This window comes from Embiotoca jacksoni, unplaced genomic scaffold (assembly GCF_022577435.1).
Source record: "Embiotoca jacksoni isolate LCO1_2020_lvr unplaced genomic scaffold, fEmbJac1.0.p SCAF_6, whole genome shotgun sequence".
Lineage (NCBI taxonomy): Eukaryota > Metazoa > Chordata > Actinopteri > Embiotocidae > Embiotoca > Embiotoca jacksoni.
In genome coordinates this window covers 14499011-14787368 of record NW_027185414.1, presented here as the reverse complement: position 1 = coordinate 14787368, position 288358 = coordinate 14499011, and the positions used below count along the sequence as shown (strand labels likewise).

General features: G+C 40.5%; 9 protein-coding genes across 28 annotated transcripts; 3 read left to right on the top strand and 6 right to left on the bottom strand.

Moving 5' to 3' along the window:
- Positions 1-97618: 97618 nt before the first annotated feature.
- On the top strand, positions 97619-108826 carry hnf4b (hepatic nuclear factor 4, beta). Its single transcript, XM_069173916.1, has 9 exons — positions 97619-97724; positions 99179-99350; positions 101122-101216; positions 102677-102783; positions 103420-103575; positions 103698-103785; positions 103891-104043; positions 105849-106100; positions 108141-108826. Exons 1-9 carry the CDS (start codon positions 97619-97621, stop codon positions 108236-108238), a joined length of 1227 nt encoding a protein of 408 aa, XP_069030017.1. The 3' UTR covers positions 108239-108826.
- Positions 108827-127313: 18487 nt separating this feature from the next.
- Positions 127314-142547, bottom strand: crispld2 (cysteine-rich secretory protein LCCL domain containing 2). The gene is made up of 15 exons (XM_069174440.1): positions 142113-142547; positions 139348-139708; positions 138160-138278; positions 136488-136620; positions 134778-134893; positions 134218-134318; positions 133948-134139; positions 133803-133863; positions 133601-133667; positions 133384-133514; positions 133233-133276; positions 133066-133138; positions 132593-132668; positions 131548-131678; positions 127314-129096 (listed from the first exon to the last, which is right to left on the bottom strand). Exons 2-15 carry the CDS (start codon positions 139615-139617, stop codon positions 129045-129047), a joined length of 1566 nt encoding a protein of 521 aa, XP_069030541.1. The 5' UTR covers positions 139618-139708; positions 142113-142547; the 3' UTR covers positions 127314-129044.
- A 4598-nt stretch (positions 142548-147145) lies between these two features.
- Positions 147146-169707, bottom strand: usp10 (ubiquitin specific peptidase 10). Of its 4 annotated transcripts, none has more exons than XM_069173768.1 (15): positions 169461-169707; positions 163373-163441; positions 162884-162929; positions 162413-162472; positions 159434-160672; positions 156418-156509; positions 155342-155451; positions 155195-155253; positions 155009-155112; positions 154494-154593; positions 153847-154027; positions 152655-152820; positions 151738-151882; positions 150878-150943; positions 147146-150333 (listed from the first exon to the last, which is right to left on the bottom strand). In XM_069173768.1, exons 1-15 carry the CDS (start codon positions 169479-169481, stop codon positions 150146-150148), a joined length of 2646 nt encoding a protein of 881 aa, XP_069029869.1. In that variant the 5' UTR covers positions 169482-169707; the 3' UTR covers positions 147146-150145. The 4 variants fall into 4 exon arrangements, with proteins under 4 accessions (XP_069029869.1, XP_069029871.1, XP_069029872.1 ...); XM_069173770.1 differs by having other exon boundaries at positions 159434-160669; XM_069173771.1 differs by lacking the exon at positions 162413-162472.
- Positions 169708-171230: 1523 nt separating this feature from the next.
- Positions 171231-174283, top strand: marveld3 (MARVEL domain containing 3). Its single transcript, XM_069174079.1, has 4 exons — positions 171231-171311; positions 171726-171988; positions 172168-172265; positions 172951-174283. Exons 2-4 carry the CDS (start codon positions 171732-171734, stop codon positions 173559-173561), a joined length of 966 nt encoding a protein of 321 aa, XP_069030180.1. The 5' UTR covers positions 171231-171311; positions 171726-171731; the 3' UTR covers positions 173562-174283.
- Positions 174284-175570: 1287 nt separating this feature from the next.
- phlpp2 (PH domain and leucine rich repeat protein phosphatase 2) lies at positions 175571-211040 on the bottom strand. 5 transcript variants are annotated; one of them, XM_069173655.1, is made up of 20 exons: positions 210582-211040; positions 207813-208096; positions 203835-203968; positions 195254-195444; positions 193961-194086; positions 190410-190564; positions 189786-189848; positions 189260-189406; positions 188799-189029; positions 187496-187698; positions 187229-187289; positions 186537-186632; positions 185710-185865; positions 183999-184199; positions 183414-183576; positions 183187-183317; positions 182901-183014; positions 181949-182143; positions 181594-181825; positions 175571-181449 (listed from the first exon to the last, which is right to left on the bottom strand). In XM_069173655.1, the coding sequence occupies exons 1-20, from the start codon at positions 210792-210794 to the stop codon at positions 180163-180165; spliced, it is 4383 nt and encodes a 1460-aa protein (XP_069029756.1). In that variant the 5' UTR covers positions 210795-211040; the 3' UTR covers positions 175571-180162. The 5 variants fall into 5 exon arrangements, with proteins under 5 accessions (XP_069029756.1, XP_069029757.1, XP_069029761.1 ...); XM_069173656.1 differs by having other exon boundaries at positions 207813-208093; XM_069173660.1 differs by lacking the exon at positions 186537-186632.
- Positions 211041-212157: 1117 nt separating this feature from the next.
- On the bottom strand, positions 212158-234394 carry ap1g1 (adaptor related protein complex 1 subunit gamma 1). Of its 5 annotated transcripts, none has more exons than XM_069173869.1 (23): positions 234122-234394; positions 226901-227104; positions 226652-226776; positions 226280-226421; positions 226027-226123; positions 224693-224769; positions 222822-222917; positions 222281-222361; positions 222094-222192; positions 221954-222009; positions 221741-221854; positions 221501-221641; positions 220953-221007; positions 220632-220754; positions 220408-220497; positions 220119-220243; positions 219501-219605; positions 219239-219380; positions 218792-218918; positions 218369-218473; positions 218056-218216; positions 216959-217057; positions 212158-216809 (listed from the first exon to the last, which is right to left on the bottom strand). In XM_069173869.1, the coding sequence occupies exons 1-23, from the start codon at positions 234143-234145 to the stop codon at positions 216708-216710; spliced, it is 2490 nt and encodes an 829-aa protein (XP_069029970.1). In that variant the 5' UTR covers positions 234146-234394; the 3' UTR covers positions 212158-216707. The 5 variants fall into 5 exon arrangements, with proteins under 5 accessions (XP_069029970.1, XP_069029969.1, XP_069029972.1 ...); XM_069173868.1 differs by lacking the exon at positions 234122-234394 and adding an exon at positions 233759-233843; XM_069173871.1 differs by lacking the exon at positions 234122-234394 and adding an exon at positions 233269-233361.
- Positions 233806-251897, top strand: znf821 (zinc finger protein 821). Of its 6 annotated transcripts, none has more exons than XM_069173873.1 (6): positions 233806-234052; positions 243216-243347; positions 243508-243623; positions 245058-245156; positions 246044-246210; positions 247668-251897. In XM_069173873.1, exons 1-6 carry the CDS (start codon positions 233806-233808, stop codon positions 248626-248628), a joined length of 1722 nt encoding a protein of 573 aa, XP_069029974.1. In that variant the 3' UTR covers positions 248629-251897. The 6 variants fall into 6 exon arrangements, with proteins under 6 accessions (XP_069029974.1, XP_069029973.1, XP_069029975.1 ...); XM_069173872.1 differs by having other exon boundaries at positions 243505-243623; XM_069173874.1 differs by lacking the exon at positions 233806-234052 and adding an exon at positions 237112-237254 and having other exon boundaries at positions 243505-243623.
- A 926-nt stretch (positions 251898-252823) lies between these two features.
- atxn1l (ataxin 1-like) lies at positions 252824-263432 on the bottom strand. Its single transcript, XM_069173879.1, has 4 exons — positions 263346-263432; positions 261878-262147; positions 260919-261844; positions 252824-259878 (listed from the first exon to the last, which is right to left on the bottom strand). The coding sequence occupies exons 2-4, from the start codon at positions 262023-262025 to the stop codon at positions 258427-258429; spliced, it is 2526 nt and encodes an 841-aa protein (XP_069029980.1). The 5' UTR covers positions 262026-262147; positions 263346-263432; the 3' UTR covers positions 252824-258426.
- Positions 263433-267219: 3787 nt separating this feature from the next.
- Positions 267220-284879, bottom strand: mtmr10 (myotubularin related protein 10). 4 transcript variants are annotated; one of them, XM_069173993.1, is made up of 17 exons: positions 284463-284879; positions 284094-284385; positions 282504-282564; positions 279204-279340; positions 278626-278698; positions 277281-277423; positions 274691-274784; positions 274410-274557; positions 273635-273722; positions 273285-273373; positions 272907-273037; positions 272699-272768; positions 272140-272210; positions 271730-271902; positions 271474-271644; positions 270957-271139; positions 267220-270307 (listed from the first exon to the last, which is right to left on the bottom strand). In XM_069173993.1, exons 2-17 carry the CDS (start codon positions 284148-284150, stop codon positions 269693-269695), a joined length of 2304 nt encoding a protein of 767 aa, XP_069030094.1. In that variant the 5' UTR covers positions 284151-284385; positions 284463-284879; the 3' UTR covers positions 267220-269692. The 4 variants fall into 4 exon arrangements, with proteins under 4 accessions (XP_069030094.1, XP_069030095.1, XP_069030093.1 ...); XM_069173994.1 differs by having other exon boundaries at positions 284535-284879; XM_069173992.1 differs by having other exon boundaries at positions 284094-284879.
- Positions 284880-288358: the final 3479 nt, after the last annotated feature.

Below are 288358 nucleotides of genomic sequence, written 5' to 3'. Positions count from 1 at the left end.
AATTCTGACTTTGTTCAGGAGTCTAAGCAATTTTTATTAAAAAAAAAATTATAAATTAACAATGTTCTTGCCATTATCCTGGGTCAGGTGTTTCTGAATGGTGGATTCATGGCTGAGAGCTTGAGAATTTCTTTAATGATAGTCTGCCTGTATCAAAGAGACTGGCCTTAACCTGTGATATGAGCTCTTTCTATTTCTCATTTTACCTCAAAATGCCTTACCTACGAGTTTAAATTGTATTAATTTATTAGGAATAAAAATACAAGACTGGAAGCACATAGACTTTTCATTAAAGGTACAACAGTAGCAACTTCACTCACACAATATAAGCCACAATTCTGTGAGTCACGAAAATGTTTCAATTGACAAAGCTGTCGCAAAGAATAAGATTGCTAAGTGCTGTTCAAAGTAAAGCATTTCTCTTGTGCAACTATGGAAGCTATTTAACCTTGTGGTCCATTTCAGTTTAACAGTACAGCATCTGACTTCACCAATTAATTAAACCAGAGATATAGAGAACACACAGCTATTTGACTGTCATAAAATGTACATCAAAAGTATAATGAAATCAGTGAGTCCAGTGTTTCATTTAAAAGAAAAATGTTCATATTTTGATATGAATTGTATCTTGGTCAAGGTTTGCTTCAAAGAAGCATGCGGATTTTCATAATTCTGCCTATTCAATTTCCCTCCTGAAGCCCACAATGGACATATTGAAGCCGAAGACCATCATTCAGGGGTATGACTTGTGTCTGACTTGCGAGTATGGTCTCTTCTCTGATGGGCCATCATAACCAGAGCATAAGAGCAAAGGTCATGAAGCCCCAGAGGAGCCATTGGGATCCAGGAAATAATCCAAGCGCTCCATAGAGGGCACTCGGTGTTGGCTAGTGAACAAGTCAGACTAGAGGACAGAGTTAGCTGCATCAGAGTGGGCAGCTGAAACAATGTGAGGAGCTCACGTACAGTCTGTAATCTCAGGCCTACTATTTAGGATGCAGATGTGATACAGGGAGCTCAACAATGTGGTCATACATCCTGAGTAGTGTGTGTTTAAATGTGCTCTTAATAAAATATTTCTGGGGCTGCGCAGAGTCGTGGTCCCTGTGCTCATTAGAGGTCTCTGACCAGCTTGATAAGTGCGTCTCTGCTCCATAATGATTTATTAAGGCTGGGGGTGGGGGAGGCTGGTGGGTCCAAACTGCCTCAGGACACTCCAACCACAGAGACATTTAAGGGTAAAGGCTTGGAATAGAGGGTGCCTCTGAACAGATTTACATCATCCAAGATGCATTTCAAAATGAATTATGTAAGACGAAATGAAATACATATGGGTTTTCACAATCTTCGCTGCCTTTTTCCCCCAGCTCTTTTTCCTACTCTTCCTTGCTTTCTGAAGCTCTTGTCTGCATCGCCTTGAGGTAAATTCATGGCCATTTGCTTTATACAGCAAAGCACTAATGGACATGCGGGGACGAAAGAAATAGTGTTTAAAAATGAATGGAGGAGAGATGGTCAGATGTGAGCAAACAAACAAGCCTGACTAATTCGTAGGTCTAGACTGAGCCCTGTTGGGCTGGCCTGGGACCGACTATGGATGCAGCACTGATGAGTTCGACTAACTACTTTTCAGCTGGAGGGAATGGGGGATCAGGGACTTTGTAGTATTGCTGCTTGGTCTGTCACAGCTGTGCAAAGTTAACGCTCATATGCAAAATACTCATTTCAAATTGTTAACAGGTGCTTTTAGTGAATATGATCTGAACACACATTGACACTTGGAAAACGATTTGGACTTGCTAGAAGTCAGTAAGCAGAAAGACAAACATTTTTAAAATGGTGCAAATGAATTGCTTAAACATGTCATCTCTGTTTGAGATGTGTTTTTATAGTTTTGGAAGCTGTGCATACACTAAAGATTGAGTACTTACAAACCAATCAGAGAGCTTGCATACATATGCATGCTATACTTTTTTTTTAAATATATTACTACAGTGCAAGTGTAGTATTAGGTTGTTAATTGCTCTACTTATAAACTACTGATATAAAAGAAAAAAAAGAAAAAGAAAAAAGCATATCCTGTCTGATGTATTTTTCGTTCTCTCAGTGCCTGACATCAAAATAATTACCCGTACAGTTGTAAACACAAGGTAATGTAGTGTTGAGGACCACATAAGGAGGAAAGATGTTGAACGAACCAGACCTATGGAGCAGGGTGTGAACAGGTGTGGGCTTGAGCTGGTCAGCAGACATTATGAGAGCTGAGAGACAGGAGAGCTTGAGAGACTAGCGAGTCACGGAGGCATCTCTACAGAGAAAAGCTTGGTATCTTCCAACGGAGGAAACAGGCTTAGTGGTTGGAGGATAGATCTTTTTTTTTCCTTGCCACAGTTAATTTTCAAATCTCCAACATCCTATGGCTGTCTGTTTTTCTTCTTCTTCTTTCTGTTTTTTCTGCTTTCATTCTTTTCTTTTAAAATGAAACTGGAGCTGGGGCGGTGATAGTGATAGATGGCTCAGCGCTCTAACACTTTATCCAATCCGGCGCAGATTTCATCCAATAAAGAATCACTTGTGCACTCTCAAACTAAATGGAAGTCAGGCAGCGGAGAGAAAGGGGCTGCCGTGTGTTTCTGAGCTGCGAAAATCAAATTTTCTTAAAGCTGCCGCAGCAGTGGCTGGCGGAAAAGGCAGCAACAGCCATGACTGGCCAGGGCCACAACGTCTGCACACACAATTTAATCCATCACAGAGCGCCTGACACCATATCAATCAACCTTTCATCAGTATGCCCCCCACCCCCGAAAAAAGGGAAAAAAAACAATATTTCTATTCAATCACCTCTGACTGAACCAGGCCTGCAACCCAATGACCAACGGGGAGGACCTGAAAAGTCCAGGTCTCTTTTCACATGAACACAAGCATAAACTAGAACACATGCACTCTGCATGCAGTCCTTTAGGTGCTGATTGCTTCAGATGTGAATATTTTGAGATATTTTCTAATGTTAGACAATGACGCCATCAAATTGTGTGCCCTTCTTTAACTTTTCCTGTATGACACGAAGCCATCACCTCTCCACCTCACCCCCTCCCATTGCTGTCCTTTGTTCCGGGAATATAGTCCCTCTTTACCCCCTCTGTATCCCACAGGCTGTGGCTCCAGTGGCCTATGATTTATAATTCATAGGGGCCGCTTTTATACGGGACCTCAGTCTACCTGATACTCTGCCACTGGGCCTGTCCTGGGACAGTGGGAGGGGGGCTCTTCATTACGCCTGGCACCAGAACACTAACATGACACCCTCCTCTTTGAAGCACTAGTACTGTATGTAAATTGGACATAATAATATATTTTTCCCCGTCAGTGTTCCAGTCATATTCCCGAAACAGATGCTGCTTTTTTTTTTCCTCCCCCGTCAGCCATTTTGTTTTTGTCAACCTTCCGTCGTTTACCTATTCATCCTCTCTTTTGCTCTCCATCTTCCCAACAAACATTGGCTCAGAACTTTTCTTTGCTGAAAATGTAACTGAACTTTCATTTTCCCATTCGAGCACAGTCTTTTTCATGAACGTCTGTGATGGCCCTCTTTCTTCCTCCAGGACCTGTAAAGCTAAGGTCTCAGGGTGTCCACATTACTTCCTCTCTGTTTCGCTCTCTGCTCTGACCTCCCTGCATACCAGAAAGGTCTCCAACCTAGGCTGTGCTCCGTACTCGGTGCTCTTGGCCTAGGGCTCTGCTTGGCCTCCATGCTCCACTGGCTGCCTAAACCCTGGTGAGACTCCAAAAGGCCAAACACTGTAGTTGTTGTGGATGCCCCACCACCCACCAGTGTCTCTGGGGCAGCAATTGGAGGGAGGGGGGGGGGGCTTGTCAGATTGCCAGGAGCAGCTCAAATGACAAAGAGAAAGCAGCTCAGCCTGGATCAGACGTGTGTATTATTGTTGTTGTTACTAAGTGCTCCTGACTAATTATTCCTCCCTCATTTGCAAACTGGGCTGCTGCTCATTTACATATCAATGGGGCGAGAGGAGGGTATGATGTCAAGGAGTGCGGGTTAAGCGTGTGGCTAAGCTTGGGGAGCACAGAGGCCATCAACCCTACAACAAACAGAACCCCCCCCCCCCCCACCCCCACCCCCTCTGTGCCTCCAGAGCCCACAACACTAGCATGACACCCCCTGCTGTGTTAGTCTAATAAACAGACGAAACAGAATGGAAGATAGGCTGTTGTTTGGGAGAGTGGGGAGACTGACATAGCGAAGAGCTCTCTGTCAAATCAGCGGGTTGCCCCTGGATTAGTTCAGTTGTAACACAACCCCACGCTCCATGGAGATCATTTAGGCAATTATCAAGAACAAGGCCGGCTGCAGTGTTGAACAGCTCACTTCAAAGGCCTACACCAGATGAACAGTTACAGCACACTGGTCAATTTCCATATAAGCCACCCCCTCCCTCCCCACTCCTTTCACTCACTCCTCTTCTGCTTATGCCTCCAGGCATTTTGACTGTGCTAATGAACATAACACCCCCGACCCACCCCAAACACACACTCATAGCTACTGTATGATGAGAAGTTCATGATGCGCTCTCTACTGTCCCTCTGAAACACAAAGAGAAGCAGTGAAGGACAAAAGTGCCTGCTAGACGCTCGTCTTGTATTTGCCTCTATTGAGTGTGAGAATCTGAAAGGTTTCGGGTTTTGATCATGCTGAATATTCCTCCGCAATTTGTAAAACTGATGGGCTGCTGGCGTGGAGAAAAAAAAAAAAGCAGCACTTTATGTTAAAACTCAGTATCCTTACAGATGTTGAGTAAAGATTGAGGCTTCAGACTGTGTCTGACTCATATGAAAAATAACCACAAATTGTTGGTACAGATGCACATTTCAAATAAAGATAATGGCCTAAAGTTTTCATTTTCCCTGTGAGCTCAATTTCTTTTATTTTTCACTGGTGGCACCGTGTTGAGTAAGTGTGCTACTGCAAGATCAACTTTGATAAGTTGTTGAAATAAACTGTGGGACAAAAACTAAAAAACAAAAGACTACTGAATGAATATATTAGTCTATAAAGAAGCATGTATTCAACAGTAACCGGTACCTATTTAAAAGAGTAATACTATGCTACTTATTTGTCAAACCATTATAAACATTTTCATGAGGTTCTAATGTTCATATTTCTAAAGACAAAATCATTGTAATCGTCAGTATGACTGTCTGTGATTCATTCAGTCATACAGAATTTCTCCTCTACTGTTTGGCATTTCCTGTGACTATATTTAAGGCTAAGATGTCTCGGTGACAGTGTTACATCGTCAGTTTCCTCCTCCCGGGTTTCTCTGTTAAGAACATGGAGGGAAAGTCTAATCAAAATGACTCTTATAATTCACTCATCCAGAGCCACATCAGAACAAAGTTAAACCCCATATCCAAGTCTTCTCTCCCTGCTTCTTACACACATACACGCACCCAACAAGCTCGGTGGCACCTGACTTTCTAATCAGACTGGGTCATGTTTTATTGTAAAGATCCAAGACAAACATACAAGCAACCAGATCCTCCACTCAGGATAGAGTTTCTAATCATGCACTATAAATTATTCAGCCTAGAAAAATCTGCCCTCCCCAAATGTTTATTGATGCAGGACGGACAGTGTCAGACTGGTGACATGGATATGGATGCTGCCATCAAAGTTCAGAAGGAGCCACAGAGTGAGGCGGGGGTTGGCCCAGGTCAGAAAGCCAAGGATAGATACCTAACGCATCAGATGAAAGCAAGAACCTCAGCCGTAGAGATAATCGATTGACTTTGAGGATGCAGAGGAGCAGAGACATAAGAGCCGACGACAGAACGAGACAGAGAAATGAAATGTAGTAATTGTGGAAGATGAAACAACGGTGCACAAAGTTGATCGACAGAGTTCAAGACAAAAAATAGATGATGGCATGTGGGATGCCACTGAGGATATAGCAGACTGGCACTTTACATGATAGCAGCATTATACATATATTATTAATTCTTACATGCACACATTTTATTGAGATAAGTGATGCCTATAGTCATCTGTTCAATAGTAACATTTTGTGAATTTTAAGAGCAGAGTGAATTCCCATAACCTCCCTTCTGACAAGTCATTTTCAACCAAGTGTAACATGTCCCCTTAGAACTGGTAACTTAAAATAATGTTTTCTTTAAATGTATACATTTCACATGTGGAAATATAATACACCATTACAATGTCACTTTCTCCTTCCAGCTCCCACTCCTCTCTCGTTAATATCTTGCCCATTAGATCAGACTCCGTCAGAGAAAATGGTTAATTTATATTTTTCTTTCTGCGGTGTAAACTTGTTGAAATCTTTAATAAAACAAGGATGAAATATCAGACATCAGCTGCAGAGCATGAAGGACAACGTTTTTATATCGCGTCATTTTGAAGCCAGGGAGATTGCGCGCACGCGCGTGTGTGTGTGTGTGTGTGTGTGTGGGTGTGGGTGTGTGTGTGTGTGTGTGCCCTTTAAGTTTGCAAATGGTTTCATGGTGTTATTATTTTTGAAATATTTACCTCCTCTTTCTGAATCTTCAGCACTGGCATCAGACACTGCATTAATCCACAACCCCCTGGCAGCAATTTCTCAAACATTTCACAAATGTGCTTCATATATCTTAACGGGTTATTGGCTTCATTTCTAAATAATGTTAGATTTTGAATGGAGCTGTTGTTGCACGATGGCAGATCACTTAACAGGAAGGGGATAAAAAAAAAAAATGGTCAGCTCAGCTCGTGAATGAGATTGTTCTTTTTGTTTAAAGGTATTATGCAAGTATCATCACTGCATATCTGTGGGTGGATGAGTGATTTAATAAGATGGAGATTCTGTCTCCTGTGGGTGCTTATTGGAACACTTTCAAAAAAATGTCTGCTTCTCAGCTTGCTTGAATACAGCTTATATTACTCCTGGAATAAGTTATGTTGTGCACTAAAAGGTAAGTCGGTGGGTCAGGAAAAAAACAAAACAGTATCCAATCATTTCTCAATACTCCGACTTTCTAATAAGCAATCCAAGTATGTATGCACACACAAACTAACAAAGCACTTTTAGTCTGCATGTAATTCTTTTTGTATATCAGGGTGATGGACAGCTGGAGAGGCAGGTGACCCTCGAGTCTTTTATGTTGTGTGTTTTAGCTGAATCCATGTCAGTAATTCTGTGTGTATTTGTGCGTGTGAATATGTGTGGATGGGGCACTGGGAGGACTTCTGGTCTGTTCAGCCTTCCTCTCTCTGCTCCTGTTGGGCTTTGATTTGAGCAATGATAAGAGCAATGCTACAGCATGACACCCCAAAGAAAAGACAGGTCCGTTACCAAGAAATACTTGGTGAATGCTGACTGAGTGTTTAATATGGTGGAGGAGGTGGCAGTTCAGCAGCCATAGGAAGAAAGAAAAAAGACTACATTGCATTCCTCTACAACAGCTGCACATGCTAACAGAAACCAGGAAAATCAAAATAACCCCAAATCCCTTGATAGGATTTTGAAACATGGAGGTTATACCCCATGTGTTTCGCAGTATTTAAGTCATAGTTATATTATTTATTCAGCTCTCATGATATAAGACAGGCAGGGAGTAATCTGTTCCAACAGAACCCAAACGTTCACATCAAATGCACCTTGTTTCCCCAGACTTGCATCAACCATGAAGCAGTTTCTGTTTCAACAGTGCAGAAATAATGACCACCCATCAAACCCACGTTATAGAATAGTGCTTTCCATTTAAAGTTATGGACACGGTTACGAAAATCTATATTACATACTTGCAAGAACTTGTTTGGCCTATCTGTTCATTATTATTAAAAAAAAATTTAACCAACTACTCACATACTGCTTTTCTCTTTTCCAAGGCTCTCAGCAGGTGTCAGCTGACTAGTACGAATACCAAAATGTATTCTGTTACAGATATATATAAAATGTATTTGAATCAAAGTACATGTACCTCAAAACTGAGCACATGCACCTCTTTCTATCACTAAACTCTGCTACCACTAAATGAGGGTCACTATCCAGATCACAGCTGATCTTTAGCTCGACATCACTAACTGTATTCATCATTTGGCCTCTAAACTCTAATGTGCAGTTGTGTTATTGCTTGATCTGTCAAAGGCACAACATGAGCAGCTGGAGGAGTTAAAGCATGACATTCCCGTGTGCTGCCTCGTCCTTTAAAGCGATCAGAGCTGGCACCTCTCTTCACAGACGAGGCCCGGGTCAATCATGCAGTCGGAGCAGCGGAGACTGCCTCCATCCCCACAGGAGCACTCTGACCCTCTCATCTAAATATTGCATGAATTACAAGTGCTGGGTTTCCTTGTACCGAGTTAACCACCACTGATAAAGACAGATGTTCCTCTTCTGCACAGGGACCTGCTAAATTTAGCCCCCAGATGATCATAGTCTTTACTCCCTGTCAGGTCTTACATTGGTTCAGATTCATATAGTCTGGAGACTAATGCAAGACATGCTAGCAGGTTACGGGATATAATCTCATGTTTTTGACTGTGGTCCATATGACATGCTGTGACATTAGGAGTTGATGTCAAATAATAACAACACTATTTATTCCATCTCTTGTGTCACTCTACTCTATACAGTGCAATAAAGATGAAATACAGTATCAAATGCCAGTATCAAATATTGTGCAGTTATAAAAACTCTGGCATCACCTCAACTTGAAGTCAGCTTCCACCATGACAGAAGACGCAGTCACTCACTTGTACAGTGTTTGTCAGGCTTACGGCTGGCTGAGAGACAATAATTATCAGCTATTCTAAGTCTTGTAGAAATAGTGGCAGAGTGTTATATAAATACTGTCATGTAGATATCAACAAAGTCCATATGATCAAAATGCATTAGATTTATTGCCTGGAAGCAAGCTCCAGATTATGAAGTTTAATCCTCCTGATCTATATCAGTAATTGTGGTGCATTCCTTCTAATTATGGCAGCAGCACTGATAATCCTGTTAATACCAATCAGATAGGCAGTGGAATCACAGTTAGGGAGGGCAAGCAGGAGGAGGAAGAGCAGAAGAAGAAGAGGGAGAATACAATCGCACTTTAAAAAGCACCACTTCATTCAAATGCCATAGTTACTCCTGTTTTTTTATTTTTAAAGCAAATTTTTGAGAAAGTGCTATTTGCCATTTATTGTTCATGTTGTACATCATTTAGTCACAGATTTACTCACGTTGGCAATGTCAGTTTGTCAGTCAGTGAAGCTGGATGGATTGCCATGAAATATTGAGAAGACATTAATGGTGTCCAGAGCATGAATCATCCGGATGTTCTCCTCATGCTACCGTGGACTGATATTTGTTGTTGGTAGTTTTAACTATAGAATGTAAACAAAAATGGACATGGTGTCTAAGTGAAGCCAAAATGGAAGTGGCTAACTTGCAATACCATTGACGGTCACTAGGGGCATGCTCCCAAAAAACATCATGGCTCCAATAAACTGATTTAAAAAGCACCAAATTCTCTCAGGAAATAGTGAGCCAATTACTTCTTTCCACAAGTCATTACGGTCTCATTTGCTAAATCCAGTCCTTCTGATGAGTGTTATGGTGGTCCTTCTGAAAATAATTGCATTATTAATTAGATATTAGGCCTCAAAGAGAAGTATGTCTGGGGTCATGTGTGGTTTGATTGGCAGGCCTGGGGGGCAGTCAGGTTTTCAGTGTAGGTGGGCAGGTGTAGTGTCCTTGGGTTCTCAGTTAGCTTCACCTTCTCATCCAAATATGGTCACTTCTGGCTCCCAAAAACTTGAGGCTTCAAAACGACAGATCACAAACCACGGGTGACATCACGGTGGGGTGCCACTTGGCACTTGGTTATAACCTCTTTAAAGCCCCTGGATTAAGTGTCATTAAATAAATTTCAGACGGACACGGTTCTCAAATGATGAATCCTAATGACGTGAATGATAACCAGACTTTCCCACCATGAATTTGACATTTGTGTTTAAGACTGAAATGTCTTGATAGCTATTGGAAGGATTTCAGGGAAATTTGGTTCAGACGTTCATGATGCTCTGTGGATGAATTTTAATAACTTTAGTGATCCCCTAATTTTTATATAATGCCACGATGAGATAAAAAAAAAAAAATAATAATAATTCTTATGACCTAATACCTGCCAAACTAATGGCATCATCTTCAGCTGTACTTTGTTTATTGGTAATTAGTGAATCTTATTATGCTAACATTCAATGCTAAGATGGTGAACGTGAACATTACAACTGTTATATATCAGCATGTTAGCATTGTCATTGAGAGCATGCTGACTTTAGCAGTAAAATCAAAGCACAGCTGTCTCTAAGCATAGCCTCTAAGGCATTAGCATAGGTCTTATTGACCTCTGCTGGCATAAGTATTTTTCTAAGGCTGCCTTGATGACACTAAAAGTCTGGACTGAGCCAACCTTTCATGATTTTGATTGTAAATAATTTTTTTGTATTGATTGTGGTCAATTCTGGTTGTTTAGAAACAGAGTCTTAGTTACAAGGATGGCATGAAACGTCAATCAGTCAATTTGTTTCCCTTGTCCAACAACAGTCCTGTCCCCTCATTTCCCCTACGCTCTTCCAATCTATTAAATGCTCAGCCCCCATCTGCCCCTGCCCAGCATGGAGATGCTGCAAAAAACTGATTATTTTAAAAAATGAGGCTGGATGGGATCAGATGAAAAGATGGTGATGAAAAAAGGCAACACGGAAAATGGATGAAAGGCAGAGAAAATAGATGCAGATCAGCTGTGGAGGCAAATCCCTCCTGTGTCCATCTATATAAGTCCAAAGGGGACCAAACAAAATTGCTCCTTCCTGCCCATTTACAATTCAAGTAGCCCTGTCACACAGCATGTTATCTAAAGTCTTAAATTTTAGAAATATCCAGCATTATGTCAATAATGCTTCATTAGCCTCCTTAAAGGAAGCAGTGCGAGACATGACAATCATGAGAGAAATAAGTGAATGAAGAGAGGAAGTGTCTAAAAGAAAAAGTTAACTTTCTCTTATTTTGTCTTTGTTTGCCTGAGGAAGGATGTTAGTGGAAGAGAGAGGAAAACTCAGGCAATGCTTGAGCTCCTTCATCCTGCTTATTACAGTGCCGCCCCGGCTCTCTGTCCTCAAGCCTTTCTGCGCCTCACTATTTTAACTACACCTGTCATTTGCGGTCCAGTCATTTTACCTCTATGCTCGGCTTTCTTTCCCCGCTTACAGGGACTGTTAACTGGGCCTGTCTGTCATGCTGGCTGGGGCTGGATCTCGGGCTGAGGCTGGGGGCAGATTTAGGCTCGGGTGAACGGTGGGAGTGGGGCAGCGAGGGCGGGAGTGATTTTGGAGGGGAAGGTTGTAATGAGCTTGCGGCAATGCGGGGCTATAGGAACACTGCGTGGTTCTTCCCTCCACTGTGAGGCATCCATCTTAACAGCTGCAGAGATGTAGGAAGAGGAGAGAAGGGAATGAGAGGAAAGGATGCGGCGACACAAAACAGATGTAGTGAATTCCATATTTCTTTCTACCTCATTGTCTTTTAAATCTTTCCTGTCTGTTTCTCTCGCATTCACTTTCCTCCTCTTTCGTTCATTTAAGGTATCTTGTGTGTCATGAAAAAACTGTGAATTTAAGCAGCACTTTACATTAATCCATCAAGTTGCCTGCCTGATGGAGTGAGTTGTATTCTGACTTTATAATCCCAATATGGTGAGAATCAGGATGCTCAAGAACAAACCTCACTGACATAGACATTCAATATAGTTGTGTAGCAGGATTGGTTTGCCGTGCAGAATACCAGCCGGCCAACATCAATGTATCTATTTATTTTGTGGGGCCAAAACGGTTATCAATGTGGGCTATTTCTATTTAGCATTTTTCATGTTTGAGAGTCAGCTATTTCGTAAGTATTCTGAGAGTTTTTAATTACTTGCACTTTAAGGGTCCCTACAGAGAGACTTTAATTAATCAACAGAGAATTACCATGCACAACAATAAACATAACCCCTGAGCAAAATGCAGCAGGGTAAATATAGAATAATACAGACATCAGCACAAAGCCAAGGAACAAATATTTAATCTGTCACTGCATGTGTTTTGTGTCTACATCCAGGTTTGTTAAAAGACACCACTTAAGATAAACAACTACATTTGGATGATGGTATACAGTAAACATCGTATCTATATACACATTACATAATTTTTTCCACAAATCATTTATAGAACTTGCGAAAACACCAACGGCAATCCAAGCAAAACACACACACACACACACGTTATACAAATAAAAATAAAACTATAAAAGGACTCTATTGACCGAAATGCACTGGCATCCACTATACTAACTTCCACTCCATAGCAGACCACAGCAAGAGAAATGGAAAAAGAGACAGAGAGCCACTCATCAGCTTCCAACCTTCCCCCATCGCTGAAGAATGGATAAACAGACAGCCAAGTTGCGGCGCGTCTGTTTCTTCATTGCTAGCTATACCTTGCTGGTGTTGCTTTATTATTTCATTAAGTGTAAATCCTGTCAGTGCCATTCCACCCCCAGTCTGGTCCAGTCCTGCCACTCCACCCGGAGCAGGTTAAATTATAATTTAATTACCAAGCCTTAGCTACATAAGCTGCTTGGGAGCACTGGCCCCCCAGAATAATTTGAAAAGATGGCGTCTGCCCTCATCTCTGTGCTCCTGATCCATCAGACCTGAGCCCCCTGGAGGCCCACCTCAATATCCCACCTAATTATCTACCTCAAATCAGGCACCTATTACAGAGAAATATCAGTAATTAAGTTGGAAGGGAGAAAAAAAATAAAAACTTATTGTTTGAAAGTTCTTTATAGGACTGGTTGGGAGCTGTAGGTGTGCCCGAAGGAGATGATTCTTTAAGCTATCACAGACCTTACTGTATCTGCAGTGGAGCTTTATCAGTGCTGTCCAACCACACTTTAACATCCGTTGACTTTGAGGCTGACTACCGGTCAGCTGTGCCCCACGTGACAGGAAATTGAAATCAATCAGTTTTACTGTGCACACATTTTGGCTAAAGAAGTTAAAGGTTATCTGAAATCAATATTAATATTGCCTAGTCTGCGTTTTACAACACATTTTAATTACAAGAGGTTTCGTTCATTATGAACTGCAACAATTGTAGTTTATGTGTTGTACAAAAGCCATGATATCTTTAATTAACGTTCCAAACTTCCAAAAAGAAATACAAAATATGAATTGGACTGATAAGTTATTATTAATGATCTGCTTTAATCATATCATTAGGCATGATATTCACAGCTGTTGAGCTCTGTAATTAGCACTGAACAACTGGAGTTTACACTGACGCAGCAGTGCAAAATACGCAGTTTTCTCACCCGACTATCAAAGAGAAACATGGTTTCTACATGTACAGTAAAATGATGTGAAAAAAAATGCTGTGTGAATCTGCAGTGCTGATGTTGTGTCAAACTCTCACTGTAGATACAAGAAAAACAAATCTGTAAATCAGCTTTGACAGTCATTGAGATGGACAATGACAACTCTGTTTTATTGTGTGGCAAACACAGAAGAAATATCTTTTCATATGAACTTCCTTTGTCTGCATTTATTTGAATGTAAATACGACACAGCTACTACTGGTTTATTATTCCTTGTCAGATGATCTCTCACCAAGAATGAATCATTTATGAGGGGATTTAGTTTCAAAGACAAATAAAATCAAACTCGTATGGTGCAGGTTGTAAAAACACCATATCATTTATTTTCTGTCCCAGAATAATGTTGTAATTTTCTTTGCACTAATTTGACACCACAAAATTGGGAATTTCATCCAAAAGAAGGCATTATATGAGACTGCAGGAAGATGTAATTTGAAGAAATCAGAGATCTAATACAGTTTATAATACCATTGAAAAGCAGAAACTACTAATTTGCTATTCATACTGCTTTCATAACATAGCTTCAGTTTAGTTTAACTCAACCATGTCAGAGCATAAAGCTCTGTTAAAAAACCCTCCCCACATAAAAGGGCTCCTTTTAACACAGATTTTTTTTTACTTGTGAGACAAAGATAAGTAAATACAGAGGAGATAATGAATAGACTGGAAAATGAGTGTTGCCGCACTGCACTGTTCAATCTTAGGGACAATTGCAGCGTTTTGGGTAAAATTGCTTGCAACCCCACCATCACCACCCAGCCACCCCCATGCCCATCGCACACAGATATACACACTGACGTACACACTTCTAACACACACATGTAAACACACACCCACACATGTACACACACACATACGTGTACACACACACACCCACACCCACACACACACACACACACACACACACACTCATCTCACCCCCTCTCATCCTATAATCCTTTGGCAAAGCCCTCTCTGTCCATGCGGACCCCCCACCCAGAGGGACCCTGCCAAGGCAAATTAGGGAGGGGGGGGCTTTTGTTTCGCAGCACTCTATGAAAAGAAAAAAAAAAAAAAATCAAAATTATTTCTTGAGCTGGAGCAATTTGACATGCTGTGATAACTGCTCTGTCAGAAACTTCTTTGACATCTCTGAAAGAGAAGATTTTCTATCACAAAACCAGGGCTCCATTAAAAACAGTCTTCAAAAGAGCCACAAACTCATTAGGCTGTTTAATTACGCCCTGTTCGCGTTTCTCTCCGTCTATCTCTCATCTCTGTCAAAACAGAGGCAAAAACAAACTGGCCCCATCAGAAGTAGTCCAGGCTCTCATCAGAGCTTTCTAGTTTACTCTTTTTTTCCACACATCCTCCTCTTGGCACAATCTGCCTTTTACTTTGTCCCTTCCATTTTGTACCTGGCCGTATTTTGTGCCTCAAAGAACAATCTCTCCTCTGCTTCCCTTTGCTCAATCTATCATTCTCCCCTTTGTATTTTCCTCCAAACCAATAAGTTGGGTTGTTTTCTTGCTGTTATCGTCAGCCCTTTGTATAGATGACCCACTTGTGTTCTTAGGGAAGTGATGTTGTTTGACCACAGCTCACTTGCTGCCTTTCCCCTGCTTGCCTAAAGTTACATCAAGAGCCAGAGCCAGCCAGTATTGGATGTACAATCACAGAGCAACAGCACGTAAGCAATCAGATTCAGTGGCAGAAAGAAAATGTCCTGTTTGTCTCTTGGAGTGTTTTGGCAGATGAGGAAAAGGCATTCTACCTGCAAATAAGAACCAGATTTGTGGTCATGTTTTCACAGGCACACATGTAAAGGTAAATACATTCAGAAGAGATGTAATGGTAGAAAACGAGTCATGTGAAAGATATTTAAGTAAATCAGAGTCTAGAGACTTTTTATTTTCTTGACCCACAATATGATGTGCACATTACATAACCCTGCTCAAAATACAGTCTTTAATTCTGATGTCTTGTTGTGTCTTTTTTTTTTTTACCTTCGTTCCCTATTTCAGTTTCTTAGCTCGCGGTGAGGATGTCATATAGGCTTATAACAAACAGTCAACACCAAAAAAAAAAAAGGAGACACTGACACATTCTTAAACAATTGCAGAATTGTGAAACTTTTAGCAACTACATTTTTTATAACCTGAACATGATGTATATATATAAAAAAAAAAAACTTACAAGCCCAGCAACAGTATGCAGAAATTATATGAATTTGCTAATTTCCTGTCAAAATAATGTCTGTAACGTGTGGATCTATGATCTACATAACAATAACATAATCTTTTAACATTATTAACTTCAATTCTCTGTTTGGTAAATACTAAGATAAAAGCTAAAATATTCTTATGCTTCCAATAACTGTAAACACATTAGAGCTTGACTGATTCATCGGACGATATTGGTCTATCTCAGATATATCTGCAATTGGTGTATGCTGTCCGATATCCACAGGTATGAAAACTTTCTTCATAGAACCTAATGCAGAAAATGACACTTAAGTGTATTTTCAAATTGTTCTATGTGTGTTTAATTCTATTTCATAGCAATCTATATAATTATTACATATCCAGTGAAGTTCACAGCGCACAGATGTCATTTTGGACAATTAAGTGTATTGTGAAATTTTGAAATATCCTGCCTCCGTTACATAGCTTTGTAACCAATCTTTAATGGCCACATTTGGGAAAATATATCTTTATTGAATAATTCTTTACTTCCCAATATCAGCATCAGTCAGGATCTGATACACACATATATAAATCTAGTTTCCATTTGATCACTTGTACCATCTAATGCAATGCAAGACAACCGTTCTGCCATAAAGTCCACTTTTATGATGCAAATGTTTCATTTTTGTCAATACTGTCAATATTCTGCTCCCCCCATGTTTGTGAATGGGAAGGGGGAAAAAAAGCTGACGATGTTGCAGTCCAATGCAACAGCAACCGTTACGATCACTGCAGTATGACTGAATCCAAAAGCAAAAGCACCTTTTAAAGCAAATGTAGTCTGTTTTTTGCTTTGAAGTATTAGTAACTGGAAATTGTCTTTCCTCTTCCTCGGACTGCTGAGGAAAATGCATATTTTCTTTGGGTCTGCCATGGCTTCCATGAAAGAAAACAGTCCTTGTGGTCAAACGTCACCAACCTTTAAAAAGAACACACTCTGTCATTGTTTCAAGACTTAAGGACTAAACAGGAAATTTGACTTTTACAGATTCAATTACGGCAGCACTGTCTCACCTCTTGCTGATGTACCATGCAGCAAACCATGCAAACAGAGCTCTACGTCTCCCTCTGCCCCTGTTCAAACAGGGATGTCGATGATTATCCTTATCTGAAGGAGATTCACTCTCTCAAAACAGAAAATCTCAAAAGATATTCCTTATACGGTTTTCTCAATAACCTCTTCAGCTTCACTTGTGTTTTTGAAACACTCAATACCAAAATCAAATTGTGCCACTCAATAAATTTTTCCCACCCTTTGAGATCAATGTATTTTACATTCTTCATCCATGTCTGCCAATATCAATGACGGAAGAATATCAATAATGACAGCTACATTGTATCCGTATCATTTCAGCAGTAGGATCTATTCCTCTCCTGCCCTCTTCTCCCTCTTCACCCGCCAGCAGCTACACAGCTCATGTTCAGCCAGGCGCGCACAGGATATTAGCTTCTCTACCAGCAAATTTGCTTTTCACATCTATTTCTTTCTTCTTCTAACCAGTTCTTGGATGGCTTGTTATTGAGCTTAGTGTCCACAAATGCCATTGATCCAAGCCACAACTGAGATCCATACTCGGGCACTTTAACACTCTCTCAGCGTGTTAGTAATACTAATCCTGCTCCACCGGCAGGCCCATTGATTTTATAGATTTCCCCGAAAGTTGTGATAATGATATATCATTGTTAAATTTGGTAGAACAAACTGCTTTGCCAATCTATCAATGCGTGCAGAGGCTCTGATTCTCGGATGGGCTACAAGTCCAGCATCATACAGTTTACACTTTCGATTTCACTGTCAAACTTCCTGTCTAACACCTGCAGTGATTTTCATACTTATGTATGAACATCAGTGTAAAGTGTCATGTACACAAACACACAGACACAACTGTATATTAGGTTTAGGATCCTGTAGCATTTTATCAAATCAGAAAAACAGTATCAAATCCACTTATGAAAAACCAATTCCTTGGATCAAATTCCTTTCTTCCAAATAAAAGGTTGGATCGTGGGCCATACTGAGGGTGGACATGACATGAGCTTGTGACATCATAAACGTACAAAAATCCAAACGTCACAGTTTCTGAATACAGGTTGTATTTGTCCACGGACTGAGAGTTTTGACACTTTCATTGTATTTATAAAGCACCAAGACCTACTTTATGACCAAAAAAGAAAAGGAAATCTTTTCAATATGGGACCTTTAATTAAACTGGCGCAAGTAAATTTTAAAACTTATAGCTCCAACAGAAGATATGAAATGTCGATTTGATATTGGCAGCTCTGACACACTGAAATAACAGCTAAAACAGACTTTTACAGGAGATTTTCCATAAACTGCTTGATCCAAATAAATTAGGTCATGAATTCAGAGGTATGAGTTTAATGAGCTTAAAATATTGATTTGATGCATAAAACTTTCACTGGGATTCTAATGTGCTGAGATCAGCGAAACCATTTCCCAAGAGAACAAACACCACTCTGTTGAACAAACACACAGATCATGTCATAGAGCGATGTTACAGTGACGTTTTTTTTTTTCTCACTCAAACAGTCTGTCAGAGCGCAGGCAGCTGGCTTAGAGAGGGCACATCAATAACAAACTGAAGTTGCCGTGGAGTTGTTGCAGAAGTAGCATTAATTAGCTCAAGCTAGATTAATCTATGGTAAGTCACATTGGTCATTTTAAACAGAAAAAGGGACAATTAGTACCGGCTATAAATAAGAAGCCTGATAATGTTACCTGCTTGTTTTTTAACATTGACCTTTGCTCAACAAGCGATTCATTAGCACTTCACAAATTTGGATATTTTGCCGCCAAAGAGCCAGATCCAAAATATAAGGAGCCCGACCTTACACCATATACATATAAATCTCACACCAGCTATGTAGGAGGGAGTCATGCACCCCAAACACAGGCTTTATCAGAGATATGTCCTGTAGGGGGCAAGATGTGTGGTGGCTCGTGGCCATAAGTACCTCCAAAACACACAAATTACCTCGACAGGACCAGACCTGCAGAGGGGAACTGCAGAGAAAAATGTGAAGAAAAATGTTTACTGTGAAAGCGTGCCCATATTATAGCTGATGAAACATTGGGGAGTGGGGAGCAGGGAGCAGAGCAGGCAGAGGTGAAAGATAGGGCTGGGAAGGCTGTGGGGGTGGGGGTGGGGGTGAGGTGGCAGAGGGATGAGCACGGGGAATAGTGAGGTCTGGAGAGAGAACTAATGGGCAACACAGCAACAGTTCAAACCGGAGGCGCAGCGAGGCAGCAGTGGCCTGACACAGCTGAAGGCCTCAGAGGAGTGCCAGGCCTATTAGAGCAAGATAAGGGCCTGTTTGGAGAAAGCATCCTCTCAATGGTGCAACGGGCAACACACAGGCATGGGCATCAATTAAAGAGAAAAAATATGACATAGAAGTAGGAGCGCATTAAATAAAAACAACAAACTACCAGTGCTACTGCCCTCCCCTCTGAAGGACTGGGAATGGGCAGGGAGCATCAGTGCTGAAATATGGTCGATTTATTCTCCACAGCATTGTCGATGTGGGGGGAGTTTATGATGAGGTGCAATGTAAAGGGTAGAAAAGAAATGAGTCTATATGCCTTCTGGACACAGAGCTGCACACACAGATGAAAGATGAGAGACACGGAGACTCGCCTAAAAAAAAAACCTCAACAATCTTTGCAAGAAAAAAAATATCTCGCCGGTAGATGACTGCTATGATAACTAATTTAGCTTTAACTCACCTTCCTCTTTAAGCCTACAGGCAGGATGTAATGTGCCAGACTGCAGTGGCCTAGATTCTTTATGGTCATGGAAAACAGCCATCAGATCATTTGACTTGTTTGAAAAACCAAACTAAATTAGAGAAATGATGCATTCATTGGAAACAAATCTTGTAAGTGATCCTGTCCCGATCACAAAACTGCTATTTGTTGTCTGAAAAGGTCAGGCCCTGGCATCACCCACAGGGTGTTTTACATCTTCAACCCAGCAGTGTCCTTGCAAGGTGCCTGTCGACTGCCCTCTGGAAGGAGGTGTGGGTGGCAGACGGCCTTCATGAAACACCAGTAAACAACAATGAGCTGAACTGACACATGCTGCTGATGAAGGGGGAAAACAGTGAGCCTCTCCTGTTTTTGTTTAGAATATAGTGCAAGAGAATGTGGGCTTTTCTTTTGGTTCGAGTTGGGTTAATGTGATTTCCGTTCCGCCTGTCGGTTCCAGAGACCCAGCTTTGTGAGCAGTGGTCAGGTGAAGCCTGGACTCAGCCCCCTATGGCCATTAGTGTGGAAAGGAGACAACCCAATAAACAGAGAAAAGCTTGATGTGCACAGGTCACTGCACAACCAGCAGTCAAAAAGCATCTTACCCCAGAGACTATTAAAGCGATAACATGCAGTGGGAATCTGAGGCCCTTAATTACTGGTCACTCTCTGACTGAGGAGATGGTACAGAGATTCTGGGTGAATCTGTGCTGGCAACACAGTTTTAAGCATGCCCAGAGTAGAAGTTAAAGTTGTAAACTTATTTTGGCCAAGCCGGGGGAAAAAAAGAAAAAAAAAAAAAAAGACCTGTAGATAAAGGGGGGCAGGGAGATGGATTGTCATCTTCTGGTTAAATATTATCCAATAACTATTATTTGGTGCATCATTTTCTGTTTACTACCCCCACCCTAGCCTTCCTCACTATTTCCGTTGCATGCTATCTTGCGCTTTAAAAAAAGCACAGAGTGGAGCTGGCAGTAAATCTTTAAGGATTTGACTTGCAAAAAGCACCTCATATATTGTTTATGAAAAAAAGCAAAGGTTCCTCTCCCTTCACCTGCCTCCAAGCATGTTAGTTTTATTTACTTATTTTTAGACTTGCACTAGTTAGGCAGAGGCACACTTGTCTGACTACATCTTTACAAACAAAGATAGACTGTGTCCTCATCTGTCATATCTCATAAAGGAGAGTCAAAACTATTCTATTCACGTTAAAGATTCTTGGGTGACATCTTCAATTGAGTCAAGGAAGCAGTATTTTGTACTTTTCCCCTAGAGAAAGAGCTCCAAAAGGGGGTAGGATTTAATAAAAATGCAGGAAGTGCCATCATAACATTGAAATATTATTGGGAAAAAAAGATGTAAAAAAGAATCTGTCACCATGTGTCAACTTGATCCACCCTGCACAAACCTCCTTTTGTTAGGAGCACATGGAAGAAAAGGGCAGAGTAGGAAAATTACCCTCCATAATTGGCATCCTGATCAAGGACGGCCATGGCAGCCGAACAATACAACCTTTAATTTATCAGAACTCATTATGAGCTACTGCTATAATGCCAGAAGATATTAGAATAAACAGTGACAGAGCAGGGGACTCAAACAATCTGCTGTTGAATGCTTTTGTTGACTGCGTGAACAACTCAGGAGAGTGACAGAGGAGTTGGTGCAAGTACCTATAGCTTATGAAGGACGAGAGGGGGTGTTACATGCCTCTGTGTGTGTGTGTGTGTGTGTGTGTGTGTGTGTGTGTGTGTGTGTGTGTGTGTGTGTGTGTGTGTGTGTGTGAGAGAGAGAGAGAGCATATGTGATCACAGTTCATTCTAATCACGACCTTGACAGATAAACATGACATTGAGCAGAGGAGGATATAAATATATAGGGTAGCCTCCTGCCTTTGACTCTGACTATCAAGGGCACAGGGAGAGGTGAGTTGTCAGATGCGCCGAGGGACACCATTCCATGCTTTAACATGTGTGGCCCCTACGGGATAAGCCTGTTCCTCCAGTGTCCACAGCGGATAATGGACACCTTACAGCTGAGTCGTCAACTTTGCCGTTTGGAGTTGATGGCGTGGAGCGACGGGAGAAAGCCTCTTTGGCTCTATTATTTATCTGGGTGGAGGCGCTTTTTGAGAGTCAGCAACATGCAATGCACTGACCAGAGGAGCAGCCATCTCTACACAATGTGTGTGTATTTGTGTGCAAAAGAGATGAGCGCTGTGTGTGTGTGTGTGTGTGTGTGTGTGTGTGTGTGTGTGTGTGTGTGTGTGTCTTTGGGTGGAGTGTGGTGAGGGATGAACAAGGGTTACGTCACTGTCTCAATATGAAAATCTTAGTGTCAGAACACAAAGACAAACATATGACATAAATGCATAACAAATACCAAAACATTAGACTTTTTGATACCTAGTTGAAGTGGCATAAGTATTAATATTAACCCTTTATTTTTCTGCCCTTAATGCATTATTGTTAAGTCAAGGTCTGCACCTAAACGAAACATCAAAACATATCTGACAAAACATAAGCATAAGAATATATGCAAGTATTCAATGCTAACTTCCAGTAGTTGTCAGTTAATTTTTCCAAATTTGTAAACTTTACTGTAATATAGTGTGCAAGTATACTATAATATCAGGATATTACACTTAATCTGACTATAATAATCTACTACAATCCTGGCACCAATGTTTCATATTTATTCATTTTGAAATCCCATTAACTGGACAGTGTCAAAAACATATTAACTCTAGCTTTCTTCAGCTCATCCATTATTTACCTACAACCTCCGAGTAAACAGACACCGGGTGAACCGACTGTGGCCACTTTTAAAAAGTGCGTGACAGTGCTTGTCCTCCCCAGACCAGGCCGGTTCTGATTAGTTCCCTCACCGACACAGCACCTCTGTTTAATCTGCCCCGTTTCATTTTCCCCCTGCAGACAGTGAAGAAAGCTCCTTCACAGCCAGGCAAAGTCTCTTTACTCCTAATCTCCTGAAACACCAGCGCAACCCAAAAAAATTTTCTTCTGAGCTTCTGTGAAATATCTGTGAAATTAGTGAGAAGGGCTCACGTCGCTGCGCAGAACCTCTTCTCACCTGGAAAATGAGCCTATGCTTTTACCGTCTACCTTGATACAGGTAAAATGGACACCACATGGACACGGCAGCTGAAGTAGTAATATACTTCTTGTAAGGGATCAAATTGTCCTCAACACCCCTCCCCTCTTTATTACCCAGGCTACTCCACTGGTGGCGCTGAGTGGCTTCATTGTGAAGCTGATAGTTCATCTCTCATTAGCTGCCAGTGTGTGGAGCAGAGTGGGGCCAAGACAGGTTTTTATGGCTAATCTGATATATGGTGCTGATACTGTCTGTATCCTGGTCTGGGGTCAGACTGCAGAGTTCGCAGGGGTCCGGGTCATAGAAATTACATACACATAAATATACACAAACAGCACATGCAGTGATTGCATTGAGTGGTATACTGTATGATTAAACAGATCATAATCTTTGTAATATTGATAAAAATGTCAATTTGAAATATATACAACAGAGATATCATCCATTTGATCTCATTTAACAATTTAGCTTAAAAAAAAAAAAAATCACATTTACCAGCTCATAACACGAGTAGAGGCTATTTAAAGGTGCAGAGGTCACTAATCACCCATTGGGGCCTAATGCTGTCATTTGCACCTCCACACAGGGCCTCTCCAATTATGCCACCAAAACCAACCCTGTGCAAACCCACACACCCTCGCACATTACAAGGACAGGGTACAGTGGTGACTGACACTCAGCACAGGAGCTCATTATCACCTTCCACTGGCTGTGAATGGCTTCCTGTCCTGGGCACAATGCAGGACCCTGGCTGTGGGCTTCTGCGGCCCGTTCTCAGAGCAGGAAGGTGTGTGTGGTGTAGGTGTGTGTGTGTGTGTGTGTGTGTGTGTGTGTGTGTGTGTGTGTGTGTGTGTGTGCGTGTGTGTGTGTGTGTGCTTCCTCTGGTTTATCTGGCTGTGGGCCTCAGCACCAGCCTCCTCAACACCATGCGAGCTGCTCTCTAGCATGAAGACATGATCCGAGAAGAGGGCAAGTCTACCAGTCAAAGCTGGCAGGTATAATTGCACTGAAAATCACTCTCAATATGCTCCTAAAGGATCCTAGGGCATGGGAGATGTCAGCCCCAGTCCCATGCAGTGAAATACGTTAAGAGTGGAGTCAAGCTCTCTTTTGGTCTGGCATGCACAAATACACACTGCTCATACTCCCCCATATTCGATTACACACTCACTCACACACTCGCGGGCAGCACATGTGTACAGTGCGTGTGTGCGTAGATACAGTGGATATACACACGCACATTTACCAGACAGAGGACAGATGAAGCTGTTGAGCTGATTCTGCAGGTTTTCCTCCTGGCATCAAGTCCACTCAACTGCAAAGACATTTGCTCATTAGCCAACCTCAGCTTTAGACAGCTGTGGGGCTCAGAGAGTGTTCATAACTGTATATGTGAAGGTGTGCACAGCAAGTGTGTGTGTGTGTGTGTGTGTGTGTGTGTGTGTGTGTGTGTGTGTGTGTGTGTGTGAGTGAGTGAGTGAGTGTGTGTGCGCGTGCGTGTGTCTGTGTGAGACCAATGATCACAGCAGACTGTAAATGTTAGTGTGTGCTAAAGAATGAAGGCAAGAAGAAAGAGGCCCACCGTTTCTCAAAAGGAGTAGAAAACAAAAACAACCAAATCACATTAGAATGGATTTTTAGCGGGTGCACTCCCGCATTCGTCAGAGTTCTGCCAGCTTGACCCTGCATCTGTGACCTATCATCTGTGCGTTGCTAACCCTGCCTGCAGAGGTGCTGGGCTGCGTGTCCTGTGCTTCCCATCCCAGGCTATGCTATGTTCCTGAGCCAGTCAGTCAAAGCAGGGGCCAGAGCTCCAAGTGAGGTGCTACATGTTTCAGCCTGCCCTGGCCCACCGCAGAGCAAGAGAGATGAGGGGATATGTGAGAGATAAATCACTAAGTGCCTCACCTTGGGTCACCGATCACACCAAAGGCCACCGGCAATCTCTATTTGAAGCACTGCATTTGCTGCTTCAGGGCTTTGCTCTCTGGCCTTGCTATAAATCAGCATACACCATCTAACCCCATCTCTCTATACCCCCCTTCACTAAAGGTCCAATATTACATTAAAATTGTAAAACTGGGTTGGCCTGTGAAACACTGCAAAATAAAACAAGATAAAAAAAAAAAAGCCAAAGTTAAGATAAAAAAAACAACCAAAAAACATTTTATTTAAATCATTAAAATTCAATAATTTCAGATTTCATTAAATCTATTATCTGAAAAAGCAAATACATGCATTACAATTCCCATCTCCCTTGACTGCAGCAATTATTTAAAATAGTAAAACAAAAAACAAAATGGACTCTGTGCTAATGATGCTGTGTTAAGTGCCAAGATGAATTAAATTCTAAAATATAGTAAAAGCACTAATCCCAGTGGTCGCTGACACCTAAATTGCACTGTGTCACTTCATTGTTAATGACACACTCAGTGAAGTTCATGGCAAATCTCTACAATACTAAATGGACTCGAGCGAGAAAAAGCCACACACAAGTTCTACTTTGCCAAGAACCCAAAACTCTCAACAGTCTTTGCATATTTTTTTTATTTTTATTTTACTCTATTAATCCCCGAGGGGAAATTATTTTGCTACAGCAGCATCCTGAGGGGGAGCTGCTGCAACAGGCTGCCATGACCGCGGCGCCAACCAACCTGAAGTGCATGTTTTTGGGTGATGGGAGGAAGCAGGAGAACCCGGAGAGAACCCACGTAAGCACAGGGAGAACATGCAAACTCCGCACAGAAAGGCCCAGGACCAGATTCGAACCCGGAACCTTTTTGCTGTGAGGCGACAATGCTAACCACTGCACCACCGTGCTGCCCAAATAGCTATATCGTAGATGAAAGGCACCATGGGAAGTCAAATATGGGCTGCAAACCCACCTTTCATTGTTAAAAATTGGGTCAATTTTTTTGGTCCATTTTCTTTTTTGATAACTAGACAGGTTATAGAGGATGCATGATGCCAGCACTCCTGTCAAGCTTATTTTTGCCCTTCTTTCTGCTGTATAATTTTCTATTCTTAATATGACAGAGTAACTTCTGTGGAAAGTCATTGAGAGGAAGAGAGAAAGACTGAATGCTCGGTTTGATGATTTTCTGTATCTTCAAGTGTGTGTTCCAGCTTCACTGCAAATTTGTAAAATATTTATAATATAGTAAAATATATAAAGTAGAGCATCTTTAAGAGCCCATATCAGCCCATGGGCCTTTGAAATCTGCTGAACCTTTCACCCCTATTTGACGCATTTATTAGTCATCATATTCAAAACGAATGTTTATGAATCATTTTTGATAGACTACAACTAATCTCAAAAAACACATCTAACTCAATTACATGACTTAAAGTTACAACTTAATAGAGTGTGGTTGATTTACCATGACGCTAGCCAGGGGAAAAAAAAAAAAAAAAAATGAGTGCAAACTAGCTGAAACCAGTATCTTTTAACAAATGCTCTCACAAAACACCTAAAAAAAACAAAAAACATTTACTCAACCATTTCTGGTAAGAATTTGAATGTTGCTGAGAGCTCATTTTGATAGTTTTCAAACCTGACAAAGTCAAAAATTAAGCAACCAAAAGCCCAAGTCTGAACATTATTAGCTTTCACCACACATCTCCCTCGATTTATCTGAAGAACTATGTGAGACTTAAGTCAGCAAACTCTAAGACAGATCTTTATTGTGAAAAGGAGTGCTATAAAAAGGGGGGCAATTCTACTTAGGAAGCTGGCTGCCCAGAAACTCTCTTTGTCCCCAGCCTGTCCAAAAGACAGTCTGTCAGGCTTGTACTGCCTTAAGTGTGACTGTTCTCCCTCTTTTCTCTTCCCTTCGCCTCTCCTCAGGTGTCATAATGGCAGCAGACCAGGCCTTGATGGAGGTGAGATGGGAGTAATAAAGAGTGATCCACAGGGAGCAATGCGGGGGTGTCACATGTATGGCATTGCTGTATCACTATGGAACAGCAGGCCTCAGTGCTGCAGGAGACGGCTTTTACACTGAAGGAATGCTGCAGGTGATACATACAATTACATGACATCTAGAACCCTGACAGGCTGACACCCACAGACTGCAGCCATATTTGTACGTGTGTGGGTATATGCGTGTATAAGTGTAGATTAGCCAGCTATAGCAAACAAAAAACAACGGCGTACTAAATGAAAATGGACACGCTACTGTTAAAAAAATGTTTTTTTAAAAAAGTGATGGGAAAATGAGGATCCAGATTTATTGCCCAGAAAAACGAACATCCTATTAGGACTGGAAAATCAGTCGTCTCACTCTCAAAAGGATCTGCATCAGCCATTCAGGATGAATCCTCATAATAATCAGAACACTTGGGGAGGCAGAATAAAGATTTTTAAGGAGGAGAAAAAAAAAACCTATGGCACAGTTTGGCTTCAAATGTGCTCATGATTGAGGAAAAAAAAGAAAGCGTCGAAGAGAGGGAGAGAAGAGTAAGTAAGAGTAATTTTACTTCTTCTATTAACCTGATGTGATTACAATAGCCTGATGGGCTGCCTTATTTCCTGGAATATTAAATTCAAATGTGGCTCAAAGGAAGGACAGTGCAGAAGAGGAGGAAGGGACACAATATCCTTTCACTGACACCTCAGCAAGCTGGTACTGACCGGCAGGCCTTCACTGCTCGAGCAAACAAACAGTCTCTCGTTACATCTGTTTTGTGTAGCTGCAAAGTTTCTGCAGTGTGTGCGTAGCCATATTTCATATATGTATATCCACAATGAAAAAAAAATTATTTATAAGATTCACTCCAAGGAAATCACTTCAAGGAAACTGAAAGTCTTCAAGAAAACTTCACTGAGGTCACATCGCTTGTCTGGAGTTTCAATGAACACGGACAGAACACAAAAGTAACTGCATCAAAATTTAATAAAACTAATCCTTCGATTTTTCTATGTAAACTAAAAAAAAATGTATATAGCAAGACATTTGATTTGCTGTGAATATCAGATTACAAACACTAAAACTAATTGTTTTATTGGTGGTCATAATATTTGCACTAATTGAAGATTTTGTTTTTTTAAATTGTTTATCATTAACACATGTAGTCCCGAGGTAAAACAATAAAAAAAAAAAAAAAAAAAAAAAAAAAAAAAAATCTTTAAAAGAAAAACTGTTTCAGATTTATCGAACTCCTTCACAACAGGCCAGTTATGTTAACTGTCGGATTTCAGAGAGGCAATTGATTTTTCAGGCATAAGGTCAATGTTTATGGAAGGCTGGTTAGAAGCTGCAGTGAAAATAGTTGTTCCACTTTAGTAACTACAGGTAGGCATGTGATCAACACATTTCATGGCGAGTGGCTTTACCTTGGACCATAGTATTTAGTGTAACACACCTCACCTTTTTCCTCATGTTGCCATTTTGTTTGGTTTCTTCTGTGTCCCTGTGTAGCATTTAAACGTTGCCATGGCTACATTGCATTACATTACTGTGCAGGATGTCATTTTATACTTGCAGCCCGTCCGAAAGTGCATTTTAGACGTTAAAACAGTTAGCCTATTAAAACACAATGAAAGAGATTTCCAAAGTTACAGACACAAGAGATATGAATTGAATGCATGTGCTTCATTTTGTTCAATATGATTCAGATCAAATGCAAACATTCGGTAATAATAAAATCCACTGAAGCAGCAGCTGCCACCCGTCGAAATAACAGCGTGATAATGAAAGTTCTATGCAAGCATCGAGAAATTAATCCAAACAAGCTGAGTCGTAAAGACTGAGCAGTGCAGCTTCTAAAACTCACTGAAGCATCGGGACAAAAATGCAAGTCGAGTGTGTTTAAATTGTTTAGACAAAACTACAGTTTAACAGCTTCATACTGACTTTAAAATTATTATATGAAAGAACAACTAAATACAATATTCAGATTGTTTATTGACATCTAGTATGTACCAGTAGAGCTCACGTAGCGCACTTAACACACAAAAAAGACCTAATTACTATGTTAGGTATATTAAAATGTCTTTAAATGTGAATAACAGAGTGTATTACAGATTTATAAGATGTGCATTTATATGTGTTACCCAACACATGCCTGGGAGGAAAACTCTGCCTCCACTTGGTTGTATTTAATGCATAGCAGGCCTGTTCTATGGCACACACTTTTACAAGAACATATTATACTGTATGATACTGCTTTACCAGCCGCTTTACCAGCTGCTTTTAAAGTATGAAAGAGGGTCAAGAAGTCTAAATCAATGACTTTGTTCTGATTTACAGATTAGACAGTACATCAATTTTAAAGTAAACTATGTCCATATTTGTAATAGTTTCTGGAACTATTTCATTCATGAAGAGATCAAAATCTAAATGAGTCAAACGATAGCCTTTGAAGATGCCTAAATATCAGGGTGATCTTTATCTAGCAACCTGCACGGCATAAGATTTTGAAGCACTCTTAAGTCAATTTCTTGAGTTCATTTTCATCAGATTTGTCAGAAATCTTTTGTTATTAATGCTACAAAACATGTAATAATCATTGCCACTGAAGACTACAAAATTACTAATGCAATATGCAGATTGACAGCCTCTATTATATACATTTCCTGTGTTGTTTTTTTTCATTGCAGGCAAAATTTACCATTTACTGGTCAATAGTGACTTCATGGTAGCATAATATCAAGGCCCAGTTGGAAACCAAGGACTCAAGCTGTCACTAGCAGTGCCATATCTGTATGAGCGTACTAAGTGCAGGAAGTGGAAGAACAAGAAGAGGGAGAAGAAAAGACACAAATACTCTGCATTACGTTCAACAGCTTACTTTAAAGAATTCATTCCATCTCCTGGAAAAGCTGGACTTGTGATGCCTCATTTCACCAATGTACCTCAGACACTTCGTCCATTGTTTTATAACACTTCATCACTGAGAAAAACACAGCTGCTCTGTAATGTTGAGAGGAAATGAAGTTCGAAGGCAAACTCATCATTAGTCTTCAGATGAAATCAGATGAGAGTGAGTGTTCAAGCATCGTTATCCAGACTGGGCTTTTATGAGCAAACACTGTGCCTTCATATGGGATGCATAATAAGCACCTCTACCCTCTGGGAGAGTGCAGCCATCAATGCAGCTGTGCTGTGTTGTGATAAACCTCCTCTATCAGCGTGTATCTACATTAGCTATCAGCTCTCTGGGTGTAATAACAGAATAGGACACCACCTCACCTGCATCAGAAGAAAACCCTCAAGAGCAATAATAATGAAAAAAAAAAACTATCGCTGTTCCAGCTTGGCAACTACATGCATTCCACATTATAGCAATCTTTTCATGAAAATGTCAGAGCAATCATTTTTAATACAGTGGTAAAGACATAAGGGGGATTACACCTCACCGAAGACACATGAAGATATACTGCACGCATCAGAAGAAATGCAGATCTCACATTCCCAAGTGTACAACTAGGTAGGGCTGCAGGGAGGAGCAGTGAGTGGGGGGACCACCCTTTAACTGAACTGAAAGATCGTAATACAGCATCCATTGTCAGACAGCATGTGAGCTGCTGCTGTGCGTTTCATCCACATACCAAATGCCTACCAGCCTCAGTGGTGCTGTTCTGTATCTGTTCCCCATGTGTGACTCCTACAAGGTACGTTTAAAAAGTTCAGAGACTCTGCAAACTGAACGCAAGACAGTGATGCACATGGAGCAGGGGAAAGCAATGACTAAATTGCATCACTTCATCAACATCAGCATGAGATACACACTTTTTTTTGTGACTACTGTCCAACCATTTGCAATTTTATTATGGACCTGAAACTTGAGCAGAGAGCACACGTCAAATTTGGTGTCAAACTTTTGGAGAACAGGCAGAAGTCGCAGGGAGCCAAATCCAGTAGTGGTGGGGAGTTACGACTGGGTTGGTGCAAGAGACAAATTTGCACATTTTCAGCTGGGTTGTTATGTTGGAGAACGCTCGTGACATCGGGCCACAGCTCAGGGCATTTGTGACAAATGTTTTCCCCCAGATGCCTCAAAGTCACAGCAGAACTCGGCAATGACGGGACAAATTCATGGTGCACAAAGCCCACAAATGTAATAAAAAAAAAAAAAAATCAGGGTTATTCCCATTTCACCTATGTATGTGAATTAAAGGCTGATGATACAGTTCTATTTTTACATTTAGATCTAGCCAACGATTGTGTTACACTGATACTAGTCCTGCAGTTAGAATATCTACATAAAGAACAAAGAAAAAAAGTGCAAATAGACTACAGCCTAACTTTTCCTATTCAAAGTATAACTGTCACAAGTTCTTCCTGTCTTTGGCACCACTCTGAACACCAACTTCAACTCCATGGTAAGTGGCCCCAGTGCTCCAGAGAGAAGTGACTGAGAAGGGCGATGGGAGTGAGAAAAAGAAAACGGATTGACATGAACCCGGACACCTTTTAGCTTCTCCGGCTCATTTTTTTTTGCCGCCTTCTCTATGTTGCCCTTCAAATGACCTCCCCCTTCATGCAGTAGCACACAAAAAATTAACTTTCAATTTTCACAACAACACAGTTTGGACTAGATGTTAGCCAGGAGACCATGACAAGAATAACCTGGTGTATGTAAATCTTGAATTGGCTATAGAAAAGAGCAGGGAGCTAATGTCACACATGTAAATGTCCTGAATATTTCACCCACTGTGTTTAGGGTTTCAAAGACTAACCTGTGGCCCTATTCAAGTACATAATTTACAAACATTATTTCGTTCAGATTTTTTTTTTTTCTAACTTCCAAAAAACTCTGAAGAAATCTGCAAATTGACTCTCCGGCTTGAAATCAACACGTGGTTGTGTTGTAAGGAGGAAAGGAGCGGAGGAGAGGGTGGAGAGAAACACCACATACGGGGTGTTTACAGATCTCTCCAGGCTCACCACATGTGATTACAGTCTAATGTTTAACAGAGCAATTAAGGTTTTTATTGAACATGGGGCCTTTGCTGCAGGAGGGCTGGCACAGCGCTCCTCTCGTCTCTCAGTGTTTGTGGGTTTGGCACTTAACAAACACTTTCATTCTAAACTCGTAACCACATTCCTGATAGGGTGCAGAGAAATCCAGGTATTGAACAGAACACAACCAGCTACCGACAGAGGCAGAGGACAAAGAAGTTTAAGTGAACCACAGAGAACCCTCTATATTAAGTGACTGACAGACTTCAGAGACATTTTTTTGCAGCACTATAAAAGTGAGAATAAAAGCTACAAGTACTTAGAAACTATAAGAGATTTGCTCGTAAGGCATAGGTTGTTAGGGCTACGAGGTAGAGTGCTGCTTCAGAGGGCAGAAAAGCCCACCCACAAGAGCTACCAGCAGAGAGGATCACTCCTACGTTAAGAACACAGGCCTACACTCTGCTTCTCCCCACTGGCAGACCTAATCCCCTTGGTGGAGGCATGAAACATGGGGGCTGTTACCACACAGAACCACAGGAAGAGCAGCTTGGCCCTCCTGTGTCACAGCCTCTCTGGCAAGCTGGCTCAGCCTGAGGTTTCAGCAGGCTACGCCAAGGACGCCTCTACAGACTTCACATCATGCTGTCGTTACTCAAGAATCACAAGCACTCAGTGTTTTTGCACAGCCACTTCAAATATTTATTTTAAATCTAATTTGATCATACACACGACTTATCTTGAACTTATATGAGTGCACATCATGTTTCTGTCTTTTTCTTTCAACATATATCTTCAAGACATCATTTTTATATACTTACATTCGCAACAGCAACACATTTTGAGAGAAATTAATAATGCTGTAATGTTTTTCATGAATATATCTGACAGGTTGCAAAATGTCCACACAGAACTTTTTTGGTGAAATATTGCCTGCCTGGCAATGTATTTGTTTTTCCTTTAGTGTTTGCTTTAGCAATGCAATACCCACTTAGAGCAGCTGAAGCATGACTGAATATTTTTATGGTTGCATTTAGCCACTAAAGGCTTCTAAAAACCTCACTTAGCTTCTCAAACTTTTGTAAACATGTTTGCACAAAACAAAGATCTGAGATTTTGTCCCCCACCACTTCAAAGTACATTTGGAAGGGATTGTTAACAGCTAGTATGAAGAATAAGAGTGATTATAGAAAGCAAATCGAGCCTCAGTTTTTATGTAAGCAGCAGATTATTGTTTTAAGAAAGACTTCCAAAATTATGAGCCTATCATTTCAGGTTCGGAAAAGAGTGTGGTCTTGGCTAAATACTGAAAAAGTCATAAATGACCCAAAGCACAAAAAATGTTTACTTTACTAATATCCAACTGAAACCTGTAGTAAAATGCTTGTGTTATCTAAACATAGGCATACATCACATCAGGAGGTGAACTTTCCTGTGTTGAAGTTATTCACTCTGCATGTAATTTCTAGTTGGAAGGGTTGTTTTATTGCTTCCAGAATGACCTACAGGTATAGGGAGAGAGTATGCTTTTACTTTAGTATTTACAAGGCTGCTGTTTAATGTGATATATTAATTGTGGTTATACTTTCAACAGCACTCCATTTAGATATACTGTATGTACCACGGAATTTTCTGCACTGGCTGTAAAGCCATACCCTTTTAAAACACACTAGGAAAAGGCCAAACAAATATAATTTCACTGTGATGCTGGTGGCCAGTCTAGTCATTTTGTTTAAATACCACCATAGGTGTGATCGAGTAAGATTTACGGTTTGAAGGGTCTGTGCTGTGGAATATTCTTCCTGACATTTAGAAATGACAGCATTTATACGAGCTCAGCGCAAATGTGACGCTTAGAGGACTATAAATAAAATAAAAATTAAAAATAAAATGATATATATATGTGTATATACACATACACACACACACACACACATATATATATATATATATATATATACACATGTGTGTGTGTATGTGTGCGTGTGTTATGTGTGAGTTTTTCACCACAAAGATAAAGAAGGAGGGTATGATGTTTGCACCAGGGCCAAGAAGCAGGTGAAGACAGCGTATGCTGTTAAGCAGAGCTGCTGGTCTCTTTCTCTGTGTCTGTGCTTGCAAGGCGAGGAGTGTCGTTGTGTTCCATCTCTCGCTGCTCCTCCGCTCCATGGTCTGTTATCAACCCAGATGATGTTGGGAGATACACCTGTGTGTGTCAGTGTATGTGCATGTGAGTGTGTGTTGTTTGGGGTTTAACTCTAGTCTGGATGCTGTGTCCTATTCCTCTTGCAGACTCTGACCTATCACACCTCTTCATTCCAAATCCAGCTGTCTGGAACAATTTGCTGGCTAAAAAAAGAATCTTGGCCTAATGTGGCTACGATTTCGATTTATTGACAAAAATGCCAGAGGTTGCCAATCTAACAGCGACAAGTTGTTTCCCTTCTTTGACCCCGTTCTTTTATTTCGCTTTAAATTTCATCATCTGTCTTAAATTGTTTGTACGTTATGCCTATCTCTGCCACTTCAACTTTTATATCGATCTATCTGAATTTTACCTGCCGTTCACCTTGGCGGGGTTTATATTGCCTGGACAGACAGCTGTCAGTGTTTTCTCTTTGACTCTGTAACTGGCCACTGGTCCTACAAATCTCTTTGGAGTACAGTACATTACTGGTGAGGTCTCCAGCTGGTAAGTCTCACTCATGGGCTCTCCTATGACTGTGGGTTTCATTTAAAATGTAAGCTACACCCTAATTGGTGTGTTCATTTTGGAAACACACTATTCCATAATGTGCAGTGAAATTGCAGGGATTGGCAAAAATTGCAAGTTGAGAAATACAAGACATTTTCTTAATAAAGACAGAGTCATATGTAAACACTTCCTATGTTAATACCCACACCATTTCTATGCCACTGTGGAGTTTCTCAGTGTTCTTCAAGCAATGGTTATTAAAATTGATTTTGTGTTAAGTACTAAATTCATGCAGACCAACAGAAACTATTGCACCAGTACTCAAACAGCATTGATGTTTGATACTCCACCTACCAATCGACTCCTCTATATGGGAAAAGGCTAACAGTCATTGCAGTTACTTATTTTATTCTTACTTTGTAAGTGACTATGAAGAGAACATGTAAGACTACACAAAGTACCATTTCAAATAGCTGTGGAAAAAAAAAAAGTGATAAAAGGCAATATTATGGTAGACAGAGGATGTTTAGAACGACTTGGGCCTCAACAAATTTGATCTCCTCACAATTAAATCTCAACAAAAAGGAGAATGACTGCTGTCATCTAGTATTACCTATAGGATGACATGCATCATCTAATTTAATCGACACCCAAAGTGACATTAGCCCATGTAGAGCAGCTGTACGAGCTCCAATGCTGCGGCCACCAGACATTCACCTGTTTTCAGGCAACGACATCTGTATACTCAATCAAATGTTCATCATTTTCTTAGTAAGGACATCCATTTAACCAATATTCACCTTTTTACACAACTCAATAAAGACCAGGCATGAAAGTGTAGCAGAGCCCCAGAGCTCCACTGGATATGACAATAGTCTAGCCTGTCAAGGTACAAAACAAAAACCTCTGCTCCCAAATTAGACCCACCGCAGAGCCCACTGACAATAGGATACAGAGATGCAATTACCATAAAAGCAAGTACCCCCATCCCGTCTCATCCCACCCCCTTTAGTAACACCTCTCTATATACATCCCACAGCACCCATGACCTCCATCTACCCCTCCAAAAAAATCTTCACCTCTTTCCTCTTCCACTATTTCCCTCAAATAGTTCAATTGTGTCCTGCACTTTTAGAGCTCCATAGGGAGCAGGGATCCTTGAATATAAATATATTTGATGAAACCAAATGTGAGTGAGTGTGGGCTCGCGTGTCTATATGTGTGTTAGCTGTGTTAAGAGCACCATGTGTTTCCATTCATCCTGTATAGGCCTGTGTGAGACATGGTTGATCTCAGCCAAGTCAGGATGCCCGTGTCCCTTTAAGCCCAAATTCTACTGGGCTGAGACCTTGGTGATTTAGCACCTTTTTCTCCCCTTCTAGCTCTCCATCTCTCTTTTACTCGCTCATTATTATAGTTTTATTTTTTTTATTCACGTCTGATTCCATCATCCCTTGATCTGTTGGATGCTGCAGTTACACTAAAGGTTGTGCTGGAAAAGGGGAAGATAATAGGAAACAAAGTGAACACGTTGGTGGGAGCATAAAGGTGTTGACGTGAGGGAGAAAGAAAACACCACTCAGAAGTAACCTTTAAGCAACATGGTCATTAACACCTCCATTACAAACCATTCTGTAGGAGCAGCTCTATTAGTCATTCAGAGCCCACGCTTCTCTTCAAGACAGCCATAAATTTTTTTTGAACAAGACAGCAGGGTAGTAGAAAAGGCCTCTTTGTTTTCTTTTAAACAACAATCAGTCATCATCATCGCTACCACCAGCTGTTAGTACGGCTCCTGCATTAAACTGATCTGCCTGAACACATTTGCAGAGTTGACTATGAACTGCTATGATATGGCAGGTCAAAACTGAACAGGTGTCCTCAAAAGATGAATGAATTCTTTGTATGCAATAATTGCGTCACTTGCTGGACATATAATCAAAGAAAATGGCTAAGACACGGTCCTTTAACAGCTGTTGTCAAAATGTTGCAGTAAGAAAGAAAATTCTCCCTGAATTAAAAATGTCACCATGTTCAAAACAGCATCTAGAAATGAGATGGTATAATACAAAAAAACAACATCAAGCCCAAACAAAATATGAACTCTGGTGATTCCATTTGGCCATCCTCAAGTGGAAACATGAAGGCTGTCTAAATTTAAAGTACTCAAACTAACTAGCGTTATCTGGAGTATATTATTACTTCCTGGATTCACCTGTTTTGCAATTAATCTCAGCTTCACTAATGATCAGCTGACCTCCTAACCCCCATTTCTGTTTAAATTAAAGATTAAGTTCAAATTTTCAATGTTTCCCCATTATATCAAGTTTTAACAAAAAGCACTTTTTTTCCCCCTTTGATTGAGGCTAAAGATGGTCTTTCTCTGTGAAAGCTATTTAAATTAGATACACTTTTTTTTTAACACATGCCTACTTGAAAATCACCTATTAACTGTACTTCAAATGATACAGCTGTTTCATAATTCAAATGGCAAAATCAAAAAGACAAGGAGTCATTAACACCTTTACCAGGTGTAATGGAAAAAGTGATTCGTTAGAGGTCTGAAAATACATCCTCTTTCCCATCTTATAATTATAGCTTTGAAACATATTATCTTACAGGTATGGCTTCAAAAGTGTCTTCGGCATAGTGCTAACAAGGCCTACTGAAACTCCAAAGGAGCAGGCAGAAGCCTTAATTACATAGGTGCATATATTACTACCCATCAACCCCTGCTGCTCCAATATTAATTATATTGTACAGTACCATTACATTTGCCATTTACAAAGTTAACTTTCTCTCGATTTAATTCTGAGCAATGTATAGCATAATTCTAATTTCTCCAATTATGGCATAAATACCAGACAATTCAGAGTGGAAATAACTTGACACTAGATGAAAAATAGAGGCAAAATAAAAATGTGTTTGCATGCAACATTTTTACAACATGGTTATGTGGTTAATTTTAAACTTTGTCCTCTCAGAGGACTCTAATTAGAGAATTAGTCCAACATATACATCTTCTCGTGGATTACATTTGTCCCACTCATCCCTGATGATGATAAAATATGAAACTGACATCACTGCCACAAGACCAGATACCTAATTCAGGTTGCGAGGAAAGCTAATACATACCTGTTAACAAAACACAACTATTTTCTGACCAGCACAGAAAAGTGTTTTACATCTGTGGAAGCAATACTGCATATGCAATATCAGCATTATGTTTTTGTCATCTTGGATTTTTTTTTGAATTATAGAGACATTATCGTGTACTTCTTTAAAATTCCACACAATAAACACACTTAGAAAAAACAATAATAAATCTAAAACTTACATTATTAACATTTACTCAAAAGTCAAATTCACTTTATTCTCCCTTAATAAATTTCCTCCAGGTGTAATCAATCCCAAACAAACAAAAGATATAGATATGTGATTTCTATAAAGTGCAAGATTTGTGGTGTGTAAATTGAAGCACAAACAACGACCACACAAATCTGTGCGCCACACCTAAACATCTTGAGCAAATATGAGCAAAGTCAATTTCAGCCGAGGTCGTGCATGGTGATGCTCTCTCTGATATTGTAGTGGTCACGGTCGGTGTGTATGTGCTGTGGACGTGAGTGGATCCAGCCAGGGGAGTTAGTGCAGGGGTGGAGTTGGGATGGAGAGCTGCTGGATGGGCTGAGGGTTTCTTTGAAGTCTGGATTCCAATTAAACCCCTGACTGAGTTCTAAGCGCACAAGAAAAATGACTGAGGTACATGACATGGCCAGGTCCCCTCGTCCAGCCAAGCCTTTCCATTTTAGCCTCTTTGTCTCCCTGCAGCTCCTAATATTTATGATCACCCCTCCTGACATAACCCCCACATCAGGCCTGCACCCCCCACCATCCAATAGAAAAAAGAAAAAAAAAAAAAAAAAAAAAAAAAACCTAGATGGGACTTAAAAACAAGGCTGGCAGAGAGGAGAGTCAGAGTCAGACCCTAAGGTTTCACTGCTCAATGCAACATCGAGAATATTTGAGAAACATCCACACAGAAAGGAGCAGGAAGATGAGGTCAAAGAGGAAGAGCAAGCAGATGAGGAAGAAGAAAGAAGAAGACAAGGACAGAGACCATGGAAATTTTGTCAAATAGGAGGAGTATCCATGAAGGATGAAACACTGGTGAGGCAAATGTAAATCTAAAGACTCATATGCTGTACTACTTTCATGGACACGGATTCCTTTCCCTTTATCAAAATATTGGTATGATTTTGTTTCTGCCATTTAACACATTCCTGTAAGCACCTGCTTCCATTTACCCAACTGGAAAAATGTGAGTAAGAGTCTAAAAATAAATGGATCAAACACAGTATGGTCTAGTCTGTACAACAGATGTGGACAAGCCTATTAGAAGACACACTTAATGTCAATAACAACAAATTCTTTGTCAAAAACACAGCATCTCTATTCTTCTCCTACAAGGAAAATGTAGCTCGCTCTTCTTTTGATAAGTATTTCCTAGAAAAACACAACTACCGCATTTGATGAAACATTATCATTTTATGTGACAAAGCAGTACAAAAGCAGTCATTTGCAATCATTCTGATCTCACCAGCTAGCCCCTCAGTGAAAAGAGATGTATGGAGTGGGACTGCAGCACAATACCAATTTACCTTAGAAAGCACCGCGATACATCTTTACAAAACCCAGTATCTGGCTGCTACTCCTCACAGTTTTGTTTTCTCTTGAAAAAGTGGTGGTAAAACAGTGAAGGTGCACCTTAGCTGGGGGACATGTTTTTGTTGAAAGCGAATGGAGAGAAATGGTGGATTTCAGAGGTATCAGTCCTGCAAGGCAACCGCAGGCAATTCATACAGTGCCTGACACAATGTCTAAAACACACCGCAGTGTTTCTGTTTTTATTTCTGCACCTTTCGCACATGAATTCCACTCCCTCACACACTCTGAACAACACACAGCAGGTAAGTATACATACTCCATAATTCATTCAGCATTACATTTCATTTCCTTCTCTTTTTTAATACAGTGTACACACCCTCACTCTGTACCACACAGCCATACAAAGTGCAAGAGTACAAGCATGTATTGTTTCTCTTCGAACTGAGTAGTCAAACATGTAACAACTCGAATACACAAACTAAACCCACAAACATGCTCTGGAATAAAATATTGAAAAGTGTCACAGACACCTGGTCAAATGCTATGATTCCCAAAGGAACCCCCCTGAATAAACTACTTCCTGCGGGAGAGGAAAAAACATGGAGGCAGCAGATTTGAGCAGAAAGATGAGGTTTATATGATGTCTGTGCCAAGCACAGATGGAGCTGGAGATGGGATGAAGCAAGAAGGGGTTAAGACTGGGAGCCAGCAACCTTTTATCACACTGGAGGGAGACAGGGAGCTGCGAGGCGCCGAATGGTAAATATTTCAAGATGATAGGTGACATAAACAAAAGGTTTACTCTCATTCCCACTTTTTAAGTTGCAAAATTTGGGGCTGGTAATTCATAACAGCAGTCCTCGCTGACACACTAATATGGCACTGAAGAATAGGCCCCTGCAGCTAAAAAAAACAACAAAAAAAACACCCTCAAGTAAATATGTTTCCTCTAAAACTCGGCAATCCTGATCACAAAAGCATGACGGTTATTTGTTTATCTGAGAAATTAGCATAATCAAACTGATCGCCAAACTTCAGATTTACAGTTTTAATATTAATATGGACAAAAATAACGAGAAAGTCAGTAAAGCGAGAGTGTAGTAGGTAAAATTTGCACCTGGGAAAACCGATACGGTGTTTTTTGTGTCTTTATCATTCCGACATCATTCAACTTTCATGGCATTTCTCTGACTTTATCACGTCTTTTACTGATTTGATTTTTTTTTTGTTCTCTTCTCTTAATGTTTAAACTTTTTGAAAGATTTTTTTTCAGTTCAGATGAATGAATCTCTGTCCCGTCTCCAAAGCTCGGCCTCTTCCCCGTCAGAGACATGACTCTTGGCCTCTGCTCCATGTCAGAGAGCAGTCTGTCTGTGTGTCTGTGAAAGCCAGATAACCCTTTGATGGAGAGTACCAGTGGTTATTGTTGTCTGTACCCTCCACCTTCCCTCCAACACATATGAAGATTTATTGAAGGAGAGGGCTGAGCAGCGGGAGCCTGCACAAACATGGCAGGCCACGATGGCAACAGGAAAGGAGGCAGGAAGAACAGAGGCAGGAGGGAGACACACCAGGGGGTGATGGCAACTCCTCTGACCTGCCTGTGGAGGACACAATGCTCAGGTAGAGCTGACCGTGATTATCCGGCTGTTGAGGACAAAAAAAAAAAAAAAAAAATCACGGGACGACTCGTCTTCCTCTAACAAAGGATGGGCAAGAAAGACGAAATGAGGCATCCTGGAAATCATAAAAAAAAATAAAAGATTTTTTTTTTTTTTTTTTTTTTTTTTTATACTGTTCAGGAAGAAAAAAGTGCATTTGTCTAGTGTGGTCAGATTTCTATAAAATACAAAATCCTATGAACAAAACTTGTTAGAATACAAAGTATGTATTTTTTCTAACATATATAGAATCATAAATTTTGATTTTCTACTCTAAACTAGCAGCATTCATCAGTCAAATATTGTACCATGTGGGTTAAAGGTTGAACAGACATCATGAGAGTAGTCTGTCTAGAAAACCACGATGTGATGTGTTTGGAGGACTTTATCACAAGTAAATAATATCATTTAACTCATTAAATGTTTTATTGAAAAAAATTAAAGAAATTGGTGTCAGCTCAATATATAATGTGAACATGTGGGCATACGTATGTACTCTGTGAAGCTATAAACTGATACCATGACATCAAGTAGCATAATTTAATCTACTATGAATCATTTTCACTTTCCACCTGTGTTTTACAGCATGTGTTCTGAACATGATCTTATATATGCTCCATTCCTAACATAAATTCATGTAGCTTATGGCTTTGAACTACACATATATGGCAAATTGTTACAAAAAACGGAGGGAAGCAAAGCAAAGTGAGATGAGCTAGACACAGAAAGAAAGAAAGAAAGAAAGAAAGAAAGAAAGAAAGAAAGAAAGAAAGAAAGAAAGAAAGAAAGAAAGAAAGAAAGAAAGAGAGGGACAGAGAATGCACATCAGCGACTCATAGTGCCCTCTTCTGCTCGCAAGCTGTATGATGCAGACAGATTTCTTTCCTTTTGATCATCAAAAAAAAAATCACAAGTGCAAAGCACCTGATACAGGACAAAAGTCCTTACTTTTCTGCATATACAATTTATACCCTTATTTATACACATAATTAACAGTTTCTCATGGAGCTGTCCAGCTAATGCACACCTCCAAACATCACTTCGATCACACACCAGAAATAATGATTTCAAGCCTGGAAAACAGGTACTCTATATGCTGTGGGACTGGAACTGTGTTTGAGCCAGCAATAAGGCATGCATGACTAGTAGGTCAAATACAAAACTGGACACAATTAAACCATTGCAAAAAAATAAATAAATAAATAAATAAAAAAAAAAAAAAGGAAATTACTCAATCATGATTTCAGCTTCCAAATTCAGCAACAACAAAAAGAAAAGTCCTCCACAATCATCTCTATCCTGGAAACCCCGAGCTTCATCCCAATCCATCTGCAGCTTGTCATGTGGTCCAGCAGGTTTGGACTATTTACTCACCATAGGCTTGATTAGGAAATTATAAACACTGAAAACTGGTCTGAATTATCTGATAGGACACAACAACAATGACATTTTAACGTAACTTCTGATGTTCATTAGTGTTCTGCTCATGTAAAACAAATAAACACTGTCAATGGGAACTGCGCAAAGGAATGGAAAATTGTAGCGATACTGAAGTTCTTAAGAGTGAATAGCATGCATTGTGTTAGTGAACCTTCATTGTGTGTGCATTCAAAGAGACAATGTATTGGTGCACTCACAGAGTGTTTACAGTATACTGTGTATATGTGCGATCTTCTTCCCTGAAATGTTAAATGTGTGTACAAGAAACTGATGGCGACCAGACTTCTGTGGGGCTGTGAAATGATGACCCAATTTTAAACCCATATTTGATTACCTGGTTTTATTAAAATTGGATCCAAAGAGACCCGTTCCCCATTTGAATTTAATGAAGGCTGTGTGGCTGACAGGAGGCTTTTGATTTATACACTGTTATTAAATCCGACAAGAGACCCAGCCAGGTAAGCAGGCAGGAGGAGGTGGGGAGGGGAGAGAGAGAGAGAGAGAGAGCAGGACCCAGAATCCGGGCCCTGCACCAGGCACAGCGAGACTCCCAAGTCCAACAACCCTCCTCTTCCTTTAGCCCACCCCCCCACCTGCTCCACACTGAGGAGTGCAGGAGCAGAGAACAGCCAAGGACACATGCTGTGTGGCACCCCTCTCTCACATCCCTCTTCCTCCTCTGATACCTCTTCCATTATTCATATTAAAATACAGACTGATGTAAAGATGAATAATAAATGCAGTCAACACAAAACAAAAGCTGGCAGACCAATGCTGTCAACGTGGTCACAAATGAAAATTTATTGTGTCTGTTCATCTTAATAATGGGGGATTTTTGAGACAGAACAAATTAAACAAATTAAAGTTGCATCACTCTTGATATCCCTTTTGTTTAAATTCATTTGAATTTAAAAAATATATATATATAATAAATGAATCGTATAAGAAAATAAAAAGTGACTAAACATGTTTTGGGGAAGAAACGTGATACCTCTCGGAGCCTTTTAGTGTTTCCTTGTTGGACTTCAAAGCCAAAGAGGCTGTCTAAAATACATCAGTACATTTACTGCAGGACATCCTCACACTTACAGTTCCAGGCTGTGGGAGCACCACAAACCATTCATCTAAACTAAGACATGGGCCACAACCTCATATGACAAAGAAAGTGGCTGCGGCTTTCTGTGTTTTTTCTTCCGGGGTCCAGAGATGATCGCGTGGAAGCACAAAGAATCGCTGTTTGAAACAGACATGCTTACTAGCAACATTTTCCTGGAGGTTAGCATCCAGTGGAAAGGATAGATACTAGCCAGACACCCTGGCTAGACTTTTACTCAACATGGAGAGTGATACAGTATCTCCACACAAAAAAAAAGACTACTACCAATCCTAAGAATGAGACAAAAACATTCAAGGAAAAAGTCTATCAGATTTCAGCCCAGTGTACCTCTTTTAAGAAGATTAGATAAGTGCCTTTATCTTTAAATGTGTTTTTCCTAAATGCTGTCATTTATTTCAAGCACTTCAGACAGCATGAATCAAAATGTCCTTGATGTTTGCTTAGTGATTAATATTGTGAAAATTCGTCATGCAGCGATTCACAATTAATAGGGGTCCAACACACTGAATGTCTGCCTGAATATCTCATAAAAAGCAAAATGGGTGAGGATTGCATTTTGTTTTTAATGTTTTGCTCAAGCGGAGCACTGCTGTCATGCCTGCTTTTTTCAGGATGTCAGACAAAAAGAGAGGAGAGATGAAGAGGGAGGGATCCTGCAGGATGGGGGGAGGAAAGGAGGAGAGATGGAGGAGCTGCTGACATGCACTTGTCTCCAATCTCTTCGAATCCATTGCACAATTCATCTGCTTTGTCTCTACTGCCACGGCTGAGGACAATCAGACCAGACGCCCATTAGATTCCTCATACTGCCCCCCTATGTACCCCCACACCCCCCAACACCTTTTTTTCATGTGACATGCTGACTGAAGGAGAGGCAAGACAATTCACAAGCCTCCCCAAACGGGGAAATGTCAGTAAGGGAACCCACATCAAAACCATGTTGTCATGGAGATACAGTACAGTCCAGAAATTACAGACTAACACATAGGCACTCAGGATATACAGTACACACACGCTAGCTGTTATGCACACCTGGATAAATACATTTGCTTTGTGGATTTTTTTTTGTTTGTTTGTTTTTTAAACAAACAATATACAGTATAAACAATATACAGTGTGTGTGTGTGTGTGTATATATATATATATATATATATATATATATACACATATATATATATATGGGGAGAAAAGAGAAAAAAGCTTTGTCTCACTAGACAAAATTTCCCTCCACAGCTCAATATTTTTAGGTGAATATATTTGAATAAAAACAGAAAAAGAGAGCTAAGATTTATCAAAGAATACCAAGAATATTTTTTTTCTTAAAAACCTAGGGATGTTATTTTTTTAACATCATTTTGTTTTAAATTAGTTACAGAAAATAAAGCTTTGCATTTACATTTATTGTAAATAAAAATTAAAAATAAAAACACCATTTTAAAATTTCGGAGGAAACCTTTTTTTTAGTTGTAGCAACAAATAACAGTAATACAAATTCCATATTGGAAATATTGGAATTGACGGAAAAACTGTGTTCTCAATGACAGAAAAAAATGAATTTTATCTGTATATTCATTGACAGTGAAATCAACTCTGGTGCTTAACATGGATGTGTAAATGCTTCCGCTTCAGGGAAATTCTACAGCAAGGTCATGTGACCACTGTGCCCATCTACAGTAGCCATTCCTCAGCCAATAGTGTTATCAGACAAACCGCGTTCCTGGAACGTTTGGCATTTCGATGATCTCCTCGCACAAAAAAAGGCAGGAAGAAAGAGTGACAGGAGAAAGAAGATAAAAAATGTGCTCCTTCACCCCACTTGTTTAGGAGGCTGCCAGCACTTAGCTTCAGCTTTTGAGCAGAACTAGACCGGCTCTGCCCTAGTGCAACAGGATCCTCCATCCCAACAACCACATTCAAACACCAGCAGGCCTCACTGGGGTCACTTTATTGAGGTTACTCTGCTCTGCACTACATTAAAAAAAAAAAAAAAAAGAGGAGATTGAGGGATATTAATGGTAAATGTGGCATAGTTACTGCTGTAAAACCCCTTCTTTGCCCTCCCTTTTTTCTTTGTTTGGCCAGAGGAGCTGAAGGCTTAGGGATAAAGGTACTGCTCAAATCATGAGACGGGGATAAAGCCAGGAAGAGATAGCGAGCTCTGACCCAACGACAGAGCAGAGGATAATTAAAACACCCAGGGCCCCTGAACTGCCCTCATCCATCTCTCCTTTCTTTTTCTCTCTTTTTCTTCCTTCACTCACAGACTAAGCCTCTCCCTCCACCCCAGAAAACTCACATGCTTACATCCACAGACAACAAAACATACAAGATGACACAAATGCATATTGAGATGATGTTCAATTTCTACCAGTGAGATCCACCAATGAATGGCCCTCTGGGTAAAATCCACAGAACGGGGGAAGCACACGTCGCTCCCACTGGCTCTGTGTGCGATCTGTTTATTTTTCATTTGTACATTTTTAAGGATCATGAATGATTCCTGTTTTTATCTGATTACTCCCAGACAGTCTGCCTCCACTGCCTCATAAAAACACAAAGGATTGGAACAAAATGGCACACAACCATGTAGTCCCTTTAATTTAACAAATGTCCCTCTGCTTTTGCGTCTAATAATATTCCAAAGGAAGAGTATTATTTATAAGATGCAGTACATAAATGGTTGGTCTTTTCAACTACAATATATGCAATCTGTTTAGAAAAAACATAAATTAAAGATGAAATGAGAAGAAATTAACCATAACCTAAAAGAAAGGCATGAATGGCAGTTTCTCCACACCACCATGAAGAAAGAAAAAAGGACAGCCATGTGGTATATAATACATGTATATAACAAGCAAGCAAAAGACAGGGCGTGCGTGCGTAAGTGCGTGCGTGCCTGCCTGCCTGTCTGCTTATGTCAGGTGATCACAATGCTCTAACCATGAACTACTGCAGCTGCTAGCCATGCTCTTGGGCAGGCCACACTGCCCTCTCTTGGTGGCTCCACAACAATGCTGCAGAGACTCAACAAAACGGCTATTATATCATCTGTTCGATTCTTTTCTTTCTTGCTTTGTTTTTATGCAATTTAACAAGGACTAAAAAAAACTTTGTGTCACATACACTGGTTCATGCTACCAACTGATGATTACTCTTACAAATATTTCCTTTGCTTTTACATTTGATGAAGTGTGACTAACCTAAAGGGCCAGTGTAAAACAGAGCTGGCTCCATATGTCATTTGTGTGGTCGCTGACCTAGCACTGGTAGAGCTGCGCAGCGTCCTTCGGTTCGCCTGTGAATGAGGATGTGTGAAAGCAGTGCTGTGGCTTGGGAATAGCAGCTCAAAAGGACCACCACACATTGCCCAGACTGAAGTCGTTACCGGCGAGCCTTTGATTTTCACATGCAAAACCTCAGGTTGAGGACCAATGTGTTGCTCCCCTGGAGCACAGTTTCTACTGCGGTATGGCTGTCTGACCACGCAGAACCTCTGCGGAAAGAGCGAGGGCAAAGTGCTAGCACTGATGAATTTTGAATGTGTTGAAGATGATTTATTAGAGCACTTAAAAGATCTGTAGGATGTCCTTCACACCCAGCTCACCCTCTAATAGACCACGGGGTGAAATGACACCGTCTTCACTAACCATGGCACTGTTTACAAAGTCAGACCCATTTTTCTTTCACTTTTATAAAGTATATTCCTAAATATACTATTTGTGTCCATACTGTATTTGTCAATTAGTGTGGGAGGTGACTGCTTTCTGTAGGATTTTGTTGGGCTGCAGCTAAAGAGGCCAGGAAAGGAGTCAAGGGGCGTGAGAAAAAAATCACCTGCTGTTCACTGACCCGCTTGGTCAACTGCAAGGTTTGTCTGGCTTGCTTCTTGTGTGTATGTGTGTGGACACGCACACACCAAAAAAATATGACAGAAAAACATACCCCATCCAGCTTCGCTACTTTCTGTTCCTCAAATTTACATCTTCCCCTCCAAGCACTGAGCCACACTTTAGGGATACCAAGCTTTTGTAAAGTATTGTCCTCCTGAGCATCTCATATCTATTCAGATCATGTTTAATTCTTACACACATTCACCGTAAACTATACATCACCCTCCTCTTTAAGCAGAGTTCCCAAACACAAGGTTAGTCAGTATACAAATTATGTTCTATTAACATTAAAATATATAAAATGAAGAGAGGTTTAAAGCTGAAGCAGTTTAAAGCCACGTGGCCAGCTAACCTACAGCCAAAGAAAATCAACATTTGCATATAGAATAAAAGAGAACCATAAGAAAGATGTAAATATAAACTACACATTGGAGGTAGGCTAAAATTACAATGTATGAGAAAAAGCAAATGAGGTATGAAAGAATGAGACATATGGGCACATATATGCATCATTTTTTTAGACTTGTATAATTCAGAATGACACCAGTGAACTGGAGGTATCTGTAAAGTGAATGGGAGGTAGTACCCTGCACACCTGACTCCAGCAGAGAGGGTTAAAGTCAGCGACAACGGATCTAGCAGCTTTAGTCCCCAGAACAGCCAGCTTACACAGATAAGTGGGCCAGGCTGGATAAGCCTCACTGAAGTATTCTATTACAGTGCCAATTACCCCCTGGTAAATAATATGGGGATGTAGAGGAAGCTACTGACAGGAAGTGGAATGTGTGCAGAGTCTAAAAAAAAAAATCTTATTTTCTTTCGTTTCCCTAAATAACATTTTAAGTTGCAGACATTTGAATGCTAAATATGGGGAAGAGAAAGAAACAGTTTATTGCATATTCAGCTGTGTATACCCCGGGATTTCAAGCAGGTGATCACAAGCCAGCAAGTGTTTCATCAAGTGCAGCCAAGCCCAGTGTGGTCAGGCCCAAACTAGGCCCTGGCTGGCTGCTCTCCAGTGAGGCCTGAGCAGCCTCTCACAGCAGACACCCAGAAACTGGGTTCTCTAATAGGGACAAATTGGCAATGTCTGTGCGGGCCGGTGCTGTGTGCTAGGAGCTGTGAATTGATAGTGATGCCTAATGATCCCCCTGGGTAGATCAATACCAATAATCCTCTTTCCCGCCTATCCTCCTCATTGACTATAGAGAACCTGGAAGAGCTGGGGAAAACTGCAGCCCCAGAGTGACAGGGGCAGGAGTTCAAGGCGAGGGCTCCAACTCTCACACATGCAATCAAACTTTTACTTTACACACACACACACACACACACACACACACACACACACACACACACAGTATTGTTATCAAAAGCTAATCATAGGCATTGCATCACCTTTTACAGACACTAACATGATATCTAAAGACCACAAAAAACCCAAGCTGAAGATGACTGCTGCAAATTTGCAGACAAAATAAATACACATACACCACCAATGCTCACATGTAACAAATATACCGCAAACAGAAAGAATCAAATCAAAGCTATCTTATTCTCATGTACTCGGTGATCAATATTTATTTTCCCTTTATGCATTTATTAGTGTGTTCAATTTCACTGGCCAGGAGGGCCTACTTTATATCAATTATTTCCAAAGGACTGTAGCCACAGGCTCCAAAAACTTCAATTGAGATGTGGTTTGTAACAAAGCAAATCTGTTTAGTAATGCAATTACACAACACCACCACAAGAAATATATGATGCCACATTATTCATTTTCTTCTGCAATATTGGAAAAGCATTTGTTTAAAATACCACATATTCAATAATTTGCTGGCTGTGCTGTTTAACAACCAAATACTCAATCCTAATTCACAACATACAGCTTTATTTATCTGCATCACAGCCGTGTACAAATTAAAATAGTGATTCATTTTTTTGTTTATTTTCCTAGTATTTTTTCTGATAATCAAATTATGTATGACTAAGCAAAAATTAAAAAAAATCCTGACTTTCATGGGGCACTGGTAGCAAATGATGAAAATATATTTTAACTGAAGGCAAAAAAGAGATGCTTGCTGTGAAGCTCAGGATATGTTCAGCAGTACAAGGGTGAGGTGAAGCATACAGTCCCAACGGACCTCTGTGTGCGCGTGTGCGCTCTGCAGTCATAAAGCCTCACATCACCCTCTTGCACCCCGTGGTCGGCAGCTGATTACTCCCACCAAACACATCCATACACTTTATCCCAGCTGTCACAGTGCATACTCATTACCCCCCTGCACCAGCCAGCTGACTCCACGCGGCCACACCCACCTGGACACAGTTCCAGGGCCACACTGAGGATGGCTTGAAATCATGAACTAGAAAAATCGCATTTAAAAATGTTCTCTTCTCTGTCTAAATTTACCAGTAAGCGTTACAATGTTGGTCCTTATATCATCGAAGATATAATTGCCAGAGCAGCTGTGAATACATTTATATATCAAGCAAATATTTTACACTTAAAATCTATATCAACCTTATATTATTTTAACAATAACTTAATTTAGACTTTCTTTAGATACATCTATCAATTGTATAAATATTCGACCCGTCATGATGTCTCGAATAAGTACTGATCCTGGCGTTGATGCAGTCAATTCTTCCACCGAGAACCAAATCATGAACAAATACAACAGCCAAGCAAAACTGAATCTGTGTAGCACATCTCGAATCGATAAGAGTGGAGACAAGAAAGGTAGTGTGAATAATACAAAGTTTAGAGAGATGAGGGACATGCAGTATCTATCTCCTCAACAAGCCCCCATACTGCCCTTGCCCTCATTGAGGCTACTATCCCGATTGTTACAGGTGACTGCGGTGGCTATAAATGTGTGTGTCAGGGGGTTTCTATCAATGCTGTGGTGGGAGATGACAAGAGTGACACACTCCAGCTTCTGTCCCACAGTAGGTGTTTCTCCATAGAGACCCAGGTGTCGTGTCTCAGATCTTTTCGGCTTTATAAAAACACTGCTTCAGCCAGTGCATCAATCGATGATATACTCCATATGCCTTTACTGTCGCCACACACTATCATTTTAGTGCTCTCTATTTAAGGCCATGACAATTTACAACAGGACTTAGTAAATAAAAAGAAAAAAAAAAAAGTACCATATAGTATAGTTTATTTTTTTTAGCAAAACCTTAAACCTGAAAATCTTGTAATCTTAACCATGAAAAAAATAGGTGGAAGAGAGAAAGTGAGCAGAGAGATGAAGGTGCAGCTATCAGCCATGTGTGATCCTCTCACTTTCAAGCCAAAATGTGAACCGATTATTATTATTTATTTTTTTTGCAACTCTTCAAACAGGGAGCTCCAAAATACAGAACTGCTACTTAGAAGGAAAGGCTAAGAATGTTTGAAAAATTTATTTTATTAATATGAAAAAATTAATTTACTGTTTACTTCCACTGAAAACTACAAAATGGAAAAAAAATGGGTTACGTATTTGAATTGATTTACTAGAATAATTAATCCTAAAAGTGCCAAAGATTAGAGTTACTACAATATAATGCCTAATTTATCACGTCAATGGTAAATATTGAATTTTTATAGCACAATTCATAAGATGCTTACAGCCTGTAAGTATCAGTGAAGATGATAACAGTCAAAGGTATAAATGCAGCTAAAATATGTAGACGTAATTAAGCTTCCTGCAAACTCAGAAGTAGATGTAATCAAATCAAGCAGAACATGATATTTCAATCAGCCTCCCTAAAATGAGTCGTAAAAGAGAACTTGCCAGTGTCTCAGCCTTACTTATTCCTCTCTTATTTGTCCCTTATCCCACTGTCATTTCCTCCCACTAAAGCAAAGTGCCGGGCTTAAACAGGAGCATTTAATTCATTACATCATTATGTCATCTCATACTAATCTGCGCAGTGGCCTCCACTGCTTTGACATGCAAATGGATTAGAAAAACGTCTGGGGAGGTAAAGGGGAGGAGGGAGGGGGCAAAACAGCAATCATCATGTCTTGTCAATGGGGTGAAAATATGCCCTGAAGCTGCACCACCATTTTTTTTCCTCTTTCTCTTTAACTGTATTTTTCTGTATTTTTTTTTTTGTTGTTGTTGTTTTTTTTTGCCACCCCGCCTGTCCTCTTTTTCCCCTTATATCTTTGTCAGTGAATGCCCCAAACAAAGCAGCGGCAAGATCACACCAAACGTTGGCAATCTGTTGAGGATCAGGCTCCCTATGGAGAACATATAAACAGAAAAGCGTGTGGCACACGCTCACGTCGAGCCTCCTCCCATTTACACATGCCCCTCATCTGCATATTCACAAGAAAAGGCCCCTCTGGCTCTCCCTCATCAGCAAACCCCTCCCCATGGCCTCATCAGCACACGTCGGTTTGACTGAGGAAAAGCGGGCGGGCTGGCAGCGTGTGCTGGCTGGGACCACACATGCACACCGAGATGATACACAAATACACACAAATGCACAAAATCTATTTTTGCACATGCTGTATACAAATGTGCAACGGCAGAGTAAACAGAAATCAGAAAGAGAGTTAGTGAGATCTGGTGATGTGAGCACTGGCCATGCTCATCTAATTTCCACCCCTCCTTCCTTCCCTCCCTCCCCTTCTCCTCCTCTCCTCTCGTCTCTCTCTCCTCTCATCATCAGGTAGCTGGTGACGAGCGGCCCGTGATAATCCACAGCCTCTAACCAATCAATCAGCAGCATCGTAATCAGCAGCGTAGAGAGGGAGAGAAAGAAAAAAAAGCCCATAACTTACCCTGGGTCGCCTCCAGTCTGCTCAGCACAAGTAGAGGTCTGGTCAGGGCTTTGGCAGCAGCTATGTGGACTACTTCACCAGAAATATGAGAAATGCTATGATTCTATCCTTATTTTTTTTTTAAAATCTAAATTGATATATTTCTCTGCATCATAAACATGAAACCAACATATAAAGCTCTCCCCCTCCCTTTTCCTATTTCAGTCTGATTCTCACTCTACCTCTCTCTCTTCCTCCCTCACTCCCGTCCTGTCACTCTCTCTCCCTATTTCCCTCTCTCCTCCCTCAGTGTCTGCCTGTTGCAACAGTGTGGACATATACACACTATACAGTGAAGATATATATTAAGAAGCATGCATCTCTGTGCAGAAGATAGAAAAGGCTCGCTGGTGTGATATCCTGCAGATCTGCTGGACCCTGTGTGTCTGTGTGTGTATGAGTGGGGGGGTGGGGGTGGTGGTGGTGGTGGTGGTGGTGGGAGGGAGTAGAGAAAGCAAGGGAGGGTCAAAGCTAAATGTTCTACAAAGAACAGGGGGACCGAATTGACTTTTTTTTTTTTTCTTTGAATCAAACACATATTCCCCCCCCCCACCCACACCCCTCCTCCTTTTTCCCTTTTAGTCACCCTCCCACCCCACTCCCTTAACCCAATCTTACCCCCACCCCGTACAAAACCTCCCTCCTTCTTCCCAATTTCTGCTCATAGGCATTCCCTCTCCAGACATCAGCATCCTTTGAGGGGGTTAGCTGTCTCTAGGAAGAGGAAGAGGAAGAGGTAACGCCGCCTAGCAGCCTTGTACATTTTGCCTTGAGGGTGAGATAGCGGAAAAGCCATGTGCTATCATCATTTTTTAGGTGTGCAGGAAAAGTAAAGACAAGAAAAACATACTGGTTTTACACAGCTCCCCAAAAGATCTGATGCTGAATTTAGCATAGGATTACACAAAACCTCTCCTCTGAACCTCTGAGCAGAACCCCCATTTCTACAGACTCTGTGATTCCTCTCCTCCCCCACACCAAAGAACGAGGTGTAGAAACTCCACACAACCTGCAGCTATTGCATGGTGCCTAAGTTTAGTTCTACAATACAGCTCAACCAAAAAGGCTCACAGAATGAAATGTAGCAACATTGTAGCTGTTCAAGGAGACTCTCCGTGGAGATATTCCTGAAAGAGCACACATGCGCTGTGTATTTTTGTATCCCTGTACGTGCAAAGAGCTGTGTCTGACTGTCCTGTTGTATCAGGAGAAAATACTTGAGGATCCAGACAGCCCGGAGAGCACAGTGAGGAGGAACCTTGTAAACTTGGAAGGCCTTGCTGGCCTCAAGCAGATAGGAGCAGGGTGCTGGCTAAGTACTGTTGTATAGCGCTCAGAGGGAAAACAAAGCCCCAAAAGAAATATAACGATGCCCCCCACCCCACCCCCAAGGACTCGTGGGGATCCATGTCTTGGTTATATTAAGGTAATGGTGGAAGAGTGAAGGGAGGGGTGGAGGGAAAAGGGAGGGGAGAGACGGTCTGTTGGTACCCTCAGAGTCCTATCCTGGCCACAGTCTTGTTTTATTAATCTTGTGTATTTCTGCGGCTGCAGCCCGCAAACCCCTCAACTGTGAGTCTCCTCTGCCCTCTTGACCCGCAGGCCACACCCCTCCACCCCTGTCCTCTTTGTCAGTCCAAATAAACACAAACATGTAACCTCACGAACATACCCGCAAATCGCATTGTTTCAGGCCAACCTGAGCATATTACACTGCATGGTTTCCCAATAAGAGCGCAGGACGGTGGGCACAGGTGAGTTCACTACAATGCTGGACTGCCACTCAGCCCAGAAGGGAAAATATACACACACACCAAAGACAAAAGACAACACCATAACACCATCAAAATGGATGACTGGCCTACACAGTGTGAATGTCCCCATGAAACTCCATAAATGAAACAACAGAGGAGTCGAGAACCTAAAGTGCACTGGTGTACTGTGCTAGATGAGAAGCCTCCATGTTCTCAATGAGGAGAGACAGAGAATTTACGCAACATGGCAGCGCAGTGTTGTAATGCATCAAGCCTACTGAGAGCAGCACTGTCACTACCACTCTTCTTCATCAGCAGGAGCAAAACACCAGCCATGCATTGTCTTTGGGGCAAAAAATGTGTGTGAATGTGCAGGCATGCAGGAGTACATTTATGTCCGTGTGCTTTTGTGTGCGTGCATGTACTGTATTTGCGTGTGGGAATGTGTGTATACGCGTCCGCCTGCACGGCATCCATATTAAACAGTTTTGGAGGTGACTGTGCTTCCCTGGATGTCATGAATATAAGAGAAAGCATCCATCTTCGTGGAATACAATTTCACAGGTAGTGACAGTAAAACTGACTCTACCCTCTGACTGCAGACACAGAGAGGAAGACACAGAGGGTGGAGAAGGGAAAGTTACAGAGGCACAGACAAAGACAGACGAGGCTGCTAGACAGTTTCTGATTTTCAGCACACAGTTAGATTTTCTAGCTGCATTCCATATCAAACTTAGTTATGTTCCCAATGGTTAAATTCCACGAAAGGCTAACCATGCTGATTGATTCAGCTGTATTCAACGCATGCCGACCTTATATAAGCTACAGTTTCTATGAAGCGGGCCTAATATCTGGTCCAAACTCATCAGGGAGATAGATATTAGGTCACTTCTCAAACCCCCGTCCAATGCTTAGTAGGTAATTACAATTTAAGAGATGCAAAGTCCAATCAGAGCAAAGCTATCTGAAAAATGTCTGAAGCTGGGAAAAAAAAAAAAAAAAAAAAAAAAAAACTGGTTAAAAGATTTTTCTTCTCATCAAATCCTGAGGCTGAGAAATGTTACCATTGATTGACCTCCATCTAACAGAACAATTTGTAAAAGAAAAAGTCTCACACGACACAGTAGCAACTTCTTTCAGTTAAATAGTGCTAAAGAACAAATTACAGACATAAATTACCCACATTTCACATTTAAACTGTGTGAGCAGTCATTTTAATTAATTACCTGATAAAAACACATGCATGTCTTCATTTACAGGGATTTTTCATTAATGGTGTGAAAGTGGAATTGCAGGTGGGAATTTGCACAATTATACCTGGTTGTATCACTGCGTATAATTAATCTCATTAACTAATCAAGGGGAATTCTTCCTGTCTTACAGGGAAAAAAAAGTCACAGTATTTAACACCAAGCTAATTATCTTAATCATGTACAAGATAATTAAGTAATTAGGGTAATTAAATCACAATTAACGCCTAAAGAATAAGTAATTATTCTATTCATAAGAGACATTTATGGGTTTACGCAAAAGGACATAAAATGTGCTCCATTTTACCTGTAAAAATAAAAAGACAAAAAACAGCATGGGCAAAGCAAAAAGCATTATGAAATAAAATTAGCTGAGGAGACCGGGGTATGACTAATGGTAAATGACAGCTGTCTGAGAGGCCATCACTCTTTTTTGAGGATGGAGGGAGATACCCCTTTTGTCACAGCCAATCACTCCAGCCTTGAACATAAGCAGGGAAAACAATGTCAAGTTCAGGTTGAAAGAACAAAGAATCTAGAAGGCAGAAAAAATTGCACCAAAAGAAACATGGCTCACATATGAAAACAACTACAGCGGAGCTGACAAGCAGCAGAGCCCAGATGCAGAGGGGGAAACCAGTGATAGTAACTGGCTCCTGCCATCTGAGAATCGAACCAGGAGGAAACATTACAGTACACACTCCAACTCGCTTGTTTTCTGCTCTCTTTATCAGCATTCACAAGAAAACACGGTTTTCCTCCTACCAAATTCTTGCACGTTGCACAAAACATTTTGCCAGGAAGAAAAAAAAAAAAAAGTCCGTGCAAAAACGTGTTTTTGTCAAGTGTACATAGTGTTCCAGTTTTTATCTGTTCAGTCAATTCATATCAAAAAGATGCACATGTAATTCACAGACATGCAGACATTTTACTGCCATGTTTTATTTCAAAACTCGGGGTCTGTTGTTGCTTTTGTACGCTTGTACACGTCTTTAGCTTGATCTTATGGAGACAATGACATTGCGTGTGTTTGTGTTATTTTCTAGCTTGGTTTGTGACTCTCTCTCTCTCTCTGACCATTGCATTCGCTTCAGCGGCCATCTCCAGGAGTCGCCACACGCTCCATGGACATGAGTTGATGAAAAACATGAGTGACAAGATTCATGGCTATCAGAGCAGCTGATGAAAATGGTAAGGCGAGAGGAGAACTAAAAAAAATGAACCCTTCTCTTTTTTTTGATTTCTATTCAAAGAGGAGAAAGAAGATGAGGAATACAGATATGTCAGGAGACGCAGAGAGGGAGGATAAAAAAATAAAAATAAACACACCACCCCCTCCTTCGGTCCCTACAACCTAAATACCCCACTCGTGTCAGGGCGAAACGTGAGCAAAAATAAAACAGATTTTATCTTGGACGATAAAAAAATAATAATAATAATAATAATAATTTAAACAAATAATACTATATTTAAATATACAGAATATGTATTTAAAAAATATCCCATAACACTATGATCATACAATTTATTAACTGCAAAAATTGAGAATTATATTCAATTTTAATTTGAAAGTTAATTTAATCACTTTTATTTTGGGAAAATTAGGGAGAAAACCCAAATAAATAAGATGCAATAAAACAAGAATGCAAAAAACAGTAATGCAAAAAGATCCCTGATTTCTGCATGAAAATATAGTCAAAAAAATATAGTGCCATTATATGCAAGTATTTATGGTCATTTTTGACATTATGTAAATTTTCCAAAGAGAGACAACACTGAAATATTGTTGGATTATTTTTGGTGGTTTTCACCGTTTGGTGCAGCACGGCAATGACTCCATCACGGTTGACTTTGCAGACACGCCAGGGATTTAGTCTGATCGGGCTGTGACTTTTGCAGTTCGGCCAGTGCTAAAGCATAACAGCCTCTTTCACTTTCAGCTCCCTCAGCGGGGTCAACTGATTCCTACCAGATGCATCTGTACATAAAATATAGTATTAGACTCAGCGAGGGGAAATCGCTCAGCTAGGTTTAAAAAAACAGTAAAAAAATGTAAAAATAATAATAGAAGGCAACTAAAATGTTATAACTTAATCAATTTTTTTATTTTTGAATACAAAAATTTCAAACTAAATATTTAGTCGTAAATTGTAGGCCTTGTATGCAAATATTATTCTAGTATATTTTTTCATAAGAATTTTTTTGAAAATATACAAATTACATTTTATTGCTTTGAATGCTTTAAAATAATTCATGACAGGTTTTTAAACTTTAGATTCCAAATACACAGTATTACAACAACAAAAATCCTAAATCTTCTTTGCAGACACTTTTATTCCTCAATCAATCCAATTGGAGAAAGTGTTCTATAAACGCATATATTGTATAAATTAAATAATAATAAATACAACTTTTTTGTTTTACTACATTGTAAAATGGGGTAAAAAATGCCACACGTCACAACACCTGTGCTTCAGCCGCCCGAATCGGTGCTTCAGCAAAGGGGTGAGGGGCTCCAGGGACAGAGGGAGGAAATGGCTGCTGTGTTTGTTTGAGAGGAGGTTAGCAGAGGGGCAGGTTGGATTCTGCTGTGGCCCAGATTTTCTCCAATCCCTTTTGTCCGTTCACTCCCTGTTTGAGTGGCTTTATAGAGAAATTGCTTTTATTGTGTCCACTCAGGAAAACCAAAAGCAAAAACACCTCCAGCATTCAGTCTGAAGACAATGTTCACAAAAGCGTTGAGGAAATGACTTCCCAACCAGGATCGGAGTTTCAGCAGTGTGTTGTAGTTTTGCTGTGCTGTTGTAAATGACATCTTACTCTTAATGACTGAATATCGCACCACATGTTGCTCCTTCAAAGAAAACTGTTGATACGTGATGCACCTTTCTAAACATGAATATCTGGATGGTCCCAGGGTAAGTAGTGCTCAGTGTCACTATCCCTCAGTGCCTTCCTGGTCTACTGTGTGGAATGGGGTCACAGGTGAAGTGAGAAGCACCTCAATAATATTCACAGGCCCAATAGCTTGACAAAATGAAGAAGGCAAAGTGCAAGCACCAGAGAGGTGCTTATGTCTTAACTTGTCTACTAAACTAAATAACTCAGTGTTACTTAAAAGTATTTTCCTTGTTAATAATTTGTTGGTTTTTCGATTGTCAGTCTTGCCTGATGTAAAAAAAATATCCTGTGTCTGTCTCATTTTAATTTCCGGAGATGGGCATTTACTTACATTTTTCAAAATCTTGAAATATCTTAATAACCACTTAGGCCGCAAATAATTTTAAAACAAATCAGAATATAAAACGGTGATCATTGTGAGCAACAGTTTTAGTCAATACATCCAACTGGTGAATATGTATAAACATATTCTACACTACACTGACACAGCTCTCCTAAATTGAAAGGACATGTACACATTTGAATAACAGTAAAGGCACAGATAACAAAAAAACATCCAAGCAGTGGTCCTACTGACTTTTAGCAGACGCTGCATATACAAGCAGGTTCCATTACTTTTAGATAACTATATGCAGGGTTCTCAGATGGAAATCTACCAAAAGAACATCTTGCAGAAAATTAAAAAAAAGCTGGGTACTGCAGGTGAAGCTACATTCACTGTGTAATTCTTTAAAGTGGGAGGGAGACAAAAAAAAAAAAAAAGAAGAGAATATTGTCATTCCTGTATGCATTCCATTTTGTAAATTGTGAAATCATTGTGAAATCTAGGTTCAGGCTCTGAGAATGCACACATACAGACAAAATAGGGGCATAAAACTGAAGCATTACCGTTCACGTTATTATACACAATGTATCCTATTCCCTTCTCTTGGATGAGCAATTTCAATGGCTCTTCTTCCATGCCAGGAGCATTTGTGAACATAAATGATAACACGGGCTTTTACAATTTCTGTGCACTTCCTTGTTTTCTGGCTTTAAGAAAACCATAAAGCCCTGCATCTGTATGTGTTAAATGAAGTGTGCAGCAGCCACATGAGTGTATGTGCACGCATACTTACATGCATATGTGTGTGCCCGTGTGCGGTCACTTGCACATGTTTGAATATGTGCTGAGGAAGCGACAGACTAAAACTGCAAGATGGGGGAGGACACTGTGTTTTTTTTGTGTTTTTTTTCCATGATCCTGTATATTTTCTGGTGGAGTGACCTGACGCCATTTCATCACGGACATCACAGGACCCAAGAAGACAGCTCGAGAGCGATGCAAGAAGCAGAAGGATAGCAACTGCACCACAGAATGAAATGAGAAATCAGGGAGGTGCAGACAGAATGAAGAATGAAGACAGGAGGGAACGAAAGGATGGGAACTTGACAGAGAAACAGAAAATGATGCAGGGGTGCTCTCCTATTAATGCCAGTCCGCCAGTCAATGAATCGAAAAAAAACTCAGTGGTGTTGGAGTGCCTACGTCATCCACCTGTCCCGTGTCATTTTCAGAAAGGACATGAACGCACACTGGAAGGTTAGATGCACACTTCTCCTTGTCTGCAACTAAACAGACATCTACATCCTGTTAATTTGCAATTCACTGACTCTCTAATGTCCTTGTTCAAAAATCAGCTTGAAAACAATTCACGGCTAGTTGGCCAGTTGTTGCTATCGTCATTTTCTGTTGATGTTTTCTTGTGCATCTTTTAATGTCTGAAGGATGTCAGGGTAAAGATGTCGACTGAGCACAGGGTTATCCTTGGGCTTATCATGTCAAGCAATACAAATTCATTTCATATTCATCAGAATGGTTGTTCTCTGTAGGGGGTTCATGGCGCTACCTATCCCACTCCCCCTTTTTCTCTTTGATTTGGCTCATTTGAGCAGTGCGGTCCCCGGCAGCTTGTTAGAACTGCCACCTCGGTGACTCTGCCCCCTGGATGGAGAAAGAGGGGGGGGTGAGATGGGGGGAGATGGCAGAGATGGAAGGGGTGCTCAGGGGGGTGTTGAGGGGGGTGCAGGATGATAGGTTAGGGAGGCCTACCCCAGAGCGCTTTCACAAGTCACGGGTGAGCAAGCAAGGTTCAGTGAGTGGAAACTGAGAAAAGCTGAACAAGGCACACCATCTACTGGCAAGGCAAAGGTACTGCTGTCTGCTGAGGGGAGAGGTTGGAGAGGTTGGAGAGACCCAGCCGTCACCAAAAGGTCAATAACATAGTCTGTCTACCAGTAAAACTGCTTTCAGTGCGCTACTGTCCACATCTTCTGAAATATTTGTCTGATTTAAATTTCTTGACTGTTGCCAAATTTGGCAGAAAATCTATTATTTTGCACATTCAAGACACTTTGTTAGAGAAGCCATAAACAGATATAGGGATGCATGGATACGAAATGACTGAAAATCAAACCATTCAGAAAACCAAAGAGGCGATGTTCAGAAGGGAGCTGGTCCTTTTTGATTACTACTGACAAGGTGCAGAAATAATACCTTTAGGTCAAGGGACAAGAGACTTAACTGCCCAAATTACCCATAATGGCTCACATATGTCATCTGTACCTCAATTTCGCTTCAATATATTTCAAATGCTCAAAAGCAAACTTTATTAGCCATGGATGAGAGTGACATGTACGCTACCTCTCTACCTGCTCAACACAGGCTACGTAGGAGAAAATGAATGCATAAAAAGTGGGATCATTGTTCTTCAACCTTTCTATTTTCCAAGGTCATGTTCATTTATCACAGCGCTGTGTGCAGTAGAGACTTGAATATGTAATGGCAGGAATAGAAAAAAATAGTATAGGGTTTGAGGATGAGGGGCACAACATATTCAGCATCAAGACTTGGCCTGATTAGATGTCCAGACATGATATAACCTTGGGGATCTGCCAGGGAAAAAAAGGAGAGCAGGAGGAGGGGTTAAATGCAGACAGACAGAGAGGTGCAGACAGAAATATACACACACACACACACACACACACACACACACACACACACACACACACACACACACACACACACACACACAGCAAAAAAAAAATGCATGGAGAAAACCTATTGAGAAAACACATTTTCATTTTCTTCCATTTGTATATACTGTGTATAAAATACAGTGAGGTGCTATTACTGCACCCTGTAACTGCCCTCCATCTTCCCTCTCTTCACCCCATGAAAAAAAATAAATCTAATTTTCCCATCCCTGCCACAGAACACCCCCTCACCCAACACACACATACATACACAGCAGCCCCAGTAGCCCCACCCACCAATGATCCTGGCCCACATTCAGACTCCCACAGCCCCTCCCATCTCCACACTCAGTGATGCACCATTTCTTTCTGTAAGCAAGGCTCCATTTTGTAATAAGTTCTGATCAGTGTTTTAACCAATTTGCATTCAATTGTGAGAAAATGGTGGGGACAGAGGAGCAGAGAGAAGCACAGGGGAATAACTGAATAATCAACTACCCAGCAGGGATTAGTGGGAATTTAGAGTTGCATGATACTTAAAGTTGTGTGTGGTTGTCTTACATGTCTGTGGCTGTCTCTCACTATTTTCAATGTATAGTGTTTCAAGTATGAACGCTTGACTGGCCTTTTATACTTGGACTTTAAAACTTTCTTAATACTAAAGAGACAGGTGACAATGTGAATATACTGGCATGCTCAACTTGAGGATATTCAGGAGGAGGTAGAGAGCAGTTTGTTTTCCGCATCAACCGTGATAATGAGTGGGGTAAATAAACGTGACCTTTTACCCTTTGGACAGGCCACCAAAACCACATTATCATAAACGTTATGCTATAAAAAAAAAAAATAGAGGACAGATTCAACACATCCTAATTCTATGTACACATCCATTGATAAAGAGCTAAGAGGGCCATGGCTTTAAATATGAATACTAATGCACAAGGAATACATCCCAGTTAAAGAGCTACACACTAACCAGTTGCTGTAATTTTTAACTTTAGTGGAAATGTGGCTTGGCAAAAGGTGAAGACGGCTGTTCTCCACAGTCATTTGTGTCACATTGAGATGGCATTAGCTATTAGCTGCTGATACACACTGTGGCAGGCAATGAATGTGACCATCTATGGACATGGTACAAATAAATGTGACCACACGGGCAAATAATGCGAAACTATTACTAAAATACAATACAAGAGTTCAATCAAACAGGATATCATCTAGACTGTTTCAGATACTCGTATATTGATAACTTCACTCATGATATACAACGAAAGAGTAGCAGTGATGTGATAGTATACATGTTATATCAAACCACTCCAGACAGCTATTCCAAATGTGCATATCATTTTTTCCTCAATGAAGGACCGGATCTTCAGACATGTGAACAGGAAGTAGAATGGAGGGCAGAACTTCCTAAGGTCCTTAACTAGCCATGACCTGAGTGTTAGCGGCCAGCTTTTGGAGGAATGTTAATGGGTGGTTCAAATCACGTTAAGGGCTGGAGAGATAGCCAAGTTAATTACAACATTGCTAAAGTCAGTTTTTTTCCCCCCTGAATCTGAATAAGTTTTTCATTAATGGTGTCACAGAGATCAGCAGTTATCAGTACCTCCGGAGGGATAGCAGTGGGGGGAAAACAATCACTGATTCTTTCACACAATTTCACCATCTAATTTCCGACCATGTATTTTGGAACAAAATTAATTTCCTTGGCTATCTCATGAATCAGAAACAAGTGATTGCTGTTGGTGCCAATCCAGGCAGGCACAATGAGATCTCGCCGCGCAGTTCTCACAGAATGAAATGCGCGTCTCTGCTGATGCTGAGACACGTCATGCAGACTCGGCTGCAAGTCCGTGTGGGATCTCCCTCTTCAGCCATTTCCTCACCATCACACTCACTGCCGCTCTCATTCACACAAAGGGTTCACTCATCCTTTCATTAGAAACAAAGTGTATCCAATAGTGCTATATTCTGATAGATATCTGGAGCCATCCTCCATCATCCCACAACTTTCTCGTTAGCCCACGTCTTTTATGATCACTCCTATCAATATCACTGGTTCAGAGAGAAATTACCCACTCTCTGTGCAAAGAGGTGAACCAAATTAGGGTTATATTATTCAGTGGTTTATATGATCTGCTCTATGCTACATTATACATGCAGCATGTTGTAAGGTTCAATGCGTGTTTTCCACATGGCTTCCCTCTGAAACAACTGGGGGGTTTTGAAGATAGGCTATATGCTAAAATGCCTCAGGCTATCTTTACAAGGTTATAGAGCATTAAGAGTTGGAATGCACACCCAGGGAGCCGAGGGGGTGAACCCCGCACACACACAGATACATAAACTAGGATACTACCACCGTCACTACACGCTGCACCTCAACTCTCGGGGCTGTCCCTCGGTAGAGCCTTCAGAGGTTGGGGGCAGGGTGGAGTGGGTAGGAAGGGTTAAACGATGGTGTTGTAAAACATTTATCTGCTTCAGATAGAGCGTTAGATAGGTTGAACCTCATCCCCTGCCATTACAGAATTACCCTAACTGCTACCATAGTGTGCCTGAGTATAGACACTGTGCCCAATCCCTCTCGCCATCCTATTGATTTTCACACCCCGAGACAGTGTGCTCCCAAAGGGCAGTAAATTATAGGGCTTTTTACAGGGAATTACACCTGCACCGGAAACTTTACAGGGATACGGGTGTCACAACCCACTCCTCCACAGACTACTGTGAGAAACTGGACATGGAGGGCTCTATTCAGGCATTTCAAATCACACACAATGAAGCATGCACTCGCACAACCACATAAACAGAGGTTCCCCCCCCCCCCCCCCCCCCAGCACAAAAGAAACATATATACCAACCGCTGTGACATTCAAAAGGAAAAGAGGTCTATAAGAAACACTTTATAATATGGCATTTCACTTCACCTTCACTAGTGGCAGTGGATTGACAGGAAGCACCATAACACAAGTAATATAACTCCCTGGATGGATTTGAAACAAAGACATTTCAGAAACATTGCTATAGACTGCTAAGCTTCCACAACAGTTTCACTTTAAACCTCTATTAAAAATCAAGTTAAGCTGCAATAAACATATACAGAGTTAAAATATCATGAGAATGGGCTTAAGATGCCTACACTCTAATTCAAACTCTTTATCAACACATTTATGACAAACCTTAGTAAAAACAAAATTCACATGTAAGAACAAGGGATAGTGTAGTTAGACTTCCAAAAAAAGATCGATCATGATTTTTGTATTTTCAGAGTCATTACATCATAAAAAATTGTATATACGCAACTATATTTTCACAAATTTAGCAGCCCATTGTGGTACCACTTAACTTCAGCCAGACGGTGGTGACAATGCACCTAAAAGCTGTTTACCAACTGGCATTAAGCTCCAAAAGAAAGTGGCGAATAACATGTTACTACCAGGCTCCGGTAAAATGTGCATGGCACTGAGTTTAGATGCTACGGTACAAACAGCAGAAAGATGCAAAGACGACAACAGTCATCAAAAAGTTCTGTGCTGAACTCCAAAAAATAAACATGAAGGTAGTTCGGTGAAAGCTCTGCCAGGTCAAACTTGCATAAGTCAATGCGAGAGTCATTTGAGCAAAGCTGTAAGCAGTGGGTCCATCCACAGATCGACAATCAATGACTAGCTTTGTCACCGCATAAAGCAAGTTTGCTGTTAGACATGTAGAACAAACAAAGACCCTCATCTCATGGCCAACTGCTTTTCTAGAAGGCGAGGGTTTTGTACGTCTGATGGCATTTTCAGAGCCAGAGTTTACGGTGCGAGTCTCTATTTCTCTCTCTGCGTGGCATTGCTTTGCCAGCGCTTAATAGTCAAATAGTTCCCAGTGAATATTGAACCATATTTTGGCTGAAAATACTTACCCCTACTTCCAAATATGTGCCAGGTTGTGTATATTTTCATCGTTTTTCTGTTTGTATTTGTGCGCGTAAGAAAATTTGCAGCACAGAGGCATCATTTTTGATTGTCCATATTGATTAAAAAACAATTGAGAATAGAGGATGTTAATACTCCACAGCGGATTCAACAAAAAACACACATTCTCCCATAAATGCTTTAAATTAGATTGAAATTGTAGCTTGACAAAAAGACAAGACTATAATTTATGTACCGTACTGCTTATAATTCCAAAGGCAGCACACAGACTACGATCCATCTTCTTGCTTAAAAGACATGCATGTAATAGACACGAAAAGTATAATGCCAAGGAGGTATTCTCTGTCGTTTTGGAAGAAGGAATCACGGAAGGAATTGCAACTAATAAAAGTTCCTTAACTCTGCAACACCTGGATATATATGGTTTCTTTTCATTTCTTCTTCAGCTCCACTCGCTCCTAGTAAAACTAGCTCTCAACACCAGCACTTACTGACCTCAGGATAGCCCCGCAAACATGAAAGACCCTTTATCTGTTCCAGGTGTGGGCTGACTCACGCTGTGAGGGTGTGCGTCGGCGAGAAAGTGAGTGAGAGAGATTCAGATGTTTATGTACATGAACAGATTCAAGATCCACAGGCAATTTACAAAACTGAAACAGTAAAGTAATACAAACTCTCCATTAAGTTCCTAACATGTGAAAGCAATAGGACGGCCTTGTAGACAGGCTGTGCTCAGGCCTAGTACTATGTATCCAGATAGACTTTGTGTCTATAAAAAGTTGAGACAGATTGCAGTTCACACGTAGCATCATCTCATATATATCTCCCCTAACCAGTCTGATTAGATTTTGCTTCCTGCATGGCTCCTATTTGATTTAATCTGCGACTAAATAGAAAACATTGCCATAAAGAGGAGCACTGCAGCAGGTACAGCTCTGTGAGCACAGATTTTACTTAGCACTGGCAAATTATCTCAAAATGTGTTGTGCAGTATGTCCTCAATGAGCTGCGGTTGTAAAAACAAATCGCTAAACAAATACTCAAACAACAGTACGCAACAGAAAGAGCTGCACACGAAAAATACAAACATGCAGAATGATGCTGAACAGAATGCTGTGACCTCAGCCCTCCTCCGCTCCCCCACACTCTGTCTGGTTTCAGGTTAAACTTGACCCCTCACACTTGACCTTTGGGGCTTGGCTCAGTGCTGGTTGAGCGGAGAGAGGCGAGGGCACAGCTGTGAGAGAGGGTCCATGGCAGGACAGACTCCCCTCTGACAAAGGGAGAAATTCAATTGAAGCATATTAGTGTCCAAGTAGTTGAATATCACTCATTCCAGCTAACTGGAAACATCTTTCCTTCTGCGCTCAAGGCAGCTCCCATTAACCTCTAAAACAGTGGGAGGGCTGGGGTTGGGTGGGTCACACAGAAAAGCTCTCAGCTTCAACTTTGCCAGCACTTCTCTGCAGCGCTCTATTTTTAACCTCTGATACATATTGCTCCGGTCATTATTTTCAATGTTTCTGTCCTGCACTGTCAAACGCCTTGCAGGTTTGATGTATGAATGGTGGTCCATCACTTACATTGTTCCCCAGGACAACCAATGAGTGTGTGGTTCCCTGCAGTGGGCCAGACAAAGACAGATAGATGGGCCTGGCTCAGGCCATAGGTACCAAGGGACACTTCTCAGGACAGCTTACAAATAGGACTGAGAGGGAAGGGATGAAGCTGAATAAAAGCTGATACTCCACAGAGCTGCTCAACCCATAACTGTCACCTCTGCAGATTGGACAGCCATCCTAAATGAAGATAAACTATCGATCCACAGAGTAATATCTGGTGTTTCGTAAGTCTACAAAGAGACGAAGAGTTGCCAGAGAAAATATTCTCTTCCGATTTGAATATTGATCTCAATAGTGACACAGACTTTACAACCATGAAACAGCAAAGGGTTGAAGAGCTGGATCCAACTTCACTCTGTAAGCTGCTTTATAACAAATTAAAAACAAGAGGAAAATCATACTGAAATTGGGTCCCATCTAGCTGCAACAACCCTCCACCCCTACGCCATTTCCCCCCTGCCATCCCCAATGTCTCTTTTCTCCACAATCAGTGTCAGAAGAAGCAGTGAGGAACGGTTTGTGAGAAACACTTATCTAGCACAGCGGCAGAGCCCTGTTCCTACACCCTTTATCTCACCAGGAGATGGAATTCAATATACAAAAACCCCATCATGCAGCAGCATCACGCCTGTGCTGGGGATAAGGGCAGGGTTGCCAGGTAATTGGTTGGTGGTGGACGAACACAAGGTTTGAGACTACCCGTGGAGGAGTGGAGATTACAGGAAGGGGTGGAGGGACTGGGTAACTGGGAGTCAGAAGGAGGGGTGGGGGGGTTCTTGACAATCTTTTTCCACATCCCCCTTTCTCCTCCATCCACCCATCCCTACCCCACCTACTCATGTAATCTACAGCCCCACAAATGTACACGTGCTCGTTGGTTGGTTGGTTGGTTGGTTGGTTGGGGTGTGTGTGTGTGTGTGTGTGTGTGTGTGTGTGTGTGTATAGCGAATAACAAAGCATGTCGAGTTTATTTGTTTCGCTCCTATGTCACAACGCAACCCCCGAAGCCCCTTTCAAAAAGAGAAAAATGACAATACTTTCTTTCTATTATACAAGTTTGCATTTTGCACACATTAATTAAGAAAACCCCTCACATCCATGACATTTAAATTAAAATTAAAGCTGATAATGTCATAAGAACTGAATATCATTATGGAACAATAATAATTTCTTTCCTTTGAGATAATGTAAAAGGGGATTGGAGGGTGATGATCCTGCACATGCAGTAAGAGCAGAGACAGAGGGAAGGCACACAGGAAATCCACCAGCACACCATTTCCCGTTTTCCAGCGACTCCTCGAGATAACAGACGTAGTGGAGGGAGAGATAAAGGAACATGTGAGCGAAAGAGAAAGAAAAAGTCATTTCTCTGATTTATTTATGATGCAATGAAGGTATGCTGAACGCATCAGAACATGCAGCAGTGGTCATACTGTCAGGGAAGATGAAGTGTCTTCATAGTCGACTGAGCGAAGAGCAAGGAAAAGAAAGAGGGCGAGAGAGAAAATTAGAGGGAGAGAAAGGAGGGTGGCTCTACTGCAGAAGGGTGTTAACCATCTCATCTCTACCGCACCACCGCACTCGCCACAAAATGGCTACTTCGTTCCTTCTGACAGCCGGCACCAGGAGGGGGGCCATCTGAACCACCGCTATCTCATCTCCCACCTCCGTAGCCTATTCTTCAGCCTCAACTATTTCTCGTATTTATGGACTGTTTTCATACAACACTGCTGAGTGGCTTTTTACCTGCGCAATCTTATGCCAAATGGAATCTGTTAAATCCTAATTTTCTAAAGCTCAGTTTAATGTTCTGGTAAATTACAAAATTATATTGTATTTTATCCTATGATTTGTCTACATGGTGGCAGAGCAAAATTTCCATGTGCAGATCTTGTACTCGGAATACCAAGAACAATACAATTCAGTGAGTGTAGATTCACAGCATGTTAATATGCCGCTGAATGAGTGATCTTAAAGAGCACTTTAGAGGGAAAACAGCACCAAAATACCAAGATACAAGAGTTTTCATAATCTCAAGAAATGCCTTAGAATTGCATGCAAAAACATCAAGCAGATATGCGGCTGGGAGCAGTGCAGGTAGTGAGCGTACTGCTGCCTAAAACACAGGACAGGAGCTCATGTCCAGGACAACATCCCCCTCTGCAGGCAAAAGGAACACAATCACTCCCCACAAAAAAAAAAAAAAAAAAAAAAAAACACTTATGAACTAAGATGGAACCTTGGAGGACATTTCCTTCATTACTTTACATCTATTTTGTGGTTTTCTGTTCCGAGGCGAAGACCACTTCAAATAGTCCACTTTATAACAAAGAAACATGTTGCTCGGACACGCAAAAGAGAGACAATTATTTTTACTGTCAAAGGGTAGAAAGGACTGTACATGTGCAAACCTGCACACAGAGGTTGCATTAGAGGTAGCCCTAATTGAACATATTGATGAACATGAAAGGGAAAATAAAATCTATTTATTTCCTCCAATTCCAGGTTCAGTCTATTCATTCTGCCCTTATATATATATATATATATATATATATATAAAATCATGGAAGCAAGGCAATTTCCAGTTGAAATCACATTGAACTAACTACTATGTAACTAGTGCCCTCCACCATGTATTGCACCAGGGAACATGTATTTTCAGGTTTGACCTATCATGAATGAGTGGTAATTTTATATTAATTCAATGGGTGACAGAGAGACAATAATTAAAATTCTCCAGTCTGAAAACTAATATGGCTGCACTTTTTTTTAATATTGCCAGCATTGCAGATGGATGTGAATGTAATGGAAGTGTACTTCTACATTTTCAGACTTGCTGTGAATCTTCAACTAGAAGGTAATAAAAATAGAAAGTCTGCAGTTTCAATTCAAATACACTTGACAAGTGAACCATGTTCATCTTAAAGCTACAAAGAGGGAGAAGGTTCGAACTGGTGAGTGGAGAGGAGAGGATCTGGATGTCAGGATGACCATGCCAAGTCTCACAAAAGTACTTATTTTTACTGTTCACTGTATTAAACAAAACTAAAATCCTTTATCACACCATAATACACAGAAAAACTAATATTTGTATTACTCTTCTGACATCAGTGTCAAACCGTCTAATTTAATCCACAGCTGTCAAAAGTCATTTTGGTTATTGCTTTACATCAACTATTTTAAAAGTTAACAATAAACCAGTTGATGTTTCTACATTATCATTCTGCTCAGAAAATTAAAAAGCTATAAGCCTGATGAAAAAAAAAATCTCCTGTGCTTATGTGGTACCATTTTTGCAACAATTTATCCAGCGATTGACCTGGCACTTTTCCCTCTGTGTTATGGACGACTTTACAGCTGAGCCTTTGAATCAACTGATGCTTTAGGACAAGCCCTCAACTCCAATGTTATTTCTTCAGGATTTCCTGTAAATTCTTTAAAGAAGAGCTGGCATTTGGAATACATATTATACATAAAAACTCAGTCAAATAAACTAACAAAAGTTAGGAGATCAGCAGCATCAAAGCATTCCTGGGCTGGCTCCAACCACATGATGAGCCTTGTGTCTTTGTGAGCAGGCGCTGGTAGATGTTCAGCACATTTTAGAGCCTGGCTTTAGATTTTTTCACAAGATTATCTTTTGGTCTTTGAAGCCCAGAACCCACCTGCTTCAATCCCAACAGCGATACTCCTCCGGTTTCCAGGCTGCGGTTCCATTGGTCAACATAAACAGCACCTATGAGCCTTACCCTCAGGGGAATTCCTATTTATTACTGACCAAAGTCTGTGCAGAAGCCCTGCAGAGATCTTCAAAAAAAGCACTGGAAAATATGCCCCCTATGAAATATGAATCACTTGGGAGAGTTGCTGGAAATCTGAAATAATTCTATGTGTTGGATAAGTCAACATGTATCCTTGATATACTCCTGTGGGTTTTAACTTTAAAAGAATCACAGCTCAGCCGATACAAATTAGAGTCAAATGAAAAGTGACAGTGTTGATACCCTAAATTTAAAAAAAAAGTAAACACTTATTCTTAAACACAGGTACAGATTAAGACATTTAAATTGAATAAAATCTACATTGTGGTACCATTATAGTATACTGCACATACTATATCACACCTAAGCTTCTCCCTTTATGCAGACAGTGCCAGCTGTTGAACAAATAAAAAAATGTATGCTTCAGGAAGTATAACTGGACCCGAAATATTCATATTATAGCTATTTGTTCTGACACATTAAAAAATACATTTTATTGGACCCTCTGACGCTCATCAGAAACCCACACGCTTTGATTTATAGTATATTTGAAGAGCAGCAAAGAGACATAACCACAAACCTAGGGTGTATAAAAGTCTTATTTCAACACAGACAAAAATAAACAAAAATATGTAAACAAAACCAAACCATACTTCCATAGCAGCTGAAATGGAGCAAAAATGTCAGTGGAGCCACACAGGCCCACAGTTTATGAGAGCAGGAGTTAGCAGGCAGAGGCCTGAATGAAAAGGGGTCATCTTGCATGCTACCTTGGAGGTAGAATGAATAATAAATGGGCTAGCAATGGACACAGAGAGGTGTTATCAATATTTTAATACTTTCACCTCTAATTTCAGACTTACTCTTCCAGACTGCCACCAGTGTCCCCACACCTTTACTTAGCAATAAGCTGATTGCACACACGCAAAATCCGTATCACCATACTTAGCAGGAAGCGTGACAGAATTTGACCAGCTTTGGGGTTGAGTGGAATAACACAGTAGAGGTATTTTCAGGTGAATCTCAACAATGACTTTGAATGAGCCATAAGAAGACGAACTTATTACTATTGTTTCAGAGTAATCAAAATTGTAAAAAGCATGTAGCCAAGAAAGTTGATTACATTTTTCGGCAATCCTGTTTACAAACCAAATGAAAAGAATTGAAATAATGAGTCCATCGGCATCTGAATAGTCTGATGCAAATGTACGCAAAAAATTAGCCTGAACTTAATGTACTCAAACTTAATTCCTTTCAACTTTAGCGCTTATGTACTCAGGTTCAAACTCTGGAGGCAAACGAGATATATTCCTCTGTCAGGCTTTGTGAGTAAATCCATTTGTCGTCCCCTCTCATAAAGTGTCGCTGTCCTGATTACCCTGCAGTGCAGTGGAGAAGCAAATGGGTGAGCAGCGACGGGAGGGAGCGGGGTGGGATGTATGCGAATGAGATGCTCACTGACCCTGCCACCATCACAAACCACCAGTCTGATCTAATATCCTGACTGGCTGAATGAGTGGGTGGCTCGGTACATAGCAGGCCAGTTCTGCCCAGCTGCAGCTCTCGTTTAAGCATCAACCGCTCTCTATTAAACCCAATCACTGGGCATCCACCACAAAATTACAATAACTACTATTGTAGTTGGTAAAGGTTGTTGTCTCTGCTCTGACGAGGTCTGAAATAACAGAAAAAGCACTTCAATATTGCAACTCTCATCTTTGGATCAGTCTTTACATGTGGACAAACACACACTACTACACACGCCGAATCTTCCCGTACATCTGTTAAATTCATATAATTCTGCAGTCTGCACTTGATGGAGGCACTATGAAGGTTAACAAATCAACATTCAAGACGCTTGTCATTTATTAACACAGGTGATCTGGTTGGATAGTGATGGCTGTGCAGACATCCAGACACAGTTCTGTGGAAACAGGCCATTAGGCATTGTAGAGACCACAAAGTAGAGAAAGGGACTGTAATTGAGAGCATGATTAGTTGTCTGTAGCGCAGTCACCTCAAATATCACAATGCTCCTCTCAACAGCAAAGCCTGTCAGTCAGATTTGTGTCTATGTACCACTGTCTAAGCTGTTCTCAATTTTAGTGCTCAGTTTCAATCAACCAACAACTGAGATGAACTTAATTTTTTAATTCAGCACACTTGTGGAAAGTTTGTTCCATACCCGCTCCCTCCTCTCAACCGCACATGCCAAGACCAAGTTGTATATGTACTGACTAATGGATTTGTTCAGCCAAGTCGCAGAGATGCCGGCACCACAGCCCACAGACAGGCCTATGCACTGCTGCTCAGAAATCAGCAAAACGGACAGTAGCACCAGGGACCGACTGCATCCCACGTCTGTTCAGATTAAATGAGAGGCTGACGATGTTAATTAGGCAGAGTAAATTTACATCAACAAATTATGTAAGTAGCTACAAGAGTAACAAAGCGTGATACCAGTTAAGTCACAGTTTGGCAAGCACTGCCCTGCCACTTCATGCTGATGTGGCCATGGTCGATCAAGCAGAGAAGCCTCAAATGCCAATTAGACATGAGTGGGTAATTGTGTCGGGGGGGCTGGTGGCACAAGGGAGTTTGTTACAATGTCCTGAGGCACTCTGTGTTTCCATCCTTCCCCAACATAGCAAGTGACACATCTGAGTTCACTGATAGGGAATGCACACACAAAGAATGGATGTGGCCATTACAAAAAGAGGCGCTACATTTATAAGCGTTTTTGCAAAAGGATTTCTGACATCTATTTATGAAAATGACATTAGAGGGAGACAGTCTCACCTAATAAATATAACAATATAGTGGAAAGCATTGTTTGTCAAATAGGTGATTTATTAAAAAAAATGCTAATAAAAAACATTTAACTTAGTGGTACTCCAATCAAAGTCTTTTGAACATCAGACCATCAGCTTCTGTAGGCCTAAAAGGTGACTTAAAAAGTATTTCCATCCCTGAAGCTGTGGTCAGCTTGAATAAATTTTGATTATGATAGATTTTAAAAATATGGCAGTTTTGACAACAGAAACTTCTCCTTACTTTCCTGCAGCCTAATCAACTTTCTCATAAGGCATCTCATGGATGCATTGGTTCGTGTATAATAAGACTGCCTTCTTGCTTTCTTCATTGAGAAAGTAACTGTTTGGTCGACACCCTTGAGTACCAATCGTGAAAATACAGTAGAAATTTAAGCCACCATACATGCTGCAAATTAATTACCAGGAGGGAGGCACTCGTATATTCACATCTCTCACCAGCTCAGTGTCAATGAGGTAGAAAAGGATGGAGCAGTGTATTTTAAGCCAAGTAGCCCAGGTGGTAGAGCAGGTCATCCACACCACTGAAGGCTTGGTGGTTAGATCTCCAGCTCCTCCACATATCAAAGTGTCTTTGACCAAGAAACAGATGTGTATGTAATTAAGCAAAGAAAAGTCACAAGGCCTATTTTTCCTCCTGCTGTGTAAATATTGTCATCAACTGTTACTGCTGTGAATCCATGCTGAAGAACACCAGACACCTTTCAATTCTACAATGTTTGATATGCATTATATAGATGGTTAAATATCACTAAAAATTTCCATAGGTCAATATCTTACAAACTAGCTATAATTTACAGATGTCCCCTATTACCTCACATGCAGACTATCAAGGCTACAATTTAAATATTTCCCCTAAGTAGACTACATGGACGGTTCAGTTTACAGATGTTTTCATCTGATGCTATAGCATGGCAGTTGTGCAGAGATGCCTCCAGTCACACAACTCAGACAGGTTGTTTTTAAGAGTGAAATAAGATTTACTTCAGCTGAAACCATGTGATTTCACAGTATCTATGTGGGCGTGCCGCCTTAGTAGAGCCTATGTGTTTTGAAATTAAAAAAAAGTCTAAATGTGAATGTTGCCAAGGTATCACAATTTGTCATTTTTCAGTACTAGATAGCATCAGAGCAATACTGTCAGGGCAATAGGGATATCAAAGATCGTCACCCAGCTCTAGTAAAGCAAAGGTTCTAGTCAGTGTCTCCATCTCCTTTTTGTAGCACCTCTGGTTTCCATCAAGCCCCGGCTGTGAAGACTTCTCTATCTCCCTCTCACTGGCCGTCACAACATGACTTGGTAGCCCAGGATGCCCACCCACACCTCGGCTCAGATGGCTCAGATCAGTCTTATGCCTCTGTAATCCCTGCATGTTAAAACTTCCATTGTAACATTCTCTCAGCTAATGGCCGCACCGCAAGAGGCATTTTCAACCACATTACCTTTTATTGAGTTACGGAGTCCCATCGTTCCAAATAAGACAAATTTAATTGATCCAGTCTATAAAAATCTCTGTGCCACTGTGAAAGACCGGTTTCTCGGGTTTATTTATTTATTTTTTCACTCACTTTTCCCACCTTGGAGAGTGAAGCTCTGCATGAGGCCAAAGAAAATTAGTTTTATTCCATTCCTTACAAAAAAAAAAAAAAAATGGAAGGATGCAGAGGAGAAATACAAAGACTTAGATTAGATCAATGGTCTCAACAATCAATCAAAGGCCGGGTTCCTCAGGTGTCAGCCTTGGTTGTAAGTTCAAAATGAACCTTCAAAACAGCAGGTACAGAGTCCACTCTTAAGTGAACCATGCAGGGGGACCGGAGCTGTGGAACAAGCTAATAAAAAAACATAAGCACAGAAAAACAGGCACAGCGAAGAGTTTATATTACATCTATCATATTGTTTTGTCTTTTCTGACATACTCTATCCATATTCAGTAAGGTACTTGTATGCCAGACAGAGCTTGGGAAATTGAGAGACTAGAACCATCAGCCAAGGGTGTTTTAAAGTAAAAATTTACTTTGGAAACTTTTTCATGCAGTATATATAAAAGTGTGTTTGTGCCCTGACTTTCACCCATCATACACATTATCCTGTTACCAACTACTAAAGATATTGAGCTCACTATGATACTTAAGTGATTAACCAAAATAAATATTATATCCAGAGTAAAAGCTAGGGATTGAATAGTGCTGAACATTAAAACACTGGCCTTAAACTGGCCTGTTGAGAAAAAAATGTGATAATCAGGAGAGAAACGGTGGGCGAATACTGAGGTAATCCTACCAACAGAGTGCTTCCCCGTGAAGGATTTAACTATTCCCAGCAACTAGATAAACCAGATATTATATTGCAGAGCAGAATATGTGTTGGTGTATGAGCGTATGCAGTTTTGCAGTACAGGTAAGATGTATGTGTGCAAGAGGGAGCATAACCTCTGTGTGCTGTTAGAAATGCTGTGATGAACATTGTGAAGTCTGTAATTTGCAGAGTAAGATTTTTTGCACTTCACCATATTTTGAAAGCAGCTGAATTAACTTTCTGTTCATTAAATCCTGTTTCAGGATATATAACTCGTGGTTTTTTTATTCCCCTTTCTCAACCTTTGAGAAAAATTTCTATCAATCTCATTTTACGCGTGATTACAGTTTTAATGAGTGATGGTCAGTGTTATTGCTGGGGTTAATCTCAGCTTTCTCTTCTTAAATGCTGGTTAACAGGGTTAAACACTGTGGATAAAGCTCAAGGCGAGGGACTGAGAAAAAGACCTCAAAAAAGCAATTTGCTTTCTCTTAAAAGCATTCTTACATTATTAACATATTTGGTAATACCATCATATGAATCAGAAAAATGTAACAATTAATTGCCTATTACATCCTCTGATTTATCAAAGGCTCAGATCAAATCCCCGTGATGGATTTCATTAAATGTTAAATCAATTCATGATTGATCATAAAATTCTTCTTAAACCTCTTATCAAAACAGTCAAGTTACAATACAAGCAGTACAGAAATAGTGTCTCAGCTTGTGCTTGATCTAGCCTCATGTAGTCAGCCATTTAAAAAAAAGAATTATTAGATGCATATTTGGGATTATTACAGGTATGTTTCTGGTGCCAAACTCCTTCTCTGATTTCTTTATTTAGTACTATTGATTATAATTCTTCCAAAGTCTGAGAGCCAAATCCAGAAGCCTGCTGCTTGAAAAATAGCATCATCCAATTAACAGCAGTTCCATCAGACTCAGGTAATTCTCACAATTTCAACAGGACAGAGAAAATCCCTAAAAAGCGTTCACATTGCTCAATCTTATCACCGGGTGGTGTCAGGCCTCTCTGTCTCTTCAGCCCATATTCCTTCTCCAACACTGCATATCTTAATTTATCTTGTTACTCTCTAAAACTTAGAGCTTTTTAATAACTCATAAATTAATCAGCCCAGTCAATTACTGATCTCATCACTTAAGATAAAGTGGCTTTAAGTGCAACGTCTGAAATAAGAGGAAACATTTTGGAAGGGAGCTAATAAAAATCTATTTCTACATACACAAGTTAAGAAAAGAATTTGAAGTTCAGTAAAGTAAAACATCCTTGAAATCGATATTCAAATGCTCGTGCAAGATGAATGCTAATGAACTTAAGAGAAGGGACGGCTGGAAGAAACTGGGAATGGGGCAATTAAAGAATGCCTGCAGCAACTTAACCGAGGACAAAGCATCCAGTCTTTCTAATTAAATTCTGTGGCAGACACCTGGCCTTTCACCTCCTCCTCCATTTCCCTATGCTCCCAAGTGGCAGCCATGAAGAAGGGTGTCTCACAAGCTTCATACTCCTCCTCTTCACTTGGGCTGCAGGAAAAGTCAGTCCCATTCATGTACAAATGCTCCCAACAGATCTAATCAGTGGTGGTGGACCGGGGTCCTGGAATAGATAGATATGACTATTTGCGGCACATCCCTGACTTGCACAGGATTATCTCAGCACAATATATCTGACTCAAAAGTTTGGGGCTAGCGACAATTCAAACTAGGCTGAGGCGGGTTTTGAACTTTTGAGAGGACCTTACTTGTGTTTTTCTTAGTACAGCTGATCAGAAATCCACAGGGGGTAAACTATTTTGGCTGCATACCTGTAGACATCATGGAGGTCCATGTAAGTGCGATCACGTGTAAATTCTGCGATAAACACCACACACTTTTGGCAGAAGGCTGGAGAGGGTTGAGGCACAATGCTTGGCAATTAAAGGAAACACAGAGTACAGGATAAGTGAGGTTTCACAACCTTGCTCTCGTGGGGATCTCTTAGAAGTACAAGACAGTGAGGAGGAACAACTGTCAAAGGGAAGCTCTCTGGTAATGGTGCGGAAGTTAATAAAATGAAGGCAGGTAATGGAAATTGGTTTTAAACCACTGACCACATTTCTCCTGAGATAGAGATGGCTTGGGCTAATGAACCCCGACAGCCTATTCCACAGCAGTTCCACACTTACAGCACATTCACCTCCAACAGCGTCTCCTCCCACCACCAGGACAAACCAAGGTAGAGAGGATAAAGTTACAACTTCACACCAATAAACTACTCCCTGTTTTGTAGTTATTTAACACCCAATCGAACTTGAACGTGTCCAGTAACAGCAAGGTTCCTCTCACATCAAACGCACTGAAAATTCCCTCATTCTGCACAATTAAGTAAGTTTGGCCAAATGACAGCCCTTACTTAGTATTAAATAAAGCACTAAAAGGAAAGAGATCTCAGCAATCAGCCAAAAGAAACTTAACACTGAAGACAGTTGAGATGGTTGTGGAGTGAAAGAAAAAACCCAGCGGACCCCATCACCCCCCAGCACACCCCAGCGAACCCCATCACACCCCAGTCGACACTGTGGACTCCTACAGCCTCCTGGGCACCAACATCATCCAAGGACCTCAAGTAGGAGCAGAATCAGCTCTCTCACAAAGAAGGCACAAGAGTGGATGCACTTCCTGCTGCAGTCGAGGAAGTTCAACTTGCCTAAGACGATGATGGTGCACGTCTACGCTGCCATCGATGAGTCCATCCTCACTTCCTCCATCTCTATCTGGTCCCCTACTACCACTGCCAAGGACAAGGGCAGAATGCAGCGCATCATTCGTTCTGTTCAGAGGGTGATTAGCTGCAACCTGCCTCCCCTCCAGGACACTGAGGCGAGCAAGAAAGTTTATGACCGACCCCTTCCACCCCCGGACATAAACTTTTTCAATCACTCCCCTCAGGCAAGAGACTGAGGTCTATCTCGACCAAATCCTCATGCCACAAGAACAGTTTCTTCCTGACTGCAGCTGGCCTCATCAGTAAGGTCCAGGACCCCCACTGACATCGCCTCTATCCCACTCACAGACACTGCACATCACAACGTGAAATCTACAATCTTATATCGCACATCTGTGACCTCATCACATCTAACACGGCGCGTTACATTTACGCATTGATTAGTATTACACTTGCACATTACACATACTGTCTAGACTGTGAATATGTGCAGTAGTGCTTATTTTTTTTAGTTTTTCTTACTTATTCTTTATGGTGAAATTTTATCCACATACCGCCAACTTTTTGTTAGCTGTATTTTGCTGACTTTGTGTGGTTACATATTTTTCTTTAACTTTTCAGTTTTCGATTGGTATGCAAAATTACCAGCAGACAAATTCCTTGTATGTGAGAACTTACTTGGCGATAAATCAAAAAAATCCCATTCTGATTCTGATCTGTACAGCAGAAGTTTTTGTATTTTTCTATTTTTTTGTAACTACCTACTCTAATAACTTTCCTGCAGTACGAGAGGATGAATGTTACCCAAACACTGACTTGTAGTTTCCACTGTGGACTGTTGTTAGAGGTGATGCACTGATCAGATCCAGTGGATGTATGTTGTCAGCCTTATCAAATGGATGAAAGTATCAGCCAGACTTGACTGATTCATATTAATTACAGTTTCTTCATGATATGTAAGTGTATTTAAAAAATAATAATAATAAATAGATTTTACAAACCTCTCCTGCTCTTGGCTCCGAAAGGTGAGGTCAACAGAATGAAAAAAAAAAAAAAATGAAAAGAAAACAGTATACAAAGTACAAATTTAGTATCAAATAATGCCCCAAGTTTGGGCATCAAAATCAGTGTCAGTACAGTTAAACTGACAAGAAAATAAATAATTTTGCACAATATACATATGATCAATGTCATCGACAGTCATTTTGGTACTAGGTTAGAATTTCTACACACTATTCGTTAGTGATTAGTTCAGACCTTAGGTGATCTATTTACCACGGAGATTACTATTTTTAGACAATTAACACTTGGGGCTTACCTAATATTTTAATGAACATTCTTAGGGTTAATTGCGTTGGTGCTGTAGTGTGATAGAATAAGGGCAACCATGTCGAGGAGGAGGAAAAGTCCTGACGTGAATACGAAGTTGTACAATGTCTTTGAGGGTTGTGGTATTGGAATGGGATTATGGATTATGTCCTCCAAATTAAACAACAAAATCCCTTGGTTGTCCGTGTGTGCTTTCTGATCTAATATTCAAAGCAGCTGGAAAATATCATTCGTCTTTGCCTTCAAAATAACACTGTTGAAAATCTGTGTTTTTATGATTATCATAAAAACTTTCCCCCAGATCAAGTTTAGGTTAAGGTTAGGCTTGCATGAATAGAAAATGGTAAGCAGAGGAAAAGAAGGGAGGGATAGATGAGGTGCAGTTAATCAACATCATATGGCAAAAGAGTGCCAGAAAACGATGGAGGACAAAGAGAAACAGAGAGAGAGAGAGAGAGAGAGAGAGAGGTGCTTGAGCAGACTCAAATGAAATGTCACTGCCCACTAATACTCTCCAGCTTTCCTCCTGCTGTGGACTTCCCCTAACCTCTCTTCTTCTTTCTTCTGTTTCTGAGCCAAGTCAATGTGGAACTAATGCGTTGTTTATTTCCCCCAAACGATAGGTGTTCTGCTCACGCAACCTGACTTTTTCTTGTAGACACCTAGACCCAGGAGTGATGTGAGAAAGGGTTCGGTGGGGCAGGGTCTATGAAGGAACACTTCAAAAAGTTTCACAAATTTGAAAGACCTTTTCTCCCCACTTTTGCTGTGTATCATTTAACATGTAACCCTATAAGCATATTTACTTGTTGCAAAACATTGAATTTAATGGCAAAAATAATTACTCCGTTTTTACTTTAAAAATGGGATGATTTTTATCTCAAAACCTAGTTTAAAAAAAAAAAAATAGTTTAAAATAACAAAAGACTAAAAAATAAAACAACGTATTGCTTCTCTCCCCCCCCCCCCCCCCCAATGGTAACAAAAAGGTACTAAGTCAATACACATTGTGACAAAGTAATGGAATTAACATCAGTAATCACCAGTCCTTCTGTTTCGCAGTGTATCCTGTAGCAGATATTGGCTGTGCCTTTGTCTAAGTTGATGGAGAGAAGAAATGATGAACATTTTGGAGATAAGCCCAGTCGGTTGCTCTAAGAACAGACAGGTTCTTTCGGAGGACGTAATGCATGCTCTTTCATGATTCTCTTGGTGATAAGACGTAATCTAAGATTCCATACACTGATAAAAGGTCCTCCTGCACACCCTAGTGGAAACACACAGGCCATCTTTGAAGTGAGGACATACCAGTCCCCGGTTACTCAAAGCATCAGACAGAGAGAGAAATATAATCTAGTCCCAACTCCCCTGAACATTCATAAATAAAATATCAAGTAAGTGAGACCCAAAAACAATCCCCACCATGCCACAGTGGCAGGAGAAGCAAGCATGGCTGATCACGAGGAGGGCAGCCAGGGGAGAGTTTAAATCCCAGCGGTGTTTGATAGTTACATTTAATGAACTGGAAGCAGGCGCAGTTTTCCTGGGTCCCTGTGCCCCAGGTTGGCCCACACTCGACCAGACTCAGCCTTCAGAGAAAGGTGCTCTGTCTAATCTGGCTTCATTTTATGCCTCTTTAACCATGACCAATGTATTTAAATGGCTGTTTCTTTGACAGATGCTCGGTTCAAATTATTCCTAACTGGAAATTTGTAGGAGTGATATTAGATATCCTTCAGGCCAGGGTGCCTAAAGAGAACATAGGAACATCAAAAGGCCAAACACTTCAAAAACTAAAACTAATGATCCTAGCCCACCTCCAGGGAAAAGGAGGGTTTCAACTTTGTCCAACACCCCCCTGGCCACAAAAAAACATCACTTCTTTAAATAGGGATTTGACCATTTACCCAACCCTACTACTACTACTACTACTGCATTTAAAAGTGATTTAACATGAAATACATAATGTATATCTTCCTATCACTGAATCCAATTGGGAGCAGTTGAGGTGAATATGCACCATTTCATCTGACACATCTAGCCTCATCTTTGCAAATAAAATCTTTACTATAAGCCAACAAAATGAGAAACTGCAGCCTTTTCTCCCTTTCATCTGTACTGTAGTATGGTAGACTTTTTTTTTTCTTCTTCTTTTTTTTTTTTTTTTTTTTTTTTTAAGAGGATTTTTAAAAACTTGTTTGCTAGGTTCCCAGTACTTGCCACAGAAGAAACTTCACCACCACCATGAGGCCACTGTACAGAAAGTAAGAAAAGAACAGTCAGAAACAGAGAAACAATGACAGCAGGAAAACAGCTGGCAACACTCATCCTAAACCTTGATGGGAGCCGACGGCAGCGATTAAGTAATAATAAACTGCCCAACCTGTGGCTGTGACACACCTGGTCAGACAGGGCAGAGGTATCATGGGTTTGAGAGGTAAAGGGTCGGTTAAAGCTGACACGAGTATAACACACATAACTGATTATTTAAACTTAACATGAGGCAGAAGCCTGAAAAGTAAATGTAAGTACTTAATCACTTTTGCATTAACAATCATACAAGTATTAAATTCCCACATCAGATCTTAAATCTAGCCTTAAAAGTTTTTTCAAAGAAAAAAGTCTTCCTCTGTCTAATGAATACTTTGCACACAACGATAGAGAAGTATTAATTTAAAAATGAAGAAGTATAAAGATAATATCTTGTAATTGGTAAATGTTCATTCTCACATTTTTCTACCCACACGATATAATAAACATCAGAGTCTCCTTGGCCCATTCCAAAGACACATTACATACTGTAGTACAAACAGAAAAACTGAAGCATGGCTATAAATAATAACTGCTGCACATTAGTGCCATTTTGAAATATTAGTGACATGAACATGCATGTGTTTTCTTTCCCAATGAAAAGGAACGTTTTATTTGTAAAGGGTACAGCACTAAACAGAAAGCAAATGTTAAACTTAATTCCTGTGACGTCTGACTTTGAAAAGCAAAACCTTTACTCTCCAGCCGGAAAATCACCCACCGCTTCATGAGTCACGATGAATACCTGCACAGATTAGTACAAATAATTTATGAAACAACTATTTTAAACACTGCTGACATGTTTCCCCTGCAACAGCCAAAGAGCCGAGAGAGTGTCTGACAGTAAAATTTCAGGCAGCTTCTTTGAATAAACAGAGTACAGTTGTTTCATTGAAAGCTGGTGCAGGAAGTACCACACTCATGCTGACCAGCCAGTGTACTAATATTTAGTCAAGGGATGCCACACAGAGACAGACTTAACACAATGTATTCCACGGGGGAAACCCCAGCCAGTTTTTCTTTCAAAGGCCTCAAACATAAATACATGAGAATATGTCTCACTTTAAAGAGAGTTGAGACTGTGATACAAAAGAGGACAAAAAAAAAAAAAATCTACAGAGTTTGTATTGAATTTTTCAAACTGCTAACAAGTTTAGATGCCAAAGAACACGAATCTTCCACAAAGTTATTTCATATTTCCAATAAAGATCCTTCTATATCATTTTGTATGCAGGTTACAAAAAAAAGCCAGTTTTATTATGTAATACTAAAGTTTTACACTTCTGTATGCATCTCCACACTGCTACTTAGGTTGTTGTTGTTGATTTTTAGTTTGTATACTACGACACAAAACAACCTACCAAGCCCGGCCATTGCACAGCACTGAAAACTTTGCAAGCACTAGCTGAGGGCACACACACAAAGCCACAGGAGAGCATCAAGTTCTTTCTGTCAATCATCTATAATTCGGGTCTTTTGAGCAATTTAAAGCAGAACCAGTTGGCACTCATAGATTAAAGTATTTGTGCCCGAAAGAATCGGAGCTCTCTGGGGCCGAGAGTTTGGTTTCATCGAACCACTTAAAGTCAATCAATTCAAAAGAAATTGTTGTAAACTCTTGACAAATTTTAAGGAATCACACTTGATATGTGTACTCCTGCAAACAACGGTAGGAGAGCACAGATATGCACCAAAAGTCAGTTTCCCCTCAAGTAAATCCATTTAAAAAAAAAAAAAAATCTTAGCAGTGACTGGCTGGATGTAAACCTGTAACCCGGAACAGCTGTCCTCTAGCCCTCAAGAACTCCAGGCTCCACCATCGGAAGAATAAGCCCACAGTCCTGTTAGCCACATGCCGCATGTATTTAATTTTCAACATCTGCTGGCTTCATGCTTCTATGCTTTCCATTCCCACTGCACATTCTTCACAAATTCAGTAGCTTCCTTCTTCTGCATTTGTAAATGTTGTTGATTGTGGAAACCGTCCATGTTTACTTTGAATCCCAGGCCATTTCTGGGCCAGCTCTAATTACCTGCAGCTGTTCCCTTTGCTGCTTTGGTTGGCTATATTCTTTGAACACACGATTGCTATATTCACTATAAATTATAGATTTCTAATACGCTGAATAAATAAAGTCTGTTACAACATTCATAAGATGCAACATAGTTCTAATCATAATATTTTCATACAACTTCATAATTATCACAATTGGCTCACATCCACAAATGACAAAATGTTTTTGTGCCATAAATGTTTGTCTTTTTTTTCTGCACAAAGCTTAAGACACTTGTTTGACCTCCTTCTCTTTCAGAAATCAGTATAATGACAGAGAACGAACACGCTGTCACTTTCGATATACAGCACTTACACTACACATGCTTTCTTTGCTTGCCACCATCCCTGTTCTCTGTAAAGCACTACCCTGGAGACATCATCTGTGCAAAAACTTCTGTATTTTACTTTGAATGTCGAGCTCTTGAATAACATGTTTATTTATCCTCTCATGCCTCTAATGTCTGACTGCTAAAAGGGAAGAGAGAGGGAAAAGAGGGAGAGAGAGCTAAACTCTAAAGGAGCAGTCAACTGCTCTTTGCCTGAGGACCTTGTCTGCTCTCACCTGCTCTGTTTGGCGGCAGTGTAACAACAAATTTTACACCGTCTGGGACACAAATTGGCATCCTGAACTCTGCTTCTTCCTTCAGTGTAATCTAATTAAAAGACACTGCCAGTGGGTTAGAAATCAGAGTATTATAAAGTTTGATAGACAGACAGACATAAAAGTGTTTCCAATTTCACAAGATACTGGGCACTAGTGTAAAACTTCAGAGCCTTGGCGGTAAGAGGTTTGGTCTAACTGAATTAGCCCAACTACACGCTCTGCAGTGACTATAAGCACAATATTAGGTAGTGAAAGAAGATTTACCATATTTCCAGCTTTGAAGTCTGGCCAAAGATTTTGGGACTGACGTTAAATGTCATGCTAAGAAAGCATGAGTGAACTGCTGTGTCCACCGAACATGTTTTTATTTTCATCAAAAGCACGGCTAAGTATAAGGTTTCCTGGTCACATTCCAGTTCTTACATTTGTGAGTAAAGGAACAATTGAAAACCAAAAGGGGATTGCACAACATGGAAAGCTAAAGGCTGCAAACACATGTCGGGTCAACTTAAGAGATCATCTTTTGAAAATCTGCTGCTTTACGGAGTGGCTCATTTTGTGGGTTGATATTGGCCTATCACAGATGTATCCTGTTGGTGTATATGTTGTCCGATATGAAATTTTCTTTTGAAAAACATAATGCAGAAAACGATACCTATTCTATTGGTTTTCTTTTTTAATTCATATAAAATTATTACATTCCCAGTGAAGGTCAGTGTTTCAATGCACTGATATAATTTTTGGATATGAAAGATTACTATTAAACTGTAAAATAGCCTGCCTCCTTTACAAGTGTACAACACATTTCAGTTGATATATCAAAATTGGAAATCAATTAATTCAACTTAATATCAGCATCGACATCAGCCCCAAATATCCTGTATTAGTCAGGCTCTAGAAATTGGAGCACACATTCATGGACAGAAACAGGTTTAAAATTGAAGCTCATTCATTACAGTAAGGTACCAGCCACATGATATGCAATATGTAAAGACAAATAGTCCAAATAAAACCTTTATACACTCAACCCAGATTCACTGGATGTGTACTGCTGAGACGACCTCCCAGTGACAAACTCTGATTCTGTTACCATCCACTGTCTGTTGTGGTGTCCTTTTCAATTTTCAAGGAAACAAAATCAATAAGTGGGCAAACGAGCTAGCAAGCTTAATGCTAATTGCAAAACAACATTTTAGAAAATGTAACATTTTATAACGACAAGAAAAGTATCTATGGTATGAGCCATGGAAAAACCTCCCCGAACATATTTTTTCATCTCAGAAAAATAGAATAAATCAACTGAATTAGTTGACATAATATCACCCTGAATCTGTTGAATAAAAAGCTGTAAAATGTTTATACAGTATAATGGCCATCAGTGTTGTCAGAACCACAAAGTACTTTTTTTTATCCCATCAGATTGCTGACATGTGTAACTAGAATCAATCCAACCACTCCTCAGAGACTCTTGGCTTGGCACCCCTCGGTTTGGCTCTCACTGCAAAGGCTTTCAAACGGTTTTAACGAAAAAGTTTGTTTTACCATCCGATATAACGTATCTGGTCACACAAGAGATCTAAAGTATCATGGATGGAGAAATCTAATCTGAAGCATCATTAAAGCAACCCAACTTTCCAACTAACCTGCCCTTGCAGCAACATCACCAAAACTCATCAAACAGTGTGCCGCAGAAGTCAAAGGGGCCAAAAAAGGAAAACTCAAAAGACCAGAAACCCAGAGTGTTTTAAAGAGTTTCACCAAAGTTGTTTACTCTAAAATTATAGAGTAAATTCATGTTTCCCTCAAACTCTCAATCAGATAAATCTTTGAGAATAACAACTGTGAAAGTAAAAACACAGACCGATAGTGAGACAATATATTATAGCATTAGCCCACAGCACAATGTGGGACCTCTTAAAGGACTATAAATAATCATAAGGCTCTCCAAAATGTCAAGGACAGCTGTGCAAAATGTTAAAGGCAATAGTGAAACAAGGCAAGTAGGCCAAAGACATTTTCTATAGTGAATAAAACAACTTCACAGAGCAGGATATAGTAAATCGTACTTATCGGGAGGCATAAGACAAAAGCTGTCAACATCAAGAGGAAATACTCTCGTATTTTACCATAAGAGACCAATAATGTACATTTAATGACAATAACATCACTGCTCTAATTCACTACAAACAAGCTGACAGAGAGGTTGTTTAATCTAAGAGTTAACTTTGGAGGACATTTAACCTATTATATATATATACGCATACACACACACTAATCTGCATACTATTCCCATAAACATGAGGTTTGTAATGGTTAAAGACGCCTCAATGACGTGAAGTGCGGCCAAAAAGAAGACGCAATAATAATAGTAAGTCTAAAAGTCAATTATGACAAATGGTAATATTTTGAAGTTTGAGTGAAAGGGACATTTTTTGTAATGTGACGTATTTCCAATTGAAACATAAGTTTAGTTACAATTAGTTGAAAGTCGACGGTGAGCAGAAAATACAGCAACACATGGAGCTAAGGAGCGGCAGAGGACCAGGTGTAAGCCTGGACACACACCCTCACCTGTGCTGGTAGAGCTGAAGAGGAGGATAACAAGAATTAATCCCACCTCAAGCACATTGTTTTCAGTTTTACAAGATGAAATTCAAACACACACTTCCTACAAAGACTCTGCTCTGCTGGCTACCCACTCGCTCACGGGCAAGCGTGGCTTCACATTTTGCGCCGAGTCTAAAAGTGACCCCAAATTGGATGAATTTAAGTAATCACTCTTAAGTGCAGGATGAATAATCCATTTCTGTTTTTACAAGAAAAGTAACAAATGGCATTTTGATAAACGGAAAAAAAAAAATCACGACTGAATGGTAATGACAGCAGCCAAATAACATTATGAGAAGCAAACCAGCTCATGGGATGAGCTACTGTTACGTTAGCCTGAACGAGGTAACTGTGGCCTGTGTGAACACTGTGTTGTGAGCAGATGCCATCTGTCACAATTAAAAAAACAATAACAGCAAAATTAAAGGATGTTAACATTTTGGCATGTTGTTAATATATAGATAAAAACTGAAACTCGCTCATCATGAATTCTTGCAGAAGCTTGGTTACAGGTTTAATGCAGCATTTTCTCTCACTTGGGATCTTTAAAATGAAGACCTAAACCTACTGGTAATAAGCAATTACAGTTTGTGCCATTTATAAACCCTTCAAAAGCAGAAACCGATCATTATAAAGACAGTTGTTAAAAAAATAAAATAAAAAAAAGTCCAATTAGTTGTCCCAAAAAAAGTTGGGACTGATGAGGGAATAAAATGTCAATGTACCTCAACTGCCTTGATCCTGTTCCTTTGAACCCACAAGTAGTTTTCTAGGCCAAATTTCCAATTTAGGAAGCCAGAAGGTCTATAAAAAAAAAAACACTTCCTCTCCTGGAAATCACTGGCCTACAGCTACAGGAGGAGAAGGTAAACTAAATGTGATGGGTGCTCTTCTCTTTGTCCAGAAAAGAACCGCTTCAGTTGAACACTTACCATAAGAGTGCTGGAGATTCCTCATCTGTCCATATACTGACGGATTTGGGTTTAAACGTGAAAAATATTTGTCTATATTGAGGACTATTAAATCAGTAATGATGGCAAAAGAAAATAGCAAATATACAAGTTGGTCAATGTTAATAATTCAGTTTGAAAAGGTTACAAGCAATATCATTTTAACATATGGCTTAATCTGGTATATATACAGCAAGTGCCGAGTTGACAGAGACAAAGAGTACGTAACAGTGCATGAAAACCGAGCCATGCATTTGAGGATTAAGACGTTCTTGCATGAAGCTGCACACAAGTTCTTAAAGCTTTAAGTTGAAAAAGTTGAAGGAGTAACCTGTCCCTGCTCTGCACTGTCTGTATCAGCTCTGATGGATGTCAATGGAATTTGCATTCTCAAGAGTTTTGAGCTTAACCAAAGCTGCCAAAGCTTAACCAAAAGCAATCAGATCTCTTTTCTGTGAAAGAGCAGCAACAAAAAGTCTATTTAATTTCTGTGTATGCTGTGCATGAATACAAGGAAAAAAAAAAAAAGAATGTAATTGTGTCTCCATTTACCATCCATCAATATCTTGCAGACATTGTATCCCTTTCTTCTTTTCATAATTTTACATGGTAAATTTCCTGAGACCCTAATGAGAGAGAATAAAAGAAAAGCGAAGCATGAAATGGCTGCCGGGTTTTGTCTCCTTCCCATTCTCCTCAGTCTATTTTATTATTTAATTTTATTTAATTATCCCACAAAGCTCTTTTTTTTCACGGGTCCATATCTGCCCGTGTTCTACTCCCAGTGTGTGAGTTTGTAATTTAATAAAGCTTCATTTAAGAGAGAAGTTGATTAAAAAAATTAAGCTCCAGTGATCACCACAGCCCTCCCCATTTTATGAAAAGATCCGATATTTCATATTATGAACATGTCGGGTAGAAATTATCACCGCAGGACAAGTTCATGCTTTCCACGCAATCATATGACAATGACAGCAAACCCCACTACAGAAAATGTCCCACTAAAACGTAGAAAATGACAGGAGTTGAAACACTTTCACTGCTTTATTGTAGGTCAGGCCTTTTTCTCTTTTCCCTGCTGCCTGCCTATCATTCAAGTGTTAATTTTTTCACTCATAATTCATATTTCATGCGTCTTCTGACAGCAGGTGACAGCCAAAACATGTCTTACACAGCTGTAAAGGAGATTTCTTATATTTCTTCCTCTTTAGAGTGAATGATGACACTGTACTGCAATACTGGATGGAGGAGAGAGAAATTCCAGCCTACTGCCCTCTGCTTGGTTTCACTGCAGAAAATTGCACCAACAGCCTAATTACTTATCGTCATACAGACTCTTTGAAATACAATCTTCTTAAGTTATCCCATCTGTGCAGCAAAGGGTACAGATGCACACAAATCCAGTGATTTAGAAAATGTGCAGGATGTCAATTCCCATTGTAAAAAAAAAAAAAGATAAATGTAATATCTACACAGCAGCTTAAAGCTAAATACCTTCTCACTGCTGGAGAAACATAATCCACGCAATTAATGCTGGAAAATTATAGCCTGGATCTAGTGGCAGTTTTGAACCATAAGTTATTGATTTGGAAATGAAAACCTGTACTCTTCAAGGTTAAATCCAGTCCACCCTCATTACGGCTCTGTCCTTGAGAGGCCCGCACCAGGGCTGCTGCAAGGAGTAGAGAGGACTGCTTTAATGAAGGTGAATTTAATGGGATTTAATGTAGCTGGGGGCAATGGAGCAGCAGAGATATGGTTTTAACAAAGAGCAAGGGACCAAGGGTACAGCCAGGAGAGCAGCCATTTTCCTTTCTTTTTATTTATTTCACATTTGGCTGAGCAGAGTAAAAGCATACCACATTTTCGTCTGACTCAGCCCCAAGAGTCAGTGGTTACATTTCTACAGTCAGGACAATGCAGGCCTCTACTATCCATTGTAACGGTTGCAGAAATATTGGATAACATAATATCATTTGACAGAATCAGTGGTTATCCATGACATTTAAATGTCACCATTTTTTGCATGAGGCTATTGTTGTTGTTTTATATTTGACTTTTAGACTCTCAATACTGTTTTCAGCATCAAGATGCTTGTGCTGGAGTACTTTATCCTTCAGGAAGAAAAAGAGCAATACTATTGACTACCGTGTACCGACAGTAATGTGATTCGAGATAATGTGATGATGCAGGCAGTATTTCACATTCACAACCATCCGTAAAACATTTTGAGAGAGCCCAGCAGGGATGAGAGTTAAATTTTTGATCATTTCTACATACAACTTCGTAAGGTCTATTCTCGCTCTCTCCTCTTACTCAATTGGGTGTTTTGATAGACTAAGTAGTTGCATGACAACATGTCTCCAGTTCGTTCTGCTTTAGGCTCCTTAACACAACGCTTTAGCACAAATAAGGTTGCTACATTTAGTTATTTTCATAACCCGGTCCTTTTATTAATTGTGCAGAGCTCAGTTTGGCCCTTCAGCGGCGAGGTCATGAGCACATGGCTGTGCCTTCAGCTTTCGTAAGCTTGATGTGAACAATGTGTGCTTTCTGCAAATAACATTATACGGCCCCCTCCTAAGGTAATACCCCATAAACATGCCAAAATCTTGAAAAGCAAAAAAATTACTTTCATACCTGGTTTAGAAACCCTCGCACAGTCATTTCTCTTCTTTTTCTCTCCCTTTCTTCTCTCTTCCCTCTCTGAAAATCTGCTGGAGAGCCGACAGGGTGCTAATTCACAAACAGAAACAGAGGGGGAAAGTAAAGATGTGATTGCAAACGCCAGTGCTATGATATAATTCAAAACAGTATGTGTTGTTATCAGTAACAATCCTAATAATCATAGTGGGCCAACGGCCAAACTCATTACTGATCATTGCCTTCCCTCCCCCCAGGTCTAGATGCAATATTAAAATGAACAGCTCTTCCATCCTTCACGTCTTTCACAGTCTCTCATCAGGACCCGAGCAAAACAAATGTTTTTATCTTGAATAATGCTCTTCACTGCATTTGAAATGCTGAATCACTCTGCTGATCCACCACTGTCGGTGGTAGGATTAAAAAAGAAACCTCTCTGAAAGATCAAATAAGTAGTGCATATTTAAAGACATATACCTAAGGCACATGCACCACCTAATTAAACCATGACTTTCAAAAACACTAACTCTCTGCCAGGTCCACCATGTGTGGATATGATAGTTGAGCAGAGGGCACGAGGAAATGAGGAAGGGGCAGAGGCTATACAGTCTGCAGTTTTTTTTTCGGTCCTGAGACATTTGAGAACATCTGAGGAAGAAGCTTGAATGACAGGGGTGCTAACCCCGCATCAAGGGTCGCCAACGATGCACAGTGCATAGAGACAAGCTAAAGAATATTAAACCTGATAGGAAAGTCATTATTATTGATGGTTGTATCTCTCATGAAAGTTATGCACTAACCAGATGAGCAAATCAAAGTGATGCTTAGTATCCTCTGCCTTTGATCATAATAACTCTTTATATAAAGCGTCATTTTGTGTATATTTTGTTCCCACTTAATGGTCACAAAAGACGATCATGCCATCTTCCATTATAATAAAGTTAATACAAAGTCATTTATGAAATAGATTATCCATAGCCAACTGTTTTATTGGGCCGCAGTGCTGATACTGTGATTGAAAAGGATATAATGTATTCTGAGAAATCTTCCAACCTCCTTGAAGAGCTCCCCTGCTGACCAACCAAGAAACCCCTTCCAGATTTCTCTTTTTCAGAAGAATGTCATCTTTATTTTTAAGTGGACTTTGGGGAACCTTGTCAATGCCAGTTAATTTTTCAAAATTACTGAAAAGCTGTGATGGCTATAAAACAAGCCATGCTGTTCACACATCTGCATTTTCCATTTAATCTTTGACTTTCATTGGTGCAGTCTGTAATCCCTCAAATGTGACTAATGGGAAACATTAAGTACAGGTTTGGGAACAAGTGGTTTTAATTAAAATGCTGGTTCACAGAGGACCTTAGAAGAAGGAGGTTTTTTTTTTTTTAATCATTCTTCACAGTGCCCCCTATGTTTTTTTATATTTGCAGTTGGACACAAAACAAAAACCAAAAAGAACTGAAAGCAGTAAAAGAAAAGATCCAGATTTATTCAATTAAGTCATCATGTGACATTTTCTCCACTGACACTTAAGAAACAGCAAATACACAAAGATACAACTTCAAACTGTTCATAACCCCGTCACAAAAAGCCCCAACACTTTTAAGGATGTCGGTTTTCCTTTTTACAAAACAAGAAAAAGTCCCTAAAACAGATGGGTGGCATATGAAACCATCTTTCGAAGGCCACACAAAGACCATACAAAGACTTGCTTTATTAATTCTGACAAGGAAAGAGGCCGAGGCTGTTCTCCACTTAAACCATTCTTTAACTTCTGTTAGCCGAAGTCTGTTCGACCCACATCTTAACTCACTTAATCAACAGCACTTCAAGACACTCACAATCTCAAAGTCGTAGCGACACCAAAACCTTTGAAGGATATCGTGTAAGGGCATAATCACCATGACAGCCCCGACTGGAAGAGCTGGTAGACTGAAACAATAAGCTTTGATGTCTCCAACCTGTTTCATTGACGTCAACGAGTGTCAAACAGTAACTTAATGTTCAGTGTATTTATTTATTGTATATACAAGGCAAAATTTAGTCTACAAGACAAAAAATGAAGAATTTTAGATGGAGACTGACTTCAAAACACAAAGGTTAAAGAAAAACTGTGGAGGGGGCCCATAACTGCTCCATGGTACTGGGTCTGACTTTAAAGGAATAGTTTGACATTTCAGGAAAAATGCTTATTGGATTTCTTGCCAAGAGCACATTTAGGAAATAGATACCACTCTCATGCGTGTACAATGAAGCTACAGCCAAGGTCTCGTTTTACAGGAAGTTATGTGCTGGCGTTTTTGACTTTCGACTATGTTCATTGGTGACTATTAGCTCAGTGTGTTGATGGTTGCTTCGAGTTACAAAGGCCGTTGTGTCGCTGTCCTCATGAATGCTGCTTTGTCTATTTTTCCATCTAACTACAGTTATCCGAGTAGTCTTTTGAGTCTACAAGCATTCATTACCATTGGGAAAAACAATTCAAGTCATGATATCAATCAAGTGCACCACAACGGCTACAAGTGCATATTTCATGTCATACAGCCACCTCTTAAATAAATTAAGAGCCAGATCAATTTGTAACCACACTGCCCGTGTATTTAAGACAGTGTGGCCATTTCAATGCATACCTGCCAAATTTGCCCCTACCACATACTATATGGCCAATTATGTGGACACACTTGAAGCTCGTGGGTTTTGGAATTAGATTGTTTTATATCTAGCCTTTTTATATCAATATAATACATTCACATTTACAGGTTTGTGTTCGCAGACACAAGACAAATAGATCGTTGTTCTCAGAGGCCAGTTTGTGTTTGCTTTGGAGAGAAAATGGAGATGCCCAAATTATCTTAATGCATGAACACAGTGAACTGTGGAGTGGACAGTGATGGAAGGTTGTATGCTGCTTGTATTTTATGTCCAACTAATTGTAAACCAGTTAGTGGTGCTTCACTGGGTTAGCGTGTTTTCAGCAGCTGTCCTAAGAACAAGCAGCAACCAGCTGACAGTCACAGTTAACAAAGCCACTAGTAAATCCCAAGTCAGGGCTGTTTCTTGGCAGGATGGAGGGATTTCAATAATTGCAATTAATTACAAATAATAACAGCCTGCAATTTTCCTTCACGAGAGAGACCTAAACTGATTATTTGCATGCCCCCTCCATCATGTATGTGAATAATGTAGTTATGATGCGCAGCAACAAGTTAGCAAGAAATGAACTGCCTAATTATCCAACAGCGTGCAACATTAACAGTCATAAACTGATAAAATGATTCCATTTTGGAAACATGTCATTCTGGCTAAACACAAGTTAACTGTAAATATCTATAATGTGCTTCCCACTGAAAGAATGTGTTCCAGCTGGACAGCTGTGACCTTAAATCTTTAGTACAAAGACGTGACACCGATCACACTGGCTTGATATATACCCAAAACAAAAATATGTGAAATTCATGAAAGATAAACAAACTCAGACTTACTGTGATAGTTTTGCTGCTGTGATTCTTGTTAGATAACTCGGCAAAAATAATTGGTGACACTCTGAGTGCGGCGACTACAAAGTTTAGTTTGACACACAGAAGTGTGAAGGTGTTAACAGGAACTGCTGGTGTTTAACTGAGCTTTACATTGCCCTGTGAGGTCTCATTAATGAAAATGTGAGTTTAACTTTCAATAAAAGATTTGATTAAAATTGACTTATTTTTGGTGTTTTGTTCTTTGTTACTCGGTCTTTGGTGGCTTATAGATTGTGGATCTGTTTTTTTTCAAATCCATTTGTAATTCACTGCAATGTTTTCATTATATTCCCTAATATTGTTACAGTGAAGTTACCTCTAAGTTCGAACCTCGACTTTTCAGTAAACAACATCCATCCCAAACTCTGCTGTGACAACGGAGTTTTAGAGCAGCAAAGACAAAGACGTTTGTCACCCATCTGAGGTCTGTATGTGTCCATCTGGAAAAGACATTGGAACAAACAGGTTGTAGGGGCAACTGGAGGCTCTTTCTCTCTGTCGAAATGCCTCCCAGACCTGCTGGTGTCTGTGACAGACTCTCTCCCGGTGAGCTAGCCTCCATGATGAATGGCTACCTTTCCACTCTTTATCGCCCCACTAAATCATGGGCTTACCATGCTTTTATGACCAATTTTTGCTGCTTTGTTTTACTTTCCCCCCATTTTATTTTGAATGAAACTCCAAAGGCTGCGGTTTCATATTTCGTGCTGTACACTGTCTTAATCTTTGAGGGTTTATCATAGCATTGGTATTCAGCTGGAGATTTGAGCGCTGGCTACATTAATCAAATTCACCAAGACAAATGTGTCAGACTTTGTTTGGACTGGAGAAAATGCTCTTATCTAAAGAGCAAATATTACCAGAATATTTTATTTCATTCATTTAGTGTTTTCCAACCTGTACTGTATCTGTTATGCAGCACTCCTGTGTTTTATTTCTGCTGTAATGCAGGAAAAGTATAAATTATTCATGTGAATGAGGGTCAAACTTGGCGTTGGTCAGAGCTCAGAGATTGACAGGCAGACAGTATGTCAGGCAGTGGGGAGAGCCTGAGAAGAGACCCAGTTCTTTTCATTTGAGATGTGATGAATTACTTGACAGTGGAGTTTGCGTATGACTGTCCTAGTCTTTTTGTGCATTGCGTCTGTTTTCTTAAACCTCCATTCTGTGATGAGTCCATGCTGTTTACACACAAAAACAAAATAAAGATAGAATTATATTTTGGCTTCTGTTTGTGGCAGTAATAATGTAAATTTGTATTACCAATTTTGTTAATATAGATCCTAATATTTACGTATCTACATAATTCTTTTTTGTTGAAGCTGTTGTGGAGTTTTCTGTAAGACCACACTGGCAACACTCCATGAGCTAAGTCATATTAATACTTAAGTTACCTTCTGTAGCCGCTGCATTTCAACTAACTTGTATAAGGGACAGTAGGTTTTGGGATAGCAGTAGATGAAAATCATCACCAAGGTTAGTTTTTGTTGTTTTAATTTGAGAAAGGACTTCTTCATTTAACATTCATGCATCAAAGATTTGAATAACTATTTAACACTATTTTACTTGAGTCAAATAAATAAAAACAGCAGGACGTGCTGTGAGGGCAGTTTATAACCTCAGCACATTTCATTTTGGACAAGGAATCATGATTGTATCAACACATCTTTGTATTTAATCAATTCAATAATGCGTCAACTAATGTTACCAACAGAATGCCGGCATTTATTTAAAATACATAGTTGACACTCTTAATGATGTATTACACTACCACAGCAAAAAACAGATGTTGTTTAGGGGACACACATGAATATCGAGTGGATTATACAGTGTTTTGCAAGTATATTTGAAGGTTTTATAACTAACTTGATAGTGCAGTGCTTTAGCAAGCTTGGACTTCTGCAGATTAGAGCTGAGGCAGGTTAGAGCAGATGTCGTGTACTATGTCTCCCCCTAGTGGACACAGAGCACTCTGTCTTGTCAGCTTTCCTGACTGATTTTCTGTATGTCTGACTTCTTTTACACGGAATAATATCTGTAGTTCACATGATATTGTTCACGGTATAACATTTTTATTTGATATTTTTAGATGTAAAAGATAGACTATCAATATTCATGGTAATTTTTTTTAACCCTTTCCATATAGAATCTCTTAGACCAGAGAAACTATTCTGAAGTCATCTTACGACTTGGAGGTTTTTCTGATCTATCAATCACCTAAACAAAGCCGGAGTGCGTGAGCCTCTGCCAGGGGAGGTCTGACCTGCGGCCTAGCATGACATTGAAGGAAGGAGTGCTACTCACCCAGGAAATCCCATTATACCAAAGTATGATAGATATCAGTACTGGGGAAGCTCATATGTGGTCTGACATATAATTTGTTATAATTTGTAAAGAATTTATCCCCGTCTTTCAGTTTTTGAGAAGTCTGTGCCTATAATACCGTGTTCATCTATTTTGTATATGTATTTGAGATCATTTTGAAAATTCAAAGATAATGTACCAGTGAAATATCCAAAAAAGGGATTTCAAAATGCTTGAGTCTTACAAAGAAGCTATTCCTGCATACTTGCATCTGGAAATTTACCTCAGTATATTTTTTATTCCCAAAAAAAAAAAAAAAAAATGTTTTTTGGTGCCATTGAATTTACTCAAGTTACTACACAGAAAATGAATACAACCCAATTCAAATTTTACCATGAATAATTCATGATTTCATAGAGGTGAATTATCTCATTTGGGGAATGTCATTTCTACATGCCCTGTTACAGTTTGTAATGACATTTCTAAAGTTTCAATAGTGACTGAACAGACAGCCAAATTATCCTGCATACGTGTGTGTGTGTGTTATCTGAATCAAAGAAGTATAGATTAGCTTTATATGCAGTACGACTCCGGTGTTGATCAATAACACTAGCGATATGATGGCATGCTTACGTGCAAAGGTGAACAAAAGAGGGACGTCTGTATCCATCATGCAACTAAAATCAACCCCAAGGAGACAAAAGAAAAAACGGCTATCCTCCGTAAACAAATGTCACCTGGCCCCCCTGCAGTGAGGCATGGTAGTGTATCACTTATTTCAAAACTAAAACAAAAGGTCAATCAGGCACCGTCCTCTTCTCAACAGTCTCCCACTCTGTTTGTTTGTGCTACATCACTTTTCTGTGTCTTATTGATTGCCAAAGGTAAGAGACTACCATGGAAATTTGCAGCAAAAATTCAATAAAAGGCATCTCAGCATGGCACCTTTGGACTTTTCTTGATCACATTTATCTTTCTAATAAAATGTAAAAAACGAGTCAGGTTGGCACATGAAACTAACAGGGCAGTCTCGGGTCTTATCTATCTGTGGTCCTCACAGTGAGTCATGTTTATCTGTCTGAACTCTCCCCTATATATGCTTTAGCGATAAGAAAAAAAAGTAAACAGACAGTGGGCCAAATTACCGTGCTGAGACATCACTGAAGTGGGCCATTGCAGAGTAAGCTTTTCAGTGCTAGAAGTGACATTTTAAAGAAGATTAACACCCGTAGAGCAGCTCAGGACGACAAAAACAAAAGCTGCCAAAAACTGTGAAGGCGGCGAGGGATTGGACCCACACATGGGAGACTTGTGACAAAGAGGAACTGAGCTGAATGCACGATCCAGAAGTTGATATTTGGTGGAGCTTTGCATATCAACCAGTCTCAAAACTCTTTGTAAATACAAAGCCTCGTCTGAACCATGAAGATGACGGGGACTATTCTTAAAGTGGACTACTCTCATTGCAGCACAGACACTGAACATTTAAAGAACATGATGCTGATACCACGACAAACAAGTACAACAGGTATGATGATGACAACTTCACCTCAATAACTTGCCTGAGGCTTGGTGAGTGCTATCAGCTGTCACTCCAAAAATGCACAAGTCATTTTTCTAGCAACTAATCTACTGGGCCACAACTAACAATTATTTTTTATTATTATTGATCAATTATACTGATTATTTTCTAAACTATCTGATTTAAATAATGTCCACCTGTGGCTCGCCACAATTTCAGTGCCAGTCTACAGTTCAAAATCCAACACGTTTCACAATGTAACAAAACAGAGCAAAACATGAAACCATTGCAAGTGAGAAGCTGGAAACTGGCTATTGTTTAGCATTCATGCTTAAGAAAAGTTTGTGGGACACATACATTATCAAAGTAGTCGCAAATTAATTTGATTAACAAAGTTTAACACAAAGTTCAGGTCTGCATCAGTTTACATTCTGATTAAATGTCCTTCATTATCTCACGCTAGGTCATCGCTCTAATTAGGCCTCTGTTGAACTGAAGCAGGCCCTTTCCTTCCCAGTTTAAATGAAAAAGATTTACCACAAGGCTGTTCTTCAAATCCAGATAACTGCAAAGCAAATGTATTCTAATCTCTTAATTCAATCGAACTGATCTTTGACCACAGAAAGCATTTTCCTTGTTAAATCATAATCCCTAGCTGCTTCATTTGCCGAAAGTAAGTGTGCAATTTACAGACATTTTAGCCCCAGGTCTGTGCAGTATGTGCATCGAAGCAGGAACACAACACCAAGAAGGCAGGTCAGTGCTATTTAAGAGACAATCCTGCAGAAGTCTGATACTGGCAAGATGCTGTTTAGAGCAACATGGAGGGAGGCCAAGTACCAAGTGTAAAATTAGTCAGAAGACAGAAGTGGACTTCGGTTCACCAGCGACCTCTAACTGCTTTAATTAAATGGGGAATTTCCTCTTCCTCTTGAGTAATAACTAGCAGTGCTCCTCAGAGGTACACTGCATTCACATAGAGGAGTGATATCTCTACGTATAACCCTGCTTATATTCTCATCACATTGCTCCTGACAGACCTGTGAAACAGTGTCCAGATGATTCTGAAGAGGCCACAAATTCATAATAAACACCTTTCTGCAATAGTTGTGCCCATGTTAAGGTTATTTTTTTCTCACATAGGTGGAATAAGATTCATTGTGTGCCTTTGTTCATGAAAAGGATCATGAATGATCATCTTTGTCACGGCGGCTGTCTGCTCTTTCCAAAGCTCATGTTCTTTCAGTTATGTGACCTGTCTCAGATGCTTGTGGGGCTTATTAGAGATATTTACTTATTCATTAGCAATCAAATATAAGGGTCATAAAGAATCCCACTCTCTTACGATGCTGATGTCTGAAACTAGTCTATCTGTTCTTTGGAAATGTTCACAGCACAGTATACTGTACTTTATCTGACTTCTGGGAATATTTTTTTATCATCTACCTTTTAATTGACAGATTCACCAGTGTCGGCATCCACCTCGTCACTATCACAGCCTGGTAGAAGTAGCACTCAGTGTTCCATATGTGCCGACAGAGCGACAGGTAAACATTATGGTGCATCCAGCTGTGACGGCTGCAAGGGCTTCTTCAGGAGGAGCATTCGCAACAATCACACTTACAACTGCAGGTGAGTTATATTACAAGGCGCTTTCAGACCAAACAGTTCAGGGTACTGTCACTAGGGAGTTCCCCGAGAACTACGTACCTTTAAGGACTTGTTCTCTGTTTGCACTAGCACCACCAATAGAAACGGTAGAATTATGTGAGCCATCCGGCAGTTGGCAACATCTCCTCTGCACGACATAAAACAGCAGCAGTCCATTCGTCCGTGTTTTGTTCAGGCTTTTACGGTTAACGATAAAGGAGTATTTTGGACTGTTTGAAGTGAGGTTGCATGGGGTATTTATCCCGAGTCGGTGTGTTAAATGTAGTAGATGGGGGTCGGCACGTCCCCAGTTTGCAGAAGCGTGCAGTTGCACTGAAACAGAAGATAAGCTGTGCACTGCTGTGGACAGTCAGCAACAACACATAGTTTAGCCACCAAAGAAAGCCCCACCTAAAAATAAATAAATCCCTATCTTTGTTTTAAGCGTACACCAATTAAGAATATTTTGCGGTCAGACAGCGTTTTCTGACAGTGAGCGGTTTTATCTGTCTCTTCAAAGCTACCAGTCCCTCTTGACTAAAACAGTAAGTTTACCTCAGAACAGGCACGTTGTTGGTCTACCACTGCATTGATCAGTTTGGTTGTTTGTGTTGTGACTAGTGTAACAAAATAAATGGAGACAGCAGTAGACCACCTACTCCCATGTTCTGTTAGGTTAAATTACTGTTTTTGTCAAGGGAGACTGATGGCTTTAAAAAAGAGCGATATAACGTTTCCAGTTGCCCCCTGGAAAAGGCTGTGACGGCAAGGTAAAGAAAGGAACCAATCACCGTCATTGCAGTTCCTCTTGTGTTGGGAAAGTAACTAACCTGAAGTAGGAGCTAAAAAAGCTCCCCAGAACAGAGTTTTAAGAACTATGATGGTTCTTCGTTCCTGCGGTGTTTTACAACCATGGAAAAGTTCCTCAGGTCTGGAAGCACCTCCAGATCCTCCTCAGTACAAGGTTGAGACTAGTCTAGGCATGGGAACAATAACACATATTTACTGACAGGATGAGGACTGAGTGAAGAGATATAGCTGTAGGGTCTGTTTACTTTCCCATGAGAGCAGCAGATTGAGCAATCATGCTTTGCATAAAACTGTCAAGTCTAAACTTGAACCGAGTGCAAAGTTAGACAATCAATTCCTAAACCTCAGAATATTCAACAAATGTTCAAGGGGAGCTTCACAAATTTTACTTATTATTTCTGCATGTAATAAAAGCTGTATAAACTATTTTGTGGCTCCAGTGGGAAATGAGAGAAGTCCCATAAATTGCCACAAGTTATGTCACTTGAGTCAGCGATTGTTGGATCAGAAGACTACAAATTTGAAAATGAAAATTGCTTTACTAGAAATTTAAATAAAGAGGTGTGTGAGAAACAAGGGAGCTGTCCAGACTTCTGCAGCCTGCTCCTCACCTCTGCTAGTGTCTAGCCATCCAAGGCTATATTAGCCGTTACTAGCATAACACACCTGAATCTCCGACCGAATTATCCAGTTGAATTATGAGTGATGTAGGCACCAAATTTCAAGAATGACAGAAGGATGGATGAAAAATGCGCGGAATAAAAATGACGATATCTCTGGTATTACAAGATCAAATTTAATTTTTTTTTTCAAATCGAGTTACACAATGTTCCAGAGGTGTATTGCCAAATCAGAGAATTTTCTTTACCAACTGCACAACTATCTTAAATAAAATGTACAGTAGATACATCTGTGCTTATACATAATAATAATAATTTTTCAGGTTCAACAGGCAATGTATTGTGGACAAGGACAAAAGGAACCATTGTCGGTACTGCAGACTACGAAAATGTTTCAAAGCTGGAATGCGGAAAGAAGGTCAGAGCAAATATTTCCTATTTCTATTTAATAGTTTCTCTTCGGTGTTTATTTTCAAAATTAAAAAAAATTATTCAACCACTTGAATAAATATTTTAGAAAATATTGAAAGCTTCAAATTTTGCTTTTTGCTACTTGTATTTTTAAAAATGTCATAACTACTTCTCAGAAGAAAACGAGGGGATGAATGAAAGAAACATTTTTCTTTTAAGCGAAACAATGAGTACATCAATTTTTATTTCCATTTTATGTGGTTATGTACACTGTCTACACAGTTGGCCATATCTTTCATTGAGTCCCACAGAGAAGCAGGGAGAAAGAGATGCAATCAGAAGAGCTTAGTATCCACACATGAATAATTAACATACCTGAGCATAGGCAAATGTTTGCGCTACATTTTTCTGGAAAGAAGTTGCTCACCAGCCCCTGAAGGGAAGGCCAGGGGTACAAATTTAAAGGTTTACTGCACTAATTTGCCTAATTACATGCTGTAATATCACTTTCAAATTAGTAAAGCATTAAACAAGACTCCAGCATCTGGTCATTTCATACTTGACCTCTGAGCACTCGCCCTCTAAATGTTTACTCCGAAAACAGACTTAACTGATGTTCCACAGAGGATTCATTTGTGACATTGTCATGCAGAACCATGTCAGTGAAGCACAGACAGATCCTGCTGCTCCTTCTCCTCCTCTATTTTGATTAATGTGCTCCTGATTGGTGGCTGAGAGGACGCCTCTGATGACTGATTGCTCCGACACTCGATCGTGTTGTCTGACTTTGTAGACCCATATTGGAATTAGTCCGAGGCCAGATTGCTTTGTTTAAAATAACTCTTGCAAACGGGTTATCAACATGGGATGACGACATCTCTCAAACATAATCAACACAAGCAGGCATCCACATGTACTTTCACTGCCAGAGGCAAATATAAGAAGTTGTCAAATCAAAATATATCAAAACAAGACAAGTCTAAACAACTGGATTAAAACATTCCTTTCAAAAACTTTGGTTATTTATACCACATATGTCAGAGTGTATCAAATATTTTTCAATATTTCATATCTTCAGTAGCACTTTTTTTTTTATCAGGGATAAAACCTTATTTCATTTCAGAAATGTGACATCTAATCAAACAAAACTGATTTACATCCTGAAAAAGATACAATGAAATATGCAAAGAGAAAGATTTCTGGGGACTCCTGTAAAATAAAATATTTGTATACAATTTCTGCCATATTTCCTAAGTAGGCACATTTGGCATGGCTAATACTGGCATGAACAGCAAGCTCAATGTTACGGAGTACAGAGAGACTTTGTGGAGGCAAAGAGTGGGTTGTTTCTTTCAGAACGGGTTTGCTGCCGTGGTGAGTAAAAAGAAAAAATAGCAGAGGGCTGGACTGATGTCTGGAGAAGCCAAGAAAATTCTCTGATGGTTCTTTCCTCTCTTTAACCTCCAGCTATTCAGAATGAGAAAGACTGCATCAACACTCACCGAGCCAAGGGACAGACAGTAGGCACTCTGTGCATCAGTGTGCTGCTGCGGGCAGAGGCCAGTGTGCAACAGGTAACAAGCTGCTGCTGAACATCTCCAATACAAAGTTCTGTGAGTGAAATCGACACTTCTCATATGTGCCAGCCAAACGAATCCTTCTCTGTTTCTCAAAATCGAGGTCAGAGATGGAAATGACAGACTCCTTGTAGGCTGAATTCAGTTACTCCTTAGAAATGACAAAATTGCTGATGGGCCTCATCTAATTATGGCCCATTTAATGGACTAGTAATTCTTGGATTGTGCCCTGTTATTTTAAAATATATAATACAATGCATGTCCTGACATGTAAAAGGAAGGCACAACAATAAATAAAAGAGCTACAACAGTATATGCTGCGGGAGAGTGTTTTCAAATGGGTGTCGTAGGCCCTCCATCCCGGACTGTTTACAACTAATCTATAAAGAAAAAATAATAATGAAACACATTTAAAAAAAAAAAAAAAAAAAACAATCCTCTACTTGTCTCGTCTTCCTTTAACTTTCACAGCTCTCCAAGTGTCAAAGCACTCATACACCTAGCAGCATCATCACCTTCCTCATCCCCCATTTATCTCCCTCGCCACATACACACTTTATCCAAAGGTTCATTTCCACGTAGCCGCAACACCTGAGCTCACTGTGAACTCGCATTACACTTTGTTGCTCTCAGTTCCCAGCGCTGCTCTCACCTCGGAGTCATGACATCAACACCAAGAAGACAGCCTGCGTGGGAGACGTGTTTGAGTCCATGAAGCAGCAACTCCTCCTGCTGGTAGAATGGGCCAAACACATCCCAGAGTTTTGCAGCCTCCCGATAGAAGACAGGGTATGATGAACGGGACTGAATACCTTGAAAACCTTTCATACTAAACAGCTACGTTGATGCTTTGGATAACAATCAGTTTGCAGCTGTGTATAACATCGAAGCCTCTTTATGTCTGTTAACAGATAACGCTGCTACGAACCCACTCTGCAGAACATCTTATTCTCGGGGCAGCGAGACGCTCACTACCTTACAACAATCTCATTCTTCTAGGTAGGGAAAATAAAACTGCTTTTGTTTATTTCAAGTGTCTCTGCAGTAATCTTCACACTAAACAACTTGCATATGAATGCAAAAATGTTTATGTTTATTGAGCAGGTAATGACTTTGTGATCCCCCTGAGTGGTGCCGAGGTAGAGGTGACCAGAGTGGCCTTCAGAACACACGAGGAGCTGGTTAAACCTCTCCGAGAGCTGGACATCACAGACAAAGAGTTCGCCTGCCTCAGAACGGTCGTCTTCTTTGCCCCAGGTCAGTGCAGCCACGCCGTGAGAGGGGGATTGTTGCCTGTCATTTCTGATCTGCTACTTCCCCTCATCTTTTGTACTAGACAAAGAATAACTTTTTTTGATGTTCTCTCTTGGATCTGTTTATTATTTTTCATCTGTAGTTTAGTCTGAGGGGTCTGGCTTAGGTGTGATTCAGGGAGATTTTCAGGATGTGATTAAATTCTTGGCAGTCGGGCAGAGGTAGCTGCCCGCTCAACTTAATGGCCCAGTTACCCGGGGCAATTGCAGTAGAGGCAGACTGGGGGACAAAAGGACCAGAGGACTGAACTGGCAAACTGATTCTACTCTGCCCAGCAAAGAAAACTACCATAACCTCAGCTCCAGATTATCACAAAACTTGCTGTGTAAGTCATCCCCTTACACAGCTTTTACTTTACTCTTACTGCATAAAATACTTTTTCTAAGTATCTTGCCAATTATGCTCTCCACTGTGAGAAAATCGGTCTACACATAAATAATCCTATCTGTCAGACACAATGTATCTGACATGGTCAATGCATTGTTCCCTTATGGTGCAACAAGCCAGTTTACGACATATGTTACAAAGAAGACATGGAGAAGAAGTTCTCCGTGGAGAAAGGGGAACTGTTCTGACGGCTTTGCTCGGGCTTGCCCCTGAGGCTGTGCTAACTTGGGACAGTCACCCGGCCAAGCTGGCCTCCCAGCTGCTCGGGAACCGTCGGGGAAAAAGTAGGAGCGACGCTGGTTTGTCTCACACCAGCTTCCTAGTGCTGGCTCTCTATAGCGGCTGATGGTAGGGGTTTTCATGCGCCTCAACTTCATCATGGCCAATAAACTACGCTAATAACGTGAGCACTTTTCAATAAAGGAGGCAGAGGAAAAACTAAACATAAGATATACGGAGCAGGAGAGAGAGAAGCCATCGCTAACTGCAAGGCTAAAGTCACTAGCCGATCTAAACGGCTTGAAAACAACTGGGATTAGTGAGAAAGTCGCTAAAACAAGGCGAGAGCTGTGAGTGCTTGAGCAGAACTAGATTAAGTTGAAATGTACTGCTGCTGTAATTAACTGCTGAAGAATATATAGTAAACTAACTGGATTGAGAGAGCAGCAAAACCACTACCAATACCACAGAAACACCAGCAAGCAGAAATGAGACGATGCATGTCAGTCCGTTATTGATGCTTAGAACAACTGAAGGAGCATTTTCAGAAATATGCCATTTTTCATTTATATCGTGTATTTTTATAAATATATATATTATATATATATATATATATATATATATATAAATTTCTTTTTCTACATGTTTTGCAGTAGTTATTATGAAACCGAGAAGGAAACCTTTTTGTATTTTATTTTGATCACTTTGTAGAAAATACCGAGATATATATTGTGCTTTGCCATTCAGCCGAAAAATACTTAGATGTGATTTTTGGTCCATACATTTATATATTGCAAAGTGTTCATCTCTTGTATTAAAGAGTTATATCTTATTATATTAAGTAAAACTTAGTATTGCTGCCTTCACCAAAAATAGTCCAACAACATAATAAAATGATAAATTATATACCTACTTTTTGGTCTTGAAATATAATACACTACAATCAAACCTTATCTCTTTATCAATATTATTATTAATTATCAAATCATATTCTTACATATCTTACCAACATGGATAACGTCCAACCCTTCTTTCACTCATTATTAATGTTAACAACTGACTGATAGCATTCATTGGCTTTTGTTTTGAGTGCACTCCCTTTGCTTGTAATTACAATATGGCATCTTACCTTTGTTTGGCAGACTGTCTTGGGCTGCAGAGTCGTCAGGTGGTTCGACATCTGCGTTTCCAGGCCCATCTTCTACTAGAGGAGGCGATCTGTGCGCAGCGGGGAAGGTTTGGGGAGCTCCTGCTGATCCTGCCTCCCCTGCAGAGTGTGGCCTGGCAGATGGTAGAGACGCTCCACTTGGCACAGCTGCTGGGTGAAGCCAGACTGGACAGCCTGCTGCAGGAGATGCTGCTGGGGGAGGGAACCGAATCAGGATTATGTACAGGTAGAAACCGCTGCAGTACCAAGTTACCAGAAATTTGCAAGAAGGCTTAAATTACACTTTGACCTATGTGGCACAGAAGTGAGCTTGTTCTAGCATCATAATCGTAACATATCCGGTATGTAGTTGTATATTCACACCGAGCTCGGCTACAGCTTTGCCAATGAACTGTAACTATGTCTTATACTGGAAGTGCTTCAAAGCCGATTAAATCGTTATACCTACACCACAGTTTTCAGCAACCTTGCAAGTGAAAGTCAAATGTTTAAACCTTGTTTAAAACACCACATGAACAATGTGGTGTTTTGGTACAATACATGGGCAAAATAAGCAGTCCGTACTGTTGCGGAGTGCCTTCACTTTGCATGTAGTGACCGTCACACGGTCTAAAAACATGGATTCAGCCAGCCAGGGTTTCATAAGTCATAAACCTGAGGAGCCAATCCCGCCAATTTGCCAGCAGTTGGAATCTCAGTTAATGTCTTTTATTAAAAACATGCAGATCGTTTGTAGTTATTTCATTGGGTGATTTCACACCTGCTTTATTTGATCCAGACCTTCAGACTTCCTAGTTTAGTCCGAACTAAAAAATACCAGGTGTGAAAGGTGACTTGGATCACGGTCTCCACTAAGGGACCAAAACCTGGTCCAACCAAAAGAGGATCAAACTGAACCATGGTTCGTTTCGTTTGCGGTGTAAAATAACTTTTTGGATGGTTCAGACTTTCTGACCAATTATAGGAAATTGCCTGTTATTGAGCAGAGCTGCGTTCAGTTTAAGCAAGAGGAGAAAAAGAAAACACACTTACCAGAGATTCATCAAAACACGTCATATCCAGGTCCTCCGTTAGCTTCCTTGTGAACAGCAAAATACCGAAACACTGCACCTCCGTCTTAATAAGTTTAACATGTTTAACAGTGTTTGTTTTCTACTTCCGCGTTTGTCTCTCCCTCTTTTTTTTTTTTTTTTTTTTTTCGCCTTTGACCTCTTCCAGACCATTTTAGCGTCCACTGCAGTGTTTCTTAAAGGCTGCAGCATTAAACCTTCAGTTGACCGTTTACTGATGGACCTGCTGGGGCCTCTCAGTTTGCGTGTTCCCCCCAGATGTTCTCCCAGAGACATGCGCGTTAGGTTAATTAGTGATTCGGACTTGGCAGCAGGTGTGCAGGTGTGTGCAGGTGAGCATCTCTGGCTTTCTCTGTCGGCCTGTTTGGCTGGCGACCTGTTCGATAGTACCCGCCTTCGGCCAAAGTCAGCTTGGTATTGGCTCCAGCCCCCCACGTGATCAGTGGAAGGCGGAAGTATTCTTTACTTAAATAAAAGTACCAGTACAACTATGTAAAAAAAAATATTTAAAAAAAAAATACGCCATTGTAAGTAGCCTAATAGTCTTACATGAAAAATCCTACTTAAGTAAAAGTGCGTAAGTTGTAGCATCAAAATGTTGGTAAAGTATTAAAAGAACTGGTTTGGTTCTTCTGACTGATTGCACCGATACCAAATGAATATGAGGGGTAGTCAGATGATGATTGGAAGGGGAAAGAAGACTCAACTCAGTTCAATTTCAGTTTTTGGACTTTTTCTCTAATCTTTAGTTTTTGGTGAGATATCGGATCATTTGAACATTTATTAAGATGAAACCACGGGAGAAGTTTAGAGGGAAAAATCCCTTTTTGGTGGAGCTGTTAACAACTCATAGACACGCTGCTGTTTGTAAGACGCCAGAAGCAAAACGGTTGGAAACCACTGCTTTCATCTTTAACAATGTGTTTTATTTTAAAAGCTTGTTATATTATCCATTGTGTCAAATCTTCATCTGAAAAGTGGTTAAAGCTCTTTAGTAGGTGTGGTGTAGTAAAAAGTACAATATTCTCCTCCGAAATGTGGAGTAAAAGTAATATAGTAGCATCAAATGGAAATTCTTTAGGATAAAGAGGGTATGGCTATAGTAAATGGATGGATGTTGACTGTTGGATTTATGAGACTTACAGGACTTTCTATGTTTACGTCATTCATCAGCTCTCACTCTCAATGTGTTCCAGTTTCTACTCTTCCTCCAGGCGATGACCTGAGTCAAGACCAGCAAAGTGACCTCAGAGCTTCACCTCCGAACTTCACCTTTTTGATCGCTCAGGTTTAAACTTCTGAGTATCCACAGATCACCCCATCACAACACTTTTCAACTGGTGTCTTTTGTAAAACAGTGTATATTTTAGCAATCTTAACTTTTTAATGAGTAACTGTCTCAATAGTTTTATTTGTATATCCATAAAAAGGTTCTTATTACGTCCACTGTTCTATCATCAAAATAAGAACTAATAATAATAATAATAATAATAAGTATTTAGTAGGTGTCACCTGACATTTGTTTTCAGGAAATTGAAATGGATTGACAGACACTGAACCCTCATGTGTTAAATGCCACAGCTGATGCTTGTCTGTCTCACAAAGCTCTTGAAAGTGGCTTTCCTGCTGCCCACACAGACTGGCACTGAGGTGAACAGACATGGAGAAGATGCCAGTGTGCCCACGACATACCAGAAGCACCAAGAAACACCTCAGGAAGCAGCAAACTAGGAGTAGAGGGGTGTTATGAGTGTGAGCCAGTGTACACATATACACACCCAGGCACATATGGTATATACTGTATATTTATAGCTACTCACAACTATGAAACAAATGTTTTGTTTTCTTGAACCCTCAAAAGCGATGTTACAGTCATGCTTTATTTAATTGTGCAGCTTTTATCTGATATTTGTAATTTGTCTGAGATAGGACATTAATAAAATGTTTGATTTTATTTTATACAGGCCCACATGAATTGTTTTCTATCCATTCATGGATGGTTGGATGGACAAATAACAGTGAGCGCATTGCAAAGATGTAGAGTGACAAAAAGAAACAAATCTAGAAAGAGTACAAACAAAAGCTGCTGACATATGCAGATAGTATAACATGGCACTGAGGTAAAACTAAGCATAAATCACTCTTTGATGACACATTACAGAAAGTCTGAATTGTACTTAAAGCTACATTGCAACTCCCAGTGTTAGACAGCAGAGGGCACAAAAAGCCTGTTCTGAGACACAAATTGGGTGTCGTTGTAAGGCGAGCTTTGCACTGAAAATAAAAACCTTCCCTCATGTGGTCAAAAATCTGTCATTCAAACAGCACCGCCAAGTGAACTTTATAATCCCATGGGTCAGCCCATCAGAAAAGAAGTAAAAAATTTAAAAAAAACAGATCAAAGTGAATGTTGGATAGCATTTTTGGAGCTTTTGCAAAGGAGATTCAAATAAAATCAATCAACATCATCTCACACCTGCAGCAGTTTCAACAAGAACACTTGATGTTATTATTGTAATGTTGTGATGTGATGATGGATGAGGGATCTCAGCAGCACAGAAGCTGAGAGGTCACAGAAACATCAAATCCTTTTTCCTCTTTCTAGCTGTTTGTTTTCATATCTTAATAACTGAATCCCTACAAAAACAGAACCTTCTAAAGATTGAGAACACAGGCTTTCCCAAAAACTACTGACGCACCACAGAAATTAGGTTACCTAAACAGTGATGTGTTTTCTTTCCATTTGAGACTGTCTGTGACACTGACTAATCAGTGGAGGAATCCCCGATGTTGAAATAAGTTATATAAAACATTATATAATCTCTTAAAGCTATGTGGTTCAACGTAACTAGACTTCTTCTGCACAGACATTGGACATCTTCTGAAAGTTTACATTGCCCTGACAGCATGTGCTTGGCTTGCACTCTTATTAGCCACACACGGTACATATATATAGATATATATCTATATATATAGAGATATATACGGCTCATATACAACAGTCACACTTACTGCTGTAGCAATGGGACAGTGGAGGACAGCATGTAGTAGATCTGGTGACCTGGCTGAATTGGACAGCTATGGTCATTTTAAAGTAAATATACACCTAAAATTATGAACATATTTCCTGGGACAACAGTTCACTCTCTCACACACAAAACAAACAAACAAACAAACATATTTTGACTTGTCAGTATGTATTTATTTAAATATTCTGCCTACGATTGTTTTGGCCTCTTTACATGTTCTCTGGTTTACTCATACAATAAAATAACATGAAATTCAGAGAGAGAGTTTATATAACCCAAATGGCAGGTACTGTAAAAACATGCCGTGCCCCTAATTTACCCTTACAGTACTTCTCTTGTCACATGATCAGTGAATGCTAATTTCCAAACCACGGATTATGATGAATAAATGTTGTAACAATAAACAAGAACCACACAGGGAAAAGTAAATTCACAATGGGCCAACAAATTGATCAATTAAAACTGACCCTTTTCTGGCTTAAATTAATCCATTTTTCCACCACTTTATTTGTTTGGCATAAAACATTATAATGTTTTATGTGTTGCGTATGTAACAATTAATTCAAGGTTATTTTCTACTAAATGGTTGACATATGATGCTGACTAATGAAGAAAAGCTACTCAGCTACAAAGTTATAGAGATTGTCTAGCTGCATCCTCCTCTGCTGCCATTAACTAATACGATATACAACCGTTAAACCGTATTGCTGTGTGCTACAAAAATTTCGCTTCATAAAAAAAAAAACAATGAACCTAACCCTGTAGAAATTTAGATTTTCAACTTGTCCGTTTCGCTGAGATTTGTCTGCGTTGACCTGAATCCACTATCAGCAGGAGTGGCAGGACTGAGAGGTAAATTATTTTATCCTGCAGGAGGAAACTTGGAAACAAAAATATGACTGGAAAAGTGCACAAATGGGCATTCCTTCTGTAAACGCTCCATGAAATCACTCTTTTTCACACCACAAAAAGTACAGCATGAAATGACATCTCAAGCCAGACCAAGGTTTCCTTTTTTAAGAGATACTGTATATGCCAATAAGACTACCTCACTGCATGTAGTATAAATAGATACATAAACACAGGTTCAACTTCAGACCGATCCTGACAATGTATTCATTTTGACAGGCAGGTTAGGGAGTTTAATTACTCGATCCTATCTATCGGAATCTGTCAAATATTTGGTATTGAATTGTTAATGATGGGAAAAGGTTTGGTTTTGAACAAATATTTTAAAAAAATTTGGCATCATGTCAAAGATGTTAATGCAACCAGCTCACGAAACATTCCTCAGATCACGAGAGAACGTGCTTTCTCACCCAGCACTCAAACACTTAATTAGGCGTTTAAACAGGAACATGAGATAACTGAAAATGGGGTCCTTGTAATACTCAGGTTTCACTGTTTGTCGCTGTTCGGAGGTTCAACACTGGCACTGCTGTGATGTCAGTTTCCTTCCCAAGGGCCTCCTGTGAGGCAGTCTATTGATCTGTCAAGCTCAGCAGAGATCACAGCGATCTGTGTTAAAAGCTGAACACTGCACCCCAGCTGTCAATGTCCTCATCCACATCCAGAGTGGAGGGAGTCCAGAGGCTAATGTTGTTCTTTTACACAACAACATGCAAACGCTTTATCTTAGTTTCTCTTTCTGCATCACAGAGCAGCTGTGTGTTGTGTTCCAGTCGGGAGACTGCCAAGTATCTTGCAGCTTTTTGGATTTCTGCTGGAGTATAAATATTGTCTGGCCACAGACCTCCTTGATTGTCTCTACTGAAGGGCATGAAGAGCTTAACTATGCCACAGTGTTATTTGATTATACTAGTGTGGAAAGGCAGTGGGGAAAGAGTGGGGAAACACTGACATCATCAAATCAAAGCTTGTTAAAATCAAATTATCATTTGTCCAAGTTTCAAAAATCAAATTAAAGCCGATAATGTGCACCACATGAATCAAGAGGACAGTACACAGTATACGGAGTACTGATTAACCATCTTTCCAAACATACTGTTAATAAAACAGAATAAAGAATATGAGACTGTTGTGCTCCCTCACATCTTTAAAACAGTATTGTGACGACACACGCCCACAGCTTACAAAACCAATTAAAATATTTTACAGACATTAGTTGAGTACAACTTGTTGCTATTCTCAAAAGTTTAAAACGCTGCACAGCAAAGCTGTAAAACTTACTTTCCACCTCGTGGTTGATTTTCCTTTTTAAGAACTATATTAAATCCTGAAAATCACATGGCATGTTGAAATTGGTCTGGTAAGTCAACAGGGATATTCAGTATTTTTTCAAGTGGAAACATTTTTGCTTTCGTTATATTTGTGAAAAAAAACAAAAGAAGTGAGAAATAGCCCTTTTGGCTAATTTTCATCGGTTGTCCCTGGCTAATTCTTAAAATGGCTAAACAATTTCAATCTAAATAGTAAAGTTTAGATCAATATACGTAATGTAGAGACCATAAAGGGAGGAAGAAGAGACTGAACCGATTAAAGAGAAGGTTTCAGTATAGGACTGAAACCGTTATAGGTCCAGTATGAGTTAGATGAGTTTTGTTCATGTTCTTGTCTCGTGCCCACAAAGGCAGATGATATATTGAACATCTACCGCTGCCCGATATTTTAATTTCCTTTCCGCTGTTGAACTGATGTGTCATTGCCTTATTTGAAATGTACACCGGAGTGCTTATTTTGCAGCAGGGCTTCAGAGCTTTTTACTATTTCTGATGCAAGCAAATCAACTGTGCTACAACTAACATTACCTTTCACATGATCTTCTAAATCGTAATGAAGTTTGCATCATCAAGAATCATCATCCAATAATAAATACTTCTGTTTGCTGATAAGTCTTTCTATCCGGTCAGGCCAGTGAAGTCCGCCATCCAGATGTTTTCATGCCCTCTCAGGTAGCAGAGACAGACAGCAGTCTTCTTTGTGTTATGAATTTATAACTAGAAACCGCTCCACCTAAATATAGCTGTGCAGAGAGCTGCTCTCGCCGTGTTATAAATTTGAACCAGGGGATCCTGTAAGGAGAGGTAGCACTTCAAGTTTAAACTTGTATGTTCAACTATGGGCAAAAGAGTTGAGTTATTCTAAAAGAAAAAGACTCTTTGGAAAAGAAGTTGCTTTTTAAAGTACAAGTAATTGCGTCTGTGGCAGAAAAATTGGGCAAGATAAGATCTGCTGTCAACCTTCACAAATGTGAAAATGTAGTTATTTCTTTACTCTTTGTTGCTGAAAGTACATCCAAACAAAAGAAAGGTGCATTCAACCCTGGAGTCAGTCCATATTGTTTGCAGGCTTGTAGACTTATCCAGAACAAAAAGACTGTCTGTTTCAAGAACTCTGAAATGTACTGTTCTATCCAATAAACTTTATACCACTTAACTGATGGAGACAGACTAAAACTGGGATGTTACTACAGTACATCACTCATAGATCAGGGAACTATAAAGTGTAACTTTAAAGTGATTCTCTCTAAAGCCACACAAGCTCTGTGGTCCAAATACAATTTATAAATAGGCATCAAAGCTCCATGAATATACTATCTCAGCAAACTTTCAAACACCCTTTCATGTGATTCCTGGGTTTGTGCTTTTGGTGTATAAAGTTTCACAGGGTTCTTGTAAGTGCATAAGACATGCCAGTCTACATCTTACAATAAAACAGACAAAAGGAACATGGACTTTCTGTTCCAGTGACACCACACTACAAGGGGCGATCAAAAAGTTCCAAGACTGTTCCTGTTGTACTTGAAGAGAGTGCAGCACCGTGACATGCAAGGAGCGACTCATGACCCTCATGAGTAAGCGTTTCAAGTTACGTTGTTTGATCAACATCAACACCTGTGTAACACACTTTTTAAGTGACCGCTAGTCCATACGCATTTGTAATTTCGCCATAGACATGAAACTTAAGCAGAGAGCACACATCAAATTTGGCAAATATTTGCAGAACAGAAACAAGTCGCAGGCAGTCAAATCTAGTGAGTAGGGGTGGTAGGGAGTTACGATTGTGTTGTTGTGGGTACCTGGTTGTGTTCCTGACATCGTGCGGCTTCTTCAGTCTTGAACAGTGATGTTTTTCTCCTTCTGAAAGGTGAAGACTGCTCATAATACTTCTCCGGGCTCATTGCTTCAAGGCTGTGGATTTTCTGAAGCATTTTAAGGGTCTTTGTTGCCAATTTTCCCAAGTTTGACATTAAATTTGACGTATATATGGAACACGGGTGCTGGTGTTAATCAAGCGACGTAACTTACAATACTTACTCCCGAAGATTATAGAATCCCCCTGCTCCGTGCACGTCACCATGCTGCGCATGCATTCTTGGACCCTATTGATTGCCCCTCATCCTTCTGGTTTGAAGAGAGATGACAAGTCTGTAATATCATTACTATTAGAAGTTGTAGAGTTTAGGCCACAACATGTTTTACATGAAGCTATATTTATGTTGCTGTGATAACCCAAGAAAAGATCATTTTACATAACCTCTCATGGCAAAGGTCCTGATCTAATCTTCCTGACCCATGACCTTCTAGATTGTCACCTAAGGCTAAATGTTAAATAATAACATGATGGAGTCTCAGTTTTGGCCTTCTGGCTGAGAAAATCCATTCGGTACAAAAGGCAGTTCATTATATCATAAAGAGCATCAGATGATGCTGGAAAGACAGATGATGACATAACATAAAGATTTCATTCTCGACTTGAATATGATTTTTAGGATTGTTAAAGTGACTTCCATCAGCTCCTGACATTTTTTTTTCCAAGTGTAAGAAGGAAGAATTTCCCTTTTGACTAATTGTAAAGCATTTCTTTTGAAACGGAGGGTATATTTCTGTTGGTGTCAAATGTCCCCAGTGTGGATAGTGGGCATATATGTGAGAAAAATCAAGCAACTTGTAGCTATGTAGTATATGATTTTCATCTATCTGAAATGAGTTGTTTGTGTGTGTGTGTGTGTGTGTGTGTGTGTGTGTGTGTGTGTGTGTGTGTGTGTGTGTGTGTGTGTGTGTGTGTGTGTGTGTGTTTGCCTCCAAATACTTAGATTTTCTCCTCCTCATAATTGTTTCCATAACTGTTGCTGAGGTATTACATAAAACAGTAATTGAACTCATAAACAACCACATTTGTAACCCATTACAGTAAAGTCAGGAGGAAATTATTCATTCTGCTCTCGATAGTAAACTGCATAGACAATAGGTGTTTATAGGCCATGAATTTGACATGACATTGGTACCCCAATAAAAACATATCAGACACATAGCTCACAGAAGGCAGCATAAACTGGCCACTTCTTCCGTGTTGACCCACATGGTTTGTTTGGCAAAGGGAATTCTGGCCGAAGGCGTGCAGACAGAAAGGGGTGACGTGGGGACGAAGGAACAGCTGTGTTTGCTAGGACAAGGCAGACATGTGTGTCGAGTTTCTTCTCTGTTTACCTTCGTAGCTTCACAATACGGAATTTTAGCCAGACTCCACTTGAGTGAGTTTTACAACCAAAGTAGGGCAAGCCACAAAAACATCACACAGAAATGTGTTGCAGTTGTGTGACAGAGTTTAACATGTTGGGTAAGAGGTAGCTGACCTTTAAGTCTGTTGGCCACCATGACACTGGGGAGCCCTGAAAGCACCTGCTTAGAGAGATAGATATACTCAAGTGGGATCAAACCTCAACACAACCACTCACAGTTCAAGTTTTTCTGTTGCACTGTGAACCAATTTTGGCACAACCAAGGCAGCAATTAGGGAGGACAGAGATCTGACAGTTCATATGATGTGCCCTTTGCTGCGTAACATCTTCCACCAGTTTCCCCAAATCAATGCATCATGTAAATTTATATTTGGGTTTCAGAAGCCTTCCAGTCTGGTCACTGGCAGTGGATCTCTTCGATGTCAGATGTGACAGAGCGAGGATTAAAATGTTGCAGTCTGGGCTCATCGGGAACACAGATGGAGAACAGACATGGAGTTGAACAAGCAGTTCTTGGTGTTTTCATCACACTGAAACAGAGTATTAGAGATAGTCTATGGAGAGATAAACCACATGTGAACATCTTCCTAACAGTCGTCCTTCTAGAGCCAGTTTTAACATTTTAATACTGCCGCTCAAAGTCTTTAAATGTCAGTAAAAGCACACACAAAATTGGCAATCCATGCTAATGGTGAAAAAAATTGCATAGCAATTAAAGTCAAATGCTTACTGATGTCTTGTTTGACCATGCTAAAATATCTGTAAACCTTTCTTGGCCTCAGCAAATACACACAACCTACATTACTTTGGGATCTGGCTCATCTCTGATAACTGTACCTAAACAAACATACACCGTGTACAACCTTATTTGAATACCCGACTCCTTTCAACACTAACCAATGCCAAACTTACGTGGTTACCCATGATTCTTGGACACTTAACAAGAGAAATAGAGGAAAATCCAGGCTTCATACACAACAGCGCACTTCACTTTAATCCTATCTGGCACTTTTCTGAACTTGGAGCTACATCTGGACAAAATCTGGAACCATGTGTCTGACCTTTTGCAAGAAAGTGATTGTCATATTCTACATTTATCTTTGCTGATTAAACTGCTTCAGTGAAAGGAGTCATTTTATATGGTTTAAACTTTTGTTAAAGACTGATGAAAAATAAAAAAAAAATAAAATGCTGTCTGTACATCAGTTGTCTTTTTCAAGCTGTTGTGTATAGACGACATTATATCTCCAGAGTGGAACAAAACTATCCACGAAGCCCGATCTTTGTCAATCAGACATTTTTTCATGCAGGCCTCAAAACAAGGGACCATCCAGAAGCTTAGCACTGTCAGAATGAGTCACCGTCCATCTTCAAACAGATTTTATGGTTTTATGTGGTGAAATAATTTTCGTTTAATGACAACTGTAATAGTATTGGATATTTTATTACTTTTTAATTTTGTTTTTAATTCATGTCTGCCTTTTAACTGTGTTTGTGACCGCACATTAACTTCTTTATTGTCTTATCTGGGTATAAATGTCCTAGTTATAATTGAGGCAGTAGCATCAAAACTGTTTTTAATGGAGGTAGTAATAGAAGCACCAGTTGAAGTTGTAGTGGTTATTTGTAGTGCAGGTAAACAGCACAAAAATATGCAGCGTCACTTAATTCTTGGCATAAAAATAAAATCTAATTTTGGGGGGAATAGAACATGTTATTTGGACCCAAGTCACAATCAAAATTGTACTGCCTTCATTGCTGTGTTACATAATCACTTCAGAGGTGGGGAGGTGTGTGTGTCGTGATAGATTATTCTGTGATAGAGCACAGTCAGTACAGCAAAATCCACAAAAGTACTAGAGCTGCCATTGCTGCATAAAAGTTATGCTGTTTTTCCTGGAAAGGACGTACAGCTGCGGCAGAAGGGATAGACGACTGCAGGAAGGCAATGATAGATGTTGAAAAACAGACAGTGTGACAACATGGTGTTCATCATCTGTGTGTCAAATTAGCATGTGCAGTGGTAACTGATTTTACTATATTAAAGATTTTTTTCTGTTGCATTTGGTGTGTCTCATTAAAGTTCATGAGGCTGGAAAGAAATTCAAGCACAAATGTTGCTTCTACAGACAGAGATCAGTTATTAAATTACATTATAGACAACTTGAATTGACCTAAACTGGAAAAAAAAAAAAAAGGCCTTCTTTTTCTGTTGTCAAATTTACATCCAATTGAAGAGCTGCCTATGGGGGCAGGTTCCTGACATTCCAGATGTGACAAGATTCATATCTCTGTTTTCCCTAAGCCTCCTTTGGTCCAGGGCCATTGGTCATGTCACCCACAATGTCTGATTTCTGTCTCTAGACCTCCCAAGTATTGTCCTCCAGGGTCTCCTCCGTGTCTTGTCCTGTAGCAAGACTTCAGCCTGGTCTTCTCCATGTAGCATCCTACCACTCGACCTATACGTTGATTAATTTATTCTCTGCTTCACAGTTTTTATACTCTTTATGGTCGCAAGACCAGCGCCAAAAAGGAGTCTATTGAAGAGGGGTTTGAAGTACAACTCTTTGATACCCTGCCTTTTCCAGCTGAAACCCAGTGTTGTGTTTTTTGAGAAGAGGGACAGAAGCTTCTGGGCATGTAAAGACCTGACAGCACAGCATATATATATATATATATATATATATATATATATATATATATATATATATATATATATATATATCAGTTATGGCAGGCATAACTGCTTGGGAACATACGACTCTCGTACTGGCTCTGGTCAAAGTCTTAAGGCACATACTCACCAACTTCAAGTTTGTTGATCTGGACTGTCAGTATTTCCCAAATCCTGGAAAGAGCATGCTTCGCAGGCAGGGCACATCTTACAGTATATACTGTACGGCAGGCAGTGGTGTCCAAATGTCTGCACCTAACTGTACAAATGGGGATCAGATGTTTTCTGGGCTTTGATAGACTCTGTCAATAATTCTTCAGCTATTTCAGCTCCTCAACATCTCTCACCTCCTCACACCAGGCTCTTTTTATTTCTAAACTCATATTTCTTCGCAGACCGGTTGCCGTCTTTCTTGCCATGAAGTTCATGTCCACCTCCAGATACAGGAGGTTCACCAGCATGCATTCATTTCATTCCATGTCAGCGAACAGGACTTTAACATGGAATAACTGGCTGTGGAGAATTAAAAACACTGAATGGGTTATATTTTCTTCCCCTGAAATGGTCAGCCACTAAGACGGTGGGCAATTTGTTGAAGAACAAAACATATTGGATGGACCCCGCCACAGTGACAGCATGTTTTAGGACCTGTTTGTTAGTCAGACACAACTGATGAGTTCCCAGAAAGCATCGTGGCTTAAGCAGCATCCACTGGTCTGGGTGAAGTGGATGTGCGTCAGCATGTCTGTCAGGATGCCTTCAAGCTCAGCAGTTTTATCTCCTGTTACTGTTTACCACTCACTCCAAAAGAGACAACGCCACAAGGAGTGAGTAAGATGGTTTGCTTAGACGTCAAAGTCCAACCACCACTCCCAAAACATAATTCATGGTTCGTAGAGAGACAGAAACAATATTTTTTTCATTATTTCCCCCTTTTAGACTGGGTGTCTGAACATGATTTTAAATATAGCTCCACTTGCAAACACAGCCATCCAACCGCTATCATAATTAGTGACTATAAGTTACAGAATGGAAAAAAGAAACACTTCTGGTTTGTGTTTTATACCATGATAACATATTGGAAGGCTTTCTTAACAAGAAACAGTGCATGTCAAATAAAGTCCAGATACAGCTAGAGAAACATTCCTATAGAGTGAAAGCTGTTCATACAAAATCTTGCACAATTATACAGACAAAAGCAAATACAACTTACAATACATTCATCACAGCTGTCTGAACCAAATGTGTAAACCAAAGTGCAATGTTAATATGAGCCTAAAAATAGAACAACTGATATTCAACTGAATCACAAACCAGCGAGCTCTGGAGATCAAATCTGGAAATTGTTAAGTACATTGTTAATAAAAATGAGAACAGTTTCGTCGCAGCCCCGGCCAATCAGTTGTTCAAACTTTCAAGGAAAAGGCCATAAACACTCAACGTTGCCTTCTATGTCTGGGAACCAAACCTTTCCCAGAGCTCCGATGGTACCACTGCCTAGAAAGGCAGCTTACAAGGGATTTTTACAGTCTACTATAATAAACTCATCACCACAAGCTGGGACATGGGCGGTGAGGCCCAGGCTGACATTTGTCTTGGCATGAGTACTCAGTGCCAACGTTAGTGCAGATTGCCCACTGACATCAGTAACATGGGAAAAGTGGCCTAAGGACATCCTTTGAGATGCTCATGATTCAATTTGGCTCTATGAGAACCCGTATTGGTGACATGGGACTGGCAATGGATTTTATTTACAACATTGCAGCTGAGGAGGATTTGTGTAAAATGATAGCATTTTACTTACATCATGACTGGCAGACTTCATTAGCAAATACTGCTCCTAATAAAGGATACTACATGAAACATAAAAACAAGTAAATTCTTCATAAAATATAAAACAGATTCTGAGGGTCTGTGTATAAACATGTATGTTTGGTGTCAGGAGTTTGGTCATAATTGTGTCTAAACATCCAGAACCACTTTTTGAAGGGCACAGACAGTTTTGAGGCTTTGCCAATTTCTACTTTTTTCACCAAACACTCAACTCCATGCTGTTGCAAATGTTGGCTGTCCACACACATGTTTCAAATGGTGGCGCAGTTAATTGAGGATCATCATGAAAAAGATGTCCCTCACCAAATTGGCTCTGAGCGGTGTAAAAGGTGTGATTTTCTAATGGGACTTCACCAACAACATAATCCAGACTTAACGGTGTATCATGCATGTATGCTGTGTTCCAAAGGACATGCTTTCCTTAGTACACTAACAAACAGTGCTCTTACATGTTAGGACTCTAACTTTTACAGTGCAGGAATATCTACAGGGTAGTGTTGTTTCAAACCACGCACTGCTGTTCTGGACTGACTGGAAATAACCCAGTTCAGATCATATCTGGAGTGGTTTATTTAAAATGTATGACCAGATTTGAAAACAATATCATGGACATCTATTTGTCTATCGTAAGAGAGTAAATCAATAGACTGTGTGCACAGCTGTTATATCATCTGCCCAAACTTCATCACTTAGAATTCTGCTTTTCTGAGTGGGATGGATGCATCACATCTGCACTATGTGCTCTATTGAGTGCCCCATAATTAATGGCTGCTGCATTAAGTTGAGGTTAGTAGGTTGAGGTAGAGAATCCATTTTTCTTAGAATTGCAAAAGGTTAAATGATTCTGGTGATAGTTTCCATCCTTAGAGGAGACAGCGCCACTGCAGCTCCTCAAAGTGTTTTTGTCTTCCACTGTTGAAAACAGCCCGACAGAGACGAGGGGTACCAGAGGGAGGATTTATCACTTCATTTAACACGTATTATACACAGCAGTATGTGACATACAGAGTGGGAGGAAGAGGAGTTATATAAGATGAAGGAAACAAAACAGGTTTACTGCCAACATAGTGTAAAAGCACCAGTTTTAAATGTGTTAAACATGTTACCCTGTGAATAAAATACATTCCACTTTATGTGCTACTTTGTAAAGCACGTGTTTAATTTCCTTCCTTAAGTTTATTTTGATTTAAACATTTTTATGCTAAATTACCTATTTCTATTCACAGGAATACAGTCATGGCACAGTGGCGCCGAACTTTAACACTGGTTTAAATGAAAAATAAAAAATAGAAAAAATAAACTAGTCCTGCTGATGCTCTCAATGGCAGCCTTGCTGCTGATGATGATGAAGAAGAAGAAAAACATAGGAAAAAAAAAAAAAAAAAGAACATTGTCATTTTGTGGGTGCAATTCATTTCACAGAGCAGGCCGAATCTTGTTACTGCCTGGCGTTGCCACTGTTACAAAGATTATGCAGCACAGTTGTCGTAGCCATAGACTTTATACAAAAAGGTTGCACCCTGTCTAACACCTTTTTCCACTGGAAAATAAACATTTATGCATTGATTTAATCATCGCTCTTATGACAGACTGAGCAAACTAAGAGCTCCGAGAAGACCAAGGTATATTTCATCCAAATTCTCAGAGCTTTTCATGTAGAGAGAAAACTTCAGACTAGAGGTTCACTAAAGCATCTAATTCCTTCTTCTTCTGTGGTTCACTGATTGTGTTCTTGCACAAATCCTCTGAGGAGAGAGCTATTTAAAACAGACAATAACATTGGCCCTCAACTTGTTTACTTCAGCTTAACTTTCCACTCGTCTTACTGTTTTACTCAGAACAAAGTGCCGAAAAACTCTTTTGCTACTCATTGAATTTATATGTTCACCAAGCTGGGCAATAACCAACAGAAGCAGTACAAAAGAAGCAGCCATCCATTCCTGGCATGTGATTATGTGTCGGCTCCTCTGTGATGTTGGACAACAAAACTGGGCCATGAGTGAGCCCTTTGTCATAACATCAGTATAACAAGGCTATCTTTAGATTGCTTTACTGACAGCAGTTTATGTAATAGTTTCATGAACCCGTCATTAGACAACTATTGGACGGATGGGAATCCTTTGAATAAAGTCAGGAGGAGGAAAGAATAAGGTCTTTTACCAGGCCTCAACATTTGTGAATGTGAAGGCAAAAGTGGAAAATGTTAAACTTCCAGTGCATTTTTGAGGAAAAAAAAAAAAAGATTTCCACATGCTTCAATTTTATGTATTTTTACATACTATACATGTATAACCATGGAACTCGCAAGCAGTGTTATTCAAATTACATATTTAAATATAAATAGCAGTACAATTGCTTACAAAAATTAAAAAAAATTAAAAAAAAACCCGCTCCCACTGTATTTGATGTGCATGCATATTCTGTACAACATGTGTACTACAATTTTAAACAATACTGGAATCATTACAGATCAGTGATTTGTTGGTCAGATCGGCACTTAAGTATCAAAACAGCCATGGGTTGGCATAAAATTCACGGTCATCTGTGGTTCCTAATTATCTTAACACTTGATTCCTCGTCTTTTACAATACAGACACTATGAGGTTGACATGTTTGGGTTTGAAGTATAATGTCATCATTCTAAATTTATGATTCCTACATTTTTCATTTTCCAAAACCAGCAGGTGAGGGTTTTTTTTTGCGTGCCAACATACTAATCCAAGATTAACATTGCAAACATACCTGATAAAAATCAGCATATAAACATCACTGTGAGCATGTCATCATGCTGATACATTTATTGTAGCTTCAAACATTTCTGTACATTAGTACAGCCTCACAGAGACACTACCATAGCTTAATATTATCATGTATCAAAAATGATCTCATAAACTGATACTTATAAAAAAAAACTCATCTCTATTTGTCCAACATGTGATTGTAAAGCAGAAGATTAAAGTTTAATTTCTAATCTTAACTGTAAATTCAGCCGTGAAATGTAAAATACAAAAGAAGAACTGAATAATCCTTCAGATCAATATTGGGCCAAACGTCACTGATCTAATTATGAAAACTTGCTTGTGTGCCCCAAGACTCATTGATGAGGACCCTCTGTTGGAAAGAAGTTTGATTTTTAAAAGTCCCAAAGCAAGACATGTTGGGTTGACGCTTACTAACAGGAACACATCAAGATGATTTTTCCTGAATCATCATACATAAATACGTTAATCATCGAAGATGGAGAAGAGCATGTCATCAAGACAACATGGATTATGGTTTATAACACAAAACACTGTGTCGAGTGAGGCATATGTGCGCACACTCATTTCGATCAGTGGGCTCTGAATCTTCAGCCCAGGCTTCCCAGAATCAAAATGCGTCATGAGGGAGAAAGAAAAACTTGTCTGTGCGACTGTCAACACAGAGATCACTGTGGTCCGATCATTTCAAGCTAATACATGGACCCTGTAGATCTACTTGGATAGTGAGCATTTAACTGTTCCAGTCCGCATTGGTTGACTACACACCATCACCACAGATTCCTCATCATCTCTCTGACAAACAGCCTTTGTTCTCTTGCTTGGGGTTGCCTCTTTCTAGGCCAGAATTCAAACCAAATCCCCAGCGAAACCAGCCAGGGATTCACTGCGGTGGCTCTCATGCTGAGAAAAAACAATGAAGACCAAACCAAATAAAACAGCTTTGGGGATCCATTACTTAGTAGAGCGTCATTCCATGAATTTCCCTCGAGTGGTTTGGCAGCATCAGTGCAGGATGTTGTCACTTAAAAATCTGTGTTTTATGGCTTTGCAATAGTCAAACCTTGAGCTTGACCTGACAGAAGATTTTCTTTCATTACCCAGTGCAGAATGGAGGGCTCCAGTATGTATGAAGTGATTCACCTCCCCCAAGTTGTGAACATCACATGGGAGGAAGGTTGTGAAGAATCACGAGCTGAAAGTCACCAAGTATCAACTGGTTGATATGTGCGAGGACAAAGGTTGTCATGCTATTCCCAGCTGAGGTTGGATGCAGCTCAGCACAATGGATGTGCAAGATGCTCACACCCTTGGAAATATCAGGAAAGCAGAAGAAAACAGCAGCTCCAGCCTCTTGCTGGTTATAGCACTGAATAGAGGCGATGAGGCGGAGGCCATCACTGCCGATCTGCTGACTGGAGGGAGGTGTGGTCAAGCCAAAAGCACCTAATGAAAGCAAGGCATCATCTGGAAAAAATCAGCACCTGACCGAAGCCTATAGTCATGCAAAACAATTGGTTATTAGGGTGCATCTACTGTTGCGTGACAGGGAAAATTCATTGTCAGAAATCTAGCCTTAAGATCACAATAAATGTTAAATTATGTTAGAAGACATTTTAATCAGTCAGTGTCAAACACATTCCAAATGTTACCTTTAGATAAATGACTTTACTAAAGCCTTTATCCTCCATTTGTATCTACAAATCTTGCAGCACTCTCATGATGAACAGGCAGGCCAGACACAATCCTGTCATAACATCCGCTACATCCCTACCTCATCTCTTTTGGAACATGATGCATTTTATTTCAGTCTACCTAAATCTAAAATTCCTCCACGTAAGCTGGCCTGTCCCAAATGGCATTCTTAAAACCATTTGCTGCAAGTCCTCTCTGACCAGAAAAATATAATCAGAATCATATAATTTGGGCTTTATAGCATATTTTTCTCCAGTGATCAAGATCCTGGAGGTCCCGTCTGATATGCAAGAACTACACTGCAATAAGCCATCATCCGACCTTCCAAAACCCCAATGATAAAATTGCTAATATTCAGTTTTGGTAATAATACCGTTAGCATGGCCACACACATGGCTGTAGACCTCTTGGTGGGTTTGAGTGCCATATGCAACTCTGACTCATCCATCTTATGCAAATCCATTTCACACTCAGCATATTTTAATCTTTCAGTGGTTAAAAAATCAAGTTATTGTGAAACAATGCATAATTTAATGACTGTCAGCTCATTTCAGTATTACGTCGCTATTTGGCTGGAGACAGCTATTCATGCAAAACCACAAATGTCAATCCGCTTTCAAGAAAAGTCATGACATCGTCAAAATCATTAGACTTCATCAGGGACCATGAACGCCTGCATGAAGTTTTGATCCAAACCATCAAGTAGATTTAAAGAGTGAGTCTAAAAAACATAATTGTTAAGTTGCTGCTTGAGGAAAAGTCTATTGATTACTACTGTCACAAGACTTTATCTTCTGGGTACCTTGGACATCTGCACCAAACTTTAAGGCAGTCTACCCCTTAGTTGTTGAGATATTTCAATACCAATACAATCATCTTCATATTAATGCAAGACGAACATGTAAGAAGATAAACAAGGTCATCAGGGTTCATTTTCTGGAAAACATGAATGTTTTTACCAAATATAATGGCAACCTGGTGTCCAGCAAACAGAGAGCATTACTCACAACAAATTGTTGCAAAAACACAAAGGTCAGGAAGGTGACCATGAGGAAAAGCAGAGTCCAAAGTCCAGGCAGGATCCAAAGCTGACAAGCTTGGCAAGGAAACACAACTGAAGGAAAACTATCTCTCAGCGACAAAAACGTATGATCTGTCAAACTAGGAGTGGCAGAGCAGCAGTATAATTATTGAGTGGGCTGATTGGAAAGCAGGTGGGCCAGATTGAGGAGCAGGTGAGGTGGGCGTGGCAGGCAGGAGACTGGACATAGAGACAGGGAGAGAGACTGGGGACCTCTAATGGGTGGAGCAAGTGATACAGGGAATATACTAAATGACTGTATGACAGAAAGACCAAAACCGTGACAGCAAACCCGTCCACCGTCTTTTTGGACAACACAGATGCTGAGGGAGCACTTTCATTTCATCAACCTAGTGGCGGAGCTTCAGTGACTGGATCAATGGAAACGATTACGTCAGTGTCCTTTATGTTTTGGTTGATAGTTGGGAACACGTGGTGATTTCTTCACATTCAGTTCATTTCTTGTGATTGACCTGCAATGGTTATAGACTTGTAAGTCATGTTAGAAAATGTTTCAAATAAGGGAGGAAGTTCATCTGTTCAGTCCTGTTTTTTTAATGACTTGTTGACAACATAGTGCATGGTGGGACAGGCAGACATTGTTATCCAGTGGCCGTAAATGTGAATCAGGAAAATATTAGTGAGTTTTAAGACTTCATAGGCTATATTTTTCCGCTATTAACCTGAGTCCAACTTGTATGTGATGCAGTTGTTACAACTAATACATTCTTTTGTGCAAAGTACATTTAAGGACAAGAGAACCTAAAATTGGACTGAATCTCTGAACTTTTTCTCAAAGCAGTTTGGGGATTTACAGGGTGAGTACAAATCTTTATCTCCACTGACAATGGGAGTAAAACAGTCACCACACAAGCCAGTTGCAGCTGTTTATCAGTCAGATGGCCAGAGCCCTGTCCAACCAGGGCTTAAGTGAAACTGAACATCTGCCCCGGAGGTATGGAGAGTTATTAGTGCTTACAAGGTTGCGATGGACTTTCTCCCTCCTCTTTTCAACCATCCATACCACACATCCTCCTCAGAGTTGAAGTAAATGAGGCATTCATTAATGGTATATACATAGTGACTTCATCATCACAGAGTTAGTTGATAAATAAGAACCTTGGCCTGTAGTGTTAAATGGAAAATTACACAGTAATGCAATTTTAGCACAGTCCATGAATTCCTTTCTTTCTTCCATCCTCCACAAGCTAAAGCCTCATTGGCAGATTATGTATGTGGGCCTTGAGAAGCAATCGCTACTGTTTGTTGTTGCACTTCACTCGACATGTGTGTGTCCACAAGAAGCAGAGCCAGGTTATGAATATGGTCAGTGATATTCTTCCAAAGATAACGGACAAAGCCTGGGTGGCCTGGGTCTGAATTTCATTCATAATTCACGTCACACACATTTGAGCCTGATGATCTGGTCAAAGTATTCAATGGTTATAAGATCTTGTTACAAAGGCCATTTAAGTTTTGTTCCTCCGAGCTCTGAATATGCGGTAATCTTCATGAGCATTTGTGTTAATTACGTGATTGTTCCGTAGACGGGAATGAAAGCCGGACTTTTGACCTCTTTATGGTCATGAAGTCACGACCTCATGTAGGTGAGAGTAAAACTGTGGGTATTGTGGTTAGTTTACTTTACTGGCTGCACTGTGCTATTCATAACAGGACAGCTCCTTCTCAACCTACTGTGAAGTGGTACAAAGTGGCCAAAACCTTTGTACAAAAACCTGGAATCAGCAGGTTCTGGAAACAATCTGGAAACATCAACGATACATTTCCTAATTACCATGTACTCACTTGGCAAGACTTTTAATGAAAAACAAACATGTACATTGGCATTTGTAGGACATACTTTATTTTCAAACTGTGCAAAAAAATATAGAACCTCATCCTACACCAGTATAAAAACAATACAGCTAAGACAACAGAAACAATTTCACACATATGAATTATAATTTTACTGCATAAAGGATGTTCAGAAACAAAAATTATAGTATTTACAGTTCCCATTAACTTTACAAAATCTTTAGCATTTCCCATAAAAATTCTCATATAGAAAAGACCTAAATGCTTAGCATAGCGATAGGACTGAGGTAGAATAAAGAGATAGCAAGTCGGAATATGCTTAAAGGAAAACATTTGAAGTTAATCTTTTTGTTCTTGGCTTCCACATGTTTTTTTTTTTTTTAACATGTTCTGTATCCTCACAAAAACCAACAGGTAGAGCAACGAGGCTCAACAGCCATCTGGACACAGACACAAAACAGACTTTACATTTGTTTCATTAGTTTCCATGAGTGTTGCAAGGAAGTATTTTTTTTCCTGGGCAAGTGACAATTCAGAGAAAAAAATATTATTCAGGGCTGTACCAAATAGCAACAGTGCCTCAATCCAGTATAGTGATAGACATTACAGGTTTCTCGTGTGTACCGCATTGTGTCAATTTTTCCAAATTGCATAAGTTGCATATTGATGATACAAATATCTAACACATTCAATCCCTTCACAATGTGGTGTAGTCTCTATAGAAGAACAACTCTTTCTGTACCTGAAACATGCAACACATTCAACTGTCTAAGGTGGAGAGGAGGCAAATTTTGCATTTATATATATATATAGAACAGAGACAAGAGGAATTAAGAAATGAGGAAAGCACTTAGCAAAAATAAATATAAAATGGAATATTAGTGTTTGTTGCTATAAACATATCTGCTGGCTGTGATTGTTATGGAATAAATCCACAATACTGACACCATTCTGAAGGCCCATCTCCACCATCTCCACCAACTCTTTTACACTTGATCACCTCCACGTGCCTGGCACTGAAGCTACGCCAGTTTTCTTAAGGGAAACATTATTCCTCTACAGCAGGGCCTGCTGCCTGTATACACTTTCATTTACCACACTGTTTCCTCTCCTTTTGTGTCTGCCTGATGATTTCTGGTCTATCCAACCAACAAAAACCTCCTCACTGAAAATAAGCACACCGCCTAACTTACAAAAACAATTTAGACTTAGATTTGGCTTCACAGTCTAACTGAAGGAGGAGAAAAGTAAATATCATCCAGGTGAGCAGAAGAAGGCTATAAAATAAAAAAAAAAATCTGAATAAAACCTAAACAAATATCATAAATTCTGTACACAATGATTAAATACAGTGTGGTCAGTATACATTCCTGTGTATGAAAAACAACTTATATTTGTAAGAAGAACATCAATGTAAACATAATACTTTCAGTAAAACATGTCTAACTCAAAACTTCCAGCACCAGCTGTTCAATGCATCATCATACAGTATATAAAAACATTCTGTATTCACATATTATGTATAGTTAAGAAAAGACGAGAAAAAATAAAAGTCCATCAAAATATGGGATGATTTTTACTGTGAGACTTCTGTCAATGTGCTGGGACGTTGTGATTCCACTGAAGGCACAGAGACAGATGAACAGCCTTGGTTTCCAGCCTGCGGGCACTTCCTGCTCTTCTAGGGCAGCTGAGGCGACTCTGCTGGGCCTCAGACCTCTGAAGGGAAGTCTCACACCCTCACAGTAAAGAGTCGGAAGGAGTCTCCTTCTGTGTTGCTTTTGCTGCAAACACAAATGACAGAAAACATGTTACTTTCACTACTACAGATGCAACCGCTGCCTACTAAATATGTTGAAGGGATACTCCCGCAATTCAGTGTGTTACTTTCAGGGGAACTGAAGCGGCGGTGGGAGAGTTATCCTGTTATTATCTTTAAGTCAAATGAAAACATCTTTTAGTCAACTACTTTGCTTTTTGTGATACTTTGAAGTCCTTCCATCAAAAAGCAAGAAATCATGATGTTCACAATATCTTTGGAAAAAAAAACTCCATGAAATAACATGTTGGCAGAATGACTCATTGTTGCCGTATTTCTTTTCCAGCTACCACATGTGTTAAACTTGATGACTGTAATTAGTTCATTAGTGGACAGACCTTGAAGCTCTGCCATGATCAATAACCGTGATAGGCCAGTGTGATTGGTATCCGATCACAGATAATTGTCGGTGTAGGAAAGCACTGACTAAGTGGCTGACAGCATTTCCATTCTTGAGAAACCAGAGAGGCTGTGATTACTTCCCCAGCAACAGAGTGCAATCCATACTGCCCACCCTGCCATGATGTTGGCACATGGCACGGACTCTCTCTCAGCCATTTATTGACCGAATGCCCTGAGTGAGAACTTCGCAGCTCGCATTAGATTTCATAGAATCAGACTTGAATTGTTTTTGGCCATTCAGCACTTTGCTCACTCAATTGAAATGCCTGGGTAAAGTAAGCAAAGATCCCATGTGTGGCCCATCCACACATCAAACCACACCATTACTCTTACAACCCCATATGCCAGCAGAACAGGCCACAAGGGCTTCCTTGCCTAAGCTTAGTCCACTGGAGCCGGCCACAGACATGAGCGTGATTTGAGAAACATAGTGTGCATGCAGGGAAGCCACTATATGCAGAATTACAGGAGACATAAATCAAGTTAGGATGTAGTGAATAAAAGCACCTTTCTCAGGAATATTTTAGATTCTCTTCTCAAATGTACTCGGATAATTTTACTACAAGCTCAATGTTTTCATTTTAGTTCGGTCTCAAGGTTTTCTTTACCACACTCCCACTGGTCAGACATATAAGCCTGAGCTGAGTATATTGCTGAAGACAAATAATATTCTGTATATCCACATTATATAACCGCCAACATAAAATTCAGTTTTAGACTGACTTCAATTCGATTTTCTTCTCAAAGTTTTGAATATCCCTTTTGCGAGTGACCAAATGAGCTTGTTTATTGGGGATTTTAGTTTTATGTCACATCTTTACAGCTGACAGTATCTTGAACTATTTTAAGGGACATTTCTCTGCACTTGGTTCCAGACTTCTCTGATCTGCCAACCGCATCTCATATTTGATCTGCATTTTTAAATTGGTTGAATGTTTTGCCCACTAACAGATGTTTTCCCCAGTCAGGGAACATCAACAGATAGTACGAAGGTTTTAAGAGTGGGGGCGTCATCCTCTTGCATAGCTAACTGCTTTACACATTAGAAATACTGACGCAGCAGTACAGACTGTTGCAAGTCAACATACAGAAAGAACGACTCCTGAATGATTGTAAAACAATGACATTTCCTGACCGAAGAAAAATATACTGGATTAGATGCTAGTAGTAATAGTAATTGTTACGGCAGCTTTTGTGTCAAAAGACACAAAACTGTAAGCCTGAATATCCCACTTTTAAAATAAAAACAAAATGGTAATTCAGCCCGGTTGTAAGGCAGGATTTCTAGTTAGAGCTCCAAACACACCATCGGGTCACACAGGCATGAGTTTTTTGACCTCACAAAAATCACAACATAATTCTAATGTGCCAGAAAAATTTAGAACACCTGCAAGGATTTTAAGGGCTTTTGCATTCCCTCTGTGTGAGAGATTTTCCTCCATTCACTGCAAACATCTTGTGGCTGGTGGTTCTGGGAAAAGATTATATTATCCAGGAACCCAAACTACCAAATTATACTTTAGAGCTTTGTACATCAAACATATCTGACTCCTCTGAGGCTGAATAATGTTACAGGTTGGGCTCCAAAGCCACTGAGGACCTTTTTAGATGATGTGTTGGTATTTTCCCAATGAAGCAGATTAGGGAACAGTTGTTACTTTTGTGCTAACACATGTTTCTGTGGAGCATATTCCCTTAACACTTACTGTGAGCTTACATAACAACTATGGAGGTTTGGAAGTTTCACAGCTGCCAAAGAAATGGTTGCTTGGAAGTTGTCACACACCATGTTTAAACCTGCAAGTTTTTATTTTCTGCAAAACTTCAGGGAGCCAAATCTAAAACCACAGATGTCTGGAATTCAGAAAATCTTTAATGTCCCACTGTTAACTTGTAACTATTTGACATGTTGTTTGATCTATCTATCTTTATAGATTTGGTTATTGTGCAACAATCCTGGTCTGGAAAACATAATTACAGTAAAAACAGCTGACCACAAATACATGAGAAGTACCTTTCAGATTGAATGCCATTTTTCAGGACTCCGATGTAGCTCTTTCTCTTGTCCAACGGGAGAACATCGACTAAACCACCGTCTGCTTTGATTACCCCTGCATGGATGGCTGCTTTACAAATGCTGGAGCTCTGGGAAGAGAGAATGTGGCAAAAACAAGATGGAAAACCACTTTTACACTACATGAATATTGTTGCAATTCTCTTATTATCAAATACAGAACAGAAATATTTCAGTAACACACTGTCTGGGCTTGAAGTCTGGCTCCAGCACAACAGACCATAAGCTGTTATCAACAGTTTGGACTAGAGTCATTCATTCATCTAGTCCAAACACAGATCAGACTGTCCGTACACCCCCCCAACGATTCTAACCAGACGGTTTGTGTCTCATGTTTAACCAACATCCAGCTTCTACACCACTGTAGAAACAAATTTGGGTGCTTGAGATTGCAAAACATTCCTTGGCACATTTGTTATGAGCCAGCGTGCTTGTTTCAGGGCCCCTGGAGAACTGTAATCTGCGCCCAGCTGGACGTCATTAAGGGTCAGTTTTATCTGAAGTAGAGCTCCATTAAACCCAACATCGACCACATGTTAATGTGCCGACTGGTAACTCCAAATTCTCGCTGAACGACACTTTACAATAACTAATCCACTGTGATTTAGGTGACTTTGGAAAGATGATCTAAGCAAGTGCTCATGAAGCTTTTTCTTTCTATGTCTTCCACGTCTAAGACACAGGCACTGAGGCTGAGATAATGCCTGAGTGAGCCTCTGAGTGGTCAGGCCCCGTGCAAGGTGGCAGTCTGTGGCATGCCTCACCATTACTCCCATTCTCCATGAGACATTTTCACACAATGATTCAACTGCTTTCCATAGCTACCATGCAACCAAAGCATGCAGCAGATTCAGATATCTTTTCCTTTCTGTCTGACCTAATAGCACATAAATAAATCGTATTAAAAAAGCACAGAACTGATGGGGCTGAAGAGTGATTTATGATCACAATGTAATAGTGAATTCCAAAAATATGCATTGCTTACATCTGTGTAGACGTTGTTTCCAGTGACGGGTGACCAGTATGAAGGCTGAGTCTTGCAGTTGTCTGGACAGATGACTCTGACAAAAATTGGACATTAGTATATTTTTGCAGCCACAAATAAAAGTCATATGAATAGACATTAATAGACACATTAATTCAGCATTTACTGTATGATACTACATCATTATTTTTTTTTTAAACACGATTGCAACTGTGAATATATTGTCATTCATTAACAGTTGTTAACAAAGACATTAAACATGTATACTTGCTTCCAACTACATTATAGTGTGTTATATACCATTTATTAAATATCTGTAAACAGTTTATGAATGCGATATGGGGGTTAACTTAAAGTGTTAATATATTATATCATAACTGAACACTTTAGATCTGGTATGACAATACTATGAAGCAAACATTTACTGTAATAGGAAAACATTTTATGCTAAAATGTTGGACGTGTGAAGGCACCTTGGACAGTGTGAGTAGGGTCTTTTGAAAGGGCAGATTTCAGCCACTGTGGTGTAGCAATCCACAGTAATTTCTGTCACAGAAAGAAGAGAAAAACATGTTATATTCCCAGTGTATGTTGGCTATGTGAACCAATTATACTTCTGGAAAACCAGCGCTTTACTCACCTTCTACTTTGGCCACCACAAAAGCATTGCTGGGTTTATATTTACTGTAAAAGACATCATAGTGCTTAAAAATCAGGGGAAAAAATGGTTCTGTAGAAAAAGTATTGCCTCAGCAAATGAGATTTCAATCTATTTGAGAAAGAGCAGATACCTGAGAGACTCGATGCCATTTTTTGTGGCTCTGACAAAGAAGGGAAGCTTGTCCGTCCTTGTGATATCAACCACCCCTCCGTTGTTGTCAATTGCGCCAGAATGGATGGCGGCTCGGCAAATACTTGATTGCTAAAACAAAAAAATGTTGAACATTCAAATAAGCACTTACATTATAATTTGATGCAAAGTCCTTGTTTTATGTTGGACACACTCACCACATCATAAGAGACCGTTCCCCAAACTTTCCCTTTCTTATTCAGACAATTTGCAGGACAATTATATCTGCAGGGTCAAAAAATGAGTTGGAGACTCAAGTGATTGGTACTGAAGTGTATTATAAATGAGAATGAATATGACATATTTCATGCAGGTCCAAAAATATTTTCACATTAAAATTCATTAAAGAAAAACCCTGACCTGTTGCAGGTTGCTCCTCTACACTTATCACGCAGTCTAGTCTCACACTTGATGTTGTGAACTGCAAGAATAAGACAACAAATCAATAAAAAGCACAAAACATGAAAGGTTAAGGTTATTTTTTTTTTGTCATTATTTTAGCTACCGAGAAAGGTACTGCTGGGAGTTTTTGAAGCTGTTGTCCTGGGTGTGAGGGGCTTTGGAGTGGAGGGCTTGGACACTGGCTTCTTCAGAGCAGGTTTAGGTTTGGGAGCTGGTCTGGTGGTGGTACGAGGTGGCAGTGGAACCTGAGGCTTCTCCACCTCATTCATGTCTTCTGTCTCTGAGCGTTGAAAGTCTGTAAATGGAGAGTAAACGTAAATGAAGTTGGTGACATGTTAAAATGAATGAATGAAAACCTTGTGGGTTTGCTCACCTTTGTAGCACAGATTATTTCTGCACCCTCCTCCATAGCTGGGAGGACAATGGGAACAAGGGCGGCCATGTTGGTACGGGGCCTCTCCAATCCAGTTGCCCCTGCAGAAGTCACGCACAATGGATAGCTTGACTCAGGTGGAAATTAATCATCAGTCAACTGGGTTCATGGCCTTGTAATTACTTCAGCACTCTTTGCCCATGGTCAACAGTCCTAATAGTCATTAGTCCCACAAACTAATAAAAACACCCCTCGTTGTCTCTCAGTCACTTACATCCTGTGGGCTGTCTGGAAAACAAACGCCCACTCGGCTCTTATTTTCTCTCCCAACGATTCATTGTTACTTTTTTATTCTGACTTCTGGAGGAAATTGAATGGCACCAATATGTCATGCAAATGTCTGGGACAACATACAGTACTAGTGCTACTTATCTGCAGTGCAATTATATTAGGAACACACGCTGCAGCGTTTATCAGCCCAAATAAATAGGAATGTAAACAAGAGTCCGGAGACCAGAGGTGTCAATGAACAGTGGAACATGGGGGAGTATTGCTCTTACTTTGGGGAATAGTTGCACACAAGGTAGACCGAGTTCTCCCATAATTCTCCCCACACGTTCATCCTTGGACACACGTGCACAGCACAGCCCACTCGGCTAGTGGTTGCCCAGACCAGCTGTAAAGAGGGAAATAAATAAAGCTCAGTTTGCACATACAATTTCTGAATGAGCACATAGCAGAGTAAACTATTGAAATTGTAGCCTGGATTTCTAGCCTCGCTTTTCTCACAGCTCATGGTCATTCCAGAGGAAGCACTTAAATTGGCAGTTATAATTAATGGGGCCATTGGGACTTTCAGGAGTGCCTGGACTGTTTTTCTGCCCCAGTCAGATGCTCTTCATGTGAACCCAGTTTGCCCTTTGTGATACAACCATGAGCATTTTCATCATCTGGTTAGGAGTGGGGGGAAAAAAAGAAGCCCTTTTTAATATCTCAACTCGAAAAAACAGGAGTCAGTGTGGACCCAAAACTGTCCGAGGTAAAATAAAACGGCTTATTAAACGGAAAGCTGCAGCAGTGGTGTTACAGATGAATGATGTGCCATTTGACAGGGAATACAACACAGCATATTCCAAAACTTCTCCACACTTTCCTCCCAAACGTGCTCTCTCCCTCCTCAGGAATGTTGGTCTTTTTTTTTGAGACGCCACTGGAAGCAGTGAGTCAGCACATAGACTGATGGGTGCTGAGAGCTGGTAGTCGAGCACATTGCAATTAAAGATAGTTTGACTGCCTGGACTGCAGAAAATCAGCATTTAAAATAGATGAAAGACAGAGACAAGGTGATGATGCTCAGATTTGGCACTGTCCCCTCTCTGCAGCATCTTCAAAACAATCCAGGTCAAGCAGTGAGGGACATCTGGAGTGTCTGGAAATGTCTGCCAGATGACAGCGATCAGGTTTCAGGGTGAGCGCACAGGGAGTGGTCTGGATGTTTCTGTAAACTCATCGCAACAGCTACAAAGTAAAGTCTTGGGGAAGAGGAGGCCAACTCACCGGTTTCTGTTTCCTTTTTATTGATTTCTTAATTTTCTCATCCATTTTTCAACTTCTCTTTCTATCCCCACACTCTCCTCCACTCTATTACTTGCATCAAACGGCCACACTTCTCAGCTTCTTGTAATCAAGTTAAGAATATGCTGATAACTCGCTGCCGAGTGCTTGAAAGGGTACGCCATCAATTTAGTATGAAACTCCTATAACATTGTCCGATTCACAACAGGCAGTGCAGCAGATGGTGAAATGGAACCAGAGATTGTTTTTTTTCATGCGTTTTTCTTCTTCGTCAAAGCATGGCCTACTTTACCCATAATGCAACTCGATCGGTGAGAGTTAAATTGGAGATTGATGGGGAATTATGTTTTTTTTTTGCAGCCAAAAGTGACCATATTTGGACGAGTTGGTGAGGGAACTGGGAACCCGAAGACACTCTATCTGCCCACCTATACCGGAAACCTGCCTGCACCCAAGGCCTGTCAATCAAACCAGGTGAACCCCTAGACATAGCTCTCTTTGACACCATAATTACTTGAGGAAAAAAAATATTGACTTTGAAGTTGATGTTCTCTGAATGGGAGTCCAATGGAGGCAGAGGATTTTTAGAGTCTTCACTGCTCTCAGTGGTATTGCACTTTGAAACACTTTCGCATTGGCTTCACTTTACAGAATTGGAGTCTACATTCATTTTTATAAACAGTCTATGGTCTTACCTGGGTGTAATGAGTGCACATGGGCCCGGAGCAGCGGTCTGGACACCAGGGATTGCACTCCTGAGGATAGGGATAGGTGTATTCCTTCACCTCATCGTACCAGGCCTGGACATGGAAGGCAGGTGAGCGGTATCTGTAAAACACACACACACAGTCTCACACACACACGCACACACACACACACACACACACACACACACACACACACACACACGCACGCACACACACACACACACACGCACACACGCACGCACGCACACGCACACACGCACACACACACACACACACGCACACACACACACACGCACACACACACACACACACAGTCTCACACACACACACACACACACACACACAGCCACACAGTCACACACACACACACACACACACACACACACACACACACACACACACACACAGTCGGCTCAGTCACAGGCCATCCAGGTACCATGGGGTAAAAGGGAAATATCTGAGGGAGCTGCCAGGTGTGTTGGCGAGACTTGAGAAACACTGCATGAACCTCTCCCTTCAGCCCTCAAATGATGAGTCTGAATTCAACCTGGCAGACAGAACGCCCGTCTGTTCCCTCCATAACAGGGGAAATCAAATCAGTTTAAAAAAAAAAAAAAAAAAGAATCAGCGCAAACCTAAACATGGCTCCACAGCCTAACAAATCAGTTTTGGCTCTTATTGTAAACATCTCTTTTTAAGGTATTGAAAAGTGCTGAGCTTATAAATGGAGAGTAGAGGGGGAGTGGAAAAAAATGACTCTACATCAGGGTTTGCTGGCACAAGAAGAAAAGAAGGGGAACAGGGAGGGGTGGGGGTTGTGAGAATGAGAGCAGATTCCTGAAAGGGCACCTGCTGTGATAGCCATACGCTGTTATACACAGAGGGCTACTGTGTCTGGTGTCCTCTCAGAGACACACACACTCATACAAACATCACCCCTTTGTGTAGCACTGCTTATGCTTCATGCATGTGGACCCCAATTATTCTACAGGAGCAGTTCAATTAAAAGTGATGGACACTAAAGTGATGACTTTAGCTTACAGTAAATAACTTCCTCTTGCAACATAGACAGATAACAGAATACTTATACTAATGGGAAAAAAAGAGTTCCAATGACTTTTTTGATAGAATATCTCCAAACCACTGTTTGGGCTGCTCTGGCCTGCATATTGAAGCACAATGGAATTTTTTTTTTTTTTTTTTTGTTTTTTTTTTTTTTTTTTACCAACCAAAATGTATGTAGCATCATTGATCATAAACTATAAGCTACAAAAAGTTGTAATTCAGATATAGGTCAGATTTGTAGCCTTTGTCGGGGAAGTCAATGGATCACCAAAATTATTCAAATTAATCCTGAAGGGAACATGAATGATGGTACAACACGTCATGATATTCCCTGTAATGATTTGTGTGGGGTGGCCCAGTGATGCAGTGGTTAGCTGTAGGATGTACTCTGCCTTCAGCCAAAGTCAGCTGGGATGGCTCCAGCCCCCCTCTGACCAAAGGGGTATAGATAATGAATGGATGGTTGATTTCTGTAGATTATTCACCCATTATTAATGATTATATAAACACAAACAAATTCTCAAATATTTAAGTGTAACCCATTACATACCCAGCACCCAGACTATGTCATTGAAACTATTCTTTTGGATCTCACCTGCCCCAGTGAACTGCCAGGTTTTGTCCAATAGACATGAGCAGGTCTTGAGGTCCATGGTCCCACTGGCACTCCTCTGACCACTGAGTGGCAGACCGCTCCAACTCGTCATCCCAAACCTGAACGCAAAAAGTAAAACAAGTTTGTCAAAAGGAGTTCACTGATCTCAGAAGAGTCACCTGTTATACATCCAGAATAATCTACATCATGTTCTGACTCAGTAAATAACAAACTGCAGCCTGTTCAAGGCTTCTGCTCTTTCACTTCCTTCCCTCCCTGCGAGCTGAAACTGAGCTGCATACAAGTACAATATTAGCCGTAGATGGTGACATTGGAGCGCAGCTGCTGGCGCCTGGCCCTGCTCCACTACAAATCTCCAGCAATCACAGCTGAATTATCCACATTTCCTGAGCGGAGAGGAGAGTGGAAAGCGGAGAAGACACCTGACTCCTACTGTGGAGAAGGTGCTATGAAGGGACTGCACAGCGTGGCCCCTCAAAGTACATCCCCTCAGTAAATTTCCAGCCTTTTGGTGGTCGCTAAAACATGCTCACACAGACACCACTGTAACCCCAAACACCCATACACTTACACAAACACACACGCTGTCTGTTCACTGGAATTTCAGAGAGCGGAGTGAAACTACAGACACTTTCCTCCACGCTATAACCGCACTCCAGAAACACACAGGCCACCACTGCTTCTTTCAAATTTATGGATCACGTGGTTTTCAGTAACCCTGTGTGTGTCTCGATAATAATCCCTCTCCTACTTTACCCATTAATGTGCCACGCATTTATTTCCTTCCTAGCCTCATTCTCTGTGTCCTCCATTGACCCAGCCCTCCTTCCCTCTCCTGTGTTCTCCAGTGCTGAGCTGTTTGCAGGTAGGACAGAGTCAGCATTATTATCCTCCCTATAAAAGAGTGGCACAGCAGGCTGGCAACAGCTCACCATCATGACTGCATGTTTCCAGCAGAGAGAAAAGATTGTTTTTATTAAAGCAGAACCACATTTCAAGGGGAATAAAACCTTAAACCCTAATTACCAGCCTCACTTCAATACTCTTTCTGGCTGACACGGTAAAATTAAGTTCTCTCTTAGGTGGAGTCAAAGATTAAAGTATGTAACTTTGATTATCTTTGTTGACTAATGAAACAGGTGTTTGGGGCAAAGGGCCACGTCTCACCATGTACTCCATGTTTGAGGCAGTGGGGTAAACGCCGCCCCTCAGCTTGTTGTGCAGCTGGAGGATCTCCTCACGGTCCGACCAGCGAATGGCTCGTCGGCTCCTGTTGAAAGCTGTGTTGCTGGTGTCGTTCTCGTCTGCTTCCTCCTCGTAGCGGCTCAGCAGCTGCCTGAGGTCCTCGGAATAAGGAATGGGGAGGGAAGCCGAGTCCCTGCTGCACAACAGCACGAGGGAGAGGATGAGGAGCCAGGTCACGGCGGTGCAGGTCATTGTGACACTTCAGCTGTCTGGGTTATACTTTCAGACCACAGTAGACAGCAGCTCTGGTGTGAACGCCGCCCTTCAGAGTCCCAGACACAACCTGCAGGGAGGAAATATTTCATGAGTCTTTCCCTACTGTGAGCCAAGAAAGAGGAGTACAGATTACAAAATACGGGCACACGTAACTAAATGAATGCAAGAGACACTTCCTCTGGCAAAGTTCTCAATTCAGAGCACACATGCACACACACACACACACACACACACACACACACACACACACACACACACACACACACAGACACACACAGTAACATGGTAATATGTTCCTTTCCTGCCTAACGGCACATCGGCTGTGATGGAGAGGAGTAAACTGAAGCAGTGTACTGACTCAAACTGTGGACTTTTTACTCTGAGCTGTTCGGCTTTCTGTCAGCTCAGCCTTTTGCCAGTTTATTAGTTACACAAATAAAATCTGATGCAATCCAATACAACTGCACTCCAATACGCTTGTAATAAGAGAGGCTCTGAATATTCTGTTTTATTTACAGTAAGGTGATTTTTGAGGCTGTATGGTGGTGTTGAATTAGAGTGCATTGTAGTGAGAGGTGTTTGTAATATTCTGCCCTCACCTTGTGAAACCCCTCTTACAGTCTCAATACATAATCTCTCTGATAAGGTGCGAACAGCAGATCATCTTAAACTTGCATTTGATTGCACAAGTTTATTAACTGGTGACTCTGCATATAACAGTATGTAATTAAATCAAGCTTTTTCTGTAAATTCATTATTTTCATTTAAGGTATGTTTTCCTTTTCGGATACTGTGATGCATGTATGATTGTTTTTAATATGCTCTGCATCACAGAACTGGGGAGACCATGATACAGACATTATTTTGCACAACATATTATGACAGTATAATGTTATATTGCTATCCTGAGTTACACTCTGATTACCTTTGATATGCCCTCGTCTTATTTAAAACAGATTCAATTATTTTCCCATGAACACAAATATAAAATGAGCTGTAGCACAACTACGCAACTAGGTAAACGTCTGCATCCAAAAGATAAACTGTGTCTAAATGAGTTTGGGGCAATAGCATAATTTTATAGAACATTATAGCCAGTAATATTTGAGCTTTAATAATAAATTGAGCTTCATCAGTAAATTTAACACTCACTTTGTTTTGGACTTATTGCCCTCGAGTTATACACAGTATATTGAGAAGTAATATATACCTCTTCATCCTCATCTTCTGACTCTCTGATTATTTTCTAACCAAACTGAGAGGCAGGGTCAGACACTGAGGAGGGAGACCCGAGTTCAGGTTGACAAGCATTCACCTAGCTGAACTGTCTTTGGGCAAAACACTGCATTCCTGACACATCCAGGAGCAATATTGTGTAACTGACTCTGTATCTGACCTCCCTCTGAAAGGCAACAAGCAAGAGGGAAGACGTCCAAGATTAAAGCTAAACCAAATATTACGAAGTCACCAACTTTTATAAAGAGAGAAGAGTCAGTGTGATCACAGTAGAAAGAAAAAATAAACCTAGCTCTAGCTTGCACTGGTTGCTCTTATCCTTGAATCCCTTCACCTCTTTCCCTTTGGCTGAAAAGGCAGCTTGAGGTCTGGCTCCGGCTCTGTGTCAACATGCTGTGCCAGCTCTGGGCACTGTGAGCCAGCGGGCAGCGCCGGCACCACACCCTTCTCCGTTCCCTGTGCCCTGTCTTCACACTGCACCTCTACCAGCTTCTCTGTCTGGGCCCTTCTCATGCCGGTCATGAATTTTATACCAGAGTGACAGACAGAGCAGAAGACTCAGACACACGTTCATATCCACATCTCGTCTATGGGAACTGGATCCTCTCTGCTACTGCTGGGTTTCTATATGATCCAAACGGGGACTGACCTCTTCTCCGCCTCACCACGAGGTTGAATGTAAACAACTCATTCCACAATGCAGATTTATATACATTTTTAGAGACGTTCTTTTTTTTTAAAAAAGCAAAATAGTATTTGAGGCTGGCAATGGGCCAGCTATACTTTTTAATTATTTGCCTCTATAACTTTTAAATGTATGTTTCTTTAGATGAAATAAGGCTTTTATATCATGCAAGTAATTTACAATGTAGCATTACATTTCAAAATATTTTGTTTATAATGTTACATCCTACAGATAGTATTTTCCATCATGATACTCCTGCTCTAATATTTCCACACTGAAGCTGCAGACAATGAGAGGCAGTGTCTGGCCAGCAGCCTCTTATAACGTGTTTGTAATCCACAACTACATAATCTGAGTTGTATAGTGTCAAAAGTTCCTACCAGACAGAAGATATATCGTCTGCAAATCTGACCAGATACACTTGCCGTTTTGCGCAGTGATGTGCAATATAAAATACAGGTTATTTAAAACCCGTTTTACAACAGCGTACCTGAAAGCTACACTACAACTCGTTGCGGAATAAATTAGAGTAATGTCTCAACTTGCTCACCTTTTGCTTCGTCAGTTGGTATCCAGTCGCTTGAATACTTCAGAGCAGCTTCCCCTGCGCGCTGGATAGCAGTTTTTATTCCCTTAAGAGAGGAGCGGGCTGCTGCTGCTGCTGCTGCTTGTTGGCCGTGTTCCTGAAGCACATAGGAGCTGTGTGACTCCGAAGCAACTCCGAGTGCCTTATATAGAGGAGACCCCTCAGGAGCAGGGGAAAAAATGACTGTCTCTCCTCACTCCCCCACTGGCCAGCCTCCCTGAAGCAGGCTATGTTCTTGGCTCACGGCGCGGTGCGCGCAAACTAATGTCAGGGGGAAAACTACAAATATCGTAAATCAGCATGCGGTCAAACGAGTCAGCAGCAAGCACTTACATCATTCTCTCTTAATCACGTTTGGTTGGAAGTCATTAGTCCACCCAGATAAGATTCTTCATTGCTAAACGGGGGAGGCAGTGAACGCGAAAATGCCCGCTTAAACAAAAGATAATGGTCATCACATTGGACTCCGTGTGAAGTTATCATTATAACTCAAAACCACACTCAATATTTGGATACCACGATCTGAACAAGTACAATTTATAGTAGTAGCCTAAGTCATGGCTTAATTCACGGTTCAATGGTTTCTATCCTGTAATAATGCAGGTGATAAAATATGAAAATAAACTACGATAGTAATCTTGACCTTTAATCAGCCAATTTAATCCTAATGTATTCATCCTTGAGTCCAAGTGAACTTTGTGCCAAATGTGAAGACCTTTCCTCAAGATTTAAGTGTTCTTGAAAATGGGAGGGAAGGATGGGATGGATGTGAGCTCACACTGACCTTTGACCACCAAAATCAAAACAGTTCACGCTTGAGCCCAAGTGGACATTTGTACCAAAATTGAAGAAATTCTTCTGACATATCACATTCACAAGAATAGGACAATGTAAAGTTACTGTAACCTTTAACCCCCAAAATCGAATCAGTTCATCTTGGAGCCCGAGTGAATGTTTGCGTTAATTTTGAAGAAATTCCCTCGAGGTATATATAAGATATTGAGTTTAGAAAAACAGGATGAAAAGATGGACGGGCAACCTGAAAACATAATTCCTCAGCAATGAATTTGGTTGCAGGTGTGATATAGCTGAATGAAACCAGCTTCTCAGTCTGAGCTCAAGACAAACATGTAAAATCGTCTCCGTTATAGCTGAAAAAAAGGTTTATCAGATGAATGCCTAGAAGCTAGAGTGGATCTTTTGGAGGAAACCTGGTTTGAAAAACAAATAAAGGTCATTTAGATCTTCAACCCATGAAAGGGTCCATCAGTAAAACAGGTGGACAGACAGGATGAAGAGAAGAGAGCTGGCACCAGGGGGAAAAAGGACCTCCAGCTCTGAAGACAGGGTTCATCTTGTGTCAGTCATATTTCCTTACTGACCCTGCGGAGGGTTAGCTGTGTTGTGACCCAAATAGTCCACATTTTATTCCATCACGTGCTTGATTTCTGTCTGAGACATCTCCGACATTTACAAGAGCACGTTCACTCAGAAGGAATGCCAGCGAACTGAACCGTCAGACCGATATTCCTCCCACGAGGACTCTTGCCAGCTTGAGCTATGAACTCAGTGAAAAATACTGTACGTGTTTAACAGGAAGTCTGGCCCATCATGCATCAGCTTTCTTTCTTAAATGTCCTGCAGAGATGCTAGAGAGGGTGGCCATGCTCTGTGGAGAGAAGAAAGACACAAGATGAAGCTGCTAGTACGGCCTCATGAACTCAGTTATTACAAACTAAACAACATTCAAATATATTCCAGAAAAAAAAAAAAAAAATACACAGCCTCACTTTACCTTCATTCCTCTTAACCTGACGACGTTTTATTGCAGTTTGTCACTATGGGATATCGGACAAGTCCTCATTAAGTAAAATCTCATTCTTTTGAGAGGGTTGAGGTCCAATCCAGACTTTCTATACAAAGTCATTTCAATCAAATCAGATGTCTAATGCACCGTTTTTCCAACAATACAAGAACATTATTGGGCAAGTACTCTTTCTCCTGCCGTTTTATCACGTAAAACAGATGCAGCATCGGTATCATTTTAAATTAGACAACAGTTCCATTAGGGTCCTGATGGTTGCCACCTTTATTAGAAATGATCAAAATATAAAGCCATCCTATCAGAAATGGTCTCCCGTGTGTTGACACGTTGCTGTCCGGGCTCCGAGTCTTATCCTGGTTGTGATCACATAAACAATATAACATCGACAGTATCCAGATTTATGACGATCCCTCAGTATGTCACCCACTAAACGCCTGTACTGACTTGAGTTACCTCAGCAGACCGGAATGAACAGGTTGGTTTCTTGGCTGTCTGAACTCTTGACGGCTATATTGTAGATTCTCCATCTGACTGAAAACAAGACTGACAGGACAACTCGTGCTCTGCATTACTGAAGTCAACCCCCTTCATCTCAGCATGCTGATCAATCATATTTTATTTTGTACTAACCATTAGGTAAGTTGAGTTAACAACACACCTGCACCCACACAGAGAGAGACAGCAATCGGGATATAAAGCTTACATGTGCCACAAATAATCAGGACACTGAAAAGCAATCATAATCAGACACCATCAAAGCGGCTTTGCCAGGTTCCCTTCGGGCATCAGCGCAGTTTAAATTTGGTTTAAGATGTTAAGGTGTTATCTGTTGCTTTGGATTTCAAACTGCAAAAGCTTAACTTTAAACCACATTTATTTTTGCCAAAGTAGTTTGTGATTTGTTTTTTTTTTAAATTTGTTCTCACTCTGGAACAGTTTTCTTTGTAACTGCATCCAGACCATCCATAAATGACACCAATCAATTGTACTCTGTGACTCTTATGTTGCTTTCCAAACAGGATATTTACAAAAAAGTCTAAACAAAAAACTAGGCTTTAACTGTTTACTGTTAACACCCTGTCTTACTGAAGTCAGAAGCACATCTTTACCCGTTTTGCACTTCTGTAACATCTCAGTCCATAAATTGAATGATTGGATCTGCAGGATCTATTTATTTGTAAGTTTTTTTGTAGATGTTCTACTGACAAAACCTCAATTTGCATGTCCTGGTCCTAAGCAGTCTCTTTCTGACAGACATCAGTAACGACCCCAGTCTGAATGGCTGGTTTTAAATGTTTAAAACCAGTTTTCTCAGAAGTGCTACTCATTACTTGGCTGCATCGACCCTGATTTATAATTCAGGCTAAATGGAAACTGGAGCCTCACAACACTCAATTAGTCTCAGTGGAAGACAACAGAGGGATTACACTAGTCAAACATCCAGTCGTTGACACGCACACACGAAGCTCTAAACAAGACGCACGAAACGGAGCAGCCGAGGAAAATCTGGGGGAGACTAAATGAAGAGCCCATATGGTGTACGAGGATGATTATCAAAACAAACCAGTGGGTGGATCGCAGTGGAACAGGAAATGCATAAAACCACTCCAACAAGCACGGAAGGCCAGATTAGTCCAACGTAAGCACACAACAGAAGAATGCTGTATAAAGAACCTTGTATACTGAAGTTTTAGTGGTTTGTAACATCTTTAATGAAGGATGGGCACCAACAGAGTACACGGCCGGCCTTCATGTACCTGCCTCAAGGCCAGATGATTCATTACAAGCAACAGTAGGGGGGGGGGGGGGGGGGGGGGGAACACTGTCTTCTCAGTACACAGCGAAATATAAGTAGAGTGCTGTACTGTATATCAGTACCACGTATGAGCTTAGCCTCTTTTCACCAATTGATCTACAAAAGAACTATTTTAAAGTTGGATTTAAAGTTGCAGGTAGAAAACCTAAATTTAAGCAAACTTAGATCTGAGATAAGAAAAGCCCTGTCCACCGCAGATCACCGTCACAGTTTGAAGGAAAATATTCAAGTCATAAATTGCTTTAATGAAGGTTGCACAATCTGCAGCTTTCATTTTAGAAATATTGAGAAATGTGCTGCTGGATCCCAAAGACACTATGTTATGTACTTTGAGCTGTGGTGGTTGCTGTTAAAGCGGTGGGATTAAATGGCTGTCTCCTTAAATATGACTGAGTTTGTGGAGTAGAAAGAGATGATATGAGGATTCAGTGTTCCCCTGCTCCTACATGTGTTTTGACTTTGTCGCCCCAAGAGAGCACTCAGTTTTGAGTTGCTCATCTGCACTCTGAACAACTACTTTGATACTCTGTGCTTTAATTACATAAACGGCCAAACAACATTCTCCTGTTACAGAAAAATAACATTTATAGCATTAAATATAGCGTTCCGTGAGCAGTTTTTCTTGTTTAAAGCCCCAGTGGATGCTGAAATACGACGTCGTTAAAATGACTCGCTTGTGTTGAAAAATAGGCCCGATGGTGCTTCAACAAAACACCCAAAAGCCTTAAAAAAAAAAAAAAAAAGGCCTGTGGGGATGAGCAGGCTAGCGTACATACTTCCACCATCATTGCTGTGGCTGGAAGAGACATTTGTGAGTATAGGTGGTCTATCAGTAGGTGTCCCCAACGTGTCATTTTCTCTTTAGGTTTTAGCCCTGTAAAGAAAAGGAGAACTCGTAGCTGCCGTATGACATCAACAAGACAAATATTGCGCTTGATTTTTAAGTTTTAGAGCAAAGCCACATTTCAGTGGATGGCCGAGCTATAGTAAGAAGGGAATAAATAGTAAGGAGTTCTACGAAATGGGCAGAAAAACCTTACATGGCAAATTTTTCAATGATGGGTCTGCTTCCCATTAAACCAAACTGAGGCGAGCCCAGCCACGGACCGAGAAGAGCAGCGTGGCAACTAGCTAGACCACAGCAGAGGGAGATATAACATACTACACGTATGTATGTTGACATACAGGAACGAGAGACCAATTCAAATGTGTGGTAGACCCAAGACTCTGGGGATGATTCTGTTGTTTTGGTACATTGTGCACATTGTTCTGCAGGCCAGTCCACTGCGGAGAGGCTGCCGAGGTTTTCACTACGTGGTGTCAGTGTATTAGAAGGAAGCAAGGTAGTCTTCGGACTGCACTTGATTAGCAAACTGCTTTTTGCACAATCCTTTATTTGAACAATAAACAAAATAGAATGCTGGAGGCTTGAAATTAACAGACAGTATAGATTTTGTTTGTGGGTCAGTATCCCAACAATTCCCAGCAGACAATAGTGTTAGGAGCACATACTGAAAAGACATTATTGAAGCATTTCACCAGCACACTTCCTGACCAGCCATCAGACACTGAGATAAAACTGTACAACAGAAAGCTCAAAGTGTCCGTTTCAAAGTCCCAACTTCCAAACATTCTTGAAAAGGGGAAAGAAAATATGCAAATCCAACAATGTCACAATTTGTGCAGAAATGACTACAAAGCCAGCAGCACAACTGAACTATAGTGAAAGTTATAAGATGTATCAACTGTCTAAACAGCATGCCATTTCCTGTGTGCGATGAGCCGTGGATTGTGATGAGACATGGCAACAAGACCTCGGATGGAAAAGGCAAAATAAAGTCAGGATTTAAATTGAATGGAAGGCAGAAGGGCCCATTTAATGTTGTCCTTTGGTTTACCTGGGAAAAGGTTTCTGACTTTGAAACCCCAAGAAAAGTCAATCGACACGATGCACCACATAATGTTGGCCAAAAATAATGCACGGAATAATTCAATGTAGAATTTTGCTAAATGTTACTTAAATTCAATTTCAACTTGAAAGACTGAACTAATCAGGCTTTGTGAACTTACAAACAAGAGACGCACGTTAAATGAACTTAAATCCACGTACTGCTCTTAAAATAGAGGAACGATTCTTTGATCTCGCGCAGTAAAACTCACCTGTGGACTTCAATAGAAAGGTTTGTGTGAGAAACTGAAGTCTGGATGAGACAGCCAGGAGAAATTTTTAGATAAAAGGTTTACCTATATACTTGAGCTGAAGTGTTAATACTGACAGTCTGACATTGGCTGTTGTTATTCAATGAGTTTTGAGTTAAAAAAAAAAAAAAAAAAAAAAAAAGAAAAAAAAAAAAAAAAAAAAAAAACAATACAAAATTAAAAGAAAAAAATGACAAAAAGGAAATAAATATCAAGCAAAGAACTAGTTCAATTTTATTTGTTGTTGTGCTTAAGCCTGTGTAATTTCTTTTCAAACACGAATTCAAATGCAAGCATATTTTTTCTGAAGGGAGCGAGAGCATTAGGACATCCAATAAATGATCAATGACAAAAAGAAGAAAAAAAAAAAAAAAAAAAAAGAAGAAAAAAAAAAAAGACATCTTTTAGTAACTCAAAAAAAGAAAGAAAACAAAATCAATGAATTTTCCAAAAATCAATATTTTCAACAAAAGCAAACACTATCTCCTTTTGTGCGCATGTCCGGGGTCTTCATGCAGAGCTTAGCACAGGTGTAGTCCCACTTCCCCTCAACTCTGTTTCCCTCGACTGGGAGGAAACGTTGAGCCACAAAAGAGTAAATACAGGTGTCGGGTACATTCCCTTAACTCGTCACAGACATTAGACTTGGAGTTGCCGCCTGATCAGGGATACACTCGAACACGGAGTGGAAAAACATCACACGTTGAACCTAAGGCAGCCCCCGCTTTCTGCTGAGTTGGGGGGTAAGAGGGTTGGTGTGGCTCAAAACTACACTGATAACCCACCAATACACAGGTGGAACCTTTAGACAATAAACAACAAAAAGAAAAGAAGAATGGCTAGAGAAGGAAATGTACAAAGTAAACAAGGGCAGGGTTGCAGTGGATTCGGTCCTGATTGGTTGCCACTTTGACAGTGCAAGAACTGACTCTAAAAATCGGCACAGTCCTTAATTACTCAAAAAAGTTTTCAGTCAGCTAGATCTCTTCAAATGATTTTTTTTTTTTCCCCATTTGAATCTAGATATTTGTAAAATATGCATTTGCCTGTCATACTGTAATCATCAATCAGTTTATACTTTGTGCACAGAAGCTTGTTTGTTATTAATTCTAAAGCGCATTAATATTTTTTAGATAGTCGTTCTAAATCTAAACCCAAATACCATAACAAGGATCTCTCAAAACAAGGAAGCTGTTCAGTTCCCATTTAATGTTCCCCTAGTCCTTTTTTTTTTTCCTGTTTTTGATGGCTCAAGTTGTACCTAGACTTCAAAGCATCGTAAAAGTGAGAAAATGAAGGAGGAGTTGGTGGAGGCAGAGAAGAAAACAATCTGGCCTTGGGGGGAGAGACTCATGATAATGCTGGTGCTGGGCCTTTTCAATGCACGAGGGCAGATATCAGGCTTTTAAACTGCTGCAAATTCATGAGGCCAACAGTTCCCTTTTACTAAAAGGCAAATACTGATATTTCTAGGTCATTTCCTTAAAAAAGGTCATTTGAACAAGAGAATTACCCCAGCAGTCCACTTGCAGCCTGTGGTCGACAGTTCTTCCTGTGTGAGTGAGTCCACTGTTCGCCATCTGAGCCAAGGTGTAGGCTCAGTCAGAGGTGAGCGTCAGGTCCTAACCTGTGACCCCAACCCCACCTCTGTCTATTCAACAGTCCTTTCTTGCTGCTTTAGAAGTAAAACAAAAAAGGAAGAAAAAAAAACAAAAAAAAAAAAACAGCAGTGGTGCACAGAGAAGAGAGAGCAGTCACAGGGAAATCTTTGTGAATGCAGCTTGCTTCTCTTCTTCGGAAATGAAAAAGGAGACGAGGAAAAAGGTGTTGGAAAAGCTGGTTCTCAGGAAAGCGGGGACAGGAGGGAAGAAGAGGAAAAATCTTGCAAGAGAACAAGTTGGGCAGTGTTCCTGTTCATTAGTTTGGTGTGTGTTCGTGTCATGTTGAGATGTACTGTACTGTCAATGAGTGCATTTTGAGCATGTGTGGTCTGTGTTTGTGAATATATTAGGTTTTCTTGCGTGTATGTTGGGATGTGTGCGTGTATGTTGGGATATGTGTGTGTGTGTGTGTGTGTGTGTGCGTGCGTGCGTGCATGTGTGTGTGTGTGTGTGTGTGTGTGTGTGTGTGTGTGTGTGTGCGCGTGCGTGTGTGTGTCTACAGCAGGTCGACGCGGCGGTAGTACAGCAGGTAGGCGGTGCGCTCTGCAGTCTGCTTCACCACCTGGTACTGGTTGATGACCTTCACTGCCTGGTCGTCAATGCGCAGCCAGCCGTTAAGACCAATGTGGAAGACATCCGTGGTGTAATGACCGCCTGTCGCGCTGTTTCCATGGTGATAGACAACTGGTAAAGTTGAGAGACAAGGGGGAGGGGGTGAGACATTACAGAAATGTGGAATTATATATTTAAAGGTTTTTACTATTCCATGACTTCAAAGTTGAACAATGTAGTGTGAACAGTGACTAGTCCATATACACATATACATATATATATTTTTTATATATATGTCTATATAAGTCTTAAGTATTACATGTCTTTAGAATTAATTATATTTTATGTTATACATATATATACACACACACACACACACACATATATATATATATTTATAGTTGTTTATCTATTTATAGTGTTTAGTATTGACACCATGTAGTGTGGTGTAACTAAAATAATTTATTATAGTATATATATTCATCATGGTATGGGATGTAGATAGATGTAAAGGAACTCGATCCAAACATCAAAGTTGATCATAATTACCATAATATAATAATAACACAATGCACATCACGGTGAATTGACAATATATTACAAAAACATAGAACTATCACAACCCTCTGCAGCAGATGCAATTAATGTGCACATAAACAATGAAACACAAACACACCTGCAAAGAGCCTGTAAGTTCTTTGGCCTTTCACAACTTTGCTTCGCACTCCAGAGGACAAGAGATCTGAAAGGAAAGTTTGGTTATGAAATTCGCTGATTCGAACAAGATGTTCCAAACCACTGAATAAACTCAAATGAAATACAGACTGTGTTTCACCATGCCAAGCTTGAGTAAATCGTTAAACAGAGCTCGAGACTCAATTGAAATATTGTTTGATAGATTATATAAAAAGCTTTTATCAAATGAGGAAGAACAAAAGTAGCAATTTAAGTGGTTTATGTTGAAAAACTGCAGCAGCAACCTCCATACGACCATTTTACTTTATGAAACAACATTTCAAAATTTGAATCCACAATATAATAGGCATCTAAAAACTGAACTTCATTTCAGAGTCAGTATTTGCACATAATAGTGAATAAACACATGGGGATTGCAAAGTTCACTGTAGCACTGTTCTGATTCATTCGGAACTTCTTGTCTTCAGCTATCTTACTTTAGCTACGCCTGACAATGATTGTGTAATCTGATCCAATCTGAATGTAATGTTGCACCAGATTCATGCGCCACTCCCGAGCTGAGCAGATAAGTCATTCCTATTAAAAACAAATCTCTGATTTGTCTTTTTGTAAATCAACATGAGCAAATAAAAAAGGATCCTCTGGGGAGCCATGTTTTGCCCGGGGTACAGACACATGTATTTTTATTGGCCAACTCGTGGAATAAATTATCCACGGTAAAAACTAAGAAGTTATTTGATCACGTTATCGGGGCTAGAGCTCTCTGGGTGTCGTTAACGGGTGACAGCAACTTTGGAAAAACACTTCAACCGGTTTTCAGTGGTATGACTGGGAGCATACCTTTGCTGATTTCCAGGTCAACGGGGTAATCAATATTCTTCGTCAGTTTCTGGCAGCCTCCAGTCTTCTCAAAAACAAATCTCTTGAGATGCAGCACCAGCACGGGGGGCAGCTCTTCCAGAGTTACCCTCCGACTTATCTCGATCTGAAAGCGAGGACATAACGATGAGGAAGACATGTAGTCAGAGAAAATACTGTGATGGTAACAAAATATCAAAGAAAAGGGTTTACCACTTTAAAGACTCACATAAGTTTATTGGAAACTTAAAACCAAATGAATTTCTTCTAAACAGAACAGGAACGAACAAATCAAGAGGTAACATTTTGTTGGAAACACAAGAGCCCTTCAAAGCTATGACTCATAAATCGCATTATAAAAGCACTATAGACAAGTCAAGCTGTGGACCAAAGGGAACTGTATTTAAAATGGAAAAAAATAAAACAAAATGGTAGGTTTATCTATTAATTAAAAAAAAACTAACTACAAAGATGTCAATAATACAGATGTAGTGCAGATGTTCCCTGCACTCGTTGTTTCACCTTAATGTTCAAAGACTGCAGTTTTCGAACAGTTTGGTATTTTCTTCAGTATTTGTGAGGTCTGTACTGAGGCCCAAGGCAACACTCGCCATATTTGTGAAGACAATTCAATAAAGATGCATGTATTTCTCAATGGGTGAGCAACATTACTCTCCATGTGTGGTAAACTGTAAGTAGTGCAACGATTTATTACACAAATCACAAACATCGTTATGCACTTTATATATACATATTTTTTTGCCAATAAATAAACTCACTGAAGAATTGTGTCAAGAGCACAAATATAACAAATACAGTGTATTTATGAGTTAGTAATTTGATAATGTGCATCACTGATCTTAAGTAAACCGCCTCCTGAAAGTGCACGTTGTGTTTACCTCTTGCTTGGTTTTAGAAGTGTAGCCCTGGACCGACTCTCGAGCCACCAAGGTTTCTAGAGCCTCCTGGACTGTACGGATCTTCTCGGACTGGATGTCCAGCTGCAGGGTAAAGAAAGGCTGCAGAGTGGCCGACTCTTTAGAGTTTTGTTGATACACCACCGATCTGAGAAACAAACAACAGACCGTTAGAATCTTTTTTTTTCTTTTTGAAGATAGTAAGAGACATGGAGGCATGGACCGATCAAGTGGTGTGAATAAAATAGCTCTCAGTACTTGCATAACCTTTTTTTTTTCCCCCCACAAGGTACTTGGCTGCAAATATGATCATAATATGACAATCCGTGACCACTTCACGGTATTCCCTTTTGCATTAAAAAAATAGTTTCATCTATAGCACTTCAAGACCTCCCAGCTGACAATGGATGATTGCAGATAACTGACCGTGTTGTTCCAAACTCAGCCTGAAGATTTACAAGGAAAAACACCCCGCATCATGATAGATGCTAAAACACTTTAAATTATTTTCAAATAATTGTTGAAAGATTTCTCAACTCAAACCAATTAGTGTGACTAGTGTTTAAAAAAAAAAAAAAAAGGTCCATGGGTTATATCCAAGCTCAGTGGGTACACACACACACCACTCTCTCTAAACATACACTCCTGTATTTCATTTCTCCGGGCGCAACCATTTCTGAGAAAATAATCCTTTAAAACAGTGTAACCAGCGTACACCAGGACTGTGCCAGACCAGAACCTCATACAACATATTATTTAGGCAGTCTGCAGCCCCACAGGTCTTTAACTTTCCAATTTGTCTGAAAGTTAAGACCTTTGTTTGTGGATGGGGGCCCCACGTTTTGCTGTCGTGACTTCTGACCCACAGCAGGCTGTTGTTATGAAGGACTATACGTGCTTGTTGGAGAAATAACGTAAAACTGGAGGTGGCAGACCACTTTGTGACGCCAACAGAAACGGAGGTCAAAAACCTCAAGTCCAGAGCAGCATAACAAGCCCAGGATGCACAGCTGAAGCTGAACTTTGTTTTACCCGTGGTTGGTGTTTTAACTGTGGATGGAAGCTAAAACCAACAGAAGATACTCCCGTGTTGTAAAACTTCATGAGAAATATTTTCTGTTGACAGAATTCATTATTTCCACATCACCTCATCTCGACCTCTCTGTCAACGTACCTGATGTGTCCACCAAAGATATCAGTGATGGGTGTGCGAACAAAGTCAGCTTGGCGAGTGATAGAAGTCTTGTTTCGGGGACCCACTTGCTCCCACTCATCCTCACTACCTTCCTCCTCCTTATCAGCAACATCCTCCTCCACACCAGGCTGTGACTCTGGTCCGTTGGGTGTAGGAGATTCTGTTAAAAAAAAAAAAAAATACAGGCTTCAGAGGCAAATCTAAATACTTCAAAGAGACATGAGGAAAGTTAAATTAACTCCTCTCCTGAAGTCGTGTTAAGTTTAAAAGTTGCAGGAACTAACTATCACTTTACTCTATAGATTCTGGGACAATTAGACGATAATATTATTATTATTATTAGTAGTAGTAGTAGTAGTAGTATATGTCATTCTGGAATTTTTCTTTATAAGAACCTTCAGGAATACAGTCACATTATTATGCCATTTCATAATTACTTCTTTTTTATTTAATTAAAAACCAACAAGTAACATAAAAACTTCACAAACCCGACAACAGAGGCAATTTAAAACAGAGAAGGGCAACAATATGCAAACAATGAATCCAATTAGGCAGTAGACTTATCTACAAACACCTTATCGGCCTTCTGATATGGTATTAACAGGTAAGTGGTAAAAGCTGCTTACTCTCTTCCTGAGGCGAGATTAGTTTTTTCAAAGCCAGCATCTCCTCGTGCAATCCATTGAGTGTGAAGCCAAGATACTCCTCCGCATCCTCTTGTCGACCCTGAGAGCAGAGGATAAGGACACCGGCACAATTAATACACTCGAACAGGAATATGTCTTCTGTCAAATAAAAACGCTGGTGTGCACACAGGAATGTGCAAACATTCATTGACTGAGGTAGACGGACTGGAAAGTGTGTACAGTGAGACTGGATGAGCGGGAGTCTCATTAGATATCAAAAGATGACTATCTCATTTCGATAGTTTCCTCCACGGAGTCAGCATGTGTAACACATTCAATTCTTATATTCAGACAAGTTGTCAAATTCTGAACTGAAAAATGTGTTTAAACAAAAACAAGACTCCTGACGCAGTCTGTTCCCGAGGAAGAGCATTCAATGTGTGGACATTACAAAAACACCCTGACGCATTGCTCTGCAGTGAATATGTAATGTATGCAGAGGCAGCACAACTTACCTTCTCAGAAAGACTTGACTTGATGAGTGTGAGCAGTCTATAAATGTAAGTTGGTTCAAAAGGTACTCCAGGCCGAATGTCTTTTATGACCTTCTCACCAACGGCTGTGGACACATTTACACAACATCAGTGATGCTGACAGAAAGTGTTACCAAGTGTCTTTTGTCACGCCGTCTATCATCTTACCTTGTTGTTTGGGTTTTGATGGCACAGGCATATTGTTAAACTCATTCACCAGCCTTACACTGCCAGACACAAAGAAACACAGCAGTCATGTTTCTGACCACAACACATTTCACAAATTCGATGTCAACCTGCAGAAATGTTACTTACAAGTTGTCCATCATGGGTGTGGAGGTGCAGGATCTCTGCGTTTCATTATGCAGAGGAATGGACTTCATCAGGTGATACATGGGCGGGCATGCAATCAGGGCCTGTAGGGTCTGAGTGCTCAGAGTCAGGGATGAAAACAGCATGTAGGAACAACTATTTGCTACGCTGTTTCTAACTTTGATATTAGTGGAGGAGTAAGTTCTAATGTAGGGAAACTCCAGGTGGTCATCTTAGTACCTTTTCCACTGCCAGTATTTGCTCGACTTTGATAACTTTCGCTTTTCACTGGAAACAATTCTCCCTCAGTGCGACAACATGAAGTCACTCTCAGTGCAACACACACACTTAGTGAATCCTTTTCGTCAGCAACCAGACACCACAGCATGGTTTTGTGGGTTACCATTAATGCAGTAGTCCAATGAATGAATGAAAACAGAATTATGGTCACTTTGGTGGCCTGGCTATATAACAATGGCAGTTTTTGTGCAACATGACAGCATGACGCGTTGCACGCAGGGATTGTGACGACTCTGTGACCAATCTGGTCTGTAGTGTTTTCACTTCACATTTTAGGATCGGCTCAGCTCGCTTAAAAACCTTGATGGTGATATCTTAAAATTCACAGATACGATCTACAATTTTGTCCAGCGGAAGCATTAAAAAATAATAAGAATAATAATTTTTTTAAAGCATGTAGAGTTAAGTCGGTACTGGCATTGGAAAGGAGGATTTTGTAACTCTAAAAAATTGAAATGTCTTGAATGAACCAAAGCTGTGAAGTTTTCATTCATTTCCAGAAAGCACCCATAAAAAATATGAACCCTAACCTATTAACATGTTCTGAGCTTTCTAGGAATTCCCCTGACACAGCTGAAACTCGCTTCTAAGAAAGTCACAGGAGAAAAAAAATATTCACACAGTATTTTTAAAACACAATTCCCTGGAAATGTGACAGCATTTCTCCTTTGTTTCATTTGACATATTACTAATATATAAGTAAGCCATCTTATCCGCAGCCAACCATGTAAATGAAGGACTAAAAGAAGCTGGTGCAGCAAAAAGTTGCGAAAGGATACAGCGTTGATATAGCACCAGTTTCCCTTGTTGATCAGTCCTCTCGGCTGCAAAGACACTGGTTTATGTATCAACTTCACATTCTCAATAAGTTCTGGGGATTCAAACAAACACAATATTTGTAAACAAGTAGCCTTGTACAACTGCAACAAACAATGAAAGCATAACTATGACTGAATACTTTCAGTCAGAGTAATATAGTGCTAAACATTAAATCACCCCTGAATCACAAGTACATTTTCATTTTATCAAAAATGTTCCTTCTTCCATTGCTGCCTCTTGTGATAAGAGCACAAGAGACTGTCTGAATAAGAACAAGAACATGTTGTACCACGCCTAGGAAGGGAGACAGTCATTTACAACACAGCTCCCATGGTAACGTGGACGGACTTTTACACAAATGATTTATGAATTAAAAAAACATCATTAATTTCGCTGCGACTACGAGAACAATGACAAATACAAATCAGACCATATAAATACCAAATAAATTATGAATATGCTGAAGCGTGTGCTTCGTTTCCCCTGTACTTTCATAACATGGACTTAAGTTAATAATTTTACTACTGCTTTAAAAAAAACACAAAAAAACAGTATCCACTGCATAATTAGAAGAAGCCAAAGCGCTCTATAGAGCTTCTATCATTTTAAACTGACCCATTTCTCTTGTGTAAACGTATGTAGGACTGTTAATTATAACCCATTTATTGCACCAGTGCTTCACTTTTTGTGAAACTGTGTTATTTAATATATCCTCAAGAAATGAGGTTTTGAAGCAAGGCAGAAAAAAATGATTTAAATCAAAGACTGACAGTGGATCATACTGACTCACTTCTCTGGTAGGAGAAAGGTGCAAAATACTGATACTATAATCTGTGCAGGGAAATCCAGCCTGAGTAACATGAAGGAGAGCAGCTAGTTTACAAACTTATTTCTGTGTGTATTACTTTACACAAACATACAACACTTGTGGTCAATTCATTGTTTAGTAAATGACTATATAGCTGCTTATGGTCTGTGTTTGTAATTTTACACATCTGTGAACTGCGCTACGCACACAGGTGTGAAAATATCAAAGTAACTTTTCATTGCTGAGGCAAGTTTACAAGTTCACTGATTTCTTTTTTGCTGCTCCATTTCAATCCATCAGTGATATAAACTGTACGAACTGAAAGTCTGTGGCTCCACGCTGGCGTAATTCCAAGTAAGTCTATCTCTTTCGAGTTCCAATGGAGCTAATACAGACAAAGCACCATCAAATAAACACATTCAAATCAAATTGTTTTGGAACTAAAATGCAGAGTAATCAACAGTGGGGATAAATTTCCATCTGCCTGTAATCGCATTATCCATCAGTCTATAGTGTTCTTGCTATGTCACACCATTATCCCACAGAAATAACAATTAAGTTGAGAAAGTCAACATAACCAACGGCTACTTTGACTTGTATGTAATTCCAGTGGTTGGAGTGTTTTAAAACATGTGGTCTGAACCGATGTCTGTCAAGCTATGAAAACCATGTTCTGCAGATAAAAATACATCCACAAGGTTTTCTGGTTCTTTCGCATGCCGAACTTAAAATTTCCATCTCAAAAGTAAAAACATTGTTGCTGTAAAATTGAACCTTTGCATCTCAAGTTACACACGATATGTGCCGGGTACCTCCTATTTGAGACAAATGTGTGTTTTTAACTCAACGGGATTGTGTTCAAAGTGGAACTCAATCCAGTGTCTGGGTGGACAAATAAATGAGGTCTCTGGTGAGTCTCCAAACCCCTCTGAGACAACAGTTGTACAACAACCCAAACATGTGGATGTACACACAGTATAATCAGCTTCATCCAAATAGACAAAACTGACATCCTGCTTATTAAAGTCTACTTGAATAGAAAAAAAACAAAAAAACATTTCAGATTTGGCACAACAAAATACACAACACAAAATTTGCTATCTTGCATCTGTCTACAAGTTGTTAAATAAAAGCTCCCATCACACTTTGTTGTGGTGGTTGTTTGTGTGTTCACTCCAAATGATCCTTCTCAACATTAAGCCAAACCACAATTGTTTGTTTTCCAGCCTGACTTGATCAATGAGACATTTGAAGAAGTTATTTTCTCCTTTTTTAGCAAAAAAAAAAAGAAAAGAAAAAAAGAAAAGAAAAAAGATGCTGTTTTGTGAAGGTTGAAGCTACAACTCTGAAAACTCTACTTTAGAAAGCACATTTTTGGTTTGTGTCAAGTGAACATGTCCATATGAAACAAAAACAGGGTATTCACAAGGCATCATCTTTTTCTTTTGTTTAACAGTGGCCAAATTCAGTCCAATTTGCAGCTGTTTGGCTTATTAACAAATGCAAACTCCATCATATTTAAATGTATCTAAACTGAAATAATGACCCAAAATAACAGTCCAATAACCACCTACCAACAACCTAAAATATAAAATTGCACCCAATGCACATTTGAAGAGAACTATTAGATCTATAGTCCAGAGGAACACACATCTGCAACATGAAAGATGAAAGACCTGAGAGACCGAAATCATCCACCTGTTTTAAGATGGTGTGAGCACTGCAAGGCATTCCTGGTCTACTTATAATGCTGCAACGAGATAAAGTGGGTTACACAAATGTGACTTCATTTTTGACAGCTATTTTGGATGTAGTACTCCATCTAGTGTTCATGTCTTGAACATGAGTGTAACAGACCTCTAACCTCTATTTGAGGGAAGGTGTTACTGAGCAATCTGTGCAGTTCAGACTCAATACATAATGAATTTGGGATAATTAGCAAATGATTAGGACATTTTCTCAGTCATCAATCGTACTCTTCCTGAACATCAAGTGTTTAAAAGCTTATGCTCACTTAGCAACAGGAGCAGGCACAGTACAATTATCTCAACATCGCCACCACGTGGAGGAGAGTGAATTTAGGAGCAGTCGACATGTCTCTTGCAGCAAAACACTTTAACTGGAGACGACATAAAAGGCTATGCTAGTTAACATTTAAAAAATAATACCTGCAAGTTTAGGGGCCATGGGATCCTCTGATACGTGGACAGGGCCTTCTTTTACCTCCCCCACTTTCTCAGGCTGCTCTGGCATAGCGAGGGAGGGAGACACGACCTCCACAACATTCTTTACCTCCACAAAGGCCTGAGGGCCCCCGGGCAGAGGCTTGGAGTTGTGAAAGAGGCTAGCCCAGGATTTGGGAAGATTGGCAGTAGGTGCAGCTGGAATTGCAGGCGAATGCGCCTGCTCTGTCACTACTGGCTGGGCAGCAGGGTCTGGGCTGACCGGCTGAGCCTGGTCCCCACTCTCACAGTCTTCTTTGTGTCCATCGGCACTGACAGGAGTTTTAGGCTCTGCTACCCCATTGGCCACCCCACTGTCTCCTACTTCCCTTCCTTCAAGTTCAGTAGTCGTAATGGAAGTAATGAGAGAGGGGGTGGCCACAGCAGCTGAAGGAGGAAGAGGTGATTTGGAGCGGGGGCTGTGTACAGTAACAGAAAGTTCAGGGCTCCGTGGAGCCAAATGATCAGGCTGCTGATCTGCAGTCCTCGGCCCCTCTGTCATTCCTCTGCTTTGAGAGGACGATGAAGAGGAGGAAGTTGCATTGTTGCCATCTGATAAAGAGGCAGTTCCACTTGTTAAGTCCAAAGAAGAGTCATCAGGGCTATCACAAGTCCTCTGATTGGCAGTGGATGTGGGGGCAAACTTGGCTGCTGTCACAGCAGCTGTTGACGTTGCCATGGAGACAGGTCCAGGGGTGGAAAGTTCAGCCCCTGACAATGCCTTACTGTCCACATCCTCGGTACTGTGGTGAGGGCCACCGAGTGCATGTCCGTTCACCAGTGCTGTCACAGGCGTTCCATCAGCTGAACCGGCGCTGCTGTTGCTGTTGCCAGTCGACGGGTCCAGGTAGTTGTAGTACCCCGGCGGTCGCTTTTTCTTTTTCTTTCGCTCTCGCTGTCCCAGGCTGCCAGGGAGTCCGTCCATGTCCTGGCAGGCCTGGTGGTTGTCCAGGGCTGAGGCCTCCGAGTCAGGTCCATCCATTGAGTCGAAGTGGGCTCCGTCAGGCACATCAGCTTCTGGAGGAGCTGTCTGTTGAGCTTTCTGGGCCGACTGGCAGCCCAGGATGAACTCCGGAGCCTGTGGGTTGAGGGTGCTCGACACCTTATACAAAGGATCGTTCACCCCAATAGCCTTGGACTCCATCACCTCGTCAACACCAAACTCAATGCGCTGATAGTCTTCTGCTGTAGATAACATTTCAATCAATTAGAAATACAGAGCACTGTCTTTAGATACAGCCTAAAAGCCTATTTACAAAAAACAGACGCTTATATTTTTCTCCCTGCAGCAGAATTTGATATAAAATCTTTATTTCTGAACAAGAAAGCCATCACTAAAGGGGGTCGTGGGAGCTCTCTGACAGGATCAGACATAGCAACAAAAAGAAAAGAAATTCCGCTGGACCTATTTTTGTCGACTACTGTTGTGTCTATCCTAAAACCGCATTCCTTCTGGGCTCATGTGAATCCCAAAAGCGGGGTGATTCAACATTCACAGTTAGGCCTGGAGAGGACATTACTGTCTTCGGGCAACATATTCTACGTCATATTGTGATAGTGATTTTCATTTTCTAACAAGTAGCAGCAGATCACCAAATGGTCAAACTTGGAAAGCTGTGATATGCATGTGGTTCTGAAAAATGTGTTAAGTGCCCTGATTTTTTTGAGCATCCTGATAAAACTGTGTCAATCAAAATTCTGAATAAAAACTAAATGAGAATCACTGGAGGCTATGATTAATAAAATCAGATTTTGGTTTTCCTTTTGAAAAAGCAGGACAGTTTGTATATTTTGTTCCTAATCCAGCTAAAACAAAAATAAATGTACAATATTAGTAGTCAACCTCTTTCTGCTGTTTGGTGCTCAACTGTCACAAAAGAAAAACCTTCAACATGTACTATCCCTCACTGAGTTTGTATTTAGTAGTGTTGAAAAGGTTTATTGTAAGATGTGTTTGATTTGTCTTTAGAAATAATGCTGAGACCAGGTCCTTCCTGATATAACCTGTAAGGATGATAGACAGAGAGTAAAAAGGCACAGGGGATTTGTTCAAACCATATACGATAAAAATATCTCTGAAGTCACTCAACACAGATCGGCTTATGTAGCTTTAACTAATTAATAATGAGAGATTAAAGGGATGATGGCTCTTTCCTAAAGGACCACACATCGGTACGGTTTTAATATCCAGAATGTCTTGAAAACGCAGTACTTCTGACAGCATTTTAAAGTGGAACTAACTCTATAGCAATATAGAACAATTTAAAACAAGTAAATCATGTCATTATCACAAAACAAATACTTTAATGTTTAGTTCAAATGTGTTGCATGGCAGCTTAAATAGTAAATTATTATGCAGTGAGAGGCGCGAAGTGCAAAGGTGAATAAACAGGAAACATTAGTAAGTGCAAATCAGAAAAATCATTCAAGTGACTTTCATCCTGACAGCTGATTGGTCCCCTAAACTGTAAACCCTGATGTACTGCAGGAGTTAAAACAGCAGTTACTTCCTCTACTGGGACGAGAGGATATTCTGTTAGTGTTACATTACTGTAAAATGCATTCACCAGTAAAACCTTCAAAATGTAAGGATAAATATGTACACACATGTTAGCAACCACATGAAACCATCACTATGCCCTTAGTAATAAATAAGCTGTGATTGTTAATCATTTGACAAGTCAATCCGATCTTAATTCAATTTGGATCCCTGCAGTAGTGAAAATGCATTAAATGCAAGAGAAGATAAGATACTTAAAGAGTATCTTGAGCATGCAAAGCTCTACAGATTTTACCAACAGGCAAGAGAAAGAATACAGGCGCAAAGTTTAGAAAGCCACCAGTTTTTGAAACCTGGATTTTCAGTTTTTACAGCAAACGTACAACAGCGAGTCAAGCCACAGGGTGTCAGACTCCTCAACTCACCGCAAACCTGCAGTCCCATAGACTCCATAATATAAGGTACAGCAGGAGTGCAGTAACTTCCTAAATAATCAATACAAATCAAGGTAAGGCAAATGTCATGTGCAAAGAAAGGTGGCTGCTACAACATTTTTTAATTTGGTGGCCCAAAATTTAAAGAATGAAAATGGTATTCTTAAAGTGATGAATTAATTCCAAACAATAAATACTGTATGCACAAATATGTGTAAAAAATAAGCACGTGAAAAGCATCTTCCTGCCAGGAGACTCAGGTAAGCTAAGCCTGAGCTTCAATCTTACATTTCAAAGACCTGCTTTGGAAAACTACTTGATGTCAAGAGAAAAACCATCTCCTGAGATAGCGCAGGGTATTTTGATGCCAATACATTTTTAAGAGAGAAAAAAAAGTACCTAATCTAGCAATCTAGTGTGTGTGTGTGTGTGTGTGTGTGTGTGTGTGTGACAAGTACATACCAGAAGACTGACTGACGCACGGGACTTTGTCATTGAACGGAGGAAGCTGTAGAGAAAACAAAATTACGAGTTGAAGAAACATTTCAAATATTTAACAATTCAACCATATTTTTGAGACGAGATGAAGGACTGGCAGAGGATCGAATACCAATGTTTAAAATAACCAAGCTTCATAACGGGGGACCATTATAACCCAAAGAAGAATTACAATACGCAATAATCGTTCTGTCATTTTCACTTAATGGTGGTGACTTTGTCATAACATGTTTTGGCAACCTGAAGCCTAAATTCATGAATAAAGTATCAGGAGTAGTGTTTGGAAACAACAGAGTTCAAGGGAAATGTAGTTCAAATATTTTGCCAGTCAAAATATCTTGCTGACCAGTGAAGTTCATTTTGAAATGAACTTCACTGGTCTCCCATTTAACAATGATTTATCAACGTAAAGACAACTAGTAGTATTTTTTTCTTTCTAATGCATCTCCTTACCTCAACGTAACATCGTGGCGTCACGAAAAACTGATTGATCTCATCAGGGCTGAATTCCCCAAAGATGTACTGTGGGAAGAAATCAATACAACCATTAATTGAAAATAGTGACAATGCAGGACATGCACTTTTCTCAAACTTGTTTTTCCTGACATGACTCTTAATTCCAAATTAGGAAACTGCTCTTGAATGGCCTGACAGACCAAAAGAAGGAGGACTCTCTAAACTTGATCGTTAGTGCATCAGCATTTACCATCAACAGTCAATAATGCACTGTGAAGGACAGGTCTTTCCACCTCATAACTGGAACCCATTCAAAAGGTGCCGTCATTTGATATCCAGCTACTAGGGCTCTTACAAAGGTCTGTCATCACCCAGCCACTACTGCAATGCTGCTAGCTTGTGCAAAGGTAGAGCACAGCATGAAGTGATGAGTCACGCAGTGTTATACATAAACCATGAACTCAAACAGCTGTGATTTGATACCAGGGACTGTTTGTTCTCAGTAAAGTTGTGAACACAGGTTAATACAAAACACCCTCATCCTAAAAAAAAAAAAAAGCCAAAGCAGGTGTATATACTGTTGTAACTTTATGGACTTTTGACAGAATTAAACCAAGAATGTGGTTTGAGCCTCTTAAAATGACAGAGGCATTTGACTTGCGTGCTAGTGAGATTAAAAACTACATGGATTCAGACAGCCTCTGCCAACTAGAGCTCCTCATGTAAGGTGAAAAATCTGGAGCAGAAAATAGTCAATAATTAAATGATGAATCACTTAAGATAACAGCATGGGTGGCTGACTGCACACTAAACAGTGCTTCATTTCTCAGAGACGCATCATGAGATATCTGTTCCTCAACAGTGACCACTGAGGTGACCTGACTACTCTGGTTTAACTTTCACCGGACATATTTCCTACAGGGGAACTACAATGTGTGTCAGTTTCTTGCTGCTTTAAAGTGGGGACAGCCTGCCTTTAACCAAGATAACCACTTATTCTGCTGCAGTATCACAAACTAAGATATACAATTTTAACACAATTCACATGTTAAGTCATCCAGTACATTATGTAAAAACCTATTTGTTGCATTTCATAAATAATTTGCTACTTTTGATATTGGAATCATTGTTTGAGTCACTTTAAAACAAAAGTGGCAAATATGAATTAGTTTAAGCATCTCAAATGTTATGATTTGCTGCTTTTGTCTTATATGATTACACACTAAATAATTCTGCCTTTTGGACATTTTTTAAACAGTTGTATCCTTTGGGTTAACCCAAAAGACATCCTGACACTTGACCAAACAGAACTCCCTTTGTACTCAGATGAATCTGTGTGCACAATTTTATTATTAGAGTACCAATGTGCTAATAAATAGGCATTGGCACTGTAATCAACAGTTGGACAGGGAGGAAGATTTACAACTTAATAAGATCACTGAATAGCAGGATACTAAATCTCTCTTCCCTCCTCTTCAGTTGCTCATGGTATTTAGCCAGAAGCCTACATTGTTTTTTTTTCTTCTGTCGTTCCAAGATATAATAGCTATCAATTAATTTTCCATACCATCAAGTGTGGTTTCGTTTCGACGCTGACCTATGACCCTTAAAGCTTCAGAGGAAGCGCCACACTGTGACAACCAAGTGGCCACATGTGCACAGAAAACAAAGCCACCGAGAAAAGGTGAAATGAACTCGCTAGCCATGCCGTTAATCCTCTCAGTGCAATAAACAGTGGAACGTGAAAGGGTAGGCACAGAGAAAAGAAAGTGCAGCTCAAGCATATGTAACTCTTTGCAAACGAGGCCCCACGCGAGGGCCCACATTGCTGAAATGGCAGTACAAGCGACAAACAGCCAGCCGTAATCCAACAGCCTCGGGATGGCTAATACAATTACAACAGAAAGAATGTCCCTTTGCCTCTTTCTGCAGGCGTGCCACACGTACCATGCTAAGCTTCCCTTGCTGTTGGTTTGGACTGTGGATTACAACAAATTAGCCATCTGTATGATTTCAGCACAGTTTCATGACGACACCACACACATGTGCGCGCTGACACGCACACCCAACAGGCCTAGAGAAAAGGGCCTGGAACAAGGGCCTTGAGTAGTATCACAATGTGATATGTATACTTTATCACGGTGACTTGACTTTTAGTGACACTATGCCTTACGGATTTCAAGCATGACAATGCAGAACAGGATGATCGAGTGTCTACATCATCATTGACACTTATTTGTCTGAGACTTTTCAGCTGGAACTGATGTTATCTACAGATATGAGCCATTTGTAAAAAAAAAAAATTAAAAAAAAAAAATTAAAAATAAAAACTTGCTGTCAATCCCAAATACACAAGAAACCCCTAAAACTGACTTTAGATTTACACAAAGGTGGCTTATATTATATCCACATATAGCAAAATGTACAGACGTAAAAGTGATAGACAAGCAATAATCTTTTTAGCTGCATCACTATCACACGATACAAACCTGGGTGGCATTTAGAAATACTAACAGTTAACTAGAAAACTCTGAAGTGTTTTTAAAATAATGGCCTTTGAAATTTTACTGACGGCCCCCAAAAACAGATGCTGCTTTAACAATGCATGTGCTGTAACCATACCAGGGTATCGAACCAGCACTTCTGTGCTTGTTCTCTTAAACTGGTCAGCAGAGTTATTAACGGACAACTTGGCATGAAAATGCTGCAGCGCCAGGACAAATACGGCCAGACTAGTTTTCAATGAATGCCTTTGTCTGCATATTGGTGTGAAGTAGAATGACAATCGTAGAAAGGAGTCATTTCCATGTATTTGCCTGGAAGACAGGTAATATCAGTTACTGATCAGGCAGTAAACCATAAAACCATCACCGTTTACTTTTTAGTTATCTGAACATTATGATGCCTGTTGGACTTGGAAGAAAAAAAGAGTGATACTGGAATGACAATTTCTCCCCCCTGCGCCTGATATTAATGATCCCGTGGACGATTAGCAGTTACATAGCAGTTAGATTGAGTGGGTAAAGCAGTTTCTGCTGTTCCCTCTGTAATCAAACCTCAACTATTCCCCATCAACTACAAAAAGCAATGAGCTGCCACAGCCCAACAAAACAATCTGCTATACGTGTGATATTATGTTAAACCACCAACATTTGTAACCGTCTAGTGCTCTCATTGATATAAGTGGTGTAATCAGTGTTGTGCAAACTTTTACAGGAGATGATTAATTAAGAAAACTTTGTATAGACTACTTGATCATGAAAATAATCTTTAGTTGCAGCCATCACATTGTGCTGTGCACTTCAGTGTGACGTGTTCAAGGTAACATTAGCATTTTTTTTTTTTTTTAAACAGCCGAGGCTGCTGGAATTCACGTCAGAGTTTTGTTGATGTGTGAAAAAAAGAAAGAAAAAGAAAATCGGGAGCAAACAAGATATCAGGATTCATACTTTGGAGATTTTTAATGTCTGCACCAAATGTGTTGGCAATCCAATGTATTTGCGAATGCATTTAGCATGTCTTAGCAGAAAAGGTTGTGCAACATGGATGACTCCGATTTGTTTATGCGTACTGTTTCCCCAAGACGGGTGGTGAGGATTCTTTGAGGGATCTCAAAGGAGACATTACAAAAACAGTGATGTTGCAAAAACAGTTTAAAGTTACAAAAGTCTTCCAATCAGCGACAAGTTGATGAGTTTAGATAGTTAAACCACGCTTGCGGTGTTCAAACAGAAGGAAATGTCACCTAAATGTTAAGTATGGTTCCTTACTGTGTTTTTAAACATTGTTGGGAGAACAACCCATTTCTAAAAAATGGCGGTTATTAGCTACATGGCATATTTTAAGGATTATTTTTATTCAATAGACCCTGCAATAGTATTCTGAATTACGGACTAAACGGTTGCCTAAATTATTTACTGCATATCTCTTGGAGGTAACGGCACCTAATCTCCCAATTTTTTTATTTTTTAAAATAACAAACAAAAGAAAAATCACCAAAATCCTTTATCCAGTAGGCTCTCACAATTGGAGCGGCTTTACTAATTAGCCAAAATAAAATAAGTGACATACTCCTTTTAGGTGTCTCACTTGGTAGATAATGATTAATCTTCAGCAAAATTGTATCTGTAGTTGCAGATAGAGAGCAGCGTTTCCAGAATGATCTGTTTGCTAAGTTTCCACTCAGAAGAGTGAAATCCCTTTTGCTGCCGTTATGTTTTGTTCTGCCTGTGATTTTTTTTGGGGCTGCTCTACCTGTTTTATTAACTTCGTTCTTTTGGATTCAGCTAACCTATCATCTCTTCTTTTTAACTGGGCTCACCTACATGCTCGTCATTTCTCTGAGTAAATCGGCATGACGGGAAAACTATCATTCAGTGTGACATCAAACCGAGTTTTTGTAACAAACAAAAAACCAGACCAATCTAAATAGTTGACAGTGGTCCAACCCCGCTGGGCAACATTCAGGGGAGGACCCCTGTCTGTCAAGGCTTGAGACCATTTTACAGCCCTTTCTATGCTACGCTATTCACCAAAGACATTTAAAAAGAATCTAACTAGAATTGCCCCCCCATCATGGTAAAATAGCAGACATGAGCATTCATTTGAAAGGATAAATATTCTTTGTATGAAAAATGCTGAGCCAGGCTTTCACTCAGCTGGATAGTGAGCCAATAGAAACGCTCAGCTTGGGAGTCCAGGAAGAAGTGTGAAAGCATTGCAGAATTAAGATTTCAGTGAGGTTTTCCTTCCTAACCTCGTTAGCCATGTTCCCTTTATTTGACTGTCCTCCACAAGTTTATCTCGATAGTGCAAATAATTCCATTTTAGAGAGTTTTTTTTTTTTTTTTAATTTTTATTTATTTATTTTATTATGTGGATTTTTGTCTCAAGTAAAACTTAAATTCAGTCAGATAGCAAAAAAAAAATAAATTAAAAAAACTTCAGACCTGGCATGGTCTCTCTGCATTGGATAGCCAGACCTCAAAATGGGCCTTCTCTCCCCCCCCCCCCCCCCCCTCCTCCTCCCTCCACCCCCCACATGACAGCTTAGCTTCCACAGAAATGACTCCAAACTCACGTTGTTACTCTTCAATCTCAGTCACGTCTCCTGGTCACTGGCTGCGTAACAACACGCGCGGCAGTGCGCGAGCTCAATCCCGCTACTAGTCGTGTCCGTGTCAAATCAATATTCGCTATCAACGAAGGCCCACGCTGTCGCATTTGTATTTAGCTAACCAGCTAGCGGACTAACTGCAAAGTGTAAAAAAATAAAAAAATAAATAAATTTAAAAAAAAAGAGCACACACCACCTGTGCAAAGCTGCTAGCGCGCTAACAGCTCGCGCAAGAAAGTATCTTACGACTCGCGCACAAAACGGCAAATTGTCACATGCAAAAAAAAAAAAAAACGTGCTACAAAGCGAGTCGGAGCGAAACTAACATTTTTTTTTATTATTATTATTATTTATTTTTTTTTGCTGTTATTTTTTTACCAGTTGTGGAAAATCTGGTGTCGGGAGAAGAAGGGAAAAAAAAAAAAAAAAAGAAAAGGCCTGAGAGCAGGTGGGCCGATGTGCAACAAAACGCAGCAGTTTTCAGCCACTTTTCCCTTCAGAAATAACACGTGACACGTGCGGGATCTCACGCTAATGCGGCCCGGACATTAAATGAAGGACGCTTCGGTGTTTGGTTTTTTTTTCCTCTGTGTGTGTGTAAAGCGGCTGTCACGGTGTGAAGGAGCTGCAGCACGGCATCGTTTGTGCTCATTTGAATGGAGGGAGACCTGGGGCCTGTTAGCTAGCGTCACCATGCTTGGTGGTGTATCAACGGGGCTTAGGGGGGCATTAGCAAGCACTTTTTTTTTTTTTTTTTTAGTACTTAAAAGATTTTCAATGACACGACAAGCCAGATGTGTTTAAATAACAGCACGCAACGGACCAAAAACGCCACTACGGCGTAGTGCGAGTTTTGGTCGACGTGCTGTGCGAACGAGGCGCGTTTATAAAAGTCCACAAATAACAAGTTTCAACGCGTTCAGCAGGAGTTGTTTTTGCGGGCTAATGTTAGCCGACTAGCTTAGCTACCTGGTTGCTGTAAGAAGCCATGCTCCCGGTGAGAATATCTCTCCTCCGCTGACAAGATGAAAACTCTCCCGGGAAGGTGTTATAGGTTTGTAATGACAGCTACAAAAGGTCTTCTACTTCCACGTCATTGTCATTTTTGCCCAACGTTGTCCTGGCAGTCGATAGTTTTTTGATCCATGCAAATGTATCAGCACTTCATGCTGCTCGCCTCGCCGTCACCGCCATTTCCGTCTAGCATCTTCCTCGCCTGCTAGCCAAAACCAGCGCGCGGTTGTGGCAGCGTGAGCTCGAGGAGCGACGGCAAACACTTCCGGTGGTGTTTGGTTCGAGGACTTCACAATAAAAGTCTTCACCTCGAACCGACGATCGTTTCCCCCCCCCACACACACTCGTGATGCACACGAGGATGGAAGAAGTATTCAGGTATTTTATTTAAGTAAAGTATTATTAACGCACTGTAAGAGACGTGCATTTAAAACTTTATATAAGTAAAATTATTTAAGTGTTTAGCAGCAAAATGTACTAAAAGTATCAAAAGCAGAAGTGCTTTGAACTTGTACTCGGGTGTTGTGTTTGAGTTCATGTACCTAGTGACAACACCTATCAACGTACCTACGGTTATTATCACATTATAGGCTATTTAGGGCTTCACTTTCACACAATGAGCACAGCAACTGTGAAGCTGTGGGATTTGTTATGTGGGAGTTTGATTAATCACATTATTTAATTTAACTTTTTTTTTTATAAACATAAAATAATCACAGTTTGACACGGTGTCCCTTCCTGAAGACATGGCTTTAAGATTGGGTAAAAAGCTGAACCTGAATGTTTCAACTGACTTTTTGTAGCCATTGACATGTTCTTAATTAAATGGACATATTTACAAACAAACAAAAATTAGATCAGCTTAAGTCAGTGGAACCCAAAGCTTGTGGGGCCCATGCAGTCCTGACACTATGGGCCAGTTACCTGCTATGCCACAATGCTGCAAGGGCAATTCAAAGGATGGGAGTTAATCTGCTTCATTCAGTTTAGCTCCACTCAGTCAGGGATAATTATGATCGCTGATCATTCATTGATAGGTTCTTAAAGTAACGTTAACTTTGAAGAAAGTGGGGGGACATTTATACTCTCAGTGGATTGGTGTTTGAGCTAATCACAGCCAGATAGATAATCGGCTTTCTTTAAAATGAATATTATATCTTCTTCATGACTTGCGTGAATACAGCTCCATGTAGCAGTATCTGCCCCGTGTAAATAAAAGGTGTAGAACTCGGCATGACCACAAGAACAGTCACATGTTGTTGGTGACATTTATATTGAAATGTATCTATGATTCGGCGGAAATGCTGAAACTAATGTCGCGGACTAATACCACGCGCTTTTGATGGAAGCGTGACCGCGTGCGCCTTTCTGCCCTCGTCCTGGTTGGGGATTTAAACTCAAATTTAGGCTTTTTAAAGTTGAGGAGATTAAAAACAATTGTTTCAAATAAAATAATTACTTTATCCAGTTTTTAATGAATCGTATAGGTGAAGCTGCAAGCACCTACATTATTATTTTTTTGTTTTTATCAAACTGAACACTGAACAAAATGCTATCTAATTCAATTCAGTCATAAACACAAGTCTATATAACACAATACTTGCATTATAAATATAATAAAATACAATATTACACCATATTAACTGCATCCAAAACTAAAGCCAACTCGAGAGAAATTCCACGGGCAGTGGGCGTGGCGAAACAGGTGAGTGAAAAAGAAAATCTCAAACAGGAAGCTGGGAAAGGTGGATTGTCATTTTCTCGGCGTAAACGAAAGCAAGACAACGCTGAATACAGAATTCAAAGGTAGGAAACCATAATTGTATGTTATGTTTGCGCCTACAAACATTTCGCTGGTATAGGCTACATAAAAACATAGAGACATCTATTCAGGAATCAACTTTGCAACTATAGGAAGACAGGTGTGTTTCTACGAACAATGAGGCACTTAAAAAAAATAGGCTATGTTATGGGCCCCCATGTTGAAATAAGGTCATATAATTTGCAATATTCGTTTTAACTTAAATCAAACTCCTATTTCATACCACCTTTGGCTCTACTAGTTCATTATATCACCCAGCCGTTAATCTTTATTAAATAATCCTCCATGCCGCTTTACTGTGTTCAGTGGCTTGTATCTCCACTTGTACAGAGATACAATCACTTTATTTATCAGAGTCCGTAATAAGATTCATGTCCATAATCTTCTCCTGTCGACAGAGAAAGATGCCAGAGAGGGGAAGACCCCATTCAAGGAGAGACGCGTATGCAGATTACAAGAGCAGGGATAAGCACTATTCACACAGTGGGCACCACTCACGGGATGATAACCAAGGCCGCCACCAAAAGCCAAGAGATGTGGATGAGAGAGGCTCTGCTGGTGACAGGAGGGCCAAAGAAAGCAGACAGAGGGACATGACAACTGCCTCTCACACTGAGTCACCTGCCTACAGAGACCACGACAATGAAGGGCCCTCGAGACTGTGAGAGATCATGTAGTTTCTATAAACACCCCTGCACTCACTGTTATGTCTTCCACACAGACCGAGGACCACCTTTGGCACTGTTATGCGACGTTTTTCTTTATATTTGTATGGAAATTACACACTTTGAAGACATATTTAATTTTATCCCACTGAAAACAATGATGTTGTCTTCATAGGTCCAGAGAGACTTCAACGTATCACTCTGAAAGGGAGTATTATGAGCAACAACACAAACCAGCTCTTTACAATTTCAGATACCTCTTAACCTATAGAGGCAAGTATATTTATTTTTCAACTTCTTCCGTGAACTATTAAACGTGTACTTGTCATAGTTCACAATTTCTTGAATTTATTAAGATTCACCTTAAATATATTTTAATAATGTAATAACATTTTTAGGTGCAGATTAACAGTGCACAGTAATTGAAAAGCTGAGAGTGTAAACAGTCAAACTTTGCCTCAATGTGATAATACACCATGACAATATGTGCTTTTTTTTTAAGTGCTGAATTGGAACAAAAACAGGGATTTTTTTACTGTTTATCTACATGTGAGGTTGCACAAATGTATTCTTTAACAAATAATCTGCTGATTGTTTTCTCTATTAAGTGATTAATCATTTTGTATATAAAATGTAAGAAAACCATAGAAAACACCCATCAGACTTTTCCCTCGGTTTGGTTTTCATCAGATGTCCAGGCAAAAGTCTAAAATCCACAGATATTTAGTTTGTAAACTATAACAGTTTATTGTTTTATTTTTATATATATATATATATATATATATATATATATATATATATTTATTTATTTTTTAAAGTATTTCCACTAATCAGAAACTGTGATCAGCTGGCATTTTTGCTATAAAGATGTAAATTTCACCCTGATTCTTTGCATCATCTTTTGTCTCACTGCTTCATGTTGCTATACATTCATGTGAATAACGTGTTTATCCTGCAGGTCTCTGCCAGATTATGGAGCTGTTTGTGAATCTTCTTATCATAATCTGTGCCGGAGTGCCATACAGCAACAATGGAGGTTACCGTGACCTGGCCAGCCTCGGTGGGATCTACTATTATCACTTTGGTGGAGCGAATGCTTTCACTGGAGCCGATGCAGACAGGGTGAAGGAGCTAGACCAGCTGTTCCATCAGCTTAAGCGGCCACCATACATCTTCACCATGGCCTGTGGTGGGGTTTTAATGATCTACGCCTGTGCCATGCTGGCCCTGGGGATTTTCAGAGTCCCTTTCCGTTGGCCCCTTGTGCTGCTGGTGGAAGCTCTGTTGAATTTCCTGATAGGCCTGGGTTACATCCCAGCACTGGCCTTCTACTTTATTAAACTGCAGGAAACCTACAACAATCCCATCTGTACAGAGAGAGAGCAGATGTACAAGAGCAAAGGGCACAAGGGCTTTGAGTGCCAGTTGCATGGTACAGATATCGCAGGAGGACTGTTTGGGGTGCTGGGAGTGTTTGTTTTCATCTTTGGTGCAGTGTTGGCCGTCAGAGCTTTCAGGTCAGTGCAAGAGCTAAAGAAGCAAAGGACAAACGAGGACAATCATTTTTAAGATGGATTTTCTCGAACATATTTGAACAAAAGTGGGACTTCAGTAGAAATCCCTTTGACAAGAAAAAGTTTTGTATTCACACTTTTTAATGTGACCTGTGCATAGATTTTTATCCATTTTCTATGCTTTGATAGTGTTTTTATTTGTATTTTTTTAATCATTTATAAATTCCTACCACTTTTAACTCTTACAAACCTGTTTACTTCGTCTGTTACGTTTTTGATGAATTTGGAGTTATAATAAAGTCCTGAAATGGTACATTGTTTATTTTTTAATAGTAATTTTTTATTACGTTTGTGCTGGAAAAAAAAAACCTGGAAATTAAAAAGCAGATAGAGGAAGAGTTTAAATGACACAAAAGCACCTGGATAATATCTCTTGATTTTTATTTTTTTTTGTAGGAGTCGGTTTAAGGCAAAAAAAAATATCCAACTTGCAACAAATAATGTCAGCCTTTGCCCGTCACTTTCAGGATGAGACTGTCTGATATGATCACCCAGCTACAGTCCCCACAGGACTCAACCAGAGATATCTTCATGTGCCCCCTTTAGATGTTGATTGCTAATCCTGAGAGTTTAATCTCAATACTAAAAGGGGTTTGGATTTGACGGTGTTGACTTCATGAAACTAAATGTCTCTAAAAAGGAAAATACATTAACCGTCAGCTGTCTTTTTTGCATCAAAAGAAAGTTGCTTTTAACATGGTTTAACTTTGTCTAATGACTTGGGATTTATTTTTTTTGTCTTCATCTGCATACTTTGAAACTGATAAAAGCCTAAAAATATCCACTGCATTCCTGAGCAGAACTTGTGACGGCTTCTTCAGTGAGCTACAGTAACTTAAACTTGTTTAGACTGAACTTGAAATGTATGAAAAAGAGTCAGACTTTGTTCCTGACTTTGATCCAATATCAGTTGCAAGAAAAAAAAATAACATTGAAACAAGACGTTTTGTCACATTGAAGCTTATTTCTCCTCAGAATTTGTCAACCATTTTACTGGAGTTTTAGGATGTTATTCTGAGCTTCACCAATAGATGGCACTGCTGTTTATAGGAATTTACACACATGAAACATTATTGCACATAACTCCACAGTAGTAGTCTCCGTTTCTTCTGATCCCTGGACCAAACAGTTCTAAGGACTTTGAGGGGAACGACCCCCGTAGAGTTTCCCCCAGAACTCAATAGGTTATAAGGCTTTTTGCTGTTTGTCTTCGCACCGCCAACAGGAACTGTGAAATGACTCTGCTGCCGGAGCGACTCTCCGCCACTAATTTATCTAAATGAGCAAATACAGTTTTCAGTTTACTTGATCCGGTTGAAATTCATGTACATATTTGATCTGTTGGAAGATCCAAAGCGTGTTTCATTCAAGAAGGCCAATAAAAACAAATGGATCAGTCAAATTGTTCATTAATCCTTCTGATGCGCTACCGTTTGTGTTTTCAGTTTTGCATTACAGGTCCATAGAAACGCAACACTTCCTATATTTTTCTAACTAAAAGCCCTGTAGCCTTTTATAAGAAACAAACCCCTTATGAAAAAAAGCCTTTTTTTGTGAAATATCTGCCGAAACGTGTTGTGCCTGAAGTCAGAGATCACACTTTACATGAAAAACCCACAACAACCTCCGGTGCTTCAAACAGCATCACACCGCTGCAGCAGCACGTCAACGGAGACACTTTTTTATTTCTCTGTGTTGAATCGAAGTCACGCTGTATTTCCTCCGATGTGTATCGGCTTAATAAAGCCGGCACATTTGTTGTCAGCCCATTTCTCAGTATTGTGTGTCTCCAGTTGAAACTTTCTTCTGCTGTTTTAAAAGGCTTTGTTTGTAGCTGACCATAAACAAACAGAAACATCTTTGAAAACCATATAACCTCCCATTTCATTAGAATTAAGGATTTATAGATTAATGACAAATTAAACAGCAGACATTATAGCTTGTACTGATGATTATTGGTATGATATCATAAAAACTGAGTAGAATGGACACGGGACAACACAATTTACAATAAAAAGTTTTATTGCTACTTGGCTTAAAGTTAATAAAAAAACAGTTGATTTGAAAACTAATGATAGCAGCATTTAAAATTAAAATAACGACCATCTTCCACTCTAAGTTCAAGGGAGCATAATTCTGTCAAATAGCAAAAGTGCTCATTGTTAGTTCTGTGCCTAAGTATTAAATCTTCTTACAATTAAACATAAAACTAAATTTTAGCAGTAATCTGCATGCTAGAATAAAAACCTAAAAACATTAGATATGCTCCATTTTGTATAAATAAAATCACAATTTGTATGTTTTTGTATGTTGACTTATATTTAGGGCATGCTTTCACCATTATACAGTTTATAGTTAGTACCTTCAATAGTACCGTAATGAGTGACAGTTTTCTGAAGAATCCCAGTCACTTTAAATTCTGTAGCGGAGAGGGAAATATAAATTTGCATGAAACAATGAAGTACAAAAATAAACATCAGCTTCTTGGCATTGAGAAAAAAATATTCAAGCATTTCTTGAAAATAATATACAGAAAGGAATCGTGAGATTTAAACAATGGCTACTTTGGTCACATGTTAAACAACTGGAGCATCTTCGATCAGTTTCATTCACTATTCACACACAATTACAGTCAATTCATTATTCACACAAGCATGCATACACTTACTGTATGTGTGCACTAAAGCTTTGAACTACACACAAACACAGACATTTGCAACAGTTGTACAGGGAGCTTGTTAAATTGTGCAAAGAGAAAAGGTTCCCTTACAGTTATTAAATCAATCTGCAGTTTAAAAAAAAAAAAAAAAAAAAAAACACTGACACTAGCCTACTCAAATGTACAACCCTCTACTTTGGTGTACGGGGGGGATTTGTGAGTACTGTACTACTGAATCCCTTCCAGTAAAGAATTAAAGGGAATATTTCTAAGTCAATGCAAGTACCCTGTGCTCCCTCTTCCTGTATTTGTGCATACAGTCTGCATATGTACATGCACACTGATTAGTCTACTGATGGATCATTATTCAAATATACTTCAAGTTGGACATGTATAGTGGACAGGACAGTGGGTGAATATGTGGCATCAACCAAGAGACACAGAATGAATGTGCAATGAATGAGGGTACAACTGTATAAAAATGGATCAGTTGGTTTGATGTGCAGCAGTGCAATGCAGTCTCAGTCTGATTTGGCAATTACCAATAAAACTACACTGCCAATGAGTCACAGGAAGGGCTCACAAAATAATAAGAGCGATGCAACTGACGAACACAGCCCCTACATGCATCATACACACACATGTGCACACGCCAGACACATTGAGAAATAAGACTCTTTTAGTTTTAGGTGATGGAAAAATGAAGCTCTTATATACACGTCTATATACAATGAGTTGACACTTTGCATACTTTACAAGGGAAGTCCCATAGTCTGTTGTGATCACCACTATCATTTCAGATATGTACCAATATTATTTTCAATCATAATCTGTTTTAGCTCCCCCTGGACCTGCCGCACCGATCAATGCTTCACTGCCATCAGTCCAGATGTCTGACACCATGTGCAGGTTCTGATTGTGAAAGTGTGGGCTCCGTCTCAACCAGAGAGTCCCATGTGTTTGGCCTCTCAGACACTGCACGGCCTGATCAATAAAGTGACAAGAACTAAATTATTGGCGTTGCCATAAAATCTGTTGTCCCATTTCTAATTTCAGAACAACACATCAAAAATGTATTGTTGAAAGTGTTAAATAATAATAAATTCTGAATAATAAGCACAATAGCAGCACCTCAAATTATTATCTTACATTAATGTTCTCATTACATGTCAATTCTTTGGAGGATTTCAATAACCATTTCCACATGTGGTAGATAGTCAGGATTCAATCAGCACAATGTTTTAAGCAAATATAAGCAATGGATATAAATATTGGAACACATGCACATTAACTGTATTTCCTCATTTCCACAGTTTATATTTCAATAGAGCAAAAATGACGTTCAAAGATAGTGTTAGAATAGTTAGCTAACGTACCTTATGCTGTTTGTGGTGTTCCTGGTGAATATTTAAATGTAATTTAAGATACTGTGAAATAATCTAATGATATTGAGAGCAAACAAAAATGCATTTAATTAAATAAGAAACGTTTGTCATTTTAAAAACACATCAAAAATGAATGTTGTCAATTAACTGCCATTATGGCACATTACATTAGCCTCATTTTCATTGTCAGTGTTTTGTTAGATAGCAGGTAATGTGCTGGCTTGAGGGAAACCACAATAATCCCTATGTTCAATCAATATCTCATAGGCTAAACTCAAATATACATAAATCTGGATATCATTGTTTTCTATGTACAAAGTGCTTTTAACAGTGTTTATTTTTTTCAAGAGACACACACCTAGCAAACAAGAAAACATTCACACTCACACATCATTTAAGGCTTCATCACTGACTTCTCTTCATTCATGTGGAGCAAAGAAAAGAAGACGCTCAGAGCTGAAGACCTCTGTCACTAACAGAACATGAGTGGGATGAAACAAACAATGCACAGTAGTGTTACTTTAAGGCTAAAAGGGAACAATAAAAGGTCCAGCTATGCAACAGCTATGGAATCCCAAAACTGCATCATCAACAACTCTGAGTGGCAACCAAAAATATATATCTGAAATATGTATTCGGTGCAGTAACCACTGATGATGGCAATTACTCAACTTTGGCCTTCTTATAACCACTGCAACCCTACAGAGCTGATTTGTCTTTTGGCACAATGTGGGGAGGCTCTGGACTAGATAATAACTGCATAATATTGACCTGATAATTCAAATAATAATGCAGTTTTTGCCAAGATAAATATGACTGGTCCTCCATGTATCAAAAGAACAAACTAATGACATCTGCTGAACAAAAATAATTACTTGCTCTTCCAAAAAGGGACTGAACTGGTGTGTTCTTATCACAGTACCTTATACTGCGGCTGTGCTCATAGTATTTTTGATATGAATTCTGTGAGCTGAGTTCTAAAGAATTGGTCATTGCCCAATGACCAGAAAATAGCAAGTATGTGTTTGTGAAAAAGGGAGCTATACATCAATTTATAGCACAAAATCATTTGTTTCTGTGTCCCAAATTTCTGTGTTTGTGACACTTTGTGTGCACAGACCAAATCTTACATAATACGAGACAACAGGATTTCAGTTCAGTTTAAAATGGGCCAAAACCCCGCCCCCCTGAACATCACCTGGTTGTATGGGTAATGCATTGGAAAGCTAAACTGAAAAAAGATCTGCTGAGATGTAAAAATGTCGATGATCAAATCTGCCTGCAGGGACATGGACTGATGTTCACAAATCTAAAAGGTTAACAGCCTCTGCAGTTTGAAAAATGTACAATCTTAGTTCCAGCGTGGATATTTCCAAATATACAGTACAGACAAATACTGTTTATATCCCTCATCTCTTGACAGTACACCATGTAATACTTCAATTTGGTGCCCTGACTGGTTTGTTCAAATGGCTGAAATTAGATGATTTCCAAATATCCTGAGTCTGAAGTCCACTATTCAATGCTCATGAAACTGACTACATTTAAAGTAACCTTTTATTTTCCTATGAATGTAGTTTTTAAGTAGATCATTTGATCATGCACTGTTACGGATTATACTGTTAGGAGTTTTGAATTCTACAACACATCAGCTCTGTACAATCGAATAACTTTGATATTGTATTGCTCTAAATAGCAATACCACTCAATCTTGACGTCAGCAGCTCAAGCGCACATCATCAGCCGGCTGCTAGTTGTGAGTGTGTGCTATATTGTATAGAACTGATTTATCCTATATAGAATATTCCTTACATATTGTGTGGGAATGTTAAAAATAAAAACCAACATTTCTGGCAATTTAAATGCAGTTATTTTTTCTTTTAGTCCTGCGTGTCTTAGAAGCATTTATACTGTCTAATTTCCTTTGTAAGCCACAGGTAGAGGAGGAAAGCAAAAGCTGTGCCAGTGCTGGTCTCTTGGAGACACTGTCGCTGCTCCAAATTTAACTAACAAGCTCACATCTCTAAACACAGCCCGGACTTTGGGCAACTCTAGGCTGTGTTGTCTGTAGTAGGCACTTTTTCAAGTTTCAGTCACAGGGCTTCTCTCGAGGACCTGAGAGACCACGGAGCCCCTGGAGAGGAGATTTGACATGATCTCTTATACACCCTCCAGATTGCTTGACTTTCCAAGTAAAGGGAAATGCTGCTGACATGTTCAAACACAAGAGGTATCCCATGTCAGGTCAGGCTTGGTTTTGTCTGATAGCCAGCTCTCCTTTTCATAACGGCGTGTTATGAACTGGAATCTTTGTTTGCTCCGCTTCTCTTGGATGCTCAGACCGTGCTCCTTTTTTTTTTTTTTTTTTTTTTAACCTCACATCAATGGCACAGCATCCCTTAATGACTGTCAAGGTCCCACAGGTTTGTCCTCACAAAAGTTCTTAATGGCAACTTGAACAGCAGTATCCCACATCGATGAGAAAATTCTCTCCCCCTGGAATGGCACAATCACAGAATTGCTGCCACATGGCACTGTGCTGTGTTCCCCCTCTAGAGAGCCGTATCATAGACCTCCTGCTGTAGGATGGGAGTCGGGCCTGGACCTGGGACCAGGTTGGAGGCAAATGCAGGGGGGTGTGGATGATCCCACACAGGATCTTTTAAGGTGGTGGGTGTGGATGGTGCAGAGGGGCCTGACAGGAGAGGGCCATGGCTTCTGAGCTGCTCCCTCACTTCCTGCTCCAGACTAGGAGGTACAATCAGCTGATCCTCTGGATCCTGCTGAGCTGGGGCAGTAAAGTAGCCGGACTTTTTCTTAGGAGCCTCGAGGGCAACTTCAATAAGATTATGACTGTCCTCGGGCACAACCACAGAGCCATTGGACAGCTTCTTACCAAACAGGCTGCATGTGGAAGGAGACTTTTTCAGGTCAGCAATCTCTCTCCCACATACAGCGAGCAGGCAGCCGTTTGTAGCAGAAACCACTACACTGTTCTGTCTGCGCATTTTACCATTGAGATAGTCAGAGCCTTGCTTTTCAAGGTCCAAGTCTTTGGGGCTCTCGGGGGCCCCTGATCGTAGTTGGAAAGCACAACAGTGAATGTCTACCTCCACTTCCAATTTACTACCGTTGGAGATAACACCCTCAAGCGGAGCTTCATCATCACTGTCCAAGCCATTGTCAGACTGGTTACTTGAGAATGTAGCAGAGGACGGCTGCCGCTGGAATAGGCCCGGGTGGGTTCCTGCCCCAGCTGAGCCTGGCACCATGATCCCACACAGAGTAGTGGCAGGGTGCAGGCTACAGCGTCTCTCTGGGCGGGACGCAAGGCCAGAGGATGGGTGTTCATCTGAAGCAGTGGACCCCGCCTCACTGCCCACCTCCGAAGCTGACGTCTCACTGCTGAACTCTGTGACAATACCACCGCTGGATGAAATGTTAACAGGCTCACTGGGGCCTGGGGTTACAGACACAGGCACAGGGGCAGGCGGGGGACCCCGTGGTTCAGTGGTGGAGACCGGTGGCTCACAAGTACAGCTGTCCTCACCAATATGCAGAGACACCACCAGAGCCCCAATGTTGTCCTTGCAACCATAACTCTGGGCGAGTGAACACAGCTTCTTGGCAGCGGCGCGTGGATCCTGTACAGCCTGCACGGTGCACACGGCCTCCTGGTAGGACACCCGTTCAAACAAGGCTCGATTCCCCAGGACCAAGAACTCATCCTGGGGACAGAGTGGCACAGTGTGCACCCAGGGCTTTGGAAGCACCCAGGGAGACAGATAAGAGCAGCCCAACAGGCGAGAGCAGCATGTCACTCCACTCACTTTGTTATCCTATAAAACACCATTAGAAATGTAGATGAGTGTATAGCTTAATGATATTTACACATCTGAATATGAATCCGTATATTATAACGACATCAAAAGTTATACATAATGGCCTCTACAGGAACCCAACATGCTTATAAGCTATGTTACCTCTGTAATGATGGCTTTACTGAGTTTAACCCTCTCCATCTCCTCAGTGCAGTTCTCCAAGCTGTAAACCTTAGAAAGAGGTACAGGTCGTCCATCCCGGCACAGCACAGCTTGGCAGGTGCCCACGTTGGCCACAGTAAGACTAAAGTAGCCTCCTGGATCTGACGTCTCCCGATGGATATAACACAGCAACGCAGAGGCACCCAGTTTCTGGCCAGCCATACCTAGTTTTCTGTCCCACAAAAACAAAGCTACCATTATCACTGTTTGCAGTAGGAGTGCCATTTTATTATATTTACTGTATATCTACAAGTCCAAAAAAAAGGTTTTAAAACAGTTTAAAAATGTGTCTTACCGGTGTGAGGTGAGGAAAGTGTTGCACATATACACCATGTCAACGCTGCAGTGCTGCAGTTCCTCGCACAGCACATCTCCCATGGTGCACTGCAACAGCCGAGGCACCTCCTCGTTGCGGTCTCCATCGAAGATACCGTAGCACGCTTCCACGTTGTCTCCAAAGCGGTCCACAGCCAGCACAGACACACACAACCTGTCCCCAACAATAGAGCCAGATTAACAACCAGATGACTCTGCACCTCCCACATGGAGGTGAAGCTCATACATACTTCAGTATGTAACACTGCAGGGGAACAGCATGGGGTGACAGCTGATAACAGACACTGCTGTGTGGGCCCCTGTGGTGGCCTTGACCCTGGGGGATCAGCCAGGTATCCTGGGTTCTCAAACAGTGACGCAAATAGGATTTGTTGCACACACCGAGTCATTGGTAGACACCTGCTCTGAGTTTGTACAGCAATATACAAAAAGACAGATGGACAATATATCCAATGCATTGAAGAGTATTTTTGTGCTTAACAGAAGACAGACCAAATGAGAGAATACAAGACAAAGCATCTCCGCTGGCTGAGCAGAGACACTATTTGACATGAACAAATACTCGTGTCAACAAGCATGGATTTCTTTAGGTTAGGTTAGGTTAGGTAGTTACTTTATTAATCCCCGACGGGAATTTTTTTTTCACTACAGCAGCATACAGAAGCAATAAGATAATAATAGAATAATAGAAAAGCAATAAAATAGCAGTAAATAGCAGTAAAAAAATATAAAATATAAATATAAAATGCACAGTATATACAGTGCAGTATATATCTATATATATATATTTACACACTAGTTATTTCATTTATATGTCAGCAGCAGTTTAAATAAATACTGTAATCAGTTAGGTAAATTTTAACTGTTCATGTTTGCCAACAAACAAAGAAAAAACAGAAAGCAGTACACACTTGTTCCTTTGGCCGCTCATTTCAGAGAAACCGTGGTTCCATGGAGTCGAGGCATTCAGCGAGTCTCCTGCAGTCGTGGTAGATTTCTGGTCAAATTTCAAGGTGGTGATATGACTATAAAAGGAGAACAAATATAAAAGAAGGCACTGTAGAGTAGCGTACTGTATATACTGCATACATTGCTACAGAGTTGAGTGTAAGGGTGTTGGTGCTTACGTTTTATGTTTGAAAAACTGCAGTGAGTTACCTGCAACTATTTGAAACCAGTCTGGGTCCTGTGACTTACCTGAAAAGATTGAGGGTTTTGTGTTCCAGAATCAGGCTGCTGTTGCCAGTCAGGTCCAGCTCTTGCAGAGTGGAAGGCAGGGAATCAGGTAACTGGATCTCAGTCAGCTCATTGCAGCTGAGATCTACGAGCTAAAGACGAACAAAACACACACGAGCTGAAACATGCCGAAGGTAATCAAATGCACTCTGGTCAGGTGATGCATATAAAACCAGAACCAGTCTGACCTTGATCTCGGGCAGGTTGAGGATCTCTGGGAAGACAGTAATGTGATTCGAGTGTGCTATGAGGGTGTGCAGTCTCTTACAGCTGGACACAGTGGAAGGGATAGTCTTAAGCTTGTTGCCACTTAAATTGAGCTCCTCCAGCAGTTCCAGCTTGCTCAGCTTACTAAAAACACACAAACATTAAAAATTAAAATACTCAGATGAGCCGAGCAAGCAGAACCCTGAAACATAATTAAATTATAGGAAAACAAAACATAAGGCATGGTATGTACCTTCTTAGGTAAAGGTTCTTGGTAATAACTTTATTTGAATAGCAAATCTCTAAACAATGTGAATAAATGTAACATTTTAAGAGACTTTGCAGAGGGTATAAACACAAAACAGGCAATCATCAGTTAATAAATTTTTTTACTAAAAAGGGAGTAAGTGTTTTTAGATGTTTTGTTGATACAAATGATGAAGCTGTAAATAATTACTACACATCTTGTTCATACTAGTAGAGTGTTTTTAACACTTTAAAGATACATAAAAGGGGTAAGTATAAACCCTGTTGTTAAAAGTGACACAGAAGGTACAGTAACACACCTGGCAGGGAACGAGAGTAACTGGTTGTAGGCAATGTGAAGGATCCGCAGGTTCTGGTGTCCAACCAACAGAGCACCGCAGTTCTCGTTCAGGTTATTGCCTGTCAGGTAGAGCTCCTGGAGTGTGCTGAGGCTCTCCTCTGATTGGCTGCTGGAAGGAATACTTTCCAGGGCATTGGCTGACACGTTTAGGTATTTTAGGCTGTGAGGGAAGACAAATAAAACCAAGAAATACACAGTTTAAGTTTCATCTGAGGAGTGCACCCACCCATTCCTGCCTTGTTAACCACTGGGGAAGTTAAAGCTACAAAAATCCGTGGTGCCCATATTCGTATAAATGGTGGATGATCAGTATCATTAACATTATATGCATTTGGTGATTTCCACATTGAAAATCCCAAGCAGAGTGTGTTAGACACCTTCTAGGTTTCACAAACCTTAAAGAAAAAACACAAGCGCTTCCCATGTTTTCCACATGGGACACATGTATGAGACATATTTACCACATGTTGCAACATATGATAACATGGGGAAAATATGTGGAAAAATGTTCACCTGGGAAGCATAAATGTTCCAAAACCACATTTCCCATTGGGCAAAATACATGTTTTACCTTTTTCACATGTGCTCAGGTGGTCACATGACATGGGATTTTTTTTTTGCACATGTGAAATTCATTGTGCTTTTTCTGTAGTGGAAGGTAAAAACAAATCTCTGGAGTTTGGAAAGAACACAAGTAAACTGTCATTCATATGATGCAGAAAAGTGAACGCTATTGATGTTGGCCTCAGCTACTTCAGGGAATAGGATAGTGTAGTAATAAATGTGATGATTGAGGTGTCAGTTCAGATATCCTACGGTTAAAGAGGTTTTACATTTTCTAAGATCCGTTCTTCTATTCGATGTACTGAAGAAGACTCTTGAACACAGACAGGGAAATTATCCTTGCAAGTGGAGCATCGATTTACATATTGCTGAACCTGCAAAGACAGGAGGGACAGCAATTTGAGCTGCACTGGTTCTTAAGTAATTGGTGTTGTTAAGTTAATGTCTGTGCATATCACATGCCAACAGCAATAAAACCTGTCTCTTTGACCCAATAAGGACTGAACCGTGCCACGCTGTTGTTTTTAAAACATAGTCAGATGTTATTGAAGGGTATTTTTTTTTTATCTCCGCAGGCCATTAACATTACAAGACTGTTGACATCTTACCAGCCTTGTGCCTTTTTGCTACATACATATATGTATATGTAAAAAGTATTAGTTAGTCACACTTGTTTCCATCAGTCTTGAGTGCAACTGCTTTCCCTCATACGTTGTGCAGCTCTTAGACAACATATCAGGAAACCCATTACGTCCAAAAAAGTCACTGCCATTATGTCTCAGCATTAGAAACAGTAAAGTGCATTAGAGCATTTGAACTGCTAATGGGTATTAAGTGATTTAGCACACAGGAAATAGGAGAGCAAATGAAGCTCCAGTTACGATCTGGAATGCACCATTGATGTTGACCACAATCCCTTCATACAATCCACACTTCATTCTCAAAACCAGTAATACAGTAACTGTCCATTCCAATATAACAGGGAAGGCACTGCCAGTAAAAGTTTTAAAGCAGAGGAACTGGCTGAAAAATGACTCGGATAACAACATAAATAGCCTTGAGGATGCAGTGGAAAAAGAAACAGAAACATTTGTGGAGATACTCACTTTAAGGCCTTATAAAAGAGACCCTCAGGAAGCTCCACTAGCTTGTTGTGCTGGAGGTCCAGGGCTTCCAGAGGGACATGGTCAAGTAGGTCAGGCACTCTCTGCAAACGATTGTTCCCCGTCAGCAGCTTCCTCAAACTCAAGCTGTTGAGCAGTCTGCTGGGGGCCAGAGGAGAGGTCACAGAGCAAGATTAGGACAAGAAAAAAAAGAAAAAGAAAAGGCAGTACACATCCTCTCCCTGTGGAGACTAACCACTTGTGAAGCTCAGTGTGTGTGTGTGTATGTGTGTGGTAGGGGTCCTTACTAATCCGCCAATGACCTATTCAGCTTGGCTGCCTATACAGACTAACACAGCAGCTATTTAGTCTCCCCCAACATCATCACAGAAGTTACGAGTGGGTACAGTGGATGGAGGAATATCATCAAATCTGCAACTGTTTTTCTGATTCATTCATTCAAATGCAAATGCCTGTGCTGAAGGCTGGCAGCGAGTGATGATACCCCGAGCTGAGCACCATACGATTGCCGTGTTTTACTGTTACAGCCAAAAGACACAGATACAGTCGTCCACAATAAAAGTGGTGGCAGCTGTTATTTGTGCCTTGTTCTTCCCATGTGTCCACCTCCATGACAAAATCTTTAAATTGGCACCATGAAAAACTGTTTGGCATCAGAGTGAGCGGTTAAAAAGCATGACTATGTGTAATTCTAATTCTGGACAGCATAGCCAGCTCTTTAAAGTGGAACAAATTAAATTTATGCGACATAAATAAGACAATTTGAGCAGAAAATGTTCAGGATTAGAGACAAAAAAAAGTCCCATAACCTGGAAGGAAGCTCAGACAGGAGGTTGTGTGTGACGTCCAACATCTCAATTTTTCTGCAGTCACACACCCAGTCAGGAAGGTACTCCAAGAGGTTCCTGTCTCAACACACACAGTCACATACATAGAAAGACACACACGGACACTCAAACTGAGCAGAGTTGGCATTTTGCTTTAATTGTACAGTTGAGTAAACTCTTTTATAATCAACGAGGCCAAACTGATATCCTCCAGGGTTATTTAAGCATGCAAATGATCTGCATTTTAATAAAAACAGTTAGTTTGTGCAGTCAAACCTGGAGATTGATAAGAGGAAGAGATGTTTTTTACACTAGTGGTTCAGAAACAAAAGGCAGTTTATTTAACGAATACTAAATTGTAAATTTACTGTGCAGAATTAGCCCAACACCCAAAAATTTGCTGGAGGAAAGTGTTTGGTGTAGGCCAAAGGTTTGTGAGATTCACTACCTTACACTTCACTTCACTGGGTTGATTCCACAGAATATTCTGTTTTAAGGTTGTTGGGTATTGATTATCCAGTTAAGTATTCAAACTGATTAACAACCACACAAACACTGTGGACAACTAGATTAATGAACACTAAGATGAAGATATTATGTTTAGACTCTTTTCACATATCTGTGACCCCCCACACACACACCATAGCCACTTTATATTCCCAGCCAGAACTCACTGTGATAGGTCCATGTGTGTCAGCTGGTTAGGGACTGGGTATATGTTAACTGTCGTAAGGCCTGTGGGCAGATAAAAGCAGCAATCATTAGCTAAACATCTGGTCTGTTTCTCTGTGTTGTTAAGATGAATGTATCATTAGAGAGAAGGGCCTGAACACACACACACACACACACACACACACACACACACGCACACACACACGCGCACGCTCGCGCATGGCCAGTGAGGCAATAATAGCAGCTAGTTGGTGCTCTATGTGACTCACGGTTGCTGCCGGTATGAAGCATGCGCAGTGTGAAACCGCTGAGTGTGAGTGTCCCCAGCTGGTTGCGCTGGCAGTGCAGAGTCTCCAGGTTGCAGACGGAGCTCAGGTCTAGTGAGTCCAAGCAATTGTCCCGTATGTCCAGCTGGGTCACCTGGCTCACTGCTTCGAGGTTCTCACTTTTCACCCATCGCAGCCCATTTAAACTACGTTTAACAGAGAACAAAGGATCATATACACAGATTATAATCACATAAACCGAGGAAAAAATTTTGTATTTAGTGTGAAGGTGGGTAAGTATAAAGTAAATACTAAATGCAGGAAGTACAATAAAGATACTGTGGTACATCAAACAAAAAATATCAGTGTCATATGCACTGTTGCAAATTAGTTTATTTTCTAAAACATCACATCCAGCTTTTACTATTTTAGTTTACGAGGGCATCTTATCAGCATTCACTGTTGTCATGAACTCAAACAAAGACGAGAGAAACCTTAGTTCAAGGCTGTCTGGTGAGGCACTGTGCTAAGATCAAGTCTCCATGTGCTCCCATCCATCACATTAATAAACAACAACTCCTCCTTTATGAGAACCGCCAGCACACTAATCCATCACAGATGCACTTTGCCCCTTAAAAATATAGTCTGCTATTGCCTGACCACAACCTAACTCACAAAGTTGAGTTATTATCTGGCTCACTTTGGGGGAAGTGGTTGCTGGTTTGATCACCAGACCGGTAAGAAAAATCAACTTCTCCATCTCTCATTGCCTGCCAGAGAGGTCCTTTAAAGCAAGACACTTGGCACCCAAGTGTTCCTGTGGAGCTGCGTATAGGACAGCAAATAAGCATGGCTGTGGTTCTGGGCAGCTCCCAGGTGTGAATGTAGCTTTGATGTAGGGCAATGCAGTAAATTCTCAGCAAATCTAGTATCTATAAATAAATGTTAAATAAAAAGGTGAGGCTTACAGGAGTGGTGAAGAAAGCAGCAATGGCTGAGGTTCAGACTAAGTGTTTGCGTCAGGACATGTATCTTTCTGTCACTGATGGAGGAAGATAAAGATAAAGGAGGAACTTTATAGATAGAGTTATTCTCCACCCCATAGTCACTGAATGACTGACCAAGATATGACTGACAGTGATTGGTGGGCTTCTTTTACATATTACATATTGACCCTTTATCATCCACACAACAACAGATATGTTCACTTAAAGAGGAGGAAGAGAAAGAAGAGATAGTGAAGCGAAGGATGAGACAGGTGAAGTGCAGAGGCTGACAGTTGTTTGTTCCCTGACCGGCCTCTTACCGGATGTCGATGTTTTTCAGGTGGCTCATTCTGATCAGAGTACACAACTCCAGAGTCTCCACTCTGTTCCCAGCCATAGCTAGTTTGTCCACTGCACTCAACCTCTCCAGCACAGCAGGGATGTGAGAGAAGTTGTTGAACGAGAGCCCTAGGCTGTTAAGCTGGAACAGGCCACCCAGCTCTTCAGGCAGGGAGCTGAGGTGGTTTCCATCCAAAGACAGTGTCTGCAGGCTGCAAGATGAAACACACAAAACAGGCATGTTTTGCTTTCTTTTTGCTTCAAAGTGGTCCAAATTTCTGCTTGCATTCATTTGTAGTATATCCTTTGTTCACTGAGCAGCATCCTAAATTCAGCAAGCTCACAGCATAGAGGACTTTTTTTTATCATGCAGTTCCAGCTTCATTTATCCTAAACATATCTATGTGGTGTACATATAATGTGTAGCGTATGTGTGTCACACCTTTGAAGGTTGCCTATCTGTACAGGGATGGTGTGGAGACTATTACAGGAGAGGTTGAGTTCAGTTAGGGTGAGGATCTCACACACACATTCAGGGAACACCCCCAGACGGTTGTGAGATAAGTTCAGGCTCTTCAGCTGCGAAAACCTAAAGACAGAGAGAGTAGGATGAAGGTCCTTTCAAAAAAAATCTACAAAAAAAGAAAATCAAATTTCTTGATTTGCTTAGAATACTTATTGTGACATTTGCTCAATTAATTTGCAAAAATATCATCAAATATAAACCAACATAGTTTGATATAAGGATGTGTCTCTGACAACACCTGACTATGATGTGGTACTGTTGTCAAAGTGCCAGGAAAAAAAGGTAAAAAGTCCTATAACAACACAGAATCACAACACAAATCAAAGCCTTTGATGTAAATTAAGAGGGACATATGTTTTTAAGTTGCTTTATTAAGGGTCACAGGAGGCGACATGTCCGGCACACTGAGCTAAAAGAACTATGAAAACACAGGAAAACCCACAGTGCCTGAGGCTGAACGGCAATTCTTGTTTTCTTCAATTGCAATTCTTCTTTAGGGTGAACACTGTGGAGATATGTTATGAAGATGAAAAACGCTGTATTCAAATGACCCTCATTACAACCTTAATATTACCAGTGGATGAAGGCCTGTCATACATTGTCGACAACATTTCATAATGATATGAAGTCGTCATTGTTTAAGGTCTCAGCTGAGTTCTCCAGATAGCAATACATCCTACACATCAGCTGGGCTGTTTATGTTAAAATCTGTGACACAAGTGATGAATGAAGTGATGAAGTTATATCTTGAATGTTAACGTTCCTCTGAGGTCCGCAGGTTCTGTGATAGTTTGAAGTGACTGCCATTAGTCACAACACCGGTTATTCATGTATTATTTTTTGAAATAAACAAATAAGAAAGAGGGAGCATGAGAGTTTGAGGGGTCAAATACATTAATGTGTAAATCTGTCCCTTTATAGTGTCATGTATTCATTAATAACACAGTATACACACACCCAGCTGACCAATGCTTGAGGCATCAGGAAATAACGAGATTGAAGATGCTTAACACATCATAGAACTGCCTCCATTGGAATTATGTTTGTAAAAATTCACAGTGATTACCTGGGGAGGTTGAGCAGGCCTCCAGGTCCCTGCAGGCTCATGAAGTTGTGTCGGAGGTTGAGGTGGGTGATATCCTGACTGTAAAACAGATACTCAGGCACCGTTTCAAGACTGTAGCAGGACAGGTCCACCAGGCTGACTGTCTGAGACACCACCTACGCACGCGCACACACACACACACACACACACACACACACACACACACACACACACACACACACACACACACACACACACACACAGTTAAGAAATGGAGCCTCAAGGATTTCCAGTTAGTGCTATTATTTTCTATTTGTCAGTCAATATCTTTTCTTTCATATCACAGTTTGTAGAGCACTTACATCCAAACTTTTTGGTTTACTTGTTTGTTTTAAATAATACTGTTATCAGAAGTGGAGATATATAATGTCTCTCCAGCTAACACATGACACTTCACTCATCAACTAAGAAGCTATCCTATCAATATACACATCTATCTATTATCCTAAAGTAGATGGGTTTGACTTGTAAGTTATCCTCAAGAGTCTTTGATAGCTTTGTGATATAGGACCAAAACTCAATTTCAATGACTTCACTATCAGCACCAACCAAACTTAATCAAGGAAACCAGCATTCTCCTTTCAGTTAGTATATTAAATCAGAAAACCTCCTGCACCTTCTTGCACAAGAATAATAAGAGTCTATGATCAACACAGTCAGGCGGCCATCACTCTCCCACTTTGTGCCTTACAGTGAACGCCAACCCTAAAGACACCAGCACCCTATTGACATAAATCTTTACTGCATGTCAGCTGGGGCAATGGGCAGTGAAAGCAACTATGTACTCCTAAGATCATACAAGTAGTGAAGAACTCAATCAGACAATGCCCCACTTTCCAGTGCAACAGAGTTCATCTTCTGTGGAAACACAGTGGTAATTAATTAAAATGTATTCAAACAGAATAATTATCAACCAGTTACAATCAGATCTTATCAAGTTATCAGTTGCCAGGTAATTAGGTACATCATGTACATCTAAACCCAATACAGTCTAATACAACAGACATGGAGTGAATCCAACCATCATGACAGTTATAGTGTTTAGTTTTTCTTGAAGCTGTATTAGAGAGATGTTGACACAACGTTATGATCATTTTGAGAGCTAGCAGTAGTTTGTAGTGTTGTTGAATTGTATTGTTTTAGTCTAAAGCCACCAGGCAACAAATGCAGTAAGGCACTTTAGCCACACAAGTTGCAAAACTAATATGTGCGACTGTCACAGAGTGTGTGATGGCATCTACATTTGTGATTTTGTTTTTGTTTTAGCATGGTTCAAATTTCAGTCTACTCCACTTCTTTCTTTTCCTTGCAAAAACCTGGCTGTGCAGACCCTCCATCATCTTGATGAGTGATGATTGTTTACAGGGCAGCCATCAGAGCAGGCTACCTAGCAGTGCTCGTCCAGCCTAGTCTGAGGACTGTCTCCTCCATTAACTACAGAGCTGCACACTGTGCAGCAACCCAGAAAATGGGACGGCTGCTCAGCAGAGCATGACATCACATCACTGCATTTGGAGACAACAAAGACAAAACTGCTCATCTCCCACAAAACGACTCATCTGCCAACCACTTTAAAAAGGTACTCCTCTTTAAAAGGAGTAAATACGTGATATGAGAATGAGCAATGGAAACACAAAGATAGAGAGAAAATAGAAAAGATTTTCTGTTTAGATGATTTTCTTAGTAATTAACCTTGTGAAATGAGAAATGTGATTTTAACCAGTGACGGTGATTCTCTAAATCCTAAATCAACAAGTTATAGTTTTCAACAGGAGGTGAACCACGAGGGCATTCTGCTTTTGCCTGCTGGACCAACCAACACAGCCGATCACAGCTAAACTCACAGTATGGTATCACAGTTACAGTATGTTAACAGTAACTGTTAAAAAAAAAAAAAAAAAAAAAAAATAAAAAAAAAAAAAAAAAAAAAGCTAATCTCTCCCCTTTTGCCATTTCCCCAGAAATATCTAGTTCAGTCAGGCAGCACTTGATTGACATCTCAAATCAATTTCAATTACTCTCCGGTCCTGTTCGATAAAATGTCATGATGTTGCAGAAAACCCTCCTCACACCCTGTTCTTATTCTAGAGGAGTGGTGACTCAATATTGAGTCAAAAAAATAAATATTATTACGAACAAATTAACAAATCTTAGCCGCCATCCAGACAGAGCTACATTAACAACAAAAAATAACATAATATTCTTGCCTGCTGGAGATAATTGACGTTATCTATGTTCTTGTATGCCGTGCCTCCACTAAATTTAAAGCCAGTGTCAGCAAAAGGGGACACGTAATGCAAAATTAAAATGCATTTAAATTCCCATAAGAGCTGTTTTTATTTCATAATTACAAAAGCACATAAATTACATATTTGCACAGCTGTTATAAGTTGTGTTTTCCTTGTTTTTAGGTGAAACTGTGGTCTGGAAAACACAATTTTTTTTCTGGGGTAAGGCATACATTTTCTCTCATTTGTAAAAACTGAAATATTAAATACTAAATGCTCCACAGCTGAAAATAAATACAGGACATAATTAGTTTTAGACTACGGCTAATCTGCTGGATATTTTACATATTCCAACGTCCTATAAATGTAAATGTTGATATTGTGCTGTACAACATATCCCCACAGTATTCAGTTTTCTGCTGCATGGTCATTTTGCAAGCACAAATGCAATTGCTGACTTCCTCATGCACAAACACTGCTCACGGTTTATGCAGTCTAGCGTAAACACTGGCCCAAATCCACCAAAAACCTTCATCAGTCATCATCCACAGTCTCCATAGAAACCTCTAGTCTAAGTCTCCGCCGATATACAGTGCGCTAACAGGCTACTCTAACCCAGTAATCCATACCAACGTGGTAGAGAGAGATCTTGGACTTAATATGAATCTGCAACTAATTGGATTTTCTTTTTTTTCTGTTGGCTTTCTCCCTCCATGGCTAATTGTATGCTGGCTCTGCCTCAGTGGAGAGTCTCAGAGAGGTTGTTCAGCTCCAGGAAGGGGCTGCAGCACAACAGCCATTAATTAGGATATTAGAGACAAAGCAAGCTGAGCAGAATAGAAACAATGCATTTTTTTGATGAGCAGCTGTGAAGAACTGGCAGGACTCTCTGAAAAACACATTGTGAATAACCCAAGTACAAAAATATGTTTGAGTCATTTAGCATCTTGTAATCCACAGTGAATTATACTATATACAGCTCTGCTGCTGAGGGCCCCTCATCGAAGTAAAAGAAAAAAAAAATCGGAATAGATGTATATTGTTCAATTAATACCCAACAGTGCCTCTGTGAAGCCAATCAGACACACTCAGATGGAGGGGCAGTGTCTCACTGGACGACTCAACAGGCACAATGCAACTGTAGCTCCGACCTTGAATTGCTGATTTAAGTACAAGCCACGAGGGACCAACTGTAAGCAAACAAACTGCTGCTGAAAGAAACCACAGGAGACACTTGTTGTGCAACACACACAGCATGACACACACCCTTTGTCTCTTGCTTACTTTTAATGCCTGCCGATGCCATCGCTGGTAGTCTGCGAGTGTGTCAAAGTTGACAAAGTATGTCTGGGCCTGTGATCCGGCTGAGCTGAACATCAGGCAGTGTTGCCTCCGCCTCACTTCCTCCACCTCGATACAAAGACAACACACAAATAGGATGAACACCATTATCATGATAGGTGTATGTCAGTCACTGTTGGTTCAGTATTTCGTTTGAGATTATGTGTTTGTTTGCAGTACCAACTTTCCATCACTGTTCTCTACTTCAGTGATCTTCAGTTCTGATGTTTACTGAAAGATCCCTTAGAGAACATGTTCACTTCAGTTGTGTTATAACATTACTTAGGGTGAAAGCACAAGGAGAGCAGTGATAACACCAAAACATTTAAGATTGTATTCCTAGAACATTGTATGATTCACAATAAACAATAAAAAAAAAAAAAAAATTAAAAATGGATGCAGAAGTATCGTCTTTTTTTCTTCCATTTTTTTGATAAATTCTATTTGATAGAGGTAATTGTTAGGGCTGGCTCATGTGACCCTGAGCCATCCTTTAGGTATGCTGCTATATCTGCCTAGGATGCTGGGGAACCTCCCATGATGCAATGAGCTCCTCTGTCTTTCACTCTCCATGTGTTTATATGCCACTATTGCATGTCCTTAACTGTGCGTCTTCTTTCTTCATCTCCCTCTCTGTCCTCTCTCTCTCGTGTACTTTTCTGCAGGTGTCCGTGACTCCAGAGCTTCATCCAACCTGCCGAATGTTTATTGTTTGTTGTCTCTCTTTGCTGCTCTTTTCTCTCTCCGCTTTCCCCTCACCCCAACCGGTCAAGGCGATTGGCCACCCACCTCTGAGCCTGGTTCTGTCTGAGATTTCTTTCTGCTAAAAGAGGGTTTTTTTTCCTTCCCATGGTCGCTCATGTGGGAATTATTGAATTGCTGGGTTCCTCTCTGTAATGGTGTAAGGTCTCAGCCTTACTATGTTAAGTGCACTGAGATGACATGTTGTAATTTAGTACTATATAAATAAAACTAAATTTAATTAACTTTGCTCTGTCAAAGACCAGAGTACACAGGTTTTCATTACAAAATGCTAACTTGAATCAATCTCAGTAAACTCTGAAACAGCAGAAGAATGACATACACAATTCTGCCTGTGGAGTATTACGTCATCTTTTTAACTTCATCCAGCCGCTTGGCCCAGCCATGTTGTTGTAGAGTGTCTACACTCAGCCTGGAGGGTGCGATCGACTCTGGGGAAAGTGATAGGTTAACACCCTTTCAGGCTGCTCTCACCTTTCCCCCCACCAGGGGTAGGATGTGCATCTTCCCAGTCAGGCTGTCTTTCACAGAGGCCACGATTAAACAGGTGCCACAGAGCAGGACCTGCCGCTCTGCCCACTTGTGCAGCTGCGTCTTGCCCTTCCTAACGCTGAACACACCTTTCAGCAGGGTCCGCTCCTGCTGGTCTGCATTCACTGGACGCTCTGGAAGAAAGAAAGAAAAACACACAGAGATTGGCACTGATCTACAGGCATCGATCTAACACACAAGAACCCCCACCCCTGCTGTGACAAACAAATTCAGCTAATTAATAGCAAATGTTGCGCAGCTACACACAAGACGTTTCCAGAAAATGAAGTCACATAGATCCTCATAGGTCATCAGGATATCACATATAGATTAGTCAACTCCTCAGTGTAGTACTTCCAGGAACTGGTCTTACATCAGTGCTTGTGATGGACACTGCCCCGTTATCTCATATACTGTTCATGCGGGTTCATCTAGCTGCAAAATAATACATTTGATCTTACAGGAAAAGGAAGAGGTTTATCCTTTTAACTCTATTATTATAAATCTATTACATTAAAGCCATTTTAGAGTTTTGCTTTTCAACCCAGCAGCGCAGGTTTCTCTGCTTTCTCTCCACTAACCAAGAAGAAGCATAAGTCATACTGATGGATGAGTCAGGGTTTTGTCACATTTGACTTCACTCTGTTCAATTTAATTATGCCAACTTGCACAGCAAGCAGCCTTAGCTGGCCATTACTGAAGGACACATCAGACAGCGGTGCTGCTGTCTCTGCCAGGCTTCAAGTACACTCAGGTTAATGGCAGGTCAAATAAGCATGGAGGAGACACTGCCTCAGCCTCCTGTCCTCTGTTGTTACATTTTCCTAAAACCAACTTATGCTGCCTCCCACTCAGATGCTCTCATCGGCAGTCTGCTCTCTCTCGCTCTCTCTCTCTCTCTCTCTCTTTCTGTCTAACTCTCTCTCCACTTTCCCTTTCACTTCACAAGGGCATCCAAATAAAATTAAAGCCTCCTCATGTTTTTCTTTGCCAGGGAAACTGATCATGAATCAGGAACTTGTGACAACAAATTGGCTGGCAGGCAGGTCAATAGCATTTCTTGGTCCCCTGACTCAGAACACAAAACCTCACCAGGTCAGTGCAAAGTAGATCTCTAAAAAAGGGAAAACAGCTGGACTATAGGTCACTTCCAGGCTTATTTCTATTTCTTTATCAACAAAAATGTGTCTGTAGAAGGAAATTGTCCAGTATTTGTCTTAACTTACTCTTTGTTCACACAGCTTCAGATTAAAACCACGAATTAAGCAAAACACTCGCCCACTCCAGTGCACATATCAACTCACAACCAGCTGAAACAGGCTGACAGGATGCTCTCACTAGCATCACGGTATATCACCAAAAACAAGCCCACTCCACACCTAGCTTTGTTGTGCTGCCAGGAGACGGCATCCTAAAGAGCATACCTGCAGGACGTTAACACACAGTCTGCTGTAGCTGATTCATGTTATGCACATCCATGTTGGAAGAAAGAACTCTTAAACAACCCTGAAACAATGCAAGAAGGGGTTTTTAACACAATACTTAAATCTACTAGCTATTGCATCCTTCTTTAAAGTTACACTATATTTTTCTCTGTGATATTAACCATTTAAAGAATGATATGAAGCTCAACATCTATTGTTTGTGCTTCTGTGTAAGGAATTAGCTCGCATCTAAAGTACTAAAGAAACACGACTGGAAAACACTTGATCACCTTTGGCTTATAAAAAAAAAAAAAAAAGGTAAAGGTATCTCACTTAAATTATTTATCTGCTGGACCTGTTAGTGAGAAATATGCACAAATACATAAAATGCACATTTATGGTTTGAACGTACAGGCATCAACACATACACATATTGCCCTGTGCATCTCCATATCAATACAACCACCCGTCTGAAAGTCATTAGCCTATTCACAGAACATCAAACAAGTCCAGGCCATAAAGAGTCAACTTCTAAAACAAACACACATGCTATCCCCAAAGGTCTGTGAGGCGCTTATAGTTGCTAGGGAAACAGGTTGTTCACAAAAGTCCAATCTGAGTTGGTAAACGTCCATACTGTCTCCTGCAACCTCTCCCTGCCAAAATCAATCCCATCCCACTGATGACAAATAATGTCGACCATTCCCGGCGGCTCCAGAGGGGTTTAGTGACATGGCCGAAACATGTTGTGCAACTCTGTTTTGTGGAGGAGCGGCGCCACAGACAGAACCATGCTGCCTCCTCTCAACTAATCATCAACCGCTGCCAAACGTCCTGCTGTGAGGGAGGCTGCCAAACCCCAGGGACAGAGTGACAAGTGACAGATCAGGGAGGCAGAAGCACAACTTCTTGTGAATGATGAAAAATAAGAAAGGAACTGAACTGAGGAACTATATCAGGGTGGAGGGATAGAAAGGAATTTGTAAAACTGAAGCCAAAATAGATCCTTAAAGAAAAAAAGAATAAAACTGGAGTAACTTCTGGTCTTCATAACTCTTACTATACATATGAACTACTTAATAATAATATTATAAAATTATTATTTAATATCACTCATTAATGGTTACTAAAGCAGTTAAAGCCAATTATTCCATGGTTGACAAGTCTTGCAAATATGAGCCTGTCTAGAACAAATTGTCTTTAAACTGATTTTCTTTGTTGTTTTTCAATTGGCCAAACAAAACAAGGTATTTAATGGCATTATTTTGAGCTCGGGAAAAAAGTGATAAACATTTACACTGATTTTTAATGCTGTATAGACATAGAGATGAATTTAGAAAATAAGCCACAGATTGAATATGAAAATTATTGTTGTAGTCCAAATGTATAATTTACAACAGCTGAACTAAATGATAGCATACATAATGTACGTCAGCAAATTCCCCTTCACTTTTTACATCTGTGAAAGAGTTTAGCAGTTAGCATTAGTTTGTGTCTGTCCCTCTGCTTCTCTTTCTCTCTCCAGTTCAGGGTAAGAAATTGTGTTTTTTCTTCCGCCTCTTTTCAGTGATATTGCTGTCTGCACTAAATGTAGTTTTTCACAGCATTGGAGGAGAGGCTTACTGAATCAGAAACACATGGACAACAACCCCTTTAGCTGTGGTAGCTCATCAGGCCCCAGTAGCCGGTATGGGCCGACCCATCATAGCCTTTGATAGCCGTCCCCCAGCAGGTACCAAAGCAGCTGGCTAGCCGGGCCAACTGGGTGACAGCATGAAGGAAGCATAGCCCTTAACAGGAGCTCGTGGTAAACCCATCAAGGCAGATGGCTGCCCACCTCTGAGCTTGATTCTGTCTGTGGTTTCTTCCTGTTAACTTTATCCTCTTCAGTGTCGCCAAATGTAGATAACGTAGGAACTGTTGAAATGTTGGTTTTCTCTCTATAATATTGTAGTGTCTTTATCTTAGTCTGTAAGACGTGACTTGTATTGTGAGTTGGTGCTTTATAAATACAATTTCATTTAATTGAAAAATCCAGTAGATGGTAGTAAAGTTAAATAATATCTGACATGGCATCAGATATTATTTAACTTTACTAACTACTACTACTACAAATAACAGGATATATTTCCAAAACTATTTGAATGGCTCAAATAGTTTTGGAAATATATCCTGTTATTTATAGTAGTTTTAGGTGAAGATTTGCATTTCATAAAAGAGTGAACTATTAGCCTTTGTGGAAGTCTGCACTCACCGAGTGCCCTTCTAGGTTGAATCTGTTTTTATTCATATATTGGATTATTTCAAAGCAACTGTTGAGCACTCAGCTGAAAACAATACTCCCTGTATCCCAGAGCTTTTGTGTCTTGCTCAAGATTGCATAGATTACATTAGCATGCAGTAGGGGGTCAGTGGAGGCGGAAACACAGTCTGATTTGACTCAGAACAGCAAGCTCTTTTTGGCAGCAAATTCAAATTCAACCCACCACCCAGATGCCTCCACTTGGTGGTCTGTGTCTACCTCTACTTTAAACAATCTCTTCTTTAAACTTTGTGCAAAAATTTTACTTATCAATATATCAAATTTAGAAATAGTGCACTGTGTTGAACACAAATGGAAATCCCACAGCTGAACACTGCTTGTGAATATGACATTAAAGACCAAAACAGAGCATTAAAATGGTGGATATGTTGCAGCAGCAGTAAGCCTTCTAGCTTTAAAACTTGCCATGAGTCGGGGATGAGAGACGGTCTGCAGGTTTAGAATGGGAAAGAGGAAATCCTTGGGAAAAACAGAACCCCATCACAGAAACAGCATATTATGAGAAGCTGCCAGGAAACCAGGGAAAGCCTGCTCTCTGCAGATCTCTTGCTCGGGGCAATTCTGTGGGAACTCGGATCTGAATAGAATTAAATTTTTCTCTTAAATCTCAGTCTGACTGCTTCTCCTCTTTGTGCCCCTGTAAACAGGCTATTTCCCCTATTTGAACCATAGTAACCTTGGGCTTGATTATTTACTGTGATCCGAGTCTTTCTGTTCCTCCAGGACGTGACCATTTTGACTCTGATAAACCACTGGCACACAAAGTTCCAGACGGTTCACCATTCATGCCATCACAGCTTAGGACATACATAATCTTCACTTGGATTTAATTTCCGTTAGTAAATTAGCAGCAGTCGCATCAATAACTTACTAGGTGAGTTCACACTGTTCTCAGATGACTTATTTCCTTCTGCTCTGATCCTGACACTGGGCCTACCATGAACTACGCAGTCAGGTCTCTGAGCTCAAAGATGCAAGGGATCACCCAGGCAGAGGTGGAACACAGCCCAGGGGACAAGCGCCAGAGCTTCCAGCAGCCTTCATCTGGGCTGCAGCTGCATGGGTCGACACAAAGAGCCACTGGCCCTCAGGTCTCTGTGGTTGTTTTCACTAGCAGTGTTTTTTATTAAGTCGGTATTTAGAAATGTGTACTCCCTTGTCCATGTTTGTTTTAATTTCATTTGTGCACCACAGCAGAAGGGTGTGTAGGAGGGGAGCAGGAGGCTGGAGAAGGTTTGAAATGAGTTTCCTGAACAAATAAGACTATGTTGAAGTTCAATAAATTACCTGCTGCATTGCATTTTGAAACACTTCAATGGCCACAACACATTGTGGTTAGAAAGGAAACTAACACAGTGCATGGGTACATAGAAAAATGCACACCCATGCAAATGCCATAATATGAACACTGGCACATAAAACAAATGCATGCCCTTATGTGAGGCCTGAAGAGGTAACCATAGCTAATATTTTACCCAAAAGAAAATAGTGGAAAACTCAGAAATGTTCCTGCGATCAAGTTTTCAGAAAGACTAAATTAAAAGGAAAATCCTTAATAATGTGGTCTGTGGATTTTTCTGAGGCCCTCAACACATCTGGTGCTCACATTCGTCCTGGGTGATTGGATCACAAGTGGTCAGATCAAAGTATGTCAGTTCACAACTGGCATTATCATGTGTCTCCACATGAAACTGATCGGACCTCCCCTCTGCGCTATATGTAAATAAACTAATACATCACGTTAATATACTACTAAAGAAAAACATGAACACGTCTTGTAACGTGGGAGAGGAGTTGAAGCAACAGAAATTTAACAAAATGAGTGATGTTTTTTCCCTGCAGCCTCATTTTAATGCGCCATCCAGTCTAAATTTAAAGTATTTAATGTTTGTAAATGACTGATCACTAGAGTTTGCAATTCACAACCTCAATCACTTTGATTCAGGCTTTTATTATTTCATTATTCCAGCAGGTTTGAGAGGGTCAGGCTCTGCACTGCGTGGATAAATGAACAGTGCAAGCAGCTGGGGCTCTTCTACAACTGTGGGTTTGATGTGTGTCAGGAATTACGAAAACAAAAAAAACAGAAAAGGTTTTGGTGAAACAAGTGTCAGGTAGCGGTTTGTTTTTAATCACTAAACAGCTGCCTCAGCCAACAGTTCAGTTTGCGAGTTAGTCTCTACTACTTTCCCTTTCAGTACTGCGCTCAGCAGAATCACACAGGATATCTTTTCTGGTAACAAAAAAAAATAAAAAGAAGAAGAGAGCAGGCAGAGATCTTCAGGTGTAATGAACACACGAACGTACGGCACCATGAGCTGCAGTCAGTATTTCTATTTGCTTATTCAGGCAGAAGTTGGTCCTTCAAAGTGGCCCTGGATGCATGTTGCATGTCGACGGATGTTAGTGAAAGGCGTATTTGAGGGCCAGAGTAAGCAAGTCAATGTTTTCTGTGTGAAAAGACTGGCTGCTACTTAGCTTTTTGGTGTTGTATTTTAAATACTGTGAGCACCAACAAAGATCCACCTCTCGTGTGTTGTGGTGATGACAGAAATCTTGGAGACAAAATCTGGGGACATAAAACCCAAACTATCTGCATGGCTTGATACTCTAATCAATTTTTAGTGCCTCATGATCGTCTTACAGCTACTGTCAGGCTGGGAACCAATAATGTTCAGTAGACTGTAGACTGTCAAAGCCTATTAAATGCAGACCACCACACCAGGAGGGTCTGTAGCAGGTGTAATCTTTACTGAAGGACCGCAGCTTCCCTCATCTGTTTAGTCAGATCATTATCCCTGACAACAGCTGGCAGGCAAGCAAACACCTGTGAGAGGGGTCTCAGAACAAGTCTGTTGTTTTATGTTTCAACAGTAAGAACACAGCCCACCTACAACACCACTGTGGGTGGTAATGAAAAACCAAGGTTACCATGGGCCAGCCAATAAAATGAGGCCTACAGGGGAAGCTGTGTGACTGGAGTGCTCCTAAATTCCATTTTATGAAACATCTGATATGGAATCTGCGACTTCCAACATTAGATCACCTTCTCGAGTTAATTCTGACACTTTTAATTCATCAAAAAAAAAACATACTTGAAACCCAAACAAGAGCATGAACCAGGACTATAGAATTTGCAAATGTATCTGCAATTTGCTAGTGGCATTTATTTGTGAAATGGGAAGCTGGCCCCATTTGTGGTTTTTTTGTGTTTTTTTTTTTTTTTTAATCTTTTGAACACCAACATGGAGGAAGTGAGTGAACACCCTGACATAATTGAACACAAGTTACCACAACAACAGGGAGGCTATTTTATGAGTTACTTCTTTATCAGTTCTACAGGCATCAAATGGCCAAATCAAGTTGTCCTGTGGGCCTAAGCTGGGTGTTAAGAGTGCCTGAATACCAGTCATGCCTGTTCCCTGGTCCTCTTTTCCCATGAGATGACAAAAGGAGGCAGGAAGTCTCCAAGGGGCCTGGCTAGACTCTGGCCAATGTGGCCTGACTACTGATAGTAGCCAAGATCTGATCAGTTCCCATGTTGGCAAGAAGCAAACAGCAGTTGGCCACTGGACACATAAGGACTAGGAATAAGACTGAGGCCACAGTGACCCTGGGATCTGTCAGCTAGACAAATAAACATCAGTTAAAGAGGCTCAGAAAACAAAACACAATAAAAATGCTGCTTATAACTCAAATATTGTTCTGAGCGATGATTTTCCAGACTTAATAATGTGAAATATGGTTTCTTATGTAGTGTAAAAAGTCAAGGATTCAACTTCCTCAGCTTCCCAACTGAGTCAGAACCCTCACAGTTATTAATTATCAATTGTGTTACATCTTTACAACAGGACAAACCTAAATGTAATCTGGTTGTTTGACACGCTTAAAGTAATGAAATACAACATCTCCTCGTGTCTCCACAGAATTTCCCTACAAAACTGATGACGTTTGAGTTTAGCATGTATTTTCAGTCCAAGTAGCAGCACTGCATTCTGTGTATGGAGGCCTGTGTACTTGACAGGGAGGAAGTAAATGTGAGCCCTTTAGATGTTGTGGTGGAGTGAGTCTTCCTGTTTCAATAGCACGGCAGTCTGTGAGCAGTTCTAACCCCAAACATCAGGAGTTCCGCTGACTCAGCAGGAACAGAACTTGGTTTATTAAGTGGAAACGCATTACAGAGCATCGTACACCATTTATCCTTAATGGAAAAGGCCTGAATTGTGGCTATTGTATAAGTGTCTTTAAGGACAGAGTCGAAGGAGGACAGCTCGCGATAACTGCAGGTTTATGTGAGCTGTACTAAGATACATTCAAGAACCGAAATTTGTCTCTGGTTTCTCCAGAGTCACATCCATTCTGGTGCTGCATTTATCACACTGATGCAGGGACACTTTGTCACTCCAGTCCTGGGGTCGAGGAAGCATGCAACACCACAGGATGTAGGATGCTCAGTCAGCCATCATGAGCCCATGGTGGGTGGGTGTTTATAGTATCCCAGGCTATACTGAATACTAGAGACAGCACACTCAGAGAGTCTCAAACAACAACTGCCTCCACTTTATCCAGAGGTGTGTCCTTGCTGAAAGCACACACACTTTTAACGCGTGATCAAAAGAGGACATGATGAAACCATTTTGGAATATATGACCTGCTGCAGCGTGTTTGGGCCTTTAGGTCTGTTTTCAGAGACAGGCACCAAGCACTTAGCAGATACCTCTTAGCAGCAGCACACAGTGAAAATTTGGGATGATGGCCCCTGTGGTTGAGTACTCACCACTGTAGAAACGGATCATACAGCTGAGGTCTGAGTTGGCGGCTTCTTGCTGCACTCGAACAGGATCTGAGTAGCCCAAAGATGCCAGGTAGTCATACACCATCTGCAGTGGACGCTCAGACGGGTCGAGCCTCCTGCACAGCAAAGACAAGTAGAGACAGTGTGACAATGCTGACCATCAACTTGTTGTAAAATAAATGTAAGACAGTCTTACCAATCCGCTTCAGCAAAGTGTAGCAAGTGATCAAAGCTGTCTCAAGTTCTTCCCACCTATGAACTCTACCAACTATGTCCAATGGGGCACCTGGCCAAGCTGAAAGCACTACTGCCAGCTACAGTACCACAATCAGGGTTGTGTTTATAATTTTGAAACAAAATGGAGTTTGAGCAAACCACAAACTGGAGAAAGAATGCACTGGTGCAAAATACAATAATAATTCAAAGGTTTTGGGCTGCACAAAGACAGATAAATGAATAATAAGTCATTAACTTCAAAATAGCCATTGCAAGATTTTTCTTTCTGGAAAAACTGCATTCCTCACTACGACTAGCAAAGTGAACTCATGCCCCTCCAGGCGGGTAAATTTCTCTGTAACTATACATTTTATGTAATCTGAGGAAATAGTTTTAGTCCACTAGACAGTGATCACTGATACCCAACAGAGTAAATGTCAACCCTGCAATCCAGCAGCCATATCCTGATACAAGCAACCATTCACAAAAATTCATACTGTCTGGCTGTATAAAGAACATTTTGACAGCACAACAGCAAATGCAAATCACACTTTGACTGTCAAACTAATCAGTGGGAAATTGTCAGAACAAAGGCTTGAGTTTAACTCATATTAATGTATCTACTCACTTCTGATAACTGTTTGGAGATACAGTCTGAACCATCCATTTTTAGGACTTTAATGCATTTCCAGTTTTCACTCTACCAAATATACAATTAAGTAACCAGGTGATGATAGTAAAGATTAGTATATGACATTTGAGTTACAGCTAGAATGATCAAATATATCGGTGCGCAGACAAAACTTGATTAAAAGAGTAACATTTACAGTAAATGAGACAGAAAAAGTGATTGAACTAAAAAAAAAAAAAAACCAGAAGAAGCACAGCAAACAAACAAATATCCGTGTCCATGCCCAAGACCTGTGTCTCTCTGCCAGACTATCAGATTTGCAGGATCATGTTAGTTTTTCAGACAGCTGTGGCCTCAGCACCTCAAAGCAGAATTTAGGCAGCAAGAGGATGAGTGACAGTCCCTGTTGACTGTTTACACTTAGCACAGATATGCCTCATTTATGCGCAAATCCTCCAACCTTGACGGGCTGCGCCGCAAGAGTGTCTGTCAAATGGTACCCAGTAGGTTCATCCGTCCTCAGGACAGGGAGGGAAGTTTTTCAGAAAACTATGGAAATGGGCTGTTGATGTCCTGTAGACATGTGTACTAGTCCATGTAACAGAGATATGAGAGGTTTCCTGTGCTGCAGCCACACAGGTGTGGATGTGTACAGTGGATGTTGCACCTGACTGAGCTACAGGGGTCACCTGAGTTTACATTTCTGAGTGAGGAGCGCAGTGATTTAGGAGGCCCGTGTTATCAAGCTGCTCACTCCCCTCAGGAGCTGGTTGAGATGTCTGGGAGGCTCCCTTTGGAAGTGTTCTGGGCATGACAAAGTGAGTGGAAACTCCGGGCATACCCAGAACATGTTGAAGGGATTACATATCCCATGTGTCCTGGGAGCACTTATGGATCCCCAAGGAAGAGCCTGTTGCTGGGAAAAAGAGCACTGGACTGCTTTGCTCACCCTGTTGGCACAGAAGCTCTTATCCTGGTCAGTGTGACACTGACCAGGATAAGAGCTTCAAAAATGGATGAATGAAGCGATGGATGTCCTCCATCATCTCTACCGCCTGAGTAAATTTATCTTGAAAGGGAGTTTGTCTGACTAAAAATACAAGCAGGAAAGAACCCAGACCACATTTTCCTGTAGGCAGCACATTACCAAAAGCTATAAAAAGAAAATCTATAAAAAAAAAAAAAAAAAAAAAAAAAGCTGCTATGCCTTCCGTCGTGTTCATACTTACAAATCCTTCCTCCGTGCAAATCTCACTGCTGTCAACAGCTTTGTATGTTTCAGATGCTCATTTATACAGTACCTTCATCAGTCACAGTAATAAAACCCACACACTGAAGAATTATCCAAGAATTGTTTTTAGAAATGATTTTCAAGAAGGAGGGAAAATAAAAGACTAAAAGCCTCTTTGGGAGCAAACATAAATGGAGGTCTAGCTCATGTATTTTAAATGAACATGTGCACTCTTTTAAATTTAATGCATTTAATGCAACCTTGACTCACCTTTATAGTAAAGTATGTGCTGTCTGCCTGTACAAAAGTATTTTTTCTTTACATAAACAGCAATCACAGAGCTCTTAAATTGACAACAGGCTGTTTTTTAGAAGTTGAGGACTTTAATATTAAATTTAAATCCACCTGGTCAAACTCGCTGGCAGAGTGCAATTTAAGAAATTCTGAAATATAAACTGAGCGAACTCAGCCGATCCACAGGCTTACCAAAAGCCTTTCATTTATTACCAGTCTGCATAACTCTGCACAGCCTACAGCCTTCAATCAGCAAAGATATAAAGACGTTGTTTCATGTGACTTTTGGCTACCAGCTTATGAAGGGATTACCAACCTCCAGTCATGATATAATATCACATATGTGACACAATCTTCCACCAATTAATGCTTACTTACACACCATTCACAATCTCTACAATTAAGGCATCTATTGGCATTTTTGCTGGTAGCACACTTGCTCTGGCTCAATATCCCACATCATTAAAAAAGCAAAAAAAACTTAATAGACGAGAGCACTCAGACAGAATAAGCCATACCTCATTGAGATTTAAGCTATAAATGAGCGTTTATCTCACTTTCCTGTCTAATATCTTCACATAGGTTTTCCTTGGAAAGCAAAGCAGCAACGGATTCCTTCCTGGTCACGGATCAGTGAGCCACCCTTTTATCCTTTCACAGATAATCAAAGGGTCATTTGCTGTTTCGGTCTGCATGTATCATGGAGCTGAGAGAGGCGTACAGTCATGTTCCCTCAGGGTATCCTCGGTGAGGTGCTGTGGGAGTGTGGGATGATAGGGTAACTGCAGCAGGTCCTCAACTGTGCTCTAACTCTCAACTTTGTTAAAAAGAAAGCCATTCTGGTTTTATTGTACAGTTTTACATTAAATAAATAAGAATAAAATGTCAATATTCATGTTTTTAAAAGGCTTCTGAATTGCTTATGTTAGATGTTATTGTGCGCCGTTGTGGCCCTTTCAGCTGCGTCTGATGGAAGAGATGTCCTTCCAAACCAGCTCTGTAAAATCTCATGTTTCACTTGCAATATAGTTGTGCAATAATCCAAATGGTCTTTTCATGCTTCTTTTAGTTTTTTTAATGCATGATAATACAATTAGCTTTGAGCTGTCAAATGCTTCAGAATGCAGAGCAAAAGTGTGCTGAGAAGATCCATTGGAGACGCTGCTGCAGGACTGCAGCTGTTGGATCCTGGATGCATGTCTTAGCCCAGTCAGAGTAATTGATGTGCGTTTAACCCACATCACTCTGTTGCTCTGAAAGGAGCACAGGTATTTAGAGTACTCCTCCCATGGCACTTGGCCAAGGAACGCACTCGCATATAAACAACAGTTGGTCTCTGGGCTGCCATCTTATTACGATATTTCATGCCAAAAGGTTAGCCTTGCTCAAACACAGAGGACAGAACTAAGTATAACTTTACCATCTACTGGTAGGACACCCCGGGTAAAAATTCGGGATCCCCCAGGAGGAGCTAGACAACGTTGCTGAGAAGGATGTCTGGGTGTACTTGCTCAGCCTGCTACCACCGTGACCCGACCCCAGTATGTGGCAGAAAATGGATGGATGGATGGATTGAGTGTGTATTTACCTGGTTAGGTCTCCATGCAGCTGAACATAGAGTCCCTGTCCGTCCCTCTGAGCACACAGCTCCTCCACTGTGGTGCTGGTGGAGCAGAGTACCAACTGTAGGTCTGTCTGGGGGGTGGAGGAGGCCTGTGGGCCAGGGGCAGGCGGCTGGGGGTCCACTGTCCCCCCATAGAGACACACACAGCCCCGCTGGGTGTCCCCCTTTAGCCAGTCCCGCTCTCGTGATCCGAATCTGGTCTTTCTCGTCATACAGCGTCGACTCCCATTCCGCTTCATGTTGCGCTGCTGACACGGATACAGTCTTTTTAACACAGACGCAATAATCAGATAGACATCAGCATAACAGCCAAAGGGGGAAAGAGCTAGAGGGTGGATGTACTGCCAACCCTCTCACGCATCTTGTGAGTTTACTTCAACCCAATATCTGTGCTGGTAGTTACCATTTGGATAACCTCATTACAGCCGTTTTATAGCTTGTTATTAAACTAAAAATGTGAAGACTCAACTCCACTGAACTCTACAGTTCCAGAGCAGCCTCTGTCTGTCTCTAAATTGACCTTTACTGGGTTTTTTTTTTCATACTCTCACCTTTCTTACTGAGGGCGGACAGCTTTACAAACAAGAACCACAATATCATGTTGTTGTTCGTTCTTTCCCTTTAAAGCTGGATGTGCAGAAGCCTAATGGTGTTCCAGAAAATCTAAAATTGACATTAGCGTAGGAAATTAAGTGGGGCAAAGAGCAACACACCCCGGAAATCTTAGAATGCCCCTAAAAGTTGTGAAGAATTAATTACATTTCCAGGTTTAGGCCTGTATCCTACTCCTACATAAAGCCATAATTTTATTTTCTTTAATTTCATTTAATTTTGATGTCCATCTCTAACATAGACTCACACAATGGTTTTCTATACACAAGGATGACCGCACACCTTTCTTTGGAACAGCTATGATGTGTTTTTTTATTTACCTCTGTAGGCACAAGGTGGTTTTCATTGTATGCATTCTAATCTGGGCTCTATTTACATTAAAAACAGAACATTTATGCACAAATTAGGATACTGTTTTGTTTTTCCTAAACACCCCAAGTTTTTAGACAGTTGTTGAAAAAGTTGTTCCTCCACAAACCTTTCCTACACTGATTGACATCAATGAGGAATAATGTTGGGCTAAATTAACAGAATATCAGGAACACCAGCTGCTCATGATACTGGAGTTTGTCAACGATACATCTTGACCTCACATTTTTTCAGAATGTTCATACAGATATGAAAGCACCTATTCCGGCCACTTAAAGGTGCACCTACTGTTTTTAAGTGTTGTCATCTTCGCCTCAAGCAACTGTGAGATTGAAAACCTGCAGCTGGAGTTGCAACTAATATTCATTTTTGTTAATAATATATACAGCTTTGTTTTATGTTATTGAATATCAAATATAACACATCTGGATCACAACTTCCCAAAGCTCAAAACCTCAGTAGCTGTAACCAATAAATATTAGGTATTGCTCCTTGATATATCATATATTATTTTTGCTTGATTAAACTAATCACTTAATTGGAATTTTTGCTGCCAGCTACATTTTCTTAATGTCCAACAGAAAGTTGATTTTGGTTGAAGTAGTATTAGCATTTTCAATCAATTTTCTACCGTTTTAAATAAATTTAGCAACATTTACTCAGTTACGATTTCTTTGTTGTTTCCAACGTCAAGAATAACCATTCATTTTCACTACTTAAATGGGTCATAACTGGTGCAGCATTGTTCCAGATGTTACAGAGGTGACAATGCAATGAGAGGTTAGTTTAAATCCCACACCTGTTGAAAAAACTGTAGACCCACAGAGAAAGTAAGTGCCAACGTTTTCGTTATCAGCTAAGGTGTGTCTGAAGGAGGCACACTAAACTGCTGCGGGTCGCCTCAGTCCACTAAAGATGTGCTGGGCACCTCCCAGGTGTGCATATGTGTCACTGTGTGAATGTGAAGCAGGGCTTCACTGAATGATATTTATATCTACACTGTACACAGTATATTTGTCACACTCTGGATGATAAAAGAGGTATATTTATCAACGATTAATGGCTGTGTGATGAATGTGCATTTCGTGACTGATTCCCAAAAACGCAGCTTGATTATTTAAATGTTGATTTCGGTAGGCAGGGAACAACTAAAAAGGGATCGCCCCTTAGCTCTTCACAATGTGTGAAATATACCTGTCACACTCTCACAATATCTGTGAGCAGAAATATTGACAGCACTTTACTTAAACAGGATGATCTAGTTTATTGATGTGAACCCTCCTACAAATACAATAACTGATGCGCACACTAAAAAGCTGTGATTCTCTGCATGTGTGTGTGTGTGTGTGTGTGTGTGTGTGGTAGCCGGGGACTTAGATGTCATCACACATCATGTGTCTTGTCCTAAAATGTCACAGAAAACTGTTCAGGCCTTCCTATTTAAGCACTAACAGCCTACAACGAGTGTGTGTGTGGTGTGTTGCTATAAATTGTCTCTGGTACATTCCTCACTGGATGCCAATCATCCACAGATTAATCAGCAATTAGAGAATATCAATCACTTGCCATCACAGGCGTTACATAATGTTGCGAGGACGCGTTTTATTTCATGCACTTTGCTCTGTCCCAGTCACCTAATGCCGTGGAAGAAAAACCTTCACATGAAACATAGATATCTGTCGAGCACTTTGTCCTCTTTGAATCGCCCACTACCTGCACCATAAGGGAATAAATCCTCTCGTTATGACCTGCCTTTAGCACTCGGATCCCCGTTGCAGCGTGAGCTCCCGGACCACTGCGGCTGCCGCGACCTGCAGTCGGATTCAGCCCCGCCTGGTGGACCACCGTGTCCGGCTGCCTGTCTATGCAAGCCCCGTTATCTCCGACATCACCTCCTTTCTTGATGCCCGCTCGGACGTTCGTCGCAACGACCGCTGTATTTTTATCCTCGTCCTCCATCGCCATGTGTGATCCCTTTTAACAGCGACAAAAACCAAGAGCCGTCCCGGTGCGCCACTTGCACATTCCCACGGAGAGGTGAAAATTCCTCCCGAGTCGGTGTAGCGACGCCATATCCCGACTGATCTGACTGCTGTCACACAGGCCCGCCGGAGAGCTGATCAATAAACATTAAATGGGCGGGCTCAGAGGCTCTATTTAACAGCCAGTGGTCCTTTCTGAGAGGGAGAGGCTTCACATGAATAAATGATATGACAACTTTTACCACTTGATGCAGTTCACAAGAATCACGATATGCCTATGCGAGGCGTGTCTTTGGCACTCGTGGAGTTAAACTAATGGGGTTGTGGTTTGTGTATCATGGTTCTTAATCTGCAATGTTTCCTGCCTCTAATATTCAGTGCTATTTTCTGATGAATCCTGTTGAGGACTTAATTAGCTTTAATATTGCACTTAATATTATAGGCTACTTAGCTGATGTTCCCTAAATAAATCCACATCTCGCTTGGTGATTGGGGTCTTTACTGCTAATTCTCCTCCTGACACCCCTCCAGAGGTTGACTCCAGCCCTGGGGACACGTGAAAGGCTGGCATTTATTTCTTACAGTTAAATGGATAAACAGGCTTACATAATATTGTGCTGGTTACTTAAAGGGCCCTGACTGCAGAGGAGCTGCAAAAAAACAAAACAAGTGACAGAAACTGCCAGCAACTCGCCTGTTCTCTATTTTAAGTTAAAAGCAGCTAGTAACTCATTTAATTTTGGAATTTTTTTTTTTTTTTTTTATCAATAAATACCCATCTCAAAGTAAATGAAAATACAGGGATAACTGACGTCATCCCATACACTAATGAACAAATAATCTAATAAAATCAGTTGAGCTAGGGGTGGATAATATGAACAAAATCCTCTGTTATTATAGGCTCTTTTTTGCAGTATCATATATAATATAGTTAATATTCTGTCAATTGAGGAATAACTCATTTCTGGTTCATGTAGGTAACTGAACCTGTGAAATTCTGCTATTTCAATGAGTCAAAAAAATAATAATCATGTAAAAAAATCCAAATAACTTTGAGCAGTGCTCTTCGTGAGTTTGCAACACTGTCCTTATGGTCTATGAAATCTCATAATGATAACTGGGCTGGCCACTTTGGTATGAAGCCAAAATCTGTCAGTTGACAAATGAATATAATTTCTCAACATATATGTTCTTATTATTCATCCCGATGTGGAGCATTCGTTTTCAGCAGACCAAACACCCCACCCCAAACCAAGAAAAGAAAGTACCATTGTTCAATTAGATTTTTATTTGCCTTTTTATTTGCTTGATCATTTTCTCCAACCCAAAGACAAGAATACACAGCATAAATTGAAAATATCCCATTTAATAGTTTACAACTTCTCATCTTAATTCATCCTTTCATATCTTCAGTCTGACATTCACACTCACCTTGAAGCCATGGAACTGGGATACAGTTCAACGTGTCAAATTCGACTGGAAAAAGTGAACCACATGCCTTCACCCAACACATCAAGATACCATTTTGTTTTCAGTCAGGTCTTGGGAGATGGGGTTACAGATTTTACTTCCAAAATACAGTGTATTCCTTTATTTTATTATTATTATTCTTCAACAGGAAAAGTGAACATGGTGGTTTTTTTTAATGCTCTTCCAAGCCCTTTACACCCTGAATTCACCCCAACAAAAAAACAAAAATCAACTATCCAATCAATCCAAATGACAGATGTGCATTTCCATCACCCTCTTAAAAACATTAACAGCATTGTGAGCACTATCTGAACAACTTTAATTGTACATGTTAGTACTGACCCATGAAGGTGGTGCGACAGATTTTATCATTTGAACTTTTCTTGCGTTTCAAAAAGAGTCTCAGGTCTGGAGTAGAAATGACATTATTTACACTGGTTTTCACATGCAGCTCAGAAGCTGAAAGTTCAAATCGCAGCCACAAAAATCATGTCCTGTGTAGGTAAAAGACATGTTGCACATCATCACGCTCCCTCGAGCGTGACTACCAGCTCTCTCCAACATGTACGCACGCAAGCGCGCGCACACGCACACAGACGCACACACACACACACACACACACACACACACACACACACACACAGTCTACTGATGAGTATTTGTTTCCGTTTCTTTTCTTCCTTTCAGGTTACAGTGTCCAAAGCACTTCTGTTGGGTTCATTTCCATTTGTACATTTCATGTATCATTGAAAGAAATGATCTGATGTGATTAACAGGGGTACATACTGGTTGAATAAGACAATACAAACAACACAAACAAAAACATTCAGGAATAGATGTATGAAACTTCCTTTCCCATCCCGTCAGCCTTCCATTTTGCACCGCTCCCCCTTGTGGTTTTTAGTTTGAAGCACAGGCTTTTTCCCAGGTTTTTTTCTCAGTACTGGTAAAAACACAAAATTATGTAAGGCGGCAACAGAAAAGAAACGAATCCGTTGCCTTCATCCATCATATCCTGCCAAGTAACAGCCAAGTACAGCTAAGTAAAGGTGGATTTAAAATAGTAAGAGCTCAAATCAAGTCTTACATGCGTGTTACAGCATCACCTTTCATTTTGGAGACTCAGCGATAAGGGACCAAAAGAAAAAAAGGAAACCAAAAGAATGCGATGTATTGTTCAAAGCCAGGGACACAGCACAAACAAAATCTATCAGCTCATTTCCTGAAAAAACAAAAGTGTTCCAATTTAAACCTATTGGCCATGAGGGGAAAACTAAACCACAATGAGTTTAAAAAGCTTCCAGTGTGGTGCGAGTAGTTGTTTGAGATATGATGATTTTAGGAAGGTGCTTCATGGCAGACAAAAAGATCAGACAACCAAGAGAGAGAACACACCAAAACCATCATCTCACAGAACAATTTGCAGGTTGAAGAGAGTTTAATAGATGTGAATTGTCAAAGAGTGCACGTAAGGCCAGATAGAAGAGCTGCATCTTGTCAAAGTAAGCTGCTCCTCTTCAGAGGAGGGCATGGATACATGAGGCGTTTGAGGGGCAGGGAAGCAGATGAAGCAAAGTGCCACTTCTGCCGCTGTGCAGCACGGCGCTCAGGTTTCTCAGTAGTACAGTACATCATTCAGACAACATCTGTTAAGACAGATTCAACCCTTATTTCAACATCCAAAGGACCCCCACCAAGTAGCCCTCTGACTCACCGACTATCTTTGTAAAAGAAGTAAAGATGACACATCCGATCATGAATGGAGCATGACAAATACGAAATCAAATGCAGCTCAATTGCATCCTTTTAAGATTCTTTTTTTTTTGTACATATATGCATACAATTATACTTTCTAGCTAATCTTTTAAGTCTTCATGTGGGTTTTATTTAATCTGATCAGCGTTCGTTTGTTTTACAACTATATACAATGTACAGGCAGCAGATCATATATCTTTTACAATGAATGAGTGATGATACAGGGAAGTCTGAATCGACTGATGACGACTAGGTCTATTTAGACAATATACATTGTGAATAATTGGAATTTTTAGAAAATGGTATCTAAAAAAAGGATGAAAGATAGTACAAGAGACAAAATTGTAAAAGCCCTCAATATGTACAGAAAAAAAGCCAATATAGCATTTGTCAACAACAGAAAAAAAAAAAAAAAAGAACGTTAAACTGAAATCATTTTCTCCATATACACATATCATAGCTCAAAAATATTTCCAAAGCTAATAGTCTCTCTGATTTGGTCACAGAAGTTAGAAGATAATGAAGCATAGTGAAAATAATTATACAGCCTGATTGAACATCTGAGGATCTCTGCACAGCGCTGCTGGGCTGCCGAGGTGGTTAAGTACTACTGAGACTACTGTTAGTTTCTCTTATGGAGGCTCCCCTTGATTGCAATTCATGACTAAAAACAAAGCTGTCAATCTACTGCCACTGAAAGTTAACAGAAAGAGAGAACATTGTGAGGTATTAAGGTTACCGTCCCCGACAGCATGGTCAGAATTCTGATTTGGAGAAGACGAGAGCAAAGAAATCAAACTCAAATCATCAAACAGTCACAGGTGAACAACCTGTTTCAGTCAGTATTCACCAAGTGATCCACTCACATCTCAACACTTGTTAATTTTGGTGGAGGGGGAGGGAGAGGGGGGGGGGGGTTAATTGATGTTTGTACGTTTGTGAAAAAACACTTGAAACCTTGACGCCAGCTTGTGAAAAGTTTACATCTATTAGCTGCCATTTTCTTGGAGATTTGCTTTGTTTTAAGGATTTGTCATCAAAATCATCCAACAGTTTTTTTCTAAATGGAAAATCTGCCACACTGTAAAGAAACAGTCAGGATTCTTTTAGTTTTTGTCCAAACTAAGACTAATAGACATTGCTGTGGACAACCATATGGGTCAGTATTAGTGGGTGACTGATTATTAACTCATTAGAAGGAAAAAAAAAGAAAGAAAAAAAAAAAAAAAGTGAAATTAAATGAAGTGATATACCAATTCAAATCCACCAGGACCATCACTTCCCTCAGATGGACAACACGATCATCACACAAGCAGACTTACAAACGAAGCTCATACAGAACTCAATAGTTCAGGGGCTTTTATCTAGCTAAGTCAGAAAGGCACATCACTTTGATATCAGGCATAAATTAAGTCAAATTACTGCAGAAATAAAACATACTCTCACAAAAAATAGTGCCAATAAGATGAGCGTCCCCATCAAAGAAGACATGAAGAGGAAGAATTAAGGGGGGAAAAAAAGCATTCAGTGCATGTAACTACATTCATAACGAGCTTATTTTACATGTATGTGCATGGTGACCAAGTTCAACCAGGTTAAACAAATCTGAGATGTAACTGCAAGCCAGACTGAGGACACAGATGCAGGAAAAGTTTAGAACGCAGAACACAAATGCAATTAACTTGTTTTCAGATAGATGTCAGGATTATTTCCATTCTAATGAATGAACATCCTCAAACTATGCAAAGCAATTAACCGTTGAGTTTATTATACAGAGCTAACAGCTGTCGCTTGAGTGGAGATGAGATGAGAGCTGTGGGAAAAATCTGAAATAGCCACTGCTGGTCAAAGTGGGCGTCCTGGATCTGTTTATGTTCTTATCATTGTGACAAAACAAAAGTAGACAACTTCCTATAGAAACATAGGATAAAGAGGCCTACATCCAAAACCAGAAAATCCCCTTCGAGCTCAAGTCCAGGTGTGACTGTGATCCTAACGATGCTCAAACATGCTTTAAGCAAATTAATGTAATTCAAAAATGAATACAACTCTGGTAAGTTATATCACTCGTGAGGTGTAGGGTCAAGGACGGGGTTATCCGACAAGTTTATGACTGCACTGAATAGACCTTTCAAAGCTTTTTCTGCTGCCATCGTGGGACTGAAGGTTCATATAAAAAAGTCTGGATGCAAAGCCAATCATGAATATCAAGGGAGCAACGTGTTTCAACTGCATTTTTAAATAAAACTAAGGTTACTGCAGTGCTCGTGGCTGGCAACACTTTTTCCTCTACAGTGACCTGAGAGGTAAAGTGTACCACAGTGGATGGTGTGCATATGTGCTTTTGTGGGTGGTTATGGTGCTGGGCAGCGGGTGTATGTGAAAAATAGTAAGCAAAGAGATAGTGGAAACCAATTCAGAAAGGAAAGAAAGAGTTCATCGATTGATATGTTTTCCCCAATTATTCTTGTGATGTCGATAGTCAATAGGGTCTTCGTAACATCTGTAATTTTCTCCTGTGTTCAATAATCTGCTGCTTCCCATGCAACTTGAGGGCAGCGGTCTGCAGTGACGTCACAGGGGGATCCGTTGGAAGAAAGGTGGGAGGTGAAAGGAAAATCGTTTTCATAGTTCCCTTGGTGGGGCTTTTAAGAGCAACACGGGCGGCTCATCACTGCCAGGACTGAGGGGGGAAGTTATTAACCTCAGACAGGTCTTGCACAGCCGAGCCTTTGTGGGTGTACGTCAGCTTGATCCTCATTCGTAGCTGTTGCTGAAATTTTGTCAGGATGATTGTGTTTATAAAAGAGGACATTTTTTACAAGTCTTTTAAGATCACATAGGTCTTAAATGTGTGTCCAGAGTGAAAAAAAAAAAAAGACAACAAAGTGATTAAATAGAACTTGTGAAGGACAAACTCACCTTCTGTGGGTTGAGGACTCTGATGACCTGTGTTACAGTTCCCTGGTTGAGTGCTGGGACAACGTTACTGCTCGGGGAGAGGAGCTGCAGCTGGAACGTCTGACAAACAGATAGGAGACACTATGTTAGATGAAAATTTAATGACGCCCATGGATAAATGGGGTCATTAAAGCGGTTTAAAATAGGGACGCTCTCATTGGTCAGGGACTAACCGCAACTGTTGGATGTTTGTTTCATGACTCACCTGCACTTTTCATATTTATTCATTAGATAAATTGATTGGAAAAAAGGTGGAGGTGCGCAGGTGTTTTCATTGCTTGACTCATTGTGGCTGCCAGATCTCCACAACACACGTGTTTGTTACTGATTTTTCTGTCATAAATACAGACTCAGGATGGGAACATTCACGGTGAATCCTGGAGGCCTGTAACAGCCAGTTCAAAGTTAACTGACATTTTCATCACTAAGTTCCTTAAAACGGCTTTAAGAGTATTTTTGAATGCCTTATAACTTCGTGTCATCTAAACCCACATAATCTTAGGTTCAGACAACAGAAAGGACAGGCGGTGGTGACACTTTAGGTATATTGTTCTTATTGCCAAGTTGACTGACAAGAACATTAGAACATTAAAAACTGCACATTTCTCATGCAGAATTAATGAACCATCGTGTCTTACAGCAGGAGACTTCCGTAAAAAACTTCTTTTTTTTAAAGCAAAAATAATACAATAGTTTAATGGATCATGTGATTTCACCTGATCAAAGCATTCCTCCAACAAAATACAAATAACAAAACTAGTTAAATGTACTGCAGATAATAGAAAAATAGTATACCACTAATGTTATTGTTCTACTAATGAATCATTTCCACTAACACTGGCAGGCTTAGAGGTTCACAGTGTTTTCATGTTACAGATCCAATATTTACAACATTCATGTAGGTTCTCCAAACATGACATTACAAAATCTGCCGTGGAAAACCTGTGGAAAAGTGTAGACCTATCACATTGTAAAACTACATTCGTCATGAACACTGTTCTGCATAGGGTTGTTTTACATCGTTGTCATGTAATATTAGTCAGATTGCAACTGCTTACCTTTGGTACTGCAGCCTGAAAAACAAAGTCGGTCATGTCTGCCTCTGTTGAGTTGGATGCGTGGATGGTGATGACTGCGATGTTTGGGTTGGGGTTGGCTCTCTCAAATGTGAAGTCTATTTTCAGACCGTTCTTGTTGTAGGCCGTCATAGGAGGAATAGCTATATAGAGATGTCAAGGGAGCAGATAATCAAGATACTTAGAGATGTGATTTTGACTGCGTGGGTCATCTAAGAAAATACAGCCAAATACATGAGGACAATTTCACAAACTACGTGGAAGTGGATGGTGAAGAGCAGCAACAGACTCTCACCTGCAGCTGCAATGTCATTAAACAGGGGCTGTGAGGAGAGGCCATCCAAGAGGAAAGAGGGTTGGGAAGTGGGCACTGAGGGAGCAGGAGCAGGGGCTGGGCCGCCTGGGAAGGAGGCAGCAACACACCAGGGTTTGAGAGGACACGGACACACCATGACAACATATACAATTTACTTTTTCTACGTATCTCTGAACATTGCAGAAATGTTGATGCGTCACTTTTAATGAGCTTCAGATGATTGTAGCATTCTTGGGATACTGTTTTCAACATGTTAACCATCGTTATAGTCGGCATTCACACAAGTTCCTTTTGAACCACACTTTGAAGAATAGTTAACTAATTAAATGTTTGGCCATTTTTTTATGAGATGGAAGTTAAACAGCTCTAGAACATAAAAGAGCTCTAAACATAGCACCCTACCACTTAGCGAGAGGTCACCCAGCAGATCAAGTAGCTCTCCTCCAGCTGAGGCGGGCTTGGTGGGCATCGTGGTCTGGATCACCGGCACCACATCATTACCACCCAGCAAGTCTAACAAATCATTAGCCTGGGAAACAAAAGACAACACGTACACATGATAAAGTACCTGCAGTATATACAGCAAATACATATTGCATGTGTACCATATTAAATGACAAAAATATACTACAAATATAAAAATTATTATTATTAATAATAGACGTAAATGCAGAAGTTTCCTTTTCAAACATGTAATACAAATCTGCAGTATCCTGTCAAAGACAACTTAAGTCCACTTTCAACAACAAGATCTAATGGTGTGAAAAAGTATTCTGGTAACGGGTTCTCTTTCTACTTAATTCAAGACCCGGATGTTCCTCTTAGTACAGTGAATAAACCAACGCCTACCTGGTTGGTTGGCTGGGTGACAGGTGGTGGATGTTTTGGTTCCATAACAGAGGGCTCCGTCTCCCCATTTGTCTGTACAATCTCCGTGGGGCCATTACTGGAACTTTTCTCCATAATGGGCATTCGCTCAAGGAGAGCTGGCCTATTGTCAAGAAACAAGCAAGGACAAAAGATGGACCAAATTCAACCACTTTCTAAATCCACCGACAGGTACAGTGAGATTGTGACAGATATTTGCTGGTAGAAAGGAAAGCCTTTTCACCTCATGTGGTCGTATTTCTTGAAAAGCGCGTTGTACTCCACAGCTCTCTGCTGAAGCTCCACGTCGATGCTACTGCCATATATGGAAACCACCTTCTTGATTCGGCTAAAACAAAATTTTAAATGTTAGAGATTAGCGATGAGAGGTTTATGGGTAATGAACTTCAGCATATTTGCAATGCTTGTTTTTTTCAAATATGCTTACATACAATGGAACACAAGTGAGTAAAATAAGGCAGGTTTAGCCAAATATTATTAACATATTGCCTGCATCCTTGTAACTAAATTTGAACTAAACCTGTGCCCAGCTTCAACTCCACCATGTGATGGGAACAAGTCAAATGGGCACTCCTTTGTATCAGTGTCAAGGTTTGGACATTGTAACAGTGAGACTACATGACCACCATTATGTCAAACTTATAGTAATGCCCTCTTTTTTTCATCTAGTGTACTGTTATTAAAAAAGATTTACATTATTAATTGTCTCGGGAAGTTATTCTTTCTTTCGATAAAAACAATGTTGTTTATCATCTATCAGCAAAACATTTTCAAAGACAAACAGTTTAAAGGATGGCAGGGGTTTGAGGTGGTAGGTTAGGTGTAAAGGGTCATTTCTTACTTTACACTGGTAAAGCGCGTAGACAGCTTCATGATGGCAGTAAGGGAATAACCCCGGGTCACAGGTGTTGACAGGTTGGACACCAGGAGTCCTTCCAACACATCCAGAACTTCATCCTCCGTCACCTTATTCCACAAGGAAGAGAAAAAAAAAACAATATATGATGTTGTACCGTTTCTCTTAGGTTTGTGTGCTCTTCTCCAAGAGAGAGAGAGAGAGAGAGAGAGAGAGAGAGAGAGAGAGAGAGAGAGAGAGAGTGTGTTCGGTTGGGATTTGTGGCTTGGTGTACCTGGATGGGTTCCTCCTCCTCACACTGCCCGGACACCAGCAGGTCCCCGTACTCTCCTATGCACCAGGACGCTACCTGCACTAGAGGTTGCTACAGAACAGAGAAATACAAGTCAAGCTCTCAGCCACTATTAATGTGCATTAAATAACACATTCTTTAAGTCTATGCTTCAAAGAAGAAGACATCCCAAATCTAATCGTGACCAAAAGCAGAGCTGCCCTCACCTGGGAGATGTCATCCAGCAGCGCTTTGTACAGTCTCTGCACTGTATAGGCGTGCATCTCCACACTGTTGGTGATGAGCTGGATGAGGTTGGGAACAGAATCGTCTCGCACGTAGCTCCCTGCCTGTAAAGATGAGCACAGATGTCATCGAGAAATGCAAATTAATTTTAAATCTGTATTTGTAGATTTGTAGTGATGTAGATGCTACTTGATCTTATTTGTTTGAAGTACTCAAAGTAATACAGGTTTTACTAATGATAACATCAAATATAAATAATAAAAGACCTTTTAGGCTCTTGAGTATTTTTGTAATATACATACTGTTGTCAGGACTCTCATAATGGTGTCTATGTGCCATCTTTTCGAAGGGGCATATCTGTAACACAGAATATATTGATTAGTCCGAGCACAGAACTGAAAATGTAAACATGTCAAGTCACACTATACAGCCAGGAGACCAATGCTGTCAGAAAATAAATGGTGTCAACATTGTCTGTCAGACGATGGATCACTCATTTTATCATCATTCAGCATGTAAATGGCAGCCATCACATTTGGAACCACAAACTGTCCAACTCCTGATACATGTCAGAGTACATTGTGTACCGACTGTATATTGCAACACTACAGGTGGATTTTACTCATTCTTCACAGCCATAGCTGACATTTAGTAGCTCTACAGTTATCGAATTCTTTCAACCCAAACCATCCGTGTGTGTGAAGTACAAAAGAAGCAAGAAGGAAAATTAAAACCTAAAATCTTTTACAACCTTACACATGACACAGTCGACAGGAAGTGTTATTAAATTACTACAATGTAGTCGACCACAGCAGTAACGTGTTGTGAAGTCTGTGTGTCGGTGCCATACTTCTCTGCAGCTAGAAAGACTCCTGATGCACAGTCTGCTTTGAATTCTGGGTCACAGGAGTCCAGGAAGTACAGCAGCTCTTTCATCATGCCTCTGATGTTGTTGCCATTCACCAGGGCAAAGCTCAGTTCCATTGCACGTCTACACAGCAATGAAAAGTAGACAAAGGTCAGAAACAACCAGGCTAAATAACGAGACGGGTAAAACTGCCGTTTAAGTTATGAGAGCAATGTGCATCACCTCTTGATGGACACATCCAGGTCCTTTAAACAATCCACAATGGTGCTCCGATGTCTCTGCACTGCATTGTGGTCTGTTTGTACCGTCTTTAGTAGAGATGTTAAAGCCACGTATCTGGAATAGTGAGTTTAATTCAGAAATACCATCAGGAATCAATAACATTTTGGATTTCTCTATGATTGCAAGATCAAGTAAAGTAGGTGAATCAATTACCTTATATTTTTGTCATTGTTAAGAAGGAAGCGACCTAGTATGTTAATGGCCAAGACCTGTAATAAGAAGGGCATTTAGGTAAGATAAAAAATACTAAAATTCTCCTATCAAATTGTTTTTCTTTGATTAAATGAACTCACCCTCAGTCCACTTTCAGACTTGATGTCCATTATAGTCAGAACAGTCTCGTACAGAATTGCATTGCCTACATTTTTACTTGTCTCGGTGTTTGTTGCAACCTGCAAGTATATGCACAATGAATTAGTCAGAATCGAACTTAGTCAATGAGCTCTTGAGTATGAGCAATGATCATATTTAAATTCTAACCTGTGCAAGAATGTCGTTCATTGCTTCACTGGAGTCGTCATCACTCTTGCCTAAAATCCGCAGTAGTCTCAATATCCGCACCTAAAGATTAAAAACAACAGTCAGGTCCTGTCAGCTTACTCGACAGATGTGATGAATTTTATTTACCACAGAGAAAATTCAGGTTTCTGTTGCCCCACTAATTGCTTGCTGCTGCTATTTTGCTTCTTTTTCTACAGGCACAGCATTACCTACTCTAGCTGTATGTGTGGGATTGCATGCTTCAATTGTTTGTTAATCTGACTGTTAGCTCCCAGTTAAAAAAAAAAAAAAAAAAAAAAAAGATATCCATAAGGTGAGGAGACTTTTAGCAGTTTATATATGTAAAACAGCTTTAAATATTGTCTTTCAATTTGTTATTTGTCTTAATAAAACAACAAATGCTGTACCCACATCACAAAATCTGATTATGTTTCCTAATGGTTAGGAACAGCCCATGCATCACACCAAATCAAGAGCTGCACTTCCAGTAGGGAGTACTTGCATGAAGAGGGAAATTTACCTGCAGGAAAGGGTCGCTTATGCCTGACACATCATGCTCAGGAGAGTATCCAGACATTATTAGGTTCTTCAGGATTCTCACCAACTGTGGAACCAGCTACAAAAAGATCACAACAGAAGAGAAAAGAAGAGGTGTCTCACTATTTTGTGTGGCTCTCAAAGTTCCTACTTTTTCCCATCAACATTTAGATAACATTGTTTTTCATTCACTTGTAAATTTTATAATTTTTCATTGACAGTGGCAGCCAGCCAAATTCATGAAGTGCAAAGGTGTTCTTGTTTATTGGAGCAATATGGTTAAAACATAGATAACTAAATTGTTCGAGGTAGTGAAATCAAAACCTTGATTGTAAAAATAATAGGTTAGAACATTTGGGTTTGAGGTAAAAAGATCTGCACACACACTTCTGTCATTTCTTGATATGGCTTAATATTCAGATGTATAAAATTAGTGTTTAATTTAATGCCAACAACAACAAAAATTCAAATGATAATTAATTCTACATTATTTCTATCTCTCTTTCCCTTCTTAAACCAGCTGTCAAAATTTAGCCTTAAAGGAACACATCAACATTTTAGGAAACAGTTTGCCGCCTTATCAAGCATTAAATTAGAGGATTGGGTTTTGATTTCTACACTTTGCACCCAGTAGAGTGATAGGTCTGGGAGATGTTTAGTCGAAATAACACAAAGAATAGCAGTAGGGAACATGCTAACCCACTTGTTGGACATTCTTCAATGTAATGGTGACTAGCTTACGTATTAACGACCTGTAGCATGTAAATAAAAAGAGTTGTCTGGAGTTGTTAGAAGGCTTATTGTCCTAGTTTTGTTTTCAGCATACTTCCCAGCTCTGTTTCACCAGACTGCACATGTTCCAGACCAGATCATTTTACAGGATGAATGCCAGGGTGGGATATTAAACTAAAAAAATGAAATCTAAACCTTTGAACTCCTTCTTCTTAAAATGACATCCTGGTGCTACTTTTGCCAAACTCTTTATCGGTTTCTCAAGGCTGAAACCCACCACGTCACCATTATACAAGCTAAGGTAGCTACTGACATCATAAATAAGCTTCCCTCTCAGTGACACAGAGATAGTGGCAAGCATCCGTTCCTGGTGACAACACCTGTAGCAATCATGTGAAAACACACCCACCCACCTGACTGCTTTTAAATAGACAGTGATCAAATGAGTTGCATATTCAGCGAATAATGACATTCAAAACAATAGTGAGAAATGTATCTGACAAATGGACCAAAAAACTCATTTGTAATATTTAAAACACTGACTTAGTGATGATCACTGTACAAGTTAAAGAAATTAAAACTCAAAATTAAAACACATGACATTACTCAACACAAATCTGGTTACGTCTGAGGTGACTGTGAGGAGTGATTACTATTTACAGCATGCACCAGCTATGAGATCAGAATGCACTCTTACCTTCTCATTCTAACACAATGCAGGAATTGTAACAAAGACAAATGACAGAAAAAATATGAGGTAGATGTTAGGGGGGGGAAACTGGAAATCATTCACTTTCAGAGAGCTTAAAATAATGTTCAGATCATGAGCATGAGGAGTGGTGCTTCTGACATAGTTTTATACACCTAGAGAGGGAGAGGTACAGCAGCAGTTGAAATACAAGAGGAAAAGACAGCGGTAGGAGATAAAAGACTAAGACATACTTTGAATGTAGAGGAAACCTGCAGCGCAATCCAAACCTCAAACAGCTTAACATGTTTGTCTAGCTTAGCTATAACCAAAGGAAATGTGTACGCAAAGGGAGAATGAAATGTGACGTGAGCTTAAGACAAATGCATAAGTAAATCCTGTAAGCTCCTTCAGGTGGGAGACTCTGTTTGTACCTTTCTGAAGTGGGCCAGCATGTCAGGACTTCTTTCACACATCTCAGTGAGGAGGACAACTGATGTGTGGAGAACACCTAGGGGAAAGACAAAGTAAAGACTATTTGCTTTGAATGAATATGTCTGCAAGAGTTGTTCTGCTCTTTGCATCAACCCCTTGTTATCGGACACTCGCACCTACAACAGCTCAAAGTCAAATTTAAAAAAATGTAAATAAAACAAACACCTTGTTGGAGGGCTTATTACAGCCAAATTCTGCACAGTATACTAATGTCTGACATCTGTGAGGTAAACAGTACAATTACCCGTCTGCATTATATTGTAAGCTCACAGTAATGTGCACTTGTATGCATTTGACAGTGCATTTTATTTATGCGGTGTTACGTTGCGGCAAAATTTAAGCCAGGTTCAACTTTTTTTTGCTGGATGATCCTGCGTTTTCTTGCACACGGTATTTGCAGACCATGCTGCGATTAAAATGTGATTTACGTACATTACAGGCCGTTCACCAATATGCAGTAGATGCTTATTTTTTGTACCAGTGTCCAAGCTTACCATTCACACAAAAGCCTAAATCAGACATCAAAAAATATGCATTAAAATAAACATGATTGACTGTCATGGACATCAGGTGACAGCAGCATAAATTGAATCGTTTCCTAGTGGCGTGATTAGTGTTACAAGGGACGGCAAGGGAAAGCAGTGGTTATTGAGCTCTAATTCTACTAAAATATGTCATATTCTAAAAATAAATGTTGAAGTTTGAGGGAAAAAGAATGAGATAACATGTTGACATAATTAACTAGGCTGGGGGTTTATAAGTGAAAATACATTATACAAGATTGGGATATATGGCTTATTTATGATATGCATAATTACAAATTTGCATCTGCAAGTTCACATGAACAATTCCTGACCAGGTTTGGTGCATATTTATGTATCTTATAACCACACTATCGTCCATTCACACATGGTGCTCCATGTGGTGCGGACAATAATGATACATCAAAACAGCATCCAAATAAATGTATCTTTATACTACTTTATCTGAAATGGTCCCTATTGAATTGCCACACAATGTCAAAGAAGATCAAGTTATTTAAGCACTTTGGCATATCCCCCATATGTAGGGGCGCACAAGCCCTGGAGTTTATGACAGACTCATTAATTCCACTCTCCTCTGCAAAGGACGCCACAAAAAGGACCTTCAGCTGCCCAGCTGCTCCAAGCAAAGCACTGAGTGGCAGGAAATAGGACCGAGTCTGCATTAGTGTAGGACAAGCACCCTTCCCCACGAGCCAGCAACTGAATCCTGACAAACCGTTAACACTTACCGTGGTTCTTCTCGCTCAGCAGGTTTTTTGTGGCTGGAAGGAACATTTCCATGAGTTCTGGGACCTTCCTGATGACGTGAACTGCACACAACGCTGCCTGTCGACAAATATTTAAATAAGACACCTTGAACCCACCTTTAACACATTTCACTTCTGAGTGTTAAGGGTAAGTGGTCAGCACACATACATGCCTACTTTTCATCCCCAACAGTCAACCAGGTATTCAAATATACATGAGAACAGTGGAGCTTACTTTTTTCCTCAAGTAGGAGTTGGATGTTTTGAGCAGCTTCTCTACCTCCCCTGCCAGGTCACGACACATTTCTGAAGAACCCATGCAGCCTAAAGTGCACAAGGCCAGGCCCTGGACGTATTGTGTGCTGTGATTCAAATCGCTGGTGTGGGAGAAAGAGAGTCATATCAGCGGTGGAAAGAAAGAAGCATACATACAAGGAACAACTCTGAATGCTGTAATACACAGGGGGACATATGAAGAGGAAGGATTTAGCAAGGAACAAGAAAAATGTCTATTGCAGGTGAGAACAAGCGTTTTCAGTAGCAGGTAAGGGAGTTTGGCTTAAGAGCTGAATAATAGATGTATTAACCTCATCTCGCCTCCACTTACTTCTTAATGCAATTTGTCATTAGTAGGTGGACATCCTGCCTCTCGTCCAACAGCAGCATGGCTCCCAAATAACCTATTCGTTTGTCAGTGAACTTCTGGGATGCAATCAGCTTCAGACACTCCAGCTAAAAAAAAAGCAAGTCATCGTGTCACCAATCTTTTCAGGATTATGAGCTTTGTAACAGCATCACTAGAAATCTGAGTAGCTTATTCTACACATTCTCATTCTCCTGGCATTATCAAACATACCTGCCCAAAGTGCGCCGGGTAGCCCAACATGTGCATATAAAGTAGTTTTGCCACATTTCGGCAACGGTATGTATTGTCTTCCTCTCTAAAGGACGAGCGGATAGCAGCACACTCTTTCTGGATCATCTCTCGCTCCTCTGCCTGGGTCCGTGCTGTCCGGATAGTCCGGATCAGCTCCCGCAGTCTGATCGGAGCTGGCATTCTCTGGAAAAAAACAGAAACAAAAGAAACTGGTTGGCACCCGAGTCCTTGGAGCTGGCACTAGACTATATCACAGCAAAACAGAAAAGCTACTCTTCTAATGAAGAAAGTTGGAGGAAAAATAAAATCACGATTACACGTCAGCCTTTGTTCAGGATTATGGTAGTGGGTGGGGAAGACATTTAATTGCTGACCTGCTGCACTTGCAGCTGCAAATGTAGCTTTTACAGTTACCAAGTGATAGCAGCGCCTTTAAACACATTCTCACAGATTCGGGGCCTTAACTGGCTTTCTTCCAATAACCGGATTGGGACTGCTCATATAAAAGCACATGGTGAAACTATACCAGCCTTGTTTTACCTCAGGGTAAGAGGGGGGAAAGTATTTTTGTGTTTTTTAGCAGACAGACCAACACTTAGTAAAAATAATAATAATACAATGAGCCAATGGTATGCTGAAGTTTTGACTGATGAGGAAAATACCTGACTATTCGCTGAGGTTAAAAAAAAAGAAAAAAAAGAAAAAAAAGAAAAAGAAAAAGGAATGACAGGTTCAATTCAATTCCCTCTCAGAGAAGCTTCTCAGAGCAGACAAGCTTTGAGCCTCAGGAAGAGGTTTAAATATTTATAACAAGTGCATACTTAGTTGTGAGAATAAATTCTCTTGTGTTTATATGTGCCAATTACCCAAAAAGCAACATAAAAAAAACTGATCTAACGGGCACAAAAACTTGTTTCTTAAAAACAGGGGACATAGGCTCATGGCAGGAGGCAAAGCAGGTTGTTATAATGCTCATTATGATGAACAAACTCTTCAATGAAGCAGGACAAAGGGCTTGAATTTAATATGAATACGACAAGAAAATATATTTTATATGGACAAATCCTTTTTACTTAGCAGAAAGACACTGCTTCTATATGCACGTCTCTTTGGGCATGTTGTAAAATCTCTTGAGAGCCATTCCCCTCTGTATCAGCTTGTACAGTATCTTAATTGAACAGGTTTTCATGATCACCACGGCACAAAATGCTATGACAACCATCAGAAATGTGGGAGTGGGCCAGCCCAATTCAATATGCAAGGCAGAATCTGTCAGGTTAGAGCAAATGTGAGTTCTGACAGTTGTATTCTGACGAAATAAATGAATTTACCACTAATGGTTTCATTTAAGGAAATACATTATCATTTTTAATATATTTTAACTAAGAAAATTTAGGGCCAAACATTACAGTATATATTACCTGTGAATGTAAATCCAGCCATTCAAGTTGTCAGGTGTTATATTTAAGAAAGCAGTGTACATTTTGATACAATAATCTTAATTTGAATTGTAAAATTGAAATACAAAGTTCCTAATTTAGAAAGAGGTGCGTTTTTACTCCCATTTCCTGGAGACTTTTTATCTGGCAGCATGCAGTACATAATTAAGCTGCTACAGCAACAGAAACGATGGTAATTACTTGTCGAGCAAATCCATTTTCTCCATCTAACTACGCAGTGTTGAGATGGATGTTTGGTAGACAGGAACACACTGCACTTAGACAGACGAGACAGAGACCTTAAAAACATGGCATGTGATAAACTACTGGCTGACATTGTTGATTCACAACTTTTCTCATGAATAATGTATTTCTTGTAAATGTGAGACTGCATCGATTGGTACTTTATAAAAGAACGTCTACAGGCTTAACTGACTCGCATCCAAAGAGGGTAAGAAGTTATAGTCTGTCCTCGGTTGCATTATCCAAGTAAGAGAAAGGATTTCGATCATCACAACCAAACAGACTAGATAATCACTACGTCACGGAAAAAGAGCTGTGAATTTTGAGATCATGTGTTTTTCATATTAATTATATACTCAAGTGCAAATTCATCTCTCCAGCTGGATTGCTGTCGTGCGAAGTATCTGAGGAATACTTTCAAAGCAGAGATTAGAAGCTTTTTATTGGTCTGCAGATTTTTTTTCCCCTACGGTTTTCAATGGCACATACAGGTGGCAGTTGGTGTAAAGCCAAAAATAGTTGTAACTGGGGATGCTAAACTATTAAATGCATAAAATGTATTGGAAGCATTTGTTTGATGCAGCAATGTTGCTGCTGTTGTTCTCCCTACAGTCGTGCCATAAGCCTTATGGAAATCTTACTAGCTCATAAATTGGTTAATTGGCTCCTGTTCCCACATGACATATTCCAAAGGTTGCCTGAGCATTTATAGATTAACGTGACTGTGACAAATGAGCCAAATGACCCAACAGCAACTTTAAATGCGCCTTCGACATATCTGGCTCCCTTTGATTTTAGACATGTATTTTGTGGATGATGCAATATTTTGGATGATGCTACAGAAGAAATGGTCGCATTTCTTATCACTAAATATCACAGACATGATCAAAAGAAATTCATTGAAATGATGCCTCAGTCTCCTGAGAGAAATAACGATCCAGACAGAGGGAATGAGGACATCCTTTGTTGACTGAGGTGGTGGTTTGTGGAAAATTCACTGTGATCAAAGAGGAATGAGGAGGGAGGTCAAGACAGGCCACACTTTAATAAAGCCAGAGATCTACCGTCTGTCTTAACACCATTTAAATTACCTGAGCTGAAAGGTCCTAGTGTTGGGCTCCATAAATCATAGCTCCCCTTCTCTTGCTGTGCTTATAATCAAATAGTACACATTAAAGAAGGTAAATCCAGCCTCTGCTGAGAGGTGATTAAATTTCAGTTCCTCATTCTTGCAGTTGGAGTACAACAGCACATTCTTCTACAATCCAAATACAACATCGTTTTTTTTTTGTCCATAACTGTCATTACTTTTTAATGCCTTTTAAAAACAGTAATTTCATCTCAAAAGACAAAAACAACATAGATGGCTGAGAGACGACCAGGTGGGGGAAACGAGCATCTTCTATAGTTGGAGAAACACCTTTATTTGGAATTACTTCCAAATCAATTTTCTATTAAATATTTATCTATATAACAGATTACAGTGGTGACCACACAGGACAGTCATTACAGCCCATTCAGATTATTTTTATATTATGTCTGACAAAATGACTCAGTATACGTGAGGGTGTAAAGACCTAGTGTGACAATGACAAAAGGTGGAGGTCCACACCCTGCGCCAAACGAAAGAAAAATAATTAACAGAAAAGCATAGTGTGTCACAAAAGGAAAGAGCAGAGCTCCTCTGAGGTGCACCAGACAATGACAAAAAAAGCTTCTGATTTTTAGCATCTCTGAGCATTGACCACCTCAAACCTCGAAATTTCTCCAAACCCGTAACAACCTAACAAACACTATTATTATGACCTGAAAAAAAAAAGCTAAGGTGACAACAAACAACCATCACCAACAAGTGAAGAGGAATCATGCAAAGTGAAGCCCAGAAAAGCCATCCTGACACAGATGCCGTGTTTCATTCACACACGTCATTCTTCTATAGGCACATTTTTTGCGTGCACTGTCAAATGTTCATAACAAGTGTTTCCTCTGGAGATTATGAGAGCCAGCCTGGATTAGCTCTCGGGGCCTAACAACCAGCACCAAGTAAGAAGCATGCCACACCTCCCATTTACCACAGGGAGCAACCAACCTGTCGACTCGGAGATGCTACAAGTATCTAGAGATGAAGCCCCATTTAAAAGTGGCTTCACATCAGATTACTAAATACCATGAGGACTGTATGGTTTGGCATTGAAGTCCCAGATGGAAGACCCACTGCTATCTTCTTTGTTGGAAAATAGTTGCTCAGTTAAACAAGACAGAAAGATCAAGGCAGCTCAATTAAACATATGCAGATTTACCACTGGGGAAAAGCATTGCACTGCATTTTGTCTCTTTATTTCCTCCAAGTCCTCAGATGTGCTGAATTAAATACGGTCAGAGCAAACCACTCCAGTCCTTCTTTGATCAGCAGTGATCAGCTCTGCCTAGCTACAAATAACTGACAATACCACATAAATACACAACACTAAATAGCAAACATGAGTAACAACAGAACAGAAGATAAGAGGAAAAATTACATCAAATCTGTATCATTCCAGCTCCTACGTGTTTTACAACATTTATAACCTATTTCCAACACACACATTTAAATGTTGAGTCCTGCAGCTCTGGAGAGGAAATCTATTTGATAGTCAAATTACGATGACCCCAAACTAAAAACACACCTCTTCCGACTTTACCTTGAACAGTAAAACTTTAGTAGCGCTTAAAATGGCACTTACTGATAGCACTTTGTAGTTTGGCTTTCTTGAATAAATTGTATTTTCTTGATTCTTGTTGTTCTGGGTTTTGTACCCTCATGGTTGAAATGCACTTATTGTAAGTCGCTTTGGATAAAAGCGTCCGCTAAATGAAATGTAATGTAATGACCAGTCTTTCATATGTTCTCTCCTCACATCTTTAGGGTTTTTTTTAGATTTCAGATTGTTTTGTTCATGTGCAAACATGAATTGAATACGACACCGTTTGCTGCCACCACACTTTCCTTCTACCACCAAAGTCTACTACATCTAAATTCTCAGTCTGTTGAACATACTGTTAACTGCATGGGAAATACCTTGAAGTAGACGTTCAAAGCCTCGTATCCAGTAGTGACGGCAGAGAAGCCATTACCGAGCTAAATTTTAACTGTAGAGGCTTGCCAGTTGCTGATGGTGGGATAATAAAGGTCCAATGAAGAACTAGCTGTGTGAAAACAATGGTTCTTTGTCTTTAACCCAAGCCATCGCCATCAATTAACTTCCAAGATGTTGGTCAGTAAAGGTAAACAGCTATTGATTTGGCTTTTTCAGGTTGCAAACTAGTTGCCAGTAAAAGCTTACAAAGAAACCAACACAACGACTGTAAAATATCCGCTAATGCTGACTCTTACAGTCTTTTCTCCTCCACTGACTTTTGTGGGACTGCTGTTACTGTGACGCAATAGAACAACAACAAAATCTTGGAGACCGACTAGTTACCAAGTCAAATGTGTTATCAGGACAGTGACTCTGCTCACAGCCAGCAAACAGATGATATTGACTTCAAGTCAGATGATATCCCGTCACTGCAGGTAAAAATAACTCGTGATGTTTTAAAATTACACGTCTAAAATATTCCACATATACCTACCGCCAACAACAGTAATAGTAAACTGAAGTCACTTGGAACGGACAGTACAAACAAAAACAAAAACAAAAACAAAAATAGATTAGAAAAGTCCAGTGACATAACGTGGTGTGAAGTCCTCCATGACAGATCCAGTAGGGGCTGGATAAAGCTTCAATCCGAGGGGGAAAGTATATCGATAGTGGGATATTTAGGTGTGCGTAGCATCGTGCAAATTTGTTAAAGCGACTTCACCATTAGATCATCAAAGGTGTCGCTGCAGTTGGGTCCAAACACCTCGCAAGCTCTTCTTCAAGCCAAATGTGAACGTCATCGTTAATACACTACTTGTAGTCGACCTCGGCGGTTTCTGGTCTGTTGGCATCAGATATGCAAGCGAGCTTTTAGTAGGACGCACAAGTAACGAGAGCTCGCTTCACCCGCAACGAGCAGCACCTGTGTGTGTGTTAGTGTGGTCGACCGATAGCACAGGGAAGGAGTCTGGCAGCGAAACACCAGGATGACAAATGTGTACAGTAACCACCCGTATTGCGCGTCACACTCGTTTGCTCACTTCCTACTTTGCAGCTGACTTCCTGAACATACCTGCAAATTGTTATATTTAACAAGCGCTCCTCAGACGACTTCATTCTTTATAAAAAAAATAAATAAATAAATTTAAATAAATTTTTAAAAAAAAGCGCGTATCTAAGCGTTACCTTCTCGATTCAGACCACTTCAGCACCAAGGAACTTATTTTACGAAACTTAAGAGCGGAATCGAGTCCACGTCCTCAGCGCACTGAGCTAGCTGTCGGTTAGCTCTTCGGGAATTCAAACGCGACGTTGATTTACGGCTGAAATGTTTACAAATACCTCCAAATGTTTGGAAAGACTCGGATCACTACCGAAGCGCGCAGCTGCACGTCTCACACACACACACACACGTTAACACCACTCGTATAAAAGGGACAATCAACACCTCTCCCGACAAGACAGCTAACCGCGAGCTAACCCGAGTCCGGTCTCTTCGACAGAAAGGACAACGTGTTAAGTTTGACAGCAGCTTCACCTTCACCTTTGTTCCGTGAAATCCCGAAGGTTTAACATCGGCAGCGTTACACAATCCAGTTCAGATGAAGCCAGAGGCCGACACACCTGACTCCGGTTCGCCGATTGATCAGTGACATGATGCAGTTCAGGCCTTCTTCAGGCATTTGGGATTATCGAGGACCTGACCGTCCGTCTGGAGACGTGCGGATTATTAACGAGGCGTTACGAGTTGTTCACGATAACTACGACTTAGTTGAACGCGGACATATTGAGCTTCACATCCCGAGCAGGTAGTGAGCGAGGCTGCAGCTATAAAAAAAAAAACCAAAAAAAAAAACCGTGCTAACCATGCTAAGCTAGCCGCTGACAGGCGCAGCCCCGCTAAGACTTCCTCCTCGATTCAGAGAGTTGTCAACGTACAAACAATCCCCCAAAAAAACACCACCGACCATCCGCCACACGGAGAGCCGTTCTCGCACATTCACGCCGATGTGTTATTATCGGAGTATACTTACTAGCCGTAATGATGCCAGAGAAATAACTGGAATCGTCTCTATTAGCAATGGAGGGAGGAACACACTGGACATGCAAAATGGTGGCTGCTCCAGCCTCAGCACATCTACCGCAGGCGGAGGGATACACGCGCACGCCGACCGGTCCGCGAGGCGAAAGAAGATCCGACGGGACTCGAGTCGCCCATCACAGCGTTACAGTTAACGTTCAGCCCGGACCGGAGGACTTCATCACAGTCTGTACCTCCGCCCCGAGACTCCCACCCCTGATATGCCAGTGTTCGCTGGACACCATGGGTAAGAGTCGCGTTGTGTGTCGGTGATCGTCAGAGGACTTTAAATCCTGCTCATTGTTTACTGATTTACCAGCGAGGCTCCGTCCTCTTCCATCGTTCTCGCATCGACTATAAAGAGCTAACGGTTTGTCAGCGTTAGCCACCGAGCTGACGTTGTCGCACTGATCCTCGTCGGCTAAGCGACCGAATAAATGCGCGTAACGTGGCTTTCAATTCATGCGCGTTGTCTGTCACTCATCGTACAAAGCGTGAATTTCACGACGACCCGAGATTATTTTGTTGAGATTGCATATTTTTCCGCCAAACCTTGCGGAAGGGTACATTTTCTACCTCCCCATCAATGTCGTGCTGCGGTCAGTTTACTCGTGGCAGTCAATGATGACGACTACATGCAATGTTATGACATTGGTGGTCCAGTGGTTTGTGGCGCCACCTAGTGGTATTACTGTGCTGTGCAACAAAGTAACCCTGTAGGCTGGGCTTCATTAATAGTTTATTCACCATTAGTCAATCAGGTTTAGGTCCAAGTCTGAGTAAACAACGCTGTGAACGTGTTCTTGGATGCTGATAATATTTAGATTGGTGATATGATTGGATTGTGTGATTGAGAGTAATTGTGACCAAACGTGTCAGATGTTGTTGTTGTAAAAGATGTCATTAACCTCAAGCTTTCAGGTAAATATTCAGAAACCCGTGCTTTGGGCTTCACTGTGATTTGCTGTATTAAGAATGTGAAGAGTGAAATTCATACGAACATATTCCTATTCGAGCTGAACGGGGGGCTCAAAGCTATTCTAGGAAACACAGGGAGGGAGATAGATCCCTGTAATTAATCACCGGGCTACATCACGGAAAACAACTCGCATCTCTAACTATCAAGTGTCCGATAAAATGACACATCTTTGGACTGCGGCAGACAAATAAACAGGGTTATTCTAAAATACATTTAAAAGTTTTTGTGTAGATAACTTGATGCTGATTTTTGCATACAAGGAATTTAATGAATTCATTTTGCCTCAAGCCTTTTTCTGAAATGTACTCAGCCCTGTTGTCAGTCATAACGTAAACATTAAAGTGCATACTAACACAATGTCAGCATCCACACCCTTCTCGTAATTATTTTATATTTTTGACCTTGTATCCCAGAGGCTTGTCATCTGGTTGAACATTCTATTCTTCTATAAAGATATCCAGATAACTTGTAAAACGAATCCCCTCAAACCTGAAATTTCAGCTCCCAAATTTCACCCAAATTAGAACATATTTTATCAAATATTACAAGTGGTGTTTCGCCACGCTGATGGTTTTAGTTTAATGTGGCCAGTTTTGTAGATATCGACATCTTAGAATTTTGTGTCTAAACCGTATTTTCATAGAGTAGATTTGAATTAAAATGAATTCACGTAATTAAAGTATTCAGCATTGACCATAAAAGTAGACACAGCAATGCCACTATCTAAACAATGTGGCCGAATTGACCCATAAACATCAATTGTGCTTTATGAGGCAAATCATTTCCTCTCAGAATCAGAGATATTCACATGAGAGTCCTTGTTATCTGTCTGCCTTGTAATTAGGTCATCACAGATACAGTATGTCAGAATCTGCCGATGCAGATATCTGTCTATGACATATTGTGCCTTCAAGGCAATTTAGGAACAGTGGTGCCATTGAATGGCTTGTCCACCAGAGGGCTTTGACAAGATTTCTTTCAAGTGTAAAATGTCCTACTCAGAACATAACTTGATCATAGTTAATTAACAACTAAATTAAGGGATCATTTTAGGTGTATATTTTATAAACAATTTCTCCTGTTTCTATTCAGGAAGGGGGGAAAAAAGTGCATTTTGAAACTATGGCCAAATGCAGCTTCCTGTTTTTTTTTTTATGGCTGTATAGTCTTTGTGTGATGGCAACACAAATGTATTAGTGTACCTCACTAATCAAGTGTGTAAGTGCAGTAACTGGGGGGAACAAATAGTACTCATTAATTTTCAATATTTGTTTTTATTTACATTTATAATACAAGATTTTCTTGAGAAAACACAAAGTACAGGTTTTGATAGAATAATAATGCAGATAATGCATTTTATTTTATTATTTGGACCCAATTCTGCTCAAGGTACACTCACTAGCCTTTTTTCTGGAGCTTTTGACTGCATCTGTCTTTATCAGGGATGATGCAAACCTATTAGCTGTTATGGGGTCATGTTTTAGCACCTTTATGACTTATTAACGTTAAACAAGAAAGTTCAATACTGACCTTGAAAATGGGAGTTTAAAAAAAAAACCGCCCACTTACTGATATCAAATTACTTGTATCCACTTACTTTCACTTAATTTATAATGTTTAAAACATACTGTAATGTGTTAGTTACATTAATGCAGATTATTGAGATACTAGATAGGCCTGTATCCTCTTTTAATGACAATCTTGAAATTATCAGCCTAGATATATTTTGATTCATATTATTTTGAGATATCGACCAATTTAGATATTATGACTCCTCTGTGAAGCTACAGGAGCACTGAGTATTTGGACATCTTTGGAGCGTTTTCTATGGCGTTGTATTTTTTTTTCTTTCTTTCTCTCCTGTACGCCTTGAACGCAGCATAGTATCTTGAGCATAAACCCCCCTCCCACCCCCCACCCCACCCCTCCCCTCCCCCACCCTCTGCACATCCCACAATGCTGTTCGGCGTGGCTTCTTTGATTTCACGATAGAGATCAGCTGAGCTCGTGCATCGCTGCAGTGTGCGCGCGGCTGCCAGCGGCTCGGGATCGGAGCAGCTCGGGGCTGCTCGGCGTCTCTCTGGTCGGGCTTGGACATCATTTTAAACCCCCTGATCGGCTGGAGACGGGGCTCTTTTTTTTTTTTCTTTTTTTTTTTTTTTGAACACAGAAAAGCCGCAAGAATGTGACTCTTTCGTGTTGTCGTTTCTCATTTCTGTTTACCTCCGTGAACGTTCCCGATTCTGCTGATCGAGTTGACGGTTTGATCACGTTTTTTTTTTTTTTTTTTTTTTTTTTTTTTTTTTTTCCTTCCTTCCGTTCATCATCTGTCCCCTCAGTGCGGAATACACCTGGACTGGTTTCAGGGGAACCGTCAGGACATTACAGTCTTTTTTTCTTTTTTTTTTTTTACCGGCAGTGGGCAATAATATGTCCAGGAGGAAACAGACCAACCCCTTCAAAGTTAACTGTAGGTATTCCAGGTATTGTCTCTTTCACGACTTATTCATCCATGTCACGTCCCTCATCCGTGTGCACTTTGGCTGCTTGACAGCAATATGTTGATCTCCGTGCCGACCTGCATTACCAGTTGTCTTCCCTGTTGTCCTCTGCTTGTTATAAATCTTCCAGATGTATGAAACTAAACGCTCTTCGTGACTTACCATCAGATTTTTGTTGTTGTTGTATGTTTCGTTAGCAGCTGACCTTTTTAAATATCACCTAATTTGAGTTTGCATTAAAAAAAAAAAAAAAAAAAAAAAAAAAAAAAAACAGTTGAAGTTTTCTTCATTGTGTAGTTTGTGTGAGAATACAGCATAAGACTTAAGTGACTGATTTGGGATTTAATTTATTTCTATTAATCTACAATACTATCTTGAGGAGTTATGCAGCTACAGTTGCAAATGTATTAAAAACAAAAGAGACAAATAGTGGGGCCTGTTGTTGAAATCATCAAGTCATATAAAATCTCTTATCATGGTGCTGCTCATCAGCTCGATCTCTCGAGCAGCGCGAATGTGTAAATATCTCTCTGTTTGAATTGATAAGTTTGTGTGCAGAGTTTCACAATAATCCGTGTGATGTTATCTCCTTCAGTGTGTCAGGGCTTGTGGCGAACCGTTTTACTGCGTAGATACGTCTCGGCCGTGTTGTTGCAGCCCGATCAGAGCGGACAAGCTTTCCAACTCCTGCACACTGTGGATCTGCATGCTGCTGGTCCAGATACAGCACAAGACTGCAGAAAAGCACACAATGAGCAAGATTACTAACGAAAGCCACTACTATTAAGGAAATGTGCACTTGCCTTGTATTTCAGTGTTTCTGTCAGTCCTCCTGTCCTCCCTTTATAAAATGAGACATCTACAGTGTTTCTTGCTACGTGAACACGATACGGACAACTCGTGTGGACTTTCTGGTATTGATTATCTTCTGGCGAGTTTTTTCTGATGGGCTTATTGTCCTCGAGCATCTTTTATATCTGTAGGGCCTCCCTGCACACCATCACTGGCACTAATACTTGCATGTACTCCAGTAGAGCCGAAACAATAAGTTGATTAGTTTGTCAGTTGTCATCAATTTTGATAGTCGAGTAATGAGCTGTTTTTCTTTTTAAGCAAATACACCATCTGAAAAAGCAAACACCTCTGGTTTCCAATAATCAGATGTGAGACGTTGCTGCTTGTGTCTGATATATTTGTGAAGTGAGTATTTGGACTGTTGGTGAGACAAAACGAGCTGTTTTAAGATTCTCCTTCATCCAAGTTCTGGTCAATCTAAGTTTTATCCTAAAGCTCCTGGACTCACTCAAAGTTCTCAAAGATGTTTCACCTCTCAGTCCAAAGGCTTCTTCAGCTGTGATGAGAGGTGAAATGTCTTAGACTGACTAAACAAGCTGTTGAATAATGGACCTTGGACCCGGGGTAATTATTTAAATACGTTTTCCGTAATGACTTCAAAATGGTCTCAGATTTAATAAAATCTAAATTTGGATTGAAACAGATGCCAGGAATCCTGAGGAGACCCTGTTGTAGACAAATTGTCGGCGTCCCTGGATGTGAGTGACTTAGCGTCAGGCCTTCTGCCAGGATCCCCTCGCTGGTGGACAGCATGCCAACCTCTTATCTTAAGCAAGTTTTTGGCTCCTGGGGGGGGATTGCCCAGCGTAATCTACTGAGGCAATGGATGCTGCAGCCCTCCTTTCTAAACATAGTTAGTTGAAACTGCTGTAGAAATACATCTCTCCCATTGCGACAGCAGTAATCCCTGTAAACTAATGAGCTCATTTGTTGCTCCGTAACACCTACAAGAGTCCAGAGTGGGAGCTGAAAACACTCTGGAGGTCTTAATACAGAGTCATGCTGGCATGAGAGAAGAAGACAAACACCACAACAGTTGTTGAGACTTCACCATACCTCCCACTGTGTCACTGTGTTTTGCACACTGACTTTCCTCTGCTTTGCCTTGATTGTTTTACCTGTCTTTTCTCATGAGGCATGAATTGCATGCACAGAGCCCATCCCCCCCCCTGAGAGGGTCAGACCAGACAGACAGACTGACAGACCAGACAGGCAGGGAGACAGTCTGACAGGCGGGTGGGCTGACACACACACACACACACACACACACACACACACACACACACACACACACACACACACACACACACACACACAGGGAATTCCAGACAATGCTACAACAGTGCTGTCCATCTAGTTATTTGTGTTCCTCCTTGAGTTTGATGCTCAACAACACGGAGAAGAACCGCAGGACACTTGAGTGCTTTCTGCAGCCGAGTGTCCTGCAGGTTGACAGTTTATAGACATCAGTTTGTTTGACAGTATTGCTGTGGTCTCATAAATATTTTGCACCGAGAAGTAAACATACTGAAAAACTCAACTGCTTCGCTGGTGCCAATCACAACAAACAGTTTCATTTCAGAAAAAAAACAAACTCTTGAGTATGACGGCACATGTGAATGCAGAAGCGATGCTTTTTGTTATATGTATATATCTACATTGTTTTTTTTACGTTGGGAAATGTGAAAAGCGCAGTTTTAAATAGTTTCTCGTACTCCAGTTTCCCTCCAGTGTTTTGACTGTTTTTCAGCAGCGCCAATGTTTCCTGATTATTTGTGAAAGTCATGTGATTTCACGATGACGGTGTCGTCTTCAGGCTGGATCAAAATCCCAGTGTAAATATGTAATTATTATTTTTGTTTGTCAGTGAGACTTTAGACTCACGTCAGGCGACAAACTAACCGTAGAAAGTCTTCATCAAGATAAGTGTTTAATCGCTTCATCTTTTCTGGAGTATGAGGTCACCCGTTAATCAGAGGGAGAATTGATCAGATTGCGGGGGCACCATCCTCGTTCTCATCTGTGTGTGTGTGTGTGTGTGTGTGTGTGTGTGTGTGTGTGTAAGACAAGGGGCCCCAGCACTTCCTGCAGATTCAGACAGTGTTGTGTGTCTGCATGTGTGTTTTGGAGGGGAGGGCAGCTGAAAAAGGAGAAGGAGGGGCCTTTGAATTCAACAGGACCCCTGTTGCTTGGTGTTTGAGTGGAGTTTTGGCATTCTGTCTTTTGTCTGTTTTGTTTTGCACTCTAACCCTACACACACACACACACACACACACACACACACACACACACACACACACACACACACACACACACCTCCCCTCCCCTCTCCCTCTTCTGTGTGTCTGTTGGCTGATGAGTTTGTCTCTTTGTCTGGATTCAGTCAGACACTGCGTCACCTCCTGCCTACAGACACACAGACTCAGAGATAACATCACAGTGGCAGAGACCGAAGGGGGGTGTGGGGGGGAGGGAGGAGGGAGGAGAGACAGATGTACAGACAGAGCCCTAGCAGTGGGGGGATGGGTATCTCTCACACATCAATCATTGGCTATGTGCCGAGAAGCCAGCTTGTTGTAGTAGTTCATAGTTCAATACTCCGACCCTCTCTACCACTGCTGATGAATGTTTGGGTCTCTGGGAAAAAGACCCAAACAGTGTTCACATACCAACTCACCAGGAGCTGAACAGCACAACAACAAACCTCAAGATTATACTTCTGGTTTCACAGAGAGAGATAGAGAGAGAGATAGATAGAGAGAGTGTGTGTGTGTGTGTGTGTGTGTGTGTGTGTGTGTGTGTGTGTGTGTGTGTGTGTGTGTGTCTTGTACCTCAGGATTGTAATGAGGGCTGTAATTACCTGTCTGTCTCAGGTAAAGTGAAGTCAGGATCTCTCTCATCTCTGATCGGTGTTAATGGAGACAGAGAGCACAAGGGAAGGAAATTGGATTTTAAGCCATCATTAATTTTAGATATCTGTAGTGGGATGTTCCTACGTGCGAATGCCAAAAGATGCCTTCACCAAAACGGCCTCCAAATCAAGCAGTTTTCAGTCAAATACACGTTTGCAGGGTCAGGTGCTTAAGCAGAGAAGTGGAAGCATCCTGCAACCAAATGTGCGACTACATAACAAAGACGGAAATGAGACACATATGGGCTGTCATGGTATGAGAAGCCTTGTCCTCCCCCTCTGAGCTGATGGTATAGCTATGGAGGTAGTCAGAGCTAGATGTAAGCAGGGTGGACAGAGGGCGAGCCAGGCTGTTCAGTGTGTGGGTGGTACTGGGAGAGAGAGAGAAAAACATGGAGGAGCTAGGCAGTTAGCTGGAGGAGAGGAGTGCAGGCTGCTTCCCCGTGGGACTGCATGGCTGTTGGAACAGCGAGCATGTATCTGCCAGCATATACGTGTGTGGAAAAAGTGGGGGTTGGGATGCAAATGAAGTTGTGCCTGCATATATGTCATTGGGTTTGCCTTGTTGGTTCAGCATGCGTTGTGTTTCAGGCTTCGTGTGAAGAAGCTCTTCATTGTGAGTGATTCCCAAAAGTCTCGGGGGGGGAAAAAAAATGCAGAATTGCATCAATAATTTACCGTCTGAGACGGCGTTGTTTTTGGTGGACTGTGTTGTCCTGATCATAGGTTTTACGTATATCTGCAAATTATATTACTGTAATAGTCTCTGCCAGTTGGTGTTCAATCAAATAGAAAATTGTTATTTATTATTATTATTATTTATTTAGTGTTAATTATTATAAAAGCTTGGACAAAACCAGAAGACTCAGCTATAGGTGAATGCACTGGTATAGAAAAATTCATACCTTCTTGTGGTATGCTATGACAGTAGGTGATGTTGCTATGGCGATAAAGCACTTGTATGCTGAATGCAACGTATGGGTAAAAAGGTGGCAGACTTCATTTATTGAAGTGTTATGAATCAGCTCATTGTAAGGAGTGTTATTTTTTTTCCGTCGGGAGGAGGTGGCGCCACCACAGATACACTTACTGTATGTTCTGCCTGCGCGGTTTATGGTATGCAGGACACTGCAGTGCATCATCACACAAAAACTGTCTTCTAAATTATGAAACTTGACGGAAAGGTTTGGTCTCCCGTTCATGTGCTGCAGACATTTTCAGCTGCAAACATAAAGTATTTTCAGTTCTTTAGTCTGTCACATCATCGATTGATCGATTCATCCTTCGTCTTTCATTGTTCTAATAAAGGGGCCAATACACGATCTCTGAGTATAGACAGCTTTACATCATCACATGTTGTTATCTCCATCACTCCTAGTGTTGAGCAAAGTGTACAGCTATGCTAGTAACCGAGGGGACCATTGTTGCTGGCATACCAGGTGTCACCTGACTGCACTCCTCACTTTTAGACTGTTTACAGTCGGCATTAACGTCCGTCCTGGGTGACCCAATCACAAGCGGTCAGCTCAGAACAGGTGTGAACGCACCCGAGTAGCTTTGACATCCAATCTGCTCTGACCACGTTCTTTCACATATGTGAACGCAAATGCGTCCCGGACCACATTGAAGGACCGCCTACACAACTGATGTCCAATGAATAAATAATGACATAATAGGTATCTCTCACATGTACCACATGTTACCGTCACCTCACAGCAGGTTCATTAGTACATGAACTCGTGGCTATAAAGCTGCTATGTGACGCCTGTTCCACCAAAGCCTCGTCAAGGTTTACTTTTTCTCCGCCCCCTCGCACAGTTCATTTATCCACCGCAGCGCAGGACCGACTCTCTCAAACCCAAAACAGTCTGAGCCTGAACCACATGGGGCTTGACAGTTCAGATCGGGAATTGCAAACTCGCCGTACTTTTATTCAGACGTGAAATACTCCTGATAAACATGAAATGAGGCTGCAGAGACGAGTCGGATCCAATCACAAGAGGGCACTGATCATGCCAGGTGTGAGTGGCTGAACGTATAAGAGCTGTCCACTTGTGATTGGATCACGCAGGTGTGAACAATCTATTTCTCTACTGTGAGAACAGCCCATAGTACTCACTGGAAACAAACATCGCTCTGACTGTTGCTGTCTTTGTGTTTTCAGGGCCATTCCACACTTCAGGCATCACAGGACTTCAGCACACTATTAACATGGATGGCAGGGACGAGTTCACCGAAGACAGTGAATGCTGCAGCAACAACTCCCAGGAGGTCCACGGGCAGGATAGCCTCTCAGGTACAGGATGGAGGGACGGGACGGGGCGGGATGGGACGGGGAAGCACCGGATGCACTCTGTAGGCACGTCTTCGGACCGTGGGGTGTTAGTGAGAGTAAGCCCTGCTCTGTGTTCTGTTGTCTGTCTGTATTGATAGGGCTGTGTTTGCCTCCATAGAAGACAGCGATAGTGACCTTGACAACCACGGTGAAGACTCGTCCTCCAACACCTCTGCCGACGACCACATGACCACCAAGAGAACACAGTGCCGCCTACAGGGAGCGGGAGTCAAAGAGGTGAGAGGGCACAGTCACACCAAACTAACACACAAATTGTCTGGAGTCACAGAGGCAACTTTGATCATCATGTTTTTTATGATTGTGCCACTTCTGTTCATAGTGGTATTTTATATTTCTTTGACAATATTTTGCCCTTTCTTTAATTAGTTTGAATACTGCTCATACGTTACACTGCAGGCGACCGTGAACAGAGTTTTGTGTGTGAAATGATCGAACAAACAAAGACTCCAGAAAGAAAAATGTTTGATAATGCTTTTCCCCGCATCTCTGTGCAGGTCACCTGTTTCATTTTGAGACGTGGTTTATAAAACGAGGTGATTGTCGTGGCAAGACTTGCGTGGGCAGGAAAAAATGATCAACTTAATAGCTGCAGGGTTTTTTTTTTGTCCAACTTTGCTCCACCAGTTGTGCATGAAACATCAGTTGATGTGAATACTGATTTGCATGCAGATGTCCACTCTGTGTTTAATGTTTATAACAGGAGCGTGTGCTTCTGCAGTGTCTTTTGCAGTTTTAACATGTTTAGTTAAAAGTGGATGAACATGTCCATTTAACGGTGGATTCACAGCAGATGATCTGAATGAACTTCTGTGGTGGTGAGCAGGAACAGGAAGTGCTGATGTGTTATCTGATATTTTCAAAGTATTTCCTCCTCATTCAAATTGTGAAAGACAAACCATGCTTCACGTAATCATAATCGTAATCTGCTCAGACAGAAATGTTGTACTTGTGTGGCATCCTTTTTATTTGTCTTTATTGTATAAAAGATTTTTTTTTTTAAATAGCATCAGTATTTGGGATTGTTTTCTTAAACATCCATTTAAAATGTTTTACTCTTTTGAGATCTCTCTTGTTGAATGAGTAAAATTGATAGGTACACCTTCATTAAAATGTCCTATGACCATTGAGTACTTTTGTAAGGTGTGACAACTTGTGACTTTTAAAATCTACGACTATGTTAATAAGAAAACAAAAAGAAAAGCACTTCATTTAAATAGACACATGTGGTTTCAGCCAATATGTTTCTTCCCTGGACCGTCTGTTTGAAAAGGGTTTTCTGTATTGCAGCATCATGTCACTATCAGTCAGTTATTGTGGCTTGGGATCATTTCGCTTCGTCATGGACTCAACACATCATCAAACACTTGTGAAAGTGCTTCACGTGGAAACTTGTGAAACTCGTAGTGGCATGTCTTCAGTCTGGTGCTTAAACCAAATAAATAGTGATTATTGCACAAATAACGGTAAATTTGAATGTGTGAATAGCTCAAAAAAAGTCTTTTAATCTGCTTCTACTTTTAGATCTGTTGTCTTAACTGCCAGAATGCATTTGATATCCAGGTATAGAGTTGTGATGCACAGTGGGTGTACTTCACATATACAGCCGGTTTTGCTCTAAAAGGTGTTTTTAATGGACTCAACTTTCCTCAGGAGAGTGAGGAAGGGGCCGACCACGGCATCAACTTCGTTTGTCCTCTCTGCACGCTGGATTTCAGCAGCCCCGAGAAGCTCATCTCCCATGTCTACCAGGTGAGAACAACGTTATCTCACCTTTCCTGATCCAGTACAGAACCATCAAAATAACAAGCGGCTTTAGAAAATGAATTGCAGCGTGTTTCTAATACATCAACGGCAGATCAGATGTTCACCATCAGAACTTCATTGAAATGCAGGTGAAGGTGTTAACTCGTCTGATTCAAGCTTGTTTACTTTTTCACGTCACTTCACAGGAGTCTTTCTTTGCAATGTTTTTTTATGAGAACCGCAAATTGTAATAATGTCTAAACCAATCAAAGGTTGTTTTTTTTAATTTTTTTTAATTAGTACATCCTTATGTTAGTTACTGTTAAAGTTGTCAAGTAATCACATTCAGGAATGTTGCAGTGGTTAATTGCAAGACTCAATTTATTTGTAGTAATTGAAATGTTCAGTCATTCAAGTAAAACAATTTTGTTATTTATTCTTTTATTCAATCATGTTTCACAATCACAATTGATTGAGTGGCATTTGTTTTCAATTTAGAGCAGTTGGGTTTTTTTCTTGAAAAATGTCTAAACTTGTAATGCTTATAGCATGCATAGTGCGGTGCATTACAACCACACCCTCAATTTCCACTAATATTTTGCAGCAATTGGGAAATGAAATGTTGGTAATATTATTAAAAGCACCTTCATTAATTCAATTAGGTCATTAATATGTGTTAACATGTTTCCATTGTTGTGTTGTAAAGGTGCACAAGCAGAAAAGTGCTGCGGCTTGTTCAGCAATTCCCTCTTAATGATAATATAATTTGTTGTGGATCATTTTGTTCTTTACACATTTTGAGAACCAACTTCAACCAAAAAAGTATTGGGTTTTCATCTTTTAATGTTGTCGTTGAGTTCCTGGTTCTTCTCTTGTTTTGCTGCCTTTAACAGCACACGACTATGATGAGCAACACCAAGAGCTATGTGTGCCCAGTGTGTGGGCGAGCCCTGAGTTCGCCTGGCTCACTTGGCCGGCATCTTCTCATCCACTCCGAGGACCGCCTCTCCAACTGTGCTGTCTGTGGTGCACGCTTCACCGACACCAACAACTTTAACAGGTTCAGCTCATCTCTGCTGCAGCGCTGGTCTCGGGGCCTTCATGCAGATTGTTGGCAACGTTGGTTTTTTTTGTGTGTTTTTTTAATGTGTCGTCGCCGAGCTATATCCATTATTACGACCTTCAAAGTCTCTCTGTTTAAGTGGATAAAAGACAAATAATAAATTATATCTGATAATATAAAGTACAGTGTCCCCCTCCCCCTGTAGTTTTTATTAATCGTATAGCACTTCAAACAATATCTCAAGGTCAAGATGCCTACAACAGGATTCTTTATCAGCCTTGAACAAAGACAGCAGATTCACAAGGAGAAACTGTTATAATGATGCTGTGTAATTCCTCATAGAACATCAAAATAGGATTTTGGCAGGAGTGTAATGAATACATCAGAAAATAAAGTGAAGGCCACAATCCTTCACCAGAAAAATATTTAGGTTGTAAAACAGTCAAGACTCTGAATCGTCAGAAAATGAAGTGAAAAGATGTCTTTCCTACAGAACTCGGACACAACAGAGCAATGGTTTTCTCCAAGTGTGAGATTAGGCAGAACATGAGGGATGAATAAAATTAGTACCATGACAGATTTAATGGAAATAAACTTGCATGTTGCTTAGCAACTAGCATTACATTTCAAATATAAACAGCACTGGCAAGGTCAGGATGCATAGTTGAAAAATAAGCGGAGAGAAGAATCCTGAGCTATTTTAGTTGGCAGAAGCAGGTGTTACACCGAACACCATGTTCACTGATATTAACTCAGAGGGAACATTAGAAAAGATGCATCATCGATGTGTGTGGAAAAGCCATTCTGATGTTGTTCTAGCAACGTATAGTAAAATAACTGAATAAGCATCTAGCACACGTTTTTAGTGTTATCTGACAATAGTCACCTCCTGGTTGGCTGTTAACGGTGTCGGAAACTTTTCTCTCAGCTCAGCAGAGGTCATGTGACGCACCGCCTCGTTCATCTCGAAAACAACTAGTTTGTAAAATGAGTACGATGAAAACAACCATCGTTTCCCATTTGGACAAAATGATTTCACATGATATCATCAACAGCAGCTTGATCGATGACGCTAAAATGGAGTAAAACACGTGACCACGCGGACCAGGTGGTTGTAACAAGCTGTTGGCGAGTGGCTGACAAGAATACGAGACAACATTACTGGCTGTCAAACTGATGTATTTAGTCTCTGCTCCAGACGGTTGGAAACTGATAGAAGCACTTTTCTTATTAAGTATGCACAATAAAAAGTGATTATTGGCTCTGGACGTGAAAAGTAAAGCATGAATCTAAACAACCAAAAACTATATTCAACGTAGAAAGAAGCTTCTAACATAGAGAAGTGTGTCTAGCAAACATTGAATCAGGGATGTGATGCTTCCAGTAGAACTGTCACTCCAGAAGGACGGAGGTTTCACTCTTACCAAGATGATTAATGCTGTATCCTGTTTCAGGGAGAAGCTAAAAGATGTCCTGGACACAACCAGGATGGATGTCAGCAGTGGAGGGGACACTTGTTCCCTGTCCAGCAGCCCCATGAGCAGCCCGGGCACCGGCACTCACTCCTGCCACGGACCGGGCCCAAGCCCCAGCTCATGTCAGGGTCCTCGCTCATGTCAAGCACCTGAACCCAATCCCAACCTATGTCAAGCCCATCGTACCTGCCAGGGACCGGGCCACATCTCCAGCCCATGTCAAGGCCCCAGAACATGTCATGTCCATGACCCGGGATCTGGACCGTGCTCAGGCTCTGACCAAGGACCCTCCTTCCCTTCACTGCCCGACAGTCTCCTCTCTGAAGGGCCGTCACTCGCATCTATCCCCGACGCCCTCAGCTCCTCTTCCTCCAGCCTTCCTCCGATCCCTGACATCCTGAGCCCTATGCCGGTGTACCCTGCCGGAGTGCTGCTGGTGTGCAACAGCTGCGTGGCCTACCAGCAGTTGGTGGAGGCCCAGTCGCCGATGCGAAAATGGGCTCTGCGCAGGAAGAACGAACCGTTGGAGGCTCGCATGCAGCGTCTGGAGCGCGAGCGCACGGCCAAGAAGAACAAGCGGGCGTGCGAGTCGGAAGAAGAGAAGGAAATCAGGAGGCTGCGGGACCGCGAGGCCAAACGCATGCAGAGGATGCAGGAGTCGGAGGAGCAGCGGGCACGCAGGCTGCAGAGAGACAGGGAGGCCATGCGTCTGAAGAGGGCCAACGAGACCCCGGAGAAGAGGCAGGCCAGGCTGATCCGCGAGAGGGAGGCAAAGAGGATCAAGCGACGCCTGGAGAAGATCGACCCGGCTCTGAGGACGCAGATAGAGCACGACCCCGCTGCGATGGCTGCCCTCACAGCAGACATGAGTCTATTTCAGTTCCCCTGCCCCATGCCTGTCCCTTCCATTGATAACGGCCTGTTCATGAAGCTGCCCTAATTGGACCGGGCTACTTGGAGGGGGAACCAACTGGCTTCTAGCAGCATCATTAACCTCTGCACTGCACCGTCAGGCTGCCGTGGTCACGGCGGACCGCTCCTTGCCGGTTTAACTCCCAGCCTGTGTCGAACAGCTCCACAAACAAACTGCTCTGTTAAATACAGCAACAACTTCTTCGGTTTCTAATTTATTACGTCTAGAAAACCCTGCGAACAGGGTTGAGAATGTTTCATATTGTATGGATGATGACATAAGCGCATGTTGTAAAGAGATTTATCTGTTTGTCAGTGGACCAGCAGATTTAACACAGTTCATTCTAGTAGGAGCAGTTTTACCTCCCCGGAGGGAAAAAAAAAAATCTTTTGCACATGGACCTTAAGTGATGGGAAGCGGGGACTTTGTAGCCACAGCCCCCTCCTCTCTGGTCCACTCCGCCAGCCCAGTGACTCGGATTTACCGGTAGCTACACCTCTCTCTTCAAGCTGCTACCGTGGGTCCCTGGGAAGTTCGTGTTCAGTCCAACTACCTCAGCCGGCGCCGTGGCGGCGCCTTCTCTGTCCCGTGGCTCACTGCGTTCCAACTCCAAGCTTCCAAAGCTCTACATGTACTGTACACCACTACAGAGGATGCAGGTTGTTTTCCACAATTTGTTTTGTATGTATTTGTCATTCAGGCATTTTAATAGGCCACAAAGATTCATAGAAGCAACTGATTTACCAACGCCAACGTTCAACATGTATTTTTCAGCGTTAATGTAAACAGGAGCCTTAAAGGTCCCATATTTAAAATTTTTCCATAAGAAGGTCTTTTTGTGGTTTTATGTACCAAAAGCCATTTTAATAGTTTTACGTCTCCTCCCTTGAGCTTCTCTCTGGAGCACAGCGGCACATTGATTATTATCATTGATCCGCTCTTCTGATTGGCTGCCTGTTTTTGATTGACACACGCCCAGGCCAACTGAAGGTTTTCTGTGGTCTTGTAGCTAGCTGCAAGACGGAATGAATGCGTTGTTTTTAAGTGTTAGTTTGTGACATCACAAACTTCTTGGAAGTCCAAACCGATGGTTCAAATGTCAGTGTTTCTGAATATATCGACTGTGTGCATTTCTAATTGGACTGAATATTTGACACTTTCACAGTATTCATAGACCTTCTACACCCGCTTGGTAAGTAAAGAAGAAAGGGAAATTTGAATTCATACAGTATGGGACCTTTAACAGATGAATGTTGAATGTTTGTCCTATTGAAAACACCTGCGTTGGTCGACATTCCCCTCATCTTAATGCATTCGCCTCTTTACATTCTCTTTGCCAAGATTTCAATCTCTTTTCTTCTTCTTCTTCTTTTTTTTTTTTACACCGAATATTTTGCCAATGTCATTTATTTTGTACTTTCTGTTACAGAGCTTTTCTCTGGCTCACAAAAACTCAGTCTGTGCTGCTGTTATTGTACTGTACAATACATTAGTTACCTCTTGTATATTTTGGGCTCATTGTGTTAAGGAATATTGCGGTAAAAGGTGGTTGCAATGACACAGTATCTAACATGTTACCTGTTGACCTCAGAATTTGTTACTTTACTTGAATTCTGCCCGTTAAGATGCATTCGTGTTCCTGATTTCTGAGTAAATAACGTGAAAGTGGGAGGGAAAGTATCACGCAAAGGTAATGCAACCTCTGCTTTGTGCAATTTGTGTAGCACTCACATGCTTTGTAAGGCTGCAGTACCTTCAAAATGTCTAAACAGTACCACTTAAGTTTATTTTTCTATGTCCGCATCTCAGCAGAAATATTGACTCGCATAACAGGTGAAAATTATTAACACGAACAAAACAATGTTTCTCTCTTTCTTTTCTCATCCGTTACTGAGCACTGGGGCTAATTTCATGACACATACAGCCCATACCTGGAGATTTGAATAATCTATATTCATTAACCTCATTCCAGCACATATTTATGCAATATGATGTGAATATATTTTTCTTGTGAAAGTGTTCGGGGTTACGTAGTTGGTACAAAACTGTTTTAAGTAGAGGCCATGTTTGGATATCCCTTGTTTCATTTCCTGCCTGTTTTTCTTGACTTCGCTTCTCCAGATGCAAAACATTTACAGCGTCAAATGAGCAGTTTCAGAAATATTCTATCAGAGACGAGGACGAGTAGTGGTTCTGTTCGAGGCACTCCTAGACGAGAGTCTGTCTACCCGCCCGTTTGTCACAGCAAAATTAATGAAGAAAAACATATATATATATATATCTATAGAGGGACTTTTGGTTTCATCCTCAGAGGCTTTTCTAGGAGTGCATCAAACCTCTATGCAACAGATGTGGTATTTATTAAGGGACACGACTTTCACTTTTCACTGAAACTATGCAGAATGGGACTTTAATTTAAACAAACTTCAAAGTATAGAATTCAGCTTCTCAGGCAATTTAACTCAGTGAGAGGGCTCAGAGCCTAGATACAACACCCTGGTCCGTAGGTTTCACTCACAGACCTGTCACATCATGTGACGGGAACCGTTTTAGGCAGTTTGTGTGACTTTTCTCGAGACACTTTGTCCTCTGAAGTTTGTTTTCTCTTCCTAGCTCAGCACATAAAAAGCAACAGGGTCTCACTGCCATCCTATTCATGACACACTACCCAGGGCAGATCAGTGCTCTCAACAAAGGCTTCAGGTGTCATTTATTTCTCTCCACTCTCAGACTATGAATACTGGGTATTCTCAGAGGTTGCTCTTTGAAATTGCTGTGATCCCCTTTGTCCTGCAGTGGAATAATGGGACAGAAGACGTCAGCATCTGTGGTCTGACATACTATTGCAAAGGACGTACTGCGGACTCTGAAGTGACGTTACGAGCACCGCTCTCAGTTTGGATTAGGTAAGCACTGCATGTCGTGAAACTGCACTTGTCCTAGAATGGTTCAATATGAGCTTGTGTTCTACTGTTAGTTTATGCCTGCCTGTTTTTTACAGTTTACTCATTCAAATGTTAAAAATGTTGGCCTTTCTGTATTAATTCTATCAGGATTTTCTCTCGATGTCCATGTTTACAACGTAAATCTTTCTGAACAAGGCCAAATGAATGAGCTACACTGCTAATGACAACATGCTCGTTGTGATATCAATGCATTCTGACTGGATGGCACTTTGGGGGACGCCATCCTCTGTTACTGGATCAACAGATGTACAGATCTTGATGAAACCTGGTAAAGAATGTGGAAATAAAAATTGAATTTATTACAATGTTGGTTCAGCATTGTTTCCCTCAGCTTTGCCTTTTGTATTATATACACAAGCACACAATTATTTGAATGGATCGACTTCTCTATCAGCGAAGGCATCAACACACCTCCTGAACTCAGCTTAACATTACTTAACATTTTGATGTATCTCACTTTTGTTCTTTGTACTTTTACGCCACTGAATTTAAAATCAATACAGAGATGTTTTTATGAAAGCAGAACTGTAAAATGAAACCATTTAGAGTGAAGTTGAAATGTAAATACGTTTTCCCTGAAATATTTCTCTTGTGGGGTTTGAATTTACCTCTTGAAAAATGTTAATGGCTTTTCAGGTGGGTAGATTTCAAAATCCCAGCGCTGATATAGTTAAGTACATTCAAGTTGCTCAAATTGTTTCATCAAATTCAAAATTGATACAATAAAATTTAAACAACCTGTTTCTATTAAAATGACTTGAATTTTTAGATCAGAATTTGACTAATTCATTTTTTATATATAATGCATAGTAACTTCAATGTATAATTTTGAGTGTCAGTTTCATTTTCTCTGAATTATTGAAACCACCACTTTAAATGAGCAGGACATTTCAAAGAAGGAAGATCAAACATAAATGCAGGTCGATGGTTTTTTGAGTAAAATATTTAAGCGCTATACTCAATAGCTTTTCAATTTCACACTATTACTGGCTTTCACATCTTTAAAGTTTATGCTGCTGTATTGGGCATCAATGGATTTGACAATCACATGATTTACTTGTAGAGTAAGATATGTTAAACTACTCTGCAGTACATAAAGTAGATAAAGGGGCTCCTCAACTAGCAGCAGCATCAAAATGATTCTTTAAAAGGGGAACATGATTAAAAACAATCATATAATTTGATAGCTATTGTTATTTGAGCAAAACCACCACTCTGAACGCCTCTATAAAAAATACAACTAAGAAAACAGCACACAAGTTGGATAATTGTTTATATTTATATTTGTATATATATTTATATATATTATATTGTGTTTACTTAACAAACATGATAAATGCAATGTCTCCAAGTTAGCTGTAACAATAAAAATACATTATCTTTGTGTCCTTAAAGTACATAGAATTAAAACAGCAAAATAAAAGAACAAAAACCGCCCTAAGTAGTTCACAGAGAGGTACAAATATACAGTACAAATCTATTGTATTCAAAAAGGGTACAAATAAAAATGCAACAAAATAGAGAGATTAATGCTTTGTTAAAGTCAGGTAGGTGTGGGGTATTCTAAGGGAGCACTTTGGGTCGACAACTCTAAGGCTTCTGATAAAGATCAATACATATTGGTACAGCCATACGATATTAAAACTCACTATACAAAGTTCATACAACCTGGATTATACTTGAGGATTGAATGTTACATTTACATAATTGCATATATTTTGCAGATTTTAGGCATTTAAAAAAAAAAAAAAGATGCTGTTTTTTGTTTTATTTTTAGTTACACGTCACGTAAAAAGCAGTGTCACCATGTGCAGAAAAAAAAAAAAAAAGTACAATGTCCAATCTGAAAATACAGACTTCTTTAAAACTTTTAACCATTCGCTTTCTCCTGATTTAATCTGACATCAGCAACACCAAAACCGTCCTAAATTCACCGTTGCGGCTCAACAATGGATCGAAGGGAAGTAGTTCACGCTAAAGTCCCCGCCAGCGATGTCATAAAAACATCATAAACCATCACATTACCACCAGTGGAAAGATATCTGATTTATGCAGCCTGTCTTGTCTCCACGTATTCAAATCCACTTTCTGCTGCCTAGAGACGGTGGGACAGAGACACCAAACCCAATCCATTAATTGTAGGGGGGCGGGGGGACAGAATTAAAACTACAGAACTTGTGCAACAACAACAAAAACAACAGACCTGTGAGTCTATCTGTCTCTGCATGTGTGGAATTCATGGACTGCCCTCCGTTGCTAACACTCTTAGTATTGTCTTGGGGAAAAAAAAATAAAAAAATGCAGAGGAGCTTCCACTTATCTCACCTCCACATATTGAAGAAACAGGGATTAAATATTAAGTATGAGCAGAAAGAATGTATTAAAAAAAAACAAAAAAAAAACCCCGTTAGAAAACAAAACGACAAAACTCAAAACAAAAAGTTGCAGATTTCATGGTTGAACCGTTTGGAGCCCAAAGAGAATTCGTCGTCACCCTCTGAGACACCTAAATGTGAATTTCTGCTCATAACGAGAGTGTCGAGGCTCGACACTTCTGATTCGCTCTTGTACAACGTGAAAAGGGAACACCAAGTCTACCAGAAGCTTTAGTCGCATTATTTCAGTTTCACACATTGTACAAAGCAGAATTTAAGGCATTATCAACAAGCATCATCAAAGCTATCTATACAAAAAAATACACCTATCTACAGAAACACACAACCGCTGATTTCTCCATGATTTTGTGTGCTTTACATTTTGAACCTCTTCAATTTACCAAACAGATTTCATTTCAAAACACTGTAAAGGAGGGCATTTTAGTGCAATTACTTACAGCAACAGACTATCAGTGATGTGAATAAAAAAATCATCAGACATCTTGGTTTAAGTTGAGCGTTCCTGCTGAACACGGCACACGCTTCTCAAAGCAGAGGGCAAAAACAAAAAAGGCTCATGGTAGCGCAGGATGGTCTCGCCGTGAGGATAAACAGGAGGTAAAGTCACAGGTGGCACCGCTTGCACCGTTTAAATCCCACAAGTGCATCTTGACCTGAAACGTCACGTGGAGGTGGCTCGGCAACCGCGCCACAATAACGCATTCAAAAATCTGAGCGACACTCATCCCGAGTGATTTGGCTTCAACCGCGTGGCATCGTAAGAAGACAATAAGAGTTTATTGATTTGTCACACAGCACTGTGCTATATTTAAAAGAGGAAGCAGTGAAATAAAACGCTGCTTTCAATTCCTACATGAAGGATCGTTTAAAGAAAAAAAAAAAGAAAAAAAAATCCTATCGCCAGACGTCGGCGTGAGACGTCTGCGTCGGCCGGCCTGCCCTGCTGCTTCAGAGAGCTGCACTTAAGACAATGAAGGGTACAATACTGAGTTCACTGCATAGAAAATGCCAAGACTACGTGAAATGCTTTCAGGTTTTATGTATATTGCTTACAGCATGAAAACAAACTAAACATGGAGAGTGTAAGATGTGTTAAAAAAAAAAAGAGTTTTGAATTATAGGTTCATTTATTTCTCCCTTAATACCAACTTGTCCATACGCACATTGAAGAGTTATTAGTCGTAACCATCGCTCCTGCCCACATTTAGTAAACCGTTACAGATTGTAGTTTTAAGTGATGGGATGGGAGACAAAATCCACAGTTCTCAGTCTGTGCATCAATATTAAAAGACAACATGTCCGTGTTTTTCTTTATATGGTAGAAGACAATAAGCAGTCAACTCCATGGTAGAGCATTTCTTCAACAGAACTTCAACATACTAATGTCTCAAAAGCATGGATTCAGACCAGGAAGCAGCTCGAGCTGCAGGCGAGCGGTGGACTACGACTTCCCACGAGAAAATGTGTTTTTTTTTTTTCTTTCTCGGGGAAAAACTTCTAAATATGCAATTTTGATGAACAGATGTCTGGAGAGGAACTGTAATACTCAGCTGAAGTTAACGTGAGCCATTAACAGTCCGAGTTCACGTGGTTGAAAAAAATTTCCCCTTGGGGATTAATAAAGTAACTACCTAACCTAACCTAACCCATCTTCCAAAGGTAGTTATTTTAGTGTGAAACTTCTTCCATGAAATGTGTTTCCTTGCTAAGTTGCAGGGGAAGAACAAGAACAGAAAGAGCTCAATGAATAGAGTGCTTCAGTAACTGTGAACTTTGAGAGACACCCACTTGATTTATTTAACTGGGACTTCTGAAGCCTCATATTATTACAACTTACCGCACAGAAAGACAACTGCCGGCTTTGCCTTAAATCTCTTAAGATGGCAGTAGCACCAGGAAAGGCTTTCACGCAGCCACTATGGACAGGAGGGATGATTACGGCGACCGATAGATCTGGATGTACGTGCGCGAATGGTTTTAAAACAGACTTAAAAGAAATGTAAACTTCTCCTTTAAAGCTGCTCTTGTTGAAAGAACCAGAGGAGGAGAGTTTAGCAGGCTCGGCCTCATGGTCCCTCGACCTGCTGATAAAAGGTCAGGCTGTACACTCAAGAGAACCACGAGGAGTTAAAGGACACACACACACACACACACACACACATCAGTGTCTGGGCCTGAAGGGAGTTCAAAAGTTTACAAGTTCAGTAAGACACAAAACTGACAACCAAGTAACTAACTGATGCGCTCGTCTGAGTACATCCAGGGAAAGGAGATACAACAGGAGACGCATGAAATATTCCAAAAAAAAAATGATTGAAACCTTTGTCCGAGGTAAGTTTAAAGATCTATGGCAGAAAAAAAAGGAAACCGTTTCAGTGTAATTTTATCTATTTGATGGGAATGTGTGCATGAGGAATGTCGTCTGATTCTAAACCTCTGAATGACTACGTGTGGTCTAATTGCACTTGTTTTCAATTTCACCCTTTTGGATTCTTTTTTTTTTTTTTTTCAGTGACATAAAAATATGTCAGAAGGAAGAAACTGCAGCATTCATCTTGGCTAATTTGTAAACAGAGTTAAAAATGCAAGTCAGTTTTTTTTGTTTTTTTCTCTTCTATCGCCACAAAACACCGACAACAATACTTCAAACATATTCCCTTCATTAAAAAAAAAAAAAAAACATCTGCTGTACTGCGAGTCCTGTTTCGTGGTCAGTGTGAAATCAGTGGGTGACATCTGCTAAGTGCAACAGAAGACAATCTTAAGATCCACTGGAGAGAGGAAACCTTAGTACAAAAGCAAAGGACCATAGAAACAAAAGACCAAACAGAAAATAAGTTGATAACGATCACAACTTAATTAGAGTCAGGCCTCTGTCGGAGATGCACTTCAGTAAATCCATACACGATCAGATATCATCGGTGAGATGGAGAATGAAAGAGAGGCTTCGTCTACAATGGTTACTTGAGAAATTTGCCAAAGCCATGCTTTGCCCGTGTATGAAAATGAACACCAGAATAGTGCTTCGCCTTGAAAGGTCGGGTCAGAAGAGGGTGAGATCGCACACCTCCGACACACGACAGCCCACGATGAGAGATTCCTGGAGGAGAGCAGTGCAGCCAACGAGCCGTTACAAACAACTATTGCTTTGATTTGGTAACCGAGCAGAGACTCAAAAAACCTCATCACTGCCGCACTCGCACACGGGGTTCCCCTCCAAGGTGACCTGTTGGGACTCGGGGGTGGGAGTGGGGGGAGGGGGGGGTCAGGAGGCAGCGTGGACGGTGACGTGACGGGGTAACAATGTCTCTCTGGTTTATTCCCACAGGTGGCTTTGGTGATGAGCAGCCAGCGTCTCCACCGTCAATCTCACCGTTCAAAACGGCATCAAAGTTCACCAGTCTGGTCGCGGCAGCTCTGAGGTTCAGCGAGGAGAGAGAGGCCGTCGCTCCACATCCAGTTGCACTCCAAGTGATATCATCACCGGTGAAACTGGAACGCACGATGTCTCTCATCAAAAAAAGAGACGGATGTTATTCCAATCTGTGCCGTTTAAGCAGATGCACACTCTCTCGTATTGTATTAGGGCCCTCGGCCTGAACCAGAGGGGCCGGATGGTGCGTCATGAAAGAATACTTTGATTGCCGAACAGACCGGCTGATTGATTTATCACTATTCGATTGTAAGACAAGTGGGATATTCAACACTTGGCCTGAGAGAGGATCCAAATCTTTACCAACCGGCCTGCTGAAAAGGAAGGAGGAGAGAGAGAGAGAGAGTGTCTCTGCTGACAGCAGAGGTTTGTGGCTCCCGCTGGAGAAGCATAATGTAACATACACTGACAGTTAGTGTCAACAGTGCCAACATCACCACAGGAGCTGCTGGTGTCAGCAACTGCGCCCGTTTTTGGGTAAATGCTTACGATGGAAACAGGATCTTAAGAGTGGGCGAGATAAAAGATCAGTGGCTGTGATCGTCCGAATGCATCAGAACCTGCAGAGCTGGTAGCTTCACTGTGCTACACGTATACATATTTTTGCAGTCTGTGGTTTTCCCAAAGAGACAGTTTGGTCAAAAGGGAAGCTAGAGTGTTTTGGATGGGATGGTGACCTCCAAGTATAGATATGAGGAGGAAGAGACAAATGAGGGAGGGAGGAAGAGAAATGCAGTGTGTAAGGACTATGGGAGGCATTTCATCAGCTACATACTTTATACTCTACGCTTTTCATGTCCCTGTCAAACCTCAGCTGTCTGGGAAACCAAAGACTTGTATCCTTTGGCTGAGACCAAACCAGAACCTCTCACCAGACAGACAACAATCTTGTCTCTTGTGTATATTTTAGGTGTGCAAAATCTCAAACATTCTGAGGCTACATTCGCACTCTTTTGTTTCCTCTTTCTCTCCTCGTCAGACTCATTCTTACTCACGGCAGTCTCCTCTACAGTTGCTACCAAATGTGATGCTACTTCCCTGCATTAGAGCGCCCCTCAATGGACAGTTTAACTTCCTGGGGGATGAACGATGGCCGTGTGTGGCCGGAGGTGATTATCTGAGGGCGCGGCCCTTCATCTCCCTTCATACTGTATCTTTGGAGGCCTGGTGAGGACCAGCGTCTCTGAGAGGCACCTAGTGCAGCCTGCATCGCTCCCATCCCTGCCTCAGCAAAAGCAGAGCCCTCTGTGTGCAAGTGGTAACTGCTCTGGCTCCTTGGATGCTCTCCCGAGGTCCTACTCGGTCTGAGGGGCGACTCGTCGTGCCCTACGACCCCCAAATGTGTGGCCTCCTCCTTATCGACCACGTCTTTCTCTCCGTCTCTGTGTCTTTCTCTGTGGATGCGGTCCATCCTGAAATGAGACTGAGGCCGTGCCTGCTGAGGGGCAGGAGGCCCCATGAGCTGGTGGCCAGGTCCTGATGTAGCACTGGCTTTGCTCAAAGTCCTGGTCAGGTTCTGCTGTTGCTGCTGCTGTGAATGATGGTGCTGCGGTTGTTTCTGCTGCTGTGACTGAAGCTGCTGCTGCAGGGTGATGGACACGCACATGTCTCCGACTTGGAGATGATGGCAGGCCAAGCCGTAGAGCTGGGCTGTTCGTTCAGGGCTGCAAGATGACCATCCCTGACCAAACACAAAGAAGGGGTGCTCCGGGGGCACATCGATGGTCACTTTGCTCTGCTGCTCCCCGACGGTGAAATGAAGCGATACAAGACCTGGCCTCTGCTGGCTGGCGCGGATGTCCATCACCAAGCTCGAGTCAATCTTAAGCCCCCCGCTCACCTCGGCGCTTCGCACAAAATCCTGAGTCTGCAAGTCCTCCACACGCTTCAGCTCCCCTGTAGCCAGCTGAATAATTGCCCCCTTCATGAAGTGCGACGGGTTGCAGGGAGCCGGGGCAGGAGCGAGGCTCGAAGCTAAGGCCTGAGTCACATCTGCTGTAGGCTGGACCGGAGGCAGCAGGGGAAGCTGCTGCTGTGCTGAGGTCGGCTCCGCCCTTTCGGGGAGGCACACTCTGGCTGAAGAATCAGTGGCTTTAAAGCTTGGGTTAAGGGAGGCCATGGTGGTAGAGGCATGGCTGGCTGAGGCATCATTAGCCTGTCCTAGGTAGTGTTGCTGTGGCGGTTGGGGCAGATGCTGCGGGTGATACTCCAGGGGAATTAGAACCGGTTGCCCATTCGCAAGCACAACAGCGTGGCCTGGTTGTCCTGTTTGCTGCTGGAAACCTGTCCCTCTGTGATCGCTGTAACTCGCTGGCTGGGCCGTGTACGTGGTCCGGCAGGAGATTACACCCGTGCCCTCTCCATAGACATCTCTGGCTCTCTGGCCACCCTGAGAGAGGTTCAAGGGAGCAAAGGAGACCTCCTTCCGCACTCCACTACCACCTTGGCTCGAGGAAACCAAACGACCAACCACCTGCTGCACCTGGAAGTTGGTCAGACAGGTTTAAGTGAGACGACTTTTGATTTAGCTGAAGCACACAGAACAATTGAAACACGGATTGTGACATGAGGATTGCATGTGTAAGTATGAAATATCGGAGTGGAGCAGCCAATAGACACATTTAAAATTTCTAATCAACATTGAAGCCTCAAATTCTCTTCAACACACAACTCAAATTTCCCCACTGTGGGATTAATAAAGTCTAACTCCTACTGATGCATGACATGCCTTACTACTGACAAACAACCCAAGTCATTTGTTTTAAATTGATGTCGTGACAGAACTCTTTCCAAACAGACAGCGTTTTGCTGCTGGTGCCGTTTAAATGAGCCACCAATGACGCCGATCTGCACAGACTAATAGGACTAAAACTATTATATTCTTTAAGGATTCAACAAACATTATTCCCCTGCATGCCATCACAAAAGAGCCACTGAGAGCTAAAAGCACACAGCAGCGATTTCTTAGCTGTCAGTGATTGCACAATTACCTACAAATCAACAGCACACAATAAAAGAAGGAAGTAGGCTAAAATGAATACGTCAGACTCCAGGCTTTAAAGAATAAGGTAGGCAATAGAAATGACTTAAGATAAGAATAGAGGATAACTATGAATCCTATGACAACATTTACCTTCACACCCAACACTGATAACTAATGATAATAATCATGTGAAGGAGTTCAGATTATTCTACAAGCTCTGACAAAACATGTTAGTTGCACGAGACGTTCCCTTTTTTTTTTATCCTATTTTAACTCCTTGATCAAAATGAGTATTGTTTCTTTGTGTGTAAAAACAAAAATATAATCAGCAACGTGAAAAAATGTCAAACACACTGATGGAAAAGGAACAGGGAGAAAAAAAAGTCTTAAATGACTTGCCCCCATGTTAATTACAGTTCCTCTTAATCCCTTATGTGTAAAATGGTTTAGCATTTGCACGGCATGGGTGTTTTTATCACCAGTTTACAGCTGGAAGAACTTCGTTTAAGTCCCATCAGGAAGCCATGAGTGTGTCTTACCTCCAGGTCACTGTCAGGAGTGCTGCGCTGACCAGGTGAGCTTCTGCCTTCCAGCCTTCGGTTCTGCAGGATTTTGTCTTGGCTGTGTTCCTGTGCGGCAGAGCTGGACGTGACCTGCTGCAGACGTGCATTTCTGGCAGGGTAGGGAGAGTCTGGTATAAACTCCCTGGAGCCCTGCTCTTTATCTCCTCCATTCATCTCGGGTTCAATCTCCAGCTGGGAGCTGTGGCAGTCTCTGATGGCGGTGGCAGCCCTGGCACCCTGAGGGTGGTAGAAGACCGGCATCCCTCTTGAGCTGAGCTCTGTTGCAGGCAAGACTCCAACAGTACCAAGATGCTGCTGGGCAGCTTGCTCGGAGGGCAGCATCAGCGGTACACCACTTGAAGCTGCGACTTTGGCAAAGGTGTGAGCAGCTACCTGGGCCTGAGGAGGTGGGGAAACAACACCTTCCTGTATGACGGATGGATAGGGAACCAGGTGGGACACAGCGTGGGGCTGAGGGATGGTGCCTGAGGGAGATATTAATGATCCCGGGACAAAGCCAGGGGGTAAAGCGTAAGGTACCGCTGCATAAGGGGAGCTAACAAACTGGAGAGAAGAATGAGGGATCTGTGCATAACCAAGAGGAGGATAGGAAAGGCCCGGATGCTGCAGGAGAGGGGAATGTACAGTATAGGCCGGAGAGATGTGGCTCAACACTGGGTGAAGACTGGTCGGTGAGTAGGTAACAGATGGAAGGGCCACTTTGTAGAGCATACTGTACTGGTCTACGGGCACTGCCGGGATGCCATCCGAATTCTCCACTCCATAATGAAGCCCTGGTTGAGCTCGCAGCCACTCTCCAGACGGGGTCCCTCCCTGAGTGTCACTGTTGGCTGCAGAGTTCTGGATGGAAACCACTTCATCTTCACCGATACCACCAGCAGCTGCACTGCTGCCACCGCCACCACCACCGCCGCCGCCGCCGCCACCGCCGCCTCCTCCTCCTCCTCCTCCTCCTGCTGCCCCACCTCCCGCTGTTCCTGCAGGTCCACTGCTGTTACTAATAGGGAGGTCCCTCTTCTTAGGAGGCAGGCACTCCTGGTTGCGCTCCTGAGCTGGTTTCATTGCAATCCTCTGACCAAGCACGTTGCTTTACTGTACTGCACAGGAACTGAAACTTGCGAGCCAGTCAGCCCGCACAGGAACCAGTTCTGAAATCACCTGGCTGACCTCATCTGCCAATTCACCTGTAAAAAAGCAGAAAGTCATACGGCCTCATCAGATCGGAGCTTAAATCATGCAGGTCAAACCAGATGAAAAAAAAAAATTTTTTAAATAAAAAAATCTACAGATTTTGGTTTGAGGGAGACTCATTATGGTCAGACTGTGTTTGGTTTCCCTGAACAACAGATGGAAGTATTACATGTATTACATGTATCACTACGCTGATCTGTCACCAGAGAGCGTCGCTACCGGTCTCTTTGACAAAGTATATTTGTCGAGGCAAAAGTGAACCAATAGACCGACTAAAAATGCCTTTCTCCCATTTTTAAATAGAACTGTGGTTCTCCAACTAAGGATGAGATTAAGAGCAATATGTTAACATAGCATGACATACGTTGCGATCTCCATCTGTGTTTTCACAAACTTTATCCCCTTAACACCCAGTCGAACCTTTTTATTTCCCCTCAAGTAGTCTTGAAGTTTGAAAAAAAAAAAAAGAAAAAAGGATCGTTTCCCTCTGAATCAGTATCACACTCATGTCATACGTCCACTTCTTCACCAACACTTTCCCATGTTTAAACTGTGTTAACTATTAAAGCCCAACCGCATTCACCACAGGTAAGAAAAACCATGTTGATAAATCTTGAATTAACCCCAACTGAGCTGTTTGGACGTCTTCAAGAAAGCAGGTTTACTAATTCATCCTAAATTTAACTTGGAGGAGCTCCTTTTTTTTTTTTCTTTCTTTCTTTCTTTCTGCAATATCAGTCACTGATCCGGAGTCCACTGGTTTAACTCAGCAGAGCTGTGCAGAAAACTGTGTGAAGACGCCTCCATGAAACAACAGAAACTTAATGAAAGCAGTAACATGTCAGGTTTCTTCCTGCTGCCCGCTCCTCTTCACTTCAGCTGTTTACCGTTAGCTGGAGGCTGACTTGGCTAAAGTTCGTCGCTACCCGGAGTCGCGGTTTTCCCCGTAAACACAAAGAAGTGACAGCGTGACACTTCGTCCACCGACACGAAACCCGGTTGACGAGTTCAAACTGTAGTTGATGTCGTACGAGGCCATTTGGTTAACGCGACTATTTCTCCCAGGCTAGTTAGCTCCGCGGCTAACACAGCTACATGAACTGACTGCTCGACTCACATCTGCTCACAACTAGCAGTAACGCAGAGAGCCCGGAACAAACGTCCCCGCTCCGTCTCGTCCCAAGCACGTACCTCCACATGTCATCGCGAACGGCCGTTTCTTTATAAGAAAAAAAAAAAAAAGTTGATATGCGGAGGGACAATTGAAGAAACCAAGGCTAGGCAGTCAAGCCCATTCCGAAGGCCCGCAGAGGCGCTCACGGATGACGTCACTGCGTTTATTCGATTTCCTGTTTGTTTTCGCTGCGTGCAGAAATGTGTAGCACGCGCGCGCTGAGGCTCGTTAAGGTTACCTGCGCTTAATCTTTTACTTTTTAATTGGTTTGTTCAACCTGCGTTTACCTACAACAGAAATGTAACACTCTTAAAGCCATGTGAACAGAAAGTCGCCGGTCTTTCTGGTCAGTTTAAGTTAATAAATAGGCCTACCTTAATTAATCAGCCGCTCTTGGCTAAATCCCACAAAAAGTATTAGTTAAACTCAGCAAAATAAAAAAATAAAAAAGATTGGAGTTTGGTAAAAACATTTTATACATGATGAGGTGTCACCTGGCTGTCACAGTAGGGGGAGATGGAGACGTGCAGTGAAGCTATTGTGTCGATTCCTGTGCACTAACAAAACTTTACCAAGCAATAAGCACAATGTGGGTATAATATACAAAAATAATGTCTTAAATCTTGACTTTTGGCTTCACGTGAGTGGAGCAAAATTCTTACAAGTAATCAAATTGCCAAAACCAACTAACATGCAATGAACACAGGACGTTCTAGGGCAACTGAGGGTCTGGAGGCCAGGAGAGTTTTCCTGTTGGTATTCAAGCTTTGAGTCCTACAATAAACCGGTGACTGTGTAGAAAAAAAAAATGCAGGTGGGGCTACAGTTACTCAAAACAACCCTGCAAAGCGTTGGGCCAATTCAAGGCCTTTTGGAGCCTCTGAGCAGAACTGCAGCAGGTCTTTTTAAATCGTGCACAGCACACTTAATGACATCTATAATGACCGCATACCCTTTAGGTGCTCCAGTTTCAGGGCCATGAGATGCATGACACTATAATGGAACTTAAAAAAATAAAATATTGTTCATTACACCTGTGCTTGTGTAAATATCTGCACTGTAGAGGCCAAGCAAGACAAAGCCCGGATCGTACAGTGCATCCGGAAAGTCTTCACAGCGCTTCACTTTTTCCACATTTTGTTGTTACAGCTTTACTCCAAAATGGATTGAATTCATTTTTTTCCTCAAAATTCTACACACAGCACCCCATAATGACAACATGAAAAAAGTTTGTTTAAAATTTTTGCAAATCTATTAAAAATAAAGAAGGAAAATATAACACGTACATAAGTATTCACAGCCTTTGCTCAATACTTTGTTGAAGCACCTTTGGCAGAAATTACAGCCTCAAGTCTTTTTGAGTATGATGCTACAAGCTTGGCACCTATTTTTGGGCAGTTTCTCCCGTTCTTCTTTGCAGGACCTCTCAAGCTCCATCAGGTTGGATGGGGAGCGTCGGTGCACAGCCATTTTCAGATCTCTCCAGAGATGTTCAATCGGTTCAAATCTGGGCTCTGGCTGGGCCACTAAAGGACATTCACAGAGTTGTCCTGAAGACACTCCTTTGTTATCTTGGCTGTGTGCTTCGGATCGTTGTCCTGTTGGAAGATAAACCTTTGCCCCAATCTGAGGTCCAGAACGCTCTGGAGAAGGTTTTCATCAAGGATGTCTCTGTACATCGCTGCGTTCATCTTTCCCTCCATCCTGACTGGTCTCCCAGTTTCTGCTGCTGAAAAACATCCCCACAGCATGATACTGCCACCTCCATGCTTCACTGTAGGGATGGTGTTGGCCAGGTGATGAGCGGTGTCTGGTTTCCTCCAGACATGACGCTTGGCATTCAGGCCAAAGAGTTCAATCTTTGTTTCATCAGACCAGAGAATTTTATTTTTCATGGTCTGACAGTCCTTCAGGTGCCTTTTGTCAAACTCCAGGTGGGCTGTCATGAGCCTTTTACTGAGGAGTGGCTTCCGTCTGGTCACTCTACCATCCAGGCCTGCTTGGTGGAGTGCTGCAGAGATGGTTGTCCTTCTGGAAGGTTCTCCTCTCTTCACAGGGCAACGTTGGAGCTCTGTCAGAGTGACCATCAGGTTCTTGGTCACCTCCCTGACTAAGGCCCTTCTCCCCCGATCGCTCAGTTTGGCCGGGCGGCTGACTCTAGGAAGAGTCCTGGTGGTTCCAAACTTCTTCCATTTACAGATGATGGAGGCCACTGTGCTCATTGGGACCTTCAATGCTGCAGACATTTTTCTGTACCCTTCCCCAGATCTGTGCCTCGATACAATCCTGTCTTGGAGGTCCACAGACAATTCCTTGGACTTCATGTCTTGGTTTGTGCTCTGACATGTCAACTGTGGGACCTTATATAGACGGTGTGTGCCTTTCCAAATCATATCCAATCAACTGAATCCATTTTGGAATAAGGCTGTAACATAACAAAATGTGGGAAAAGCGGTGTGAATACTTTCCGGAGGCACTATACCTGCTGTGACAGAGGATGTGGTGATTAATTATTATATTCTCACTGACAGTGCTCTTCCTTTCCACATAGCCTTTATATCAGTCCAGTTAAATATTATATTTATCCTGTGTTAAAACTAAGTGAACAAATGCTCCATCAAACACAGTTGAAAACAATTTACAAAGTAATAACAAGTTTAAAAGAGCAGCCTCGATGCACTGTTACAATTTTGACTGTGTAGTTTATAGTATTTTTCTCCAGTTTCCATTTAGTCATACTTCATCTTAATCTTACAACTGATCAGCATCACCCTAAAAGACTTTCATGGACTGTTTATGGTGTATACAACTTTCTGTAATGTTTGCAGGATCCACTGGCAGAAGAATGAGGTCTGTAATATCAGTGGTACTTCACAGCGCCCAGAATACCTACGTTATTTTTTGAGGTAGTGATGTTACTGCTCCAAATACATTATCTAAGTTTCCTGTACATGTCAAAAATAGATGCAGTTATTTCCACAATTTATTTGTTTGTTGAGTGGTTGACCTTAGCAATATCACTTCACAATAAAACAAGTTCAAAGACCCAGGTGTTGAATAGGCTTGGAAGGTGCAGACACTCAGAAACTGTATGAAATCAACAGTCTAACTAAAATATTTAGGTTCTAGTGAAGATTCAGATTTGCATTATACATACGCAAATCATCACTGCAGCACCTCGCCAGGTGTTATCACGAAGTTCAGGCATGATCGTCCTAAACAGCATCAAAGAACATTTCCGGGACTTTAATGCTGAGATCTTCAGAAAAAAAAAACATCAGTGCCTTCGACCAAGATTAAAAACATACGCATCACAGTGATTGTTACACCACACTGAAACATCCCAGAAGAGATTTACCGTAACGCGCTACCTCAGATCGGTTAAGGATTTTATTCATACATTGTATTGCTCGTCATTGTGTACTATGTGTTTTTCTGGAACTTAATTTATTTCTTTTTTTGTAATAAAGTTTTTAAAGGGGAAATGCTTAAAAAAAACAAAACATGGACATTTCTCTTGGTAAGTAGGATCCATTTATGATCAATGATTATTTTCATTTTCAACAAAGATTTGTCCTGATGCAAATAAATAAACTCATTTCTTTTGTATTTTTGATTGCTGAATCCAAATATATTTTAAGAATTTCTCTATTAAGTGTAAGAAGTACTATAAGGTACACCCGTTTTAGCTTGTTGAACAACAAAAAGTTACACATTTTGTTGCCCAGTGTTTTAATTGTTGCCTGGTAGCAGGGGTTCTTTTGAATACGTGTCCAGCAGGTGATGTGAGGTGGAAAAAAAACCAGCAATTTGGTACATTTTCATGTCAAAACAAAGACTTGTCTTTTTTTCATGAGCAAAATAAAATGTGAAATAAAAGCCAGAACACAATTTCATTTGAAAACTAATGTAATGATTGGTTATTGGTACACATTTGAGCCTTACTTTCTGTTAGGAAAACAGCTTCAGTGCAGTACCTCTGAATTTAGCTAGATTTACAGAATTGGTAAAAATCACCAGTTTTAGAAAACTAAAATAAGTCAACAGATTTAGAATATAGTTACAAAAACGGCCAATCTTCCCAAAAAGGCACAGACAACGTGCAGTAGCAACTGCATCCCTCTAAGAGAACTTTTGCATAAGTGAATAAATACATCTGCTGCTAATCAATATCAAACCGAGCCACAGGTGAAGCAGTCATCATACAATTACAGCAGAGTGCAATAGTGAATTAGTGGGAAAACACAGCATATAAATATATCTCCATAAAATATAGACTAAATCAAGGATAAAAGTTATTTAGTACCATTAATCAAAAATATTAATTGGAAGATTTCAAGCATATACAGTATTTATAATATTTGCCAAAATTATATTCAACGACTGCCTTAAAACAATCTATCCTATATACTGAGTAAAATGTGCAATTAATAGCATTTGGGAGAGCAGGTTTGCACTCACATTATAAACTATGCTAAGAAACACCTGAACTAGTTATTGCTAAAGGATCAAGAGTACACCGTGTATCATTGGAAGCTGGTCAATCTAGCGTCGCAGGATCAACGCTCCTCGGTGATAGTAGGACAGATACGAGGTCTGTCCAGTGGTCTCGTTACAAAGGGTCTCAGAATAAATGCTGTGTTGTGATTTTAAGACATAAAGAGCTTACACAGTGATAGTTTACTGATCCATTTCCCCACAAGTGTTTCTCACCAGTCCCCAGTTCAGCTGGTAGTAAACGTCCCAGAGAAACATTTTTTAAATCCCCCAAGGAAATTCTGCATCATTAATAGCGGTGAGCATTTTTGCACATTAACCTCACTATTAGTATCTTAACAGTAAGTGCAGGAACTTCAATTTTTGTTTTCTATTCTAATTATTTGTCTATGCAGAGTAGAATTATCAAGAACAATAAAGAAACACATATAGTATGTGGAACAGTGTATACAGTTCATGCTTTCAGACGTTCATGGCTTTAATTCTCTGCCAACAGTCTGCACAGATTGTAGAGAACCACTTCGAGGTGTCACAGACATGGTGCATTTATGGCACTTGGCATCCAGATAATTTATTGCAAATGTTTTTCATGTTCTACCTTGAAAAAGTGTCACCCCTCGCTGGATCAGTAACTTCAGTGCCCTGAAATTCAATTTACTGTGAACTAAACTCGGGACTAGTTTGGGTCAAACTACTTGTCCGTCCCTTTACTTTCAAATATTTACCCATTCAGCTCCTGTTAATCTGAATACTTTCTCTTTACCAGAAGGCTTCTATAAAAATGTAATAAACCCCCTTTAACAGAAAAGAGAAACTTTCTACCACAGATTGAAGTCCTCACAGCTCCACCAACACTCAGTATCACCTGCATTATGATACTAAAAATATAAGCCCTTATCGCTGCTTCAAAAATAGAGTAAATCTGCAAAGTTAGACCCTGAAATCACACCATTTGCTACTTGGAACGAAACCCTTAAACAAAGCTTAAAATATGGGCGCTTGTAGCAAACAGCAGTAAGTTTGTGCAAAACAAAAAAACAAAAAAAAAAAAAAAAGAAAGAAAGATACACCCCGTTGTATTCAACCAGGTCAGATCCTTTTTGTTTCAACCACATGGCAGAATACTTAATAGCAGTGTTATTTTCTGTTCCTCTTTCTAAAATAATTTCTTTTTAAAACCACCTTTTCAAATAAATTTCCTGGAAGGCACAAATATATGGAGTACTTATAAATCAGTGTTCAGTGAAATGCACCATTGCTGCCGCAATAAAAATGGTCATGTCCCAATTTCAGATATCATTATTCCATTTCAGTGGAGAAGTCTTACTGACTAATGAGAATTCAAAGAAAGGACAATTTATCTGACACCGCTGCTGCACACATATTTAAATAGTTAAATTTCCATTATTGCTTTAAAACATGCAGCACGTCACAGGTAAATCTTGGAAAGGGTGTTCGCAACCTTAACTCAGTGAACTCACCAACAAATAGCAGTTAGCTTAACAAAAGCTTGAGAAAGATCTTAACGGAGCAGACAAGAACATACATCTATTGTAAAAATGATGATCTTTCACAGTTAGTAGACCTCACAGTAACAACTCACCTGCCAATAACAAGAATCTGACTGTAATGTAATGAACAATAATGATTCTGACCTACAGAGAACATTTAATTTACAAAATGACCTCAGATTTGGATGCAGCATCAATGGTGCAAATTCTAGCTTATAAATAATTCAAAATCAGAAGTCCAAAATGGCATATTTCTGTTTCTCAGTTTCCTTCTTGGTATTAAAGAAAGAGGTAATAGAAAATAAGATGATTAGTTGTTACAAAACAAGTATAGGCTCAGAAAAGAAAGCACTGTGTCACACAGTGTCATTAGCAAGAGTCTCTGTCGACAGCCAGATCCTCGCCCCGTTCAGAAATTTGCTAATGGGAGTCCCATGGCCACTGCGGCGGCACAAGTTTCCCACTGGGGTGAAAGGAAAGGAGGAGGTGAGGAAGTCTGGAGGTATAGGGGGGTCATCTGGGGAACTGGCCTTAAAATACATCCTCCTTCGGTCAGATGGGGGCCCACATGGGCTCGGGAGTGGCGTGCTGCCCGGACTGGGTCCCTTATACTGCCTGAGCTGGCTCTGCAGGATCTCAATTTCGTCAACCAGTTGGGAGACCTTGTGGTAGGCGGTCATGGGACCTCCTTTGGGAATGCAGGCTTCAGGAACCCAGCGCAGAAAGAAGAGCTTCCAGAGCGCCACGTGCGAGGGCATGAGCAGGGGAATCAGCAGACCCTGCTGGTCGGCTGGTCGGGAGAACCAGTCCCTGAAGAAGCGCTCTGACGGGCTTTCGTCTTTCACTGGGGAGAAATACGGCTTCAGCTCTGACAGCAGAGAGCCCCGCCTGGGCAGTGGGTCCTCTCCACCCCTCAGTCCATTACGCAGAGATGTGGCTGTTCCTCGCAGTGTGGAACTGTAGCTTTTCTGCTGGAGGAAGCACACAGGACTAGATTGTTTTAACCTGACATGAACAGGCAGTATAGTAGCAGTTAGAAAGGCCACAGTGCACTTTTTCCAGTTTCTCAATTCAAATGCTCATGATCCTAAAACCTCCAACTTTGAAAGAAGATTTAATGTATTTTCTGTACAAAAATTCACCTTCTGATGTCAAAACAACAGCCTGCTCATCAAATCAGAGCAGCAATAAACAAAACGTCTGACTAAAAAAACAACAACATAAAAAAAATTGTAAAACAGTGCAAAACTACAGAAAACTGAGGTGAACCATTACAAAAATACCTAAATTTAATTTTGATCCTAATCTGACTGTGGAAATAAGAAATTTTAAATGAATTGGAAACTACACTGACTACACTGTATTTGCCCTTTGTGATACCCATCCTACAAAGACAAGGAAAGCACACACACTCTTAAAACAACTAATTCCTGTGAAAAAAAGGAAGTAAATCTTTTTTGAATTTATTTTTTTATTGTATTCAACATCTAAAGACCATCTTTCACCAAAAGGTAAAACACCAGTGTGGTACTTGGTCTATCTGTGGTAAAGGAAGACAGCACACAAAAACAGTGTGCTGATGCTGCTCCTAAAACTTGTAAAACTCAGTATCTTGCTTACCTTTGTGCGTCTGAAGGTTTTCACTTCCCCATTCTGAACACAGGCAGCTCCTTTGCCGACATACATGGGGTTGTTAAAGAGGGTTTGATCTTTGGTGGAGAACTGCTGTGACCACTCCCAAACAGGAGGGAAAAACGCAACCTGCTGTTCTCCTTGAGGGATGGCTTTGTTTTTGGCAAAGTCCTGTAGAGTAAAGACTTGGTTATTCTTACACTGTACATTATTGTACACTATGCAACAACAACAAAAATACATGAATTGGTAAACTGATGATGAATGATTTTCTTTTGTTAAATTGAATGGTTACTTTCTTGACCACCAGCTAAATGCTATTCTATTTTTGTGCATTGTGTTGCACTCTTTCCTGTCAATTATATCTGGCAAGCGGTTTTACATGAAATGATACCACAAAAAAAAAAAATTTAAAAAATGATGCTTTGTCACGCCATCACCTGAAACAACATATTTATTAGTCACTAAATAAATGAATGTACAATCATATGTATCGGTCCCTCACCATCAAGTGCTGAGCACGCTGTTTCGGAGAACTGAAGAGGAAAGTGCTGAAGAGGGGGATCCACATGCTGTCACTCAGTACCGTCAGATAGGCCTCTGTGAACTCAAACGCTGCAGGGTACTGGCTCATCATCTGCCACACGCAGTCCAGGAACAGCACGAACAGCGGCGACTTGAAGACATGAAGCAGGAGTGTCTCAGGAAATTCATGACGACAGCTCTTCTATAACTGGTTTCATTTAAATTAAGACGTATACCTCCTCTTTGTCATTCTTCTTTAAGTGGTTGCATCTGTCCAAGAAGCGATGGCCAGCCATCACCCACTCCTTCTGCACCAAACTCTGAAAGCCAATGAGGCTGCGATAGTGAGGGTCCAACATGAGCTGCACCAGTGAGGACACTACACAGTTTAGGTCTCGGTCTTCTTCCTCTGTAAAAGTGTAGAATGACAAATACCGAGAGCTTAAATAGGCATTTTGGAAGAAAGAATTTTGCAGGTTGGTCAGATTGAAAAACAAGTAACACTATGTAATTCGTTCCTATTTGACCGTAATATCTGCTTTGGGTGGTATGTAACATGTACGAGGCCAAACTCTGCTGTAATATTATAAATGATGGACCGATAGATTTAAAAGCTCTTGCTCTATGACGGAAAGCGTGAGTTTACCTTGGAGAATGACGGAGGCATTCTTTCCATCCAGGTGGTACACGACCTCAGCAGAGAGTTTCAAAAAGGACCTTAGGTCACAAAAACAACATACATGGTAAATTGTAAAACACATTTTTTTAAGTAACCAGCAGCTTAGTATTCAGAAAATTATATTGATAAGATTTTTACTAAAGTCCTTTTTGTGCTGTGACTAATTACTGGCCAGGGAGTCAAGAACATCTGAGGGTCACGACCAAAAATACAAAAGCTTAAAAATCACGTGTAAACAAGTATCTCATCTCAACAGTGTATAATTACTAGCATGAGAACTAGCATGTACCTACAACGTAGTTTCACATAAGCAACAAAAATGTAACATTGACTGTGTAAATGCATCTTTAAAAAGATTTGATATATACAACTCAAAAACAAGACAAAATGTTCATATTATAGGTGGAAGTATGAGGGTAAACACTGCGAAGGCTTGCAAGACATTTTAAATTTTGACCCTTTAAAAAATACCACCACACCGACAGTTTATGAAGAGCTTTCAAGTGCTGTCAGCTTGTTTACATACCTGACGTACTCCAGCCATCGGGAGTTCTCAATGGATGAAAGCCACCTCTCCTCAGACTCCTCAAAAGGATCTGCACAATCACAACATTCACACACTTGTAAACCTATAACACTGCACGCCCACGCCAAGAAACATTTCTGCAGCAAAAAAATGTGCATTGAATAACACAGCAGACAAAAGATTTAATACTTGAAGCAATGGCGCTCACCTAAGACAGAGATCTGCCGAACTTTAACAAAGGCGCTCTGGATGTCCTGGATGTTTGGCAGACACTTGTCCACATCCAACCTGATGACTTCACTGCGCTGGGGGTGGCTTTTGGTGATGGCAGTGAAGATCCTACAACAACATGAGAGAGATATCAGTGACTGGAGATCTAGTCCATCACAATAAACAGTTATAATATCAAAAACCTGGTCTAAAAATATATCTTCTATTCAGTTCTAACAAATCTCCATACTTCCTAAACCCACTGCTGCAGTGGAACATCTGCTGGCTGCCACTGAACTTCTGAGACAAAGATATTACTAACAACACATTTAATTCAGGTTGTGAACCTGAATGAAATGGGACAGACTTGCATTACCTCTGATCAATCTTCCTCTGCTGTAATGGATCAACTATGCTGGCCATGCGGACAAGAGCACTCCCATTGGGGTGATTCCAGCACCACAGCTAGAGACAAGAACACTCACATTAAACATGGATCAGTCGGAATACAAAGGATGATCTGATCAATTGAAGTTGATGCTACTCTGCAGATACTGACTAGAAATGACTCCACTGGTGGTCCTTACATTTTCTAATAAAACAACATTTTAGGTCTAATCATGAATAACTAAAATGGATAAATGCACTAGTCTGAAGCCAATTTTAAGAAACGGCTCCACATTTAATTGGAGAAATCATCAGATCATCAGTATCTGTAATACTCACAGGAATGCGCCTATCGGTGAAGAATAATGAGTACTGCTTTAGATCTTGATCGGCGAGAGAGACCGGGACCACTATGTACTCTGGAAGACTGAAAAGGGTGCACAGAAAGACTGATGTTACAAATCAATCTAACACAACACCTCATTAAAAACAGAACAAGCAATTTAAATCCAAGAAAATGTATTTTCATGTTTCCACATCTAATTTTACAGTCAGAAAACATCACCTAAAGACTTTACTGCTGATATACCCATCGTTCTCTGAATAAGCCAAGTGTGTTGCTTCATGCTGACATTTAATAATATTGTGCAAATGGTACTGAAAGACTTGGTTGTAAAAAACATGTTAGCACTGGCTTTGTTCTGCTGTTTGTCCAAAACATTTTTAAGAGCGTATCAAAGATAAGTGTCTTGAGCAGCGGTATTATTTTGTTGAATGAATCAGGGTGAACTGTAAGTATTGTTTCAGCCACATGTGGTGTGTTCAGTTTGGTCCAAGTTACTATTATGTAATTTAGAGTCTTTTCACAAATTACAATGCTCACTTTGAAACCCACCATGATGTCATCACTGAAATCAGATGAATAGTATGTATTGTCCAGAACAGAGATGCATGTTACAGTGGGTTCCCCCCCCCCATTAAAAGAGCAATGTAATGTTTACATGATGTAAACATAGCTTATTGACAAAAATATTCAAAAATATTTGGAACAACTAAGGCCTCCTGCAGGAGGTGCAGACATGTTTGCCAACAATAAACACCATGAGCTGAAAACCTTGGTGAGATGGCGTAGATCTCATTGATGGAGCAAACTCTCCACTCTGAAGCACCCGTTCTCTTGATCTCCCGATCCCAGTCAGACGGACGGTCAAAAATGGGGGTCTGTAATCCTCCTCTTGGGGTGGAGCCATTGACTCGCTCCCCTAGAAACACAGATACACTTTTATTTCTGGTGCATAATGTCACATTTGGATTCACAGAATAGATCACAGTTTCAAATAAGATGTTGGGTCTTTTTAAAAACAATGACAGAAAGATGTCCTGATATTTGATTACCTTTAGATTCATGGTATCGCCGTCCTTGATACTCAAAGCCAAACAGCAGCTGAAGGTCAGCTGGATGGGAATAGTGGGCAATAGCCAGGCAAACCTACAATAGAAGGAAGAAAAGCATTTTTATGGAATATAGAGTACAATACAACAAAAGTATAACTGAATGGTGCGATCAACATGTTCAATGAAGATTAGGTTTCATCACAACCACTCAGCTCCCCGAACCCGGCTCACTCTGAGTGCTAGAATTAACTTGGGGCATGTTCTTTAATTATACCAGCCCAAGCACGAGTGAAACCTGGGAGAGCAAATGTCTGACGGACAGCCTACTGCTCTGGTTCTACAGGACTGAATCTCTCTTTGGCTCCACGTGAGTCACACAAAGCAGTCCATTCAGTATTAAAGCTGTGAATAACACGAGAGGACACAGAAAACGTGTGTGTGTAGACAAGGCTGCTCCCAACTCTGTAATTTCCTATGGCAAAATAAGCTATTATAGGCTGGCATAATTCCATATGTCACAGAGAAAGAAAAAAAAAAAAGAACTGAGCCCTGTTTTAGGTTCACACTGTAATTACATATGTGGTGTCCATAAATAAGTTCACAAGGAGTGAAGGAGGGCAGACACATTCTATTTTAGTGCTCTATACATAATAAACCTTTAATATTCTGTTCTATGCAGTACAGGACACAAAATTAAGTGTTAATGATCGCATTTTTTTTTTTTTTATAAATGTAATTTATCTGTAATTAGAGACCTGTGTCCCTGTTTAATAGAGTGTTGTACCCTGAGCCAGATGTGGTGTAGGTATGTACCAGGGAGCTGCAAGTGCTCCAAAACCTACACAGAAATTGCTCCCAGATGACGAGAGGAGATCAGACATGCAACGGGCACACAGTGAAGCCAGATCCTGGACTCTGTAGTGAGGCTGCAGAAAGCCAAGAGCTCCTCACCACCTTTGTGAATCTAATTCACAAATAAGTATTTATTTCCAGGCCCCAAAACTTCATCTTTCCCAATATTACACAACATCTCTTCTTGCTGAATGTTTATTTGATATGATGTGCTGTAGGCGGTGTTTTAAGAAAGGGTAAGTATACCCATCAATCGGTCACATGGCAGATTGAGCCCAACACGACAACTTCCTAGTTCACATTTTCTGAGTTTTTATATGATTTGTCACTTGATTAAAAACACTAAATTTTCATGCATGGCTCGTATAAAGTTCATCTTGTCACTGTGGCCTACTTTAACTCTACTAAACTGAGCTGCAGCATCATGAATGAAACATCTGTCCAGTGTCTTTATGCAGGAGATGAGTCAGAGTCACGCTGCCAGTTGTTGTGCAATCAGGATCAAACTCTGTTTCCTTTCTCTTGAATGAGCATTGTTCTTGATATCTATTTGTTGTTAGGCTAATGACTCCACTGAACATGCTTTCAGCGAAGTCAATCCTTTCTATTCAAATGGAGCGTGACTGAGTCGCACACAACAGTTCGCATGATATAAATATCCTTGTCACTGAGGAAGTAGTCATAGAAATGAAACGGAGTGTGTGTATGCAGCGATTTTACACAGTCAGGAAAGGAAAAGTTTGGTCAGCAATGACCAACAGTGAAACGGGCAGGAGAAACTGAGGAAAGCGAATGGTCAATTCTCAGCAATTCGTTATTAGGAGGTCTGGCATTAAAAACAAAAGCTAAAAGGTACTCTGTGCAGAATTACATGTGACTGAAGGACAGGTTCATAGTTTTTCAGTCCGTCTTAGAACAACATTTTTTTCTTTCAGAAAACTGTGGTAAACATTCGTGCTGTATTTTGTGCCCCTTGGGACAAATATATGAGGGAAGTGAGGTAGTAAATATCCATCTGTTATACTATCCCAACCTTTCCCAAGCGGCAACCAACCGTGACGTCACCTATTGTTTTGTGAACAACTGCTTTGAAGCCTCGAGTTCAGTATTTTGCACGTCCCCTTCTTGCCACTTTGGACTTTGGAGCCAGAAGTGACCATATTTGGATGAGCTGGGGAAGAGCGGTAGATCAGACTCAATCTGATTGGGAACTCGAGGACACTACGCCCCCCTCCCCCGATGGACGCTTTTGGAGGACTAATATATAATTCATGACGGGATTATTTTCCGATGGACTGCCAAAATACTAATAAGAAAGATTAACTTTCTCAAATGACCATTATGGCTTGTGGAAAATATTGACCGACTTTGTATAGCATGAAAAGTTGAATGGGAGTCTATGAGCCAACCTCTAGCAACACTCTGTGGTATTGCAGTTTAGGGCACTTAAGCATTAGTCTTTATTTTTCAGACCTGGAAGCGACGTCCACTTTTATAAAGACTGTGTTGCCTTAACACTAAACCTAACCCCTGATACTAAGATATTGCGGTCAAGATTGCTTTTGAATTTTATCTTTTCATTAATTCATAAAAATTGTCCTTTTTGTTTAGAGTAAAAGTCTACCACCAATTTTTGTGTCATATTCACACCTGGCATATGTTAAAAGCCTCTAAAAATACCATCCAGATACCAAAAGTGAAATCAAAGGCAACTGGTCAAAGCTTCTGTTTCACTCACCTTTTTGGCACTTTCAGGTCCAGCCTCATCGAAGCAGAACCTTATGATGCGCAAGTCTTTGCAGTACAGGATGAGTTCAGTGGGGTTGAACTTTAGCTTCTGGTTTGAGCCCAATACTTTCTTCTTCCCTTTTGTATCATTCACTGAAAAGACCAAACACAAAATATGAAGCATATCAAATTCAGAAAACACATGCCAAAGTTTAGAGACAGAAGACTACATTTGTTCCTATAAAACACAACAGGTATTAATGTCAACTACAAGGAACTAAAAACATACAATATGTCTGCCATGGCTGTATCATTGTTTTTCCTGTTCTTTCAAGTAACAATATATAACTGGCCAATATGCAAGTAAAAATGAATTATTGGTCTGATAATGAATTTTCAGCCAATGATTACATGGAGAAATGCTCTCTGCGCCGCTACCTGTTTACGAGGCTCCTCATACAGCAGAGGACATGTACACTACGCTTCTTATGCTAGTAGCAAACTCTTATGAATAACCTACACATACACATGGTTAAAACAGTTAAAACTAACCACCAATGTATATTCAACTCAGCTGGATTACAGACGCTTTTGATACAGAGAGCGACGAGCCTGGATTCTCTATTCGGCTGTTACTGGGAAGCTGATATCAGTTATACTGATATTAACCAGCACTAGGGTTTAATTTCTTTCTTGAAGCCCTGATATTTGTGTAAATCCTACATTGATGGTGTTGTCTTTAGTAGCCCAGTTCATACAGATCCAAACAAGCTGGGCAGAACCTCATGCTTCATCACTGCAACACAAATAACCTTGGTCTGGGCAGTAGGCCTCGCAGCGTCAGCAATCTACAGCAATGGAGATATATAAACAAAGCTAATCCTAAACCGGGCTGCACTGCCACTAAACACTGCGTTAGCTGTGACATCATTTGTTATCAGATTGCTGACCAGGAAAAACAAACGACACTGGTCATCCACCTAAACTGTCAAAGATTAATGAGGAGTCGACCGGGCTCATCAAACTTTAATTCTGATTATACACCACTATTTAGGTTAGGATGATATGTGCTGGTGCAAAATCAATTACTTAATTAAAATAAATTTGGTTTGATTGCTGAATAGACAAAATTATGGTTTAATATAATTATAAAATATATAATAATTTAGTTTGGGGTATTGTGGCATTTTCAGATAAACATTTGGTTTCAGGTAACAAGTTCCTACATGTGGATGTCAGATGGGGAAAGAGTGTCATGAAAATATGAAACCAGCAGAATACTTTCTCCCAAACATAAAATTAAAAAGATGTGCAACAAGAAATGTTATTTTACAAACATTACGAACGACATGTACCTGTTACTACTTGCTCCAGACAGGTCAGGGGAATGTCGTGCTGTCCAATAAGCAGGTGGGACAACTGCGTCTTCTGTAGTGAAGGCAAACATGTCTGACATCTTGTAGACTTTGTATTATTCCCTTAACTCACTGAAATGCTGTATCAAATACTGGCTGGTATATCGTGTCGAGGTTCTCGAACTGAGTAATGATCAAGTCCCATTATCAAGTCAACAATCTGCCACATAGATGGAAATGACGTCTGTTCTCACTTCTTGTGCGATACCACTGACAATGTAGTGCAGGAAAGTACACAAGTTTTCCTTCCTCTTTGCCAGATGCACCAAACATAAAAACAAAGCTGTGAAGAATTTAATCTATTCAGCCATATGTTGGTGGTACTAACAGAAGTTACACACAAATATAAAGCTGAAACTCTTATTCATTCTACTTCATTTAAAGCCTTGTGAATAACAACATGCTGAAGTTCAAACATGTGTGTTTTTTTTTTTTAACACTAAGGGTTTCATAATTACAAAACATCAGACCAACGACATTGTAGTGTTTTACTACTGCTAAGAAACCCACAAAAATACCTGCTTAGACGGGGCATCCTGAGGGATGAAGGAAACCTTAAAGTTGGTGCATATCAACTTCCCCCAAAGGTCATCCTGGCTGCTTTCAGTGCTGATGCATTTCCTCACAAAGTTCACCTCATTCACTACGATCTCCCCTGGTGACAAACGAATGAGAAAAACAAAAACAATGAGCATAAAAACCTCAAATTTATGTTCACAGGTAAAAGGAGCATACAAAGAAATAAAGATCACAAATGCTTTTTATATAATTAAACAATTATGACACTTTTTTGAAGTCATTTTCCTTTTCAGTGCTCTTCTTTTAACCATCTTCCTCCCTGATGTTGGATGCATAAGAAGCGTCAGCTAAAAAGCTACAAGTTCTTGTTCTTAATGACACTGCTGGAGAACAATAGGGACAGTTTGCCAAGTGCAGCAATACATACTGGTACAAAGTAAATGAAAGTAGTACTTTTACATTACTAATGTTGATAAATTAAAGGTTATGAGTCCAATGAACTTTGCTACAAAAAGAAAAATCTGGCTATGCACAGCTACTCATCATTAGCTTTAATTTGAATAAGGACAACTATCCAGGGTGAAATTTAACAAAGTCTTGACATGCTTGATATTGACATCAAAACCAGTTACAACCAAAAACAAGTTCAACTCATCTTAAGAGATTTTTCCTCCTCCTCCATGAGATTTTGCCTCTGTTTTGTTTCATTTATTAACATTTCCTTTCAGTGGACAAGAAAGTATGCTTCCTAAATACTGTTGGTTAATCTTATGCTTCAGATTAACATGCACGTAGCCTAATGTTTTTGTGATTCTCCAAAAGCAGAACAAACTCAATAAATGTCTTTATACAGGTCAGTAGATATGCAACCAAACAGGAAGCGGAGGCGTCTCACTGATACGTATCTTATCGCAAATGCTTGATGCATGGTGTGAAAGGATGTGCTGCAAAACTCAATGCTAAACAGTTTTAGACATCTGAAACTAAACGCCCCACACACCATCCAAATGTCTGTAAATATAAGGGAGACGATAATCACCTTCAGCTCTACCATGTGCAAGTCACATTATAGTGTTTAATTCAGCTTTAGGCTAACGGGGCAGCTTTTTATAAACTATCTTTTATGGGAAACGTGACCTTTGCCCCTTCACATGATCACGAACGAAATGATTAAGTCGAAGAAAAGAATCCGGCTATAAAAAGTTGCCCCACAAATGTTTAAAAGATGAAAACTGGGGCAGCAGGGTGGAGTCACTTCAAAGCTTTGCACCAGAGAGCCAACTGAGACTGTACAGTTAAAAATAAGGAAGCTGATCATGAAACCTGTTACTCTGTCTGGCACACAAACCAGACTACAAAAAGAAGCGACAGCCCATGTGTGGTAACATAAATAAAATACACCTCACTAAAGTACAGTGTGTTTGCAAATGAAGAATTGTTGTTCGAGTGGCTCTGAGGAACTTTCAAAAGATGAAACACTAGCAATCGATATTAATCCAACAGCTTTTCCCTACAAAACAGCACATCACTGAATACAGCATACAAAAACATCACATTATGTGAAGGGAGTGTCGAGCCACTCCCATTAGGCTGCTGCTCACACTCATACCAGAATAAATCCTAAACATGAAGGCTTTGTTGCTGCCCCAGGTACTGAGCTACCTACACTTTAGACACCCTGGCACCACACTGATAAAATATGCATCAGTTGGTACAAGTTGAGGACAGTAATTTACAATTTCATATCCTGATTCCACTTAAACAATTGAGCTTTAAATCAGTTATTTCCTATTGAGAAGGTAAACTTCCTTCAACCGACAGAAGTGGAAACACCAAGATGACAAAGAGGAAGTGAGCTGCAAAGAGCATTTGGTCTGAACTGGTGCCAGGAGGGTGATGAAGTAGTTTATTGTGATGAACACTGCTCACACCAGCAATTTTCTTTTCACGATGATCCATATGCTTGTTTATTCAGGAGACTCCAACAGCACAAGCCCTAACACTTGCAGTGGGTGCTTTAATTACAATTACTTTTTACTTACAATGACTTATACAACCAACTGGAGGTTGGAGATCTGTGCGGTGTACGGCAATCAGACACTCCTGCAACTGTTGGAAAGCTTAAATTGTTACATTTTTGTGAAGACTTTTCAAGAGTTCTTTTAAAAAGGTGTGCATTTCTGCTGACTTTACAGATATGAACACTAACGTCCTAAAAGCTATATTGCTAATCTAAACATACGGTGGTATGTACAATGGCATTTATTTGTATTTTATCCATGATTAGATTGATAAAAAAAAGATGGTCTTAATGAATGAAAATATTTTTTTACTTTGGTACAACGAGCTCCTACCGACAGCTGTAATGCCAAATATGAAACCAACGTTGTGATTTAAGGAAATAAAAAATGTCAGCAACAATTCCTCATCTACCACATATGTTTTGGAACCGTTTGTATTAGCTGAGGTTGCGCCAGACTGATGCATGTTTGCCTGAGCAGAAATGCATGTTAGACCAGCGATGTAGTACAAAAACAGGATGGGTAATTATCCATGTCCATGAAAGGGGCATCGTCCAGACTTTGAGACCACATAGTCGTTAAAAGGAAATGCTACGCTGACTCAGCGTTGCAAAGAGGACAAGAGGAAGTGACATCCCAATTTTTCTCTATTGACCGAGCTTTATGCTGCCCTCTTACAAGCCCACTGCTTGGGTTGACAACTTCCTGCCATAGGTCAAACCACACGTATCAAAATTTTAGTGTGGACTTGACCAACTAATTTGAAGAAAATGTTTGTCAGCTAAATGCCACCATGTTGGAAAAGCCATTCATTCAGAACCAACCACTGAGACACCTTCTGCAGCAGTTTAGACGAGACTTGGTACAAAATCAGGCTTTCAAGCTTCAGCAATAAATCTGGAGACGTAAGCAACGAGATAATTTCAGTTATTAACGACAAAGATGGTCTAATAATCAGGCCTCTGTAATTTTTGTTTTGACTACATTATTCACCGGAATCACTGAAAACAGAGTTGTGGGAGATGATTAAGAAAATATTGAACTAGGATGAAAACACAGTTATTATTAGTTAATGACAAACAGGCTTTTTTGCCAAAGTACAAGTCTACAGTTTACTCAATGATATTACCACTTTGCACACAGAGGAGGGGTGCCCTGCATAAGACACATGTCATTAACATAATGTATAAATAAAATGTCTACAAATCAAGAATGTCTAGCTTGCATTTGAGCAAACATTTTGTTTTGTTTTTAGGATAATGCAAAAAATAAACTTACCTGAAAGTAACTTAGGCTCCAACTTTTTAATAGGTGGTTCAAAAGATTTCTTCACATCAGTCTACAAAAGAAAAAAGAAGCATATGCCACATCAGTTACAGTCAGACAGTAGCTCGTCAGAGGGTTAATGGATAATGGCAATCATGTGTTACTACAGGGTGAAAGGGTAGAAAACTACCACTTAAATGTGTCCTTGCAATTGTAAACACATCATAAAATATTAATTAAAAACAAAGCAAAAAAAGAGACTTGTAATTAGCCTTTAACCACGGCTGCTATACTATCATGCTGTTATGTTTTTGGTGAGTAAATATTGGATACATAGAAACTTACAGCATGCAGTAAGAGAAAATAAGCCGTGTGCAAGTTCTGTTTCCAAATTAAGTAGCAACTAGTATACGTACAGTCAACTAATGCTATTAATAATGAACCCCACAATACCTCGCACACTTGCCTGATACTATCTATTATTACTGGTACCGCTGTGCATGTTCATTCATGGCTCTCCTCTTACGAGTTTAAGTGAATGAATGACTATGGAGGTTAAAGTACTGACTTTTAACAGGGTTTAACATTTAAGTTTATGTGTAGAAAAGCCTCCAGTTTCTACATGGATCATCTGATCTGGCCGTAAACACTCTCAAATAAGAGTTAAAATCTAGAACTTTAACTATAGTTTTCGTTTTATTTCAAATCTAATCTGCTGGAATCAAGAGCCGAAATACCAGGATTACACTGTACATGACAAAATTAAATGGTCAGAGCATTTCTTTTTTTACACCAGCAAAGCCTCCCACAGTATAGCACATCTAATCAAAATGTTTAAAGTCCTTTAGTTATAGCATAATGAAGGAAAGCCACCCTCTTGTCCACATTACACGTCTTCGAGTCATTTGGAGTTCGTGCATCATTGATATTCTCTCTTCTATAACAAAAATATAGGTAATCTGTGTAATTTTGTATTTACCATGCAATGCTGATTTTATACTTGAATACACTGACTGTCAATGGAAAGATCCAAATTACCTCCTAAAACCAGTCGTGACCTTATACCCAGACAAACATTGGTATTATTAGGGTCACTTGATCAGCATCTGTAATCAAACCCTTTCACTCAAGGCCTGGACAAGTGCTTAAAACCTGCAGGCAAAACAAGGCAAATACAACACAAACCTCAAATGCAAAATTACAGTTGGGTAATTAGTTCTCTCTTTCAACATGGAATTAAAAAGACCAAACATGTCAAGGCTTCACTTCTCTAAAGTGTGCAGGATTAGAAGGAAAACGTTGTTTCTTTCAGCCAACAAGTGACATTTCACCAGACAGCAACTACGAAGACGCAAAGCAAACGTGTAATCTGGTAAAAAAAAAAAATCAAGGAGAAATCTTTGCAGAAACTCAACAGTGTTTGATGAATCCAACCAACATCACTTGGAATAAGAAAACAACTACACCAGTATGCATGTTTTACTGAGGATTTTTTTTGTTTTGTTTCTTTTGCAATTACCTAAAAACAGCGATTCATACATTTATCACCAAACACGTAAAGTATACTCCGCCATAATCTGGCATGACAAAATACATACATACCTGAAGAGGAGGGAGATAACACTTGAAGGTTGGTTTCAGGGGTTTGTTAGAAAACATTGTTTATGTCCTCTCTCTCTCTCTCTCTCTCTCGGTGATGTTCCTGAAAGAGTTGACTGGAAGGGAAAAAAAAAAAAACACCAAAAGGAAGCCTTCGGGAAAGTTTAGGTCAGCTCCTTATCCGAGTAAATCCGAGACGTCCGGCCGTAAAATATTCATCGAGACAGCCCGGGGGCGAGCTGACGGCTCTCCTCCCGTTTCGATAAGAGGTGGAGGAGCAGATTACTCGAGCTGCCTGGAAAAAAAAAGTTGACAAGTTATCGTTGAGACGGCGGCGTTAGCGTGGCTAGCTGGCTAGCGTAAAGTACTAACATCGAGGTTTTTTTTATGAATGCCGTTCCCACGCGGAGATAAAACTGCGGAAGAAAAAAAAAAAAAAATTACAGGCGTCGGCTGCGTGTCTACATCTTCTTTACACCTGTTGCTGCGTGTGTGTGTAGTCGCCCCTCGGTGACTTCCTCAAAGCCTCAACTAACTCAGCCAAACGCAGAGCCCGACGCCGTGAAGGACTTCGCGGCCATGTTTATGGAGAGCCGAGGTCCCGCCCTGCTTCCGGGCTGCGCTGCTCGGCTCTTGTCGCTCCCACACTTTCTTTGAGCAAACTTTCTGGAAAAAGCGGAAACGGGACACGGAGGCACTCTGTCCACAGTCGAAGCTGAATAGATATCTACTACCGTACGTGATAGTAAACAAAGCGACGCGCGTTTGATTTGAAGAGGAAACCCGCGGTTATTTTCGTGAGCGTTCATCAAGCGCACCACGCATGGACTACAACTCCCAGGAGACATTGACAGCACGACAAGCTGACGACCGCACGTCCTTATTTTGTTTTTATTTTTTTTGCCTCCTTTTTTTTTTTTTTTAACAGTAGCTGAACTTTATCAAACTATTGATTTGTTTATGTATCATAAAAAAAAACCCCGTACATTTGTTTTTTTCTACAAACTCACAATTTTGTTTAAAACAAGGTGTTGATGATACAAAATCAGCTGACTTTAAGTCATGTTTAGGCTAAAGAGATCATCTCATCATTCAAAACGGTAGTCTGGGTTTTACGAAAGTCATTTCTGGAGCTATTGGAGCTATATACTGAAGAAAAGGTTTAGGCATGTTGGCACGCGGGTTAATTCAGAAATCAAAACACCACAACTATCTACAATAAATTTTTAAAAATAAAAATAATTATAAAAAAATAAACAAGAAACAAAACAGGTGTCCCAAGAGACCACCGCCAATTTCACATGTAATTGAAAGTCTGCATATTTACTGAGTTTTTCTTGGCACTTACATCCTGCTGGGACACCTGTCTCTCTCCCCATATGAAGTTACCTGGGCGAGTTACCTGGGCTCTGAATAACCTGCATTACGTGACGTTTAACAGGGTTACTGAGTAGGACGAGTGGAAACCTGATTTAAAGATGACGTGCTTCACTATGAGAACACGGCAGAGTGGAGGGAAGGTCCGGACAGCAGCTGGACTGGTCACAAGATTGTGTTGGACGATTAAAACCAGAAGGAGGCAGTAATGCAACTCTGTGGATGACAACTTCCCTAAAACCCCGAAGAAGGTGAAAGCCGGTCATGAAGCGCACCTGCTCCCCGTGCTCACCTGCACGCACCTGACGGTAGCCACATGTCAGCCTGGCTCCAAAAAAAAAAAAAAAATGCACAAAGGGAACAGGAACAAAGTCAGTCGACGGCACAGAAGAGCTTCAGAAGAAAAATCCTTCCCAACCAGAACTACATGCAGGCCAGCACCACTGATAGCAGCAAAGAGTCTGTTGATGGAGACAAACGTAACACCTGCAGCTAAAATTCAAGTTTAACCAGAGCACACTGTAAGTATGAGAACATCTTATTCATTATGAATAACAGTATTGATCTTCCCAAAACAATGTCTTATTTATTTCTGAATTTATGCCACCATCAAATATTCAATTCGATAATACAAACTTTCTATCTACTGTTTCTTGTGAACTCCATTTATGGGAGAAAACAGCTAAAATCCCCATTGGCCCATCCAATGTTGCAACTTCCTATGTCTGTTTCAAATTGAAAGCCCTCTGGTTTTATGCAAAGTCCAGCCTGGTCCAACCACATACTAGGTTTTGCTTTGTCTTATCCTCTAGTAATTGAAATGGTCATCCCCTCAAATGAGCAAATTTATGTTGCCAGCGTCAGCAATATCTCCTTGTACCTTTTATTCAGAAAGTCAGAATGTAATACTTGATGTACTGATAGTTGCCAATACACACATCAACATGCGAATGAGGGTAGAACTACATGCATAAAGTTTCAACTATATGTTGTACGTCATACATTTAAAGCATCTTGAATGACAAAATAAATGTAAATTGATGTCTTAATATTCAGTCAGGAAGTCAAGAGGTAAGCGTAGTATATTAATTATACCACAGGCGGTTAGGCCCAACATTCCTGTAGCTATATTATTTATTGTGCTGTGTTTATCACAGTAAAGTTACAACTGGGAAAGATGACCAAAAAGCCGTCTCAGTGACGAAGAACAGGAGTAAAACAGTCTCTACTCGGGTTTAAAGCCAAGTTTACAGTCAGCAGCTCAAAGGCAGCCAGATGACCGGCAGCAGCGAAAGTGGCTGACATTTATTTAGAACATGTGTTTGTCTGCATGGACAGATGGGAAATGTGAGAAAGCTTAAGCATCAGCGGTTATTATTGCACAGACTGAGCTGAAACATGAACACACACTTCTAATTCACCCATACCCGAGCCCAAACGTTGCATCCCAAGGTTCTCCTGAATTCATGTGTGTTTAAACTACTCAAAAATGCGTAATTTGCTGACTGCATCCATTTCTGTATACATTTATAGCACCATTCTTATGTGCTGGAAATGCATTTCATGTGTTTATATCTGCTACAACAGATATATTTATATATCTCATGGAGACCTTCTCCATGGTGAACAACTGTATCGTTTTTTTTTTTTAAACACTTGGTGTGATTGCTGATCTAAATCAACACCATGTTTGTCTGATATATATATATATATATTTTTTTTTTATTTTATTTTTTTTATAATCATTTATGTAATGTCCTTTGTCGTCCACACGGTGGTGACAAAATACCACACCAGAGGAATCACCAAAGATCTGTTCATGAAAGGATCACTAACTTATTCATACATTATAGGTGCTGCTTTCGACAGTGTTACTTACCACATCTATCTCTGTCACCTACAGGCGGAGACACTGTTTTGCTTCAGTTCAAAGACCCATATAAGGACATTTATATTAAATATTCTTCAGCCTTTCAGTGTGCTGTAGTGAGCAATTCATGTTCTTAATACTCATCTTCAATGTTTGAGTTATATTTAGAATAAGTCTTAAATATGAGTACAGGACGCACGCACGCACGCACACACATGCACGCACACACACACACACACACACACACACACACACACACACACACACACACACACACACACACACACACACACACACACACACGTCTGTGCATACAGAGGCAGCCTGTTTGATGGGTCACACCCAGAGACTCGCCTCACCACCCAACATCATTTCAAGGCAAGCCCCAGTCTGTCTGGAGACTGCTCGTGAGGAGTGGATACCAGTGCCACCCAAACACTTCAAAAGGGGTTTCCTAAAGGGCCTTTGAGTTGCATTTTTATTTGTCTGAAGAGGAAACACCACTGAATTTCTGTACATAATTTGGGGACAACCTTCTCAAAGAATTGAGTTTTAATAACAGATCATCTTAAGATAAATACTATAAGCAGTGAATACATTTAGTGTGACTGCACCCATGAAGTTCAAATGAGGATTTCACATGCAACATGTAAAAAGGAAAAGGACTTTGAACATTTATGTTTTTACAAGCGGTATTATTTTTTTTATATACGTGACAGTAAAAACATTACATGACACCGTTTTACTTTTGTTTTTCAAGTGTAAAATACATTTATAAAGCCACTGTAGTTTTGAGGTACTTGTATCTCGTTTTCTGATACTTTGTACTTTTGCTCCACTCCATTCATTTGATTATCTTATAAGCAAACCACCAAGTTAGCTTATTTAAACTTAGTAGTACTCATGTATCACTAATTTGAATGTACAAACTCATCAAACTTCATCAAACATGAATTCTTTTGTATTCTGATGCAGTAGGTTGAAATGAAATCAGACTTTATTGTCTCCTGAAGGGAAATTC

Excerpts from the sequence above, each read along its gene's own strand:
- hnf4b (XM_069173916.1), top strand. The coding sequence starts at position 97,619 with ATGAAGATGACGGGGACTATTCTTAAAGTGGACTACTCTCATTGCAGC. Across the intron at positions 97,725-99,178 it reads ACGACAAACAAGTACAACAG|ATTCACCAGTGTCGGCATCC; the intron begins GTATGATGATGA and ends TTTAATTGACAG. Across the intron at positions 101,217-102,676 it reads AGCTGGAATGCGGAAAGAAG|CTATTCAGAATGAGAAAGAC; the intron begins GTCAGAGCAAAT and ends TTTAACCTCCAG.
- crispld2 (XM_069174440.1), bottom strand. The coding sequence starts at position 139,617 with ATGACCTGCACCGCCGTGACCTGGCTCCTCATCCTCTCCCTCGTGCTG. Across the intron at positions 134,140-134,217 it reads AAATAATCTGTGCTACAAAG|ACTTTCAACGCTCAGAGACA; the intron begins GTGAGCAAACCC and ends CTCCATTTACAG. Across the intron at positions 133,277-133,383 it reads AATGGCATCGAGTCTCTCAG|TAAATATAAACCCAGCAATG; the intron begins GTATCTGCTCTT and ends TGTCTTTTACAG.
- usp10 (XM_069173768.1), bottom strand. The coding sequence starts at position 169,481 with ATGGCTTCTTACAGCAACCAG. Across the intron at positions 160,673-162,412 it reads TATGGGACTGCAGGTTTGCG|CAGAAGACTATCAGCGCATT; the intron begins GTGAGTTGAGGA and ends TGTTATCTACAG. Across the intron at positions 150,944-151,737 it reads TGACCTGGAAATCAGCAAAG|ATCTCTTGTCCTCTGGAGTG; the intron begins GTATGCTCCCAG and ends CTTTCCTTTCAG.
- marveld3 (XM_069174079.1), top strand. The coding sequence starts at position 171,732 with ATGCCAGAGAGGGGAAGACCCCATTCAAGGAGAGACGCGTATGCAGAT. Across the intron at positions 171,989-172,167 it reads AATGAAGGGCCCTCGAGACT|GTCCAGAGAGACTTCAACGT; the intron begins GTGAGAGATCAT and ends TTGTCTTCATAG. Across the intron at positions 172,266-172,950 it reads ATACCTCTTAACCTATAGAG|GTCTCTGCCAGATTATGGAG; the intron begins GCAAGTATATTT and ends TTTATCCTGCAG.
- phlpp2 (XM_069173655.1), bottom strand. The coding sequence starts at position 210,794 with ATGGCGATGGAGGACGAGGATAAAAATACAGCGGTCGTTGCGACGAAC. Across the intron at positions 189,849-190,409 it reads GGCCTGCTCAACCTCCCCAG|TGTTCACCCTAAAGAAGAAT; the intron begins GTAATCACTGTG and ends ATATCTCCACAG. Across the intron at positions 181,826-181,948 it reads ACTTTCCTCACCTCACACCG|AAAACTAGGTATGGCTGGCC; the intron begins GTAAGACACATT and ends TTTGTGGGACAG.
- ap1g1 (XM_069173867.1), bottom strand. The coding sequence starts at position 232,314 with ATGTCACTGGACTTTTCTAATCTATTTTTGTTTTTGTTTTTGTTTTTG. Across the intron at positions 222,193-222,280 it reads TGAACGACATTCTTGCACAG|GTTGCAACAAACACCGAGAC; the intron begins GTTAGAATTTAA and ends ATATACTTGCAG. Across the intron at positions 219,381-219,500 it reads AAGAAATACGACCACATGAG|GCCAGCTCTCCTTGAGCGAA; the intron begins GTGAAAAGGCTT and ends TCTTGACAATAG.
- znf821 (XM_069173872.1), top strand. The coding sequence starts at position 233,806 with ATGGAGGGAGGAACACACTGGACATGCAAAATGGTGGCTGCTCCAGCC. Across the intron at positions 234,053-243,215 it reads GTGTTCGCTGGACACCATGG|GGCCATTCCACACTTCAGGC; the intron begins GTAAGAGTCGCG and ends TTGTGTTTTCAG. Across the intron at positions 243,624-245,057 it reads AGGGAGCGGGAGTCAAAGAG|GAGAGTGAGGAAGGGGCCGA; the intron begins GTGAGAGGGCAC and ends AACTTTCCTCAG.
- atxn1l (XM_069173879.1), bottom strand. The coding sequence starts at position 262,025 with ATGAAACCAGCTCAGGAGCGCAACCAGGAGTGCCTGCCTCCTAAGAAG. Across the intron at positions 261,845-261,877 it reads AGGCGGCGGTGGCGGCGGCG|CTGCTGGTGGTATCGGTGAA; the intron begins GCGGCGGTGGTG and ends GCAGCAGTGCAG. Across the intron at positions 259,879-260,918 it reads CTCCTGACAGTGACCTGGAG|GTGCAGCAGGTGGTTGGTCG; the intron begins GTAAGACACACT and ends ACCAACTTCCAG.
- mtmr10 (XM_069173992.1), bottom strand. The coding sequence starts at position 284,150 with ATGTTTTCTAACAAACCCCTGAAACCAACCTTCAAGTGTTATCTCCCT. Across the intron at positions 277,424-278,625 it reads TCTGGAGCAAGTAGTAACAG|TGAATGATACAAAAGGGAAG; the intron begins GTACATGTCGTT and ends TGGTCTTTTCAG. Across the intron at positions 270,308-270,956 it reads AAACCTTCAGACGCACAAAG|CAGAAAAGCTACAGTTCCAC; the intron begins GTAAGCAAGATA and ends TGCTTCCTCCAG.